The sequence below is a fragment of the Antechinus flavipes genome, chromosome 2 (assembly GCF_016432865.1).
Source record: "Antechinus flavipes isolate AdamAnt ecotype Samford, QLD, Australia chromosome 2, AdamAnt_v2, whole genome shotgun sequence".
Classification (NCBI taxonomy): Eukaryota; Metazoa; Chordata; class Mammalia; order Dasyuromorphia; family Dasyuridae; genus Antechinus; species Antechinus flavipes.
The window spans coordinates 558,473,508-558,761,865 of NC_067399.1; the positions used below are offsets into that span (position 1 = coordinate 558,473,508).

A 288,358-nucleotide genomic window follows, 5' to 3' on the forward strand; every position below is an offset into this window, starting at 1 on the left:
CCTAATAAAAACAGTTGAGGGTACAGGAATAAATGGTCAGGAGCATATATTTAAAACCATCAGTAAGCGTCATATGCAATGGAGATAAACTGGAACCTTTTCCAGTAAGATCAGTAGTGAAACAAGGTTGCCCACTATCACCATTATTATTCAATATTGTATTAGAAATGCTAGCTTTGGGAATAAGAGTTGAGAAAGAGATTAAAGGAATTGGAGTAGGTAATGAGGAAACCAAATTATCACTCTTTGCTGGTGATATGATGGTATACTTAGAGAACCACAGAGATTCTACTAAAAAGCTATTAGAAATAATTCACAACTTTTGCCAGAGTTTCAGGATACAAAATAAATCCCCATAAATCCTCAGCATTTTTATACATCACCAACAAAATCCAACAGCAAGAGATACAAAGAGAAATTCTATTCAAAATAACTGTCAATAACATAAAATATTTGGGAATCTATCTACCAAAGGAAAGTCAGGAATTATATGAGCAAAATTACAAAACACTTTCCACACAAATAAAGTCAGATTTAAATAATTGGGAAAACATTAAGTGCTCTTGGATAGGCCAAGCTAATGTAATAAAGATAACAATACTCCCTAAACTAATCTATTTATTTAGTGCTATATCAATCAGACTCCCTAGAAAATATTTTAATGAGCTAGAAAAAAATAAAAGCAAAATTCATATGAAAGAACAAAAGGTCAAGAATTTCAAGGGAATTGATGAAAAAAATCAAATTAAGGTGGCTTAGCTGTATCTGATCTAAAACTGTATTATAAAACAGCGGTCACCAAGACCATTTGGTATTGGCTAAGAAATAGATTAGTTGATCGGTGGAATAGATTATGATCACAGTACAAAATAGCCAATAACTATAGCATTCTAGTGTTTGAAAAACCCAAAGATCCCAACTTTTGGGATAAGAATTTATTATTTGACAAAAACTGCTGGGAAAACTGAAAATTAGTATGGCAGAAATTAGACATGGACCCACACAACACTGTACACCAAGATAAGATCAAAATGGGTTCATGATTTAGGCATAAAGAATGAGATTATAAATAAATTAGAAGAACACAGGATAGTTTACCTCTCAGACTTGTGGAGGAGGAAGCAATTTGTGACCAAACAAAAACTAGAGATCATTATTGATCACAAAATAGAAAATTTTGCTATATCAAATTAAAAAGCCTTTGTACAAACAAAACAAATGCAAACAAGGTTTGAAGGGAAACAACAAACTGGGAAAACATTTTTACAGTTAAAGGTGCTATAAAGGCTTCATTTCCAAAATACATAGAAAATTGACTGTAATTTATAAGAAATCAAGCCACTCTCCAGTTGATAAATGGTCAAAAGATATGAACAGATAATTTTCATATGATGAAATTGAAACTATTCCCAATCATATGAAAGAATGTTCCAAATCACTATTGATCAGAGAAATGCAAATTAAGACGATTCTGAGATACCATTATACACCTGTCAGATTGGCTAAGATGACAGGAGAAAATAATTTTTTTAATAATTTTTATTGATAGAATACATGCCAGGGTAATTTTTTACAGCATTATCCCTTGCATTCACTTCTATTCCGATTTTTCTGCTCCCTCCCTCCACCCCCTCCCAAGATGGCAAGCAGTCCTTTACATGTTGAATAGGTTACAGTATATCCTAGATACAATATATGTGTGCAGAACCAAACAGTTTTCTTGTTGCACAGGGAGAATTGAATTCAGAAGGTAGAAATAACCCGGGAAGTAAAACAAAAATGCAAGCAATTTATATTCATTTCCCAGTGTTCTTTCTTTGGGTGTAGCTGCTTCTGTCCATCTTTGATCAATTAAAGCTCTCTTTATTGAAGAGATCCACTTCCATCAGAATACATCCTCAAACAGTATCGTTATTGAGGCATATAATGATCTCCTGGTTCTGCTCATTTCACTTAGCATCAGTTCATGTAAGTCTCGCCAGTCTTCTCTGTATTCATCCTGCTGGTCATTCCTTACAGAACAATAATATTCCATAACATTCATATACCACAATTTACTCAACCATTCTCCAATTGATGGGCATCCTTTCATTTTCCAGCTTCTAGCCACTACAAACAGGACTGCCACAAACATTTTGGCACATACAGGTCCCTTTCCTTTCTTTAGTATCTCTTTGGGGTATAAGCCCAGTAGAAACACTGCTGGATCAAAGGGTATGAATATTTTGATAACTTTTTGAGCATAGTTCCAAATTGCTCTCCAGAATGCCTGGATGTGTCTAATTCCACCAACAATGTATCAGTGTCCCTGTTTTCCCACATCCCCTCCAACATTCCCCATTATCTTTCGCTGTCATTCTAGCCAATCTGACAGGTGTGTAGTGGTATCTCAGAGTTGTCTTAATTTGCATTTCTCTGATTAATAATGATTTGGAGCATATTTTCTTATGTCTATAAATAGTTCCAATTTCTTCATCTGAGAATTGTCTGTTCATATCCTTTGACCATTTATCAATTGGAGAATGGTTTGATTTCTTATAGATTAGAGTCAATTCTCTATATATTTTGGAAATGAGGCCTTTATCAGAAACTTTGATTGTAAAAATGTTTTCCCAGTTTATTGTTTCCCTTCTAATCTTGTCTGCATTTGTTTTGTTTGTACAAAAACTTTTCAATTTGATATAATCAAAATTTTCTATTTTGTGGTCAATAGTGATCTCTAGTTCTTCTTTGATCATAAATTCCTCCCTCTTCCACAGGTCTGCGAGGTAAACTATCCTATGCTCTTCCAATTTATTTATAATCTCATTCTTTATGTCTAGGTCATGAACTCATTTTGACCTTATCTTGGTGTACGGTGTTAAGTGTGGATCAATGCCTAGTTTCTGCCATACTGATTTCCAATTTTCCCAGCAATTTTTGTCAAATAATGCATTCTTATCCCAGAAACTGGTGTCTTTGGGTTTGTCAAACACTATATTATTAAAGTTATTGGCTGTTTTGTCCTTTGAACCTAACCTATTCCATTGATCAACTAATCTATTTCTTAGCCAATACCAGATGGTTTTAGTAACTGCTGCTTTATAATATAATTTTAGATCTGGTACAGCTAGGCCACCTTCATTTGATTTTTTTTCATCAAAGTAGTTTTTTGAGAGTCTGATTGGTATAGTGCTAAATAAATAGATTAATTTAGGTAGTATTGTCATCTTTATTATATTTGCTCACCCAATCCAAGAGCATTTAATATTTTTCCAGTTGGTTAATTCAGACTTAATTTGTGTGGAAAGTGTTTTGTAGTTTTGCTCATACAGTTTCTGATTTTCCCTTTGCAGATAGATTCCTAAATATTTTATACAATCAGTAGTTACTTTAAATAGAATTTCTTTTTTTAACTCTAACTGTTGGGTTTTTTTTTAATTTTTATTTAGTAATTATTTTATATTGACAGAATCCATGCCAGGGTATTTTTTTTTACAACATTATCCTTTGCACTCATTTCTGTTCCAATTTTTTTCCCCTCCCTCCCTCCACCCCCTCCCCTAGATGGCAAGCAGTCCTTTATATATTGGATATGTTGCAGTATATCCTAGATACAATATATGTTTGCAGAACCGAACAGTTCTCTTGTTGCAAAGGGAGAATTGGATTCAGAAGGTATAAATAATCCGGGAAGAAAAACAAAAATGCAGATAGTTCACATTCGTTTCCCAGTGTTCTTTCTTTGGGTGTAGCTGCTTTTGTCCATCATTTATCAATTGAAACTCAGTTAGGTCTCTTTGTCAAAGAAATCCACTTCCATCAAAATATGTCCTCATACAATATCGTTGTCAAAGTGTATAATGATCTCCTGGTTCTGCTCATTTCACTTAGCATCAGTTAATTTAAGTCTCGCCAGTCTTCTCTGTATTCATCCTGCTGGTCATTTCTTACAGAACAATAATATTCCATAACATTCATATACCACAATTTACCCAGCCATTCTCCAATTGCTGGGCATCCATTCATTTTCCAGTTTCTAGCCACTACAAATAGGGCTGCTACAAACATTTTGGCACATACAGGTCCCTTTCCCTTCTTTAGTATTTCTTTGGGATATAAGCCCAATTAACTGTTGGGTTTTGTTAGTGACATATAAGAATGCTGATGACTTATGTGGGTTTATTTTATATCCTGCAACTTTGCTGAAGGTGTGGATTGTTTCTAATAACTTTTTTGTAGAGTCTCTGGCGTTCTCTAAGTATACCATCATATTATCAGCAAAGAGTGATAATTTGGTTTCCTCATTGCCTATTCTTATTCCTTTAATCTCTTTCTCAACTCTTATTGCCAAAGCTAGCATTTCTAATACAATATTAAATAGTAACGGTGATAGTGGGCAACCTTGTTTTACTCCTGATCTTATTGGGAATGGTTGCAGTTTGTCCCCATTACATATGATGCTTAGTGCTGATTTTAAATAGATGCTACTGATTATTTTAAGGAAAAGTCCATTTATTCCTATACTCTCAAGAGTTTTTAATAGGAATGGATGTTGGATTTTATCAAATGCTTTTTCTGCATCTATTGAGATGATCATATGGTTTTTGTTAATTGACTATTAATATGGCCAATTATATTGATAGTTTTCCTAATATTGAACCAGCCCTGCAGTCCTGGTATAAATCCTACTTGATCATGGTGTATTATCCTGGGGATGATTTTCTGTAGTCTTTTTGCTAATATCTTATTTAAGATTTTAGCATCAATATTCTTTAGGGAGATTGGTCTATAATTTTCTTTCTCTGTTTTCAACCTACCTGGTTTAGGTATCAGTACCATGTCTGTGTCATAAAAGGAGTTTGGTAGGACTCCTTCATTCCCTATATTTTCAAATAGTTTATAAGGAGAAAATAATGATGAAAGTTGGAGGGGATGTGGGAAAACTGGGACAATGATGAATTGTTGGTAGAGTTGTGAACGAATCCAACAATTCTGGAAAGCAATCTGGAATTATGCCCCCAAAAGTTATAAAACTGTGCATATCCTTTGATCTAGCAGTGTTACTACTGGGCTTATATGCCAAAGAGATACTAATGAAGGGAAAGGGACTTGTATGTGTCAAAATGTTTGTGGCAGCCATGTTTGTAGTGGCTAGAAGCTGGAAAATGATTGAATGCCCATCAATTGGAGAATGGTTGGGTAAATTGTGGTATATGAATGTTATGGAATATTATTGTTCTCCTAGGGATGAACAGCAGGATGAATACAGAGAGGCTTGTAAAGACTTACATGAACTGATGCTGAATGAAATGAGCAGAACCAGATCATTATACACTTCAGTAACAATACTGTATGAGGATGTATTCTGATGGAAGTGGATATCTTCAACAAAGAGAAGATCTAATTCAGTTCCAATTGATCAATGATGGACAGAATCAACTACACCCAGAAAAGGAACACTAGGAGATGAATTTGAACTGTTTGCATACTTGTATTTCTTCCCAGGTTATTCTTACCTTCTGAATCAAATTCTTTCTGTGCAACAAGAGAACTGTTCGGTTCTACACACATATATTCTATGTAATATATGCTATAACATATTTAACATGTATAAGACTCCCTACCATCTAGGGGAGGAGGTGGAGGGAGGGAAGGGAAAAGTTGGAACAGCAGTGAGTGCAAGGGATAATGTTGTAAAAATTACCCATGCATATGTAATGTCAATAATAATAATAATAATAATAATAATAAACTGTTCATACCCTTTGATCCAGCAGTGTTTCTACTGGGCTTAAATCTCAAAGAGCTCTTAAAGGAGGGAAAGTAACCCACATGTGCAAAAATGTTTGTGGCAGCCCTTTTTGTAGTGGCAAGAAAATGGAATCTGAGTGGGTGCCCATCAATTAGAGAATGGCTGAATAAATTATGGTATACAAATACTATGAAATATTATTGTTCTATAAGAAATAACCATCATGATGATTTCAGAGGGCCTTGAAGAGACCTACATGAACTGATACTAAGTGAAATGAGCAGAACCAGTAGATCATTATAAATGGCAACAACAAGACTATCTGATGATCAATTCTGAAGGAAATGGCTCTCTTCAACAATGAGATAATTCAAACCAGTTCCACTTGTTCAGTGACAGAGGGCTGTCTGTACCCATAAAGAGGACTATAGGTACAAAGTGTGTAACGCAACATAGCATTTTCACTCTTTCTGGTATTGTTTGCTTGCATTTTCTTTTGTTTCTCAGTTTTTCTTCCTCTTCCTTCTTGATTTGATTTTTCTTGTGCAGCAAAATAACTATACAAATATGTATACATATATTGGATTTAACATATATATTAACATATTTAACATGTATTGGACTTCCTGCCTGCTAGTGTAGGGGGTGGAGGGAAAGAGGGAGGAAATTTGGACCAAAAAATATTTTGCAAGGGTTAACATTGGAAAAATTACCCATGCATATGCTTTGTAAATAAAACAAAAATCAACAAAATATTAAAAAAAGAAATGATAGGATGCTTTCAGAAAACCCTGGGAAGTTTTATATTAAGTGATGAAAAGTGTAATAAGGAGAATGAGGAGAACACTATCCACAGTAAGAACAATATTATATGATGATCAGCTGTGAATGACTTAGCTATTCTCAACCATACAATGATCCAAGACAATTTGGAAGGACATGATAAAAATGCTATCTCCAGAGAAAGAATTAATAGAATGCTGATCAAAGAACACGGTTTTTTTTTGGGGGGGGGTGAAGTTTGTCTGTTGCCTTTTGCAACAAGACTAATATGGAAATGAAGAGGGAAAGAATTTGGAAATCAAATTAAAAAAAAACTAAATGTTAAAATTGTTTTTATATGTAACTGGGAAAAAATAGATAAAATGTTTTAGGTATTAAGAAAAGAAAGATAAACAATTCATTTCCTCAAAAAAAAAAAAGCTTACATTCTATTAAGACAGGAAGGGGAAGGGTGGTAGCATCTAAAAGCAAAATTTTTATGATATAAATACAAACAATTTGGAATTTGGTGAGAGACAATTTACTGTCAAGAAGAGGCCTTTTGTACATGGTATTATAGCTGAGCCTTGAAGTGAGCCAGTGATATAAATGATAGAGTTAGTATTTAAGGAGAGCATTCTAGCCAATAGGTACAAACTTTGCAAAGAAACAGGTAGGGAATAGAATGTTGCAAACATTCTGTTTGTCTGAAATTTAGAATATATGAGGCAAAGTAACATGGAAAAACTCTAGAAGATAAGTTGGGAAAAGATTGTGAGAATTTTTAAATGTCATATGAGGAAGTTGGGTTTTAAGAATTAACAGGGGGAGGGGGGGAGGAGGGGGCGGGGAGCAGCTAGGTGGTACAGTGAAGAGCATCTTCCCTGAAGTCTGGAGGACCTAAATTCAAATCTGGCCTCAGACACTTAACAATATTCCTAGTTTTGTGGCCCTGGGCAAGCCACTTAACCTCAATTGCCTCAGGAAAAAAATAAAAGGTAACAGGAAACTTTGGAAGTCCCTAGGTGGCACACTGAATAAACACTGGACCTAGATAGACACAGGAAAACTTGAGTTCAAACACTTACACCTGGATAACTGACTTAACTCTGATTTCCTTTAAAAAAGAGAGAGAGGTAATGGGAATTATTGCAACTTTTAAAATAAGAGACTGATCTAATCAGACCTAAACTTTAGGAACAGAATAAATTGAAAATAGAAGCTACTCAAGGGAAGTAATCGTTTAGGAGATTATTCTAACATTTTCTCTACCAAATCTGCCAGAGGTTATAAGGACCTACAATGAAAAGATATTTTTGTGAGTAGGGATAAAGGGACTGATGATGCAATGGAAGTAGAATTGATAGAAATAGACGACTAACTGGATTATGAGATCTAAAAAAGGAAGTTGTCCTAGGGAACAGTGTGGATACAGAGGTAACTCATCAACTAAATTAAGTTTTAGGCATATACAGAAGATGAAAATTAGTGTAGTAAAAAAAGAAGTTATACAAAATACAGAAACATGGCAGAATTTTATAAGAACGGTGTCATGAATGCTATTGTGCAGATGACACTTTCTATTTTATGAAAAGGAAAAAAAACATTAAGAAATATGGCATGGAAGGATTATGATATTCCATATTCTTTCTCTAGTCCATTCTAGTCAATAAGCATATATTAAATGTATTCTATGTTCTGTCGTATGTACTGAGAATATGAAGAAAAGGAAAAAAACTGGCCCAGCTCCCAAGGGGCTTCTGATACATATTGCCTATGAGACTATAGATAAATCATTTAATCTCTGTGTCCCAGACAACTCTTAAAACTATAAATTACATAGGAATTGGTAGCCTGTATATGTGAAGGAAATTCATCACGTGGCAAAATCACAGGTTCTGACCTTCTCTACCTTTTAATATTTACCATGACCTACCACACAGGGTGATTGTGAGAATCAAATGAGATAATACTTGCCAAGTTTAGTAAGACTTAAAGATCTATATAAATTTAAGTTATTATTATTTCTGGGACATTTATTTTGTCCATTTATAAAACTAAACTGCTCTAATGAAATCCTTCTAGTAGTAATACGTAATATTTTAAGAAGGAAGAAATTAGATAGTTCTTGATTTACATAAATAAAAAATCAGCATTCCCTAAAAACAACTATGTCACTTTTACAATTCCCCCTCTCCTGTCTCTCCTTTCAGTGCTCTGCCATCTCTCCTGTCCTTAACCCTCTTCCATTAAAAAAAAATTCTATAAGAAAGGAAAAAAAAAAAACAGAACTCCAAGTGTAAACAGGACTGATGCACCTAGAGAGTAACACTTCTGCCTCAACCAAATTAAGGTCTTGGCTTGAAACCTCCAGCATCAAGAAAGAAGTCCTTTCTCCTGCTCTGTTTTCCTGTGTGTGTGTGTGTGTGTGTGTGTGTGTGTGTGTGTGTGTGTGTTTGAGAGAGAGAGAGAGAGAGAGAGAGAGAGAGAGAGAGAGAGACAGACAGACAGACAGACAGACAGAGATAGACTTCCAAGTGTCTCTGTTCTGTCCCTTCATACTAAGTCAATCCCTGGCTCTCAGTGTGTTCTTCATCCTGGTCAGGCTTCTCTGTCCCTGGTCTCTACATGTCTAAACTATGTACCAGGTCTCCTTTTCTCTCTCTTGCCCTACTTTCTTTTCCCATTTCCTCCCTGAACAAATTCATATTTATAAAAACAAAATAAAACAAAATATGTTATGTAGATTTATGAATCATGCTGTAATTAATAAATTAGTGTAGAATTAACCCTTCCAATAATAAACTCAAGCTTGTTCCCTCTCTTTGCTGCCATCACTGAAGGTATTATAATATCACATAAAATAAAACTAAAATGAAAGGTGCAAAATATAAAATTCACTTTAGAGAACAGAACAAACTTTTCAGTATGAATTTATCTGCCTCAGAAAAATCACACTTCCTCTCCCTCCAAAATAACAGCAGTCTATTTATAAAGTCTATTACAAATATTCTTGTAGAGTGGGGAAAAATCTCTAGATTTTCAGCCCTTGTTTATATATTTACTAGTCATTTGGACTCTTTAAGAAGTCATTAAGACTCTGTCTATATACAATAGATACCTCCAATCCCTCCCTGCTTTCATATCTTTGTAGTCTGACTTCTATCTTCGTCATTCACCCAAAATTCACTTTTCAAATTTATTAACGATATTCTAATTGTCAAAGCTAAATGCTATTTGGTTAAGTTCAGTTAAGACTTAATGCTATTTGAGATCATCAATTTCAATTTTCTTATTTTACAAAAGATGCAAAAGAAGGCCAGAGTATTTAAATAGGTTATTCAAGATCACACAGCTAGTAGATGGTGTGGTAGTTGAAGCTAAAGAGAGAATGAAAGTGCTAAGGGAGAGTGTATAAAAAATTAAGGAAAGTAGCCCAAAGATAGCTACTTTAATGAAGAGGTAAATACTTGTCCATGGAAGTCGGAAGAGCAACTATGAGGAAGGAAGCAAACCAGGAAGGTTAGCTGACTCTGCTGCTGAAGGAAGAGAAAGCATACATCATGAAAGAGTGGCTACTAGTGTTAAAAAACAAAACAAAAACAACAACAACAACAACAACAACAACAAAAAACCTGCAAAGAAGTTAAAGAATATGAGGAGGGAAGAAACGTATTGAAATTAGTGATTAAGTGGCCATTAGGAGATTTTAAAGACATCAATTTTTGTAGAGTAGTAATGGACAAAGCCAGATTATCAAAAGTTGAGAAAACATCAGAGGCATATACACCCCTTAAAGGCAGAGAGTATTTCATTTGTCTTCTCTTTTGAGTGCTTGCCATAGTTCCTGGCAACTTCACTCTTTGAAAGGTATAAAAATTTAAAAGTTACAGTATCCTTGTTTCATCTATTTTAAAGAAGATTTATATTTTTTAATAAGTAAGGTATAGAAAATATATCTTACATTTATAGACTATTGAAGAGAGGGACTCATTCAAATCTTAAACAAAAAAAGTATCTCCTTAGGAGAGGGGAATTATTTTCTTTAAAGGGATCATACTATAAGCTTGAATTCATGAAATGATAGCAAACTTCATTTATGATTCCAAATAACACCATATAGCAAGTGAAAGAAACTGAGATACAATTTTCTGACATTCTTAAGAGTTATCATAGTGGGGAGGAAACCCATAGATGTACTTACTTTACAATTCCATGACAAGGACTTCTTTCCAGGTGCCTTGGAATAGTGTTAGTTAGTACATGAATGTTTCATATCTGGGCATGAATCCAGGTGCATTGGAAAAAAAAAAAAGAAATTGAGTATTGGAGCCTTTTTGCAAGGTTATCATTGCAGTCGTATCTGGCCAGAGTCAGTAAGAGTCCTTATCTATAAATTTGCTGATGTAAACAATTGGAGGCCATTGGGGAAGGGATAGAGAGCAACACTTTTAAGTGTGAAAGCATTAATTTATAAGTTTTTTTTTTTTTTGCTTTTTTCAGGATGAAAATGGGGTTAGAGAATGTATTTCTCTCCTTTTGTGAATTTACCTAGACTTATTCTATGTTTGATATATAATGCCTTTCTTTTATGGTTGGAGGGTTAAGGAGTTTTCAGAAAGTGACTGATCTAACACTGGTAATGTAACCAATACTATATTTTTAAAACAAAATGTTATTTTTAAAATAAATTTTATTGATATCTTTTGTTCTTACACCCACTAAATTTCTCCCATTATTTCTCTCAGATACCTCCTCCCTCCCTGAGAGTTATCCTTTATGATAAAGAATATTTTTCAGGGAAAAAAAATAAAAAAGAAAGGAGAGGACCAAAAATCAACACCACCAAAGAAAAAAAGTTTGAAAATAAAAGCAGTACTATTTATTCATGGACCTCACACTTCTGCAAAGAGTGGGAGAATATAAGACAAAATACTGTATTGTAAGATTCGACAGTAACAACCATAGTTTCCTCTTTTTCTTTTGTTCCTTATAACAACTCAATGATTAAGATGGCAATTTCCATTCTACAAATGAGAAAATTGAGGCTCAAAGAGCTTAAGTGATTTTCCAGAGGTTAAAATGCTAAAAAAAAAAAATAGTAGAGCCTTTGTCTACTGACTTTCAAGTAGATTGTTCTTTTTATTAGGTTTTAGGACTCTGGGAGAGTTTTAAGACTTTTATATTTTAGAGAACATATTTTAAGTTAATTTAGGGTTATGTAGCCACTGTAGTTGGTATTTTTATGAACCATTACCAGTATTGTCATATACTATCTCTTGTAACAGATACTCAAATATATGCTTACATTTTATTTGGAATGGGCTTCTTTATTCTTTTAAAAATACTCAATTTTTAAACTGAAAATACATACTTTGAAGAAAATGACAACATATGGCTAAGGATCTCTTCTTCTCCCAGCTATGATAGTTTACAGTACATTGACAGAATAAGAAAATGAGTTTATTAAGTTTACTTAGAAACTATTCAGAGATATCTGTGTGAGCTTCTTGAGCTATGTCAACATTTTCTTGAAAGATACCTGAGATTATTTGATGTTTACTTTTTTAAGTACAGTATTTGTAAGTTAAAGTGCACAAGAACATTTTATTACATTTTAAATGTAATTCCTGATCCCCAGATGCTGTCTATATAAATCTGAACAAACCTAAGAAATCATTATCTATATTAGATCAGCAAATCCTCTCAGTCCCATGGCTGGTCACTGTGTTAAGAATAAGCGGCAAAAGTGAAATTCCTTGGTAATAAAAGTTCTGTCTCTTGACAAGTGTGAAGTAAAGCTATTTCTTCCCGCATTGCCTACATATTTCAAAGTAAGGGACTTTATATTATGTGATTTTGTCTTCCCCTAAGCCCCATTTCAAAAGTGCATTTCTTATAAAGACCTGGTAACTAATACACATTTCCATCAATCGCCTTGATGGATTGCTATTCTTTTTTTCTCCCCACAAAAGTTAATCTTCATGTGATATTCAGATTGGACAATGTTAAAAGGTCAAATAATTTTGTGCCATACTGGCACAATATGGGGAAGATGTTTTTCATGTTGGTTCTAACATGTTTTAAAATTGAAAGCTTTAAAAATTAATTCATTGAACTTTATCTATGTCATCATTATATTAAATTCAGAAAATGTATATTAAGTGCTTACTATGTGTAAAGTACTTTAGTAGACACAAGGAGATTACAAAATTTAAAACAACATAGTCCTTACCTTCAAGGAGATCACTGTTTGATAATGTACATTAAAAATGATAAGACAATTGAGAAAGTGACTAATTGTATGGGGGAGATCAGAATGACAGGTTAAATTGAAGGAGAAAAAAATTATTTTTTAGTTAAGAGGATCTATGCAGAATCAGACAAGGACAATTTTGTGGAAGAATTGGCACATAGGCATAAAACCAAAAAAAGGAAAGGATGTCAATGTGTAGAAATTTGGGGGTGAGATGAATGAAAAGCTCAAGAGACAAAGTTTCTGGGTAGTTAATAATCAATTTATTAGGCTAGCAAATAATCAATAATTTGATGATCATTGGTCTTTCTCCTAACCAAAGACAAACTATAGAGATCATCAAAAGCTTAAACACCTTTGGAAAAGTGGGTTCCTCTGACAGGAGAGATCCACTCTGATTGGTGAACAGTCAATGAGGGTGTGAACTAAGAAGTAAGTTCAAAAGTATCTGGACAAAAGAATCCATCTCCACTCAGACATAAGCTGAATAATGTGGAGTTTTTAGGGTGTGAGCCTTTTGCTTTTTAATGCTGAAATTTGCCTAGATTTGGTTCTTTATATACTTTAATCAGAAATAAGTTCTCCCAGCTGGGTGAAGTCATGCCCCAGATTGTGAAGAATATTTTGGAAAGGTTACTGAAGAACTGGTCCTTGAAATAAGACGAAATAAGGAAATAAGAGGAAAAGAATCTCAGTTCTAGTTTGATAATTGAGTATTAAAAAGAGAAAAATAATCATTTCTTTCAGGGAGAAATAATTTCAAACAATGAGGACAATATGTGTAAATGGACAAAGATAAAAAATGATAAGGCAAGTTTGGTGACTAGTTATCTAATCTGAGGAGGACTAGGGTGAAACAAATATGTACAGGCATGTTGGAGCTACATTTAAATAGCATTAAATGTCAGGATAACAAGTTTCTATATTTTATTATTGGCAATAGAAAACCTTGAGGTGTTTTGGGGTAAGACAATGGCAGAATCATTAGATTTTACTTTGGTAACTGTATGGTGATTAAAAGAGTTGAAAGAAAGAAGATCAATTAAGAGGTTACCAGTACTATATGCAAGAGGTGATGAAGGCTTGAGCTAGTGGGGTGACAATTAGACCCTGAGACATGAGAACAGAATGAAGAGAAGTACCAAGGTATAATTGTCAGGAATTGGCAAGTAATGACAGATGGGGATGGAAATAGGTGAGATGGAAGATGACTTCATTGCTTTGATCTTAGGAAATAGGGATCAGCAGAAATAAAAACAAGAGAAAATAGGAACATATTTTGGTGAAGAAGCTATTGTGTTTAGTTTGGGATAAGTTAAAATTAAAGTGTTAAAAGAACATTATTGTGTAGCTGTTCCAAAGAAAGCTAGAAATGTGGCAATGGAGCTCAGGTTAGTGCTTAGAAGTAAAGATAAAACTTTTCTGCATAAATAATTTGGAAAAAGAGCAAATGAGATTTGCCAAAGGGGAGATAGTGTAGGGAATAAAGAGACTAAGGCTTGCAGCCATATAGTAGTTGGAAGATGCTTCTCCTTTTAATCTTTGTCACTGCCATTTTCAGAGAGAAGAGGGCTCTAGTGAATTCTCAATTCAACTTCTCAGGCTTTCCTTTCACCACTATATCTTTCTAATGCTGCTGCACTTTAAGAACAAGATATTATTGATTTTTGGCTTTAAAAAAATGATGGGACAATATCTAGATTGCCAAAGGACACACCCAGACCCTGGAGCAGTCAATGACAGCTTTGATTAATGTGGCTCATGAGTAGTGCTCTTCAAGAGTATGAACTCCTAGGAGTGGATGACTAAATTGAAGAAGAATCAGGACACCCACTGAGCCCTGGTTAATTTCATAGGATTTTTTAATTTTACTGATAAAGCTTTGACCTATCATGAGTAGTATCTAGACACAAAGACAAAGTAGAAGCCAGGGGCCCCAGCAGCCTAAATCTACCTGCTTATAAGCATGAATGATTTCATTAACCTGAAGCACAGTCAATGGGTACTTGTTATTGTATCTCTTGGTGATACTCTGAAGGACTAAACACTGTATTGAGCATAGTTTCTGGCATAATCCACTGGGTTGCATCTCAGTGAAAGATGGGCCAGGAATAAGCAAAAGAAATATTTCTGATTTCCTACAAAATGCAATAAAGGCCCAAGCAACTAATGTGGACCTGTCTCATAAGTTCCACTGCTTTCCTTCCAATTTGGTAATACCAGCAATCTCTTGACAATATCCACAAACATCAAATTGTGGCATTCTGGGGTGAAATTCTGGGCACACCCATAGAGTTTTATTTCTGTGTGGAAATCACCAGCTGATTGGGCAGGGAACTGGCCTCGGCAAATCTTTAGATTTTGAAGATTCTGAAATCTATGATCAGAGATGGTAGTAGAGATGAGTGTACCTTGTCAAATAGGTCAGATCTTGATCCTCTGTCCCTAAGGCCCTGTCTAGGAGTCTGGATTTTATTCCCAATTCTGCCACTGAGGTACTGTGTGGCATTAGTTAAGTGATTTCCAGTAATACTAAAAGTTTCCTCATCAAAAAAGGCCCAGATTATCTTTTAATAAATCAGTAGCTGATGAAATTTGTCTGGTTCAATAATTGTTAATTACAAATTCTATGATATTCTAGATGATGAAACAATGGAGAAAATTCCTTATACATAAGGCTCTTTCCCTCCTAGTAAAAGTAATTCTTAATTCATTGCTTATTTTTTTAATTCAATTTAATATTTTATTTTCTCCAGTTACACATAAGGTAATTTTTTACATTGTTTTTGAAATTTTGAATTCCAGATTAACCTTTCCTTCCTCCCCAATCTTATCTCTCCCATTGAGAGGGCACATGTGAAGTTACGCAAAACATTTACGTAAAAATCAAGTTATAAAAAAACCTACAATTTTCCCCCACCCCTAGCCAAAAACAAATAAAAACTCCTCTAGAAAAATAAAATAAAATAATATGTTTCAATCTGCAGTCCAACAATTTATTACATGAAATATTATATGGTATAATGGAGAGGAACACATTATAGTAGATAAAAAGCTTTCCTTGTCAAAAAAATATGGTTCAAATCTTGTTTCTGATACATACTATCTGTGTGATCCTGGGCAACTAACTTAACCTCTCAGTTCCCCAATGGTTAAATTGTAGAGCAGCTACATTCATCTTTACTTGACCTCCAAATTTCTTTCAAGTGTCAGCTAAAATCTCACCTTTCATAAGAAATCTTTCCCAATCCACTTGAATGACAGAATTATCATTTGCAGATTATCTCCAATCTTTTGTTGGTTTGTTTGTACAGTTATTTGCATGGCTGTTTAGGTTGTGGAATTCTTGAAAACAGCTACTTTATTTTAACTTTTTTTTGTGTATTCCCTATGTTTAGCATAAATCTTGGTACATAGTAAACATTTAATACTTGTTGACCAATTAATCTTGAAAAAGCCACTTCTTTCTGAGCCTCAAACTTAAATTCTACCTCAGAGTTGTCTCAGATGATATCATGCATATAAAAAGTTTTGCAAAATGAAGCATACTATATAAAAGTCTACTAACATTAGAGGGGCAATATAGCACAGTGATAAATATAGGATCATCTTTGGAAGCAGGAATCTCTGAGTTTAAGTCTTGCCTTTGATGACTAGTAGTTGTATGGAAACTACCATGGAAAAGACATTGACCCTTAAATAGCATTTTAATGTGACAAATTTTAGATGGGTTGAATATTTGCATCATTAGAGACTGTTCTCCACACTGATATCATTCTAGGTCTTTACAAAATTATATATACATGCATTTACATATACAAATATACAGATGTCTATTTACATATGTATCTATATACACATATATATAAATAGAGATACATATAAATATATATAAAACTACATATACACATAAATATTTTTGTATGTATACACAGAGACACAGATAGATACATTGATGAATTGTAAGATTATTTTGAATATGGAAAACCTAAGGACTATATCCCAATCTGTTAATGCTAAAAATTATAAATTTTTGCTATCACATCTTGAGTTCTTATTGCTTCTTTGCAGTCCTTTATTCTTCTCTTATTGACTCTTTATCATACTCTCTCTCCTTTCTATTCATTGTTCAACATTTTCCCCCTTCTAAAGCCTCTGTCTTCTTGCTCAAATCAGATTATCCAGTTTTATGTGTTCATATGGTATGAACTATCTCAACTCTTTTCCAGCATTTTTCTAATCCTCTCGATTTTCTTACTCTTCATCTCCTTCTTTTCAGCCTTGGAGGAATATCAAGTCCTCTTATTGCTAAGACTAACCCTTTACCCTATCTATATCTTTAATCTCATCCCCTTTGGTCTCTTACATGAGATTGTTCCATCAATCATCTTGGCTACTTAATGCATCAAATGAAATAATGTATTCAAAGTATTTCATAAATCTTAATGTACTACACATACAGACACACACACATATATTAGCTATTATTTTAGCTTTTGGTATTATCTTCATTTTCTTCTGTACTTACTCCTTTCCTGCATACTCCATATGTATAGGATGCCTCTCTTCAGGAAAAAACAAACCAAACCAACCAAATGATTAAGAGACTTCCCTTCATTCTTACATACTTTTGAACTATTTGCCTCTCCCCTTTCTTTCATTGCTAAACATCTAGAAAAGAATAGTTTCCTTTTTTTCCCTTACCATCTAGTCATTCCCTCTCAACATCTCTATGTAAGTTTACTGAATTAACTCTCTAAGGTTATTAATGATTTTTTATTGCTTGCCAAAAGTCTTTTTTTTCCCTTAGCTCATGTAGATATTTTACATGTACTTGTTGAAATGAGTAAATCCAAATTTAAAAAAAAAATTGGAAAAGAATTATTAAAATATTGTGGGAAATATTGTAAAATTATAAATGAAGACTAATTAAGGAAAGAGGAAAATACTATTTTTTTTAAGTGAGAAAGAAAAAATTGAAGAGGAAGACCATTAGTTTTAATTTTATTTGAATAGGTGCATTTTCTGAAACAAAGTAAAGTAAAATTTACAGAAAATCTGTTAAATATCAATTGTGATAACTGTCATTCAGCTAGCACTTTAAGGTTTGCAGTACTCAACATGGATTGTCTTTGGGAAGAGTTTTAAAAAGAAAATTTAGGGGACAGCTAGGTGGTTCACTGAAGAGAGCACCAGCCTTGAAGACAGGAGGACCTGACTTCAAATCTGATTTCAGACACTTAATATTTCCTAGCTGGGTGACCCTAGGCAAGTCACTTAACCCCAATTGCCTTGAGAAAAAAAAAAAGAAATCCTTATGATTATTAGTAAGATATCTTTGAGAAGGCTTGTTCATTAAAAGAAAGGTTCTTATATAGATAGCTTTATGATTTTAACCTTTATTAAGTGTGATCTGCTATTTCCAATTTATTTTGATATTATTAGGTGATGTGTTACTAATTATTTGTTAGTAAGATATGCCAAATGAGTTGCTTTTCAATTAATTACTAAAATTTATTATATGAAATTTAAATAAATAAATACACACACACACACACACACACACACACATATATATATGTACATATATATATATATGGGGGGGAGGATGGGAAGGGGTGGGTGTATCATTTTCCAAATAGTAATTCTCTTGCCCATTTTTGTTCAGAGGAATAGCCACTGCAAAATGACCAGGTGATTTCTGGATGCCATTGTGGATAGAGAGGGTTCAGTACCAACAAAGACAGAACTAAGTTGTCTCTGCTGGTATTGCTCTTACCTTCAATCATACTATTCTTAACAATATGAGTACTAGCTGAGCATATTCTAATTACCCAATATTTGTTGGAATCCTTACTAACTGCTAACTAATTAGAGTTGATCTAATCTTACAAGAAGATGTTTTGGGTAGGGATTGTATCAGAGGACGAGGACCACTTGGGTCTCTTCCAACTTTAAGATTTAATAAGTCTATAGTCCATTCTATAGATCAATGATTTCTAACTTTTGAGTTACGGTACTGTTTTTTGGCAATTTTTGTGACACTTCATTTTTCCTAATATACCCAACCTCAAGAAAGCCCCATAATGAAAGTATCCTTTTTCTTTTTCTTTTTCTTTTTTTTTTGTGAGGAGTGTGAAGAAGATGAATATTACTCAAAATATTGATATTTCTCAGGAAGGGATTATGGGTTTTCTCCCATAGTGCTCTCTGGCCCAAAGAGCTTGAACACAAGCCTTGTCTTGATTAGTTCTACTTAGTACCTTGTTTCAGGTTCTGGCCAAAACAACTTCTTGTAAGATTAAATCAACTCTAATTACTTAGCAGTTAGTAAGGATTCCAACAAATATTAAAATTAAAATGCCCTCTGATAAGTATCCAAAAGTACCATTTGAAAGATATAGTTGACAACCAGTGGCTCAGTAGAAAAAGTGCTATATTTGGCATCTCAAAGCCTTTGACTCAGATCCTGTCTTGCCATTTATTATTGCCTACAGAAACTCAGGCAAGTCACTTCATGCTATATGCCTTGGTTTCCTCATCTGTTAAAACAATGGGCTGGGCCAAATAATATAGTAAGTGCCTTGCAGCTCAAAATTCATAACCTACTTTAGCTAACTAAAAGCTTCCCCTAATAACTGGCTCTGATTTAACATGTCTCCAGCTTTGCACAGATTTCTGATCCATTGCTGGTATCCTGCTTATTTTCCATATATTTTCCACCCTGTCTTAGTAAAGCAGTATTATTAATATTTCCCACCATTTTTGTTAAATTTGTGAGACAGACCCTCTTGCCTCTTTCTAGGGTTTGTGACCTTATTACTGTTTAGTCCTATTATTTTATGACTTATAGTGACTATTTTGCATCTCATTATTTTACACTATTAACTCATTTATGATCCTGGTGGTAGTGAGCTCCAATCTTAGGAACATGATTATGCCTTTTGATATAATTCATAGGAGTCAAGGTGGTACATTCTCTAGTTACATGTTCTTTTGTCTCATCCTCCATATGCTGTTATTATGGTGATTATATGTCTGCACCTTCTGATTTTGATGGAGACCAGCATTATCAATACTACAACAGAAGCAAATCACATGCCTTAAATTTTAAATCTAAGTTCAACCAATCACTTTTTTGAAAATTTTCTAATTTTTTTTAAATGAGTAGATTGTAGATGTGGTAGAATATATTCAAAAGAAGTGATCTTTGATCACATAGACAACATGAAAGTAATTGCACATGGTTTTGGTTAAAAAAAAAAAAAGAGGATGCAATTTAAGAAAAGATTCCTTTAGTAGTATTTTAGATTTGTTTGTTTATTTTCGGGGGAGGGATGAGGCAGCAGGAAGGTCCACCCTGTTATTAGACATTTTCAACTATTAATTACTTTGCTACATGTTAAAATTTCTTCCTATCCCCACCCATCTATTGAACATTATACTAGGCTAGAATAAATGAGAGCAATAAATGTGGATTGGGCCCAGGACAACTTCTTAGCAGAAAAGCAAATCAGAATTTTATTTTAATCAATAATATGTCATTGTTTTAAAATATATTTGTATGAGTAGAGACAGAAAGGTAAAATTTTCATTCTGGGTGGGAGTGGAGACAGTTCAGAAATGCAATATACTTTCATGTATTTGTTGGGGGAGCATATGCTTTTGAAAGTATAGTTTGCATTGTAAATGAAATGAAATGATGTTTTGTTGCCCCTTTCTACAACTGATATCACAGATTCATTGATGCCCTATAACATCCAGCCATACATGCTTAAAGTTTAAAAAAAAGCTGGATTAGTGTTTGAGGGTAAGGGAGGTGAGAAAGAGGGAGGGATTACCCATCCCTAAAATGAAAGGCAGAGACAAAATAACCAATCTGTAATGCAGATTTATTAATAGTCATTCACTGGTTTTCAGTAAAATACTCTTCACATAACCTTGACTTTATTAAGTAGTCCTTAAGGTGCATTTGGAAGGCAGATAATGAGTTTGGGGAATAGTCTTATCTACATCAAGCTAATCTTTAACAGCTTGGAAGAGAACTAGCAGAAAGTTTCCCACTTTGAGTGACAGAACCATGTTAAAATGAAACCTCTTAAAATGTCCTTTTAATATGAAGAGTTTGCAGTTTATGACAATGTTTTTATAGAAATGTCTTATGGAGTAATAGGAATATAAAATAAATAAAAAAGATCGAACACTGTGGAGTTTCCATACTATTATTGAGAGTCAAACAAATTGCTAGTTAAGAGAATAAAGAATTCTACTGTCCTAGGCATGTGAGTAGCACTTTGTATCTTGGTTAATAAAAGGCAAGTCAGACATTCCCTGGAAGAGGGGAAAAAAAAGTGTTTCATTCACGTTGGCTGTCTCCTTAAAAAGGGGGGACAATCTGAAGGGAAAGGTTTTGAGTGGCATGTCATTGTCGGGACTGCACATGTCACATTGTCAGGACTTCTATGGAGAGAAGTCCACAAGAACCTTTCTGACCCTTCACAAGTGCAAAGAGCTGTGTGTGTATGTGTGGGTGTGTATAAGAGGGCTGAGAGTAAGAAAGAAAAGAGAGGATAAAAAGAAAACTAATTGAGAACTATACTTCTAACGAGACAGCTCATATTTTCCCCATGTGCAGATTCCCAGGTTGCAAGTTTTTTCTCCTTCATTGAAAATGTGAGTTCCCTTCTTTTGCATAAGACTGAACATACTATGCCAGTCTTTCCCCCACTGCTTGTATGCAAGTGTTCAGTCACAGTGAGTTGAAAAGTAGGCTGCTGTTTTCTAAGCTTTAAACCCATTCGTTAGTTAAGCATCTTATTAATGTTGCCTCTGATAGCTGTATTTAATTTTCTTTGCTCACTCACTTCAAGGCTCTTCTTCCTTTGTGTATGTATATACACTTTGGGGATTCCAATCTTCTCTCCTAAGCCTTTGTAAATTTATGGTCAGGCCCAAACTATCTTTACAACAAAGGTCAGGACTCAGAGACTACAGAGTTGTCAGAACGACTGCTGTCTAAAAACTCAGAGCAGGAAGATTAAGCAAGTTTTTCTGAGAATATACTTGTTTCTGCCTATACTTGGTGACAGTGTTAAAAGTATTTAAGGGCTATTTTAACATTTAGTCAGGCTTTTTTATAAGTTTGGCATAAGAAGGCTTCTTCAGTTCAGCCAAAGTGAAATGGGTAATTTTCCAGTGCTGGCTGTCCACTGGTAAATTCCAGGGAGGATTTGTGTGTAATCAATGTAGTATAACATAACTATGCATCCCGATTGTGATTCTGAGAAGACAGAAGTTCATCTTTTTTGGCCAAAATAAATGCCCCTATGGATGGAAATCTGGGATTTAGTGTTTTGATTTGACTGCTGCTGCTTCTTCTTCTGCTTCTTCTTCTTCTTCTTCTGCTTCTTGTTTTTCTTCTTCCTTTTCGTCTTCTTTTTTTTTTTTAAGAAGCAGATAATTCATCTGCAAACACACCTTTCTTTGCTCCTTTGTCAATAGAAAAGTTGTTTTGCTAATGGTTATCTGTCTACAAGTCCTTGACCTTCTTGTAAACACATTCTGCAGGAAAACCCTGGGCCATGGCCTCAGAGCTTTGCGTCAACAACAAGAGATAAAGTGACCACAACTTAACCTGATCTGGCCTGGAGTGCCCTCTGCTGCCCCTTGACCAAGCCCTTCCCTAATCTCTGTCCTTCTGAAAGGAACAGATTACTGGTGAAACTAGACACGCAAAAGCTTCACCTGGAAATTTGTCTCTCTTTTTAAAATGATTATCTTTAATGTCAAATAGCTTGATGAAGAAGCCATTTTTAAAAACACTATCCTTTAACAGCAAAATGTATGTTGGCTTATGGTGCCCCATCAAGAGGCTTCATTTATACCAATTCTAATATACTGATTGAAAAATGAGAAGAAAAGCAATTCATACCAAAAAATAATTTTGTTTGAAATTTTTGAAATTAATTTTGAAATGATAAGAAAGTAGCTAATCCAACTAAAGCATTATATGTACAGACTAAAGCAAACAGGAGTCCTTCCTTTAATAAATCAGTTCTGGATTCTTTCTTTTGACATTTCCTCCACCCTATTTGCCCTTTACTGCAACTCTCTCATACTTCTCTCCTCTTTCCTTTATTACTCCTTCCTCTTTTTATATATTGTTCTTATTTTTAAATTTAATCACTGACTCCATTTGTGACTCTTGCTGAATTTTTTCTTTGGCCCTCTCCCCCATTCACTTTTCTTAGTTTGATCCCTAACTTCTTGCCTAGTCCCCTCATTCCAAATCTGTTCATTTTAATACTTTTGGTGAAAATCCCAGAGCTCACTATTCCTCAGGTTCACTCCCTTGTATCAGTATATTCAAAATTAAACTAACAATTATTTATTGAGAATACTTTTATATTGTATAGAGCTGGGGAGGAGGGCAGACATGATTTAGGAGGGATTCAGGGAATTGTTAATGAGGAGTTTCTACCCATGAAGATTAGCATCTGTTTTGCAACTTATTTTAATAGAAATTTGCCAGGGACACTGAGAATTTAACTGACTTGCCCACATTCATATAATTAAAATATGTCTGAGGGAGGATTTATATGAAGCCGAATTTCCTGATGCTGAGGGTTCTGTATTTATTGTGCTACTATGAATAAGTTGCTAAGAATAATACCTAGTTAGCTCAAGATAGTTTCTGCCCTTAGGAAGCTTAAAATCTGATCACATTAGTATAGGCACAACCATATTTAATAACATAACTATAGTTTTAAGGGCATGGGGGGAAAAGGTCCCATTTTTATATCTGTGTTTTTGTTGTTTTCAGATTAGCAAGATCATAGTATAAACAAACAAAAAAAAAATCTTTGGGCATGTTGTCAATGAGATAGTAAGACTAACTTCTAAACAATAATATGTCCAAAATTACCACTAATTCTTAAAATTTTTGCTAAAAAAATATGACTTTAAAGACTATTTTATTATTCCTTTGATATTTCTCCAAATTTGTTTTAGGCCTGATGGTTACAATGGGAAGGAGGAAAATGAGAGAAAAGAATGTACATGGAAGAACATTCAAAAGAATGCTGTTCCAAATCTCATGATGCTGTGAACCAAGGTGTTCTGGTTCATTAAATGCTCAATTTTTACAAATTTCCCTTGTATAGCCCTGATAAAGCTGTCTGTATTCACTATCTGAGAAAAGTGTAAAGTTGGAAAATGGCTTAGTTCCATAATGATGCCTAGTGATCTTTTTTTTTTTTTAACAGCATTAATAGTCCTAGTGGCTAAGATGAATATCTAGCCATTCTTTATTCACTCTCAAGTGAGAAAAGTTCAATTTATTTATTTGTGTCCCCCATATTTCCTGAATCACATTCCAGGTTGGGATGGTATTTGGCCAGACACATGGTAAATCTCTTACCCCTTTTTGCTTACCTATCTTTCTGATATAAACATTGAAGCCCTGCCAGGTTGTTTGGATGGCAGTGGCAGCAGCATTGCTTCTCCCCAAGGAACTGAACTGGCATGGAACTGGGAGATTGAGGCATTTTTTTTTTATTTTTTTCTTCTGTCAGCATTGACACTGTGTTGTACGTTAGTAAAAATGGATGAGTGTGTCCCAATATATTCTCAGCTGAAATTCAGTTAGGAAATATCGCTGCTGCATTTTAAATACCATAATAATAAGTAGGTGCAAGAGAGGAAGCTACCCTCTCTTCATTACAGGTACTTTATAAAGTTTAGAAATATGTGTGTGTGTATATATATATATATATATATATATTATATATATATATGTGTGTGTGTGTGTGTGTGTGTGTGTGTGTGTATGAATATAGATAGATACATATAGTTTAAGCTATTGATCCAAAAATTCTCACTGATTAATCTTTTTAGAAGTAAAACCTTCAATCTTTGAGCCACAAAGTCTTTGGACCTTGTTTTCTTTTCCAACCAGACAACCAGACTATTTCTTGAACTAATAGCTGATGTCTTTAAAAGAAGCTTTTAGAATAATATTTTTTTTTAAATCACTTCTTGGTTAATCAGAGTAAGAAAATACCTAAATGCCATGGTTATGATAAAATTAAAAACAAAACAAAACAAAACAAAACACTTGTCTGTGTTAATAGTAACAAAAATAATAGTAATTTATATTGCACTTTAAAGTTTGTAAAAGAGTTTACACATATTATCCCATTTTAACCTCATTATAATTCTGACAAATATGTACTAATATTATAATGCCCCATTTTCTACATGAAAAAAGGGAGAGTCAAATTAAGTAGTTTACCCATTTTCATACAGCTCTATAAAGTATCAGATTCAAGACCTGAATGCAGATCTTTCTAATTCCAAATCCAATGTTATATGTATTGTGTTCCCTCTCATTGTTTATTGAGAGCCTGAGTTAGAGTATCAACATACATAATCTATTACTTTGTTTTTTATCATTGATAGATGTTATGCTTGATGAGTTGTCATTATCACTGTATTGTGATATTTATATAATTGAAATTCTCAATTTATAAATGAACAATTTCTAAAGGACTTTAGAAATTTAGGTTGAAATAAATGTTGGTAGCTCCCCAGGAAAACCCATAAAAGGCATTTATCCTATTCTCAATATACATATATATGGAATACTTAGTGTGAATTCCCAAGTATCTCCACATTTATTGAATATTTCACTACTATATTTAATTGTTTCTAAATTTTACTGGATTAATTGATAAATAATTTTCTTTTTAATCAATAACAAATAGCACTAATGATTCATCACAGTATAATTTGAGATTTGGTACTGCTAGGTTCTCTTCATTCCTACTTTTCCCCTTCTTTACTTTGAAATTGTTGAGATTTTATTGCTTTAGATTAATACCATTATTTTTAAAATCTGTGTCTATTTTTAAACTCTTGATAGTTTGATTGTTATGGCACCAAATATGGATAGACCATATTTTTCTCACTAAAGCAATTTTCCAGAGATTTTTTAATACCTTCTTGATATAATTAATTTGAAAATCCAATTAGGCTAAGGATTAATGATAGAATTCTTTGGCTATTCATTTATGTCTAATTCAATTTATTTTCTTAAGATTGGGTACTTTTATATATATATATATATATATATATAGACTTCTATATTTCATATTCTTATAAATCTTCATTAATTTATTTTGAATTCTTAGTTTCACAGTTGTATAATTTTGCAAACATTTCTGACAACTTTTGTTTTCTGTTATAGATTCACTTTGCTTTTTTAGTCTTCTATTTTTCTTCATTAAGTTAGCAATGATTTTTTTAAACTTTTAATTTTCCATATTTCATTTGTAATTTTAAATATTTCTTATACATTAATTAATTTTAGGATTTAAAAATGCATGCTTATATCTTTCTGTATTTTGTTAATTTGAGTTTTCCTAAAGCTGTGCCCCTATGTTTTGATATGCAATCTTATTGATGTATGTATTTTATCTCATTTGTTCAATTAAATGTATCTCATTTTTTCTATTAAATTTATCCAATTCTGAGAAAGGAATAATATTTTTCCTATTATTGTTGTGTTTCCATCTTTTAAATTTTCACCAATTTTTGGATAATCAGGGAAATTACAGTTTGTTTAAAAGTATCATGGACTTTTTGAGATAATACCAACACTAAAATATATGAACCAAATGGCTATGGCTTTCAAATCCTTTAAAGGGAAAAAAACTGAATTAAAGGGGGACTTAGACAATAAAACTGTACTAGTGGGGAAACTGAAATTTCCCTTCTCAGAACTAGAAAAATATAATTGAAACATAAACAAGAAACAAGTTAAGAAGATGATTAGAATTTTAGAAAAGTTAGATATGATAGTGCAAAAATTGAATGAGAGAAAAATTCAATGGGGATAGAAAATAGTATGGCTTTTTCTCAGTGATACATGGAACCTACATAAGAATCAACCATATACTGGCGCATTAAAACCTCACAATCAAATACAGAAAAGCAGAAATATTAAATGCATTCTTTTTCAGACTACAATGCAATATAAATTATATTTGCTAAAGGATGGTGGAAACAGATCATTAGAAATGGCATAATCTAATCCTAAAAAATGAATGGCTCAAAGGACAAATCATAGAAACAACAAATACTTTTATTAACAAGAATGACAATAATGAGACAATATACCTAACTTTATGGAATACAGTTAAAGCAATAATTAGGGGAAAATTTTATATGTCTAAATACTTATACCAACAGAATAGAGAAAGAGCAGATCAATAAATTGGTCCTATAGCTATTAAAAAAAAAAAACTAGAAAAAAGAACAAATTAAAAATCCCAAATTAAACACCTACTTAAAAATCCTAAAAATCAAAGGAGAGAAATTGTAAGTAAGAAAACCATTTGACTAATAAAGAAAAATAGGAACTGTTTTTGTGGGAAAAAATAATAAACCACTGGTCAAGTTGATTTAAAAAAAAGAAAAAAAAAGGAAATCAAATTTTCAGTATTAAAATTCACAAGGATAAATTCATCTCCAATGAACATAAAATTAGAGCAATGATTAGGAACTTTCTCCCCCCAATTATATGCCCATAAATATAACAAGATAAATGAAATGGATGAATATTTACAAAAATAAAAATTGCCCAGATTAATAGGAAAGGAAATAGAAAGCTTAAATAACTCTATATAAGAAAAAAAATTGAACAAGTCATCAATGAGCTCTCTAAGGAAAAAAAAATTCAGGATCAGATCAATTCATAAGTGAATTCTACCAAATATTTGAAGACAACTTAATCCCAGTGCTATATTAAAAATTTGGAAAAAGAATAAACAAAGAAAAAGTAAATCCAACCAAACTCCTTTAATATCACAAATATAGTGCTGATAGCTAGGCCAGGAAGGGAAAAACAAAGATTTCCCTATGAAATTTTTAAATAAAAAACTAGCAAAGAAATATATTACAAAAATCATACACTATGGCCAGGGGAGATTTATAATAGGATTGAAAACTTCCTAAACTTCTTTGCAAACAACTAGAAACTCTGTCTCAGTGGAGTGGAAAGTGGATCAGATGCAATAGCAGTAGGAACAGCCAGAATTACAATAGAGGGCCTATAGGAAGACTCCAGAGCTGGAACAATCCACCAATGAAGCAACATCCACTTCCAAACCCCAGGTAAGTAAGCAGTATATTTAGCACTGAAAAACCCCACTCCAGCAACAATTACTTCCTCCCAATACCCCCCACCCAAGACCTTAACTCTATTGCTAATATTGAAACCCTGGGGACTGACTAACAGTAAGATCTGGAGTCTACCAATAGAAAAACTATTTGTTTAGCAACCCAGCAGCAGGGCCCCATCCTTGGACCAGACCAACAGTTAAAACCCACATTCAGGGGAGATCCACAGGGAGGCCCTATATCCCAATCCAAGCTAGAAGGGAAGGCTGTCCTCCAGAGAAAAGAAGCAACTAAGTCCTGAAGCCCAGTGAAAGCCAGGAGTAGGACTCAGAGCCCCAACACTTAAAGCTTGAACAGTGCTAAACCAGAGCCCAACTTTCACATAAAAACACGAACTCACAAAAAAGGTAGAAAAAAATAAGCAAAAGAAAAATAATCTTGACTATAGAAAGTTACTTTGGTGATAGAGAGATTAAATAATAAATTAAGAAGAAGACAACAATGTTAAAATGCTTACTTGTGAAGCCTCAAAGAGGAATGTTATTTGGTATCAGGCACAAAAAGAATTCCTGGAAGAGCTTAAAAAGCAAATTAGAGAAGTAGAAGAAAAAATGAGGAAATAAAGGAGAGTAAGGATAGAGAATAAAGAAAATAAAGCATAAGAAAAGATATACAAAAATTTGCCAAGAAAAATGACTTATTAAAAAATAGAATTAGCCAAATAAATAAAAAAGGAAGTACAAAAGTTTATTGAAGAAAATAATTCTTAAAAATTAGAATTAAACAAATAGAAATTAGTGACTTTATGAGAGATCAAAGATATGATGAAACAAAATTTAAGAAAAATAAAAAGTAGAAGAAAATATATATTTTTTATTGGAAAAACAACTGGCTTAGAAAATATATCAGGAGATTTACATGAACTGGTTTTAAGTGAAGTAAATAGAACCAGGAGAATATTTTATACAGCAATAGCAAGATTATATCATGATCAATTCTGAAATTTTTTTTTACATAGTTCTGAGAAGGGAAAGTTGAGGTCCCCATTATTATAGTTTTATTATCTATTTCCTCCTATAACTCATTCAGCCTTTTCAAAAAATTTATATATATATATATGCATATATATACATATATATGTGTATATATACATATATATATACATATATATGTATATATATATGTATGTATTTGTCAGTAACATATGGCATCTGCACAAAAATTCACTGTGTTTTAGGATATAAAAACCTCATAACCAAATGCTGAAAACCAGAAATAGTAAATGCATTCTTTTCAGATCATAATGCAACTAAAATTACATTTAACAACGGAAAATGAAAAAAAAGAGATTACAATTAATGATTAGGACAATTATACTTAATCTGTTTAATCAGTGCCATACCAATCAAAGTATAAAAATTTATTTTTTAGAACTTAAAAAATAATAATAAAATTCATCTGGAGGAACAAAGGTCAAGAATAACAAAGGAATCAATGGCGGGGGGAGATGGGCTAGCTATATTTAATCCCTTATATTATAACATTATATTATATAATAAAATGGTGATAATCAAAACAGAGTAGCACTGGGTCAGAGATGGGTCAGTGGAATAGCTTAGGTACAAATTATATTATAGTAAATGACCATAATAATCTAGTATACAGTAAACCTAAGGATCCAAGCTTTTGGAACTAAAACTTGGTATTTGAGAAAAATTGGAAAATGGTATGACAGGAATATCTCATACAATATTCTAACATAAAATCAAAATTTGTGCATAATTTAGACATAGGAAAACCATAAGCAAATTTAAAGAGTGAGGAATAATTTATGTGTCAGATTTATGGATGAAGGAAGAACTTAGGATCAAAAAAGATATAGAGAGCTTTACAAAATATAAAAGAGATAATTTTCATTACATAAAATGTAAACGTTTTTGCACAGGGGAGGATTCTGGGAAGATGGTGGAGTATGGGTAAATCCTAATTCTAATGATTTCCTCCACAAATAGAACAAATTTGTGCCTCAGGGTGAACATAGACTCCTGAAAAATCAAGAAGACTTGGTGAAGAACAGGGGTCCTCCTGTTACAACCCAAGAAAATCTGAAGAAAGACTAAAGAATATTGGAAGAAAGGCTGAGGGCCAGGATTAGCCCAGGTAAAGTGAAAACACCTCTGGGATAGCTCCATAGAAATAGCTAGTGGGGAGTCCCAGTGCAAGCTGGATGTGGCTGGAACCTCTGCAGGAACCACAGAGACTTTCATCTCCTGGGCTGTTTGATTAATCCAAGTCTGAGTCTAGGAAGACTGAGTGAATCTCTAGTGATTAGGATCACCAGGGCCAGCTGTCTGCTGAGAGAGGACCTGGGTGAGAATGAACCAGCACCTGGCGAATGCAGGGACAGAAGAGCAAGTGCACCACCACCCCTATCCCAGAATTAGAGGTGCTTACACTAATACTTCTTGTTAGAAAAAAAAAATGATCCAGCAAAGAAGAAAGAACCCCACCATAGAAACATACTATGGGAATAGGGAACACCAGGGTTCATCTTCAGAGGAGGACACTGAAGTTTAAAAAAAAAAGCTGCTACCCCAAAGAGTAACATAAAATGGCTCCTTTCACAGAATTTATCTAAGACCTCAAGTCGAATGAGAGACATTGAGGGGAAAAAATTTTTTTGATAAAAATAAGATTATTGAAAAAAAAAGTCAACCAACTAGAAAAGGAGATAGTATCTCAAAGATGAAAATAACTCTGAAATTAGAATTGGGTAAGGGTAATAAGAATGAAAAACTAGAACAGAATGTGAAACATAAGAAAAATGACAGATCTGGAGAACAGATCAAGAAAGAAAATATAAGAATAATTGGACTGTTTGAAAGTTGTGACCAAAAAAAAAAAATTTTGAAACAATAATGCAAGAAATAATTCAAGAAAATTGTTCAGGAATATGAGGAGAAATTAGAAATAGAAAAAAAATCCACCCATCATTCACCAGCTCAACAAAAGCCTTGTGGAAAAGACATAGGAGTATTATTGTCAAATTTTGAAACATCCAGATCAAAGAGAACATATTGCAAGAAACAAGAAAAAAAAATTCAAATACACTGGAAATAGAATTAGAATTGTACAGGAGTTATCAGCATAATAAAAAACCTTAGCTCCTGGAATCCTATCTACTGACAATCAACAGAACTAGGCCTATGGCCAAAAATATCATATCCAGGAAAAATTACTTGTAATATTGAATGAGAAGAAAATGGACATTAAATGAATTTACAAATTTTCAGGACTTTCTATCAACCAAACCTGAAATTAACAGAAAATTTAAGAACCAATATCAAAGATCATTTTGAAGGAACTCAACATGAAAAAATTGTTTTTTTAACATGGGAAATTTATAGCATTTGTTTAAAATTGACATCAACAATACAACAGCTCAAAAGAAAGATTGGGACAAAGTTAAGGTAAAATTAATAATTATGCCATACAAAAGAGGTACAAAGAACAGACACAAAGGAATTAGAGGATGAAGGTGGGCTCATAGTTCTGACAACCTACTCACATCGGGAATGGGTTAAATAGACAACATTGAATATATACTATGAAATGTATAGCACCCTCCAAAATCTATAAAGATATAATGGGGGGAGGGCGGGATAAGTGAATAGGAAGCAAAAGGTGAGGACAAAAGACAAGAGGAGGATACATGAGGGAAGGTTAAGTAATAGCAAGGCAAGTTAGGAGAAGAATTAAAGCAAAGCTTCAGCAAGGATAGGAAAGATATGCATGTCTATGTGTGGGAATATGTATGTATATGTGTATATCTACACATGTATATATAAATATATTTTTTCTTAACTATAATCTGCTTGGGAGTAGGGGGGATGAAAAGAGGGAAAATAAAGTAAAAAAGGTATGCAGCAAAGAACAAAAGAACAATTTACAAGGAAGTAAAAAAAAAAAAAACTGGACATTCATGAATATAACTTCTAATATATATACTGTCTTGAACTATTACTTATTGTTATATATTTTGAATTCTCTCAGATGATTTGCTGGGGACATGAAAATGTTTTGTTTTGTTTTATTTTGCTTTGTTTCATTTTGTTTTGCATTCCTTTTCTTTTTTTCTTATTCAGTTTCTTTAAATAAAATAAATATGGGAAAAAAGTTTTTGCACAAACATTACCAATGCAATCATAATTATGAGGAAATCAGAAAACCAGGTAGGAAAGTCCAGAGAGAAATTGAAAATTAAAAGTTTTTTTAATATAAAAAATAATTTTTTCATGCAACTGGAAAACTATTAAGAAAATGGAAAAAATGATAAATTCCCATCTCAGACTTCTCAAAGTATTTTTTTTTCTTAAAGATTAATTCAGTTCTATGTATTGTACTTGTCTATGTTAGTACTTTATTACCTCTGTTAGAACATAAAATTCCATGAGAATAGGCAACTAGTCTTGCATCTCAACCAGTGACTAGCATAGTTTTTTTTTTTTCCTTCTCATGCAGCAGGAATTTATTAAATGTTGACTGAATAAGTGAATGTTTGATAAATGATAAGTAAATATGGAAGGAAGGAAACAGCTGGAAGTAAAGTGAACTTGTGAAATAGATATCAAAATCACCAAAAAAAATTTAAAATACCCTAAAAATCTCATATTTCTTGATTACTGTTAATAGTTCACATTTATATGAATTCCTGTGAATTCATCAACTAGTGGCCAATCTACTTGCTATGTGCTTCTCTATATTTTGCTATATTGTTTTCTAGACAGAAACTAAGTTTGTTGTCTGAATATATCCATATCCTTTGTAGCTGACAAGTAACTCCAGAATTTATTTTCTGCATTTAAAGAATTCAGGATTACCTTTTTGTCACTATGAGTGATAGAAGAGTATATCATTTTGTGGCTTGCAAAGTGTTTTTTCTTTCATCACCAATTTGTAAAGTACAGAGTATAAGCATTGTAACCTCCAGAGAAATTAGCCAAAGTTTCTGATATCATATTTTTCCATGTTATACAGGAGCTGATAGCAGAAGAATGGATGCTGTGCCAAAAATGGTAATTTAAAATAATAGAGATTTATGAAGTTCAATATTTGGAACTATGTTAAAGGGGTTTGCGATTGACAATTGATGAGATATGCTAAGGTGATGGTTTAATTAATGAATGGCCTAGTTGAATTTGCCATTCTCAAGGTTACAGTTAAAATTTTGGAAAGGAAATGCTGGTATGATGGACTTTTTTCCATTGATATTCTGGACTGGTTTGAGTCTAATAGTAGTTTAAAGCTTTTTTGTTTGGGAAAATAGAAGCACCAGAATTTGAGATTAGAAATATTGTTCCATTTTTTAAAAATTAATAATAAATAGCAGTAAAGAATGATGCTCTTGCAATTCTAGTAAAGTAAAAACCCAAGCTAAAGAAACAAAACAAAATGCAAGAGTATGACTAATTCATCCTGAATGATGATTCTGAAGAATAAGAAAATTCCTTACTTCCTCTCTTGTTTTATTGTCTAGTTAAGTTTTCTATTGCCTGAACTTGTGCAGTTGATTTTTACTGAACCTAATTACAGAATTTCATATTCATTGCTGTTGAATTCCGGTTTTATAAGATGAGAGGTTCAGAGAACTTAAACTGAAAGGGACCTGTGAATTCTTTTGGCTCAAGACCTTCAATTTACATTTGCCAAGGTCATAATTCACTCACTTAATTGCATTTTATGTACTTTTAAGATTCCAGGTTTGATGTTTAATACATTCTTAATCCTCCTGAAAGGATTTACATGTTTATAGGTTTGATAAATATTCAATCTATTTCTTTATCTAAAGAGATTGATTATGAATTGGGCCTGGAATTTAAAAAGTTAGAAAAAGATCAAATTAAAAACCTCCAATCAATTACTAAATTTGAAATTCTAAAATTAAAAGGAGAAATTAATAATATAGAAAGTTAAAAAAAAAAACTATTGAACTAATAAATAAAACTAAGAGTTGGTTTTATGAAAAAACCAATAAAATTGATAAACCTTTGGTAAATCTGATTAGAAAAAGGAGAGAGGGAAATCAAATTGGCAGTCTTAAAAATGAAAAAGGAGAACTTTCCACTGATGAAGAGGAAATTAAAGAAATAATAAGGGATTACTTTGCCAACTTTATGCCAATAAATTTGATAACCTAAGTGAAATGGATGACTACCTCCAAATATATAGGCTTCCCAGATTATCAGAGGAGGAAGTAAATTACTTAAATAGTCCCATTTCAGAAAAAGAAATACAACAAGCTATTAATCAACTCCCTAAAAAAAAATCCCCGGGACCAGATGGATTTACATGTGAATTCTACCAAACATTCAAAGAACAATTAGCCCCAATGCTTTATAAACTATTTGAAGAAATAGGGAATGAAGGAGTCCTACCAAACTTCTCTTATGACAGAGATATGATACTAATACCTAAACCAGGTAGGTTGAAAACAGAGAAAGAAAATTATAGACCAATCTCCCTAATGGATATTGATGCTAAAATCTTAAATAAGATATTAGCAAAAAGACTACAGAAAATCATCCCCAGGATAATATACCATGATCAAGTAGGATTTATACCAGGAATGCAGTGCTGGTTCAATATTAGGAAAAGTATCAATATAATTGGCCATATTAATAATCAAATTAACAAAAACCATATGATCATCTCAATAGATGCAGAAAAAGCATTTGATAAAATCCAACATCCATTCCTATTAAAAACTCTTGAGAGTATAGGAATAAATGGACTTTTCCTTAAACTAATCAGTAGCATCTATTTAAAACCAACAGTAAGCATTATAGGTAACGGGGACAAACTGCAACCATTTCCAATAAGATCAGGAGTAAAACAAGGTTGCTCACTATCAACATTACTATTTAATATTGTATTATAAATGTTAGCTTTGGAAATAAGAGTTGAGAAAGAGATTAAAGGAATAAGAATAGGCAATGAAGAAACCAAATTATCACTCTTTGCTGATGATATGATGGTATACTTAGAGAACCCCAGAGACTCTACTAAAAAGTTATTAGAAACAATCCACACCTTCAGCAAAGTTGCAGGATATAAAATAAACCCACATAAGTCATCAGCATCTTATATATCACTAACAAAACCCAACAGTTAGAGTTACAAAAAGAAATTCCATTTAAAGCAACTACTGATTGTATAAAATATTTAGGAATCTATCTGCCAAGGAAAAATCAGAAACTTTATGAGCAAAACTACAAAACACTTTCCACACAAATTAAGTCTGATCTAACCAACTGGAAAAATATTAAATGCTCTTGGATTGGGTGAGCAAATATCATAAAGATGACAATACTACCTAAATTAATCTATTTATTTAGCACTATACCAATCAGACTCTCAAAAAACTACTTTGATGAACTAGAAAAAATAACAACAAAGTTCATATGGAAAAACAAAAGGTCAAGAATTTCAAGGGAATTAATGAAAAAAAAAATCAAATGAAGGTGGCCTAGCTGTACCAGATCTAAAATTATATTATAAAGCAGCAGTTACTAAAACCATCTGGTATTGGCTAAGAAATAGACTAGTTGATCAATGGAATAGATTAGGTTCAAAGGACAAAACAGCCAATAACTTTAATAATATGGTGTTTGACAGACCCAAAGACACCAGTTTCTGGGATAAGAATGCACTATTTGACAAAAATAGCTGGCAAAATTGGAAATCAGTAAGGCAGAAACTAGGCATTGACCCACACTTAACACCATACACCAAGATAAAGTCAAAATGGGTTCATGAAGAATGGGATTAGGCATAAAGAATGGGATTAAAAATAAATTGGAAGAGCATAGGATAGTTTACCTCACAGACCTGTGGAAGAGGGAGGAATTTATGACCAAAGAAGAAGTAGAGATCACTATTGACCACAAAATAGAAAATTTTGATTATATCAAATTGAAAAGTTTTTGTACAAACAAAACAAATGTAGACAAGATTAGAAGGGAAACAATAAACTGGGAAAACATTTTTACAATCAAAGGTTCTGATAAAGGCCTCATTAACAAAATATATAGAGAACTGACTTCCAGCCAAGATGGCGGAGTGGAGGCACATAGCTGTGTAGCTCCGTGTTTTCTCTCACTATCCATTTCATTACAAGCCTCTGAATTAATGCTTGACTGAAAAAAAAAAAAAACCCACAAATAGTTACCAAGAGAAGCCATCCTTGAGATTCGCCAAGAAAGGTTTGTTTTTACTGGAGGGCTGGGACGGTTTTAGATCGGCGCAGGCGGTGGGCAGCAGCAGGGAGAGCACAGGAGCAGAGTGGAGAGGGGGTGGGGAGTGATCGCAGCCGTCTCTGCTGGGAGAGCTTTGCTACAGGACTGGATACTTTGCACTGGCAACAAGTCAGCAGCCCAGCAGAGAAGCTAAAAATGCTGGGGGTGAAGAATACAACCCCAAACAACTGTAGTCTCTCGGGACCTGGCCACCCTCCCCGTATCCCCCCCTTCCCCCCCCCCCCCAGTGACTAAGCATGCTCTGGGATCTCAGAGCGTAGGCGCAGCACAGTAGGGCTAGTGCCTCACTGCTGCCCCCCTCCCCCAGTCTGTAGAGGAAGCTCGGTAACACCACCCAGCCCCTCCCCCAAAGAAAGACTCCAGTTTTTTCTTTTTTTCTTTGATAGTTTGTCTTTGATTATTAGACAGAATGAGAAAGAAACTGAAGAGGACTTTAACCCTTGACAGCTTCTATACAGATAGAGAGCAGACTCTAAATCCTGAGGAGTTAAAAACAGACAGTCTCCAGGTGAATCCCCAAAGGAGGAGATCATTTGTTCCTCAGCACAGATGAATCTCATGGAGGAAATTAAAAAGGCTCTCACAAGAGAGCTAGAAGAAAAATGGGAAAAGGAGAGGGAGGCTTGGCAAAAGGAGAGGGAGGCTTGGCAAAAGAGCCTGGAGAAGTCATCCCACTCAGTTAAAGAGAGACTGGATAAAGAAATAAAATACTTGAAAAATAGGATTGGTGAACTGGAAACAAAAAATAGCTCTCTAAAAAACAAAATTGGTGAAATGGAAAAAAATTCCATAGAACAAAATAACTCAATTGGACAATTAGAAAAAGATTTTTAAAGAGTGAGTGAAGAAAATACTTCACTGAAAATCAGAATTGAACAATTGGAATTGAATGACTCGAGGAGACAAGACGAATCAGTCAAGCAAATCGAAAAAAATCAAACAATGGAAAAAAAATGTGAAATACCTTCTGGGGAAGACAACAGACCTGGAAAACAGATCCAGGAGAGACAATCTGAGAATCATTGGACTCCAAGAAAAACATGATGAAAAAAAGAGCCTGGACACTATTTTCCAAGAAATTATCAAAGAGAACTGCCCAGAAGTCATAGGAACAGAGGAAAAAATAAACATTGAAAGAATTCATTGATCACCCACTGAAAGGGATCCTAAAATCAAAACACCAAGGAATATAGTGGCCAAATGCCAGAACCCTCAGATGAAGGAAAAAATATTGCAAGTGGCTAGAAAAACCCAATTCAAGTCTCAAGGAGGCACAATAAGGATCACCCAGGATGTGGCAGCATCCACATTAAAAGATCGAAGGGCCTGGAATATGATATTCCGAAAGGCTAAAGAACTTGGTATGCAACCAAAAATAACTTATCCAGCTAGAATGAGGATCTTTTTCCAAGGAAGAAGATGGACATTCAATGAAGTAAGTGAATTTCACCTATTTTTGATGAAAAAGCCAGAACTTAACAAAAAGTTTGATCTACAAATATAGAACTCAAAAGAAATCTAAAAAGGTAAAGATTAATCTTGGGAACTATATTTTGGCTATATAGATGTATAAAGAATACATGTATACCTTGTTCTAGAAACTGATGTGGAAAGGACATTGTACCAGAAAAAGGGTAAAGTAGGGGTAGTACATCTCCTGAAGAGGCATAGGAAACATTATATTGGAGAGAAAGAATGGAGAGGGATGAATATCGAGGGTATCTTACTGCCTTCAGAATTGGCTTTAAGTGAAAAATCTTAGACATATTCAATCTATGGTGAAACTTCTCCCACCTCATTGAAAAGTGAGAAGGGAAAAGTGAAAAGGGAAGGAATAAGCTAAGTTAGGGAATATGGAAACTGGGAGGGAAAGGGGTAAGATAGGGGGAGGAACTCTAAGGCGGGGGGAGGGATACTAAAAAGGGAGGGCTGTGAGAAGCAAGTGGTGCTCACAAGCTTAATACTGGGAAGGGGGGTAAAGGGGAAAGAAGGGAGAAAAGCATAAACCGGGGTTAATAAGATGGCAAGTAATACAGAATTGGTCATTCTAACCATAAATGTGAACGGGGTAAACTCCCCCATAAAGAGGAAGCGATTAGCAGAATGGATTAAAAGCCAGAATCATACAATATGTTGTTTACAGGAAACACACCTGAAGTGGGGAGATGCATGTAGGTTAAAGGTAAAAGGTTGGAGCAAAATCTACTATGCTTCAGGTGAAGTCAAAAAAGCAGGGGTAGCCATCCTGATCTCAGATCAAGCTAAAGCAAAAATTGATCTAATTAAAAGAGATAAGGAAGGGCACTATATCTTGCTAAAGGGTAGCATGGATAATGAAGCACTATCTATATTAAACATATATGCACCAAGTGGTGTAGCATCTAAATTATTAAAAGAGAAATTAAGAGAGCTGCAAGAAGAAATAGACAGCAAAACTATAATAGTGGGAGATCTCAACCTTGCACTCTCAGAATTAGATAAATCAAACCACAAAATAAGAAAGAAGTCAAAGAGGTAAATAGAATACTAGAAAAGTTAGATATGATAGATCTCTGGAAAAAATGTAATGGAGACAGAAAGGAATACACTTTCTTTTCAGCAGTTCATGGAACCTGTACAAAAACTGACCATATATTAGGACATAAAAACCTCAAACTCAAATGCAGTAAGGCAGAAATAGTAACTGCATCCTTTTCAGACCATGATGCAATGAAAATTACATTCAACAAAAAGCCAGGGGGAAGTAGACCAAAAAATAATTGGAAACTAAATATTCTCATGCTAAAGAATGATTGGGTGAAACAGCAAATCATAGACATAATTAATAACTTCACCCAAGAAAACGATAATAATGAGACATCATACCAAAATATATGGGATGCAGCCAAAGCAGCAATAAGGAGAAATTTCATATCTCTAGAGGCCTATTTGTATAAAACAGAGAAATAGAAGGTCAATGAATTGGGCTTGCAACTAAAAATGCTAGAAAAGGAACAAATTAAAAACCCCCAGTCAAACACTAAACTTGAAATTGTAAAAATAAAAGGAGAGATCAATAAAATTGAAAGTAAAAAAACTATTGAATTAATTAATAAAACTAAGAGTTGGTTCTATGAAAAAACCAACAAAATAGACAAACCCTTAGTAAATCTGATTAAAAAAAGGAAAGAGGAAAATCAAATTGTTAGTCTTAAAAATGAAAAGGGAGAACTCACCAGTAACATAGAGGAAATTAGAGCAATAATTAGGAGTTACTTTGCCCAACTTTATGCCAATAAATTTGACAACTTAAATGAAATAGAAAAATACCTCCAAAAATATAGCTTGCCCAAACTAACAGAGGAAGAAGTAAACATCCTAAACAGTCCCATCTCAGAAAAAGAAATAGAACAAACTATCAATCAACTCCCTAAGAAAAAATCCCCAGGACCAGATGGATTTACATGTGAATTCTACCAAACATTTAAAGAACAATTAACTGCAATGCTAAATAAACTATTTGAAAAAATAGGGATTGAAGAAGTCCTACCAAACTCCTTTTATGACACAGACATGGTACTGATACCTAAACCAGGTAGGCTGAAAACAAAGAAAGAAAATTATAGACCAATCTCCCTAATGAATATTGATGCTAAAATCTTTTTTTTTGTTTTTTTTTTTTAATTTTTTATTTAATAATTACATTATATTGACACTCGTTTCTGTTCCGATTTTTCCCCCCTCCCTCCCTCCACCCCCTCCCCTAGATGGCAAGCAGTCCTTTATATGTTGGATATGTTGCAGTATATCCTAGATACAATATATGTTTGCAGAACCGAACAGTTCTCTTGTTGCGTAGGGAGAATTGGATTCAGAAGGTATAAATAATCCGGGAAGAAAAACAAAAATGCAGATAGTTTACATTCGTTTCCCAGTGTTCTTTCTTTGGGTGTAGCTGCTTTTGTCCGTCATTTATCAATTGAAACTCAGGTCTCTTTGTCAAAGAAATCCACTTCCATCAAAATATGTCCTCATACAATATCGTTGTCGAAGTGTATAATGATCTCCTGGTTCTGCTCATTTCACTTAGCATCAGTTCATGTAAGTCTCGCCAGTCCTCTCTGTATTCATCCTGTTGGTCATTTCTTACAGAACAATAATATTCCATAACATTCATATACCACAATTTACCCAGCCATTCTCCAATTGATGGGCATCCATTCATTTTCCAGTTTCTAGCCACTACAAACAGGGCTGCTACAAACATTTTGGCACATACAGGTCCCTTTCCCTTCTTTAGTATTTCTTTGGGATATAAGCCCAATAGAAACACTGCTGGATCAAAGGGTATGCACAATTTGATAATTTTTTGGGCATAATTCCAGATTGCTCTCCAGAATGGTTGGATTCGTTCACAACTCCACCAACAATGCATTAGTGTCCCAGTTTTCCCGCATCCCCTCCAACATTCATCATTATTTTTTCCTGTCATCTTAGCCAATCTGACAGGTGTGTAGTGGTATCTCAGAGTTGTCTTAATTTGCATTTCTCTGATCAATAATGATTTGGAACACTCTTTCATATGAGTGGTAATAGTTTCAATCTCGTCCTCTGAAAATTGTCTGTTCATATCCTTTGACCATTTATCAATTGGAGAATGGCTTGATTTCTTATAAATTTGAGTCAGTTCTCTATATATTTTGGAAATGAGGCCTTTATCAGAACCTTTAACTGTGAAAATGTTTTCCCAGTTTGTTGCTTCCCTTCTAATCTTGTTTGCATTAGTTTTATTTGTACAAAAGCTTTTTAATTTGATGTAATCGAAATTTTCTATTCTGTGATCAGTAATGGTCTCTAGTTCATCTTTGGTCACAAATTTCTTTCTCCTCCACAAGTCTGAGAGATAAACTATTCTATGTTCCTCTAATTTATTTATAGTCTCGTTCTTTATGCCTAGGTCATAGACCCATTTTGATCTTATCTTGGTATATGGTGTTAAGTGTGGGTCCATGCCTAATTTCTGCCATACTAATTTCCAATTATCCCAGCAGTTTTTATCAAATGATGAATTCTTTTCCCAGAAGTTAGGGGCTTTGGGTTTGTCAAACACTAGATTGCTATAATTGACTATTCTGTCTTGTGAGCCTAGCCTTTTCCACTGATCCACTAATCTATTTCTTAGATGCTAAAATCTTAAAAAAATATTAGCCAAAAGATTACAGAAAATCATCCCCAGGATAATACACTATGACCAAGTAGGATTTATATCAGGAATGCAGGGCTGGTTCAATATTAAGAAAACTATTAGCATAATTGACTATATCAATAACCAACAAAAAAAAAAAACCATATGATGATCTCAATAGATGCAGAAAAAGCATTTGATAAAATCCAACATCCATTCCTAATAAAAACACTTGAGAGCATAGGAATAAGTGGACTTTTCCTTAAAATAGTCAGGAGCATATATTTAAAACCGTCAGTAAGCATCATATGCAATGGGGAAAAGTTGGAACCTTTCCCAGTAAGATCTGGAGTGAAGCAAGGTTGCCTACTATCACCATCATTATTTAATATCGTATTAGAAACACTAGCCTCAGCAATAAGAGTCGAGAAAGATATTAAAGGAATTAGAGTAGGCAATGAGGAAACCAAACTATCATTCTTTGCAGATGATATGACAGTATACCTAAGAACCCCAGAGATTCTACTAAAAAGCTATTAGAAATAATTCATAATTTTAGCAAAGTAGCTGGCTACAAAATAAATCCCCATAAATCCTCAGCATTTTTATACGGCACCAACAAAACCCAACAGCAAGAGATACAAAGAGAAATCCCATTCAGAATAACTGTTGATACCATAAAATATTTGGGAATCTATCTACCAAAGGAAAGTCAGGAATTATATGAGCAAAATTATAAAAAAGTCTCCACACAAATAAAGTCAGACTTAAATAATTGGAAAAATATTAAGTGCTCTTGGATCGGCCAAGCAAACATAATAAAGATGACAATGCTCCCTAAACTAATCTATTTATTTAGTGCTATACCAATCAAACTTCCATGAAAATATTTTAATGATCTAGAAAAAATAACAACAAAATTCATATGGAACAATAAAAGTCGAGAATCTCAAGGGAATTAATGAAAAAAAATCAAATGAAGGTGGCCTAGCTGTACGTGATCTAAAATTATATTATAAAGCAGCAGTTACCAAAACCATTTGGTATTGGCTAAGAAATAGAATAGTGGATCAGTGGAAAAGGTTAGGTTCACAAGACAGAATAGTCAACTATAGCCATCTAGTGTTTGACAAACCCAAAGACCCTAACTTCTGGGATAAGAATTCATTATTTGATAAAAACTGCTGGGATAATTGGAAATTAGTATGGCAGAAATTAGGCATGGACCCACACTTAACACCATATACCAAGATAAGATCAAAATGGGTCCATGACCTAGGCATAAAGAACGAGATTATAAATAAATTAGAGGAACATAGGATAGTTTATCTCTCAGACTTGTGGAGGACAAAGAAATTTGTGACCAAAGATGAACTAGAGACCATTACTGATCACAAAATAGAAAATTTTGATTATATCAAATTAAAAAGCCTTTGTACAAATAAAACTAAAAATAATAAAACTAATCTTCTACAAGATTAGAAGGGAAGCAACAAGCTGGGAAAACATCTTCATAGTTAAAGGTTCTGATAAAGGCCTCATTTCCAAAATATATAGAGAACTGACTCAAATTTATAAGAAATCAAGCCATTCTCCATTTGATAAGTGGTCAAAGGATATGAACAGACAATTTTCAGAGGATGGAATTAAAACTATTACCACTCATATGAAAGAGTATTCCAAATCATTATTGATCAGAGAAATGCAAATTAAGACAACTCTGAGATACCACTACATACCTGTCAGATTGGCTAAGATGACAGGAAAAAATAATGATGAATGTTGGAGGGGATGCGGGAAAACTGGGACACTAATGCATTGTTGGTGGAGTTGTGAACGAATCCAACCATTCTGGAGAGCAATCTGGAATTATGCCCCAAAAGTTATCAAACTGTGCATACCCTTTGATCCAGCAGTGTTTCTATTGGGCTTATATCCCAAAGAAATACTAAAGAAGGGAAAGGGACCTGTATGTGCCAAAATGTTTGTAGCAGCCCTGTTTGTAGTGGCTAGAAGCAGGAAAATGAAAGGATGCCCATCAATTGAAGAATGGTTGAGTAAATTGTGGTATATGAATGTTATGGAATATTATTGTTCTGTAAGGAATGACCAGCAGGATGAATACAGAGAGGACTAGCGAGACTTACATGAACTGATGCTAAGTGAAATGAGCAGAACCAGGAGATCATTATATATCTCTGTGAACTCATTGAACTCCAATGAGTAAAGGTGTGAACACAAGCCTTGTATTAATTAGTTCTACTTAGTACCTTGTTTCAGGTTCTGCCCAAAACATCTTCTTGATTAGATCAACTCTAATTAGTTAGCAGTTAGTAAGGATTCCAACATATCTCAATAATGATACTGTTTGAGGATGTATTCTGATGGAAGTGGATCTCTTCGATAACGAGAGCTTTAATTGATCAAAGATGGACAGAAGTAGCTACACCCAAAGAAAGAACACTGGGAAATGAATATAAACTGCTTGCATTTTTGTTTTTCTTCCCAGGTTATTTCTACCTTCTGAATTCAATTCTCCCTGTGCAACAAGAAAACTGTTTGGTTCTGCACACATATATTGTATCTAGGATATACTGTAACCTATTCAACATGTAAAGGACTGCTTGCCATCTGGGGGAGGGGGTGGTGGGAGGAAGGGGAAAAACTGGAACAGAAGTGAATGCAAGGGATAATGCTGTAAAAAATTACCCTGGCATGGGTTCTATCAATAAAAAGTTATTTAAAAAAAAGAGAGAGATTGATTAAAGATGTTTAGCTGCACAGGGTCAGTGATGGAGCCTTGTGGCGGTTTTTTTTTTTTTTCTTTCAGAGCCCTCCCCCTAGGCTGACATAGTTTCTTTAATAACTACCTTTTGGTTCACTCAGAATTTGGTTCTAAATTCATTTTATCATACCATTATTTATCTCATAAACTTTCACCTTGTCAATGAAAGTGACTGGAGAAACCATATAGAGAATTCTGATGGTGAAATAGCTAATCTTTGCCTGGATTTTTTTATCCACTCCACTAATTCTTCAATAGCCTACCCTTCTCTGCTTGTTTGGGATTTGCCTTAACTTGCTTCTTTTTATCTACTGTTCTTCATTCCCTACTTTTTTTCCCTTCATTTTTAACAGGCAAATAGTGCCTTTTTAATTTCTACCAGACAATTAATTTTCTTCCTTAATAGGAGATATCCAGTTAAAGTACATTTTACTTAATATGAGTCAAGACAATAGGATGGTGCTTCTTCCTACCTAACTACAATATGAGAAGACTTAATTTAAAAGAAAGAAACGCTGCCCCTAGAATTTGATTGGACTTATCTTACGTAGTTTTCTGGTCATCTAAGACATAAGAAGTCACAGCCATAAGAACTTGATGGGTACCTAAAACTACCTATGTATACTCACTATAGATTATTGCTCTATTAGAGTTACATAAACCTTTGTCAAATATTCAATGTCTTATGAGTGCCTCATTTTGTCCTGTCAGAGAACCTGAACTTAAGAAGGTGCTGACATTACAGTCAACATTCTGAATATATCAAGTAAGGAAAATAATTAATGGATTGAAAACAACTGCAGTCTCTGATACAAAACTTTATATGTGATCCCTGGGCAAATCATTAATTAACCTCCAGTACCTCTCAGAAACACTATGAATATAAGTTACAAATGAGTTGTAAATCTCTATTAGTAGATGGAGTTTCTACACTGGGAATTTCTTACATAGGTGAAGTTGTAACTCTGCAGGGACAAATCACAGCACATATTTGTATATCTCTTTAGATTTACAAAAATATTTTATATTTGTTACTCATTTAGGAACACAAACCATATATCAGGTGGCTACTATAGTTTTTTTCTTGTCTCACTTAATTTTTACTTTTTAAATTCCCCCCCCCCAATGGTCCAGAATCACAGAATACAAGGGGCTAGGAGTCAAATTTAGAATGCGGCCAAAGTGTAAAATTGCAAAGCTGAGATGGTGCACATATTATAGCTTAGAGTGAGTTCTTTTGAGGACGGAAACACAAGTTGATATCTTCTTGAGGCTAATAAGAAAAAAGTGGAGTTAATATCCACATAGCAAGGAAGGAAGAAAGAAGTAAAACAGCTGATGAGGCAAGGAAGGCAGAAATAGAAAAAAAGCAAACTTGGCATGATGGTTAGCGCAAATTCTGAGACTTGACAAAATTATTTTTGTTAACTTCTTACCAACATTCCAAATTACTATTAATTGTAACCAAATAAATTAGCATTCAAAATTTGGAATGTAGCACCAAACTTCTAAACCACTAGTTTTATAACCTTAAAGCCACTTTTGACTCTTGTCTCACCGTCATCCTTAAATATTTAACCAATTGCTTAATCTTCTTGACTCTTCCCCTACAATATATCTTTTTATCTGTTTCTTTCAATCACCAACTAAGTTAAAGACTTTACCACCAGTTATATAGACTATTTTCATAACATCTTATCAGTTTCTTTCCAATCCATTAATCCCATAGTTGTCAAAATAATTTTCCTGAAGTACATATCTGACCATATTCTTTCCCCCCAATATCCCACCTTCTGACAATGCTCAAAAGCCTTTAATTATAGTTTTGCTTATAAGATTAAATGCAAACTCCTTAGATTAAGATACAAAACTTTTCAGAAACTGGCTTACATCTATATTTCCAGTCAATTTCTATTAATCCTCTTTCTTTGTTTTGTATTTCAGTGACAGAGTACTATTTGCTACTGCCAAATTTTCACAATATATTTTCTATATCTTTGAATTCTTACAAAATCCAATTCATGCCTTCTACCTTATTCAAACATCTTACAATTCTTAATTTCCTTTAAGACTCAGCTCAGATACCAACTTTTCTATATAATTTTATTGACCTTTACATTATAAAGATCGTCTTCCTCCTAAAATTATCCTGTTTTAGTTCCTCCATAAAATGCATATTTCCTGAAGTCAGAGTTATTTTGCATATTCACATAACCAGTTACTAATAAAACGCTTTCTTTAAAATACGTGTGGGTTTGAAATAAATTTTAATATATTAAGTTGGAGTTCTTATAATTTTCAGACAGAATCTTTTTTTATTTTTATCCTTCTAATTTGTTACTGATTTGATCTTTGCTCTATGGTCTGATTGTATACAAATATGTGATTCAAAAAAGACTCCTACATAACAGCCACTGATTTCTATTATATTAAAATATGGTCAGTTCCATTTTCTGTGATGTTCCTTATTGCTTATCATGTCTGGTGATTTTCAACTCTCTTTCTAAATAAAGTATTCATGATAAACAGGTATGAGGCTCCTTAGTGATTTCTAAATTTGAGGACTTTTTTCTTAATTCTGACCCACATTTCTCAACTTATTTTCTATTGTATTATTCTTAAATGTTGCTTGGGTAAATTGTACTTGCCATGTTTGTTGCTTTTGCTCATCACGATTATTATAAAGAGAGATGATCATATGTTCCATGAGATTTTTTTTTGTATTTGTGATGGTTAACTTTGTAAATTATTTAATTTACTTTTCTATATGGGACCTGTGAGTCATTCTTAAAATTTATTATAATTTTTATTTCTTTTCTAGTTTTATTTAAAACAAAAAAAGTTTATCTGTATATATGTGTTTTTATTTCTACACTTATTATCTTATTAAGTGTTTCTTAGTAGACAGGACTTTCACATTTTGTATATGGCTTAATATTTCCATGATTCTTTATATCCTTTTCTCTATTCTACCATTGTTATATAGAAAAAGGGGGTCACTTAGGATTGAAGCTTATTTTGTATCTTTCTTGGTTTCATCTCTTACCATCAGTAAAAAGCTAACTACCTAGTGGACAACTAGCTGGTAACTAGTCCTTCCCTATCTATCCTGGTCCTAAAACAATGTATATACTTTAGCACTACAACCCTCCTTAAAGCTTTTATAGATTGGTTGAAACTAATTTAGCTTGTGCTCAACTGGCATAGCTTAAAAAAAAATCACATAACAAGCCATATGAGGAAATAGGGTAGGATATTTGCAAAATTTTCTATTTTTATAGTTGGGGGAGGGAACACATGAATACAAACTTTATGTAAAAAGTATGATAGTGGCATAAGTAGCAAAATAATAAAGCTTTAAGATTATTATTTTTATCTAACCACTGTGGAGAGCAATCTGGAACTATGCTCAAAGGGCTGTAAAACTGTGCATACCTTTTGACCCAGCAGTGCCATTATTAGGTCTGTATTCCAAGGAAATCTTAAAGAAGGAAAAGGAACTGCATATGCAAAAATGTTTGTAGCAACTCTTTTTGTAGTAACAAAGAATTGGAAAATGAGTAGTTGTCCATCAATTGGAGAATGGCTGAACAAGTTATAGTATATAAAAGTAATGGAATATTATTGCTCTATAAGAAAATGATGAACAAACTGATTTTAGAAAGGCCTGGAAAGAATTCTATGAACTGATGCTGAGTGAAACAAGCAGACCCAAGAATTCATTGTATACAATAACAACATGTGAAATGATCAACTATGAAAGATTTGGTTCTTTTCAATGATTCAGTGATCCAGAGCAATCCCAATAGACTTTGAACAGAAAATGTCATCTACATCCAGGAAAAAAAAACAAAACAAAACACTAAGGAGACTGAATATAAATCAATACATGTTATAGTCACTTTTTCCTTTTTTTTCCCTCTCCCACGCTTTTTCTCTTTGCTTCGATTATTTTTTCCCAAAATGATTCATAAAGCAATTAAAAATAAATAAATCTTAAAATTATTATTTTTATTGTTTCCAAGAATTAAATCATAATTCCTTAGAAGTATTCTTATTTCAATAATTTTGTAGCTTCTCCATTGCCAGCTAGACAATAAACATTCATACATGTTTATTGAGTATTAATTAATCATATAAATCCATACAACATTTATTGAAAGATTACAGTTTTAGGGATTATGTTGAAGCTGCCAATTTGGAAATTGCCTGAACATATTCCATGTTCAGATTTGGTTCTTACAAGGAATATCTGATTTTACAGTGAAATAGAGATTAAAAGGGGTCAAATGTGGGCTCTATGGCTCTATGACCTTGACAACTCCATTAAAGTTCCCTGAAATTGTGTGGCTTTGCAATTTCACTGGGAAACATACAACAATTGGTAACTGAGAATTTTAGTCTATTATATGCCCTGAATACATATTTCGGCACTACTATAGAATTATAGTCAAGTATGACCCTTTCACCCTTTCTTTAACCCTTTCTATGAGATGCTTTGTGTTAAAATGAGGAAGAAAAGACATATTAGCAGTGCTTTATATCCTTAGGTAGTGTAGGCTCAGTGCAAAAGATCAAAGGATATCTGCAATCTCCCTTACTGTGCTAATTAATGGAAGAAGCCTTTTGAGTTTCATTAGAACTTTTAAAGGAAAGGATTCAAGTGTTCTATTTAATAGACATTCTTGAAAAAAAAAAAAGGCTTGTGAAAGCAGCAGATGCCCATACATTAGTCCATTACAGTAATGATTGAGATATTATACTTCAAATATCATAGCATTTTAGTTCTTTTCTTAAAAATCTAGTTCTTCAGAAAGAAAGAAAAATGAAAGGAAAAGAAAAGGAAGAAAGAAACTTTTAGGAAAATTTGTTTTTGTCAATATCATCTTGTTATTATAGTTTCACCTTCCCTTTAAGCCTTCAGAATTTACTTTGATTCTCAACATGACACTGAGAACCAAGTTTTCTCTTATGATATATTTCTTATTTAAAAAATCCCTAGATGTTACCTAAGCATGATAAGAGTAATACCTTGATCAGTGATGAATGGCCATTTTGGTTGGGAGTAAGGTCATTTGAATAGACAGGTCTGTGTTATTTCAATATTACTGGTTCTCTAATTGGCATAGACCGAAAATATTAGACTTCAATAGATCTCCAAATTCATTATATTCTGAAAAATTGAAACATCACAAGACATATGAATGGAAATCATTATCTGTTTGAAGACTTAGAGCCTCTAATGCTATAGCTTATAGAAAGGCATACATTTACCCAATAAATACAGAAGTTGTAGATTTGTAGTATTTGTACATCTGTCTGTCTGTTTATCTTTAGTTATTTAAACTATTATTGCTTAAAATTTCCTTAGTTAAAATTTCATCATGTGTGAAAGAAAAACAGAGACAGAGAGAAGACAGAAATAGAGACAAAGAGACATAGAAAAACTTAAATAGAAAAATGTGGAGGGAAGGAAAATAAGTGAGAGCTCCTCTAGGACTTAGTTTCCTCATCTATAAACAAAGATTGAAGCTAGATAAATTTTAAGATATTTTGCAGCTCCCATATTCTATTATTGTTTTTGTGTACATAGGTCACACACATGCATACAAACATATGTGCAAGTATTTATTTGATGTAGATATACCTATTATTTTTATTGTTGTAGTCAGTTAATAAGGTGGACTCCTTCCTTCAGTGCAGGTCAGAAATTCAAGCACAATTTTAGTTGGGTATAATTGCCTAGAGAATTGGTTCCTGATCATAAAACTAGTGTATATGAGAGGTAAGACTAGAAATCAGCTTTTTCTAACTACAAAGCTGGCCTTCTATCTATGGACATGTTGCCTTTCCATGTGTATATTCAGAATAATAACAACTCACATTTATGTAGTGCTTTAAAATTTTCAAACAATTTCTTTAGATAAATTCTTGTGAAATGATATTTGCTTTTTTTAAAATTTTGCAATTATGGAAACACATTTTGAAGAATAAGAAACTTTTTTTTTTTCATTTTCACATGGTTGAGATAGGCAGTAAATCCAGAATTGCCATATATCTACTACACAAGAGGAATCAACTCACTTACCACCCTTTAAAACTCCATGGTGAGACCTAAATGAGATACAGATGTAATTGAGAAATGTTAAATAAATAAAAATATGCTGCAACATAGATAATGTTCATTTGTGATTTTCTAAGTCTAAAATGTGACTTTCAAAGATCCATTTCTACTTGACTTTGACACCATTGCAAACAACACTCACTCAAGAATATATATGAATATATATATATATACATATATATAAACATTTAAATGTATATATCATGATCATATATTTAAATATATTCATATTCCATTTGCTATTTGAAACAAATTAAGCGTTACTTATAAAACATGAGCTTGTATTATATTTGAATGATTTCATGGTGGGACATGATAACATATATGAATATTCAATATTCAAGGAAAGACATGTAAAAATCATTTGTCTAAAATTGATCTGAGGGCAAAGGGTTGATATCATACATAAAAGCTTCTAGATAAGCTTTTGGACCGGCTTCTAATGAGGGAAACAGAAAAAAAAAACATGAACTTTGGAAATGTGATGAATCCATGTTCATTTTTTTTCTTAAAAGAAATAATCACTTTGACCTTGAACTCCAAAAGGCAAAGAAATCAACGAATTTTACTCTTAAGCATCTTAACAAGCATGGGGATTAGAGGCGAACTGTGTAGAATGGTTCATATTAGATATAAATGATAATGGACAATAGAAATTCGCCTTTGCATGCAGATCAGGCATCTCTGTACAAATTCCATTTTCCTCACTTTTTTCTGATAGAGTAATATCACTCTGCTGTGTTATACATAGAATGGATTTGACATGACTTCTTCACTAGGAAGAGTGAAGGGAGAACTAAACTAATGCAGAGTTCTACTTAAAAGCAATTTTTTATAAAATACTAGAATAATGACTCAATAAATGACTTGTGTTTCAAAAAGGTCAGGCATAATTAACTTTTAACTTGGTATTTGTGAAGAAACTTGCTATTTAGACATTTATTTCAGTGTGATATGCAATCAATTTTTCATTCAGCTAAAGAATAAAATTTTGAATAAAATTTACAAGGCACAGATTATAAATTACAGTGCTTACAATATTTCCAAATAAACAAGAAAAGGTATGATGTTACAGAACAATATCTTTAAAAAAAATAGATCCATCCAGTAATTTCAAACACAGATCTATACATATATGTGTATGTATTTATGCATATCTGTGTACATATATGAGAATATGTAATATTTACAACAAAATGTGCTAACACATATGATAGTAGTAAGAAGTATGTCTATCTATCTGTCTGTGTGTCTATCTATCATTTTTCACTAGATTTTGGTCCATAACCTTTCTTAAAGAGAGGGCTTAACTTAATTCAGTTCACCTTGAAAGAAGGGAAATTCTACTCATATCTTGAAAATGCAGAATAAATTACATTATTTTTCCTAAAGAAAAGAATAAAGAGTAATGAAGCATGGAAAAGGATGGGGGAAAGGATGGGAAAGGAAGTGAAATACAATAAGCTTGGGAAAAGAAAGATAGTTTTGTGATTAATATTGAAGTCCTATGACCACAGGCTTCACATTCTATTCTCTCCTACCTAGATTTTAGGAAGACATGTTATATTTGATTTTTATCTAGATTTTTATTATAATAGACAATTAAGAAATAGAGGTTGAAAAGCTTCTGAAAAAATTCTCCCAATGTACTAGAACTGTTTTGTCACTTGTTTTATGTTTTATGTTTAAATTTTCTCAAACTTCAGAGTGCTACAGTGCTATTTTTCTCTCCTCTCTTCACAAGACTATAATATAGTCATATTATATGAATATGTCTTTATTTCAGCAAGCCATAGAATGGTACAAATCTGTTAGTGTACTAACAATAATTTGAAAGAGATCTGTTTAACCAACTAAACTGATAAACAAGAAAGAAGAAAACATATTATTAAATTATAATGGCATGCAGTTGAGTGTGTGTGTGTGTATGTGTGTGTGTGCATATGTGTATGTGTGCAAGTTAAACAAGTGCTGAAGATAGACAATGAGCCAAGTTATAATTTAATAGAAAGAGACCAGATATAGAGGTGGTGAGGACTTCACAGATGATCTGATCCAACTTTTCCCTTTTGCTAATGAGAAAAAGATGGTCAGAGTAGTTCAATAATTTGTTTAAAGCTACACAGGGAACATTCGAAATGGAAGTTGAACCCAGTTTCTTGTACCACAGAACTAGTACTTTTTCTCTTATACCACACTTTCTCCAAGTTTTTCTTGTTGTCCATTTTAGTCATATCTTACTCTCCATGACTCCATTTGTGTGTGTGTGTGTGTGTGTGTGTGTGTGTGTGTGTGTGTGTGAGTGTGTGTGTCTGTGTGTGTGTGTGTGTTTTTTTGGGGGGGAAGAAATAGTAGATTGGTTTGTCATTTCCTTCTCATTTTATAGATGAGGAATCTGTGGCAAATAGGGTTAAATGATTTGTCCAAGATCACAAAGATACTAAAAAACCTAAGGTTGGATTTGAAGTCAGGTTTTCCTGCACTAGGCCTGGAATTTTATGCATTGCATCACATAGCTGCCTCTCTTTTTGATTAGAATGCATTGTATTTGGAAAATTGAACAGTGCTTTCATTGATTAATAAAAAGCACTTATTAAATAAAATTTCCTCAACTACAAAATGGCTATGTATTATAATATAGACTAGGGAATAATAGGTAGAGGAGAGTGAAAATAAATAATGTCAATAAAAAAGAAAAAAAAATTAAAAAGAGAGATCAAGTATTTTTTTTATAAAACATTTCATTATTATACCCTCATTTGCATTAAATTATCTTCCATTTAAAAATATATTTATCCTATCTGTATTACATAATTGCATGCTGTTTCATGATAGAAAGAACACTCTTTGACAATAGAAATTTTTTGGGGGGGGGGCTTTTTTGATATTTCATCTCTCTGTGCCTAACACATAGCAGATATTTAATATGTTTGCTGATTGATTAAATTATAAATCAGAAAATTCCTTAATTGCAGACAAAATAGTATCATTTTCAGATTCAAATTCTTGCTTCAATTTATTAGCAAAGAAGTGTTTAATTGCTCTTGTTTATTTTCATTAACACTAAAGAAAATGGAAATTTCTTCTTTTAGTTAAAATATACTTCAAAGCACTTTAGTAAAAGAAAATTAAGATATTTTAAAATATAGAAATGTCCTCAGCTGTATTCAAGTCAAGACTCAAACAAACCTTCTTTTTCACAGGCTTTTTTTTTATAAAGTTAATATTATTCATGTATCAATTTGCAAAAAAAAATTATGTAGATCCTCATTCACATTTTCTAATTTAAATGACTGTCTGTGAAAGATGGAATGAGACTAAATTATATAAGGAACTGCATTCATAATAGTTGTTTGTAAACCTGAGTTTTGTCATTATGTCAATTGACCAAAAAAAAAAATCCATCAGTTATTTTGGAAATTTTTTTCTTGGTGTATCACAGCCATTAGTAGGTTTTAAAAATAAGGAATCTTTGCTAACATCACTTTCATCAACCAGTTCTAAATATATAAACAAATAACTTTCTTTCACTATTGCTTTATCCTCATACAATACAAAACAAAAATAGATTTTTGGCTTCTTAGGTAATTTATCACAAAAATTTATCAAACATGGAATTCTTTTTTCTCCCTACTATATCTTCTGCAAGTGGGAATTTTTTTAACATTACTCTGAAAACAATTTGTCAAGTATTATTTCAAATGCATCAGTTATTGCAGGAAGCACCAACATTTCTTCTATTTAATGAGACTTTTTGATTTAATGAGTATTTAGCAATTCTATAAGCAACCTTATATGTTCCAAGCAATTCTTCTGATGTCATAGACATGGCTTTGAAGAAGGCTTTTTTTTAAATTAAATTTCTCTAGAAATTTCTTATCTAATTTTACCTGGAAAAATATCTGATCTTGCTAAACTTTACACAAATATTACCAAGATGTTTAAATTGACAAAGTTCCTTCCTATTAGTGGTTAAAACATTCATGTAAATCAAACAATGTCCTTGTATGTCAGTGAATACTTTTTAACCTTAGTGATAAATATAATGGATTAGTATTTCAGAAGTGGACTCTTTATTTTGTATTTCTATATTTCTACTGCTTAAAGTTACTATTGTCTTGGTATGTATTAGTTTCAGTTCCTCTAGTAGAATTTTTCTTCAAACTGTATACATCATATACTGTATTTTTAAAAAGCAGAAACAATAAAAATTAAGACAATTACACTGATATTTAGTTACTGAATGTTTCAAACTATTATCTTTAATTGTTCTGGAGTTATTTCTATTTTTATAATTAGTAGGGATTTTATCCATTTTGGAAACTATCTTATATTTTACTTATAAAAATGAATGGCATTGAGAAATATAACTGCTTATATTATATAACACATAGACAGGAGCTTATATATATAAGCTATATATATATAGTTAATTTCTACACAGATTGTTCAGCTTTAAACAGTTTATATTCAAATGTATCAAGCAATGTGAAATGTAACTCATCTGTGTCATGAATCTATATTAAGGAAAGATCATATCCACAATGAGGTTTAATGCATAATGACTCATATTTGATCTTATTTGTGCATACTATATTAATTTCCACTTGCAGAAGATATAGTAGGGAGAAAAACGAATTCCATGTTTGATAAATTTTTGTGATAAATTACCTAAGAAGCTAAAAATCTATTTTTTGTTTTGTATTGCATGAGGATAAATATTGCTGAATATACTTTTAGTCAGAAGAAGTTCACTATGTGAATCTTATGCTTGTTGACTTTTTTTTTAACTTAGTTTTCATTGGAAATGGGGATTATTTATGCTGGAATCATAGTTAAAACATACAAAATTTTTATCTATTACCTTGCAATTTTTTTCAAGTCTGAGATAATTTTGTGCTAATTCTTCCCCCACTTTCCTGCACCAAGGGTGTGTTCCCCACTGTTCAGAAAACTCACAAACTCAATATCATTTTTCCTTATTATAATTCCAAATGGCTCAGAAATCTTCAAATGAGAGATGGTGCATCTTTCCTACTGATCTTTCAGGATATAATCCTGATATTCCATGCCTTTGGGAAAATAGTCTTTTATTGAAGAGAAAGAGAGAGTTATGCCTATAAATGCAAACTCATAATTGTCTGATGATAGCCTCGTGTTAAGATATTGCATGTGCTGCCAAGCTATTTTAAATTCTATCTGTATTTTTTTTAGAACAGCACATAAAAGAGAGCTATCGAGTTGCTAGATCAATGTAAGTTTATTATTGCTTACCCAAGTGTTTAATAAACCCATCCCTACCCAGGACATAACTTTAAATACTTCATTGACTGTAACAAAGCAGCTCTTTTTTCCCTGACCAAAGTGGCCATAATAAACTATAATTAAGTACTAATTATGGGCTCTACTGGTCAGATAACTGAAAGGAAGATCCATTATGTGAGTGGCAGAACCAGCTATTGAAAGGTATTATTATTCTTAGAAAACATCATAAAATAAACAAATGCCAAGTTTAAAAATGTGATGGGGGAGCAACTGATCAAATATAGTTGATATTTAATACTGTGAGGGTTCAAATCTTATGGAAGATGATACAAGAAGGAAAAATAATAAAGAACAAAGCATAATTGATCCATAAGCAGAGACATTGATGAAATGGAATAAAAATCAGAGATGATGAAAGATTAAGTTTTCTCTGATTTCCTTATTTATTTAAAAAAATTAGATAGATTAATACAATGGCTAAAGAGCAAAGAATAAGTTTGTTCAAGCTTATTTTGAAAATGAAAAATTTGTTTGATTGGTATCTTAAAAAAAAAGATTAATTATTTTAACCATAATCCTTTTCCTGGGAGTTTTATTCTTTTCAGGAAAAAGAAAATATAATGATGATAATAATAATAATAGTTCTTTAAGGCTTGCAAAATATTTTAGAACAGTGATCTCATTTGATTCTCAGCAACCTTGTGAGAAGGTGATATTTTCCCCTGTTTTCCAATAAGGAAACTGAGGTTGAGAGGTTATATGTCTTAGAGTCACATACCTAAGAAGTGACTGAGAGATTAGAACTCAGATATTATTGATTCTGAGTCCAGCTCTATCCTCTATATCACCTAACTGAATATATATCATACACATGCATACATGTATACACACAAAACTCCATAGACTCAGAAAATTTCACTGTAGTTTTATTCTGTTACTTGTCAGAGAAGAACATTATTGACTATGGTCAAGCATGTATTTTACAGTAGCACTGTATAAAAGAGGCCTATTTATATAGTTTATAACTGTCTCAATGACAGCAAATTCTAATTTAAAACTCCAATGTAAAACTTGTTAGAAAGTTTTAATATCAAAAGGGCAGCCAGGGTCTTTTATGAAAAACTTCTAGAGAGTGAAAGAATCCTATTTAGTGATGTTTGGTTTCTAATATTCAATAGCTGAGCTCTGGTTTCATGTTTTATAGCTATGGCTTATTAATGAATTTTTCTCCTTTAGTGAATAACTAGTTGGATAGGGGTAGAGAGTGAGTATGAGTTTGTAAGTTGCAGTTGGTGTTTCAATGCAATTCAAGCAGAAGCCTAAGATTCAGAGTAAAACTATTACAAAATGTGAGGTCTTTTTTTAATGGGAGTAGTTCCCCTTCATCTTTTCCCCCCTTCCTTAAAGTATCTATACTATATAAAGATTTTGCTGAAGTGAAGTTGTCATGTTGGCTTTAGAATTGACTTAGCAATTTTCATCTTTGGAAAAATGATTATCCTATTTCTAAAGCTTCTAGTATCTAAGTGCCAGCTGGATTTTGTAGGGACTAGTAGTCTCCTGATCCTACTAACTAATGATCATATAATTACCTATAAGTTGTTAATTCTTTTAACACTCATTCTGATAACACAGAGATAAGTGAAAAAAAAAACTTATAAAGCAATGTCTGATTCTCAAAAAACAACTAGTTACATTATACCTATTAAAAATATACAGTAACAGGGAATAGAGGAGAGCAGCACTGAAATACTTGTCCAAGAATTGAATCTAGCCTGGAAAATCTCTTTTGTTTGAGTAACAGTTTATGATGGGCAGCTAGGAAGCAGTGTAGTTTTCTACTTCATAGCTGCGGGACTGCAGAAATATTTGTACTGCTTATATACACTTTTATAAAGGTGATTTAACTTAACATATATGTGTGTGTGTGTGTGTGTGTGTGTGTGTGTGTGTGTGTATGGAAAGAAACAGAGACTGAGAGACAGAGGCAGAGAGAGTCTCTTTTGTTTTTTTCTGTTTTCTATCTTTCCCTTCTCTCTCCTTCTGTTTCCCTTGCACAACCTCTCCTTCCTTTACTCTCTCTCTCTCTCTCTTTCTCCTGCTTCCTTCCCTCCCTCTCTGTCTCCTTCAATCTCTTTCCATGTATATGTATATATTCAATTATATACATATACTACATATATGCATATGTTTATATCTTTTATTATATATATGTATATGTATATATATATATATATATATATATATATGTACCCATCTTAAAGATGAGGGTCATCTGAGAACAAATCAATGATTCTATTTATATAAGATTTATATATGTAGTGTTTATATGTATAAATGTATTATCTATCTATCTGTCTGTCTGTCTTTCTATCTATCTATAAATATACATCTCAAAATGACTATGTCATTTGTTTGAAAATAAATCCATGGCTCCTAGAAAAATCTTTCTATTGTGATAAGGATTGTAGGTCAACATTAGCATCAATTAAAAATAAAATCCTGGGATATTTTCTTATATATGCTCATTTAAATACAATACCATCCACTGCTCCTCTTCCCCCAAATGTTGTTCATGCTGGAAAACCAATTTTTTTTCCCAGTCCTTTTCTAAATTGTTTCATGTCCTTGTAACTAATTTCTTTAACTAATGTTGATTAGAAAATGGATTGATTGCCTACATGGAAATACTTGAATTGTTTATGACTTGATATCTATAAAGTACTTTGATACTATAAAGAGAAAAGAACATTATAATATATAAGAATCATCATTAGTCATCAATCACCTCTTGTAGCTCAGTTTAATTTTTTATTTCTGTGAATATTTCACATTTATGGAATACAATTTCTAAAAAGATACAATTAATTGCAAATTTAGAATTCTCTGCATTGCTCTCTTTTTTTTCAAGTGAGTGAACATGGCACTCATCTTCCTATAACACTTAAAAATGTTATCTCATTGATGTAAATTTTCTATCATTCTCGGGAATATCTGTATTTTTTTAAATAATTTTTTATTGATAGAACGCATGCCAGGGTAATTTTTTACAGCATTATCCCTTGCATTCATTTCTGTTCTGATTTTTTCCCTCCCTCCCTCCACCCCTTTCCCCCAGATGGCAAGAGTCCTTTACATGTTGAATGGGTTGCAATATATCCTAGATACAATATATGTGTGCAGAACCAAACAGTTTTCTTGTTGCACAGGGAGAATTGAATTCAGAAGGTATAAATAACCTGGGAGGAAAAACATAAATGCAAGCAGTTTATATTCATTTCCAGTGTTCTTTCTCTGGGTATAGCTGCTTCTGTCCATCTTTGATCAATTAAAGCTCTCTTTATCAAAGAGGTCCACTTCCATCAGAATACATCCTCAAACAGTATCATTGTTGAGGTATATAATAATCTCCTGGTTCTGCTCATTTCACTCAGCATCAGTTCATGTAAGTCTCGCCATTCCTCTCTGTATTCATCCTGCTGGTCGTTCCTTACAGAACAATAATATTCCATAACGTTCATATACCACAATTTACTCAACCATTCTCCAATTGATGGACAGCCTTTCATTTTCCAGCTTCTAGCCACTACAAACAGGGCTGCCACAAACATTTTGGCACATACAGGTCCCTTTTCTTTCTTTAGTATCTCTTTGGGGTATAAGCCCAGTAGAAACACTGCTGGATCAAAGGGTATGCACAGCTTGATAACTTTTTGAGCATAGTTCCAAATTGCTCTCCAGAATGGCTGCATGTGTTCACAATTCAACCAACAATGTATCAGTGTCCCTGTTTTCCCACATCCCCTCCAACATTCCCCATTATCTTTCCCTGTCATTTTAGCCAATCTGACAGGTGTGTAGTGGTATCTCAGAGTTGTCTTAATTTGCATATCTCTGATTAATAATGATTTGGAGCCTATTTTCATATGTCTATAAATAGTTTCAATTTCTTCGTCTGAGAATTGTCTGTTCATATCCTTTGACCATTTATCAATTGGAGAATGGTTTGATTTCTTATAGATTAGGGTCAGTTCTCTATATATTTTGGAAATGAGGCCTTTATCAGAACCTTTGATTATAAAAATGTTTTCCCAGTTTATTGTTTCCTTCTAATCTTGTTTGCATTTGTTTTGTTTGTACAAAAACTTTTCAATTTGATATAATCAAAATTTTCTATGTTGTGGTCAATAGTGATCTCTAGTTCTTCTTTGGTCATAAATTCCTCCCTCTTCCACAGGTCTGACAGGTAAACTATCCTATGCTCTTCCAATTTATTTATAATCTCATTCTTTATGCCTAGGTCATGAACCCATTTTGACCTTATCTTGGTGTACGGTGTTAAGTGTGGGTCAATGCCTAGTTTCTTCCATACTGATTTCCAATTTTCCCAGCAATTTTTGTCAAATAGTGCATTCTTATCCCAGAAACTGGTGTCTTTGGGTTTGTCAAACACTATATTATTAAAGTTATTGGCTGTTTTGTCCTTTGAACCTAACTTATTCCATTGATCAACTAGTCTATTTCTCAGCCAATACCAGATGGTTTTAGTAACTGCTGCTTTATAATATAATTTTAGATCTGGTACAGCTAGGCCACCTTCATTTGATTTTTTTTTCATTAATTCCCTTGAAATTCTTGACCTTTTGTTTTTCCATATGAACTTTGTTGTTATTTTTTCTAATTCATCAAAGTAGTTTTTTGGGAGTCTGATTGGTATAGCGCTAAATAAGTAGATTAATTTAGGTAGTATTGTCAACTTTATTATATTTGCTCGCCCAATCCAAGAGCATTTAATATTTTTCCAGTTGGTTAGATCAGACTTAATTTGTGTGGAAAGTGTTTTGTAGTTTTGCTCATAAAGTTTCTGATTTTCCCTTGGCAGATAGATTCCTAAATATTTTATACAATCAGTAGTTACTTTAAATGGAATTTCTTTTTGTATCTCTAACTGTTGGGTTTTGTTAGTGATATATAAGAATGCTGATGACTTATGTGGGTTTATTTTATATCCTGCAACTTTGCTGAAGGTGTAGATTGTTTCTAATAACTTTTTGGTAGAATCTCTGGGGTTTTCTAAGTATACCATCATATCATCAGCAAAGAGTGATAATTTGGTTTCCTCATTGCCTATTCTTATTCCTTTAATCTCTTTCTCAACTCTTATTGCCAAAGCTAGCATTTCTAATACAATATTAAATAGTAACGGTGATAGTGGGCAACCTTGTTTTACTCCTGATCTTATTGGGAATGGTTGCAGTTTGTCCCCGTTACCTATAATGCTTACTGCTGATTTTAAATAGATGCTACTGATTATTTTAAGGAAAAGTCCATTTATTCCTATACTCTCAAGAGTTTTTAATAGGAATGGATGTTGGATTTTATCAAATGCTTTTTCTGCATCTATTGAGATGATCATATGGTTTTTGTTAATTTGATTATTAATATGGCCAATTATATTGACAGTTTTCCTAATACTGAACCAGCCCTGCATTCCTGGTATAAATCCTACTTGATCATGATGTATTATCCTGGGGATGATTTTCTGTAGTCTTTTTGCTAATATCTTATTTAAGATTTTAGCATCAATATTCATTAGGAAGATTGGTCTATAATTTTCTTTCTCTGTTTTCAACCTACCTGGTTTAGGTATCAGTACCATGTCTGTGTCATAAAAGGAGTTTGGTAGGACTCTTTCATTCCCTATTTTTTCAAATAGTTTATAAAGCATTGGGGCTAATTGTTCTTTGAATGTTTGGTAGAATTCACATGTAAATCCATCTGGTCCCAGGGATTTTTTTTTAGGGAGTTGATTAATAGCTTGTTCTATTTCTTTTTCTGAAATGGGACTATTTAAGCAATTTACTTCCTCCTCTGATAATCTGGGAGGCCTATATTTTTGGAAGTAGTCATCCATTTCACTTAGGTTATCAAATTTATTGGCATAAAGTTGGGCAAAGTAATCCCTTATTATTTCTTTAATTTCCTCTTCATCAGTGGTAAGTTCTCCTTTTTCATTTTTAAGACTGCCAATTTGATTTCCCTCTCTCCTTTTTCTAATCAGATTTACCAAAGGTTTATCGATTTTATTGGTTTTTTCATAAAACCAACTCTTAGTTTTATTTATTAGTTCAATAGTTTTTTTACTTTCTATATTATTAATTTCTCCTTTTAATTTTAGAATTTCAAGTTTAGTAATTGATTGGGGGTTTTTAATTTGGTCTTTTTCTAACTTTTTAAGTTCCAGGCCCAATTCATTGATCTTCTCTTTTTCTATTTTATTCAAGTAAGCCTCTAATGATATAAAATTTCCCCTTATTACTGCTTTGGCTGCATCCCATAAATTTTGATATGATGTCTCATCGTTGTCATTATCTTGAGTGAAATTATTAATTGTGTCTATAATTTGCTGTTTCACCCAATCATTCTTTAAGATGAGATTATTTAGTTTCCAATTACTTTTTGGTCTATTTACACCTAACTTTTTGTTAAATGTAGTTTTTATTGCGTTGTGATCTGAAAAAAAAGCATTTACTATTTCTGCCTTCCTGCATTTAATTTTGAGGTCTTTATGTCCTAATATATGGTCAATTTTTGTGTAGGTTCCATGAACTGCTGAGAAGAAAGTATACTCCTTTCTGTCACCATTCAGTTTTCTCCAGAGATCTATCATACCTAATTTTTCTAATATTCTATTTACCTCTTTAATTTCTTTCTTATTTGTTTTGTGATTTGATTTATCTAAATCTGAGAGTGCAAGATTGAGATCTCCCACTATTATAGTTTTGCTGTCTATTTCTTCTCGCAACTCTCTTAGCTTCTCTTTAAGGAAGTTAGATGCAATACCACTTGGTGCATATATGTTTAATACTGATATTGCTTCATTCTCTATAGTACCCTTAAGCAAGATATAGTTTCCTTCCTTATCTCTCTTAATTAGATCAATCTTTGCTTTTGCTTGATCTGAGATAAGGATGGCTACCCCTGCTTTTTTGACTTCACCTGAAGCATAATAGATTCTGCTCCAGCCTTTTACCTTTAGTCTATATGTATCTCCCTGTTTTAAATGTGTTTCCTGTAAACAACAGATTGTAGGGTTCTGACTTTTGATCCAGTCTGCTATCTGCCTCCTCTTTATGGGAGAGTTCATGAACTCTTTCACATTTGCGGTTAAAATAACCAATTCTGCATTTCCTGCCATCCTAATATCCCCAGATTATACTTTTCTTTTTCTTGCCCTCCTTCCCTTCTTCCCTATTGATCCCACTAACGTCGCACAGCTCTCCCTCTTTAGTATCCCTCCCTCCTCCCTTGGAATCCCTTCCCCTTTCTTGTACCCTTCCCTTATTACTCTTTTTCCTTCTCCCTTTTCCTCTCCCACTTTTTAATGAAGTGAGAGAAGAATCTGTGTAAAACAAATATGTCAATTGTTTCCTCTTTGAGCCAACTCTGATGAGAGTAGGATTCACACAATGTTCCTCCCCCTCTCTAAGTTCCCTCATATATGATAGGTTTCCTCTGCCTCATTGTCGCATGTAGTTTCCCTCTTTTTATCTCCCTTCTTCCCTTTTTCTGGCACTATGCCCTTTCCATTTCTACTTCCCTTTTTTTTGTTATATCGGTAAAATCAAATTATACATATGATTTTTATGTATATTCACAACAGAAATACAGTTCTCAAGAGTTCCTTTTACCTTTTTCTACTTCTCTTGTTTCCTGTTGTTGAAGATCAAATTTTTTGTTTAAGTCTGGTTTTTTCCTTAGAAACAGATGGAATTCCTCTATTTCATTAAATATCCATCTTCTTCCGTGGAAAAAAATACTCAGCTTAGCTGGATAGTTTATTCTTGGCTGCATTCCAAGTTCTTTTGCCTTTCAGAATATCTGATTCCAGGCCCTTCGATCCTTTAATGTTGAGGCAGCCAGATCTTGCGTGACCCTTATTGTGGCATCTTGGTATTTGAACTGTTTTTTCCTGGCTGCTTGTAAAATTTTTTCTTTAGTCTGGAAATTCTGAAGTTTGGCCACAATATTCCTTGGTGTCTTTATTTTAGGGTCTTTTTCAGAAGGTGTTCGATGAATTCTTTCAACACCTATTTTCCCTTCTGGTTCTATTACTTCTAGGCAGTTCTCTTTGATGATTTCCTGTAAAATAGTATCTAGGCTCTTTTTTTCATCATAATTTTCGGGTAGTCCGATGATCCTCAGGTTATCTCTCCTAGATCTATTTTCCAGATCTGTTGTTTTTCCCAGTAAATATTTGACATTTTTTTCCAATCTTTCATTTTTTTGGTTTTGCTTGACTGATTCTTGATGTCTCAATGAATCAGTCATTTCTATTTCTTCAGTTCTAATTTTTAGTGAGTTATTTTCTTCATTAGCTTTTTTTACTTCTTTTTGTATATGTCCAATTGAGTTATTTTGCTCTATGGAATTTTTTTCCATTTCACTAATTTTTTTTTTTTTTTTTTTTTTTTAGTGAGTCATTTTCTTTTTCCAGTTTGCAAACTCTGTTTTTTACCTTTTCCAATTCACATTTCAGGAAGTTGTTTTCTTTTTCCACTTTATCAAATTTTTCTTTTTATGAGTTATGTGCCTTTTCTGTACTCTTTTGCATAGCTTCTCTTTCCTTTCCCCATTTTTCTTCTAGCTCTCTTTTAAGGTTTTGAATAGTCTCTTCTAGGAGAGCCTTTTGTATTGGAGACCAACAATCGTCTGGAGACTGTCTGCTATTAGTCTCTTCAGGGTTGAAAAGCTGTTTTCTTTTTGGGTAGAAACTATCAATCGTTCTTTTGATTTTTTTACTCATTTTGTTAAAGCCTGTAAGGTCTGCCTTCAGAGCCAGGAGGTTACCAGCTTCCTCTGCAGAGCAGTGAAAGGTATATGGACGGGGTAGCTGTCCTGTTGACCGGCTACAAAAAGCAGCGAGGTACTGGAGTGCTCTGGGAAAGAGTTCCCCACCAGAAAGTAACTCAGGCCTGCAGGGCCGGGCTGGGAAAGTGCCTTTCAAAGAACCTCAGCTGTGTGAGATAATGACTGCCCTGGGGCTAGACACTTAGCAGTGAGAGTTTCACTTCCCAAGCCAAACCCTGCCCTGGGGGTGTGGGTATTAGCAGCTGAGCAGTGAATGGATTTGCAGGGACAGGAAGTGGATGCCCGGGGAAGCACAGTCTGCTGGGGAAGTTCTATTGCCCCAGGCGGAGCCCCCCACTCTGCCGATTAGAGACTGCCCAGGCTGTGCCCCACTGTAGTGCAGATTAGTAACTGCCCCCGCAAAAGCCTCAAACTGCCCGATGTGGCCACAGGGCTGCGTGAAAGTCTGCCTGAGTCACTTCCGGGTTTGAGGGGTTACCACCAGATCTCGTTATGTTCTGGTGTTTTTTTTAGAGGACCCTCTGTTTTAGGCTTTAACTTCTCTGCCAGTTTACTGCTTTGTAATCAAGGTAGAGCAGTTAGCCTATAGCAGAGTGGTCCCTATAACTTCTCTAGCCACAGAGATCACCCCCAGCCCTGGTCTGCTCAGGACGCTAGCCTCTCACTGCCTGTGCTAGTCTGTTCCTGGCCCCTCAGGACAAACCTTTCCTGGCGAGCTTCCGGATTGGCTGGTAAATTGTACTGCTTCTTATCTTCATGAATTTAAGCAGTGAAGAGTTATTTTTGAGGCTGGATTAAATATTTGGTTATGAGGGTAATGAGAGGAGCTTAGAGAGTTGTGTGTGCCTGCTCCGCCATCTTGGCTCCACCCCGGAAGCGGGAATATCTGTATTAATAAAATTACAGTTATTGGAGTATGATTGCCACTCCGATAGCTCAACTGATAAATATGGTAACATTTTTATGTACAAGAGAGAACACTTAATTCAGAGTTATTTTGTCCCTATTTGAATTCTAGTTCTGCTATTTAATAAAATAATCATCTTGAACAAGTCACATCTGTTTTTAGGCCTAATGTTCTTATTTTTAAAATCAGAGAATTGGACTATATTATTTTTAAGGTTGCTTTCCCTTTAAATTGTTAATATTAAGAACTGCTTAAGTTATCACTTTTACTTCTTTTTGTTCTCCAGTACAAAGAAATTAATAGAATGATAAGGCTATGCTAGTAGCTATCACTTATTGATAGATAATTTAGAATATCTTTAATATATCTTTATAGGAATAAGGCAGAGAATTTAAGTTAAATATTATAAGATTCTTTTTAAAGGATTTTCCAGTTTTAGTGGATGTTTCCCCTTTTGCCAGAACTAAAAGTTAATTTTCTCCTTACCAATAAAAGCCTTGTTAGTTAATCTACAAGTCCCTTTAAAAGTAAAGCTTTTAATTGCAAATGCTATAGCTGCATGGTAAAGATTTCTAAGGCAATCTCACCTTGACAGATAGGTCCACTGACACAAACCTAGATTCAAAAGAATATCAGATTTAATAGTTACCACACCCTATGAAACTCCCTATTACACCCCCTTGACACACTTATCCTCCAAATATTGGCCATAACACCAATTTTCATTTGATGTGTTTTAGTATGTACTAGCCTAACCACAAGTCAGATGACCTGCCTTTTCCAATTGAATTATATTCAGAACAAATTTCCTAAGATTGCTATATTTTTTAATTTATTTTTTCTGTTATTAAAATAAGCTCTGTAAATCACTCCTTTGCTTTCTGGCCTCTAAGGAGTCAGATGACCTTATTTGATTGGCAGTAGTTGACCTTGTTAATGAAATCATTATGCTCAGAAGTTTTGTGCCCAGAATTTTCCTTTTTTTGAATTTAGAATCAACAAATACAACCAAAACAAAATGTTATTTTTTATTGTGTCTAAGAGCTCTATTGATTGTTGTGCTAAAGCATTCCATTTCTTTCTGATTTATTTGTTAAATAATCAAAAATAAAAGTAAAAAGAAAATTTATTAGTACATATGCATATCTAGTGCCATATAACTATTAGAGTTTCCTTATGTTAAGAGAAATCCCATTGATATTTTTAACCAGCTATTGGTCTGACTAGTGTCTGAAAAATAAAATTAGCTATTCTACTGCCTATTTTTAAAAAAAGTCAACCTCTATACCAGTGAGTCCATCATAGTAATGTTCTCATCTGACAATAGAAGTAAGGCAAGATGGTTCCCAGTAATATAAGCAGTAGTCAAAGTTTGTCTTCAGTAGTCTCCCAATCAACTAATTATATACTCTCTTTTCAATGTTCAGCCATCCATTTTCCTATTCTCTAGTTGCATCTCACTCTCATTCTCTCATCTATTTATTTAAGTGCTGAATTTTCCATTCATATCTCTTTCCTGTCCAAGTTCACAGGCATCAAATGATCTCATAATATTTCTACTCTCCCTTTTTTATGAAGGAAAGAAAACTGATGAATTTATAATAAGGTATTGGTAACCAAACACCTATACCTATTCTTGACACTCCCCCTCTAATCTAGGAATCAAATGCTTTTGGATCATTGACCTAATTCTACACTACTGTCAGAATGTTTGCTTTTAAAAGATACTCGAAAGAATAAATATCTAATGATGGCATTAAATTTAATGATTTAGCTAGAAGAAATATATATGGGCAGAGCTATCTGGTTCTTGGGCCATATACCTTCAAAAGTAATAGAAAGATTATAGCAGGCTCATTTTTAAAGGGAATCTTTGTATAAATAATTATCAACCTCAAAAAAATAAAACTCTGCCAATTCCTGTTCTACCTGTATCTGTGTACTTGATTAATCACTCCAACTTTAGCTTCAACTCAGCTAGCAATGGATTCTGGGTCTTTTCCAATTCCTAGCTAATCTTTCCATACCCTCACTCTACTTCTTCATTGCAGTTAGACTTCTGAGGGACTGCTCCATTAATCCTCTCTTGATCCTGATGATTTTGTCTTTTCGTCAAATTTAAAGCACTATAAAAATGTGACACCATCATCATCTTTTTATCATATTTTGATAGAGTTCAGATAGAAATATTATAAGGACACATCACTATTCTGCTCTTCTTTCATTATTAGTTGTCTATTTCTATTTATTTGTATATTGATTGAAGTTTGTTATGATCTGTTCACAGTAGTTCTTACAGTAATATTTCTGAGGTGCATGTTGTAGACTGGTCATTGAAAAGAATTATCACTCACTTTTGAAGGGCCATACTTCTGTGTCACACATAAGGAGACTGAAATCTGTTGAAAAATTTCCCTGGTAGAAAGTAAAATGAAGAGTCAGAGTTGAATTTAAAGTCCAGAGTTCTTGGTCAAGCATCAGAAGGTCCTCTACAATAGAGACCTAAACTATCACTCCAATGTTTACTTTTGTATTTCCCTATGCAAATTTTCCACCCTGTACCATCCTCTGATAAGAATATTCTAATAAGGATAAGTTCACAATTAGGTTTCACAATTTTTTATGTTTATTAACTCTTTGGATATTACTTATTTACATTATTTCATACCCATTTAGGAGAAAGATGTTTTTATTATTCTTATTTTACAAATGATGAAATAAGCCAAATAAGGTTATGCAATAGCTTATAACTTTCAAAGGCAAGATTGGAACTCAGGTTTTTCTGACTCCAAATCTACTATACTACTCAACTACCTAAACAGCATATACCTGGTTTTGTTTCTCTTGCTCTTACTACTTCTCTGAATTTTGCTTTTTCTTTAATAAGAAAATGGAATAAACATTTATTAAACTCTTATTATGTGTCAGACATTTAGCTAAGTGTTTTACAAATATTTTCTCATTGGAACCAGGTTAATTCCTGCTGCTTTCCCTAAAGCCCAGCTAAAACGAGTTTATCCTCCTTTTAATGTATATAGATAGCACTTATAATATTCATTTGCTCCTTGTCATGTACTGGCTTCTATTGTTAGTTATATTTTCATTTGTGTGTTTTTCTTAGTACCCCCACAATTAGATGATAAACTCCTTGAGCACAGGGATACAGGGATGATGCTCTAGAATGTTTGATTTTTCTTCCAAGCTCTACACAAGACCTGGAACAGAGGAGGTGCTCAATAAATTTTTATTGATTGATTAATAGAATTAATGAGGGTCACAATGGGGAAGTTAGCTTTAAGCAATCTTCTGTGCTTCAGTCTGGCCTATAGTTTTGATTAAAGGGATGTACATATCAGTCACACCCATGTTTAAATATCAGTATACTGAAGTCAATGATACATGTATAGCTATCCACACACATAATTATCCACTGTTTAGCCTTCCGGTCAGGCAGGTAATTGAAAGTTGATTGTAGCCTATGTGCTGAGTCTGATTCTCCCTCTTAACACACATAAGAACAAGAGCTTTATTCCCTCTTGAGTTCAAGAGGGTTGGGAAGGGTAATTACCCCCTGACCCCACTCTATGATTCTTCCTTCAAGCCAGGTACATGCTGCTCTCTTAGTGGACAATACAAGTGGCCACTTGCAGGAGAAATCTGATCCAAACATTACACTTCTATTTCCCCGGTTACTTAACCTACCTCCAATTTCCATGAAACATTGCATATGTTTTCCAATGCCCACATGTGCGCATGCACACACACACACACACACACACACACACACACACACACAAAGTAACCTCAAATTTATGGAAAGCAGCCAGGAATTTAAGGTTGAGCTTCCATATGCCAGCCACTCTCTCTCTAAGCCAGGAATATAACACCTTCCTTTGGCTTCAGCAAAGTTTAAAGACAAACCTCAAACCAAATACATTTCTTCTAATCCTATTGTTACTACCTTGTGGGGTGCCAAAGTAAAGAAGGGGCATGCTCTTTTTAAAAAGGAGACTTTAAGAAGATGCAATTAGGATACACAAAACATACACTTATAACAATCCCAGATGGGACTAATGCATGATCTTCAACTGTCATTTCATTCTCTACTTCCCCACCTTCCTGTGTAATAATAGGAACCTAGTATAAATAGTGATCGTCCTATAAGAAAGAAATGCATTGCAAAAGATGAGAAAATAATTCCTTAGACAAAAAAGAGTAAACAAAGGAAAAAAAAAGAAACATTTATAGTTGGGATAAATTAATACAGTTTTGATAAGTCCTGTAGATTAGTCTAATTAGTCTAAAGTTGGGGATGAGAGTTGGGGGAGAGAACCAATCACCTAACCATCAATGATTCTTTATTTCAGAACTTTTTAAAAATCTATTTTGATTGATTTATATTTTAATATAGTTTCCTTTGTGATTTAATGCAATTTTATACATTAAAAATATTATTCTGAGGAATCTAGAAGTTTAATTAGACTACCCAAGGGAACTATGCATGACAATTAAAAAGGTTAAGAAACCTTAGTTTAGATGAATGTGATTGGGTGCACTTGAGTTTAACATGATGCATGTTGAAGTGACATGTGTTTGTTGGAAAGCAGATGTTGTTCTCTGTATTTTACCTGCTGCCCAGCCTACTCATGCAGGTCGGCAATAGTTCACACCATCAAGCAATAAACTGCCTGCCAGGAAGTAGCTCATGTGCAGTGCCATGCTCTCAGAAGCTGGGAGAAGGGATTTCCTGGTGAGCAAAGCTAACTGCAAATGAATTAGTGCTTTTTACCAGCAGGAGTTCTGGACCCCTTTGTCTCTAGGGGTGAAACTACCAAATACCAACTCAATCACAGCAATGTTGTGACAGCACTTTGTCTGCAAGTATCCAAGGGAAGAACTGGACAGGACGGGTAGAAAATACATGATTTATGAAGTATAAAAGTGGGGGGAGGGGTGGAATTAACTCTTTGGTTTAGTTTTAAAGTCACTTGAGGGAGCATGACTATTCAAAGGTGAGAACTGGGCTAATAACACCTTCAAAGTTAATGAAAGTGACAGTACCTCCCACACAACTACATTCATTCCAATTGCACTATTTACCCTTCTAATTAGAGCTGTGGAATGCCAAAAGTAGCAATAATGTCAAACTACTAGCAGAATTTGTAACACTTACTATCTTTAAATTGACTCACAAATCTAAGTTCATCTTCTAATAAACTTTGAGACATTTCCCAAAGAATGTCCTAAAGAATCATATGATAATATTAGCTAACATATATATATATATATATATATATATATATATATATATAATATTTTAAGGATTGCAAAGCATTTTGTAGATATTGTCTTAAGTTAGACTTAAAACAGTGTTGGAGGGTAAATGAGTGCTATAATTGTTCTCGTATTAAAGCTAAAGCTAAGGAAATTGATTAGAAATTGTGTGACTTGCCCAGGATCATACAAACAGTAAGTTTCTAAACCAATTTTGAACTTCTTGATTCTTGGTCCATCACCCTATTCACTGCATCACTTTGCTGCCTTGTTCCAGATAATTTAAAAGCAACCAGTAATGAGCTAGATGTTCTCTTCTGTTTTTGTAGAGGCTCATAGGCTATTTTCAGTAGTACTGGAAGTTATTTTAAGAGGTCATTCCATCCATATTCCCTTTCTAATACCATTTCAGAAAGATGAAAAACAAAAAGACAGGGATGTGTATGTCATTTTCTATAAACTCCTGGAAATCTTTTGGACAAAGTCTATACTCTTCTTAATGTCTGATATAAAATTTTAAAATTGCCACCCTTAGGTCAGCTATTAAAATGTACAACTCCTACCATCATTGTAATGCTTGGTTGATAAACACTTATTATCCTTAAAACCAGTCATTGGAATTGAAATATAAATATTATTCCATATCTTATTGAATAAAATATATTATATCACAGGTGATGGAGACAGATTGACTCAATAAATTCTAATAGTGTATGCTGAGAAATAGTGGCAATAAAAATGCTGATGACTTGACACAAGAAGAATATTGAATGTCATTAACATGTTATTTCCTCTGATATCACTGTCATGTTCTTCTTACTGTTTTAATCTTTAGCACTTGATTTTTCTTTGGTTTATCATGTAAGAAAAATAGCATTCTTTAGTGCTTTAAATTATCCACTACTTGAATGATTATTGAAATGATTCAGTCACCTAAAATACAGAGAATTAATATATGGTTTTATATTTAGGTATGTCATTAGGTATCCTCATTGTTGAGAAACAGGCTTCAAAAATCGAGGATTTCACCCAATTTTGCATTGCTGACTCTGAGGGACTAAAGTCGCATTTATTTTATATTACAGATTAATGATTTTGAATTCTAATGTTGGATATGTTTTTAATAGGAGCAGAATAACTATTTAAAATATATTACAAGGAGTAAGACCTAGGAAAAAGGAAAATTCCAAAGTTAAAGTTATGGCATTTATACCTAGCAGTTTCTAAAGCTAAGGCTGCTGAATGACCACTTGTTGGATGTAGAGTCACATATAGATTCTTCTTCGCCTATGGTTTGGGATAATTGGTTACTGAGATTGTTCCCAACTCTGAAATCATATGACTCAAATTTGCCTCTGAGTAACTTTCACATCAGTAATACCCATAGGTATCATAAGAAAAAAAAACATGTTTATATAGTACATTAGGGCTTACAGAGCTTATACCTTATAACAACTCTATAACAAATTGGTAGTATTATTCACATTTCCTAATGAGAAGTGAAATCAGAGAAAGATTAAATGACCTTCTGAGGGACATATAACTAACTAGTAAGTATATGAGTTGGGAGGAGAACTATAATACAATACAATATGATAAGCATTTATTAAACAATTTTTATGTGCCAGGCACAGTGCTAAGTGCTAGGGATATAGAAAGAAGTAAAAGGCACTTCCTATACTCAAGGAGCTTGTAATATAATGGAGGAGACAACATGCAAATAAATATATGCAAAACAAGTTACATACAAGTTAAATAGGGAAATAATCAACAAAGGGAAAGCATTTTAAGAAGATTTAGTTGTAAAAAGATTTCCTGTAGAAGTTAGGATTTTAGTTGGATCTTAAGGGAAGTCAGGAGCAGAGAAGAAAGAGAGTTCCAGACATGGAGGATAGACAGAAACAAATGTCTACTGCTGAGAAATTGTCTTGTTTGCGGAGAAGCTGGAAGGTCAGCGTCACTAGATTGAAGAGTACATTCTGAGAAGCAAGGTATTAAAAAAAAAACTAGAAAGATAAAAGGGGGCTTTCATTGTATTTTATCATAGAGGCATTAGGAAGACACAGGAGTTTATTGAGTAGGATGTTGACATAAGTCTTGTCCTTTAGGAAAGTCACTTTAGTGGGTGAATGAAAGGTGGGATTGAAATGGGGGGATACATAAGGCAAGTAGACCCACTATCAGACTATTATGGTAATCCAGGAACGAGGTGATGAGGGTCTGTGATGGAAGGTGACAATATCAAAAGATAGAAATGCAAGTATTAAAAATATGTTGTAAAGGTGAGATTTGCAGGCTTTGGCAATATTTTAGATACAGAGGGTCAATAGTGAGAAATTGAAGATGACTCCTAAGTAGTGAGGCAGAGGGACTGGAAGGATGGTGTTGCCATCTATAAAACAAATAGAGAAGTGGTGGGAAATGTGATAGGATTTAGGGGGAAAGATAGTAACTTCCACTTTGGACATACTGAACATACTGGACATGCAAGATTGAAAGTCAAAAGAGAGCTTGGGGCAGGGAAGCTAGATTTAAGAATCATTAGCAAAAAGATAGTAGTTAAATCTATGGGATCTGATGGTCACCAAGTGGAGTATTATAGAGGAAATAAAGTAGAGGGCATGATCTAGAACTGGATCTAGCAAGGGAGTCAGAGAAGAAATAATCAGATACATAGAAGGAAAACCAGGAAAGACTAATACAATGAAAACCTAAAGTAAAGAGGAGAGAGTGATCAACACTGTCAAAGGCTACAGAAAGGACAAAGAGAATGAGAACTGATAAAGGCTACTAAATTTAGCAATTAAGAGATCATTGGTAACTTTGCAGGACAATTTAGGTGGAAGAAGCCAGATTGTACATAGTTAAGAAGGCAGTGAGAAAGAGAATGACCTTTGTAAGGAATTCAGCTACAAAAATCAGAGGAGAAATAAGTTAGCAAAGATGAAAGGATCAATTGAAGTTTTTTGTTTTGTTTTGTTTTGTTTGTTTGTTTGTTGGTTTTTTCCCCAGAATAGTGGAGCTATAGGTGTGTTTATAAGCAATAGGAAATGTGACAGTGGAGAGGAAATAAGTTAGAGTAAAGATGACAAAAGGGATTATCTATTGGAGGAGAGAGGATAAAATGGGATCAGTTGAACATATACAGAGGTTATCTTTGTGTATTCAGATATTCTGACTCCAAAATATAGTGTTTTTTCCATATGCATAATTTGTACACTTTTATGCAAGCACATGCATGCATTTATATAACACTTTAAAATAGAGGTAGGGACTGGACATGGTATTCTATTGGTATATTGAATTTCTAGTAAAGGAAACTTTTTATGCCCATGTGTCAGTATCCTCTTTGCAATTTATAATCTTGAATACAGGGATTCTTTACCTGAGTCTCTGAAATTGTAATTAAAAAAATTTTATAACTATACTTCAACATTAGTGTCTTCCTTTAAAATACCATGTATTTAATTTTATCTAATTAAAATTATTTTTGAAGTGTCCATAGGCATGAGTAGATTGCACACACACACACACACACACACACACACACACACACACACAAAAGCTCTTATCCTAGAGAATTGTCTAGAGTACTGAGAAGTTAAATGATTTGTTCAAGATGACACAATAACATTTGTCAGAAGTAAGACTAGAACATGAGTTATCCTGGCTTTGAGGGTGATTATAGAGTAAGCTCCTTTGCCTATATACAATATTTTAAAGTTTACAAAATTAGTTTATTCATATTAGATAAGATGAACCTATAGAAGGTCCACACAGAGTCAGTGATTAAGAATCAGCTTTGGGGCTCACATCTCCCTCTTTCTTTCTCATCCCTGTCATCATGTTAGATTGTAAGAAAGAGAGAAGTCAAAAATGATTCCCAGGTGCCACTAGTCAGAAGAAGAGAAGTTAGGCAGAAGGGATGATAAGAAATTTAAGAGAGATTCCTAAATCTTTCATGAATTACCAGCTGTTATGGTTCTCCCTTCCTATTTCATATATAACTAGTATTTCTTTCACCTGTCCATGCATTTGCAAAAATATAATTACACATGTATATTACACACACACACACACACACACACACAATATATATATATACATAAAATATATCCATATATACATACTTATATTGTGTGTGGGGAGAAGGGGAATGAGTAGGATTGCTGTGGATTTTACTAAGTCTTAAGGAAAGATTTCAGCATCAAGCTGGTGACTTCTCATAAGTCACATTGGAGATTTAGGATGATGAACCATGGATTGCCCAGTATGGGAGGAAGATTAGATGCTTGAGACACAATTCTCTTGAAAACCACCATCCCAGGGGAAAATGTGAGAAAGAAAGAAAATAGAAAAAGATTGAAATGACTGAAAATCTCAGAAAAAAAGCTAATTGAAAGATCTTAACCATAAGCAGATAAAGCAACTAGGGAATGTTAACAGAAGGAAATATGGGCCTACAAATTTAGTAAATGAATTCAGGAATCTTTTGGAGGGGAGTAGAGTTGGGAGGAAAGACAACAGGGTTAAATTACTTGCCTAGGGTCACACAGTTAATAATTGTCTGAGGCTGGATTTGAAATTGGGTCCTTTTGCTTTGACAACTGGTGCTCTAGCTGCTTAACTACTATGCTATATAGCTTCCCCTCAGGTATCTATCATTAATATAATATGAAAAAAGGTCAATTACCTAACATTTGATCAGAGAAAAGACACTGTGGAATATGAATAAGGAACTACAGCATCCTGTCTCTAAATGGTTCAGAAGAGAAGTTAAAATCATGAAAGCAGAATTTATGGCCTGCCTAGAAAAATAAAGGGCAGAATAGAGAAACTGGAATTTGCAATAGTAAATCTTGACAAAGAAATAAAAAAAGAACAACAGATTGTTCATGTAAATATACAGTAGTGAAAGAAAATCTAAAATAAGGAAACCCCAAAACAGTAACTTTAAAATAAAATATGCCCGCTCTTCAAGGAAAATATGCTGATCTCAAAGACAAGTTGCATGGAGACAGAGTCACAAATCTCTCACAAGAAGATGGGGGAGGGGGGAAGAAAGCTTTAAAAACATAATGGAAAAATAATAGAAGAGCACTTCTGATGATAGAAAATGAAATATTAATTGAAATAATTCACAGATCACTTCTAGGAAAAACAACAAAAAGAAAGGCTGTGAACTCTAAGACATGTGGTGCTTAATTTTAATAGTTTGGTATTCAGAAAACAAGAAGTCCTGCAAGTCATCAGGAGAAAACTTTTCAAATATAAAGAAAAGGAAATATGAATAATGCAAGATTATTCTGCACCTACCAGTAAATGCAGAAGTGAATGGAATATATTCCTTGGGGTGATGGAACTCAAGCTACAACCCACAGTGACCACTTTAAAAATCTGAGCATAACCAAAGATGAAAAAAGATATCCAATCATAAAGAAACATTCAAAACATTTTAGAAAGAAAACTAGAAATGAACAAATTATTTGAACACTCCAGCAAGAGGTGTAACAACAGAGTGTAGAGAGACTTTTTTCTAAAGATACACAGGAAAACAAGGTGAGGGCAACAATCTGGTTCAAATAATAACAAAGAAGCAGGCCTAGGGCATTAAGGACATAACATGCAACACCTTGCCCACAGGTAAATCAGTGGCTTTTATTGTTCTTCTTTTTTGCAAGACTATATTAAAATATACTTCACACGTGAAGGGAGGGCTCAACAGGGAAACAGAAAGGAATGTGAGATATGCTGGACTCAAATCAAAAACCAGGAAGAATGGGACGGTGATTCTGTACTCTTAGGAAAACACAGAATAATAGGAATGAAGTAGAGGATAGAAGACTAGAAAATGGGGTATGGGAGGAAAGAGGTCCTGTTTTGGTGGTAGGAGAGGCTTCCATTCAGAATGCTTTTATTCATGAAGAGAGATGGTTTATGAAAAGAGATGGGGACCTTGTCCATGTTGTGGCCTGGGGATTTAGTGTTTGAAATGTCTATTTGTCTTAACTCAGGATGGGGATGACTAGAATTCCTAGGGCAATTGGCACCTGACAGATGGGAGATCATGGACCCAGGAGAAAATTTTGAGACAAATGTGAACAAAAAGGTAATCAAGGGAGCCACTAGATCAGTAGTCACTTACAATAATTGGCATTGTTCGGAGTGAAAGGCACAATAGAAAAGGGGTTTCTATAAAAAAAAATTCTACAAGGTAATGACAGAAGTCACCTAGACAGTAGAGTCTAAAATGAATATGTTGGAATGAAGAGAGAGAGAGAGAGAGAGAGAGAGAGAGAGAGAGAGAGAGAGAGAGAGCAGATGATTATGGTGGTCTTGAATCAGAGAATGAAGGTCTAGAACAGATGAAAAAAGAAGATGGATAAAAAGGGAGTGACAGAAATCTCTTTTGGAATGGGTACAAAAATTAAATAATAACAAAGAGAACTTGAAAGGAGGAAAAGAAGGAGGAATCTGCTTGCCTGAGATAGCAGGAAAAATGGGGGAGAATTACATTACCAGATATATTGTATCTAATTATAGAATATGCAATCTAATTGTTATAACCAGATAAAAGCAGGATAAAAAAAGGAACTAAAAACCAAACCCAGAGGGTTACAAATGAAAGGAAAGGATCATGGGAAGAGTGGAATATAGGCAGTGAAAATAGGGCCAATTTGAAAAATATTAAGGTAAAATAAATGAAGGAACATAGTAGTGGGTTTATAGTAGAAGATGAGGGAAATTAATAAACCTTTGAAATAAAATCCTGATATTAGAGACAGATGTGGGAAAATATAAATCTAATTCCCATAACTTTATATGTAAGTGATTAAATAATCCAATAAAATTAACAAAGGCTGACAAATTGGATCAGAAAACAAAACTCAAGAAGCTATCAGCTACAAGAAAGACATTTAAAAAACAAAAACATGCACAAAATAAAACTGATGGATTTTTTCATTCCATCTGGATTTTCTTTGATACATATATATACTCTGCATCAAAGAAAATCCAGAATTTCAATCATGCTATCTGATAAAGTAAAAACAAATCAACATCAAAAATAAACTTAACCAGTACAAATGCTTGAGCATCTACATTCATAAAGAAAACAATGTGAGCTCCAAGGAGCCATGAACAGAAATCAACAGTGATAGGAGACTTCAATATCCCTCTTTTAGTTTTGAATAAATCTAAAACTCTAAAAGCAAAATGTTCAGCTAAAAAAATGCTGAAGAAATGAGTTAAAAGACAGAGTATCTTTTAAATGGGTGAGCAAAAAGAAAAAGTATATGTTTCTCAGGACTTCATGGAACTTTTAACAACAAAAAGTGACTATTTACTAAGACACAGAGATAATGAAAGTAAATTTTTAAATGCATAAATGGTTAATATATTCTATAGATTATATCACAATATAAAGAGTAATTGGTTCAAGAATCACAAACAATGTGGCATTCCTTTATGTAGTCTCAAGAAACTGGAAATTGAATGGATGCCCATCAGTTAGAGAATGGCTGAATAAATTACATTATATGAATGTTTTGCAATATTATTGTTCTGTAAGAAATGACCAAAGGATGATTTCAGAGAGGCCTGGAGAGACTTGCATGAACTGATGCCAAGTGAAATGAGCAAAACCAGAAGATCATTATACAGGGTAGCAAAAAGATTATATGGTGATCTATTCTAATAGATGTGCCTCATAACCAATTCCAATTGTCAAGTGATGAGGAGAGCCATCTACACCCAGAGAGAGGACTGTGGGAATTGAGTATAGACCACAACATAACATTTTCACTCTTTCTGTTCTTATTTGCTTGCATTTTTCTTTCTTTCTCAGGTTTTTTTTTTTTTCCCTTAATGAATCCGATTTTTCTTGTGCATCAAGATAGCTGTATAACTATATATGTGTGTGTATGTGTGTGTGTGAAATATGTTAAATATATGTTAATCCTACATATATAGATATATTTAATATTTAACATATATTTTAACATATTTAACATGTGTTGGATTACCTGCCATCTAGGGGAGGAGATGGAGTGAAAGAGGGGAAAATTTGGAACAGAAGGTTTTGCAAAGGTCATTGTTGAAAAATTACCCATACATATATTTTGTAAATAAAAAGCTCTAATAAAATAACAAAAAGAAAAAAAAAACACAAACAAAAGATACAGATACAAATATTGGCTTAAAAGAGAAATCCTAAGTAACATTAATGGATCAATAAAAAAATCATAGAAACAATGAATATTTAATCATATAAAAGAAAGTTATATTGATGCAATAGCATGCTAAAATTTCTGGGTTGTAACTAAAACAGCCCCCCCCCAAAAAAAATCATATCCTTACAAATATATATTCAGAATAGGAAGTTGGAGAGGACAGTATAGGCTAATGAACTGAATATGCACTTTAAAAAATTTAAGTCAGCAAATAAACATAGTAAAAATTAAGGGTAAACAGAAAATTGTAAACAGCATTTTTATAGAAATGCAAGTAAAACTAAAAGCTGGCTCATTGAAAAGATTAATAAAACTCAAAAACCTATAGCTAATAGAAATTAACAGTGAAAATTAAATAGAAAAGAACACAGTGAAATAAAGATAGCAAATGATCAAGGTTGAATCACAGCAAAACAAGAAATTAAAAGAAAAATTAGATCACATTTTCCATAGTTATGTACCAACAAAACTGAAAACACAAAAGAAATAGAAGACCTGAAAAAAAATGAAATATCCAAATTCTCAGAAAAAACATAAAAATCTTAAATACGCTAATCATAGAAAAATAAATAGATATGCCTGTAAAAAGAATACCTAAAAGTGGCAAAGGGAGAGGAATGGGTTAAGAAACAAAATTCCTGATACTAATACATTCATGGGAGAATGCTATCAAACTTGTGGGTTTTTTTGGGGGGAGATAATGTCCCTTGTCTAGGATCCCCCAGCTAGGAAGTGTTAAATGTTTGAGATTAAATTTAAATTTCTGATTACATGGTTGGTGCTCTATCTACTGCAACATTTAGCTGCCCTTGGATTTTAACTAACTTTTAAAGAATATTTAATATTCCAACTTCACAAATAATTCTGAAAAACTGAGAAAGCATCTTAGCAAAATGCTGTTAGGAGGCAAACGTAATCCTAATAACTGAAACAATGAAAATATTAAACATAGAATACACACACATATACACAAGAACACAATGCCAATATCAATGATAAACATTGACTCAAAAATTTTAAACAAAGTCCTATCAATCATATTACATAGGATTATTTTAAAAATCATTTATTATGACCAAATGGGTTTTATACTAATATTGCAAGGAGAGTTCAGCATTGGAAAACCAATTAACATAATTAATCACATTAAAAACCAAACTATCCCAAATCACATGATCAGCTCAATAGGTACAAAAAAAAAATCATCTATCTAAAAGCAAAAGAAAACACATGCAATGAAGATATACTACAACCTTTTCTAATAAATATAAGAATGAGAAAAGGATGCTCTCTCTCCACTATTATTTGATATGCTTGTAAAAGTGATGACAATAACAAAAAGATAAGAGAAAGAAATAAAAAGCATAAAGTCAGACAAAGTGGAGAGAAAGCTATATTCGTTTGCTAATATGATAATTGACTTGGAAAACTCTAGGGAGTCAGCAAAGGTATTAATTGAAACATCTAATCAATAACTTCATAAAAGTTGCAGACTACAAAATAAATACTCAAAAATAAAAGTATTTTTATAAAATAATAATAAAATGCAAGAAACAATAATACAAAAGGAAATCCCATTCCAAATAATTTTAAAATGCACAAAATATTTGATAATGACCTACAAAAGTAATGACCTATGCGAAAGATTTGTATAGCTCAGTTATAAATGCTCTTTGAAGGAAAAAAAAAAGACTAATAAATAGCTGGAGGAATATTCAGTTCTTATAATTAGACTGTGACAATATGATTTTAAGGACAATCTGCTAAAATTTATACATACTTTTAATGTTATTGCAATCAAATTTCCAAGGGGATACTTTATAGAATTTGATAAAACAATAACAAAATTTATCCTGATATATAAAACATTTAGAATATCAAGGAAAATGATGAATGGAAGTAAGAATGAAAAGGGAATAACTTTCAGCACAGCAATCATCAAAACCATCTAACATAGGTTAATAAATAATAAAAATCACTTAATGGAGCAGGCTAAAAAAAAAAAAAAAGAAGAAGAAAGAAAACTAGAAACAAAACAACTCAATAACTAAGTATTCAATAAAATGATAAACATAAATTAACTAGAAAAAAATCCTTATTTAATAACATTTACCAAGAAAATGGGGAAACAATCTGGCAGAAATCAGGCTTAGATGAATACCCCATATCTTATTCCACAATACATGCTAAATGGATATGTAACCCTAATATTAATGATCTTATTACCAAAAAAAGAAAAACAAAAAGAAAGAAGGAAAGAAGGGGAAAAAGGAGGAAAGAAAGAAAAGAGATAAGACCCCTCTCAAAACCATAAGTAGGAAATGTATTAACCAAACAAGAGAGAGACAATTACAAGTGTAAAATGGATAACTTTGCTTGAAATTGAAAAGCTTCTGTACCAATAAAATGATTGCAGCTAGAACAAGATAGAAGGTGGTTGATCTTCCTATCAAATTTCTATGTAAAGAGTTTGGTATCTCATATATATAATACATATATACACATGTAAAAGCCATTGACAGATAATTTGTCAAAGGATATAAATAACTTCTCAAAATAATCACAATGCATTCACAATCACATGAAAGAATATTCCAAATCATTAATAATATAAGAAATGAAAATTTAAAAAAACCCTAAGTTTCACCTCACACACTGAAAATTAGCAAAAATGATGAAAAACAGCAATAGACAATATTGGAAGGACTGTGAAAAGATAGGCACAGTAATATATTGTTGGTAAATCTGTGTAATAATAAAATAATTTGGAAAGCAATTTGAAATCATGCAAATAAAATACCTAAAATGTCCATATGTTATAAATCAAGGAATCCATTACTGGACATATACCCCCAAGAAGTTAAAAAAAAATAACCCACATACTCCAAAATATTTATAGCTACAATTTTGACTGTCTATCTGTCTGTCTATTTCTCTTGATCTGTGGGGAGTGGGGGAGGAGGAGAGGAAGATCAGGTCATAGCTAAAAACAAGAAACAAAATAAATCCCTATTAATGGGGAAATGGATAAAAAAATTGGGTTATATGTATGTGATGGAATATTAGTAGTCTTTTAAAAATTACATGAGAAATATAGAGAAACACATGAACTGATATAAAATGAAGCAAGCAGAGCTAAGAAAATAATATACATTAAGTAATAGTAACTGCAACAATATGTATAGAAAGAACAACTATACATCAACAATATAAAATAAATGTAACAAAATTATAAAGAGCAAGCAGGGCTTAAATAAAAAGATATGAGAGGATATCCTAGGCTACCTTTTTCTGGAGATGGGAGGTAAATGGGCATTATACACTGAATAAAAGAAGTTTTTGGACTTTTTCAATAGAATAATTGACTTTTCAATGTTTTTAAATCTTTAAAAATATTATTTATTTTATAGAATGCCCCTCTGGGAGGGGGGAAGGGTACTTGGAATAATTATGATTTTGTAAGAAAGAGATGGTAACAATAAAAACTTATTTTTTTTAAAAAAATAAGATGTATTACAAAAATCATCACTGATACCATTGGCATGCCACTTAATTTCTGAAAGAATGTGAAAACTGCCACATGTATGTCGAACCTTTCTTATATTACCAAGTTAATTATTCCATATTAATTACATCTAACATATTAATTACATATATATTTTATTGTCCAGTCATTTTTCAATTCATGTCAGATTCTTTGTGACACCATTTGGGATTTTCTTGGCAGAAATACGGCGTGGTTTACTATTTCCTTCTCCTGCTCATTTTACATATGAAGAAACTGAGGCACACAGGGTTAAGTGATATCCCCAGGATTACACAGCTAGTAAGTGTCTGAGGCTCCATGTAAACTCATGAAAATGAATCACCCTGATTGCAAGTCTGGCACTCTTTCTACTGCAGGATCTAGCTGCCCATATTATATATTAATACAAATTTAAATGGGGATATGATTTTTTTCTCCACAATTGCAGATTTACAATAATAAATGTGTTATTTTTAAAACTTAGATTGGTAAAACTCATGTTTTACAAGGTAAAATAATAAAACAAAACCAAAAGAAAAACAAAAGAACAAATAAACTGCTGTTCCAAGGTTATCCAGGATTTAATGAGAATTTGTTGTATGAAGAGCATTGTACTGAATGCTCTAAGGAGAAGATACTAAGAACTAGTAGTTTTAGTCGTTTGCACTGGAGTTCACCATTTAAATAATATAACTCATTGTAGCAAAACCAGTATTAGAACTTTGGCCTCTATTTCTCCAGACTATCTCTGTGAACCAATAGCAGCTTTAGAGAGAATGGACAGAAAACAAAACAGTTACCACTCTAAATTTTAATGGGTGTCAAAATCTTGTAGGATCAATATCAACATTTTAGTTTTCTTTCTTTCTCTTTTGCCTCATCTTCTTCTTTAGCTGGATTTCCTAGAGTGCCTTCTCTTGTCAAGTTTTGATATTGTTCATTACTCTTGGGGTAGTTAGAAGGTAGATAGAATCAGAAGGACTTGAATTTAAATCTGACCTTAGATATTTAATAATTATGTGCCCTGGACAAATGACTGAACCTGTTTGTCTCAATTCCTCATTTGTAAAATGAGGTGAAGAAAAGAAAATGACAAACCACTATAGTATTCCCCCAAAACATACCCAACTAAAATGGGACCAAGAAAGGTTAGATGGGACTGAAAACTGTTGAACTACATGAGTACTAAATTAGAAAATGAGAGTAGGAGCTGGAAGGTAATTTGCCAATGAGGAAAGTCTCTTTATCTGTGCAGAATAATGTTTTCTCTATAACTTCTATCATTAGAAAATTGCCCAGAACACTGAGAAGCTAAATGACTTAATCAGAATCACATATTATGATGTAGCATAATGAGGACTTCAGATGGAATTTTTATGATTTTGAGGTTAGATCTCTAACCATGACACCATGTTGTCTTTTTATTCCCAACTTCCTGGCTGAGACTTATGAGAGTCTCCGTTATCAGGGTTTTTCCTTGTTATTAGTATCATACATCTATTCTATTAATTATGCCCTTTATTTCCAATCTCCTCCATATTTTTAAAATTCATATTTGCTTGAATTTTTAACCACCTGCCTTACTTTGGATTGGCAGGATTTTATTTTCTCCCAACATTTATTTGGTTTGCCTAGTTTCTACCATTGGTAACTGGACCCTTATTCCTTATACTCACTGAATGTGTGTCTTCCTTATCTGATTATGTTTCAAATTTTTACTTTGATCCCTAAGTCTTACCTAAACCTATAAACCATACTTCCTCTTTTTATATGTATAGTATTTTTTGTCCACGACCAAGTATAACATCTGAAGGCTTATTTTAAATTCTTTTGCTTTTATTGATACTATTATCTAGCATGTAATAACTTTCATAATTTAAAGTATTCTTCTCTTGGGAAAAGGAAATAGTTGATTTGTTTCTGAAATTCTCTTATCTCAATGCAGCCTCTTAATTTTCTAAACTCTCTAATCTAAGCCAATTGTTTCCAAATCCTTTGATTTTACCCACTTTTACCAGTACTTTTTTTTTCTGACTTCTGTCAACAGAATGGGAATGTGGAATGTTTCCAAAAGCAACCATTTAGTTGCTATTGTTGATGTTCAGGTTGTATTGAGTTCCCAGACAGATAGATAACTGGCTTAGAAGGGAAGTTTTAGAACTTGAACAGTGGCAGGTGAGAATGCAGTGAAGTAGTGTTAGGCTATAATGAGTGAAAAGTAAATGTGGTTATGTTGGAGAAAAGCCTTATAATTGGCTATAGTTTCCACACTCCGCCCCCCCCCCACCCCACCAAGGCAATCGAGGTTAAGAGGTTAAGTGACTTGACCAGGGTCACACAGCTAAGAAGTGTTAAGTGTCTGAGACCACATTTGAACTCAGGTCTCGCTGACTTCAGGACTGGTGCTCTATTAATTGCACCACCTAGCTACCCTAATTGGCTATAGTCTTAAGGATAGATTGTAACTCATCAACTCAAGATCTCCTTGGCTGATCATAGATGTAGCTTAGAAGCATGTTATAGTCTCCACCTTAGGGACTATTAGTAGACTATATCCTACCCTGATCTCTATGATCTTTTATTCATAGAGATGTTTTGAGGGATTTTTGTTGTTGTTGTTGTTTGTTTGTTTTCCTTCAAGTCCTTTGATGTTTGTCATCCTTTTAAGACAGAAAGTTTATGGAAAGTTTATAGGAAAACTAACTGGGAACTGAAAATCAGTAACTCTTTCCTCTAGAGAGGAAAAATTGATCTTATGACACCTAATTGTCTAGATGATGGGTGAATGGTGGCGGGGGAGGGGGGGAGAGGAGAAGATGGGTTGGGGAGAGTGAGAATCAAATTGAGACATGATAAAGAAAAATAGCATGTCCTACTGGCACATGCTTACCTTCCCCCCCTTCTTTTCACAATCTTAAACTTGTTGTGATATCTGTCAAAAAGTTGAATTTTCCAGTGCAGTCAAATCAAATAATAGTTGCATGTTTTTTAGACATATTTGAGTAAAAAAAAAAAAATCACTCAAAAAATCCTCTTCTAAGCTCAGCTGGCACTGTATATTTTAACTAAGAAATGTTTTATTTGTGATGCAAACAAAAAGAAAAAAATGTCCAAGGTGCCCAACTTTATTGGCTGGAGACATCTGTTGGCATGCTTCTTCATATTGCTGTACATAACTGTGTCAAGCAGCTGGGTAACGGCTTCACAACAGTTGTTCTCTATCAAGTGCACTCCCTCTGGATGGCCTGTTATTCCTGTGAGTACAGAAGAGGGTACTCTTCTGTTCAACTTTCTTAGCTGATCTTTCTCTAAAATCTATTCTATCAGAATTTTATTTTAGCTTTGCATTTTTTTTTTAGGGGTAGGGAGTGGGAGGGTTCACATTATACAGGACCTCTATAGTAATATTACAGCAGGTTGCCAGGAAAGCTACTGATGAGTTGTATTTTGTTATATCTAATTTACAAAAAATAGAACTTTAAAATTTCGATTAGAAACTATTTATTTATAAATGAAGACATCTAGTTTGTAATGGTTCCCAAATACTATTCCTTTCAGGAATACTTTTAAGAGTTATCCAGCTGAGCCTTCAAATCATGTTTCTGTCTTCTATTAAGAAAGCATTCTACTTTTCTTTCTTTTTTTTATTTTATACATATATTTCCATTGAAATAACTTCTTTCTGAATTTGGTTTTGATTTTTCTTGTCTCCAACTAGTCTTTCATTACAACCATTTGCTAAGGTTTTCTCACACTACTCATTTTGGTTAATGTGGCAACAAGATGGGTTGTCCTGGGAAGTTCCACTTCCTGATTGATTTAGTGGTGAAGGAAAAAGAGACCTTGGGCAGAAGATTGGTTCACAAGTTCTAAATAAAGACTCACTCCCTTCCTTAAAACCAAACCAAAAACAAACAAACAAATAAAGAGTACAATTTCCTAAACTTTGCCAGTAGGTCTCCTCACTTCCACAATGACATTCTTCACTGGGGGTAGAGGTGGGGGTAGGAGCCTGGAGACATTCTTTATTTTCCCCTTTCTCCACAGTGCATGGTCCCAGCTGTGTGACTCCCTTCATGAATATGCATGAAATGAGATATGACATTGCCCTGCTCCCATTAATAATCTTGTCATCTGACTTGTGCGGCAGAAAGCTTCAGTCCATGGCTCCTCTTAGCAAATGTAGCCTGAAGAAAAGGGGGGTAGGAGTGAGTGTGTATATGTTGGGAGGGGTGGATTTATTTTTTAATCAGGATTAAGTATTTAAACATTTTGGCAAGGAGTCTCCAGGAGAGAGTGAAGGAGGGAGTAGAGGCAGAGGGAAAGCTCGGGTTAGAGAAGAGCAGAAGTCCTTTCTATGAATACTGTGACTTGTTAGAAGCCTAAAGCAGTGGGTGTAATGGTATGCGAACTGACCTTGAATATAGCCACTGTGGGTAGCCCCAGCTTTTTTGTAAAAGAAGCATTTGCTGCGGAGGTTTGGATTTCAGGCTTTCCAGTCATCAATCATCTCAGCCTATTCTCCTCTTTGACAGCTCAGTACAAGGCCTGACATTTGACACCCAAGACCCCAGGACTTACGCACAGACACAAGCTGAGGCCCAAAGGAAGGGGCGGGGGAGGGCAGAAAAAAAAAGGGAGGGGGGGGAAGTGACAGATTTTTTTTTTTAAAGCAGTAGCAGCATCAAACTCAAGAAGATACCAAACAAATTGTCACTGTAATAGAAATTGATTCCACAGGAAGGTAGCAGCTCATGAGCTCTGCTGCTTTGTGATTTTCATACTGATCAGGTTGCTTTAATAGCTTTGAGAGCATGTTTTGGGGCAAATATCTGAGCCCAACTAGCCACATTCAATTGAACAGATTGAGCCTAACCTCAGGATTCAAGGGTAGATTGGTGGACATGGGGTTATCACTTTTTGGACAAAGGCTTGTGACATTGTGACCTGGGTGTCATTACATCATACTGTCACCTTAGAAAAGGGCCACCCTCAGGGAACTTTTGCTTGCAGAAAAGAAAAAAAAAGGAAAAAGAAAATTCAGATTTGAAAATGAGCTCACTGAAGTCTGGGGGTCAATTAATGCAAGTGCCTCTCAGTTCAAACAATCATAATTGCTATTAAGAAGAATGAGGTAATTTAATGCTTCCATCACTGAAAGAGTTTAAAAGGTTCATAACATACAAGGTCACAGAAATCACTGCCGAAGGTTCAGATGGCACTAATTCAACTCACTCTCTACTTAAGTGAGGCTAGTTGAACTGTATGCCTTGCATTGTACATGTAAGTCCTATCAATAACAATGGGTGGGCCAGTGGCAACTTGGAGAATAGGGCTAATTTCTTTGTTTCTTAGCTGAATCTGTGGCCTGTTGGTCAATCAATTAGAAATTTATGGAATATCTACTCTCTGCTTAGTGCTGCACTAAGAGAGGTAGAGAATGCAAAAGAATGTTAAAATGTCTTTCCAGGTCACAAATAGCCTAGAATATACATAGTGAAATAAGACATAGAGAAATAGAACAAAACTGAATACAGACCATTATAAGATTGGGGGCTACTTTTGCTGTATAGGCAACTGATATTCTGTGTTGGCAACTTATTTAACTAGGAGAAGATCTGGTACATTAATTCACTTAAAGTCCACTTTCATTTTCTATAGGATATGGCAGTATTCTATTGTAATGGGCTGAGGCTTCAGTTGATGCACTGAGGTCCCAAGCACATGAGAAGTTAGGGGAGGGGGAGAAGATGGCTCAGTGGGTAGAGCACCAGCCCTGAAGTCAGGAGGACCTGAGTTCAAATCCAGCCTCAGACACTTAACAATTCCTGGTTGTGTGACCATGGGCAAGTCACTTAACCCCAATTGCCTCAGCAAAAAGAAGAAGAGAAAACAAACAGAAAGGTCACTCCCCTGCCTCCACCCACCAGAATCGTCATTTCTTATACAACACATCAGGACTTGCACAAAGAGTGGGCGGGGGGTCATTCTTTCTCCAAGCTTATATATTAATAGAGTATGGTCCAATTACTATTTAATCTCATGTGCTTGGGACCTCAGTGCATCAACTGAAGCCTCAGCCCATTACATTCTATACCTGGAACTATCATATATGATCTTTCAAAATCATTTGAGATATCAGAAAATAAAGTAGTTTTATGAAAATCTTTATCAACTAAGTGAAGGAAAGTTAAGTGTTACTCTACTGAATCAAAGAATATTGATACATTGACACTGAATCTTTGATCTTCCTAGATTTTATATAATTTCCACTGGTAGAGCTCTTAATTCCTCCATGACTTCTTGTTTTATGCAATTTTGGCCAACATTTTTCCATAAATCTTTCTGAAAGATGACCCTAAGGTACTGAAAGATTCCTCTCCTACTTCTTCTACTGGTACATCAGATAAACAAGTTTTCCAATTTCCTGACCATTTTCAAATCCTACATCCTGCTCTTCAACTATCCCATTTGTCCTCCTCATCTCTTTCCCTCTGTAATCTTGATATTGGGTTGCAATCGGTGAACTTTCACCTAATTTTGTCCAGAACTAGCTTCTATAACATTTCATAGCCAATTCCAAATGAACCAAACTCACTTTCTATCCCTTATTTGTGGGTTGTCTTCCCTCAGTGAAAACGCCTTGAGGACAAAGACTCTGGGCTATGCAAGTGTCTGGCATATAGTAAATACTTAATAAATATTTTGTCATTCATTTACTGGTTCATCACTCTTGAAACTATTTATTTGTCCTGGTTATAAGATAGTCCACCTGTCTTGTTATTACTGTCTTAGATAATTATTGTATTTTATTTTATTTTGTCATTTATTTTTTTTTAATTTTCAAAACATATGCATGGATAATTTTTCAACATTAACTCTTGCAAGACCTTGTGTCCATTTTTCCCCCTTTTCCCCTCACTCCCTCCCTTAGATGACAAGTAATCCAATATATGTTCAACATGGTAAAAATATATGTTAAATCCAATGTATAGATAAATATTCATGCAATTATCTTACTGAACAAGAACAATTAAATCAAAAAGGAAAAAAAAATGAGAAATAAAATAAAATGTAAGCAAACAACAACAAAAAGAGTAAAAATGCTATGTTGTGACACACACTAGTCCTCTCTCTGGGTGTAGATGGCTCTCTTTATCACAAGATCCTTGGAACTGGCCTGAATCATTTCATTGTTGAAAAGAGCCATGTCCATCAGAATTGATCACTATATAATTTTGTTGTTACCATGTACAATAATCTCCTGGTTCTGCTCATTTCACTTCAGTTCATGTAAGTATCTCCAGGTCTCTCTGAAATCATCCTGTGACTAATATTCAATAGAAATTGTTGATAACATTGTAATTATAATTGCTTTAGAATTAATGGAACTTTGTTCTGAGAAGTCTCACTATTGTCATTCATAATATCAACATAAAATTATTGATTTTAAAGAGATCACCTATTGAAATAGCAGTTTGAGGATAATGATAATCTTCTAAATAGGATATAATCTGAAATCTTCCATCTGCTTAATACTAAATCAAGTTCATTGTCCATCTGAAGCTCCTGCCTAGGCTATCTATCTATAAATTCAGCCAATGAGTTAAGTATAAACTATTTGCTATGTGTCTTGGTAATACTTAATTTTTATACACTTTTTTTCTATTGTAAATATGCTTCTTTTGTTGCAAATTTTATGAAAGACTTTGTATTATTCTTAAATTCACCATAGTCAGTAAAATGTCACCTGAAAAACTGTTGCCTTACAATTTATTATCATTAAATTTATTTTTTTTTTTGCTTGAACTTTGTACAAAATATCTTTGTTATATTGATAAATACTGTAAGGTTGCAAATTTGTCCATGGAGACTAGCTATAAGAGAATAGAGCTATAGTTAGAGATAGAAAGATCTGGAATCAAATCCTGATTCAAAAACTTGCTGGTTTTGTGGCCCTTAAAAAAATCTTTTGACTTATCTGTGCTTCTTCACTTCTAAAATGAAAGCTGGACTCAATGACCTCTAAGTTCCATTCTGAGCTCTAAATATATGATCATATGAAACTCACTTGATGGCAGTATGTAATAGATCACTGGATAAAGTCACCTTCATAGTAGCATTTATGACATAGTCTTATAAGATTGAAACGCTAGATTCATTTGAGTAGTACTGTTTGGGGCCCTGACTAAAAAGAGCGTTAATTTCTCACTTAGCATGATAACCTGTAGTTTTTTTCCAGAAAAATACTAAATATACTCATGGTACAAAAATGAAAATTCATTATATACAACAGAATTTTGTTTTTAATACATATTAATAAGAAATAAATTCTACTCTAGAAAATCATTTTATGGTTTTCTTGTACTCTTTCATAGAATCATCGATTTGGAGCTAGAAGGAAATTAAGATACTGTTTAATAAGTAGGCAAGCTAAGATTTGAATCTAATAATCAGATTCCAAATCTATCACTTTTTTCACTATACTGCTTTGTCTTTTCTATTTTAATCAGGGATACATGCTGTTTTTTTTTTATCATATTCATAAAGATTTTTAGAGAAAAGAAACCAGTTATATAGGCCAGGAACTGTAAACATCTTTTTGGACACTTTGTGTTTGGTCTGTGTATACAAAGTAGGGTTATCATCCCCTTAGAGATATTAAGCCTTTAAAATTTTTTAAATTATGTCACCCATCAGAGAGATTATTTGTTTTGTATTTAGATTCAGTCACTATTTCCCAATTTCAACTTTTTAAGTGCTTTTGGTACTTTCACATATAAAAATCAACACCAAGACACCTAAATATGGTGTTTTATTATCATTGAGGATGAAAATAGATTATCTGTTCTATTTTATATATTTTTCTTATTTTTCTGGTTTCATATTGTTAAAAGAAGACTCCAGATCCAAATGAAAGAATCTAATCATAAATTACAAAGCATTTGTTGTCTGAGAAGAGCTTGTTTAAAAAAAAAAAACTTGCAAGGGAGCACAGAGAAAGAGTTCTTGGGGTTTACAGGGGAGTGGGAAAAGGGTGAGATTATATCATTTCTAGAAGCTTTTGAGTGGGGAGTAGAGGGTTAAGAAAGAAGACATCTGTAGCAATAATGCCAGGCAGCAGATTGTTTAGCTGAATTGGGCAACGTCTTGAATCTATAACTGCTGTTCAAAGTTGCCCCTTGAGCTGAGTAAGGCTGGTTCTGTGGTTTCTGGCTGCTACATGCATCTCCAAATTTGGCTCAAGTTCACTTACAAAGGATACAAGTATGTCAAGTACTTTGGGGTTTCAGAATCCTTTCAAAATGGCTAATTGTGTAACTCTGACAGATTAATATAGTCATTACAGAGTCTATGTTAACAATATGCATATGCTTTTGAGGTCATTTTCCTTGGGGGTGGTGTATCTTACTAAACTTTTTGCAAACTCATTTTCTTCTCAGCTGCTTTTAGGTTTTCCATGAGTTGGATTATGCATAGTCATCTATAGCCTTCCACTATTGTTCTTCAAATGCACTTCTAGTTTAAACTGGTATTATCTTTGGTTGCCTTGTTTTTTCACTTGGCAGACATGTCCAGTTTAAGGTTTTTTGGCTAAGGTTTTTTTGGGGGCCTTTTCAATTCCATAGGAATTATTGTGGATTAACTAATTTTTTATAAAATATGGAAGAAAAAATAGTCTTTATTTATTTATACTCATTTTTCTTGGTTAACAGATAGTAAAATGCACTTTTCAAAAAAAAATTAACAACTTTATCGTTTATTTCAATGTGGCCCCAAATCTCATTTTTCATATTATATTATAAAATTCTATGAACCACAGTCTCAGAAATCACTGAAGGTATTTTGTGGACAAAAACTCATAGCATATTATTAACAGCAAAATGTACACAAAATTGTACACACCAAAAAACCCTACAAAGTTATAAAACCTGAGAGTTATAATCAGAAATGAAAGTGGGCCACTCAGGAAAGTGAGAGAAAAGTTTAACAAATAGCATACTGTAGTACTAACCTCTTTATGTCAATAGATCTAAAAGAAATCTTTCAGTGTGTTAAATAAATCCTCTAGGGAGAATTGAACAAGTATTATATTGCAGGGAAAAGTTTAGATGTATTGTTTGATTTGCACTGGGACAGAAATATCCACATGAATGAAATCATGAATGCATTAAAATATTGACATATCCAAGTCACAGTTGTATGTGAATGATTAGAGAAATCTCTTGATCTACTGGACTAGTGGACTTCCCATGAAACAGAGCCAAAGCATGACTATCAAACCAACAACTAAAAGAATGTCATATCCACCCTTGTAACATATACTTACATGTGTATACTTGTGCACATTAATACTTACGTACATATTATTCAGAGCTTTCAGAAATGGTGATTTTATTATGTGATAATCCTTTCATGATATAACAAATAATCTTTGAAATTTGCTGGGGTCAATCCTTTACCATCTGACCATTCTGGTGATAGACTTCTCTGGTCTATTCCTCAGATAGCAATTTTAAAGTTTATCACTTTATAAAGCCTTTGTTCAAAGCTGATCTAGTCTAGTAAGAACTGCCAGACTCTGCACTAAAAGGACACAAAGGACACTACAAGGTATTAAGTTGGAATTTGTCACAGGAAACATAGATTGTAAATAAATAAAAATATTACCAGGAATTTCAACAATTAAGCTTCACATGATATTCTATTTTATGTTTCTTCTTAGAAAGCATACAAATTGTTAGATAGTGGGTAAAAGGATTCTTGCCTCTAACATGTCACTATTAATCTCTGCACCAATAATGGCCATGGATCAAAGGCTTAAACAGTATAGATAATTTTATATTCTATTATGAATATATTTATTGTGAATTCTTTGAAAAAAGTGGTAACTGACTTTATAGCATATATATATATAATTAGGCTCAAACTTCTATGTAAACTTTGGCCCTGATTTTTCCTCAAAGCCACAGTAATAATTAACTTCATTTTTCTGTACATATATGTGTGTGTGTATATATAATATGTGTGCATTTATGTCAGAAATTGGTAATCTTAACAATTTTTTCTGATAAATCTGATCCTTTATTAATCATATCCTGTCTTCAGATTCCTCAGCTCTCAAGTTTTATATATATCTTTAATATGGTTCTCTTTAACACTGATTATCTGCAGTTGAAAATTGTATTTGTCTTTTGTATAGGACCAGACTGTAAGTCCTTTGAGGGGACTATTTTCTATTATCTTCATATTCTTAAGATGTGATATTATGTACCTAATACTCATTTGAACATCTTTTTAAATTATTTTATTTAACTTTATATATTTATTCTCCTATTCCATCTGTGTTTTGAGGAATTGGTGTTTTAAAAAAATATGGTAGTCTTTTTAGTTGACATTTTTTCCCCTAGCCCCCCCACTAAGGCCTTTAACTATCTCATGCCCAAATCCCTGCATCTTTTCCCCACTGTGAGAGAAACAAGAAATTTTCAATATTTGAAAATGAAAAGACTTAATCTTATAGGAAATTCTTTGATCCATAAAATAAAAGTTAAGCTTTTTGATATGTTATTCTTAGTATAGTGAAAAAGACCTGAACACGGAAGTTTGAAAATGTCAGACTCCTGGAGTTGATTAGTTAACATAAAATAAGTTTGGTCCTATCACTAGAGTTGACCTCAGAATTAGGATTTTGTTAGCAAACTCAGAGGTTACCTATATTGGTATTGTCAGAATAAATAGAACTTTAACTTTGTGGTGTAGGCTATACTAAACATTCCTCATTGACAATAGGTCACTCTAAATAGACTTATAAGAAGGATTGTAGAGTCCCCTTTAAAAATCTGCACCAACTTCTTTTTCCAAGATCCACCACAAGAATGTTATAGACTGAGAAATAATGAGGACAAATTGTGTTCCAGGTTCTCTGGTGATTCCATCTGAAATTTTGGGGAATTTGTGGTTAACATAGAACTTTAAGAAATCATGGGTTATAAGGCTGTGTACATCAAATTTCAATATCTCCATGATGCCATCAATGTGCGTTCCTTCTGTAGATCATGTTTGTTTGTTTGTTTTTTATTATGTGTAGCTCTTGTCCTCTGTCTTCTTAGAAATTCTTCATAGAAGGTCCAGTAATCAGGCTGAATGCTTTTCTCTGTGTTTCTAAAAAAAAATCAGTTCTTTGTATTGTTTTATACTTAAAATACAGAATTTCCCATGGCAAGATATTCAATTCCTCCTCCTCTTTCAAATATCTAGGTAATATTTCCTCCTGTTACAGCCAAGTCACTTCCAATATATTAATCCCAAGCAGGCAGGTCTTAAGTCATAAGGTCATAGGACCATTGATTTACAAAGGAAAGGAACTTGAGAGGCCAACTACTTCAACTCACTCAATTTAAAAATGAGAAAATGAAGGCTTAGAGAAATTAAGTGACATATCCACAGTTATATGCATAGTAAATCACCAGGATTTGAACCCATAGTCTCTGATTCTAAATACAATGACTTTTACATTGTTTCCTTTCTACCTAGTTAAATGACTAAAATGAAATAGACAAATCACTTATCTTTTATGACATGAGTGAGAAAAGCAATTCCCTTACCTTTGTGAAGCCTCAGTTTCTTCATTTATAAAATGGATATAATAATGTTTCTTGACTTCAGGCCCAGGTTAGGAATAAAAAGAAATATATAATGCTTAAGAACTGGTTAATAAATACAAACATAAATAAGCAGGAGTTTAATTTAGACAGTATTTTATTCATTGGAAGGTGTCCTCATTTTCTAAGTAATGCATGGATATGCATTTTGTGGATGCTAGATAGCCTGTTTTGACTACTTGTGCTTATAATTCAGGTCTTTCTGGATTGAACAAAACAGGAGCCTGCTCATTTGACTTTCACAGCTGCAAAACTCCCAGCAAAAATGTGTCTTAGTCACTTCTGTGTGGGCTTAATGTGAAGGAACATTGCAAAGTTGGAGGAGAAGGGGGATGGGGGTGGGGAACTCCTAAGCATTAAGTGGAGAATACCATCCTCCCTTAGCCTATGAGATTAAAGCAATGGATTTTCAAGTAGTTCTTCAGACTGACTAATTTATATGGATATTGAAGATTCAGCTAGAGAATTAAAAAAAAAAAGTAGCTGGAGAAAAATATGATGCTCTCAAAGTCCCAGTAGTATTGCCACATTCATTTTACTAGAGCGTTTATTCTTTAGTACTTTCATGGATTGACATGAGGGAGGAATTCACATGTCATGGCAGATAACATCTCACTGTTGCCAAAGGAGTCTATTCAGACATGCATGTTAGTGGGTTGATAACTTATTCCGTATTGCAGAGGACTCAAAGATAGACATTTCTCCTTTTATCTCCATCTCTGCGCTCCCTGCATACTAAAGATATGGCGAAACAGCAAGATACATCTTAACTAGCCTACTCAGAAAGTAGGGACTATTGCTAGTCCTGTCCAAAGGCTCCAAACTTAAAGGACCGAGGTGTCATGTAGTCTAATAACAAATACTGTGGATGTTTATGCGCATAATTTGAGCTGTGTATAGATAAGTGTGTTTTTAAAAACCTGAGCCTGGTGATTGTTAAGTGAGGACAAATGAAAAATAACTTGAGCTCATCTATTTTAGCTACCATGTGCAAATGGTGAGGTAAGCAAATAATATAGAATAAAAGACTGCACATATTAATTTTATATATGTTACTAATTTGCACATATTTTTAGAGGTGGGAGAAATTCAAATGAGATTTAACCTAAATCTTGACCCCTAGCCATCTTGAAATGTTTCTGGTTCACAAAACATCGGGTTAATTGGTATTGAAAAGGTGTTTAATTTTTTCTTTGTAACCTTATTTCTTGACACCATATCATTGAAGGGACCTAAGAGATTCCTTTATCCTACCTCTTTTCTTTTTAGAAAAAAATATTCAAAGTAAATAATTTAATCAATGTCTAAAAAGAAGTAAATTTCAGTACCAATTTGGTAACAGTATTCCAATTACCCAATCTAGTGCTAGTGTCTTCTTTTTAAAGATATATTTTGTCTACTTTCAGTAAGTTGGTATTTGTTCTCTTCACTTCATTCTGGGGATGCTTTATTCTTCATTAAAATGTAAACTCCTTGAGAAAAGGGATTGTCTCATTCTTTGTATTTGCACCCTCAGGATATAGCACTGTGCTTGTTACATAATTGGTATTTAATAAATCCTTGTTTGATTAGTTGATTTTGCCAACATTGATTCTTTGAGTAATTCAAATATTACATGGCCCAAACCTAAGAAAACAAAACAAAAAAGCCTCTTTTGAGTTCTTTACTGAAAAAATATACATTTTATGATGTCTATCAATCATGATTTTCTCTTAAAATTACACATTAGGACATTATCATAGGAACATTTTTTTAAAAAATGTGTTGAGAACAAAAAGTATTTTTAGACTTGACCTAAACATACAAAATGGAGAACAAGACAATTACCCTTATTACTCAGATCAACAAAACCACACACACTTTTACCTCAAAGCAAAAATGACATAGTTTTCATTTTGACTTATCTACAATAATTCTCCACTTTTCTGCTTATATAAAGATCTAGTTGTGTGGTGTGTTTATAGTTGTGTGCTATGCTATTGTTATAAAAACAATACTTTAAGAAGAAATTAACCATTACTAAAAAGCTGTTATAGAGCTTTCAAAGAGATTACAAAGCATATTCTATACTCAAAACCTTCAGGCTGTACAGGGCCAGATTCAATTCCTCCATTACTATTCATACTTTCACCTTCTCACTATAGAAAACATTTGGGAACAAAATATATAACAACATTTATAAATATTTGCCTTATGTTGATATAGTTTAATGAAGTGTGAATAGACAAACAAAAGATATTGCAGATTCATTCTGAGACCTCACTAAAGAATATCCTGAACCATACTGTGATCAACTGAATCTTATCAATATAGAGCAAATATGGATAATATATGTCCCATATTGAATTGAGTTATTGTTTAGCTGAGTTGTCAGCACTGAAATAAAAAAAAAATCACCTCCTTATTTTGTTTTGTAGACATAGCATCAGTTTAATGCAATGGTTCCTTTCCCACAACTGGGCTACTTTCCATTATTTCCAGATGTTGACATCATTCCTTTGCTTTCATCTTTTAGTCATGTAGTATAATTCAAGGATTCTGATTGGTTAGGAGCTTTATTGGAGGCCTTGAATGAACAGGGCACTTCACTAACTTCAAAATCATTTAAGATAAAATCTAAACCTAAATGCATTTTTATGGTGAGACTTTGGGCTTTGAACATATAAATCAACAATATTTATATGTGGGTTGTGGTTGAACAGAAGTTATAACCTTATATGAGAATGTCTAGGGTTCTCTGCTTCTGCTGACCACCTGGAGTAATTTTAACTTGCAGCTTTTCCTCGGGCAGTACCCAGGTTAGCTTTCAATAAACTTATGGCTGCATCAATCTGCACAGATATGTGCTATACTACTGTAGGGGAAGTAGTTAGTCTTCTCTATGATGGTACTTTCACCTTTCTGAAAGTAAAAAGAACTCAGGACAACAGCAAAATCAAATTGGCTTATAGACACTTAAAAATACTTTCTGCTTTCCTCAGAATTGAGGTTTTAATTATGAACCTGACAAACATGAATTTACAGAAATAGTACAGAGACTTCTTGAGTCCCACTTACTTTTAGAAGTACCTATAAATTAATAGCATGCTAGGAACTAGGTCACTGTATAATATGACTGTATTATATGTATTCTATATGTATTCAGAGATATGCACTTACAAAATTAGATTCATTAGTTAGCCAGTTATTTTTAAAACAGCTAGTTCTTGATAAATTACTAGGTTTTTTCCCCACTAAATTTAGTTGTTTATTTGGTTTTTTTTCTGGAAATAGAAACCCAAAATTATTTGTTGTTGAGTAGAGCTGTCCTTTGTCCTCTCCCCCCAAGTGGTTTTTTACTTTGTTTTCTTTTGTTTATGGATAGAATTGGTATTGACAAATTGAATATTTTTATTTTTCTCCTGGATTGAATATAAAATTAATTTGGAAAATCCTTAAACATAGATGACTAAGACTAGAAATACAATCCTATAAACTGGGGATGAAGCAGTGTTCCCTAGATGATATTATCTTCTGCTCATTTTTATCTACATCACTCCATTCATGAAGACAGATTGGGAGAGATTAATTAGATTGCATAGAGACAATTGTTTCATAGTTAATTCTGTTCCTGGATAAATTTTCCTGCCCAAAGTGTTTAGGGATATCTATTAGATGTGGATTTCTGTAGTGCCTCCTTATAATACCCAAGTGAATTTTCACTTCTGTGCATGTCTATTTGAAGCTAAAAATAACTATGTGTCATGGTCAACTTCATGGCCAATGAATTGTGTCCTTAAATTTGCACTTTTCTAATACCTCTGGCTATAGAATTGAGTCTGATAAATGGGAAATCCTTTGGAGACTCATATTTTTTAAATGTGGCATACTGTAGTGAGATATAATTAATTCTTATCAAATACTATTTTACTTAATTGAGGATTTTTTTTCCCCAGAACTAGTTCCTTTGAACTAGAAAGAGGATGCTAAAACAATGTTTACTTAAAATAAGATATTTTGTGTAAAGTATTTTGCAAACTTTAAAGCACCATGCAAGTGTTAGATAGGAAGAGGAGAAGAAAGAGGAATGGTAGCAGTGGTAATAGGAGGAAGCAGAGGAAAAGGAAGAAGAGAACTAGGAGAAAGTGGAGAAGGAGTAGCAGCAATATAATACTACCAATATTGAATTGAATAAATTCAGTAGGAAGGTAATATATTAATGCTGGTAATATACTTGAAGATAATGTTTCCCTTGACCAAGACAATCAGTTTGATTACTCAAGATACAAATAATGAGTGTTCAGAAAGTGAACACAAAAATGAGACAGTCGTTCTGGCCAAGATGGCGGAGAGGAGGCACACTGCTGTGTAACCTCCGCGCTTTTCTCTCACTGTCCATTTCATTTCATGCCTCTGAATTAATGCTCGACTGAAAAAAACATACAATTACTTACCAAGAGAAACCATCCTTGAGACTCGTCAAGAAAGGTCTGTTTTTGCGCAAGGGTGGGGACGGTTATTAGATCGGAAGCAGACTGCGGGCAGCAGCTGCAGCGAGAGCACGGAAAGCGGCTCAGAGCCGAGCAGAGTGGAGAGGGAGTGGGGCATGATCGCAGCCGTCTCTGCAGGGAGAGCTTTGCTACAGGATTAGATACTTTGCTCCGGCAGCAAGTCAGCAGCCCAGCAGAGAAGCTAAAAACACCGGGGGTGAAGAATACAACCCCAAACAGCTGGAGTCTCTCGGGACCTGGCCACCCCTCCCCCACAGTGTCTCAGCACACTCTCGGATCTCAGAGCGCAGGCACAACACAGCCATCGCTGTCCTGTTAGGGCCTCACTACTGCCCATAGTCTGTAGAAAAAGCTCGGTAACAACACCCAGCCCCTCCCCCAAAGAAAGCAGCCTCCATTCAAGGGTTTTTTTTTTTTCTTCTGTTTTTTGATAGTTTGTCTCTGATTATTAGACAGAATGAGCAAGAAGCTGAAGAGGACTTTAACCCTTGACAGCTTCTATACAGATAAAGAGCAGACTCCAAATCCTGAGGAGACTAAAAACAAACAGTCCCCAGGTGAATCCCCAAAGGAGGAGATCATCTGTTCCTCAGCACAGATGAATCTCATGGAGGAAATTAAAAAGGCTCTCACAAGAGAGCTAGAAGAAAAATGGGAAAAGGAGAAGGAGGCTTTGCAAAAGGAGAGGGAGACTTGGCAAAAGCAGAGTAAGGATTTGCAAAAGGAGAGGGAGACTTGGCAAAAGGAGAGGGAGGCTTGGCAAAAGAGTCTGGAGAAGTCATCCCACTCAGTTAAAGAGAGAGTGGATAAAGAAATCAAATCCTTGAAAAATAGGATTGGTGAACTGGAAACAGAAAATAGCTCTCTAAAAAACAAAATTGGCGAAATGGAAAAAAATTCCACAGAACAAAAGAACTCAATTGGACAATTAGAAAAAGATCTTAAAAAAGTGAGTGAAGAAAATACTTCACTGAAAATCAGGGTCGAACAAATGGAATTGAATGACTCAAGGAGACAAGAAGAATCAGTCAAGCAAATCCAAAAAAATCAAACAATGGAAAAGAATGTGAAATACCTTCTGGGGAAGACAACAGACCTGGAAAACAGATCCAGGAGAGACAACCTGAGAATCATCAGACTCCCAGAAAAGTATGATGAAAAAAAGAGCCTGGACACTATTTTCCAGGAAATTATCAAAGAGAACTGCCCAGAAGTCATAGAAACAGAGGGTAAAATAGACATTGAAAGAATTCATCGATCCCCTACTGAAAGGGATCCTAAAATCAAAACACCAAGAAATATACTGGCCAAATGCCAGAACTATCAGATGAAGGAAAAAATACTGCAAGCTGCTAGAAAAACCCAATTCAAGTATCAAGGAGCCACAATAAGGATCACCCAGGATCTGGCAGCATCCACATTAAAGGATCGAAGGGCCTGGAATATGATATTCTGAAAGGCTAAGGAACTTGGTATGCAACCAAAAATAACTTACCCAGCGAGAATGAGCATCTTTTTCCAGGGAAGAAGATGGACATTCAACGAAGTAAGCAAATTTCACCTATTTTTGATGAAAAAGCCAGAACTTAACAAAAAATTTGATCTACAAGTACAGAACTCAAGAGAAATCTAAAAAGGTAAAGATTAATCTTGGGAACTATATTTCGGCTATAAAGATGTATAAAGAATACATGTATACCTTGTTCTAGAACTAGATATGGAAAGGACATTGTACCAGAAAAAGGGGAAAGTGGGGGTACTACATTTCATGAAGAGGCAAAGAAAACCTATTATATCTGAGAGAAAGAATGGAGAGGGATGAATATAGTGAGTATTTTACTGCTTTCAGAATTGACATTAAGAGATAAATTTTAGACATATTCAATCTATGGTGAAATTTCTCCCACCTCATTGAAAAGTGAGAAGGGAAAAGTGAAAAGGGAAGGAATAAGCTAAGTGGAAGGGAATACGGTAACTGGGAGGGAAAGGGGTAAGTTAGGGGGAGGAACTCTAAGGGGGGGGAGGGATACTAAAAAAGGGAGGGCTGTGAGAAGCAAGTGGTGCTCACAAGCTTAATACTGGGAAGGGGGGTAAGGGAGTAAGAAGGGAGAAAAGCATAAACCAGGGTTAACAAGATGGCAAGTAATACAGAATTGGTCATTTTAACCATAAATGTGAACGGGGTAAACTCCTCTATAAAGAGGAAGTGGTTAGCAGAATGGATTAAAAGCCAGAATCCTACAATATGTTGTTTACAGGAAACACACCTGAAGCGGGGTGATACATGCAGGTTAAAGGTAAAAGGTTGGAGCAAAATCTACTATGCTTCAGGTGAAGTCAAAAAAGCAGGGGTAGCCATTCTGATCTCAGATCAAGCTAAAGCAAAAATTGATCTAATCAAAAGAGATGAGGAAGGGCACTATATCTTGCTAAAGGGTAGAATGAATAATGAAGCAGTATCTATATTAAACATATATGCACCAAGTAGTGTAGCATCTAAATTCTTAAAAGAGAAATTAAGAGAGCTGCAAGAAGAAATAGACAGTAAAACTATAATAGTGGGAGATCTCAACCTTGCACTCTCAGAATTAGATAAATCAAACCACAAAATAAATAAGAAAGAAGTCAAAGAGATAAATAGAATACTAGAAAAATTAGATATGATAGATCTCTGGAGAAAATGTAATGGGGACAGAAAGGAGTACACCTTCTATTCAGCAGTTCATGGAACTTATACAAAAATTGACCATATATTAGGACATAAAAACCTCAAACTCAAATGCAGTAAGGCAGAAATAGTGAATGCATCCTTTTCAGACCACAATGCATTGAAAATTACATTCAATAAAAAGCCATGGGAAAGTAGACCAAAAAATAATTGGAAACTAAATAATCTCATACTAAAGAATGATTGGGTGAAACAGCAAATTATAGACATAATTAATAACTTCATCCAAGAAAACGATAATAATGAGACATCATACCAAAATGTATGGGATGCAGCCAAAGTGGTAATAAGGGGAAATCTCATATATCTAGAGGCCTATTTGTATAAAATAGAGAAAGAGAAGGTCAATGAATTGGGCTTGCAACTAAAAATGCTAGAAAAGGAACAAATTAAAAACCCCCAGTCAAACACTAAACTTGAAATTCAAAAAATAAAAGGAGAGATCAATAAAATTGAAAGTAAAAAAACTATTGAATTAATTAATAAAACTAAGAGTTGGTTCTATGAAAAAACCAACAAAATAGACAAACCCTTAGTAAATCTGATTAAAAAAAGGAAAGAGGAAAATCAAATTGTTAGTCTTAAAAATGAAAAGGGAGCACTCACCACTAATGAAGAGGAAATTAGAGCAATAATTAGGAGTTACTTTGCCCAACTTTACGCCAATAAATTCGACAACTTAAATGAGATAGAAGAATACCTCCAAAATATAGCTTACCTAAACTAACAGAGGAAGAAGTAAATATCCTAAACACTCCTATCTCAGAAAAAGAAATAGAACAAACTATCAATCAACTCCCTAAGAAAAAATCCCCAGGACCAGATGGATTTACATCTGAATTCTATCAAACATTTAAAGATCAATTAACTCCAATGCTAAATAAACTATTTGAAAAAGTAGGGATTGAAGGAGTCCTACCAAACTCCTTTTATGACACAGATATGGTACTGATACCTAAACCAGGTAGGCTGAAAACAGAGAAAGAAAATTATAGACCAATCTCCCTATTGAATATTGATAATCTTAAATAAAATATTAGCCAAAAGATTACAGAAAATCATCCCCAGGATAATACACTATGACCAAGTAGGATTTATACCAGGAATGCAGGGCTGGTTCAATATTAGGAAAACTATTAACATAATTGACTATATCAACAACCAACCAAACAAAAACCATATGATCATCTCAATAGATGCAGAAAAAGCATTTGATAAAATCCAACAGCCATTCCTAATAAAAACACTTGAGAGCATAGGAATAAAAGGACTTTTCCTTAAAATAGTTAGGAGCATATATTTAAAACCTTCAGTAAGCATCATATGCAATGGGGAAAAACTGGAACCTTTTCCAGTAAGATCTGGAGTGAAGCAAGGTTGCCCACTATCACCATTATTATTCAATATTGTATTAGAAACACTAGCCTCTGCAATAAGAGTCGAGAAAGAGATTAAAGGAATTAGAGTAGGCAATGAGGAAACCAAACTATCACTCTTTGCAGATGATATGATGGTATACCTAGAAAACCCCAGAGATTCTACTAAAAAGCTATTAGAAATAATTCATAATTTTAGCAAAATAGCAGGATACAAAATAAATCCCCATAAATCCTCAGCATTCTTATACACCACCAACAAAATCCAAGAGCAAGAGATACAAAGATAAATTCCATTCAGAATAACTGTTGATAGCATAAAATATTTGGGAATCTACCTACCAAAGGAAAGTCAGGAATTATTTGAGCAAAATTACAAAAAAGTTTCCACACAAATAAAGTCAGACTTAAATAATTGGAAAAATATTAAGTGCTCTTGGATAGGCTGAGCGAATATAATAAAGATGACAATACTCCCTAAACTAATCTATTTATTTAGTGCTATACCAATCAGACTTCCAAGAAAATATTTTAATGATTTAGAAAAAATAACAACAAAATTCATTTGGAACAATAAAAAGTGAAGAATCTCAAGGGAATTAATGAAAAAAAAAAATCAAATGAAGGTGGTCTAGCTGTACCTGATCTAAAATTATATTATAAAGCAGCAGTCACCAAAACCATTTCGTATTGGCTAAGAAATAGATTAGTTGATCAGTGGAAAAGGTTAGGTTCACAAGACAGAATAGTCAACTATAGCAATCTAGTGTTTGACACACCCAAAGATTCTAACTTTTGGGATAAGATTTCATTATTTGATAAAAACTGCTGGGATAACTGGAAATTAGTATGGCAGAAATTAGGCAAGGACCCACACTTAACACCATATACCAAGATAAGATCAAAATGGGTCCATGACCTAGGCATAAAGAACAAGAATATGAATAAACTGGAGGAACATAGGATAGTTTATCTCTCAGACTTGTGGAGGAGAAAGAAATTTGTGACCAAAGATGAACTAGAGACCATTACTGCTCACAAAATAGAAAATTTTGATTATATCAAATTAAAAAGCCTTTGTACAAACAGAACGAATGCAAACAAGATTAGTAGGGAAGCAACAAACTGGGAAAACATCTTTACAATTAAAGGTTCTGATAAAGGCCTCATTTCCAAAATATATAGAGAACTGACTCAAATTTATAAAAAATCAAGCCATTCTCCAATTGATAAATGGTCAAAGGATATGAACAGATAATTTTCAGATGAAGAAATTGAAACTATTACCACTCACATGAAAGAGTGTTCCAAATCACTATTGATCAGAGAAATGCAAATTAAGACAACTCTGAGATATCACTACACACCTGTCAGATTGGCTAAGATGACAGGAAGAAATAATGATGAATGTCGGAGGGGATGCGGGAAAACGGGGACACTGATGCATTGTTGGTGGAGTTGTGAACGAATCCAGCCATTCTGGAGAGCAATCTGGAATTATGCCCAAAAAGTTATCAAACTGTGCATACCCTTTGATCCAGCAGTGTTTCTATTGGGCTTATACCCCAAAGAGATACTAAAAAAGGGAAAGGGACCTGTATGTGCCAAAATGTTTGTAGCAGCCCTGTTTGTAGTGGCTAGAAACTGGAAAATGAATGGATGCCCATCAATTGGAGAATGGCTGGGTAAATTGTGGTATATGAATGTTATGGAATATTATTGCTCTGTAAGGAATGACCAGCAGGATGAATACAGAGAGGCTTGGAGAGACCTACATGGACTGATGCTAAGTGAGATGAGCAGAACCAGGAGATCATTATACACTTCGATGATATTGTATGAGGATGTATTCTGATGGAAGTGGATTTCTATGACAAAGAGACCTAACTGAGTTTCAATGGATAAATGATGGACAGAAACAGCTACATCCAAAGAAGGAACACTGGGAAATGAATGTGAACTATTTGCATTTTTGATTTTCTTTCCGAGTTATTTTTACCTTCTGAATCCAATTCTCCCTGTGCAGCGGGAGAACTGTTCGGTTCTGCAAATATGTATTGTATCTAGGATATACTGCAACATATTTAACATACATAGGACTGCTTGCCATCTTGGGGTGGGGGGGTGGAGGGAGGAAGGGGAAAAAACGAAACATAAGCGAGTGCAAGGGATAATGTTGTAAAAAAATTATCCTGGCATGGATTCTGTCAATACAAAGTTATTATCAAATAAAATAAAATTTAAAATTAAAAAAAAAAGAATAAGGAAAAAAAAAGAGAAAAAAAAAGAAGAAAAAAAAAAAAGAAAAAAAAATGAGACAGTCTTTGCCTGTGGGGATTTTATATTCTAATAAATAGAGACAACATAGTTGGCCAGTTAAGGTGTTTTGGTCTGGAAAACTTAAGGGATATAAAAATCATTGAAATATTCTTCCCAGAAGTAAAGTATTGACCTGAACGAAAATTAGAGACCAGACGTAGGGGAAACCAGAAACTAGTTGAATGGAATGTCAAACATTGACTGGGGGCCAAGAAGATATTATAGAATTGGTTGTTTGACTCTGTGCTAGCTCATCTTCTGATCAGTTAAGCTTTGCCAAAGATTTATACCACAAAAGTCTTTAAGAACAAGGTTTTAGAGATTGTTGCAGTGGGATCTTGGGGGGGGGGAGAGCATGAAAATTGCTAGATTTGGCAATAAGAGTTGAGAAAGAGATTAAAGGAATTAGAGTAGGTAATGAGGAAACCAAACTATCACTCTTTGCTGATAATTTGATGGTATACTTAGAGAACCTCAGAGATTCTACTAAAAAGCTATTAGAAATAATCCACACTTTTAGCAAGGTGGCAGGATATAAAATAAACACACATAAGTCATTAGCATTCTTCTATATCACTAACAAAACCCAACAGTTAGAGTTACAAAGAGAAATTCCATTTAAAGTAACTACTTACAGTATAAAATATTTAGGAATCTATCTGCCAAGGGAAAATCAGAGACTTTATGAGCAAAACTACAAAACTCTTTCCACACAAATAAAGTCAGACCTAACTAATTTGAAAATTTTTAAATGCTCTTGGATTGGGTAAGCAAATATAATAAAGATGACAATACTACCTAAACTAATCTATTTATTTAGCACTATACCAATCAGACTCCCAAAAAACTACTTTAATGATCTAGAAAAAAATAACAACAAAGTTCATATGGAAAAACAAAAGGTCAAGAATTTCAAGGGAATTAATGAAAAAAAAATCAAATGAAGGTGGCCTAGCTGTACCAGATCTACAATTATATTATAAAGCACAGTTACTAAAACCATTTGGTTTTGGGTAAGAAATAAACTAGTTGATCAATGCAATAGGTTAGGTTCAAAGGACAAAACAGCCAATAATTTTAATAATCTAGTGTTTGACAAACCCAAAGACCCCAGTTTTGGGGATAAGAACTCACTGCTTGACAAAAATTCCTGGGAAAATTAGAAATTAGCATGGCATTGTTCCACACTTAACACTGTACACCAACATAAGGTCAAAATGGGTTCATAAGCTAGGCATAAAGAATTAAATTATAAATTGGAAGAGCATAGGATAGTTTATCTCTCAGACCTGTGGAAGAGAAAGGAATTTATGACCAAAGAAGTACTAGAGATCATTATTGATCACAAAATAGATAAATTTGATTATATCAAATTGAAAAGTTTTTGTACAAACAAAACTAATGCAGATAAGATTAGAAGGGAAGTAATAAACTGGGAAAACATTTTTATAGTCAAAGGTTCTGAAAAAGGCCTCATTTCCAAAATATAGAGAATTGACTCTAATTTATAAAAAATCAAGCCATTCCCCAGTTGATAAATGGTCAAAGGATATGAACAGACAATTCTCAGATGAAGAAATTGAAACTATTTCTAGCCATATGAAAACATGCTCCAAGTCATTATTAATCAGAGAAATGCAAATTAAGACAACTCTGAGATACCATTACACACCTATCAGATTGGCTAGAATGAGAGGGAAAGATAATGTGGAATGTTGGAGGGGATGTGGGAAAACTGGAACACTGATACATTGTTGGTGGAATTGTGAATATATCCAGCCATTCTGGAGAGCAATTTGGAACTATACTCAAAAAACTATCACACTGTGTATACCCTTTGACCCAGCAGTGTTACTACTGGGCTTATATCCCAAAGAGATTTTTAAAAAGGGAAAGGGACCTGTATGTGCAAGAATGTTCATGGCAGCCCTCTTTGTAGTGGCCAGAAACTGGAAACAAAGTGGATGCCCAGCAATTGGAGAATGGCTGAATAAATTGTGGTTATGAATATTATGGAATATTATTGTTCTGTAAGAAATGACCAGCAGGATGACTTCAGAAAGGCCTGGAGGGACTTACATGAACTGATGCTGAGTGAAATGAGCAGGACCAGAAGATCATTATTTACTTCAATAACAATACTATATGATGAGCAATGCTGGTGAACGTGGCCCACTTCAACAATGAGATGAACCAAATCAGTTCCAATAGAGCAGTAATGAACTGAACCAGCTACCTGCAGGGAAAGAACTCTGGGAAATGACTATGAACCACTACATACAATTCCCAATCCCTTTATTTTTGTCTGCCTACATTTTTTATTTCCTTTACAGGCTAATTGTACACTATTTCAAAGTCTGACTCTTTTTATACAGCAAAATAACTTTTTGGACATGTATACATATATTTTATTTAACTTATACTTTAACATATTTAAGATTTATTGGTCAACCTGCCATCTGGAGGAAGGGGAAGAAAGAAGGAGGGAAAAAGTTGGAACAAGAGGATTTGCAACTGTCAATGCTGAAAAATTATCTATGCATAGATTTATAAATAAAAAAGCTATTAAAAAAAAGAAAGAAAAGAAAATTGCTAGAGTGTATGGTTAATTGGGATGTAATGCATGGTTTGTGACCATCCATAGAAACAGAAATGGTTTTAGAATCACAAGATCTGACTGGATTAATGATCTATTATATCTCTAAGGCCTCAATTTTCTCACTTTACAGAGAGTTTACCTTATTATATTTAAGTCTTCTAACTTTAAATTTATCACCTTATTTTACCTCCACAATTTTAGGGAAAGGCATATCAAAAGAAGAATAAATATGCCTATTTTTTGTGAGCTTAGCACCAAACAAAATGAGATTTCAGGAACATTTCAACCACCTTTATTTTGAAAGATGCACATATTCCCAAATACAGAATGCCTCATCTTAATGATGTTCCTTTTCATAAAGACAAAAATATTCAAGATCTTATTTATTTTAAGGAATAAACAATGCAGCTAGGTGGTGCAATGAATGGAATGTCCAGTGGATGGAGTATCCAGTAGACTCACCTTCCTGAATTCAAATCTGGTCTCAGATACTTATTAGCTGTGTTACCCTGAGCAAGTTATTTTAGTATTTTTGTCAAAAAGACCCCAAATAAAGTCATAAAGAGTTGGACATGACTGAAAATGACTGAACAATGACAAAAATATTTGCCTGATCCTGAGCATTCTGTAACTTTTATAAATTGGCAAAATTGGAATATTCTGAACATAACTGTATCCTCTGCCTAAGCCACTGCTCACAAATGTTTTGTTCTAACAGCCATGTGGGTTCAATTGTGGCCCTTTACAAATAAGAGCATATGTAACATTTGCAATCATTTAATGCTAATGATTTTCTCAAGGTTAAAAAACAAAAGTGGGAAAATAAGAACATAGTCTGGGCGGTGTTTTGTGGGGAGAACTCAAAGGGGTGTCTGCACCTGGGACTTCATCAGAGTAGGGAACTCTGGTTGTCAAAAAATTATTTGTGTCTTACAATCTTGGAGAGGTGATTGGAGAACTGAAAATTTAAATGATTTGCTTCAAGTAAGGCAGCTAGCATGAATTAAAGAGAGGATTTGAATTGATATCTTGTCTCTAATGCAAGTCTTCTGTCCATTAGAGTATGTTATTTCTCAACTCTTGTTATCTATCACCACTTAAAATTTCCATCAAGACCAAATAAATAAATAAATAAATAAATTGTATTTACATTGATAAAAAATAGGCTACCAGGTGTCCAAGGATAGGGATTGTCTTACTGTTGTGTTTTTTTCTCATTTAGAACTTAATGCCTAGTTCTAGTTCTAATGCCTAGAACTTAATAGGGACCTACAATAATAAATATTACTTGGTTAAGGCACTTCTAATTAAAAAAAAGTTGTATCATTTGCAGATTTCATCTTCACAAATGACTTTGATAATCTCTTTTTCTTTTGTACCTGAGCAGATTACAGGTTTAATTATTGTCCCTTCATTGGGAGTTATTCCATAAAAAAATAATGGCCCGTGACTTGGTCACTGGAAGTACCAAGGAAGATAGACTCAAGAAATTATATGTGCTATCTAGAAACCTGACAAGCAACCAAACATAGTAACTTTTAAGCCAGTAATGGGGTGTAAAGCAGAAATGATGTCTATGTCATCATTAAATTGATGAGACCAATCTTAAGAAGCATAGCTTAAAGAAAACTTGTAGAAGTCAAGCTTTGACTAAAGTGAGTAAAATTCATTTTGAAATATAATTATAAAAAAACAAATTATGGCCTTAAAAATGGGGGAAAAGAAAAATTATTTCTGTCACTTATTTGAGATTACTTTGTCTTTCTTACTTCTATCCCCAGACTTAACAGATACTTATATTTTAACATTTTTTTCCTTACTTGGAGGTTGAATGGTTCTGTTTTTGTTTTAGTTTTGTTTTTAATTTCCAAGAAACAATATTATCATTAGTAAGTTTTTTCTCCTTATGTCTATTTCCTGAAACATTGATCCAAACAGGAATTCATCTCAATACCATCACTTTACCAAACTTTTATCTTCTTTGCTGCCATTTTAAAATTTCAGATTCTTAACCAGGTTACTTAAAGATATATCCATATTCCTGTTGCTGTTTCTTTAATCTTTTCAAGGATCCATGCATTTTGTTACCAACTGGAAGCATATGTGTCCTTAATATAGCACTCTTGCTTAGAAAATAAACTGGCTGATTATTTGAGCAGTAAATTGATTGATACAGCTACTCATTTCAAAAATTCCAACTTTATCTGTAAACCACAGAGGCAGACAAGTGTGGAATCCTGATAACATGGATACAAGATTGACATAAATGTTATCAGCAGTCCTTAGCATGAGGAACAAGTGCAGTGACACCACCCAGGTAAGAACAAAAGTTGTCTCCTCCACAGACAGTCCCAACCAAACTCAGGTTTACATCTTGAGACCTGGTTATCTTTCATAGAAATACTTGAAGCCTGTGAGATCTTATCAACTAATCTTATTAAAAAGCATTGCTCACTGTTTTAGATTGAATTCTGTGAAACTGCTTATGTAACTAGAGAAGGGTCTCAGACCACTCTCAGAATGATTTATCTGTATGATAAATGTTATCATCTTTATCTATACTTTAAATATTGTGAATCAATGAAAGCAGAAATTTATATTTACTATTGTAATCAGAAATTCTTTGCTTAATTAATCAGATCATGGATTCCTTAATTCCACTACTCTCCTAGATGACCAAAAACCTAGAGTTTTATTAATAAAAGCAGATTAATGTGTCTTTCTGATTTTTACAACATCATTTTCAACTGTTTTATTATTTTCTACAAGCATCTTTGCTCTTAATTATCATATTTAGATATCCAATATATTATGAGCAAATTATAGGGCATATACAACACAGTGATTCTATTTGCAATTAGGAAAGAGATGAATTTAAAACTTTTCTCTGAAAGTAGCTGTGTGACTATGGGCAAATCCCTTCTGAATCTGTTTCTTCATGAATAAATTGGAGAGAATGGTACTTGTGGTATCTACCTCTCAGATTTAGTTCTAACCAGGAAGAAGCAATTGAGACTTTGCTTCTGAATGTCAAATTTATAGGGCACTAAAAGCATTTACAATATTGCAGCAATATAGGTACAATAGACTATTGTGCTTAGTCAGAAAGAAAAAAAATATGTTTAATAGAGGAAGCTTCCTCCTAACTCTGCTATGGCTGACACCTCAGGAAAGTTCTCTCCAGGCTCAGCCACCTATCCATCTGAATATTCCCTAACCATTACATGGTTTCTCTCCTTATAAGTTTGATATGAGGATTCATTTTTGTGCCCCTTGTCTCAGGTGTGGATTTTTGCTGCCAATTAGTTTTAATTATGGCTCTGTTCATAAGTCTTTAATTATTTTTGTGAGATATAACTATAAGAACGTATATAAATTTGCCTTGCAGGCTTTAAAATAGGACATATACTCCAAATATTGTTATTATTATTTAAGTAGCACATGTTTATTGAGGGCCTATTATGTATGGAGTACTAGGAATACTAGTATGGTATGTACATGGTCTCTGCCTACAAGGAGTTTAGGATTTAGTTGAGAAGACTTGACATAGAGGTCAAACGACAAATAATAAGATGAGATGTCATTTACTAAGTAGCAAATTTGCAAACAAAAAAGGATTCTATAGGAAAGTAATTCATATGCAAATATTTGTTAAATCTTTTAATTTCTATTGTTGCAACCTTTTATTGTTGTCACTCCTACTGTTTCCTTCTAATTCAGTTCTTTATTTCTTCAAGTGTAGACTATTCTAACACCCTCCATTCACTCTATCCTTTGTCGAAGTTATAATTCATATTGTGGCTTTAGTGGTTCCAAAATGATCCATTTACTTTATTACTCAAAATGTTGAGTGTTTTTTTCATTGCCTACTAAGTAAAATTTTCTTTCACTAGGCATTCAAAGCTCTCCAATTTTGGCTTTTCTGGTTACCTTCAAGTGTTAGCTGACATTTCACCTTCTGCAAAACAGTCTTTCCCAGTCCTCTTTAATTCTCATGTCTTTCCTCTGAGATTATCCCCAATTCATATTGTCCCTAGCTTGTTTGTGTATAGTCTTTTCATGTTTTTCCCCAGTAGAGCTCACTGAGTGGAGGGATTGTTTTTTGTTTGTTTAGTTTGTTGATTTTCCTTTTTGTTTATTTGCTATTTTTTTTTCTTTGTGTCCTCAGCAATTAGTACATTACCTGGCACACAGTAGGTATTTAATAAATAATTGCTGAGCTTCTCTGGCTACTACCCAATCTGCAGATAATCAATGTTTCAGGAAAACTTTCTGATGCCATTTCATAAAAGTATCTCTCAACTCTTTGATTTTTGCTCACACCATTCAGCAAGCCTCTAACAGAGGATCCACTCCCTGCTCTTCTCCACCCTCCATGCCTTTTTGCTGGAGAATAGAATTAAGTTTTCCCTGAAACCTTTAGGTGAAAGTGATATTTCAGGACTGTACTTAAGAAAACTCTAATTCCTGAGAGCCCTTGTTAACATTTGATTGTGAGTTCAATTTACTGTGAATTAATTTTAGACCTTGTAAATCAAAAAAAAAGTTACAAATCAGGGCTTCATTTATTGTTTTGTGATAATCTGGATTTAAGATAAAGAAGAGAGTCATAATGGAGATTAGACTAAAAAAATGTACAATTCTGCATTTTTTTTTTCCTGAAGAGCAGACTGTGAAAATTTATCAGCATACCCCTTATATATGCCCCTCCTCAACTTTCTCATAGGACTTTCTCTGTTTTTACTTTTCATTATGATTATTTTTGTAAGTAGACTTTATCCTATTAGAAAAGCAGTTCCTTGAGAGGAGTACTTGTGTCATATCATATTAGTATAGTGCCAGACATATACACAAAAATATGATGAAAATTCCTAAGTAAGTATTAAATGTTTCATAGTGAGTAAATCACAGAAAGCAGCATTTGAAACCAGGTCTTTCTCTGTTATCAGTTAATAAGTTAATTAATTTTATAAATTATATATATATATAATTTTATAAATAATGACTGTGTATTATACACTATTCTAGGGACTGGGGATGTAGGTACAATGAAGTAAAAATCCCTGATGGTAAGGAGATTGCATTCAAATGCAGAAGAGGAAAAAAAATTGTGTATACATATGTAGGACATAATAAAATAAATAAATACACATACATACAAAACAGTTTTGTGGAGATCAGAAAAGTATTCATCCAGAAGATGGTGGTTGACCTGAATCTTGAAGGAAGAGGGTCCTATGAACTAAAGGTATGAGGGAAGGGCCATTCTGGATATAGGATGACCAGATTGAGTACAAAGGCACACAGAAGGAAGATGAATATTTTGTGAAAGGAACAGCTAAAAGGTCAATTTAGTTGGATTTTTAGAACATGGCAGAGGAATAAGAAGTAGCCATTGAGCCTGGGAAAAAATGTGTTGAAACCAGGTTGTGAAGGACATTAAAAGTTAAAAAGAGGTATTTCTATTTTATCCTACAGTCACTAAAAAGTACCTAGAATTGATTAAGTAGAAAGTCAATGGGTTAGGTCTTTCCTGAAGAACAATTACTTTGGTAATGATGCTACCATGTTCTTGTTGCCCTCTGTCCACTTTGTCAAGCAGAGATTTTCAGAGATAGAGGAAAAGGGTGGGAAGGGGAAGAAATGTATATTCATGCTTTGATTCAAGCATCCATCCATCCATTCATTCATTCAACAAGCAGCTACTAAATACCTGTTCTGAGGAATGGCTAAAGAGCCATGATTGGAATCAAAGAAATTGATATTCAAGCTCTGCCCCAGAAACTTAGTAACTAGATGGTATTCCTGAGTATCATTATCATTAGTGCTCTGAGAAATTAACTTAGATGTGAACATCACACAATAGGCCCTCAGTAAGCAACTGCTATGTAGTACTGTTAGAGAAACTATGGGTATCAATAACAAAAAGAAATCATTCCTGCTTTTAAGGATTTTAAAGGCAAGTTGTATTAATACAGGTCATTTCTTCACTAGGAATCCTCTACCATGATTAAAGCATACATAGATCATAGGACATACATTCAAATGCACAAATTTATTTTGCTGAATATATATAGACAAATATATGTACATACATACATATAATAATGCATGTGCACATGATATGAACATATATTGCACATACGTACAGTGCACATATCTATTTATGTTAAGGATACTTTATATTTCATAGGAACATAAATTTATATTCATATGCATATATATGCAAATATATAATATCTACAGAGAGATAAGTTACATAGAAATATAGATAAATAAGAAAGTTATAGCTATAGATTTTGCTATAAGTGTAGATATTGTTTAGTTTTTTTTTGGTTCTGTTAGATTCTTTATGACCCATTGAGGGTTTTCTTGGTAAAGACCATAGAGTGGTTTTCCATTTCCTTTTCAAGTTATTTTACAGATAAGGAAACTGAGGCAAGCCCTTTTCGAAGTGGCAAGAAACTGGAAACTGAATGGATATCCATTAATTGGAGAATGGTTGAATAAGTTATGGTATGTGAATGTTATGGAATATTATTGTTCTTTAAGAAACGATTAGCAGTATGATTTCAGAGAGACCTGGAGAGACTGACATGAACTAATGCTAAGTGAAATGAGCAGAATCAGAAGATCATTATACATGGTAATAAAAAGGTTATATAATGATTAATTCTGACTCTTTCCAACAATTTGATGATAGAGGCCAGTTTCAATTGTTCAATGATGAAGAGAGCTATCTACACATAGAGAGAGGACTGTGGGCACTGAGTGTAGATCGCAACATAACCTTTTAACTCTTTCAGTTTTTTTGCAAGCAAACAAAAACTGTTTGCATTTTGTTTTATTACTCATTTTTTCCCTTTTTGGTCTGATTTTTCTTGTCCTGCAAAATTATTATAAATATGTATACATATATTGTATTTAACATATATTTTAACATGGTTAACATATATTGGATTACTTGCCATCTAAGAGAGGGGGTGGAAGGAAGGAGAGGAAAATTTGCAACACAAGGTTTTGTAAGAATCAGTATTGAAGAATTATCCATGCATATGTTTTGAAAATAAAAAGCTTCAATAAAAAAAAAAATCCCTCTACTAATGCAGATCAGCAACTTTGATACAAATAACATCTGATTGTTGCTGAAGGCACAGAAAGCTAAGTGACTTGCTTAGTGTCATCCAGGTAGGATGTGCCAGGGAGGGAACTTGAAATGAAGCCTTCTTGACCCTAAACTGGCTGCATATATACTATGCTGTGATATGACTATATCCTATATACTCAGTAAAGTTTTCTCCAACTCTCAAGGCCGGATCAATTCATTTAACACACAGTGACTATGTGTGTGCATGTATACATATATGTACATACATATTTATGATATATATTTACATGTATGTACATGGGACAGGTGCAAGATCCCCTTTCCCAAACTAACTAATCAAAGACATTTTCAGGTACAAAGAGAAAGCATTTATTTAGTCCCTGCAGGGAGAGACCCAGACACACATCTAGGAGCCATCCCAGCTCCCATCATGTTCTCCTGGTGTCTGACCAGCTCTGGGCTTGTCAGGGCTTTAAATAGCAAAAGACCGAAGCCTTTTCATTGGATAGACTAAAAGGACATAACCATCCTTGACCAATGGTCACCAATGTTTTCTGCTTTCCAAAGGTAACATTAATTCCTGTAATTTCCTGAGAGTTTGACCTTTAGATACCATGTGACTCTCTGCAACCCAAGCTCTGGGAATAGGAATCATGTGACTTAGTCTCAAACTGAGAAAACTCCATCTAATCAGTCCCATTCATATGTATGTATGTATTTATGTACAAATATATACATACATAGTAGCAGTAACCATGTTAAATGAATTGAATTGAATCTGAAAGCTGGAGACAATTTGATGGAGGTTGTAGGAGTTGATCATTGCCTAAAAAAAAAGAAGGAATTAGAAGTAAAAGAATAATATGAGGGACATTTCAAACACAAGTATAAGCTGAGGAAAAGGTAAAAGGAAGAATGAAGAAAGATTTTTTGAGGGATAATGAATAGACTAGCTGGACTGGATTGTGAAATGTGAGGCAGTTCTCTAAGTGTTGGCAGTGTGACTTTGGACAAGCCACTTTACATTTTTGAATGACAGTTTCTTTAGATAGAAAATAAAATCATTAATGTTATATAAAAATATCAATTCTTACAATTACCTACCTCAGTGTTGCTATGAATAAAATATTTGTTTCTCCTTTAGGTACTACACAAATGCAAATTTCTTCATAATTTTACAAAATGTAATAAATAAAATTAAACAACAAAACTTCCAACTAGTTATGGAGCAATTGTTTACATTATAATAAAATTCTTTTTAAAAAAGTTTTTAATTAGGTAATCATCATTAGGATGATCTTAAATTAGGAAATTCTTAATACATTTAAAATAGGATACAGTTAACAAAATTGTAATATATGCTCAACTTTATAGTTGCATATCTATCAATGGAGTTCAAGGAATAATTATATTGGTTTACCTGCATTTTAATTTGTAGACTTCTTCAAATCACCTATAATCTCATATAGTCAATTTTGTGAATTTAACTGCCCTACTTAGAACTAAAAAGATGGATTTTGATATGCTCTGGGGAAATGAAGTCCCTCAACTACGACTTCTGAGGAGTTATAGAGGGTCATAACTTTGGACAGTGCTAATTGGATATCACTGTCACATTCCACTTAGACCTTTCACCTTCAAACTCTGTATTTCCTGAAAGGGCAAGTATTCTTTATCTCCACATTTAAGTTTAAAGGGCCAAATTCTCTTTCAACTGTCTATTTTTTTTCAAATATGCCCATAATAATTGATAGCACATTTTATGGGAATTTACTTGCTCATTCAGTAGTGGAACTGCAATACATATTCTCTTCCTCCTTTTCAAGTCCCCACCCCTTTTAAGGAAAAGTCTGTTGACTTGAACTTGAAAGGCATTAAGCATAATTAATATACCTTTCATCTTAGAATATCACACACTGCATGAAATTTGGTGTCCACTAGTGATGGAAACTGATGTTGAAAGTAAAATAGAATGCAATTTCCTATACAAATCATGAAGAGTTGCCTGCCTATTCTTTAGGTCTTACCTTTGTAACAAGCCTTCTTTTTCTTGGTAATGAAACAAATTGTATAAAATGAACAGGGTTGCTGCTATCAAGACACTTAGGAATTGCCTAATACATTTTATTTTAGGTAGCTTAAGGATCAATATCCCCTTTTGAATTAATTTTTGGTATTGTACTAAAGATTTTCCATCATATATTTCATAAGTTAATATTTATTTTTGCTAATGTAGTACAGAGGTTGCTTTAAAAATCCAATTTGGGAGCTCTTATCTATCATACTAAAGTGTTACAGGAGTACAAATTTTTGCTACTGAAATTAAAATGTCTTATTATAAGGTATTTATGCTATGGATGTTCTTATTAAAATAGGATTTTTATATTATAACATTAACATGAATACTAAAATGATACAATGGCAAAAATATAGATTTTCCTATTGCTTTGGCATAGAGAAATTATAATGTAAAATCACAAATGGAATATAGCAGAGATAAGTAGAAAGGTCTGAATTGAAAGTCATGATTTAAAAGGAGTCCCATGTGATTTTTTAAAAAAGATGTACTTTAAAATGTCCATAATTTTACTGTTCATGACAGTTTATAGAAATAAGAATACAGTTTCTTTTTGTCATTATTAATCTTAAAAAGCAATATAGTAAACAGTGAAAAAATTCTAACCTTGGAATACAAAGGCTTGAGTACAAATCTAGGCTTAAACAAACATATGTTAGCAGTCATTTAATCACTCTAAGCCTCAGTTTCTTCAACTGTAAAATTTTGATAAAATTAGTTCTGCTTAGCTTACAAGGTTGTTGTGAACAAAAGAAAATATAGATTCTGACACAGAATCTTAAAAGCCACCTTGTCCTATTAGCATCATCTAATTTTTGTTAGGTGGCACATTAATAATCAGAAAGATTTGATTTTAAATATAGCCTCAGAAATGTGTGCATATGAGTTATATGACCTAGGCAAATCACTTAATCTCTCTCTACCTCAGTTTCCTCAACTGCAAATGGAGAATAATAATAGCATGTAACAGATGCTTAATAAATGCTTGCTATATTCCATTACAAATATTGAAAATGAGTCCCTAGCAATGCCATATACTTTGTAAATGGTCAAACAGGAGAAAGAGGATCTGAACCCAAGTCTCCTGATTCCAAATCCAGACTTTTATTGTGTCATACTGATAAATTTTAATATGCAAAGGAAATGTAAATAATTCTTCTCTTTTAATTTTTTTAATCCACAGTGTACCCACAAAAGAAATATAGTGGTAAGAAATTATGTCTATTTAAAACTAACACTTCTAACCTATCCAACCTGCCAGGAAACTATAAGAATTTGCAAATGTAATTTTTGAACCATTTTATATGATCTTTGAGAAATCAAAACTAGATTTGTAATAACTAGAGAACTAGAAAAATGTTGTGAAATTAAAAGAGAGCAAATGTCCTAATTTTTTATCAGGAGAAAAAATAGATTTTACAAAACATAAATGTGTGAATTTACCATGGATTCCAAGTAAAATGCTACTGTAATTAAAATGATTTTTTATGAACACATAGAAAAAAAAAATGGTCGATCTCTTTAAGCAGAAATTTGTTAAAAACAAGGCCCACTGATCTAAGCATATTTTCTTTTTTGACAAATTTAACAGTTCAAGGGAATAGCAGAGATATGGCATGTCATCAATGGAACCAGATATTTGAAAAGATCTAGATTTTCTGTGAACTAGCTGATAACATTATTAGGCAGATTCAGAAGTGGGTGACAAACCAGGCCTATGGTTCTTAATTAAGAGATCACTGTTCATCTAGAGAAACATCTCCAATATAAATGGTAGCATAGGACCCTTTCTCCCCTTTTCCTTGTTCTATTTAAATTATTGTTGTTGTTTTTTTCATTTAATTCTATAAAGACGTAAGTGTATGTTTATCCAATTAATAGATAGAATAAAGTTGAAAGGAGATACAAAATTAACTGATCAATGGCATCATGAATCCATACTTAGATTTCCTGAAACTAACAAAATAAAATAGAATAGAAAAAAATTTTTAAAGTCCTATACTTTCTTTATAAAATAAGAAAAAGATAAGAGCAATTTGGCCAGATCTCACTTTTGTGGAAGAAAAAAAAAAGATGTAAGAATTTTATGAGATAACAATCTCAATCTGAGTTAATATTATGATGTGTAGACCAGAAAAGTAACAACAACAAAAAAGTAAATAATACTATATTAAGTTGCAATAATTTATTAATGAATCTAATAGATGTATACTATTCAGAGAAAATGAAATGAGAGACTCCCATTCTCAGTTGGGCTCAAAATATCCCTGAATGAAGAATCAAATTCTGGGAATTTTATTTTAGAAAGGATATTAACAAATTGGAGGGCTTTGGTGGATGACTAAATGTTGGAATCCTTACTAACTGCTAAGTAGTTAGAGTTGATCTAATCTTACAAGAAGATGTTTTGGGCAGAACCTGAAACAAGGTACTAAGTAGAACTACCCATAATCCCTCTCTCTGGAAGGAGCATAAATAGGCCAATGGGCCAGTCGAAGAGGTTCGAGAGAGGAAGACGCTACAAGTCGAGATTTCACCGGAATGACATGAAGACTGGAGCTGGGGAGGCTGAAGAAAGCAGAGGCAGAGGCTGAAGGACCAGACCTTTGGATTTAAAGACATTTGGAGAGGGCTCTTGGAACCAAGCAGAGAGATAGGCCGCTAAGCTAACCAGGCTAGAAGAAAAAGCTCACCACATCTTGGCGCCCGAACAGGGGCTGATTCAGATCCATCTGAACTAGATCACCACATTTTGGTGCCCGAACAGGGACCGATTCAGATCCATCTGAACTAGATCACAACATTTTGGCGCCCTGAACGTGGGACAAACAGACCCCCTCAGTGGATTTCAGTGGAAAAGCTCCGATCCTGATTCAAGTGGAAAAGCTCCGATCCTGATTCAAGTGGAAAAGCTCTGATCCTGATTCAAGTGGAAAAGCCTCTGATCCTGATCCAGTGGAAAAGTCTTCTTGACCCAAAAATTAGAGTGAGTACAACAAAGAAATTTTGTTAAAAGAGTTAAAGTAGAATTTCATCTAAGATGGGACAGATATTTAGAAAACAGCCTGTTTCTGTTCAAGGAAAATGTTTGGAGAGCATTGTCAAAGTTATGGAAAGCCAAGGTTTAATTATAAGTTTACAGCAAATCACTGAACTTTTACAAACTGTAAAGGACATATGTCCTTGTTTCTCTCTTGATAAGGAATTAGATCTAAATGAATGGAAATTGGTTGGAGAGGATCTTTGTCAATTCTATGACAAAAATGGGCCTAACTCAATAATTAATACATATAATGTAATACAATTGGCTATAAGAAGTTATTTAAGTGATAGAATGATGAAAAGGAAAGTACAGGAGGAAGAAATGCCAACTTTACTAGGTGAAAAGGAGGACGAATCAGATGAGAATGGAGTTAATTACAATTCTGAGTATGATACTTCACAGCAGGAGGAATTAGGTGATTCCACATCTCATGACCCTCCCTCCGCAATTAACCTTTCATGGGTGGAACAAGGGGGAGGGAGAGAGATAGAAACACAGTCAGCTTCTCCTGTAAAGCAGAATTTAACAAGATTAGAAAAAGCATTAATTAAAGCAAAAAATGAAGGAGAAGATCTATCTGATTTTATAAATGCATATCCTGTGATTGAAGAGCTCAACTCCTCAGGTCAAAAAGAGAGAAAATACACTCCTTTTAATTTGGGAAAAATTAAAGATTTGAAAAAGGGTTGCACTCTTTATGGGGCTACATCATCTTATGTGAAGATGTTACTGGATAATTTGTCTAATGAAATCCTAACCCCGAATGACTGGAAATCCATAAAGAAAACTTGTCTAGAACCGGGACAAAATTTATTGTGGCTTTCGGAGTTTCATGAATTATGTAGGATTCAAGCCCAACGCAATAGGCCAAAAGGAGCTGTTGTACAAATCACTTTGACCAACTAGCTGGTGAAGGTCAGTATGCAGAGAGTTCAGAACAGATTTATTATCCCATAACAGTCTATGAACAAATTTCTAAGGCTGCCATAAAAGCTTGGAATTCTCTCCCTGGACAGAAAGATGGAAATAATGCTTTCACAAAAATAGAGCAAGGTCCCAATGAACCTTTTGCAGATTTTGTGGGATGTTTACAAACAGCTGTAATAAGAACCATTGGAGACAATGCAACAACAGAAATAATGACTAAACATTTGGCTAAGAAAAATGCCAATGAGGTTTGCAAAAGAATTATATGGGGGCTAGACAAAGATGCTCCTTTAGAGGAAATCATTAGATGCTGTGCCACAGTGGGCACAAATGCTTATTATGCCCAGACTATGATGAACATGGAAAGACAAGGTCCTTCTTGGCAGAGGAATTCTAGAGAAACTCGTCGATGTTTTCACTGCGGAAAAGTTGGACATTTGAGAGCTCATTGTAGATATGGAGATAGAGTGAGAAGACAGGGTGAGAGAAAACCCAAAACCCCATGTCCAAAATGTAACCGAGGCTTTCATTGGGCCTCTAAATGTATATTGACCCAGAGGAATGAGAGGCAAGGCCCAGCTCCAAAGTATCAATCAAAGGACAGGTGGGGCATGATAGCAGCTGAGGTTACACCCAGAGAGACTTTAGAAATTCAGGATTCTGATGTCATCAACCAACAGAAAAGCAATCAGGATTACAGTTGGGAAGAATACAGGCCTTTTAAGACAACAAGACAATATCCAATGCAAACAGCTCCAATGTAATTACCAGATGATGAGGAGAAATCCCAAAAGTGGTAAACAGAAGAGAATTAGATAGGTTAACTGCTTGGGGAAGAGGATCTGCTTATATTTCCACAGGTGGAAAAGGAATCAGATGGCTAACAATGAGACTGTCAAAAGAACTTTAAAATCTTCAGCTTTCAGTTCCTGAAAAACCAGCAAGAATCACTGGATTCCCTGAGATGAAAAATTGTTGATGAGACTTTTGCAGTACTTCAGAGCTTACAGGAATTATTAGATTCCTGGCGCATGAACTAATGAACAATGGATTCCTTATGGACTATTTCTAGGACTTATGGACATTTGTAAATTTTCAGGTCGATTTATGTTGTTACATTACTACTAGCTTGTGTTATATTACTATGTGCTTATGTATTTTAAGCAATTGCAAGAATCATTGGATTTCTTGAGATGAAAGATTGTTGATGAGACTTTTGCAGTAGTTAAATTTTCATGTTGATTCATGTTATTTGTTACATTACCACTAGCCTGTGTTATATTGCTATGTGCTTTTGTAAATTATGTATAATGCCTCCCATATTGATGGATTTATGTATACCATGTATATCTGTTACAAAGTTCTGGCCCATATTGATGTTTTGGGCAGAACCTGAAACAAGGTACTAAGTAGAACTACCCATAATCCCTCTCTCTGGAAGGAGCATAAATAGGCCAATGGGCCAGTCGAAGAGGTTCGAGAGAGGAAGACGCTACAAGTCGAGATTTCACCGGAATGACATGAAGACTGGAGCTGGGGAGGCTGAAGAAAGCAGAGGCAGAGGCTGAAGGACCAGACCTTTGGATTTAAAGACATTTGGAGAGGGCTCTTGGAACCAAGCAGAGAGATAGGCCGCTAAGCTAACCAGGCTAGAAGAAAAAGCTCACCACATCTTGGCGCCCGAACAGGGGCTGATTCAGATCCATCTGAACTAGATCACCACAACTAAAATGCTAGGGACACTCAAAATCACATACAATGAGAGTCTATAGAAGAGGTTAGGGGTATTTGTTATAAAGAAGAGAAGGGAAGGGAAATCCCATTTGAATTAAATATTTATTAAATACTTATTATTTCCAAATAACCATAGTATGCATTGGGGATTCAAAAACAAAAGGTGCTAGGAATATAAAATGTAAATGGATAAATAAATACAAAAATGAACTAAGAAGGAGAGATTATTAAGAACTTTGGAGATCAAGAAAGATGACTTTTACTTTGGCTGTTTTCTCATATGATTTCTGATGACAGTTCTTCCTTCTCCCCTTCTTGTTTTCCCTTATTGCTCATTCTCTGACTCCCTTCTCTTTATTATGATTTCTCTAGGGGCTGGATTTGAAAGTCTTCACAGCTTCTTCTCAGTTGGGAAATTCACATTTCACTATCTTTAATTTCTACCCCAAGTGAAATCTAGGGGAGCAGAATTGATTCCATTTGGATTCTGGGCTTTTTTGCTCAGGATTAGTCTTTAAATCAGGATCACTCTTTAAATATGAGTAACTAATAATTTTTAAATTAAATCTAGTAATTATATAGTACTTCCACACTTATATGTCTTGCTCCACTTCTGGTAGAGGGCCATAGATAGTGCGGAAACTCTAGGTAAGGCATAAGACCTTTCAGCCCAGAGGCAACCTGCTGACAATGTCTGGTTTGGCTCGCCATCTTCCCTAATAATAGTTTTTCAAATGAAGAAACAAGACCCAGAAGGGTGAAATGAATTTCCTAAATTCTAATGACTGTTAATAATAATAGCTAACATGTGTATTGTTTTAAGATTCTAGAAACAAAATAAAAAAGATAGATACATGAAGGATGCAGATCTCTGTGTGTATTGCATTTAATCTTTATAATAATGCTCTGTAGTAGGTACTATCATTATCCCTGTTTTACAGATAAGAAAACAAAGTCTGAGAGAGATTGAGTTACTAGCTAGGGCTTTTTAACTAGTATCTTTTTGTAGCAGATTTCAAACTCTGTTTAACCTACCTCTAAACCCTGAAATTTGGCAACTACACTATAACTCAGTATCTACTAGAGCTAAAATTGAGATATGTCTCCTTGACCTTGTAAATACAATGCTTTTTCCATCATACACTATTTGTTGCTTTTTCCCACAATTTTTTTAATATTTTTTTTAGAATTTTAAAAGGAATTAATGCCAGGAGAAGAGAATATACATTTATATAGTACCTACTATGCATTATGCATTGTGCTAAGTGCTCTACAAATATCATCTGATCTTCCTGACAATCCTGAGAGAGAAGTGATATTATACCCATTTTATAGGTGAAGAAACTGAGGCAAACAGAAGTTAAGTTACTTGTTTAGGATCACACAACTAGTAAGTATCAGAAAACACATTTGAATTCAGGTCTTCCTGGCTCCAGTTCCAGCATTCACTATTCAGTTTTTTACCACCTAGCTGCCTCCTCGTAGACTTGTAGTATGAAAACGTCATTCTTCCTTTTTCAAAAATTAGCATCTTTTCCTATTTTTGGCACCACCATACTTCTCTTGTTTGTTATGAACTTTCTAAATCACTGAAAGTAACTTAGTGATCACATTCTAACAGTTTTGTAAATGCCCTCTGATATACTTTGTCTCAATCTTGTGGTTAGAATTTACTGAGTTAGGACAACTAGGTGGCACAGTGGATAGAATGCCAGGTCTGGAGTCAAGAAGACACATCTTCCTGAATTCAAATCTAGCGTCAGACACTTTCTATCTCTGTGATGCTGGGTAAATCACTTCATTCTGTTCGCCTCCATTCCTCATCTGTAAAATGAGATGGAGAAGAAAAGGGCAAACCAGTTCAGTATCTTTGCCAATAAAAGACCAAATGAAATTTCTGAGAGTCGAACATGATGGAAACAATAGAATAATAACAGCAGCTCTTACCTCATTATGATATCATTGATTCCTCTTTTACCTGGGTTTTAATTCTTTGAAACCCTTTTTATTCCATCTTTTTCAATTCAAGCATACATTATGCTTGGCAGAATACACTAAAAAATTAAGAGTTGGATGGTATGCTTTTCCTTATTATATTCTATCATTAACCAATTCATTCCAAGCAGTTATTGCCTCTTTGATATTCTTAGTTCTACCATATTTTAAAATAAACAAATAAAAAACCAACTAAACAAACAAACAAACAAACAAAAACCTTTCCTTTGTTCACAGCAATAGTCTCCAACCATAGCTTGCTATGAACTTTAGCACATTTAGAGAAATGGGTTAATCTTTTGTATTTATCCTTTATTATTTGTATTTATCCTTTATTTATTATTTATCCTTGCTTTTGCTTTCAATACTTGATTTTAAAAATTATAAATTGGTCAGTTGTTACTAGTCAACATAGATTCTCCCATTTTTCTTCCTCACTGGAATTGTGTGTGTGTGTGTGTGTGTGTGTGAATTCCAGCTACAAAGTTGAGACATTAGAGGGCATTCACAAAACTGTTATGATGTGATTACTAAGGTACTGTCAGTGATTTTTGAAAGTTCAAAACAAACAAGAGAAGTATGGTGGTGCCATAGCTATTTCCAACATTCCTGGACACCCCCAATAGAATTTGAACTTTTGAAATCTACTCTTTCCAAAATCTGGGATAAATGTTAGACTCTACTTAGTGTTCTGCTCATGTATCACAAATTCTAATGTAGATTGGTTATTTTCTTCCAAGAATCCCATAATTTCAATTTCAGCAGTAAGGTCCTCTTTGTTGGTCAAAGGCAGAAGCAAGTCATTTCCCTAGTTGTTTCCTGCATCTTCAAAAGAAATTAATTAATTAGCATTTGTTAAGGGACAGGTCAATTTTCCGAGAGCTTCACAGCTGTGGATCATAATATCTGAAGGAGTTCCAAAGCAATCTTTGTTGACACAGGTGTTGTGGACTGAGAATGAGATAAATTGGAGGCAGAGGGAAGAAGAGAGAGATCAGATAATGCCATAGCCTCTCAGTCAGAGAGGTCAGAGAATAGCAACTGCCTCTCAGTCCCCTTGTATCATCCTCTCACAAAAGGAGATCCATTCTGCAGGTCTGGGTTGGATCTCCAGCAGCCACTGTCAGGTGGCTCCCATGTATGCCAACATATGGTGCCCGAATATGGGTATAGAAGTACAAGAATTACAAGAAGCAGCAGCATTCCAGAGCTGTTCCTGAGAAGGATCCTTCCAGAGTTCCTTTGGTAATCTGCTGGGAAGGAAAGGAAGAAGATCCCCACTAAGACTTTTTTAGTTGAGGTAATCAAATGGGCCAATGCATCAAAGGACTGAGCCAGGAGACTGATGAGAGACTTAAATATTTGTAGTCCTCTTTGATATTTTTGAAAGTTTGCCTTCATGATATCTCACAAGATCAAAACCTGCTACAACCATCCAGAAGTGATAGTGCTACTTGCATTCCTCAGCGTGTGGACCATGCTGTGGCGGGAAAATAACAGCAAAAAACAAACAAACAAACAAAAAAAAAAAAATAGGGAATTGTTAAGGGTCAGGTCAATTCTCTGAGAGCCTCCATACCAGTGAATCATAACATCTGAAGGAGCTGCAAGGCAGCCTTTGCTGACACAGGTGTTGCAGACTGGTAATGAAATAAATTGGAGGCAGAGGGAAGAAGAGAGAGATCAGACAATGTAACAGCTCCTCAGTCAGAAAGGTCAGAGAACAGCAACTGCCTCTCAGTCTCCTTGTATCATCTTCTCACAAGAGGAGATCCATTCTGGGTTGGATCTCCAGCAGCCACTGTCAGGGGGCTCCTGTGTATTCCAACACATGGTGCCTGAACATGGGGTATGAAAAGTACAAGAATTATAAGAAGCAGCAGCAACATATATTTGACACATAGTGGGGCTATTTTTCATTCCCTGTGGCAAAACTGTCCATTCATATCTTTTATAAGGCTCAGCTAAGTTAATGCTGGGCACTGAAAAGACAAATCTTTTTACATCCTCCATACCTAGAGGGATAGACTAGAAACAATCCTTAATGTCTATTACCCAAAGAGGCCAATCTATAGGGAATTGAGTAGGAGATGGAAGTCCAGGCTAAAGAGTTCCCATAGTATCCATCTGTTCATTTACTTTTCTCAAATCAGTTAAGATCCTCTATTTGCCAGATTTTTTTTTTTTACAACAAATACAGGGGAATATTGAAACAGTTAAGAATATTTCCAGGCATTTTTCTTTTGGCTAAAAGCTTCATTAATATGTGGATATTGAAGTCTCCTATTATGACCCTATCATAATTCCATATTAGGTTTGCAATATGTTTCTTTAATGCTTCTCTGTCATCTGAGACATTATATGTAGTGTCTAAGATCAGAAATCAGAAAAATTTTAGTTCAAATTTAATCTCAGACACTTATTACCTAGGTCACCCTGGGAAAATCATTTAATTTTATTTTGCCATAGTTTCTTTATTGGTAAAATGGGGATAATCATAACACCTATCTCCCAGTATTTTTTCTCAAAATCAAATGAAATAACAACCAAAAAAGCTGCTAAACACAATACCTGGCACCTAGTAAGTGATATATAAATATTAGTTGCTTTATTATTATTATTAACATCTCGTCTAAGTAATTAGCTTCTGTCTCCATATGAAATTCTATCTAATTTGCTTCTTTAAACCTTGTTTTTTTTTAACCTATATAAGACTTTGCATTTATTCCTATTAATTTTTTTTCATTTAATCCAATAGTTTGGTTTATGCATATTTGTATCAATCCTTACTCTGCCGTTCAGTATGTTAGCTAGGCTTCCAGGCTTGTTTCATCTTCAAATTTTATTGACAGGCCATCCAAGTCATTGAAAATGATTTTATCTTAGTCATCCATAAGAATGTGAAATAGAACAGTATCAATACTGCAGTGGGGAATCTGATAAAAGAAGCTACAAAATATGCTATTTATGGCTCAATTAAAGGAAGGATGCCTTAGTTGAATGTTATAGCACTCTTCAAGTATTTGAAGGATTGTCATGTGGAGAAGAAATTAACTTGTTCTCTTTGTGCATACACAGAAGAACCAGGAGAAATGGATGGAAGTTGTAGAGACAGATTTTAGATTAAAGTAAACAAGCAGTTCTGAGTATATGGAGATGTCCTGAATATAGATGAAATTTCTGAAGCCATTTAGCCCACCTCTCTGATTTGATAGATGTGAAAAGTGTGGCAAGAGAAGTTAAGTGACTATCACATTCTCTAAGGTAATGAACAGAGGAGTTGGTTCCAGATCCATCACATACAATAAGTTTTTCCTCAGTAAATAATCTCCAAAAAAAAGATTTAAAACAGAAGGTTGGGAAATAGAAGATACTGAAGTTTTAACATGGCAGAAATGTCTATATAATGAAAAGAATAACTGAGAGAGGATAACTGTTCAACCTGGATCTCTAACGAAAATGGAGGCCTCTTAAAGGAATTCATCCATGAGATAAGAGGTGGGCTTGGTAAAAAGATAGTGAAAGGAATAAAAAATGAAATAATCCTGTTCTATGGTTTTCTGACAAAAAAAAAGCAAGGAATAAAACATGGAGTATTTACTTCTTTCCTGGAGCAGATCTAGGGTTAAATCCAGGTTACAAAGGGATTCCTTATGTGAATGGGGAGATCCTGCAGATGTTCTTATTTGCAATTTTTTTGCTGATTGCATCAAACTCCAAGAAATTGCAGAGGCCCCTGGAATAGGCCTGTAATCACTCAAAAATGTCTAGCTTGTTTCATCACATAGGAAAGACTTTGAGTTGATTAAGTTCTGTTGGCTACTATCTTTATCAAGTCCTTGGATATGAACAATTTCTTCCCAGTTTTCTGCTTCCTTTCTAATCATGCCTGCATTGGTTTTGTTTGTACAAAAATGTTTTTACTTAATATAATCCAAATTATCTATTTTGTATTTCATAATCTACTCTAGTTTTTCTTTGGCCACAAATTCTTTCCTTCCCCACACTGAAAAGTAGATTATCCTTTGCTCTTCTAATTTGCTTATAGTATCACTCTTTATGTCTAAATCATAAACTAATTTCAATCTCATCTTGGTTTAGGGTATTAGATATTGATCAATGCCTACTTTTTGCCATATTATTTTTCAACTTTCCCAAAATTTTTTGCTAAATCATGAGTTCTTATACCAGAAGTAGGGGTTTTTGGATTTACCAAACACTAGATTACTATGGTTATTGACTACTGTGTCTTGTGAACTTTACCGGTTCTACTAATCAACTACTTTATATCTTAGCCAGCCTGGTTTTGATGACTGCTGCTTTGGATCTGTTATAGGTAAGTTACCTTCATTTTTGCACTTTTTTCATTAATTCATTTGAAATTCTTGACCTTTGTTTTTCAAATGGACTTTTTTATTATTTTTTTCTAGCTCTGAAAATAATTTCTTGGCAGTTTGATTGGTATAGCACTAAATAAGTAGATTAATTTAGGTTCCATGAACTGGAATTCTAAGTGGAACAGAGACCAGAAAGTGTGGAGAACAAATACATTGGGATGAATGGGGATTGATATGAGAAAAATAGGGGAGGAACAAATTAGTTGAAGGTTTAGAATGCCATGTTAAAGATGATGGATTGTATTACATCTTTTCCATAACTGCCTAAATTGTTCTCACTCTACAAATCATCTCTTAGAACCCCAAGGTTCCTTCAAGACCCAGGTCAAGTGCCAAATTCCACAGAAACAATATCTCCTCATTTTAAACTCCCCCTTTTTTTCTCTACATATTTCTCTTTTCAAATCTATTATCTCTCTAAAAAAGCTGTTGTGAGGATCAAATCAGATAATACTTATCAATTTGCAAATCTTAAAGTGCCATATAAATGATATTGTTACTATTATCATTAACTTCTATATGCATCTCTACCTTTTTTCTCCTTTCCTTTCTTTTTCTATTATTTCTTCTTTTTTTCCCTCCTTCCTTGTCTTTCTAACAAGCAGTGTTTTGGGATTTTTGTTTATTTGCTAAATACACACACACATACACATACACACATATATGAAAGTTTTTTGTTCCTTGATTTGATTTTTCTAAGTTTCCTTAAAAAAAAAATACTAGATAAAATGATCAGCTTAATTAAGGGCAATTTGTTTACAAGTTATCTTTCTAGCAGTCAGTGATCCTCCCTCTAATCTTTGTCTTTGCTTCAGCATTATACTATAGATGTCTAAATTGTCTACAACACTCTATTACCAATCTTCAATGCAAGCTTCCTAAAGGTAAGAATTTTTTTTTCCTTTTTATATATTTAACACAGTGTCTGTCACAGTATTTGATTCAATAGATTTTTTTTTGATTCTCTGATTAAAAACATTACCTGATGTTTGTTAAATTAGAACTAAATGCTTTGTTTAAATTGGGTTTTCTTAAGTTTTTTTACTTCATCAATATTTTTATGAAACTCCAATTCTGCTGTTATTTTGGAGCTCATGCACTCTTTTAAAATATTTTCTGGAACTAGTGATTTAGTAAAACATTTTTCCTATGTTTATTATTTTCTTCAGGTTCTCTAAAATGCAGTTTTTTTATTTCATTGGACATTTTAGCTAATCCTTAATGATGCAGTTTTAGTTGATATTGCATGCGCTAAATTCCTGGCAATGGCAACCTTCATGCAATCGTTCTTCCTTTTCACTTTTTCCTTTTCTCAAGAAGGATAGAAATGAATCTCAATTTATTCAAGTGGCCTGTAAAATATTCCTCTGCTGAGTTTGTAATTAATTTAAATTCAACCTTTGCTTTAGTAATATCCCAGACTTCATTTCAGAATCCATATGGGAAAGCCCATTCCAATGTCAGAAGCTTCTGGTTTTCAGTGGGGCTTCATGCCACACACACTGTCTTGGAAAACTCCTTGGGGAAGGAAGAGAAGGTGTTTATGTCTTGATTTACCATATATTGCCCTTCTTGTCAGATCTGTAAGTATGTCTGGCTCAGTCACCTTACTAGCACTGGATGCTGAGTCAAGCATATGGTGTTTACTGCCATGAGCGACATCTCACTGGTTTTCTTCACTCCTCTAGAGGATCTTCCCTTGCCAAGACAATTTGCAATGTCTTGGATTTTTCAATAGTCCTTTGGTATAACTCCAGAATATTCCTCAAATATCAAATGGAGATGACTTGTTTCTAAAAACTTGAAGGTTTCTCAAATGTAACCTAAAATCTAAAAAAAAAATCTTTTTTGGGTCCTTAACCTTAATCTTATGATCAATAAAGCACTCTGTGAAACCATGGTTAGGCTATATGTTCATATTCCTTAAAGTGTATCCCTGTGCTTCACTGGGAATGAAAGCCAATGCCACCAGCCAAAGACTTGGAAGATGACAGACAGATCCTGGCAATGTTTGAGCATCCAATTAAAATTTCTAAGAAATAGGCAGGTGAGAGGAGAGAGAGAGAGAGAAGTGATGCCAGTTATAGAAACATGATTTACCATGGGATGAGCAATTCAAATTGCAAAGCAGATTTTGTTGGGGACAAGAAGAAAAATTTTAAAAGGAATTCTTGAAAATCTACCTTGAAAATTTGTAGAAAATGCAAATAAATTGGAAACATTTTATTAAACAAAAGAAAGAAGACAATTTGTTTTCTTTTTCATGCTTATGGTCTACTGAGGTAATAGAGTAAAAACAAAATTACTGATCTCTTTCCCTATGGATATTTCTTGGAATGATTCTGACCTGTTGTTAAGGATATAAAAAAGTTTCAGTTTGGTGAAAAGGTAGTTTCTAAAATGTATTCTATTCATCAAGATTCTAATTTGTAAAATGTTAAACATATGTGTGTAAAACAATTTGCTTAGCAATGGGGACTTAAAATAACATTGTATTAATAACTCAGTTCTAAAGTTTTGAGCCTCCTCCCTCTAGGGAAGAAAAGGAAAGAATACTTTTCTGATTCTTGCTCTACCTTGGAAGTATTATAACCTCAGTGTGCACATCTGTAAAATGAAATATTTGGAGAGCTTGGATGACCTTTGAGTTGTTTTCAGCTCTAATTCCTAGAAACCTCTGCTTGAATGTCTTAGAAAAACAGGACTCTCACTATATTCAGGATCAATTCATTCCTTTTTGAATCTGACTTCAATTTCTTTGGTAACTTTCCCTATCCCCTTATCATGAACCAAAATCTGCTTCCCTATAATTTCCAGAATTCATTCAGTTACCTAATAATTCAATAAATAATTATTAAGTACCTACTATGTGCCTATACTGTGCTATGGTACTACTTTCATACTCTGAAGCTAATTAAATAAATCCCGGTTGTTTTCTATATGACAACATTTCAGAGTCAATATAAGACAAGCATATCTTTCTTAATTCAGGAAATTGGAAACTTGGAAGGTGGAACTAGATTATTAAGCAAATTGCTGAATTCAGTGTGTTTTTATAATGATAACTTTGAGGGATGATCGGAATTTTAAGAAGAAATGTTGTTCGCTCTATCTGAGAAAGGTGAAAATTAGATAATCTCAGATTAATCCATGCTAATTTTTCAGTGAGAAAAAGGTATTAAAGTGTCATCTCTCTAGTGGCCATCTGAAGATAGTGTCCTTTTTGTAATCAAAATTAAAAAAAGTCTCTGGAGATAAGAATTTTAGGTCAAATTATAGAGATGAGTGGCACGATGGAAGATTGGATGGGGGAGAAATATTGGGGCAGGTATGACCTTATAATGACCTTGAAATCACATTGTAAAAGTAGCAGACTATATTCCCATGAATAGGAACACTTTGTTCATATTCCTTTTCATTTTGTAGTCTTTTTGTTTTCATTTCTCATTAATTTTTCTTGTCATTGAAATGCCTTTTGATATCTCCCTTTTTTCACAATCTCTACAGTCATTATTGTGCATTTACATAGTACTTTATAGGTACTTCTGATTAGATCTGTATTGCTATTTCATCTATTTTGTTAATCTTTGCTTTCATTTTTATTCCCTCCAAAACATACTTATCCCCTTCTTTTAGAGCAAAGCTTCTTAAAATGTGGGTCACAACCCCATATGGGTTTGCATAATTGAATGTAGTGTTTGCAAAAAAATTTGGCAACATTAAAAGGTTTCTGAATGCAATGATCAAAAATTAATTCAAAACTAAATACCTAATGAATCTGAGATGTTTCTGGCAGTGTTTACCCATGATGCATCATGTGACTTCACTACAGCCTTGATTCTGAACATACAACATGCATACTTTGAACTGAGCATGCATGAATGCTGTCAGAAATACTTTGCTCAGATTCATCAGGTTCATGTAAAAAATTCTTGAGCGAAAAGGGATCCCAAGTAGAATTTAGAGTAGAGACTCATAACTTGGAGTCTATAAACTTTATATATATATATATATATGTATATGCACATATATATATCTCACATTTATTTATATATGTAATTATATTATGGATTATATTTATTTTTATATACTTATATGTATATACATGTGTATGTATATGGGACCTATCTATCTTTCTATCTATCTAATGATATATAGGTTTTACTACCCTTTGTTGTCTCATGGGCACAATCTGCAGAAGTCTAGGGACCTATTCTCGTAATAATGATTTTAAATCTATAAAATAGGATTATAAAGAAAACCAATTCTAATTATTTATGAGATAACATATCTTATATATATCTTAATAACATGATGAAATAAATTGATTATTTATACATGTGTAAACACACAACACATATAATTAGAACTGGTTTCCTTTATGCATTTAAAGCCAAAAGGGTCCAAAAGATACATACAAGGTTAATGAGTGCTATCTCAATCCAATTTGACTAATTTGAGATTTTTCTGTAATTTTTTCCTGTTCAGAACTAACTCATTTGTAGGGTATTGTTGTTTTAATCTTTGTCATCATTATTATATTCCATCTGCTTGTCCAGATTCTGATTCTTAACATTATCCCCAAGGAAAAAAAAATAATAACTGAGTCTTGAATTACCCACTTCCAGCCTCCAGCTTCTCTTCCATTTTGCTTTTAAGCTTCTCAACCATGCCACAAGCCTGTGAAAATTTTCTGCTTTAGTTTTGCTTATTCAGGGCTCTTGCATTTTTTGTGTTTGGTACTCTTTCAAGGGCTATGAACACTCATAACACCCTATAAATAATTGAAAAAGTAATAATTTGCATATACAGTGGATTGTAATTGGTTGTGAAGTACTCACAAGTAATTTTGCATAAGGGATGCTCCAGTAAAATAAATTGTGTTGTCTGTGTTTACTTTGGACAGGTAAAGTACTCTATGCCATACTGAATTTTTATATCAAGTTTTAATTAGGTCATACTGCTTGAGTTACCAAAATAATATAAATCTCACAATAATGAGAATAGATTTATTTTAAAAGGGTAATCATTGGTTCATTTCTATATTGCAGCATATAAAAGAACTCTTCATTATAATATATTCAAGGTAAATATTTTGCACCCTAGTCTAGTCTGACTGATTGATTCTCGGACCAAAAAAAAAAAAAAAGCCTGCTGCAAGATTAAGGTTTAGAAATATTGAGGTCAATTCTTTCCTCAAAGTCCAGGTATACTCTTAACAGACAGACAGAAGAATAGCTCCTCTTCATTTTTCATTCATTCTACCTTCATTCATTCTACATTCATATTTCTACCCTGTGCCTTACTACCAGCCAGGATTATAACACAGAGAAAAAATTAATAAACCAGATTTTCTTCTACCATTGGAATCCTATGGGTATTAGAGCATTTATATATTAATTTATTCAACAAGCATGAACAAAGCACCTTTTGTATGTGTGTGTTTGTGTATACATGCATACATACATGCATATTCACATCTATATTGTATATGTATATATGTGTATAAGCATTCCACTGTTCATTTATATACATATAAATGTATGTATTTATGCATATATGCAAGCACTTTTTACTCCAAAAGATTTTAATCATTTCAAAGTTAGAGTGAGCCCAGGCTTTTTCTTTTCTCATAGAACAGCCAATACCTAATACCCATCTTTTTTAAGAACCCAGGCAAAAATCAAAGACATGGAAGAGAGGCAGACAAAATTATTAGGAGTTCTAATGCCCACTTTCTTTTATTAATCCCAATAAAAGTCCCAATGTTTGTAATGAACAAACCAAACTTTTCCAGAGGAATGTTAACCATATGATTGTGTGGTTGCTTTGTGGATGTTTAGCCAAATGATCTGTAAGGTCCCTCCTAGCTCTAGATTCTTTATCGTTTCATCCTCTTGGTAGCTTAGGATAACCATCTCCCTTCAAAGATCTGATCAAAAACTACCTTCTAAAGCACTTCCTGATAGCTTCTGATATCAATCCACTCCATTCCCTCTACCAAAATTACTTACTATCCATGTGTCATGATAAATTATTTGTATTATTAGTCATTAAATCATCTGCTAATAACTCCCCTAAACTGTTTTAATCTCAGTTGAATAAAAACTCCTTGAAAATCAGGTATTTCCTTTTTGTTTTTATGTTCTCGTTGATATATATAGTGCTTGTTACATAGTAGTCACTTAATCAAATGTTCGATGAATCAATTTGAAAGCTCTGCAGGATTTTCCACATTTTAACAAAAAATTTCACTTTCCTTAGTGTGGCTGGTTTTATTCAGATGATATGAAGGATAAAACATTCAACTAAATAACACTAAGAGCCTGTTAATTCTTCAGCATTTACATTTTAAAATGCAATATAAATTGTTAACACATGTTGTGTTAATAATAATTGGTAGAATTTAAAATAGAGATAAAATGAAATGAAAAATTTCAGGCAAAATGAAAGCAGATATTTTGGAGAAAGGATGGCTCCTTCATAAGCCGGCTAACATCTACTCCCATATGTTGTTCTTTCTTTTTTTTGGGCCAATACGGGCCAATAACTTCAAAAATAGCTTCATCCCATCCCATCCCATGCCTCCCCCCAAAAAAAAAGAAAAGAAAAAAAAACAAGAAAACCTTTGTGTTCTTTCCTTGTGTGTTTGTTTTCTCAGCATCACTACTTCACATAGGACATTCATAGGACATATCCAATTTTTTAAGTCTCAGATTGTTTGAATTTGGGGAGGCTGGGATCCTTGATAGGATCTTATGCCATAAAGAAAATGAACTCAGAGGATAAGGAGCAGAGCAAAGACTAGTTATTTCGTGTGTGTGTGTATGTGTGTGTGTGTATGATGGAGCCAAGAAATAGTCATTCATAAGTCTAGTAAAGTCAAGTCAGGAATTCCCCATGTAAGAGCTAAATATTAGCATAAATCAATGATACATTAGACATTGCTGGACCACAGAAAATAACTTGCACATTGATCAATCAACATTTATTAAATGCCTACTATGTGCTGGGCATTGGGCTACAATCTGAGAATATAAAGAAAGACAAAAGGCCATTCTTGACCTCAAAGAACTCAATCTATTGAGAAATATAGACTTTAATGCTATGAATTCATAAGAAAAGGAAATCAATGTAAGTTGAAGTGACCACAGAAAGTTCCTTCATAGAACCTTTTAAAAGACACTAAGGACAGATCCTTTTTTGAAAGACATAGCAACTGCCCTCACCTTAAAGAATATTGAAAAGTTAGAAAGACAAAGAGAAAGGGAAAGATAATTCTAAGTGATGGTAATTCTAAGTGGCATGAACAAAGATTCTGGAGTAGGAATGTAGATGTTATATTAGAGGGCCAATGAGTTGTGGTAAGGAAAATTTTATGTGTCAGGGACACTACTGGGAGATAATTTTAAAAGGCAGATAGGAATCAGATTGTGGGGTACTTTAAATGCCAAAGTATGGAATTTTGATATTTATCTTGTAAGTACTGAGGACCCATCAATGTTCTTGAGCAAGATAATGATGATGAATAGTCTTTTAAAACAAACCTGGTCCCAGAGAAGAGTTATGAAAAGTTATTCTGCCCAACTTTATACCCATTCCTTTGTAGAGATAGGGGTGGGGTTGTATAGCACATAGTGGTAGATTTGTTTTAAATGTGTTACTTGTTTATTCTTTTAATTGATTTTTCCCATTTTCTTTTTTTTTTCATTGTCATTGGTGTAGATAGGGGCTGGAAAATGGATTTTCTGTCCCACATATGATTCATTCAATACTTAGTGACTTTTAAATGGCTGTTTCCTCCTATCATCCCCACAGAAATAAAAATAAAAAAAAAATCAAAGGAGTACACTAATTAGACGTCAAATTTGTGTTGGAATAAGTTACAGTAGTTGAAAAAGAAATTATGATTTGACATTATACATACCTGTAGTACTTTGTACTTTTCAAAGAGATTTCATATATTTTATTTATCTTCTTGACAATGCATTGAGCAGATATGAACATGTTCACATCTTCATTTTCCAGGTAAACTTGTATTGAAAGAATTTGTGATTTTCTTTAAATCCTACAAAACTATTAAACTCCAGTGAGATATGAACCTATTCCTTCTCATTCCAAATCTAGCATTCTCATAAATGGTTAATAATACTAATTAATATTTTGGGAAATATTTATAGCTTACAAAATGTTATTTTTGCTCTTGTGCAAAATAGATAAGAAAATATAAGAATTTTTTTATTTGGTTCTCTCAATAGCATTATAGTTACAAATTACTGTTATACCCATTTTACAGATAAGGAAACAAATCTCAGAAAGGTCAAATGACTTGCCTACAGCCATGCAAGCAGTTTCTGAAGCATATCTGAACCTAGGTGTTCCTGATTCAAAGTCCAGCTCTCTTTCACTATGATATCTAGCTGCCTACAATAATAAATCAACAGGAACCAGTTAACAGATGCTTCATTTGTATATTTGCTTACTTTATTGAGAAATCAATTAGTAGTAAAGGCAAAAAAAAGTGCAATTTTTATTAAAATTTTCAACATGACATTTCTTCTTGTAATTTTGTAGGCATGCCAATTAGCCTTTTAATACATTTAACCAGACATGATGAGTATATTAGCAACTTTTTCTATTTAAGTTAAAACAAATGTTCATTAATAGTATTAAGCACATTTAAGAAAACATTAGGCAAAACTCAATTTAAAAAATTAGCAACACTTTTAGATTTGATGTGCTATATTTACATTCCATAGCTTAGAAAACTTTCAAATCCAATATATGGGATTGAGTCTGACTTGGGGAGAAAAGAACAAATACATTTAAATAGGGTTGATACACAGGGCAACATAGTCATAGTGACGGGTACATTCAAATAAAATCCTTATTTATGTCTGAATCATCAATATTATAAAAGAAACAAATAAAACCCATCTTGTTTCCTAGCAAATTTGGTTAATTTCGTTGGATAACCAGTTATTTCATTCTATGTGGTCTAAACTTTAGTCTGACAAATATATAAAATTCATTCCTCTATTGGTAGGCCTGAAGGAAGGGGGTGAAGCTTACTCACTTAGTTTAATCTAAGACAATGAAGAACAGAGGAGGGTAGAACTCACATACTTTTGTTCATTTAAAAAAAAATTAACAATCAAGGCCTGTTGTGACTTCAACTACCTACTTCACTGGAAGAGAAAAAACAAACTAGTGTTGGCTTTCCTTTAAATCCTTGAACCAATGACCTGGACTTGAGCCTGGACTTGGAACAAATGTGATTTTATTACCTTAGATGGAGGAGAAAAGAAGCTAAAATAAAAAAAGAAAAGAAAGCCAAAAATTCCTGGCATGAAAGAGGGAGATGCTTTTTCCTATCCCCGTTAGAAATGCTGCAGGCCTAATTGTCACAAGAAACACCTTTCTGAATAAAGATTTTGTGACACAGAACAGGCAAGTCTAGCAGAAAGGAACATACACATTTTCTAGTTGTTTTAAGAAAAATTCTGTTAATTATCTGGAAACTGATAGGATAGCAATGAACCTAAATCTTCAGGTGGACACTAGGGACTAGGGACACAACAACATTGACATACTGCACAAAGGTCATTGTTGACTACTTTATATTACTGCCAGTGGGGTCTAAATCATTCGTGGAAGCCAGCAGACAAAGCCTGTCCCTTTTTGTAGTTCTTCTGCATCTCCTGCCTAGCCTAAGCTGCCCTGCCCCCAAATAACTCTAATTGGCTGCCCTAAAAGTTCATCTCCATCAGTGGCAGATTGCCCCTCAGAGAAGGGACAGATTTGATTTGACACAGCTGTTGAGATTCCACCCACTTATCCTGTCTACTATGCTGGGTCATTCCTAAAGGGTTTGAGGGCCCTAGGGCAAATCACAGTACATGAGACCCTGCTGCCACTGTCTAATATTTTATACAGGTGATGACTGTTTAAAATGAACATGGAAGGCAGCCTTGATCAACAGAGCCTAGAGCATAAACATTAGATATAGCAGTCAATGGGGAAAGAAAATATTTCTGTGTATTGGGGGAGTGGGTAGGAAGCACAAAAAAAGACAAGCAAAAATTCAAGGGAGTTAAAAGGGTAGAGCAGGGCAATTTTGCATTCTCATGTTAATTATATATTATATAGGGATAGAGACTAGATCTGTGATTTCTTGGGTTAGGGAACTCCATAGGGTATGTTGATGCTTGCCTGAAATCACAGCTACCAAGAAAGCTAAGGTTAGTGGATCTCTTGTACTCAAGAGTTCTGAGTTACAGTGGGCTAAGCCTATGAAGTGTCTGAACTAAGTTTATAATTACAATAAGCCTATTCCTTCACCCCTAAACTCTGCATCCTGGGAGCAGTGGGTCACCAGGTTGTCTAAGGAAGGGCCAAATGGCCCAGATTAGAAATGGATCAGATCAAAGCTTCTGAATTGATTCCCCATGGGATGGGATGTGTGAGTAACCCCTTCATTTCCAATCTGTGCCTTTTAAAAAAATGCAAGAAGGATATGGAACTCCTTTGTAAGGAGGAATATTTCTCTACCAATAAAGTTTGGTATCTTTTTTTGCAATTTACAAAATTAAAGTTTACCTAAAACAAAGAGAGTTTAAGTGATTTGCCTGGAGACACATAGCCAGTTAAATGGTACTTGAATTCTTGAAAATAATCATTCTGACTCTGAGACTTGCTCTTTACCCACTATACCATGCTGCCCTTCAATTAGTTACCATATACACTGCTAATTTTATTTTAGAAGTCTGGAAGTAAGCTGCCCTTTTCTTCTTGAAAAAGAAGGCCCCTGAGTGATAAGTGGGATGGTAATTGATCTGTCTGAGAGCTTGTAGAAGGGAACAGAGTGGATTTGGGACTAGACAATCTCTTCTATTCCGTGGAACTCAAATTCTGAGGTTCTGGGTGATTGCCAATTTGTCCTGATCTAGGGATAGTTTTGTAGCCATGTCAGGCACAAAAAGGTCACTGTGGGTGAATATGCTTTTCCCCAAATCTCCCATATTGGTTCCTTAACAGTCTATTGCTTCAGCTCTAATCTTTTCTCAAAGTAAATCTAGTTTAATCTTGTATAAGATGTATATGGGAAGCTTGTGTTTTTGGATTCCTGTTCTTCCCTGGGTGTATTTTCACTCATTTCTGAAGTTGTTGTAAATGCCCTGGCTTTGTCACTGTCAGCAGATTCAGTGTCATAGACAAGCAGAGTGATGCACAAATATCAGAAATCTTTATTTTTAATCCTATAAATACAAATCATATAGTCACTGTCGACTTCAAATAAGGAATGTATATTAAATTATTAATTTTATTAAATAAATTAGATAAATTAATTTATTCTAAATAAATAGTTATAATATTAAAATTTGGTTTAAAATTTTTAAAATTTGGTATGAAAAATAATTTCCAAAAATGTAGCATCTAAAACAATGCCTAAGTATATTAGACGTGGAAAAAACATTAGATGTCATCCAGTTCAACCCCCTCCCTTTATATGTGAGAAAATTGAGACTCAATGAGGTTCACTGAGATTGTACAGTTGCTAAATTGATTAGCTTAGAACTTGAACTCATCTCCCGACTTCTATGTCAGTGCTTTCATATTTAAAGTACACTGCCAAACTTTTAATTCCACTTCTAATAAGAGATAGTCTTATGCAAATGCATTACACTTTATTATTAAATTCAGAATAGGAGGCAGTATTTAGAGGCTCCCATCCTTTCTCACCATACCTGGCCAAAGGATGGATGGGCTTGATTTTTTAAAAATCTAAATTGGGTTTGAATTTCTTTGAAAAGTGAAGAATAGGTTTATATTTTTGATGATATATATTATCAGGGATTTTATATATGGAGCTTTGGCCTATTTCTCCACAGAGGTGGCTTAATCTATCTTTCTTGCTTTGTTAGGGTTATTAGACAAACAAATACTTCTATTGTGCCTCTGGTAACTAATTCCTTTTCATTTCCTTTTTTCCCCCTTCCTCTTTGCATCCCCCCTCAGAAAGAAATAAAAAAAAGGAAAGAAAGAAAGAAAAGGAAGGGAAAGGAAAGAAAAGAAAAAAAAGGAAAGAAGGAAGAAAAGGTAAGAAGGAAGGAAGGAGGGAGGGAGGGAGAAAGTGGGAGGGAAGAAGGAAGAGAGAGACAGAGAAGAGGGAGAGGAAAGAGAAAGAGAGATAGAAAAGAGAGGGGGGAAGAGAGGAAGGAGAAAAGAGAGAGAGAAAGAGAGAAAAACAGAAAAACAGAAAGAGAAAGAGAGAAAAGGAGAGAGAGAAAGAGAGGAGGAGAGAGAATAAGAGAGAAAGGAAGAGAAAGAAAGAGAGAATAAAAAAAAGGAAGAGAGAGAAAGAGACCGAGAGAGAGAGAAAGAGAGAGACCGAGAGAGAGAGAAGAGAGAGACCGAGAGATAGAGAGAGAAAGAGAGAGAGAGAGAGAGAAAGAGAGAGAGAGAGAGAGAGAAAGAGAGAGAGAGAGAGAGAGAGAGGAGAGAGAGAGAGAGAGAGAGAGAGAGAGAGAGAGAGAGAAAGAGAGAGAGAGAGAGAGAGAGAGAGAGAGAGAGAGAGAAAGAGAGAGAGAGAGAGAAAGAGAGAGAGAGAGAGAGAAAAAGAGAGAGAAAGAGAGAGAGAGAGAGAGAAAAAGAGAGAGAGAGAGAGAGAGAGAGAAAGAAAGGCTGATTCAGTGTAGCCGCTTAATGTGAGCTGGTCTAACACATTAACTTCTCTATCCAGCTGGGCACAGATCTCTATCCTGCTGCCACTGGCAGCCTGGGATCCAAGTGTGCTGGCTGGATGTAGTGTAGTTCCCATACCCAGCTGAGATATTGGCTTAAGGGAGATGTTTTCCCTCTCCAGGAAAGCAATGGCAGCTGCCACAGGCCATAAGACATTGGCCCCAGCTCTGTCACAAAGCATACTGTGCTTCATGGTGGTTCAATGCCTACAGTGGGTCCCATCCTGCTCTCACTCCAGGAATCTCTTTCTTGCTTGCTGGAAAACACTTGCAAGGCTAGGGTTGAAGTCAATACATATTTTATAGAACAGGTTTATTACAGCCTTTAAAATTTGATACCAATCAATATCCTCCCCTTCCAAAAGCACTTATTTCCTTCCTTTGAAACTTCTTGCCACTTTGTTTCGATAAAACTAAAATAATTACTCTGAAAACATCGAGCCAGCTATACATGCTTCAGTCATAATCCATGGGAAAAAGACAGTTTGCTCCTTCATTAACTACTTTTAGAAAAATAAAACCATGATGACCACCACCAAAAATAAAGCAAGATACTTGCTTACATTCAGATTGTTCTATGCTATGTTTCTTTGAGCTTAGTAAGAGTGATGACAATATGAATAGTAAAACATGGGTGAAAACTTTTAAGAACATTTTTCCCTCTAAAAAATAAGGTGGATCATTATTTGCGGAAGGTAAGGTATCCTGCCCTCCCCTTTTTCCTTTTGGGTATTTTTGTATACACATTCCAGCACCAGACAAAAGGCACACGGCAGCTTTAGAGTTCTAAGGACTGGGGGCTGAGGAGGAGAGGAAAGAGAGGAGCATGATTGATGGAGTTCTGGTTGGCTTATAAAGGGCAGCCGGGAGTGCAGGGAAATAATCAGGGAAAAGGGCGTCCCGTGCTGGCTCTCTCAGAGGGGAGAAATGAATCCTGCACCTCTGCATTATTAAGTTGTCAGGCGGGCTGATGATGAAAATCTGAAGGTCAGGCATAACAAGAAGCACCTTATGGGGGGGTCATGACCTTTCTGGAAGTGCTACACTCATGTTTATCTGCACCTAACCCTTATCCACAATTCTTCATTTGATAAGAACATTGGGAAGAGGAAGGAGGGGGGAAGAGGGTGCCTCATCATATGTATAAGCAGTGAGTGAAATTAGGCTTCCTGGGAAACTGATTGTGGAGGCTCAATTCACAGTGAAAGATAATAAACCAAAAGGACACACGAGGGATGCAGGCAGAAATTGTTCGCTACAGTGGAACTCAATAAAGGGAACAAGAGCTTTCCTAAATGACAAATTTGGTACAGTGGTGCTAAAATCAGGATTCTCTCTGGGATTCCTGCAGCAATTCACTCTCAGCTCTACCACTTTTTATTTACTTTGGAAGTCCTAATAATGCAGGGGTTGGGGTTGCTTTTTTGGGAATGTTTATTTCTTTAACTGCTTGTTTTAAACCAAAGAAGGGAGGTGAAGGACAATCAGACAGAAAAGTCCATTTGATTTGTGTTCCTGGTTTCAAGATTGGAAATAGGTGCCCTTCTACTAATCAAACCAACTGAGATTGTGTATATCATCAATATAGGCTTAGGGACAAGTGTTTGTATTTGCCATTTGGAGAAGTATTTTCCAGGTGTTCTCCATTTTTTTTTTATGTACCAAGGAAATACTCTGGATGTATAGCAGGGATCCCTGAGACCAAATGTCTAATTACATCTATAAAAATATCAGTGGTAATAATATCATTAGAATAATTCTTGATGATTAATTTTCTAATGTCATTGCTTCGAGTTGAACTTAATTTTTCAATGAGGATATATAGAATATGACATATAAAAACATTTGGTCATAAGAAATACTTTTGAAATTGTCCATATCAAAAGAAAAAGTTTAGTACACTGATCAAAGAAAGCTATTAAATGTGCTGCTTTTTTACTGCCAAAATCAAATTCATTTATTTTCTAGAAGGCATTTTCAATTGACTCTTCCAACATCATAAACAAATAAAGCCAGAAAAGGGGGGGGGGGAAGTGGGCCAATTGAAAGCATGTTTGTGAATTCTGGGCCTAACCATTAAAATATTTGATATATAAGTCATTCTGCCCATGAACACTGCACTTTAGCTGCTGTAATACAAGGAATGTCTGACACATGTGTGGAAGGGAACTTCCACATTTCAATTATCCTAATTCCTTTATCTCTTTCTTTTTGGGGGAATGACATGAATTTTAAAAATAAGACCATTATTTGTAACTCTTTAGACTGTGCCAATTTGTGATAATGTATTACATTCATTTTGAATCAAAACATCATAAATGTAGAGCCAGAAGGGACTTTAGATATAGAATAGCCAAAATTCCTTCATTTTTCAAATAAGTAAACTTAGCCTAAAGTCCTGATGAGTCCCAAGTCTTGTAGTAAGTGTTCAAAACCAGGACCTTTCACTCCAAATCCACCTCACTACCTATTGTACTACATTGCCTCAAATAGCCTTTTGTTTGAAAATGTTATTTTCCTATCTTTGCATGTATTTTGAAAAATAAAAAAGCTATTATTAAAAAAAGAAAAAAAATTTCATGTCATGCTCAAGTTTCTGAAGTTTATTACTTACCATTCTTTTTACTTCCCTGCTACTAAACTCTTACAATGTTGAAAAAAATCAAAAACCCTTCTGTCTTTCCCCCTTTCCTCCTCCCTCCAAAGCCTCATAACACAACTCTACCCTTCATATACACTGATTCTAGACAGGAGTCAAAATGTATGTTAGAAATAGAAACATACCTTGTCTGCTTTCATATACACACTCACATATTTATGTATGTGGAAACAGTCTACAAATTATATAGAGGATGAACTTTGGCTTTTCAAATAGCATTGAGTCCAAGAAATTAGGAATCTAATAAACACCTTTTAACTCACAAAGTATTAACCCAATGCTGAATTAAAGTTAGAACAACATTACTTCAGCCTAAAACATGAAAATTTTATTTTTTAAAACTTCACTCTAGCTAAAAAACTAGTTTAAATAGCTCAGAGAAGGAGTCAGTGGCAAAGGTCTATTAGAATCAATCTTTTTTCTATCATTCACTGTCAGAAGATGAATTAGAGTTTTAATTGGTGCTGGACTCTCAGTTTTGCTCTGACCTAGAAGTCTGAAAGAAACAGCTAAAGAGTGGTATTGTTGGTTTGAACCATTGGTTAAAAAGTCATCCAAAACCTGAAAGTGACTATCTAAGTGGGGAAGACCTGTCTTTGATAGATTAAGCAGCACATGACAGTCACTGAGCAAGAATCGCCTTAAGGCTAGTGACTAGTAGCCCAGGGTAATGATGATAAAAGACCTTGATTCTTCACTAGGCTAAAATTAGAATTTTTTTTTTGTTAAACAGACATTGAGCCTAGACATCAGAAAATCTCTAAGTTGGTTTCTTGGACTCAGTGCTATTTGAAAAGCTAATGATCATCTACTATATAATTTGTGGACTATTTTCACATATATTGTAGTGGATTATGAGTTTCCCAGTAAAATGAAGTTACATAATAATACTTAGAGTAAAATTAATACGAAACACCAGTCAATAGTTATATATCTACTATCATGTGCCAGGCAACATGCTAAGTATTTTACACACATTATAATAACTCTGTGGGAAGATGCTATTATTATTCCCATTTTATAGTTGAAATAATTAAGGAAAACAGAGGTTAAGAGGCTTGCCCAAGATCACACAGCTAGTGAGCATCTCTTGAACCCACTTCTTCCTTACTTCAGACTTAGAGCTCTAGTCAGGGTCAGTTTTTCATTTTCTTTTTGACTCCTGCACAACCCCACCCCTCTCTACCTCCCATCCCTACCCCTTATTAATAATAGGAACTTTATAAAGGCTTATAAAATTAAATAATTGACATAGAAACTATCACTTTTCTTTTGGTATACCTTGGTGTTTTTTCATCATATTGATAAATCCTCTTCTTTTGTATCACCCTGTCAAACTTCTGGAACATTTCAGAGAGCCAGCTATCCTATAGTGGCTTAGTAAGAAAGAAAGGTATCGAAGACATAAATGGCAGTAATATTTTAAGCTGGTACATAGATAAGATAAAAGTATTTCTTGATGCTCTGAACAAAAAGTGCATTTTCTAGGGGTAATTCATTGTGGCTCCTTATTTCTCCTATATCACATTGAAAGGTCTGAGCTCCCCAGAAGCAACTGGTTGGTGTATTAGATTGAGAACTGGTCCTGAAATCAAGAAGATATGAGATGAAATCCAGCTTCAGATACTTCACAGTTGTGTGACTCTGGGCAAATCACTTAACCTCTGTCCACCTCAGTTTATTCAACTATAAAATGGAGATTATACTATCACCTACCTGTCAGAGTTTGTGCCATTCAGATGAAATAATATTAGTAAAGCATTTAGTATAGTCTCACTTATGCAGTAGGTGCTTAATAAATGTTTGTTTCCTAATCCATCCTCCCCCAACACCTAAAACACATAATACCCACATCCACACTCACCCTTGAGTCAATTGTGTCTAAAAGGTTACTTTGATTCCAGGATTCTCTTGGATTTCAATTTTCTTTTGTTAGAACCAAGATTCAGTTTTTTCTGGACCCTAAATACTATAAACTCCTACCTTTAAGGTAAGAGGAGGAGATAAACAGTCATCAAAGGTCTTCAAAGAATATCTGGGGTTATTTCTGGCTAGTCTTAAATTTGCCTAGATGCATACTTATGCATCAGGTTCCCTATGTTTATGTTTTGATAACATGATTCTCAGATCTCCTACCTTTTTGTGCTGAATCTGGCCAGGAATTTTCATGGAATTTCCATCTATTGGTATTAGCACACAAGGATAATCTAACAAAATTAATAAGGATGGTTCCTCTATTGCCTAACAATAACAACAATGGACAATGATATGAGATGGGTGGTTGTATGTACAGCACACTTCTGATGGAATTGTAATCATGGATTCCCTCCTCATTGTATTTCTTAATCAAAAAGTGAATATTCAGCAACAAACTGTTCGATAACAAATGTTGTATTTGGCAAGTTAGAGTGAAAGTTCATTCACAAACAGAAAAGCACATCTAGTACATTCCAGTTTAATTTCTCAATAAAATAGCTCAACTCTTCTCCTACATTGCATTTTAGGGCCTGAGCTTCAGTTTGGGCCAGTAATTTCATTAATAAAGAGATGCATGAGGAAAATTTTTCTGCCAATGTGATTTATATAATATTAGATAGAACACTCCAAGTGAATGACTCAGGGTCACACCTGCAACATATGATACAAGGAGGACTTGAACTCAGGTCTTTCTTCCTAACTCATAGGCCAGCTTTCTATTCACTATGCAAAGCCATTTCTAGCATTGAAACTACCACAATTTACTTTCATGCTTTTTATAATTGGAAGAAATATCTTTATTTTCAAAGATTCTCTCTCTCACACACAGAGTCACTTACAATAATAAACATTTTAGTTTTAACCATGCAGTAGGATCTGATATATCTTTTACTATAGTGGCTTTTATATAAAATCTTAATTTCATAGGACAATCAATTCAATTCCATTTTCAATCTCAGTGGGCTGGAACTTGGCATCTGGTTTGGTTGGACAGGTGCAGGTTCCTCTTCAAAATATGATAGAAGTCATGGCTGAAATATAGAGCGGCAAAAATATCAGAGAGTTTTGCCAAGCTTCAGCCAAACAAGGTTTATTGTTATTAGCAAGGGGCAAGGCAGGGGGAAGGGTACAGAAAAACATTTACATGAGGTTCTTGATGGCCTTTTAAAGTACCACTTTTGTCCTATGTTATTAGTTTCATTTTGCTTTTCCTTTTTAGGCAGAGAAGCAGCTGAGCTTCTATAGAAGAAGTTTGAACTCTCGAAGATATGAGGCAGGAGAGGTAAGAATAAGGAGACCTCAAAGGATTTTAATCAGCTTTAGCTAACAATTCAAGGGCTATGAGCATCTATCCACATCAAACCTATGAATCCTAGGAGTTTCACCCGTCACTAGTATGCCGTAATACTGTGTTACATACAGTTTATGTACCATTGAACAGATGCTGGGGAATAAGGATAAAACAGTTGCTGGTTCATCTTAGATAATCACAGCAGATTAAGCAGTAGTTTCATTACAGTGCTTTTCCTATGCATTATTTTTACTATGCAACGTCCTTTGAAATAATGGGAATTGATTTCAAAGATCTTTTGCATATTACTGATACTCAGTAATGTTGCCGAGTAAAACCTTTTTCCATCCTGCTGCTGTGAAAAGACTCTAATTGGGAAAGGAGAAGGTTTCCCCCCATGGAAGGCTCTCTTCAGCAGATTTTAGGCTTGAAAGCAATTGAGCCATGGAAACTATATGTGGGCCTTTGTGGCTTAGCAGCTGTGGCTTTGTGTCCTGATTTAGCTGACCTAAAATTAAAAAGCTCCCAGATCACAAACCATCAGCCACACTGCCCTTGGTTTCCTCTCCTTTGCCCTAACCCCCACACACATTCCTCTTGCTGGATGGAACAATTGGAATTTTACTGATGATAAATGGGAGTGTTCAGAGAATAAACTCAAGAGATAGATTGTCAGTGTCTTTAATAATAAGACTTGGGTCTTAAAGAGCTTTGGATTTTTACCTAAATTTTTTAAAATTCATTTGTTGACAATCCCTAATCATATAACTCAATTTCTCAGCTTTTATATGACTCTTCTTTTTGATAAACAGGCTCATAAGGCTCAGAGTTGGAAAGGACCTTAGAGACCATCAAGTCTAATCCCTTCATTTCAAAGATGAGGAAACTGAGGCAGAATAAAGTCACAGAACTACACCATAGTTAAGGTGGGATTTGAAAATGGGTTTCCTTCCTTTCTGGAATTCTATATAATACACATTAATTAGGACTTTTTCATCTTCTCACCAATTTCTGCACACCTCTTTTTCCTGCTTAGGTAGTCACGATGGTCACAGTATTTTAACAATTATTTGGATTAGGATAGTTGAATCATTTTCTATTTCCTTTTCCATTTCTAGGGCTTAAAAGCATTAGAACTCATAAGTGTCCATGACAAAAAAATGAAGGAGCTTTTACTATTTAGGAAGCTTTCTCTAGGCAGATACCCATGTATTTGAAGGGAATGAGAAGGCTAATTTGGCTAGGGCAGAGGATGCCTATGAATAGGTGGGAGATAAAGTAATTCACTTCAATTTTTATAAAATTTATTTCCAAGAATGTGGCTTTATTTATTTATTTATATGCTATGGGAGTTGAAAGGGGAAACATAGGAGAGAATCCATGAGAAAGGAATCTTTAGGAATATGAACCATTTGTGATGAGTGACATGAATTTCAGGAAAATAATATACTTGAAATTGTCTTGCATTCAACAAATTTAAGTACATTGAAGTTGTCTTTAAAAGAAGGAATTTTTAACAAATACCTAAACTTTTTTTCTCTCTTCATATATCCCTTATGCTAATTGGCGATGGTAGTAACATTCACTTTCATGTGTACTCCTATAACTAATGCATTAAGATCTGCTACTAACTTAAATATCTATATCCTAAGATTCAATGTAAATCACTCACCCAAGTCTTCAAGGAATCATGGCTGGAGGTGATGATTAAAATAAGGCAAAACAACTGACCAATCTTAAATTATATGACCTTACAATATAATATGGTGAGTATTATTCAACTAGCTTTATAGCTGTAAAAACTGAAACAAATTTTAAATTAATTCATTTCACCTCCTGAAAAAAGGAGATGGATTCAAGAAGTAGAATTAGATACACATTTTTTAGCATAGCCATTGCAGAAATTTATTTTATTTAACTAAGTATATTAATTAAAATGTTTTTTTTTTCTTTTTTCCCCAATAAGAAGAGGGTGAAAGGAGAGAAAATTAAAGTTTGATAACAAAAAATAATAAAAATTTAAAAACATCAATTTAACATGGTCTTATTAGATAAGCTTAGATCAATTCAGTGAAGCCAGAACAATTCCTGAACTATTCTAACAACAATACTGAATGATTTGAATCAATCACAGAATAGGCAAGTGAAGCCCATTGAACAATGAGCCAAGAATATTTTTTACAAGAACTATGTAACTTTAGAGACAGACCATTAACTGAGTGGTTAAACTAGTAATCAGTTGTAATCAGGCTATAGGCGTTATCAATTAGATTTAAGTAAAAAAGAAAAAGCATTTCTAAATATTTCTTTTTGAAAAAAATTGATTTGCATTTGGTTTAAGTAAATAAAAATAATGCATATTTTATATTTAGGATGATAGATCTAGAAATGAAAGGGACATTAGAGGCCACCTAGTCGTCTCCTCATTTTATGGATTAGGAAATTCAATCCTAGACAGGTTTAATGACTTAATTTGTAAAAAGGACACTGAGAATTCAAACTGAGGTCTTCTGTTGTCAAATATAGTGGTCTTTCTATTGCATATTAATTTCTGTAATTATTTAAACACTTGAGGGATCTGGTTATATTTAGCATAAGGTAATAAGACAGTGCCTTAGAGAGTTTCCTGCATATTTCTCATATCAATAGTTTTTGTTATTGTTTTTACTAGGTGAGACATTTTAGAAACACTGAAGGGTGATACATTTTAGAAACACAGGGTAGAAACACTGTATCAGGTTGCTACAAAATCACTAATTCTAAGTTGCACTATCTAATAGGGAAAGGAGCTATTATGGTAGACATGGTAATGGAAAACTGTCCATTCTAGTTGATTCTCTCTGGTCAATATTTAGAGCAGAAAAGCCTAAGTCCTTTCCAATTGGTATTAGAACCCGATTTTCTTTGTCCTCACTCTTTAAGCAAAGCTAATCTTTGGTTAGTGACAACTCTTCTTTCAGAGCCATGTGTTACTAATAATTATACTAATATTGAACTCATTTTATCACTCAAGCATAGCTTTTTTTCCATTTTTAAGCTTCCTTTGCCCCTGTATCATTTATTAAGGGGTAACAGGAAGCTATTTATTATTTTAGCTAGAATCAAATTTTTACCTCAGACCCATTTGCTAGAATTCATAATTTTAAATAATAATAAAAAACTAAACTAAAAACCTAAATTTGCTGGAAAGCCCAGGAAAGATTTCTAGCATCAGTTCCTACATACTAAAGCAATTGTGTAATTAGTAATACATTTGTCAGTCTTTTATTGAAGGGGAGGAAAAAAAGTAATACATGTATCTCTTTAGTGTAAATCCTGACAGTAGAGATTTTTTTCCCAGGGAATTATACCATTATACCATAAAAATGTCAAGGCATAAGTTTACTGTTCCTACTAATATTCTAAAATATTCTCTTAGGCTGACATCTCTGTCAATTAAAATTAAACAAAATTGCATTCTGCCATATACACTTCAAATAGGAAGCTTTCAAGTTTATAGCTGCTCTTTGAATTGATTTTTAAGATGGCATCTGTAAAACTTGGCTCATACAAGATGAGGTGGGATGTATTTAAGGATCAGTCAATTTTAAAAATGTTTTTAAAGATCATAAATTGACAACCGGAATAGACTGCACATGTCTTTGGAATTCTCAGCTATTAAAATAAATCTAGAGATTCTTTTGAATCCAATGCTTGCACTGTCATAACTCAGCCCCCAACATATTTCTCCCTTGTTTTGGGTTTCCAATATTTTCACAAAGAATAATATAAACAAGGAAGTTGCTAGTGTTGGTTCCAGTTGCTTATTCTCGCAGAATTTGGAATCTTCAGTTTCATGGTGTTTCCCACAGAAAAAAAAAGAGTGAGAACGTGCTTTCTCACGGGACTGTCTTTCTCATGGAAAAGAGTGAAGGGCGCTGCCTTCAGCAAATGCTTTTGGCAGGGTGAGGCTGCCAATAAAGTCTTCTGGGAGATTACCCTCTATGATAGGAAGATGAGCAAAGTAAATCTCCATTCCAATTCTACTAAAAGGAATTTAAGAAGACATCTTTCAGTTCCATTCCTCTGACTGCCAAACCTTAATGTATAGTGTTTTATTGGTTCGTTTAAGACACGTATTATTTAATGATCCAGATTTTCATAGTGCCCAAACTGTTCCTGCTGCCCAAGAAAATCACCTTTGGAAATGTCATTAGCTCTTTCAAGTTGCTTATCTACTACTTATATGACCTGGATAAAATTCTAATGACCTAACAGGGTTACTGCAATTTCAGATCTCTTCATGAGTGCTGTCCTTCCATATTATGGTCTGCTCTGACATGACTCCTTTGGGGAGGGTATAAGGAAAGGGTGCCTTTCTGGGAGCAGTTAATGGTAATCATTTGTCCAGCTAAATGGAAGGGATGATATTCTCCTTTATCACAAAATGCTAGAAGTTGTTTTTTTTTTTTTTTCCTTCAGCTTTTGTTGAATTACCCCTAGCTTTACCTCTCCCATCAATTTGAAAAGGACAGTGAGGGCCATTTTTTTTTTGGACAATTTAAAGTTTAAATAATATAATTATTCTAATATTCTTTTATTTAACAAATATTTTGAGAACCTATTACACAGAGAGAATTATATTATATATTGGAGAAACTATGCAGTTTAGACAGAGTTTATAAGCAAGGAGACTGGAGCAAGGAGATATGATAATTCACAGAAATATATGATGCATATTAGTGTTGAAAAATGCTATTTGAAAAGTGAAAAGCAACAATTATTACTTTCTTGGGGGAAACCAAAAAGACTTTATAGATAGGTGACAATTTGAGTTAAACTTTAGTGGATGGATAGGAATTATTTATCCTTGATGGGAAAAGTGGTTTTTATATTTATAAAGGAATTATTGGAACCATTGCCATTACATTTATTATAAAACATATATGAAAGAAAGCAAAAGGATTATTAGGCAATTATTTTAAATCTTTTTTATCAGGATTTTCTTTATTTTCTGACTCCAAGTAGTGAGGATTTTAATAATTATCTGCTTCATTAAAAAAGATAGTTAGATAATCATATACATATACACACAATCTTTTCTGGGGTGAACTATTTGAATTGTTTGTTAACTTTGATTAAATGAACTAAGAAAATCTAGAATTTGCCTCTCGTCATGTGTTAGGTAGGCTAAGCTAAAATGTAAAATAAACTATGGTGAATTTAATTGGGTCACCAATTTTTGGAGCCTTAAATGCAAAGCAATTGAACTAAATGATATTAGATGGGCACCCTGGCCCACCAATAGAATAAGAAGGGGAAAAGAAACTATGAAAAAGAAGAGAATGGAAAAAAAAAAACACAAGGGAAGAATAAGAAAAGTAAGAGAAAAAATATAGAAGTACATGTAAATAAGAGTGGTAGAAAGTTGGTTTTATTTCTCTACCTTTCCTCATATGACACTTAACTACATGCTGTAATACAGGAGAGGATACAGTAGTTTTGGACCTAGAAACTCCCAAGTCATTTGTGAAGTTAACAGCTGTATGGCCTTCACTCTTCTGCAACTTAATTAATTCATCTGTAAAATGGGGATGATGATATTAGAACTATCTTTTTCCCCTCTACAGGATCATTGTAATGATAGCATGAGATAGATGTTTCAAAAAATCAAGTGCAATAATGACATCAGGAATTTTTATTCGTTGTTTATTTTAATACACATCGCTTTGTGAATCGTGTTGAGAGGGGGAAAAAAGGGGAAAAAGAAGATGGAAAAGGAAAAAAAAAAACAGAAAAAAAGATGTGAACATAGCATGTGTTGATTTATATTCAATCTCCATGATTGTTTTTCTGAATGCAGATAGCATTTTCTGTCCAAAGAAATTTTGGACATTTTTTGGAATTACTTTGGATCACTGAACTACTGAGAAGAACCAAGTGTTTCATTGTTGATCATTGCATATTCTTGTTGCTATTGTGTACAACATACTTTTCATCACTCAGCATCAGGTCATGTGAATCTTCCAGACCTTTCTAAAATCAGCTTTTTCATCATTTTATTATAGAACAAAATATCCCATTACCTTCATATACCACAACTTGTTCAATCATTTCCCAGTTGATGGACATCTACTTATTTTTCAGTTCTTTGTCATCACAGGAAATGTTGCTACAAATATTTTTGCACTTGTGAGTCACTTTTTCTTCTTTCATGATTTCTCTAAGATAAAGACTATGTAGTGACACTGCTGGGTCAAAAGGAACACACAGATATATAGCTCTTTGGGCATAGTTCCAGATTGCATTCCAGAATGGTTGGATCATTTTATAACTCCACCAATAATGCATTAATGTCTGAGTTTTCCCACATCTCCAACATTTATCATTATCTTTTCATGTCATTTCATCCACTCTGAGAGATATGAGGTGGTACCTCAGAGTTGTTTTAATTTGCATTTCTCTAATCACTACTGATTTAGAACATTTTTCCATGAGACTATAGATGGCATTAATAGCATCATCTGAAATTGTTCATATCCTTTGACCATTTTTCAATTGGGAAATGACCTGTATTCTTTTTTATAAATTTGACAAAGTTCTTCATTTATTTTAGAAATGAGACATTTATCAGAAACACTGGCTGTAAAGAATTTTTCCCAGTTTTGTACTTCCCTTTTAATCTTGTCTCTGTTGGTTTCATTTATGCAAAAGCTTTTTAATTTAATGTAATCAAAGTTGTCCATTTTGCCTTTTATAATATTCTCTAGTTCTTTGATCATAAATTCCTCCCTTTTCCAAAGATTTGATAAATAGATTATCCCCTGTTCTCCTAATTTGTTTATGATATCATCATTTACGTCTAAATCATATATACATTTTGACCTTACTTTAGTATGGGGTGTGAGCCAGCAATTTTTGTCAAATAATAAATTCTTATTCCAGAAGCAGGAATTTGGGGGTTTATTGAATACTAGATTACTATGGCCTTTGATTATTGTGTTGAGTGTCTTTAATCTATTCCACTGATCCACCACTCTATTTTTAGCTAGTACCAAATGGTTTTGATGACTGTTGCTTTATAATAGAGTTTTAGGTTTGTTATTGCTAAGCCACCATCCTTTGTATTTTTTTTTCATTAATTCCCTTGATATTCTTGATCTTTTGTTCTTCCAAATGAATTTTGCTATTTATTTTTGTAGTTGTATAAAATAATCCTTTGGCAGTTTGATTGATATGGAACTGAACAAGTAGATAACTTAGGCAGAATTATCATTTTTGTTATATTACCTCAGCTTACCTAGGAGCAATTGATATTTTTTCTAGTTGTTTAGATCTGAATTTATTTGTGTGAGAAGTGTTTTGTAATTGTGTTCATATAGTTCTTGGGTTTGTCTTGATAAGTAAAATACCCAAAATATTTTATTTTGTCTACAGTTATTTTAAATGGAATTTCTCTTTCTGTCTCTTGCTGATGGGCTTTGTCAGTAATATATAGAAATGTTGCTGATTTGTGTGGGTTTATTTTATATCCTGCAATTTTGCTAAAGGCATTAACTGTTTTGAGTGGGTTTTTGAATGATTTTCTAGGATTCTTTAAATATTTCATCATATCATCTGTAAACAATGATAGTTTTCTCTTCATTGCTTATTCTAATTCCTTTCATTTCTTTTTCTTTTCTCATTGCTAAAACAAATATTTCTAATACAATGGTGAATAATAGTGGTAATAAAGAACACCTTGTTTCACCCCTGGTCTTATTGGGAATGCATCCAGCTTCTCGCCATTACAAATAATACTTGTTGTTTTAATAGATAACTCTTATTATTTTAAGGAAAGCTGCCTTTATCCCTATGCTCTTCAGTGTTTTTATAGGCATGGGTACTGTATTTTGTCAAAAGTTTTTTCTGCATCTATTGAGATTATCATATGATTTCTGTTGGTTTTGTTATTGATGTGATTGATTATGATAATAGTTGTTCTGATATTGAACCAACCCTGCATTCCTGATATAAATCCTACTTGGTCATCTCTTTTTCTAATATTTTATTTAAAAATTTTGCATCAGTATTCATTAGGAAGATGAGTCTATATTTTTTCTCTGTTTTAGCTCTTCCCAGTTTAGGTATTAGTACTACATTTGTGCCATAGAAGATATTTGGCAGTATTCTTTCTTTACTTATTTTTCCAAATAGTTCAGATAGGATTAGAATTAATTGTTGTTTAAATATTTGTTAGAATTCACTTGTGAATCCATCTGGTCCTGGAGATTTTTTCTTAGGGAGTTCACTAATGGCTTCTCAAAACTCTTTCTAAAATAGGACTATATAAGTAATTTATTTCCTCTTTATTAATCTGGGATATTTATATTTTTGTAAATATTCATCCATTTTGGGTAGAATACCCAATTTGCTGCCACGCATTTGGGCAAAATAATATCTAATTATTGTTTTAATTTCTTTTCATTGGTGATAACTTCTCTCTTAATTTTTGATGCTGGTAATCAAATTAACCAAAGATTTATCTATTTTGTTGACTTTTTCATAAAACCAACTCTTAGTTTTATTCATTAATTCAATAGTTTTCTTAGTGTTGCTTTTATTAATCTCTCCTTTGAGTTTCAGAATTTCTAATTTGGTACTTAATTGGGGGTTTTAAATTTGTTGTTTTTCTAGGTTTTTTTAGTTGCATGCTCAATTCATTGATCTCCTCTTTATTTATTCATGTATCTGTTTAGAAATATAAACTTTCCCCTAAGAACTGCTTTGGCTTTCTCCCATAGGTTTTGGTATGTTGTGTCATTATTGTCATTCTCTTGGATGAAATGGTAGGTATTTTTTTGGGGGGGGATTTGTTGTTTGACCCACTCATTTTTTAGAATTATATTATTTATTTTCCAATTGGTTTTTAGTGTATCTTTCACCACCTCCCCCCCCTTTTTTTGTTTGTTAATTTATTTTAAAACACAGTGACTTATGAATCAGGTTGAGAGAAAAATCAAAACAAAACAGAAAAACCATGGGAGAGATTAAAAAAAAAAAAAAACAGAAAAAGTAAATTAATGTAACATGTGTTGATTTACATTCAATCCCTTAAAATATTCCTGCTTCTGCTTATTTTTTCTCAGCATCAGTTCACATAAATCTTTCCAGACCTTTCTAAAGTCAGCTTGTTCATTATTTTTTGTAGAACAATAATATCCCATTACCTTCATATACCAAAACTTGATCAGCCATTCCTCAATTGATGGACAACCAATCCTTTTCCATTTTTTTGCTACCACAAAACGAGATGTTACAAACATTTTGTATATGTGGGTTCTTTTCCCTCCTTTATGATTTCCTTGGGGTACAGACCCACCCAGTATGGCGCCACTGGGTCAAAAGAGTATGCAATTGTTTATAGCCCTTTTGGCATAGTTACAGATTACTCTCCAGAATGGTTGGATCATTTTACAACTCCACCAACAATGCATTAGTGTCCTAGTTTTCCCACATTCTCTCCAACATTTGTAATTATCTTTTCCTGTCATCTTAGCCAATATGAGAGGTGTATAGTGGCACTTCAGAGTTGTTTTAGTTTGCATTTCTCTAATCAATAGATTTAGACCTTTTTTTTTTTTTACATAACTATGGATGACTTTAATTTCATCATCTGAAAATTGTTCATATGCTTTTATTATTTATCAATTGGGGAATGACTTCTATTCTCACAAATCTGACATGGTTCTTCATATGGGATCTTTATTAGATTTTTTTCCCAGCTTTGTATTTCCCTTTTAATCTTGTTTCAATTGGGTTTGTTTGTCCAAAAACTTTTTAGTTTAATGTAATCAAAGTTGTCCATTTTGCATTTCATAATGTTCTCTATTTCTTCTTTGGTCATAAATTCCTTCCTTCTCCAAAGATGTGATAGGTAAACTATCTCTCAGTCTTCTGATTTATTTGTGATATCATCCTTTATGCCCAAATTATTTGTCCATTTTGACCTTATTTTGACATGGAGTGTGTGATGTAGGTCTATGCTGAGTTTCTGACACATTACTTTCTAGTTTTCACAGCAATTTTTTTTCAAATAGTGAGTTCTTATTCCAGAAGCTGGAGTTTGTGAGTTTATCAAATATTAGATTCCTATAGGCATTGACTATTGTGCCATGTGTATCTAATTCTCCTTGACCCTTTATTGAATGTGATTTTTATTATGTTATGGTCTGAAAAGGAAGCAGCTACTATTTCTGCCTTTCTGCATTTGATTGTGAGGTATTTATGCCCAAATATATGGTAAATTTTTGTGTAGGTGACATTTACTGCCAAGAAAAAGGTGATTTCCTTTCTGTCCCTATTCAATTTTCTTCAAACGTCTATCATTTCTATGTTTTCTGAGATCCTATTAACCTCCCTAGCTTCTTTACTGTTTATTTTGTGGTTAGATTTGTTTGATTCTGAGAAGGGAAAGTTGAGGTTCCACATTAATATAACTTTGCTGTCAATTTCTTCTTTCAAATCTCTAAAAATTAACCTGCTTTACCACTTGGTGCATACACATTTAGTATCATTACTACTTTAGTATTAATAATATCCTCTATTAAGATATACTTTCCTTCCTTTTCTCTTTTAATAAGATCTATTTTTATTTTCATTTTATCTGAGATAAGAATTGAGAACTCTGCTTGTTTCACTTCAGCTGAAGCCTAATAAATTCTGTTCCAGGCTTTTACCATTAGTCTTTATATTTTTCTCTGTGTCAAATGTGTTTCTTGTAAATAACATATTGTAGGATTCTGCTTTTTAACCCACTCTGCTATTTGGTTTTCTTTTATGAGAGAGTTCATGCCATTTACATTCAGTTATGATTGCCAGCTCTGTATTTCCCTCCATCCTACTTTCTCCCATGCATATACTTTTAATCTATTTCTACTCTGTCCTTAGTAGAGTTTTATATTTTTTTGACCACCCCATCATCTACCTTATCTCCTATCACCTTTCCCCTTTTTCTTAATAGTATTTTTAAACCCTCCTCACCTACTACCTTATCTTCTATCACCCTTACCCATTTTCTTAACATTTTTTCTAGTGTTTCTACTCTCTCTGCTATCCAACCCTTCCCTTTTTTTTCCTCTTTCTCCTCCTACTTCTTTGTAGGGTTAGATAAATTTCTATATCCAATTAAATGATTAAATTTTTCTCTCTCAGAGCCAAAACTGATGAGATCAAGCTTTAGACAATGTTTTTACCCCTCCCTTCTTTCCCTTTATTGTAATAGATCTTTTTTTCTGCTTCGTGTGATCCAATTTGTTCAATTATACCTCTCCTTTTCTCTTCTTCCAGTACAGTCCTTTTTCTACCCTTTAATGTCTTTTTCTTTGCTTTCACCACATCAGAGTCTATTCACAACCACACAGTCTGTCCACTTGATGCTCTCCTCTGTCTGCCTCAGTAAGAGATACAGTTTGCAAAAGTTACAAATATCATTTTGCCATCTAGGGATATAAACAATTTAATCTTTAAATGATACATACATACATGCACACACACACACGCACACACACACACATTCCTCCTGTTTACCTTTCTATGCTTCTCTATAGTCCTATGTTTATTGATGAAATTACTTGTTTAGTTTTGTTTTTTCCAAGAGGGAAAATTAGTTTTGATTTTTCCAATAGATATGATTAAAAGTCTCTTACTTCATTAAAGATCCATCTGCTCCTCTGAAATATGATGCTCCAACTTACTGGCTACTTAATTATTGGTTGTAATCCAGGTATTTTGCCTTCTGCAAAATGGTATTCCAGGTCCTCAGATCCTTTATTGTAGAATCTGCCAGATTCTAGGAATCCTTACTGTTTCTCCTTGATAGTTGAATTGTTTTGTCTGGTAGTTTGCAGTATTTTTTTCCCTTGAAATTGTAGTGTTGGAGTTTTGCAACAATTTTCCTTGGGGTTTACCTGGTAGGATCTCTTTCTGAAGGTTATTGATGGATTCTTTCAACGAGTATTTCCTCTTCTGTTTCTAGAATATTGGAGCAGTTTTCCCCAATAATATCTTGAAAAATGTTATGCAGGTACTTTTTTTATGGTCATGGCCTTCAAGCAAACCAATAATTTTCTCTTCTGGATTTATTTTCTATGTCAGTTTTTCCAATCATGTATTTTATATTTCCTTCTATTTTTCCATTAATTTTAGTTTATTTAACTGATTCTTGATGTATCACAGAGTTATTAGCTTCCATTTGCACTATTCTAGTTTTTAAAGTGTGATTTTCTTCTCTTAGCTTTTGTATCTCTTTTTTCATTTAGAGAATTCTATGTTTGAAGAGGTTGTTTTCTTCACTGGATTTTTTTTTGGGGGGGGGGGCATTTGATCAATTGTATTTTTTAAAGCAATTGTCTTTCTTTTACAAGCTGTTGACTCTCTTGCATACCTCTCATCTTTTTTTCTCATTTCTTCTTCTTCTCTTATTTGCCTTTTACATTTTTTAAAGCACTTCCAAGAAGCCTTTTTTGGACTTGAGTCTAATTCATATCATTCTTTCAGATTTCTTCTGTGGACTTGGTGTCCTCCTGTGACTTGGTGTTTTGGTCTTTCCTGTTACAATTGTAGGTTTTCTAAAGTCAATTTCTATGGTCAAAATCCTATTCTTTTTTTTTTTTTGCTCATTTTCTTTCCTTTTCTTTTAATATTTCCTCTTCTTGTTCTTCTTCTTGTTCTTCTTGTTCTTGTTCTTGTTCTTTTTCTTCTTTTTTTTCTTCTTGTTCTTGTTCTTCTTTTCTTCTTCTTGTTCTCCTTCTTTTCTTCTTCTTGTTCTTCTTTTTTTTCTCCTTCTTGTTCTTCTTCTTCTTTTCTTCTTCTTGTTCTTTTCTTTTTCTTCTTCTTGTTATTATTGTTGTTGTTGTTGTTCTTCTTCTTCTTTTTTTTTTTTTTACTTTTATAATTGAGTTTGCTCCTGGGATAAAGAGAATGTGATCCCAAGATTCCTGCACACTCTGAGTCTTGGCTTTGAGCACAGGGGCTCCTTGTTTGTGTGTGTGTGTGTGTGGGGGGGGGGGTTATCTTTGCCTGCTCTTTTCAGGAAACAGCCTGATTTCTCAGTTTGCCTTCTGAGCTTGGACTGGAGGCTGCCCCACTGATTTGTTGCTTTACTGAGGGTCTCAGTTTCTGATCTTGTGATTAAGACACTGTCATGGGCTTTTTCCAGAATTTGTCTGTGGGCTGAATACTTTTTTCACCACAATGAGACTGGCCTTTCTTGAAGTTTTTCCAGTCTATCTTGAGTTGGACAATGATTTCATTCTGTCAGACTTTTCAGAGGCATGGTTTCATGTGGTTTTCAAGGGAAACTGGGAGAGCTTGAGCAGCTTTCTAGATTTACCCTTGTACTCACATCATACATTTTTAAAAAAAAATTTTTTTTCAACTAGGTTATCCATACTTTGTCACCTTCCTATCAAAATTGCTCATTGGAAGCTTACTACATCCTTGTTCACTGAATGAGTAAGTGAATATAGGAATTTATATACTTTTGCTTCTTATTACTTAAGTACTTTTACTCTCATTGGAATCAAGACTTTTTAAATACAAATGAACAGGAAAGCATTAAAAATTAAGCTTTTCAAATGTTTTGTCATACATTTAGGTGAATTTAGAGGAGAACTTCACTAATCCCTTTCACACCAATAGATTTCAATATGATTAATGCATATTTGGGACTAAGGAAATCTAAATCCATTGGGATCTGAAAGATTCTGGATATTAGCATCATTTTTGATCTTCATTAAAATTTGCATATTTCAAAAGACTTCAGTTATCTACTTTGAAGCAAACTGTCTTCTGGAGAAGAGTAAGCCACATTTTTAATAGTTTCTATTGAGGGCAGAGAAATCAGATAATTTTCAATTTCTTAAGGAAATATCTTTTGAACAAACAGGCCATGATAGAAATGTATAATAAAAAAATGCAGGTGCTAGTGGCTTAGGGGCAACATTTTGAAAAATAATTATTTTCCAAAATTCCCCAGAGAGGAAAAGAGAGGACATGGAGTACTTGACCTATTGAGGAAATCTGGGGGGGGGGGGAGGGAATTGTTGACAGAAATGATTTTAAATGACATGTTTTCTTTATACTTTCAACTTAAGATCAATTGGCAGCCAAAACTACAGTTCCATCTATCTCCCACCCAAGTCTGACATGAACTATGAAAGTTAGTCCAATAAACTTTTATTAACAAAAAAAAAAAAAAAAAGAAAACAATAAAGCAACTTCTGAAATATTGTTAAATACAATTTGAACATTTATTCAACCTAAATAGATGTGAATAACTGAAATGAGCCATTTTTTATAAGAGAAAAAAATAACAAAGAATTAAGAGAGATTTTCCTAATAAATAATTGGCATTTTATTCAAGTATAATAAATCTCTTCATTTCCAATTTGCGTTTTTGATTTGAAGAAATTTTGGAAAACTTAGAAAATTTTCTCATAACATTTCTAAACCTAAATACAAATGAACATTTTCTAATGAAAATTATTTATAATTTTAACAAATATAGGATTTTAAAAGCGCTGAATACTATAGCACAGGACATAGAGATAAATTCTTTGATTAAATAAATTATCCATCTAAATATATATTTAAAGGTATTTCATAATTTTATCCATGATAATTGCCTAACCTTGCTTCTTGACATTTCTGAACGGACACCCTCTACTTTAGTTAGTCAAACGAGAGAGAATTGTAAATGAAATCAAATGATAGCTTCAAATCAGAACTCTGTCGTTTCCTGTTTGCTTAAGCTTTCTCAGACTCAGTTTCCTTCTGGGAAATCAGTTAATCAACAAACATTTTGGCACTATGTCAATTATCAGAGAGATGAAGATAAAAAAATACTGTCCCTGAACTCAAGAACCATCAATTCTAATGGGAGAGACAACACATAAACAACTACGTAAATACAGGATATATAAAGAATAGATAAGAAGTTAACATTAGTCAGGAAAGGCTTTGCAGGGAGTTGGAATAGGCCTCCGAAAGAAAGTCACATTTGATATAATTCTTGAAGGAAGTCAAGAATTCTAAAAAATGGAAGTGAAGAGGCAGAACATTACAGGCATGAGAGACAGCTAGTATAAAGGCATGGAGTAAGAAATTGGAATGTCCTATTTAGGAAATGACAGATTCAGTTGCAACAGACTTATGATGAAGAGAGTCCTCTGCATAAAGAGAGAGAGCTATGGGGACTGAATATGGATCACAATGTTGTATTTTTGCTATTTTTGTTCTTTTGTTTGCTTGCTTTTTTTTTTCTTTCTCATTTTCCTCCTTTTAAATGTGATTTTTATCCTTTAATGTGATAAATGTGGAGATATGTTTATTTTTTATTTTTTTCTTGTCCAGTGTTTTTTTTTTCTTTTTTTTTAATTAAAGCTTTTTTATTTACAAAATATATGCATGTGTAATTTTTCAACATTCACTCTTGCAAAACTTTCTGTTCCCAACTTTTCCCTCCTTCCCTCCACCTCTTCCCCTAGATACAGGTAGTTCAATGCATATTAAATATATTAAAATATATGTTAAATCCAATATATGTATACAGAGTTATACAGTTATCTTGCTGCATAAGAAAAAGCAGATAAAAAAGGAAAAAAAAACTGAGAAAGAAAACAAAATGCAAGCAAACAACAGAAAGAGTGAAAATGCTATGTTGTGATCCATACTTAATTCTCACAGTCCTCTCTCTGGATGTAGATGGCTCTCTTCAGCCTGAACAATTGGAACAGGTTTGAATCATCTCATTGTTGAAGAAAACCATGTCCATCAGAATTGATCATCATCTAGTCTTGTTCTTGCTGTATATACTTATCTCTTGGTTTCCTGATTTCATTTAGCATCAGTTCATGTAAGTCTCTCCAGGCCTCTGAAATCATCCTGCTGGTCATTTCTTATAAAAAATAATATTCCATAACATTCATATACCATAATTTATTCAGCCATTCTCCAATTGATGGGCATCCATTCAATATACAGTTTCTTGCCACTACAAAAAGAAGTGCAACAAACATTTTTGTGCATGTTGTCCCTTTCCCTCCTTTAAAAACTGCTTAGTAAAAGGGTATGCACAGTTTGAGCATAGTTCCAAATTGCTCTTCAGAATGGTTGGATCCATTGACAGTTCTACCAACAATGTATCAGTGTCCCAGTTTTCCTACATCCCCTCCAACATCCATCATTATCTTTTCCTGTCATCTTTGAGAAGTGTGTAGTGGTATCTCAGAGTTGTTTTAATTTGCATTTCTCTGATCAATAGAGATTTGGAGCACCTTTTCATATAACTAGAAATAGTTTCAGTTTCTTTATCTGAAAATTGTCTGTTCATATCATTTGACATGATATTGTCTATTCATATCAATTGGAGAAAGGCTTGAATTCTTTTAAATTTAAGTCAATTCTCTACATATTTTAGAAATGAGATCTTTATCATAACCTTTGAATGTAAAAATGTTTTCTCAGTTTATTACTTCCCTTTTAATTTTGTCTGTATTAGTTTTGTTTGTACAAAAACTTTTTAACTTAATATATTCAAAAGTATCTATTTTGTGATCAATAATAATCACTAGTTCTTCTTTGGTCACAAATTTCTTCCTCCTCCACAGATCTGAGAGATAAGCTATCCTACATTTTTCTAATCTGTTTATAATACCATTTTTAATGTTTAGATCATGAACCATTTTTACCTTACAATGTTATTTGTGGGTCAATGCCTAATTTCTGCCATACTAGTTTCCAATTTTCCCAGCAGTTTTTGTCAAATAGTGAATTCTTATCCGAAAAGCTGGGGTCTTTAGGTGTGTCAAGCACTAGATTATAGTAGTTATTGATTATTTTGTCCTGTAAACCTAACTTATTCCACTGATTAAATACTCTATTTCTTAGCTAGTACCAAATGATTATGATGACCATTACTTTATAATATAGTTTTAGATCTAATATAGGTAGGCCATCTTCATTTGCTTTTTTTCACTAATTCCCTTGAAATTCTTGACCTTTTATTCTTCTAGATGAATTTTGTGGTAATTTTTCCTAGATCAATAAAATAGTTTCTTGGGAGTTTAATTGTATAACACTAAATAAATAAATTTATTTTGGTAGTATTGTCATATTTATTATATTCATTCAACCTATCCAAGAGCACTTGATACTTTTTCAATTGTTTAGATCTGACTTCATGTATGTATAAAGTGTTTTATAGTTTGTACATATATTTAGAAGAATTACCTATGTTTAATTTATATAGGATTACATGTTCTCTCCAAAAGGGGAGAGGAGAAGAGGGCAGGAGAAAAGTTTGGACAAAAGGTTTTACAATGCTGAATGTTGAAAATTACCTTTGCATGTATTTTGAAAAATAAAAAGCTATTTAAAAAAGAAAGAAATGGCAGATCCTCCAAAGTAGATGAATTGTGGTAAAATTAGTAAAATATAAGAGGTCACCTGGTTATGGGGAGCTTTAAATGTTAAATAAAAGATCTATATTTAACTCTGAAGGTGATATGAAGCTATAGTCAATGGTCAGATTCATACCCCAAGGAAATCACATAGACACTGGTTTGGAGAGTAGTTTGGGGAAATGCAAGGGGGATGGAGAGAATTAAGGAAGTAAAAATAATTTGAAGACTACTACAACAGACCAGTTAAAAATGATATGGGCCTGAACTAAATATCATGCTTCACTTCTAATATCATGATCCTCTTCAAGAATGAAGGACAAACAATGATTACAACCTGGAGAAAGGAATATACAAAAGAGATGTTTTAGGTAGAAATGACAAGATTTGGCAAATGATTGGATATGCAGGGCAAACAATAGCAGGGAATAAAGAATGAAACAAAGGTTGCATCCAACAACAAAGGCATCAGGTGACAATCATCAGAGATTTTTGAAGGCGGGAGGATTTCTAGAAAAGATAACATAGTCTTTTTTGAACATATTGAGTTTGAGATATCTGCAAAGTGTCTATAAGATCAAATTTACTTTTCTTATAGGATTGTTTTAAGGAAGTCACTTCAAGAGGTAGCATGCCATAGAAAGAGCTATTAAAGAACCAGGAGTCAAATCCCAACTTGTATGGCTTTGGATAATTCATTTCAACTCTATAACTTATGGTTCCTTCATCTCTAACAACAACAACAACAAAAAGAGGTAATATTGCCTCTACTTCTTATTTCAGTGTTATTGTAAGATTCAAAAAAATGATGTATAAATATGATGTGTTATCAGCACTGGTTCTTCCTCTTTGAACTTGTAGTCATTTGTTAGTAAAGTCATGAAAGACAGAGGGGAAGAGACCATATTAATTAGGCCTATTTGCAATTCATTTCTTTTCTCAAGAATACCCCACCTGATGTGCAACATGGCTAATGGAGACAATAGATAGTTTTAGTAATTAGTAAGATTCAAAATAAATTCACAAACATTTTCTACAAATTTGGGATTCTGTTATTTTTTTATTTCCAAATTAGACCACTAGAAATAATACACAGGATAAAGTAGCATAGAGAAAGATTGCCAGATTTATATGTTTTACTCTTAAAAAAGGGAAATTGTAGGGGAAATATATGAATATAGCCATTTATTTACTGGGTGAATCACTACAGGAGAGGTGAGAGTAGACTAAAAACAAGAACAGTCAGAGACAAGTAGATAGTTTCTTTCCTAAATTAAAGTTAAAGATTTTCCTCCCTCATTCTCAACTACTGATATTTTTTTTAATATGGAAAAGATTATCCCTCAAACATCTCTACCAAAGTTTGTACTAGAAAGAAACTTTAGTGTGAAGCTGATTATGTTACAATGAAAAACAATAATAGAAAACAAAAGCCATTCATGGTGGAGATGAAGACTCAGATTTATATCCATCTACTGGTACTTACTGTCTGTATGACCTTAAGAAAGTCAGTAAATTCCTTTGGGCCTGTTTCTTCAACTGTCAGATGACATCAAGGGGAACATGTAGAAGTATTAATAGAAATGCAATCTATGTTTTCTAATTGGCATCTGTTAGAGTGACAATAAGGGAAAGAATAACTTTCAATTAGGGAATTCAAGGAGAAAGAAATGTGATGAGGGAAACCCAGATATAGGCCATTTTGAGAAAGAGTCATTTTGACTTATGGAGAAGAAGTCAAGATGTGGCTATGGTGGAGAAGCCAAGATGGTAGAGAAAGCTCTCAACCCAATGTTCCCCTCCAAACAATTTTAAAATAATAATACCTCAAATTGAATTCTGGAGTGGCAAAGTCAACAAAATACCAGTACAATATTCTTCCAGTAAAAGACAACTTAGGAGGTCAGAAAGAGGTCTGTGACATGGAGGTAAGACTTAAGCATCCATAGTTGAAACACAAATGGTATGACCAGATGGTGGCAATAGAAGCAGCAGCAGCTTCAGGAACTCTCAAACCAGAGACACTGGGAGAACTGGGAAATGGTCAGAAAAAGATTAAAAAGGACCCCTGTATTAGCAGTGGAAGTAGAATCAGTAACTGTTTGCACTGCCTATAATAACTTCAGAAGTATGGGTTCAAAGTCAAAGAGGAGCACTTTAAAGTCAAGACAGAGCAGGAGCCCTGAGGGTCAACTGTTTGATAACTGCTACTTCTAGGTCATAATTTAAGAGTGGAGAGGAGCATTTCCAGTGAAAAGAAAATAGGAGTCTTGAGGAACAGTATTATTTTTGGCACAAGTGATCAGGGACCATCCAGTATCTATTATAATCCCAAGGGATGGAGGGCTCTTTCTGGGTAAGGACCAGATCACAATCAACTTGGAAGCACCCAAAAACTAAAAAAAAAAAAAAAAAAAAAAAATCTCAGTAGTAGTTCTGAAAATAGCAATTCAAACAAATGTAAAGCTTGAGAAAGTGGCCCTCCAATCTTCCTGTCAGAAACAAATCCCAGCTCTAGCATAAAGTTTAATGATCAAGAACTCTAATAGGGGACTTCCAGGCAAGATGGCGGAGAGGAGTCACATAGCTGTATAAGCTCTGCATTTTCTCTCAGAATCCATTTTATTACAAGCCTCTGAATTACTGCTTGACTGAAAAAAAAAAAAAAACCCACAAATAGTTACCAAGAGAAGACATCCTTGAAATTCACCAGGAAAGGTCTGTTTTTGCTCAAGGGTGGGGACGGTTTTAGATTGGGCCTAGACTGAGGGCAGGCAGCGGCAGCGAGAGCATGGGAGGCAGCTCACAGCCAAGCAGACCAGAGTGGGGTGGAGTGTGACCTCAGCTGTCTCTGTGGGGGGAGCTTTGCTACAGGATTGGATACTTTGCCCTGGCAGCAAGTCAGTAACCCAGCAGAGAAGTTAAAAACACCGGGGGTGAAGAATACAACCCCAAACACCTGGAGTCACTAGGGACCGGGCCACCCCTCCCCCACAGTGTCTCAACACGCTCTCAGGGTCTCAGAGCACAGGTGCAGGATAGTACTGCTAGTGCCTCGCTGCTGCCCCGGCAGTTTGTAGAGGAAGCTCAGAAACACCACCCAGCCCCTCTCCCCAAAAAACCAGACTCCGTTTAGAGGGTTTTTCTTTTTTTCTTTTTTCTAGTTTGTCTTTGATTCTTCTCTGACAAAGTGAGCAAAAAATTGAAAAGGACCTTAACCCTTGACAGCTTCTATATTGATAGAGAGCAGACTCTAAACCCTGAGGAGACTAAAAACAGACTGTCTCCAGGTGAATCCCCAAATGAGGAGATTGTCTGTACCTCAGCACAGATGAATCTCATAAAAGAAATTAAAAAGGCTCTCACAAGAGAGCTAGAAGAAAAATGAGAAAAGGAGAGGGAGGCTTGGCAAGAGACTCTGGAGAAGTCATCCCACTTATTTAAAAACAGAGTGGATAAAGAAATCAAATCTTTGAAAAATAGGATTAGTGAACTGGAAACAGAAAATAGCTCTCTAAAAAACAAAATTGGCGAAATGGAAAAAAATTCCATAGAAAAAAGAACTCAATTGGACAATTAGAAAAAGATTTTTAAAAAATGAGTGAAGAAAATACTTCACTGAAAATCAGAATTGAACAAATGGAATTGAATGACTCGAGGAGACAAGAATAATCAGTCAAGCAAATCCAAAAAAATCAAACAATGGAAAAGAATGTGAAATACCTTCTGGGGAAAACAACAGACTTGGAAAACAGATCCAGGAGAGACAATCTGAGAATTATTGGACTCCAAGAAAAGTATGATGAAAAAAAAGAACCTGGACACTATTTTCCAGGAAATTATCAAAGAGAACTGCCCAGAAGTTATAGAAACAGAGGGTAAACTAGACATTGAAAGAATTCATCTATCACCTACTGAAAGGGATCCTAAAATCAAAACACCAAGTAATATAGTGGCCAAATGCCAGGACCCTCAGACAAAGGAAAAAATACTGCAAGTGGCTAGAAAAACCCAATTCAGGTATCAAGGAGCCACAATAAGGATGACCCAGGATCTAGCAGAATCCACATTAAAGGATCGAAGGGCCTGAAATATGATATTCTGAAAGGTTAAGGAATGTGGTATGCAACCAAAAATAACTTACCCAGCTAGAATGAGCATCTTTTTCCAAGGAAGAAGATGGACATTCAATGAAGTAAGCGAATTTCACCTATTTTTGATGAAAAAGCCAGAACTTAACAAAAAGTTTGAACTACAAATATAGAACTCAAGAGAAATCTAAAAAGGTAAAGATTAATCTTGGGAACTATATTTCTGCTATAAAGATGTATAAAGAACACATATATACCTTGTTCTAGAAACTAGATGTGGAAAGGACATTGTACCAGAAAAAGGGTAAAGTAGGGGTACTACATCTCATAAAGAGGCAAAGGAAACCTATTATATCTGAGAGAAAGAATGGAGAGGGATGAATATAGTGGGTATCTTACTGCCTGCAGAATTGGCTTTAAAAGAAAAATTTTAGACATATTCAATTTATGATGAAACTTCTCCCACCTCATTGAAAAGTGAGAACGAAAAAGTGAAAAGGGAAGGAATAAGCTAAGCGGAAGGGAATACAGAAACTGGGAGGGAAAGGAGTAAGATAGGGGGAGGAACTCTAAGGTGGGGAAGAGATACTAAAAAGGGAGGGCTGTGAGAAGCAAGTGGTGCTCACAAGCTTAATACTGGGAAGGGGTGTAAAGGGAAAAGAAGGGAGAAAAGCATAAACAGAGGCTAACAAGATGGCAAGTAATACAGAATTGGTCATTTTAACCATAAATGTGAACGGGGTAAATTCCCCCATAAAGAGGAAGCAGTTAGCAGAATGGATTAAAAGCCAGAATCCTACAATATGTTGTTTACAGGAAAGACACCTGAAGCAGGGAGATACATGCAGGTTAAAGATAAAAGGTTGGAGCAAAATCTACTATGCTTCAGGTGAAGTCAAAAAAGCAGGGGTAGCCATCCTGATCTCAGATCAAGCTAAAGCAAAAATTGATCTAATCAAAAGAGATAAGGAAGGGCACTATATCTTGCTAAAGGGTAGCATGGATAATGAAGCAATATCAATATTAAATATATATGCACTAAGTGGTGTAGCATCTAAATTCTTAAAAGAGCAATTAAGAGAATTGCAAGAAGAAACAGACAGCAAAACTATAATAGTGGGAGATCTCAACCTTGCACTCTCAGAATTAGATAAATCAAACCACAAAATAAATAAGAAAGAAGTCAAAGAGGTAAATAAAATACTAGAAAAATTAGATATGACAGATCTCTGGAGAAAATGTAATGGAGACAGAAAGGAGTACACATTCTTTTCAGCAGTTCATGGAATCTATACAAAAATTGACCATATATTAGCACATAAAAACCTCAAACTCAAATGCAGTAAGGCAGCAATAGTAAATGCATCCTTTTCAGACCACAATGTAATGAAAATTACATTCAACAAAAAGCCAGGGGAAAATAGACCAAAAAATAATGGGAAACTAAATAATCTCATACTAAAGAATGATTGGGTGAAACAGCAATTCATAGACATAATAAATAACTTCACCCAAGAAAATGATAATAATGAGACATCATACCAAAATGTATGGGATGCAGCCAAAGTGGTAATAAGGGGAAATGTCATATCTCTAGAGGCCTATCTGTATAAAATAGAGAAAGAGAAGGTCAATGAATTGGGTTTGCAACTAAAAATGCTAGAAAAGGAACAAATTAAAAACCCCCAGTCAAACACTAAACTTGAAATTCTAAAAATAAAAGGAGAGATCAATAAAACTGAAAGTAAAATAACTATTGAGTTAATAAAACTAAGAGTTGGTTCTATGAAAAAACCAACAAAATAGACAAACCATTAGTAAATCTGATTAAAAAAGGAAAGAGGAAAATCAAATTGTTAGTCTTAAAAATGAAAAGGGAGAACTCGCCACTAACGAAGAGGAAATTAGAGCAATAATTAGGAGTTACTTTGTCCAACTTTATGCCAATAAATTCCACAACTTAAATGAAATAGAAGAATACCTCCAAAAATATAGCTTGCCCAAACTAACAGAGGAAGAAGTAAATATCCTAAACAATCCCATCTCAGAAAAAGAAATAGAACAAACTATCAATAAACTCCCTAATAAAAAATCCCCAGGACCAGATGGAATTACATGTCAATTCTACCAAACATTTAAAGAACAATTAACTCCAATGCTAAATAAACTATTTGAAAAAAATAGGGATTGAAAGAGTCCTACCAAACTCCTTTTATGACACAGACATGGTACTGATACCTAAACCAGGTAGGTTGAAAACAGAGAACAAAAATTATAGACCAATCTCTCTTATGAATATTGATGCTAAAATCTTAAATAAAATAATAGCAAAAAGATTACAGAAAATCATCCCCAGGATAATACACTATGACCAAGTAGGATTTATACCAGGAATGCAGGGCTGGTTCAATATTAGGAAAACTATTAGCATAATTGACTATATCAATAACCAAACAAACAAAAACCATATGATCATCTCAATAGATGCAGAAAAAGCATTTGATAAAATCCAACATCCATTCCTAATAAAAATACTTGAGAGCATAGGAATAAATGGACTTTTCCTTAAAATAGTCAGGAGCATATATTTAAAACCATCAGTAAGCATCAAATGCAATGGGGAAAAACTGGAACCTTTCCCAGTAAGATCTGGAGTGAAGCAAGGTTGCCCACTATCACCATTATTATTCAATATTGTGTTAGAAACACTAGCCTCGGCAATAAGAGTGGAGAAAGATATTAAAGAATTAAAGTAGGCAATGAGGAAACCAAACTATCACTCTTTGCAGATGATATGATGGTATACCTAGAGACCCCCAGAGATTCTACTAAAAAGCTATTAGAAATAATTCATAACTTTAGCAAAGCTGCAGGATACAAAATAAATCCCCATAAATCCTCAGCATTTTTATACATCACCAACAAAACCCAACAGCAAGAGATACAAAGAGAAATTCCATTCAGAATAACTGTTGATAGCATAAAATATTTGGGAATCTATCTACCAAAAAAAAAGTCAGGAATTATATGAGCAAAATTACAAAAAAACTTTCCACACAAATAAAGTCAGACTTAAATAATTGGAAAAAATCTTAAGTGCTCTTGGATAGTCTGAGCGAATATAATAAAGATGACAATAATCCCTAAACTAATCTATTTATTTAGTGTTATACCAATCAGACTTCCAAGAAAATATTTTAATGATCTAGAAAAAATAACAACAAAATTCATATGGAATAATAAAAAGTCGAGAATCTCAAGGGAATTAATAAAAAAAAAATCAAATGAAGGTGGCCTAGCTGTACCTGATCTAAGATTATATTATAAAGCAGCAGTCACCAAAACCATTTGGTATTGGCTAAGAAATAGCTTAATTGATCAGTGGAAAAGGTTAGGTTCACAAGACAGAATAGTCAACTATAGCAATCTAGTGTTTAACAAAGCTAAAGATCCTAACTTTTGGGATAAGAATTCATTATTTGATAAAAAAAACTGCTGGCATAACTGGAAATTAGTAGAAATTAGGCATGGACCCACACTTAACACCATATACCAAGATAAGATCAAAATGGGTCCATGACCTAGGCATAAAGAACAAGAATATGAATAAACTGGAGGAACATAGGATAGTTTATCTCTCAGACTTGTGGAGGAGAAAGAAATTTGTGACCAAAGATGAACTAGAGACCATTACTGCTCACAAAATAGAAAATTTTGATTATATCAAATTAAAAAGCCTTTGTACAAACAAAACTAATGCAAACAAGATTAGAAGGGAAGCAACAAACTGGGAAAACATCTTCACAGTTAAAGGTTCTGATAAAGACCTCATTTCCAAAATATATATAGAGAACTGACTCAAATTTATAAGAAATCAAGCCATTCTCCAATTGATAAATGGTCAAAGGATATGAACAGACAATTTTCAGAGGATGAAATTGAAACTATTACCACTCATATGAAAGAGTGTTCCAAATCATTATTGATCAGAGAAATGCAAATTAAGACAACTCTGAGATACCACTATACACTTGTCAGATTGGCTAAGATGACAGGAAAAAATAATGATGAATGTTGGAGGGGATGCGGGAAAACTGGTTCACTAATGCATTGTTGGTGGAGTTGTGAATGAATCCAACCATTCTGGAGAGCAATCTGGAATTATGCCCAAAAAGTTATCAAAATGTGCATACCCTTTGATCCAGCAGTGCTACTACCGGGCTTATATCCCAAAGAAATACTAAAGAAGGGAAAGGGATCTGTATGTCCCAAAATGTTTGTGGCAGCCCCGTTTGTAGTGGCTAGAAACTGGAAATTGAATGGATGCCCATCAATTGGAGAATGGCTGGGTAAACTGTGGTATATGAATGTTATGGAATATTATTGTTCTGTAAGAAATGAACAGCAGGATGAATACTGAGAGGCTTGGGGAGACTTACATGAACTGATTCTAAGTGAAATGAGCAGAACCAGCAGATCATTATACACTTCAACAACGATTTTGTATGAGGATGTATTCTGATAGAAGTGGATTTCTTTGACAAAGAGACCTAACTCAGTTTCAATTGATAAATAATGGACAGAAACAGCTACATCCAAAGAAAGAACACTGGGAAATCAATGTGAACTATTTGCATTTTTGTTTTTCTTCCCAGGTTATTTTTACCTTCTGAATCCAATTCTCCCTGTGCAACAAGAGAACTGTTCGGTTCTGTAAATGTGTATTGTATCTAGTATATACTGCAACATATCTAACATATATAGGATTGCTTGCTATCTAGGGGACGGGGTGGAGGGAGGGAGGGGAAAAATCAGAACAGAAGCGAGTGCAAGGGATAATGTTGTAAAAAAATTACCCTGGCATGGATTCTGTCAATATAAAGTAATTATTAAATAAAATAAAAAAAAAGAATGCCTGAAAGTGCTGTTTTACATTAAATAAACATCCCCTTCCCTACTGAAGGATTATATTTTATTTTGCAGGATAGGTGATTCTTGGTTGTAATCTCAGCTATATTGTCTTCCAGAATATCATATTCCAAGCTCTCCTTTCATTTTGAGTAAAAGATGTTAAATATCATGTGATCCTGGTTGTGACTTCATAATATCAGAGCCATTTCTTTATAACTGCTTGAAATAGTTGCTGCTTTATATGCAAAACCTTTGCAATTTTGCTATAATGTTCCTGGAAGTTTACTTTTTGCGGTGTCTTTTAGGAGGTAACCAGTGGATTCTTTGAATTTCTATTTTCCCTTTTAATTATAAGATATTGAAAGAGTTTTCTTTTATAATTTCCTGCAATATGCTATCTAGGATTTTTCTTTGGTTATGTCTTTCATGAAATTGAATAATTAGTAAATGGATTCTCTTAAATCTATTTTCCAAGTAAGTTGTTTCCAATGATATATTTGACATTATCCTCAATTTTTTTTTCATTCTTTTAATGGAGTTTTTTTTTGTTTGTTTGTTTGTTTTTGTATCATGAAATCAGCTTCCAGTTGCCCAATTTTAATTTTTAAGGAATTATTTTCTTCAAAGAATTTTTGTATTCATTTTTACCATTTGGTCAATTCTGCTTTTTAAGAACTTGTTTTTATCAGTAAATTTTTATACTTTTTTATTTTTTGGGGGGGCAATTCTGTTTTTAAGGTATTAATTTTTTTTAGTATATTTTTGTGCTATTTCACTAGTCTTAATTTTCTAGCTGGTGCTATGTATAGAAATAAAACAGAAACTTTTAATGATGAAATTAGCAATATAATTTGAGACTTTCAGGGGAAAATATTAAAGAATGAAAATTTAGAATCACAAATACAAAATATTATTAAATAGTACTTTGTCCTAAAAAAAAAAATGAGCTAGTTTAACTCAACAAGTCCATGAAATTAAAAAGGCTATTTGAATAAAGATGAAAGGGGGGGAGGAGAAGGATCTAGTATAAAATACAACTGACCTAGAAAAGAGGTAAAACACACACACAAAAAAATTAGAATCATTAGAATCTTTTCAAGATATATGAGGAACCGATCCAAATTTATGAGTATAAGAACCATTTTATAGTCAAAAAGTTTGAAGAGGAGGTTGTTTTTTGTTTTCTTTGGGTTTTTTTTTTTAGGATTTTTTATTTAAGCTTTTTATTTTCAAAACATATGCATAGATAATTTTCCACATTCACCCTTGTAAAACCTTGTGTTCTAAATTGTTTTTTCCTCCTTTCCTCCTAACCTCTTCTCTTAGAAGGCCAATAATCCATTACATGTTAAGGAATTTATGACCAAAGAAGAACTAGAGATCATCACTGATCACACAATAGAAAATTTTGATTATATAAAACTGAAAAGTTTTTGTACAAACAAAACTAATGCAGACAAGATTAAAAGGGAGGCAATAAACTGGGAAAGTATTTTTTACAGTCAAAGATACTGATAAAGGACTCATTTCCAAAATATATAGAGAATTGATTCTAATTTATAAGAAATCAAGCCATTCTTCAATTGATAAATGGTCAAAGAATATGAACAGACAATTCCCAGATGAAGAAATTGAAACTATTTCTAGCCATATGAAAAGATGCTCCAGATTAATCAGAGAAATAGAAATTAAGACAACTCTGAGATACCACTACACACCTGTCAGACTGGCTAGAATGACAGAGAAAGATAATGCGGAATGTTGGAGGGAATGTGGGAAAACAGGGACACTAATACATTGTTGGTGGAATTGTGAATACATCCAACCATTCTGGAGAACAATTTGGAACTATGCTCAAAAAGTTATCAAACTATGCATACCCTTTGATCCAGTAGTGTTACTACTGGGCTTATATCCCAAAGAGATCATAAAGAAGAGAAAGGGATCTGTATGTGCACAAATGTTTGTGGCAGCCCTCTTTGTAGTGGCCAGAAACTGGAAATGAGTAGATGCTCATCAATTGGAGAATAGCTGAATAAATTGTATATGAATATTATGGAATATTATTGTTCAGTAAGAAATGACCAACAGGTCATTTTCTGAAATGATTTCAGAAAGACCTGGAGAGACTTACACGAACTGATGCTAAGTGAAACAAACAGGGCCAGGAGATCACCATATACTTCAACAACAATACTATGTGATGATCAATTCTGATGGACCTGGCCATCTTCAGCAATGAGATGAACCAAATCAGTACCAATGGAGCAGTAATGAACTGAAACAGCTATGCCCAGCAAAAGAACTCTGGGAGATGACTAAGAACCATTACATTGAATTCCCGATCCCTATATTTTTGCCTGCCAGCATTTTGGATTTCCTTCACAGGCTAATTGTACAATATTTCAGAGTCCAATTTTTTTTGTACAGCGAAATAATGGTTTGGTCATGTATACTTATTTTGTATTTAATTTATACTTTAATATATTTAACATCTACTGGTCATCCTGCCATCTAGAGGAGGGGGTAGGGGGAAGGAGGGGAAAAATTGGAACAAAACATTTGGCAACTGTCAATGCTGTAAAATTACCCATACATATAACTTGTAAATAAAAAGGTATTTAAAAATGTAAAAAAAAAGAAAATAAAAGTTGTCCCATTCCCTCTTCAAAAAAAAAAAAGAAAGAAAGAAAGAAAAGAAAAAGAAAAAGAAAAAGAAATGATGAGCAGGATGAATACAGAGAGGCTTGGAGAGACTTACATGAACTGATGCTAAGTGAAATGAGCAGATCCAAGAGATCATTATATACTTCAACAACGATACTGTTTGAGGATGTATTCTGATGGAAGTGGATTTCTTTGACAAAGAAAGATCTAACTCAGTTTGAATTGATCAATGATGGGCAGAAGCAGCTACACCCAAAGAAAGAACAATGGAAAATGAATGCAAACTGTTTGCATTTTTGTTTTTCTTCCTGGGTTATTTTTACCTTCTGAATCCAATTCTTCCTGTGTAACAAGAGAACTCTTCAGTTCTACACACATATATTGTATCTAGGATATACTGTGGTATATCTAACATGTATAGGACTGCTTGGGGAGTCTGGGGGAGGAGGGTAGAGGGAGAGAGGGAAAAAGTCAGAACAGAAGTGAGTGCAAGGGATAATGTTGTAAAAAAATTACCCTGGCATGGTTTCTGTCAATAAAAAGTTATAATTATAAAAAAAGGGTTGAAAATCAAGATTTCAGACAAGATAGCATTAAAAATAGATATGTTTAAAACAGATAATAAGAAAACTGCATCGTGTTTCTACAGGGCTTATACCCCAAAAAGATACTAAAGAAAGGAAAGGGACCTGTATGTGCCAAAATGTTTGTGGCAGCCCTGTTTGTAGTAGCTAGAAGCTGGAAAATGAAAGGATGCCCATCAGTTGGAGAATGGTTGAGTAAATTGTGGTATGTGAATGTTATGGAATATTATCGTTCTGTAAGAAATGACCAGCAGGATGAATACAGAGAGGACTGGCGAGACTTACATGAACTGATGCTACGTAAAATGAGTAGAACCAGGAGATCATTATATACTCAACAATGATACTGTATGAGGATGTATTTTGATGGAAGTGGATCTCTTTGATAAAGAGATCTAATTCAGTTTCAATAGATCAAGGATGGACAGAAGCAGCTACACCCAAAGAAAGAACACTGGGAAATGAATCTAAACTGCTTGCATTTTTGTTTTTCCTCCCGGGTTATTTCTACCTTCTGAATTCAATTCTCCCTGTGCAACAAGAAAGCTGTTCAGTTCTGCACACATATATTGTATCTAGGATATACTGTAACATATTCAACATGTAAAGGACTGCTTGCCATCTAGGGCAGCGAGTGGAGGGAGGGAGGGGAAAAATCGGAACAGAAGTGAATGCAAGGGATAATGCTGTAAAAAAAAATTATCCTGGCATGGGTTCTATCAATAAAAAGTTATTAAAAAAAAAAGAAAACTGCATCATGCTTAATAGTGCCATAAATAATAAAACAATTTATATTTATGTATACCAAATGGCATAGATTCTAAGTACTTATTGAAGAAACTAATTTAATGATAGGGAGGAATAGACATCAAAACCATGATAGTTGAAGACTTCAATGAAATCCTTTTTAGACTAGTCAAATATTACAAAAGGATCAAGTTAAGAAGTTAAATCTCTAATTAGGATTTTTGGAAGGTGAGATACAGTATGTCTCTATAGATTACTGAATTTTTTTTAAAAAGAGAAATCAAAATTTTCCATGTGCCAAAATGTTTAAAATATAGCCAAAGCAGTCCTTAAGAGAACATTCCCATCCTTAAAAAAAAAAAAAAAATTATTTCATGTCTGATAGTACCTTTTGAAGCTTCTAGGTGGCATAATGGATAGAATATGGAATCTAGAATTAGGAAAACTTGAATTTAAACATCTTGCTTCAGATGTTTCCTAATTGTATGACTGGTTAAATTATTTGGCTTCTTTTACCTTCAGTCTCTTTATTGATAAAAGAATGGCATTCAACTCAAGAAACTCTAAGGTGTACCAGTTGGTCTTAAGGGAAACCAGGAAATAGAATAGGTAGTTGGGTGGGGTTAGAGCATTTCAAGAGGACAATATGAAAATACAGAGTCATGAGATAGAGGAGTATTAATTAGTGACGCTAGATCCTAGAGTTCTAGGATTTAGGCAGAAAACACATTGTGACAAAACTATAAAGAAAGAGTAGATATTCTTTTAGAGCAGGAAATATTTTGCCTTTTTAAAATCCTCTGTTAATAAAAGTTTGCTGAATGACCATGTCAGTCCCCTATTTTGTAAATTTTGGTGACTCCCTATTCCCTCCAGGATTAAATGTAAAAAATCTCTGCTTGGTCTTTAGATCTCTTCACATAATATAGTTACCATATTTTTTTTTCCATGTTGATTATGTTACTCTTTTTCTTATGAGCAAAATCCTACTTCTCTCTGTTTCTTGCAGATGATTTAGCATTTTTCTCTGTGTTTTTGTAGGGCTAACTACTTGCCAAATAGATGTACCTCAAATTCTTCACAGAAAAAGTTGGTTTTTGTGTTTTTGTTTTTTAACTTCAAGATGAAGCTAAGGTATCATCTTCCACATAAAGACTTTGTTGATTCTCGCTGCTAACATCATTTTTTATTAGCTACAATGTTTCTAACCATGGAAGTATTGTGATTCTAAAAAAAAAAATGAGGTTTTATGTATGATATGCCATTTTGTGTGGCTAAAGTGGGGTAGAAAAGATCACTGGACTTGAGGAAATGGAAGTTGATTGAGTGATAATCAACACTAATTTTGTAGTCCTCTAAAGTGATAGAAGTAGATGGGATGGAGAGTAAGACTATTAAAGTCTGGAATAATTTGACTATCTAGAAGACTTCTATTTTTTTAAGAATAAAGAACAGTATATTTCATAATACTCTGGGGTTCATTTGTCTAGCTACCTGTGCTAGTAGAAGATTTTTTTTTTCTGGGTAGCTCCAAAGTATGTCAGAAAATTCCTGTTAATGCACAGTTGGGCATTTGGCATTTGAAGGCAGTGAATAAGATTTACCTTTATCAAAATGTGAATTCTACTAAGGGGAATATAAACGATGAGGTGTGAAAATTTGTCCTTGACCTAGTATAATGAATTGAACTAAATGTAATTCTTTTATCATAAGAAAAGAAACACTTAATATTTTAAAACTTTTAAAAAATGGAATTCTTCTAAATAAAGTATTTCTATGCTTATGCAGACCTCACAAGCAGTGCAAACAGAAATGGGAATTGAAATGACAAGAATTTACCTCTTGTCCACAAAGGAAGGTGGTGGTGGTGGGGGGGAAGGGAGGCTTTCATGTCCAGATAAGGAAATAAATGAATTTGTGATGACCCGGTTTAAGTCAGTGTGTTCAATACATTTCCATTCACACTAATTCAGACTGGCTTTTTTAATACATATATATAAATTATAGATATATATTCAGAAGAATAGGAAATAATTATAAAAAAGGACAAGAAAATATGAAATAGTTGGATAGAGTACATCTGGTTTTTGAATTCCACCACTGTCATATACTTGTGTCAGTATGGGAAAGCCCCATGACTTCTCACCAGCCTTACCATGAGCCTCCTCATCAGCAAAATAAGGATCCTACCTCACACAGTTATTATAAGACTCAAATGATATAACTTATGTAAAATGCTTTGTAAATTATGCCATGTAAATATCAGGTATCATTGACAAGAAAATTTGGTTTTAGTTTGTTTATTTTTATTTTTAATTAGCCTTTTGATGAGATCATATAGGAAGACTGCAATTTGAAAAGTCTAAGGAATAAATCTATTCAAGTTATACCATATATTGTCAATGTATTCACATTTCGGAAGGGGTTGTGATGAAGGAGAAGAGATGATTATAGCAGGCAGGGAGTAAAGGAGTGGATAATAGCCAGGAAGTGACTTTTTACTTTATCCCTAATTAAAGGGAAAGTATTAAACATTTTTAGAAGTCTAAATTAAGAGATATTGACCATTTGTTTGGCAGTTAATCATGCTATTTTCACATTGTTTTTTTTTTTTCTTTTTAAAATTTTTGACCTTGATCTCTCTAAGGCTGTAACATCAAGTCACACCGAATTATCCTAAACAATCCACAGTGAACTAGGAAGAGAGTGTTGCTCACCAAGCCACAGAAAGCAAGAACTCGGAGTTAGAAGGGTCAGCAAAACCTTATGAGCCATGTTTCTCAGCCAATTAAATTCATTCAGGGCCAGGATTCTGGGGGGAAAAAAAAACCTGAACTATCATTTCCTGTTTTTATCTCCCTCTCTCCTTTCTTCACTCTCTCTCTCCCTTTCTCCATCCCCCCCCTCCATTCCTCCCCCTCTTCCTTCTTTCTGCCTTCCTTCCTACCTCCCTTCCTACCTCCCTTCCTACCTTCCTTCCTTCCTTCCTTTCTTCCTTCTCTGGCACATAGTAAGTACTATATAAATGTAAATTATTGTTTTTATTAGTGCTGCTTTTTCTTTCTTTCCTTTCTTTTTTTCCCACTCTTGTTTGCCTTTCCTGCTTCCTTCCTTTTTTTTTCTCTGTCTCTCTCTATGTCTGTCTTATAATTGTAGAAACATTTCTATTCTCACAAAGAGGAGAAAGATTGAAGACATTTGTTTAAATGTGATTGAATTTGTTGGTTAATTCTGAGATATCCGAGAATCATTCTAAACACCAGTTAAAAGATAAAACAGGGATCAATTATACTTCAGAATGCCTTTATATCCCTTCCTAAAATGAATAGGAATGGTTATAATACCATGACTAGTGCTAGGCATATATAATATTGGAGCAGGAAATGAGATAATTACTAACATAATTCCATTAAAATTCATTTTTGACTCATTATCTGCATATTGCTCTGACAAAAAAATATCTTGGGGCATCCAAGTTATTTCTGTAATTGTCTTGATTTTTAAATTTTCTTATGTGTGTAAATATTGTCAAAATCTTGATTATGAAAGAAATACTGTATCATTTGAATCAAAACTATTGTTAAAGTTCATATAGAATCCCCCAGAAAGAATGATAGAGACAAAGCAAAGTGATCAAAAGAGGCTTGAAGTGATGTGATGTCTGCAAAGAAGCAAGAGCAAGGCTACCGGGGCAAGGGCTGCTGGAGCTGGAGATGACCTACTACTCATGCCACAACTAAGCTCCTATTTCTGTGACATCATTGATAGCTATGTCTCTGTACTCCAAAACTCACTACAGGCAGCACCAGGAGCACGACTTCCCTTTTCTGTGTCAGATGTGCCTGGAAGAAAATTCCTTCATCCAAATGACCAAAGAAAAGTATGGAAAGGAATGCAAAATTTGTGCCAGGCCATTCTTAGAATCCAGCTGGTGTTCTCATACATTTTAAGAAGATTGAATTGTGCCAGACTTATAGCAAGCTCAAAAATGTTTACCAGATTTACCTTTTGGACCTAGAATATGATTACCTATTCAAGTCCAAGATGCAGAACTGTCCTTTGAGGATGACATGTGTAAATCTGATATGAATAAAGACTACTACATTCAGAATGTTAAGTAAGAAATGTCTAACTGGGATGAAACTCAGCTAGTTGGTGTTCCTGGAAAGGCTACAGATATCAGCAATATGCTGCTAAAATTAGCTGAGATTGTCCTTTACTACTAGAATCACCATTACATTTGTTCCTTCTGGAGAATGTAGAAGAGAAGAGTATCTGTACAGACATCAGAAGCCGGCAGACCCTGATGTTCCTTTTTTTTTTTTTTTTTTTTATCAGAACATCAAATCACTATTGTGATATTAAACAAGCTTCAATAATGGACCCATCAGATGATAAGACCATTACTATACTCTATGTTGGTAGCTTGGGAGATACAATCAGTTAGATTGATCACCTTTACCAGTATGGTGTGATCCAAATCAAATCAGTTGTACAAATAGCAATGTGCTTTCAACACATTTTTCTAAATGTTTTCTAAACTTTTTCTAAAAGTTTTCTAAACTTTTCTAAAAGACAAGCTTCAGAAATGGCTGCTGAGAAGTCCTTCAACAAACTGATTTTAATTGGATGCATACTCAGTGTGAAATGGGGAAGATCCCAGCCAGCCAAAGGATAAGAAAAGGGGAAAAAAGTAACTATGGATTCTGGAATTAAACTGGAGCCTGTCCCAAGACTTCCTGGAGATCCTCTTCCTCCTTCAGCAGCTGAAGAAGTCTCTGCCAATTATTTTAATCTCCTCCCAGTTGTGCCCCAGCAGTGGTTAATATTGCTCTGTTCCCTCCTCCTGAGATTACTTCCACCCCAGCAGATTTTGGACTACACATATTCTACCCAAAGGGGCTACTACAGCCTTTCATGTGAACTCCAGGACATCCACTGTATTCAGAATCCCCAGAAAATGGGGGTTCATGCAGGAAAGCACAGTAGTCCCAAACATTTTGCTATAGTGGATGAGCTTTGAAAAGAAAAACAATTTAGAAATGTAATGACTAAATCTTAGAATTAAAAAACAAAAAGGGGGTTATGACTTGTAGTAAGGAGAAGAGACCTGGAGTCTAATAATGATTCTCGAAGGAAATTTTAAACCTACATACACACACACACATATACATACATGCACACATATACATCACATATTACATGTTAGCCAATCATACTAATGCCAACCATTATACTTCTATGATGATTGTGTATTTTTAAAAAACCTACTAATTATTTCACTGATTTTGGCTCTTATCACACTACATACAAATGTTTTGGGTTTTTTTTTTTATTTTTTGCTTTTTGGAGAAAGAAGAAATATTTATAGTTTTTAAAAGTAAATCCAAGTAAAAGCTTGAATCAGACAAACAAGTAAAAAATTTATGGTTCAAAATGGGTTACTTAATTCAATATATCTATTCTTTCCCACCATCACTTAATTTTTGACATCATATATTTTGGCAAACATGGTAAAGAAAAGAAGGAGAAATTTTGTAAATGTTCTCCACTATTATTTCATGCCAGGCAACTTTAGCAGTATTTTAAAAATTTACCCTCTCTTAGAAATTGTTTCAATTTTTTTTTGTTTGTAGAAAAAACACAAACTCTTCCCCACCCCTTGAAGATACTATGAAATAAGGTTAGTCTTGGAGAGTTTGAGGACACAATTCTATTCTGTGGTATTCCAAATCCAGCAAAAACTATCCTGCCTGCCATTTATTCACATTTTTATGCACCCTATAACTATCTCTACATTAGCATGAAATTCTTGAAACTAACTTTAATATAGAATTCACAAGTGATTTAAAAAAAAACCTGACTATAATTTTACTTTACACTGTTCTAATATTTTTTGCCCTAATTTTGTGAGTTAATTCCTATTCATAAAGCATTCAACATATAATGATATACATTCCTAATGGATAAATAGTCATTTTATTCTTATTTTCTATGACTCACAGGATATACCCCTGACCCACTCTTGTCTTTTCCCTTAAAATTACACAAGCCTGCAGAAAACTTAAGATATTTTGCCTAATTATATCTACAGAGAATAGATTGTATTCTTTTTTGAGTCAATCATCATGGAAAATGCATTTTTGCTACAGCTTCATTTTAAAATTATTTTATAATAAAGTATCTCTAGATGTTGGTATGATAGTCTATATAAATATTTTTATCATATCTGTGATGTGTATATTTTACTATAATAACATGATCAGATCAAAAGTATCAGCTATTATCCTTATTAATTCATATCTAGACATTCATAAATTGTTCCTTAATTTTCAGCCAAAAAAAAGTCATATGAAACATTGTACTTCAAATCTGTGGTAACTGCACCTGGCTGGCTTGAGGAGGAAGAAACCCACCTTCCTATTTTCTTGCTTCCTACTAAGCAGAAAGCCTAATAGCATGTTTAGGCTTTTATAGTCCATACTCGACCAAGGAAACTGGCAAAGGCCAAGCAAGTTGGTATACCGTGCCTCTATAAGGATATACAAAACCTAATCCCCAGACACAGTTTCAGACAAACACTCATTTTATTTACTCATATTCATCTCTCCAGAAAAAAAGGAGAAGAAAATAGCTTGCTTAATCCCAATACTAACACAATATTGATTCACATTCATGTTCAGTATTTATTGACGTGCATTGCATTCAATGGAGGCTATCATTCCAGGCGGCTGTGTTGGAGGGAAAGAGCAATCACATTAGAAAAAGAGATGAAGCACCCAGTTTATACAGCCCTAATTTTATGTAATGTAAACCTTTCAAACACTGAACATGCTAGTGGAAATGCGTATCCTGATGAAAAACCAAATGCGTACAAAATGGATTTATCTTAAAGTTAATTACGGCTGTTGAATATCTGTCCTCCAAGTCGGTCATTATTTCTGAAACTTGTATAATGTATAATGAAATTAACTTCTCTTGCTTTGTGGCAGATTTCTATGTATCTCATTAACCAACCATAGCTGCGTTGGGGTGGTTCAGCACAAGGTTTTTATTTTGTGATGCCTCACACTGAGTGCTTGGAAATTATACAGGTGGTATGTAATTTTGCTCATGGCTTTTCGTATGCTAAGGCATGCACAAACATAGACCCTCCCCTTAGTGCTCCCCCCTCAAACCCTTTTGCCAATCACAGAAATCACCAGACATTTTATATATATATATATATATATATATATATATATATATATATATATATATATATATATATATATATATATATATATTACTAGCATATGGCTGAGGCCAGTGAGTAGTGGGGTATGAAAAACACCCTGCTTTTTTAGATGCCCCTTTGAGATTGTTATTTAATGGTGGCAGCTGGATTTGCACTGTATTTAATAAAATGTTAGCAGGCACTTGAGGTTTAAAGGTGTAACACAATTCTTTTTTTAATATGATAATTCCATATATTCAAATATGAAACTAGCTTTAGATGCTTTGAATGACTATAATTAAAGTATTGTATATGAAGTCTCCTCCCCCCCAACTTATATGTGCAATATATATGACTTGTCTACAAAATAGCTTTTGGTTTTTTGGAAGACATTCAACTTCATTCAATAAATATTACTATGTTCCTGGTTCTTTATTAATCACTGAGGCATAATATGAAAGATAATTGTTCACAGGTCTAAGAATATGGTTTAAGTTGAAGAAAGGAGGAGGAAGGCTAGACACTTAAACATTAACTCTAAAACATTGCAATAACCCTGAAAAGCAAACAAACTTAAAAGGATTCAAAGATCCCCATCCTCTGGGTTTAGAAATGAAGAGGATGCATTAAGCAGGTTGTCAGATCTTTAAGGAAGAAATAGTTTTAACATATGAATGTGTGGGAGGGTTTTATTTTAATTTAAGAGATAGCATATTCAATTCTGGATTATATAAAATAGAGCTCCTCTTCTCTCAGTAATCTCTGAGCAGTTTTCTAAGCTATCTACCTCCTAAGTCATAGAATTTTTCTTTTTAAGCATGGGATTTCCAAAGGAAAGAATGGTAGTGTCTAGAGTGGTGGATAACTAGAATGGCAAACCTATCCTTCTTCATTACATATCATCTCCCCAATTCATGGATAATCAATAGAAGATGAGGAGGTGCCTTAGTACTAACAATAAAGTAATAAGAGCAAATGATCACATTTTCTTCATTATTCATAAGAGCTAAAATTAATATGAAAATGAAGAGAAACAAAATGAAGAACTATTGAAGGCTAGATCTTAAACACAAGTAAGAGTGAATTGTACTTAATTAGAACATGAAGGGGCAGGGGCAAAAAACAAAATTAGGAATAAATTCAGGTTCTTGAATTAATTGGAAAATTCTCCTAAAGTGACTGATTATTTCAGAATTTATGTCCCATGATAAGTATTTTAAATTATAATTTCAATAATGCCAATTAACTCATTAAGGTTTTAAATTTCATTTGTTACTTCCTTGAAAAAAATCCCTTTGTGTTTGTGTCATATATAATATAATATGCATATATGTTATAGATATGTATAGCTTTGCAAACATATATATAAAACATTCATCTGTATATGTGTGTGTGTGTGTGTATTTATAGTTTCACTTCTATATGTGAAGCTAAAAGAAAGAATGGTATTTTTAGTGGCAAAGAAATGAGTTGTTAGAATGTGTTTTATGTTTGCCCAGAAACTACAAGAAATTTTACCTAATGACACATTTGGTTATCACATATTCCAATCCTAATAATAATATTTTTAAAAAACTATCATGAAAAGAATTGCTCTTTATAAATGAAGATTTGTAGCTAAAAACAAAATGGTAAATAAATTCTAGAAGAATTTGATAAAACACTCCAGGCAAAATCTGCATCTGATACTTAGTGACAATGCAAAGATGGTGGAAATAGGGGAAGTGAATAGTTGTAGAAATACATGAGAATGTATTATTTAGGAAAAATAAATCAGAGAAGAAAATACTAAAAAAGCAACAAACATTACTATGAATTACTGTGAATAACATAACTTTTCTCAGCAATACCATGATTCAAGAAAAATTCCAAAGGATTGATGATGAACTGTATTATCTGCTTCCAAAGAAAGCATTGATGATGATATGGACTGAAGCATGCTATTTTTGCTATCTTTTTTTCATTATTTTTTTTTTTCTTTTAAGCAAGTCTTTTTGTAAAAAAATAACTAACAGGGAAATATTTTACATAATTGCAAAAAATTGACATTTTACTAGTATTATGTGGCAACAGGAAGTGAAATGCTACTATTTTTGGAAAATTGAAGATAAGAATCACAAAGAGTGCCAAAATAAGAAACATGGTAGGTCTGAGAAAGCCTACTTATGTAACCAATAAAAAACTCCTAAGAAAAACAGCAGTAAAGGACATTACCAAGTTGTTGTATAAAAGGAGAAAGAAAAGACAGATTAGCCAGTAATAAGAGGAAGAGGTAATAGGTGTTCTATTAATAATCTAATTTTCAGAAGACACCAAAAAATACTTTCAACAAATTAGGTGGACCCTTTTATATTGAACTTTATGAAAAACATAGATAAGAGTATCATACAATAATTAGGCATGGATTGTTGTAATATGTACTATTGGAAGGAATTTCTGAATCAATAAATCATTGATCCATTCAATTATTTGAGTAAATACCATAATATAAGAAAGTATGAACTATGAGTAAAGACCTTCAAAATCTTTGTAGCTATGTATTCCAAAGGATCTTTATATAGATTAAGAGTATATGTTGTATAGTAGTTGGGTAAAGAGGGTTGCTGTGAGGTTAGTATGAGATAATATTTGTAAAACACCTTAAAAATGCTAAACAAAAACTTGCTTTTATATTACATTCATTTCCACATATATCCTTCCCACTCCCTGATTCAATGATTTATCACTTATAATACAGATTGACAAAATAAAGAGAAAAGAAAGCATTCAACAAAATTAATGATCAAAACTGTCAGATGGTATATCTAGTGTTTTACATCTATGATCTTCCACATCTGTATAGGTAGGAAGGAGATACATTTCTCATCTTTTCTCCACAGATATATTGGTCCTTACATAACATACAGTTTCACTTTATTTGTGGTTATAATCAATATTGTAATTCTTTCCCATTGTTGTCATTTTGTATGTTGTTTTTTCTAGTTTCAGGCATATCATTCTAATTCAACATCTAAGTCTTCCCATTCCATTTTAAACTCTACATATTCATCTTCTCTTATACCATAACAATATTTCATTTCATACATTTGCCACTATTTGTTAAGCCATCAACCCATCCACGTCACCCCCAGGCAAACAAAAGACATCTACTTTGTCTCTAGGTTTTTCTTAAAGCAAAAAAGGCATGTTATGAATATTTGTGGAGAATTTATGTTATCTTTTTCTGACTTTAAATTCTTTGGAACTTTTGCTTAGCACTGTGAACTCTGATTGAAACAAACAATATGAATGTTTTAGTTTTTTCTTAGAATACTTAAATGTATTTTCCAGAATGGTTAGACCAATTCATAGGTCCTCTGACAGTGTTTTAATTTTCTTGTCTTTTTAGAATTCTTTCATCCTTTATGAGTATCATATTTAAGCATCTTTACCACTTTTGCCCACTGCCTTGGAATTATTGTTGTTTACATTGTTTTATAATTAGTAATTTGAAAGTATTTTTCATATCATAGTTAATAGTTTGGAATTATTTTGAGAGCTGTACTTTTTCAATTTATATATATATATATATATATATATTTTTTTTCTTTTTCATTCTTTTTAGTTTATTTGAATGATTCTTTTCTATTGTAGTAAGTTTGTTTATTTTAACACATCTTTATGCATCAGGTAGAGAGAGAAAAATCAGAGCAAAAAGGGAAAAAAAAACAGAGACAAAAAAACAGAAAAAAGAAATGAACATAACATGTTGGTTTATATTCAGTCTCTTAGTTATTTCTCTGGATGCAGATGGCATTTTCTGTGCAAATACAATTGGGATTGCATTGGATCATTGAACTATTGAGAAGAATCAAGTCTTTCATATTGATCATTGCACATTCTTGCAGTTATTGTGTACAATGTATTATTGATTCTGCTTATTTTGCTCAGCATCAGTTGATGTAAATCTTTCCAAGGCTTTTCTATAATCAGCTTGTTCATCTTTTTTTATAGAATTATATTACATTATCTTCATATACTACAACTTGTTCAGCCATTTTCCAATTGATGCATAACTAGTTCTGTTCCAATTCTTTGCTACCACAAAAAAGGAGCTGCTATAAACATTTTTGCATATGTGTGGGTCTTTTCCCTTTATTATTTCCTTGGGATACAGATTGTAATGGGATTGTTGGGTCAAAGGATATGCAGAGTTTTACAGTCCCTTGGGCATAGTTCCAGATTGCTCTCTAAAATAGTTGGATAGTTTCACAACTCCACCAACAATTTATTAATTCCAATATTCCTACATCCCCTCCAACATTTATCATTATTGTTTCCTAGCATCTTAGCCAATGTGAGAGATGTGAGATGATACGTCAGAGTTGTTTTAATTTTCATTTCTCTAATCAGTAGTGATTTAAAGCATTTTTTTCATATTATATTTTTCATATTATAAATAACTTTATTTTCATCATCTAAAAATTATCTGTTCATATTCTTTCACCATTTATCAATTGGATAATGACTTGTATTCTTGTAAATTTAGCAGAATTCTTTATATATTTTAGAAATAAGACCTTTATCAGAAATACTGGCTATAAAGGTTTTTCCCCAGCTTTGTACTTCCCTTTTAATCTTGTTTCTGTTGATTTTATTTGTGCAAAACCTTTATAATTTAATATAATCAAAGTTGTCCATTTTGAAAAATCTTTCATAATGTTCTCTAGTTCTCTGGTCAGAGATTCCTCCCTTTTCCAAAGATCTGATAGGTACATTATTCCTTGTTTTTCTAATTTGTTTATGGTATCATCCTGTTTTTTTTTTTAATTTTTAATAGCTTTTTATTTACTAGTTATATGCATGGGTAATTTTACAGCATTGACAATTGCCAAACCTTTTGTTCTAATTTTCCCCTCCTTCCCCCCAACCCCTTCCCTAGATGGCAGGATGACCAGTAGATGTTAAATATATTAAAGTATTTTGCTGTACAAAAAGAATCGGATTCTGAAATGCTGTACAATTAGTCTGTGAAGGAAATCCAAAAGGCAGGCAGACGAAAATATAGGGATTGGGAATTCAATGTAATGGTTAGTCATCTCCCAGAGTTCTTTCGCTGGGCATAGCTGGTTCAGTTCATTACTGTTCCATTGGAACTGATTTGATACATCTCATTGCTGAAGATGGCCAAGTCCATCAGAATTGATCATCATATGTTGGAATCTTTACAAACTGCTAACTCATTACAGTTGATAGATTATTGATCTGCTCTTACAAGAAGATGTTTTGGGCCAGAACCTGAAACAAGGCACTAAGTAGAACTAATTGATACAATGCTTGTGTTTACACCTTTACTCATTGGAATTCACAAGTATGGGAAATTCACAAAGTTAACTGTAACTTTGTGAATTCACCCTTCCCTTGAAGCTCTTAGGGCCAGAGAGCACTATGGGAGAAAACCTATAATCCCTCTCTCTCATATCCCACAATTCCTCTCTCTCATATAAAACAGACAGAGGCTCTTGGGGAGAGTGGAGCTGAAGATTGAGAAGGCTCTCTAAGAGGCACAACCAGATTCATCTTCATTTCACACCACTGTGATGGCTGGGCTCCTGCGCTTCCCCCACTGAGACCAAGCTGGTCTGAAAGACTCTCCTGAAAGCTAGCTGAGCCCCAAGTGAAGGAGACGAGATTCATTCCATCTTTGTGCTGGCTGGAGGCTGAAGAAAGCAGAGGCAGGAGCTGAAGGACAAAACCTTTGGATTTGGAGACATTCGGAGAGAGCTCTTGAACCAAGCAGAGAGATAGGCCTCTAAGCTAACTGGGCTTTATTGGAGACAATAAAAGATCTGAACTTTTATCACCTGGCTGTTTTGGGGATAATTATTACTTTTAACTGAAACTAAGGCTGCCTCCAGAAAGCTTCCCCAAGAAACCTGCTCCTAGAGAGAACCATTATTATTTTAAAGACGAAAAACACCACAGTTTAGATTGTCAGACTTGCTGCCATAGAGCTGGGCAAAATAGCTCCTAATTGTTGCTTTAATTTATTTTTTATTGGTGGTAAGTTTATTCCTGGTGAAATGTTTTTTTTTTCTTTTCATTTTCTGATCAAATTAAGCAAAGGTATACCTATATTGTAAGTTTGTTTTTTTGTTTTTTTAATAGCCTTTTATTTACAAGTTATATGTATGGGTAACTTTGACAATTGCCAAATGTTTTGTTCCAATTTTTCCCCTCCTTCCCCCCACCCCTCCCCTAGATGGCAGGATGACCAGTATAAATTAGATACACAATAAATACGTGATCAAACTGTTATTTTGCTGTACAAAAAGAATCAGACTCTGAAATATTGTACAATTAGCCTGTGAAGGAAATCCAAAATGCTGGCAGGCAAAAATATAGGGATTGGGAATTCAATGTAATGGTTCTTAGTCATCTCCCAGAGTTCTTTTGCTGGGCATAGCTGGTTCAGTTCATTATTGCTCCATTGGAACTGGTTTGGTTCATCTCATTGCTGAGGATGGCCAGGTCCATCAGAATTGGTCATCATATAGTATTGTTGTTGAAGTATATAATGATCTCTTGACCCTGCTTGTTTCACTCAGAATCAGTTCATGTAAGTCTCTCCAGGCCTTTCTGAAATCATCCTGTTGGTCATTTCTTACCGAACAATAATATTCCATAATATTCATATACCACAATTTATTCATCCATTCTCCAACTGATTGGCATCTACTCAGTTTCCAGTTTCTGGTCACTACAAAGAAGGCTGCCACAAACATTCATGCACATACAGATCCCTTTCCCTTCGTTATGATCTCTTTGGAATATAAGCCCAGTAGTAACACTGCTGGATCAAAGGGTATGCACAATTTGATAACTTTTTGAGTATAGTTCCAAATTGCTCTCCAGAATGGTTGTATGTATTCACAATTCCAATAACAATGTATTAGTGTCCCTGTTTTCCCACATCCCCTCCAACATTCCACATTATCTTTCCCTGTCATTCTAGCTAATCTGACAGGTGTGTAGTGGTATCACAGAGTTGTCTTAATTTGCATTTCTCTGATTAATAATGATTTGGAGCATCTTTTCATGTGGCTAGAAATAGTTCCAATTTATTCATCTGAGAATTGTCTGTTCATATCCTTTGACCATTTATCAATTGTAAAATGGCTTGGTTTCTTATAAATTAGAGTCAATTCTCCATATATTTTGGAAATGAGTCCTTTATTAGAACCTTTGGCTGTAAAAAATATGTTCCCAATTCATTGCTTCCCTTCTAATTTTGCCTGCATTAGTTTTGTTTGTATAAAAACTTTTCAGTTTGATATAATCAAAATTTTCTATTTTTGTGATCAGTGATGATCTCTAGTTCTTCTCTGATCATAAATTCTTTCCTTTTCCACAGGTCTGAGAGGTAGACTATTCTGTGTTCCTCTAATTTATTTATTATCTCATTCTTCATGCCTAGGTCATTAACCCATTTTGACCATATCTTGGTATATGGTGTTAAGTGTGGGTCAATGCCTAGTTTCTGCCATACTAGTTTCCAATTTTCCCAGCAATTATTGTAAAACAGTAAGTTCTTATTCCAAAAGCAGGGGTCTTTGGGTTTGTCAAATACTAAGTTGCAAGAGTTATTGACTGTTTTGTCCTTTGAACCTAACCTGTTCCACTGATCAACTAATCTATTCCTTAGCCAATACCTAATGGTTTTGGTAACTGCTGCTCTATAATATAATTTTAGATCTGGTACAGCTAAACCACCTTCATTTGATTTTTTTTTCATTAATTCCCTTGAAATTCTTTACCTTTTGTTTTTCCATATGAACTTTGTTGTTATTATTTCTAGGTCATTAAAATAGTTTTTTTGGGAATCTGATTGGTATAACACTAAAAAAATAGATTAGTTTAGATAGTATTGTCATCTTTATTATATTTGCTCACCCAATCCAAGAGCATTTAATATTTTTCCAATTCGTTAGATCAGACTTAATTTGTATGGAAAGTGTTTTATAGTTTTGCTCATAAAGTTTCTGATTTTCCCTTGACAGAGAGATTCCTAAATATTTTATACTATCAGTAGTTACTTTAAATGGAATTTCTCCTTGTAACTCTGTTGGATTTTGTTAGTGACATACAATAATGCTGATGATTTATTTGGGTTTATTTTGTATCCTGCAATTTTGCTAAAGTTGTGGATTATTTCTAATAACTTTTTAGTAGAATCTCTGGGGCTCTCTAAGTATACCATCATATTATCAGCAAAGAGTGATAATTTGGTTTCCTCTTTGCCTACTCTAATTCTTCTAATCTCTTTCTCAACTCTTATTGCCAAAGCTAGCATTTCTAATACAATATTGAATAGTAATGGTGATAGTGGCAACCTTGTTTCACTCCTGATCTTATTGGGAATGGTTGCAGTTTTTCCCCATTACATATGATGCTTACTGATGGTTTTAAATAGATGCTGCTGATTATTTTAAGGAAAAGTCCATTTATTCCTATATTCTTAAGTGTTTTTAATAGGAATGGATGTTGGATTTTATCAAATGCCTTTTCTGCATCTATTGAGATGATCATATGGTTTTTTTGGTTAATTTGGTTATTAATATGGCCAATTATATTGATAGTTTTCCTAATATTGAACTAGCCCTGCATTTCTGGTATACATCCTACTTGATCATAGTGTATTATCCTGGGGATGATTTTCTGTAGTCTTTTTGCTAATATCTTATTTAAGATTTTAGCATCAATATTCATTAGGGAGATTGGTCTATAATTTTCCTTCTCTGTTTTCACCCTACTTGGTTTAGGTATCAGTACCATGTCTGTGTCATAAAAGGAATTTTGTAGGACTCCTTCATTCCCTATTTTATCAAATAATTTATATAGCATTGGGGCCAATTGTTCTTTAGATGCTTGGTAGAATTCACATGTAAATCCATCTGGTCCTGGGGATTTTTTCTTAGGGAGTTGATTAATATCTTGTTCTATTTCTTTTTCTGAAATGGGACTATTCAAGCAATTTACTTCCTCCTCTGTTAATCTGGGAAGTCTGTATTTTTGGAGGTAGTCATCCATTTTGCTTAGGTTATCAAATTTATTGGCATAAAGTTGGGCAAAGTAACTCCTTATTATTTCTCTAATTTCCTCTTCATTGGTGGAAAGTTCTCCCTTTTCATTTTTCAGACTATTAATTTGATTTTTCTCCCTCGTTTTTCTAATCAGATTTACCAAAGGCTTATCTATTTTATTAGTTTTTTCATAGAACCAACTCTTAATTTTACTAATTTGTTCAATAGTTGTTGTTTTTTTTTTTTTTTTGCTTTCAATATTATTAATTTCTCCTTTTAATTTTAGAATTTCAAATTTAGTATTTCATTGGGGATTTTTAATTTGGTCTTTTTCTAGTTTTTTTAGTTGCAAGCCCAATTCATTGATCTTCTCTTTCTCTATTTTATTCAAGTAAACCTCTAAGGATATAAAATTTCCTCTTATTACCACTTTGGCTACATCCCACAAATTTTGGTATGATATCTCATCATTGTCATTATCTTGAGTGAAATTATTAATTGTGTCTATAATTTGCTGTTTCACCCAATCATTCTTTAAGATGAGATTGTTTAGTTTCCAATTACTTTTTGGTCTATTTACCCTAACTTTTTGTTAAATGTAGTTTTTACTGCATTGTGATCTGAAAAGAAAGCATTTACTATTTCTGCCTTCTTGCATTTAATTTTGAGGTCTTTATGTCCTAATATATGGTCAATTTTTGAATAGATTCCATGAACTGCTGAGAAGAAAATATATTCCTTTCTGTCTCCATTCAGTTTTCTCCAAAGATCTATCATACCTAATTTTTCAAACATTCTATTTACCTCTTTAATTTCTTTCTTATTTTTTTTTTTTTTTGGTTTGATTTGTCTAATTCTGAGAATGCAAGGTTGAAAACTCCCACTATTACAGTTTTGCTGTCTATTTCTTCTTGCAACTCTATTAACTTCTCCTTTAGGAAGTTAGATGCTATACCATTTGGTGCATATATATTTAGTATTGATATTGCTTTGTTGTCTATGCTACCCTTTAGCAAGATATAGTTTCCTTCCTTATCTCTTTTGATTAGATCAATTTTTGCATTTGCTTGATCTGAGATAAGGATGGCTACCCCTGCTTTTTTGACTTCACCTGAAGCATAATAGATTCTGCTCCAGCCTTTTACCTTTACTCTGTATGTATCTCCATGCTTTAAATGTATTTCCTGTAAACAATATATTGTAGGGTTCTGACTTTTGATCCAGTCTGCTATCTGACTCCTCTTTCTGGGAGAGTTCATCCCATTCACATTTATGGTTAAAATTATTAATTCTGTATTTCCTGCCATCCTAATATCCCCAAATTATGCTTTTCTTTTTCTTGCCACCACTGACCCTCTTTCCCAGTTTTAAACTTATGCACCCCACTTGTATCACAACGCTCATCCTTGTTAGGATCTCTCCCCGCCCTTTGAATCTCTTCCCCTTCCTTGTACCCTTCCCTTATGACTCTTTTTCTTTTCTCTTTTCCTCTCCCCCTTTTTAATGAGTTGAGAGAGGATTTTCTGTAAAACAAGTATATTAATTATTTTCTATTTGCGCCAACTCTGATGAGAGTAAGATTCACACAATGTTCCTCTCCTCTCTGAGTTCCCTCAGATATAAGTTTCCTTTGCCTCTTTGTGGGATGTGGTTTCCCTCTTTTTATCCCTCCTTTCCCCCTTTTCTGACATTATCCTTTTTCTATTTCTACTTCCCTTTTTTTATGTTATATCACTAAAATCAAATAATACATGTATTATTTTTGTAGATCCACAACAGAAATACAATTCTCAAGAGTTCCTTTTACCTTTTATGCATCTCTTGAGTTTTATGGTTGAAGATCAAATTTTTTGTTTAGTTCTGGTTTTTTCCTTAGAAACAAATGAAATTCATTTTTTTCATTAAATGTCCATCTTCTTCTCTAGAAGAAAATGCTCAGCTTAGCTGGGTAGTTTATTCTTGGCTGCATTCTAAGTTCTTTTGCCTTTCAGAATATCAGATTCCAGGCCCTTAGATCCTTCAATGTGGAGGCAGCCAGATCTTGGGTGATCCTTATTGTGGCCCCTCAGTATTTAAATTGTTTTTTTCTGGCTGCTTGTAAATTTTTTTCTTTAATCTGATAGTTCTGAAATTTGGCCATGCTATTTCTTGGAGTTTTTATTTTAGGGCCTTTTTGAGAAGGTGTTCGATGAATTCTTTCAATGCCTATTTTACCTTCTGATTCTAATATCTCTGGATAGTTCTCTTTGATGATTTCTTGTAAAATAGTATCTAGGCTCTTTTTTCATCATAATTTTCTGAAAGTCCAATAATCCTCAGATTATCTCTCCTAGATCTATTTTCCAGGTCTGTCACTTTTCCAAGTAGATATTTCATGTTTTTTTTCCAATTTATCAATTTTTTTTTTTTTTTGGTTTTGCTTGACTGATTCTTGCTTTCTCAATGAATAATTAGTTTCAATTTGTTCAGTTCTGATTTTTAATGAATTATTTTCTTCATTAGCTTTTTTTACTTCTTTCTGTATATGTCCAATTGAAATTTTAAATGCATTGTTTTGCTCTATGGAATTTTTTTCCATTTCACTAATTTTTTTTTTAGTGAACTATTTTCTTTTTCCAATTTATAGATCCTGGTTTCTTGAGAATTCTTTGTTTTTTCCAATTCACAAATCTTACTTTCCAGAGATTTTTTTTTTTTTTTTTACTTTTTCCAATTCATAAATTTTGTTTCCCTGCACTTCCTGGGAATTGTTTATCTTTTCCAATTCATATTTCTGCAAGTTGTTACTTTCTTGCATAGCTTCTCTTTCCTTTCCTCATTTTTCTTTTACCTCTCTTTTGAGACTTTTAATGGTCTCTTCTATGAAAGCATTATATAAAGCAGGACAGGTAACATTCTCCTTTGGGGTATTGTCTGGTGGCTGTTTGCTATTAGTCTCTTTGGGGTTGCAGACCTGCTCTTTTTCTGTATAGAAGCTGTTGATTGTCCTTTTCTTTTTTTTTTTTTCATTTTTTTCAAGCCTTTAAGGTCTGCCTTCAGGGCAAGGGGGTTACCAGTTTCCTCTGCAGAGCAGGGAGAGATGTAAACCTGCTTCCAGCTCCAGGTATGGGAGTGCTCTGAGTGAAAGTTTCCCCTTCCCCCAACTGGAGGTGATTTAGCACAGGCCCAGCTACAGAAGTGCCCAGTGGAGAATCCTACTATGTGGTTTAGCAACTGCTCTAAGGCTAGAAACTAAGTGGTGAAAGTGTCACTGCCCCAGGCCAGAGCCCTTAGTGGGGCTGTGGGTATTAACAGCTGACCAGAGAATTGTAGTTTGGACTGGAAGTCTCTGCCTGGAAGCAAATCACCCAGCAAAGGTTCTATTGCCCCAAGCCAAGCCCCCCACTGTGTAGATTAGAGACTGCCCTGTGCTGTGCCCCTGCCGTGCAGGTTCACAACTGTCCCAAGGAAAAGACCTGTATTGCGGGTTGGGGCTGCGAGCTTCTGCAGCGATCTGTGCTCTCACTTCTGGTTTGGGGCTTCACTCTGCCTCCAGTTCTCCCCCTGCCCACACTGATCTTTTTCCACCCCAGGACAAACCTTTTCTGGCGAGATTCCAGATAATCTTTGGCTGGTGAATTGATGTACTTCTAATTTTTGTGAGTTATAGCAGTCAAGCCTATTTTTGAGGCTGGATATAATATTGATAGTGAGGGTGAGAGAAGAGCTTAGAAAGTCATGTGTGCCTTCTCCACCATCTAGACTCTGCCCCGTAAGTTTTTTCATAAAACTTTTCTTAGTTTTATTTATTAGTTCAATAGTTTTCCTTGTCTGTGTTTTATCAATCTCTCCTTTGAGTTTCAAAATTTATCATTTGGTATTTAATTGAGGGTTTTTAAATTGTTCTTTTTCTAGATTTTTTAGTTATATGTCTAATTCATTAATCTCTTCTTTTGCTGTTTTATTTTTGTAGCTATTTATATATATAAATTTCCCCTAAGACCTGCTTTGGCTTCATCCCATAGCTTTTGATATGTTCTATCATTATGTCATTTTCTTGGATGAAATTAGGCATTGTTTCTGGAATTTGTTATTTGACCCACTCATTCTTTAGAATTAGATTATTTAATTTCCAATTTGTTTTTAATCTATCTTTCCCTTGCCCTTTATTGAACATAGTCTTTAATTGCATTGTGGTCTGAAAAAGAAGCTTTTATTTTCTCTGCCTTTTTGCATTTGATTGTGAGGTGTTTAGGCCCTAATACAAGGTCAGTTTTTGTGTAGGTATCATGTACTGTTGAGAAAAAGGTGGATTCCTTTCTGTCCCTAGTCAGTTTTCTCCAGAGGTCTATCATATCTAGGTTTTCTAGCATCCTGTTAACTTCCCTAGTTACTTTCTTGTTTATTTTGTGGTTAGATTTGTTTGATTCTGAGAGGGGAAAGTCGAGGTCCCCTACTAGAATAGTTTTGCTGTCAATTTCTTCCTGTAATTGGCTTAAAATCTCCAGAAATTTGCCTGCTCTACCATTTAGTATAGTATCCTTTATTAAGATATACTTTCCCTTCTTATCTCTTTTAATAAGATCTATTTCTATTTTTGTTATATCTGAGATAAGATTTGCTAACCTTGATTTTTTTTTATTTCATTGAACCATAATAAATTCTGTTGCAGCTTTTTACTTTTACTCTGTAGATGTCTCTCTGTGTCACATGTGTTTTTTGTTAAAAAAAAAACAAAACAACATATTTTAGAATTGTGTTTTTAATATACTCTGCTCTTTGCTTCCCTTTTAGGGGAGACTTTATACCATTCATATTAATGACTATATTGACTATTATATAATTACTATATAATAGACATATAATGACTATAAATATATATATATATATATATATATATATATAATATATATATATATATATAAAGACATATATAATGACTAAATCTGTATTTCCCTCGATCCTACTTTGTTACCTGTATATACTATTGTTCTCTCTTTTCACCCTGTCCTTAGTGTTATTTTTTTTTTAAATTTTACCAGCCCCACCTCCTACCTTATCTCCTTTCATCCCTCCCCCTTCTCTTACTAGTGTTTTTTTTTTTTTTACCCATTCCAACTACCATCTTATCTTCTATCAACCTTTAGCCCTTTCTCCTATCTTTTTTCCCTAATGTTTCCCTTCTGTTCTGTCCCTCCCTTTTCTTTTCCTCTTTCTCCCTTTACTTCTTTATAGAATTAGATAGATTTCTATATCTACCTGAAAGTTTGTTATTCCCTCTTAGAGCCCAAATTGATGAGATCAAGCTTAAGACCATGCCCATCACTTTCCCTTTTTCCCCTCCATTGCAACAGCTCTTTTGAACTTCTTGGTGTGAACTAATTGTCCCTTTATATCTCCCCTTTTTTTTTTCCACTATAAATATTTCCCTACACGTTAATGTCTTTTCCTTTGATATAATTGTGTCAAGAACCTATATGTGATGCCTCCTTTATGTGCCTCAGTTACAAATACAATTCTCAAGAGTTACAGATATTGTTTTCAGATCTGAGGATGTAAAAAGGTTAAGTTTAAATATATTTTTCTCCTTTACTTTTTCATGGTGCTCTTACATCATGTGTTTGTAGATTAAATTTTCTGTTTAGTTATTTTTTTTCAATAAAAATGACTGGAATCTTACTTCATTGAAGCTCCATCTCCTCCTTTGAAAAATGATGCTGAATCTCACTGGGCAGTTACTTCTTGATTGTAAGCCTACGTTATTTGCCTTCCACAATATGCTATTCCAGGGCCTCTGATCCTTTGTGGTAGAGGTTGTCAGATCCTGGGAAATCCTGATGGTTACTCCTCAATATTCGAATTATTTTTGTCTGCAGTGTTTTTTTCTTGAGATTATAGTTTTGGAGTTTCACAACAGTGTTTCTTGGGGTTTTCCTTGTGAGATCTCTTTCTAAAGGTGATTGAGGGATTTTTTCAATGAGTATTCCCCCCTTCTTTTTCTAGAATATTGAAGCAGTTTTTTTTTTTTTTGTTTGTTTTTTGTTTGTTTTTTTTTTAATGAATTGTTATATAATGCTATCCAGGCTCCTTTTTTGATGATGGCCTTTAGGTAGGCCCATACTTTTTAAATTGCCTCTTCTGGATCTATTTTCCAGGTTAGCTACTTTGCCAATGAGGTATTTCAAATTTTCTTCCATTTTTTTTTCATTCTTTTAATTTCTTTGACTGATTCTCACTGCCTCACAAAGTCATTAGTTTTCATTTGCCTTGTTTTAGTTTTTAATGTGTGATTTTCTTCAGTTATCATTTGTTTCAGTTTTTCCATTTGGCTTATTGTACTGTTTAAGTTGTTTTCTTCAAACAATTTTTTCCTCCATTTCTAAGTTATTGACTCTCATGCATACCTCTTATTTCTTTTCTCATTTTTTCTTTTATGCCTCTTATTTGCCTTTTGAAGTCTTTTATGAGCACTTTCAGGAAGCCTCTTTAGGCTTGAGACCAATTTATATATATATCTCTTTGAAATTTCTTCTGTGGAGATTCTGTCCTCATCATAGTTTGTGTTTTGATCTGCTCTGTCACCATAGCAGCTTTCTATGGTCAAGGTTCTTTTTTGTTTCATGCTCATTTTCTTTTTTTCTTTCTTTTTATTTTTGCAGCAACTCTTTTTTTTTTTTTTAACTTTTATAGTTGAGCTCTGTTCCTGGAGTAAACAGGGCCCTGTTTCACACTTCCTGTGCAGCTCTGAGCCTTGGTTTTGGGCACAGGGACTCCTTGTATTTTCAGAGTCTTTATTTTTACCTGCTCTGCTTAGGAAACAGCCTGGCTTCCCAGAGTTTGCATTTGAGTTGGGATTGGAAGTTGCGCCACTGATTTGCCCCTCTACTGAGTCAGGACTGATGGCCTTATTTGCTGATTTGATGTGATTAAGTCCCTCTCACCAGCTTTCCCAGAGTCTATGTGACCTGTGCTGAATACCATTTTCACCTCAGTGAAACTGACCTTTCTTGAAGTTTTTTTAATCTATCTTGAGCTATCTTTCATTCTGTCAGATTCTGTTCAGAGGTTTGGATTCATGTGGTTTTCCAGATAAATTGAAAGAGCTTGAGCAGCTTCCTGACTTTAAAAAATTCAGGCTCCACCCCTAGAATATATGTATTTTTAATTAGGAAATTTTTGGTTTCACTCCTTTTCATTCTCTCCTTTCCTTACTGAAAAAATGAAACTTTTGCAATCAATATTTATAATCAAGCAAAATAAATTGCTACATTGGCCATGTCAAAAATGCATATGCTAATAATTATTTTTTTCACATATTTTTTGATCATTTATCCTTTGGGGAGTGCATCTCAATTTTAAATATTTTCATTTATATCCATATAGATATTCTAGCTATCAAAAATTATTAGAGAAATTTAATATAATTTCCCCAACTGAATGCTTTGCATTGAATTTTGTCAGTTCAAAAATTTTACAACTTTATGTAATTTAAATGACTTTTTTCTTAATTTTTTAATTATCGATAATCCTTGTTTGATTAAAAGCTTCCTCCTGAATCATAGAGATGAAAGTGTCCAGTTTGTTTATATTCTAATTTTTTCATGATATCATTTTTAATGTGCATGTCCCTCTATAACATCTAGCTTCATCCAGAAGACTTTTGATGGTACCCTCACCACTTCCATATGCAAATAATTCTATACTACATTTAGATAATCTCTCATAGTTTTTTTTGTTTTTTTTTTTCCCCTTTATATTGTGCTTAAATCTACTTCTGTACAGGAACTACACATTACTAATAGTTTTGGTTTTTTGAGTTAAAATTACAATTCACATCTTATTCACATGTCAGACCTTCAGAAATCTGAAGATAATATTCTTGCTTTTGGTTCTCTATGGTAAAGCTCCTAAATTTTTCTTGTGCCTGCAGAGCAGCAATTTGAAATTCATTTTTCTGGAAGCAAAAATAACTGATGATAAGGTGGGAGCACTGACACAAAGGAGCCTATTGTTTTACAGATAACTGTCCTTGACAGAGAAAGGACAATAGTATAAGAGATAGTTTCATTAAATGAGAGTTTATTCCAAAAGAAGGACATAATTAGACTTGCCACTCTAAAGGTTAGGTAAGGAGGAAGGCAAATCTTGGAGAAAGATGTCAGTTATTCAACACCAGAAATAGTGGCCCAAGGACATATTAAGGAGTGGAATTGTACCATCTGGAAAAGATTGGAGGATCATGTATATTTTATGGATAGTGGCAGGTATTGAAATGTTCCTTTAGATATGGTTACACTGCAGCAAAGTCCTGGTTTTTCTTTCTTGGTTATTGTTCTGAGTCAGAGTACTGCTGAAGGGCTACTATATCACTGTTTTACTACTGAAGTGATATTTACTTAGAAGTGATAAAACCATAAAAATAAATGAAATTGTCCAGGGAGAAAATGTACAAAGAAAAGAGGGTAGAAGATAAGAGATCACAACATCATATAATTTAAAGTTGGAAGAGATCTGGGAGATCATGATGAAAACATTTAGGCCCAGAGAATATAAATTGACCCCAAGAGTCTAGTGGCCTCCTATTGTAAAGGGCACTAGTTTAGTTTTAGTCATTTATTAGTATTCATGGAAGCCAAATAAATTTCTACAATGCCATAGAACAAGATAAATTTTGACCCATTTTTTTCAATTCCTCTCTTCGTTTTTCATATATACCTCCTTCCAAGAACATAAGACACATTTGGAAATAATGTGGAAAAAAAATAACATCATAGCTAATATGTAAGAAAGAAAATAGTAAGAGAAAATGTCAGAAAGTTGTATAGAAACAGAATAACATAGAATTTAGATATCTTGACATTTGTTTCTCCAATTTACGAAATGGCAAGTATTTCAGATTCTTCTAGATTTAGAAATTTATACTTTTCTCTTTGGCTATTTTTTCACAAGTTGCCTTCCACTCCCCAAATCTCAAATGAGATCATGTCCTGGAAAATTTAACACTTTTAAACTTCAGAACCCTGACACTGTAACTGATGGATTGGGGAATGCTTTATATGGCCTACTCTATCAAGTCTAATTTTACCTTACTTCCTGAGATTATTCTTGCACATTCATTGCCATTATATCTTATCAGATATCTTTTAATTCTGGAATTCCAATCAAATTAATATTGCCTTTATTACTTGAAAGGCTTTGTGGATCCAGTAACATTGCAAATCAAAATATCCTCCTTGACTAATAAATCCCCTCACCTCTACTATATCTTGTTTTCCTCCTATTAAGTGTTAAGTGATTGAGGGTAGAGGTCATCTTTGCTTTTGTATTTATATCCCCAATGTCTAGCATAGTGCTTGAGATAAGGAAAATGATTTATGAGTGTTTTTTTTTTTTTCATTCATTTCATCTCATTAATTCATCTCAATCATTCATTTAACAAAGCAAAAGTTAGGTAAGAGACTATTCAAGACATTAATAGATATTTATACAGAATCAAAGTATTCCAGAATTTCAAAGTTGTAAGGGAAATCAACATCCATCTAGTCCAGTGCAAACCAAATGTAACATTTTGAAATTTCATCTTACAAAATTCACTCTAATGTTTTAGCTAAGCAGGCAAATATTCCCAAGACACCCTATTAAATAACTGCATTGTTGGTCCTGAACTATTGATTCTATTAATACTAGAAAAATTAATCCAGCCAATTACAGTGTAGTTCCATCTTCCCCAAAATTATAAGAAATACTTTATCAAAAGCAATGTTAAAGGAGGTGGAGCTAAGATGGCAACATAAAGGCAGGAATTCACTCAAACACCCCCCCCCCAAACTGCTTCATTTTTTTTTTAAATAATGACCCTAAACAAATTTTAGAGAGTCAGAACATGCAAAATAAATTGAGTAGAACATTTTTAATCTTGAGGCAACTTAGAAAGTCTGTACACCAAAATTAGAGTCTAGCATGAAGTCCTAGTGCCACCTATGTGATCCCAGCCCCAGCCTCTGAACCAGCAGCAGCACCAGTGGCTTCCATCTCTCAGCCCAGAAACACCAAAGAGAATTTGAAAGGTCAGCAGGAAAGGTCTATGCAACTAGGGTGGGAACCCAGTGCACTATCCCAGAGCAGGCTGCACCAGCCCAAGTCAAAGCCCCAGCATCAGCAAGGTGGGGCCTCTGAATCAGCATCAGTGGTGGAGATTTCTGGACCTCTCAGCCCGAGGACACCAGGGAGGACTTGGAAGGTCTGCAGAGAGGATCTGTGGCACCAGGGTGGGAGTTCAGAGTGTAGTTCCAACACAGCCCTGGCCCCAGCTTTGGCCAGGAGTCAGCAAAGCTAGATTCTGTTGCTTTAACGCATTGGATCTCATGCTACAGTAAGATGGGGTCCCTCCTAGAAGGTCCAGGACAGAAAAGAGTGCTTGTGGTCTGATTCGTAGAAGGATTTCTGAAAACAGCTGCACAAAAGCCCTTGGGACAGTGCACCTTCCACCCTGGAAACAGATCCTTACTTTAATAGTTAAAAGCCAAGTATAGTCTAGGAAAATGAGCAGACAACAGAAAAATGTTTCTGATCACTAAAAGTTATTATTATGGCAAGGAAGATCAAAACACACTAAGAAGATGATAAAGTCAAAACTCCTACATTTAAAGATTCAAAGAAAAATCAGAATTGAGCTCAGGACATGGAAGAGTTCAAAAGGATTTTGAACATAAAATAAAAGAGATAGAGGAAAAATTAGGAAAAGAATTGAGAGGTGCAAAAGGAAATAAAAATGCTAATGAGAAAAATGTCTTAAAAAGCAAAATTGGCTACTTTGGGAAAGGAGGCACAAAAGTTCACCGAGGAAAAGAATTCCTTAAAAATTAGAATTGAGCAAATGAAAGCTAATGACTTTATGAGGAATCAATCTACAATAACACAAAACCAAAAAATGAAAAAAAAAAAGTAGAAAAAAGATGTGAACTAGCTCATTGAAAAAACATCTAATCTAGAATAGATTCAAGAGAGACAATATAAAAATTTTTGGTCTACCTGAAACTCATGATCAAAAAAAGGGTGTGCACATCATCTTTCAAGAAATTATCAAGGAAAATTGTCCTAATAATCTAGAATACACCAAATCCTGATAGAAATGCCCAAAGGAAAACTCTCAGAAATATTATAGCTAAATTCTAGAATTCTCAGGAGAAAATATTGCAAGCATCCAGAAAGAAACAATTCAAGTATAGTGGAGTCATGGTCAGGATGAAATAAGGTTTAACAGCTTTTACATTAAAGGACAAGAAGACTTAGAATAAGGTATTCTGAAGAGCAATGGAGCTACAACCAAGAATTACCTCCTACCAAAATTGAGTATAATCTTTCAGAGAAAAGGGTGATCATTAAATGAAATAGAGAATTTTTAAGCATTCATGAAAACACCAGGACTGAATAGAAATTTTGATTTTCAAATACAGGACTCTGGAGAAGCATAAGTAGATAATTAGGAAAATGATATCACAAGGGACTTAATAAGGTTCATTTGTTTATATTCCTACATGGGAGGATGAAACTTGCAATTCATTATAACTTTCTCATTATTATGGAAGTTAGAATAAGTATATATAGACAGAGGGCACAAGTATGAGTTGAATATAATAGGATAATATTTTTTTTAATGATGAAATTAAGGGACGAGAGAGGAATGTATTGGGGGAAAAGGAAAAAAGAAAGAAGTGGAATGGTGCAAATTATCTGCCATAAAAAAAGAGGCAAGAAAAAGCTTTTATAGTGGAGGGGAAGAGGGGGAAAGGAGGGAATGAGTGAATGTTACTTTCATCAGAATTGTCCCAAAGAGGAAATAACATATATACTAATGGGTATAGAAATCTATCTTACCATGCAGGAAAATAAGAGAGGAATGAGATATGGGAAGTGGGGTGGGGATGGAGAGAGAGTGATTAACAGATAATATATTGCGGGAGGGAGTGATCAGTATCAAAGCACTTTTGAGGAAAGGAGAGAACCAATGCAGAGAAATAGTTAGCAATAGTAATTGTAAAGAGGATTTTGAAGCAAGTTTTTCTAATAAGGCTTCATTTCTCAAACAAAGAGGGAACTGAGTCAAATTTATAAAAAATCAAAGCCATGCCCCAATTGATAAATGATTAAAACATATGATCTGTGCCCAGAGGGCTATAAAGTCATGTGTGATCATACAATACTTTGACCTTACAATATTACTACTAGGCATGAATACCTAAAGAGATTAAAAAAAAAAAAAAAAGGAAAAATTACCTATAAATACAAAAAATATTCATAGTAACTCCCTTCTCAGAGCAAAAAATGGAAATTGAGGGGACAGTCATTAATTGGGGAATGGCTCAATAAACTGTAGTATGTGTTTGTGATGGAATATTTGGAAAATGAGCTCTCAGAAAAGAAAAAAAAAATCTGGAAAGGGTTCCATGAACTCAAGGAAAGTGAAGTGTACTGTATACAAGGTGATTGCAATGTTTGGGGATAACCAGCTGTAAATAACTTGGCTATTCTTAGTAGTACCATCATTCATAACTACTCTGAAGGACTTAAGATGAAAAATCTTGTCCATAACCAGAAAAATAAAAAAAAAAAACTGTTTCTGAATACAGATTGAAACATTATCTCTTTCTCTCTCAATCTTTTTTTAAACTTAATTTTTGAGGGTTTTTTCCCCCATTATGGTGGGATATCAGTGTTTTCTTTTACAAGCTGACTTTTATGTAAACATTTTGATAATTTCACATGGGGTTTCTTAATTGTGGGTGGGGATAAGGAAGAGAATCTAGAACTCACAAAATCTAAAAAGGAATGTAAAAAAAGTTTTAACTGTTAACTAGAGGAAAAAATTTAAATAAATAAAGTATGCTAAAATCTAGGCTAAATATATCTATATTATTCCCATAAGTTTAAAAATATATGTTTTAGCAACTATAAGTTTAGTAACCCTATCAAAAAAGGAAATAAAGTTAGTCTAATATGACCTATTTTTGAAGAAGCAATGATAGATCTTTGTAATCATTGCTTTGCTTTATAAATGTTTACCAGTCATTTTTTAATATCTATTTTCTCAGAAACTAAAGTCAAACTTACTGTGCTATGGCTTTTAGATTCTATTTCTCTCTTAGTCTTTCTCTATCTCTGTTAATCATCCTGTGGCTTTCTGTCTCTGGCTGGCTGTATCTCTTTAAAAATTGGGACAATATTTTCCTTTCTCTAGTATTGTAGGCCCTCTTCCATGTTTTCCCAAATATTAATGTGAGGATCAGCAATCATGTCTCATAGCCCCTTCAGTGTCTGAGGATATAGTCTAGTTGATTTAGTTTGATAAAATATAAGTAGGTGCTCTTATGATAGCTTCTTCTTTTACTTGAATATCAATTTCCTATTAGGTAATTTTATTATGTCATTATATAATTGTTCTTGGCAGAAAATTCAGGAAAAAACAGTCATTTATGTTCACACTACTAGAACAATTATTGGGTTTGGATTGTGGCTCTACTAATAAAAAACATGGGCTAGGCTTTCTTGGCTTTATTTTCTTCATCTATAACATGGGAAAGTGTAATGGGCTGAGGGCTTGAGTTGATGCACTGAGGTCCCAAGCACATGAGGCTAAATAGTAATTGGACCATACTCTATTAATATATAAGCTTGGAGAAAGAATGGCCCCCGCCCACTCTTTGTGCAAGTCCTGATGTGTTGTATAGGAAATGACGATTTTGGTGGGTGGAGGCAAGGGAGTGGAAAAGAAAGGGGAAGGAGAGACTGCTTGCTTTTGCCATTGCAACGACCTTTCAGCTCAGATCTCCCTCTGTTAGCTGGCTTCTTGTTGCAGCTGCCCATATTGCTATCGCAATCCTTATTCACCTCTTCACTTCAATAAAGATTGAAGATTTTCCCCTTAACCTGAATTCCTGACTCCGGCTGATTTTAAATATGCAGTCATTACATTTGGCGCCCAAACGTGGGAACCAAAGACCCTACTTTCACTGAAGAAGTCTCCAGTGACCAGGAACTTAGGTGAGTATAAGACAAACAGGGTAACTTATTTTCTTAAAGACTAAACTAAGTAACTTTTTGGCTGAAATGGGACAGATCCTAGGTAAAGATTCTCCATCCCCCACCCCAACCCTCCCACCCCCAGCCCCACCCAGGAGTGGTGCTATAGAAAGCCTGCTTAAGCTAATAGAAGATCAAGGGCTACTTATAACTTGGGAACAGGCAGCTAGACTTCTGGGTACATTAAAATGTACCTCCCCTTGGTTCTTAGAGGAAGAGCAAATCTCTCTAGATAACTGGGCATTGGTTCGTCAACAGCTCTCTGCATATTACAATGAAAACGGCCCTCATTCAATTTCCATGGAGGCATTCTATTTATACAATATGATACAGTTGGCCTTAAGTTCTAGGAGAAAAGGAAAAAAAAAACTCTAGGAATAGCCAAATGGGGAAGCCTGAGATAAAGGAGGAAGATAAAGAACAGATTAATGGCCATATCCCCACAGGGCATGGAGACTTAATGAGGCTCAAGAGTGTGGTGAATCTGAGGCAGCTTCAGCCCCACCTAAGGAGCAGGTAATTGACTCTCCTTCATCAACTCCACCCTCCAGGATGGAAGGAGGAGGGGTAGTGGGGGAGTGGGGGGGCAGTGACAACACCAGCACCTCCCCCCCAGCATCCAGCACCTCCCCCCCTGCATCCCGCTGCTCCTTTGAGTAGATTACAAAAGGGACTAATTAAGGCTAAAGAGGAAGGGAGAAATGTATTGGAATTTCAACACCACATTTTTCCCATTATTCAACAGTTTAATTCTTCAGGTCAAGAAAGTAGAAGATACTCTCCTTTTGATATAGATATGCTCAAAGACCTGAAAAAAGCTTGCACTCTTTAAGGGGTTACATCAGTTTATGTTAAGATGTTATTACAGAATTTGGCTTTTGAAATCTTGACCCCTAATGACTGGAAATCTATAGCAAAGATATGCCTAGAACCTGGACAAAACTACTTGTGGCTTTCTGAATATAGTGAACTCTGTAGGATACAAGCCCAACAAAATAGTCAAAGTGGAGTTCATGCTGCAATCACCTGTGACCTACTAACAGGTGTAGGTCCTTATGCAGATGTCGCAGTACAGATTAATTATTCTATAGCAGCATATGAGCAAATTGCTGCTAATGCTATCAAAGCATGGGTTTCTCGCCACAATAAAGATGACAAGGATGGGGCCTTCACAAAAATAACACAAGGGCCAAATGAACCCTTTGCTGACTTTGTGGGACGTTTGCAAACAGCTATCACAAGAACAAATGGAGAAAATCCAATAACAGACATTTTGATAAGGCAACTTGCTAAGGAAAATGCTAATGAGGTTTGCAGAAGAATTATACTAGGACTGAGCAAGGATGCTCCTTTAGAGGAGCTCATAAGACGCTGTGCCACAGTGGGCACAGATGCTTTTTATAGCCAGGCTATGATGTAGACTTCCCAAAATCCAAACATGGGAAGACAGAGTCCCTCTTGGCAAGGGACTTCCAGAGAGACTCGTAGATGCTTTCGGTGTGGAAAAGCAGGGCATCTGAAAGCTCAATGTTGGTATAGAGATAGAATGGGAAAACAAGGTGGGAGAACAAGACCCAATATCCCATGTCCAAAATGCAACAGAGGCTTCCACTGGGCCTCAGAATGTAGATAGATTCAGAGAAACGGGATGAGGAGCCCAGCCCCAGGGCCCAAGGCAAAAAACACTTGGGGCATGATGGCAGCCAATGGTGCACCCAGAGAGTGCCTAGAAGTCCAGTACCCAGACATGACCAATCAACCAGAAAGCCATATGATGGGAGAAGGGGATTACACAGTCAACCAGCCAGGAAGCAACCTGATGGCAGAAGGGAATTACAATTGGGGAGAATAGAGCTGTATGCAGCTGGGACAACTGAGATACCCCCTGGAGAGGTAAAATCTGTTCCTCTCCAGTCTATGGATCCCTTACCTCCAGGCACAGTAGGCTTGACCATTTCACATCCTTTTTGTATGTACAAAACAGTGTCCATCCACACACTGATGTGGGAAACTGGGGAATGTGTAGATAATATCCCAGTCACTAATACAGGTAGACAATGTGTAACTTATCACCCAGGAGAAGTAGTAGCATCAGGTTTACTCATACAGAATCCTAATAAGCAACCTGGTGATAGTCACCCAGATTCTGACTCCAGACCACAAAATCCAGAAATATACTGGACAGCAGCTGTAACAGCTGACCGACCTATGCTCACGATCTATATAAATGGCCTACCATTGGAAGGATTGGTAGACACAGGTGCAGATCGTACAGTTATTAGAGGTGCCAATTGGCCCAGTCACTGGCCAAAGATTAAAGCAGATACCTATATGTCTGGAGTAGGAGGATCAATAGCAGCTGAAGTTAGTGCTGCCCCTATGAGATGGACTTTTGAAGGCAAAACAGGAGTTTTTACTCCTTTTATAGTTGAAAAAATCCCCATCAATCTGTGGGGAAGAGACGTTTTACAACAATTAGGGTTAAAAATGAGTACTTCGGTTTTTTAAGCAGGTCTGCTGTTGAAGCCCTGCCAACACTTTCACCTGTTCCTATCCAATGGAAAACTGATACACCAGTGTGAATAGAACAGTGGCCCTTAGGTAGCAATGAAATTCAGGCCTTATTAGATATAGTACAGGAGCAGCTTGAACAAGGGCATTTACAACCTTCTCTAAGTCCTTGGAATTCCCCAGTGTTCGTTGTAAAAAAGAAATCGGGAAAATGAAGGATGCTCACTGATTTAAGAAAAGTGAATGAACAGATGGAAACTATGGGAACTCTTCAGCCTGGACTTCCATCTCCTACTCAATTGCCTAGAGAGTGGTCTCTTTGGGTCATCAATATTAAGAATTGTTTCTATTGTATCCCTCTGGATAAGGAGGATATGAAAATATTTGCCTTTTCAGTGCCCAGCATTAATTTAGCTGAGCCTTATAAAAGATATGAATGGACAATTTTGCCACAGGGAATGAAAAACAGCTCCACATTGGGCGCCAAATGTAATGACTGCGTATTTAAAATCAGCCGGACTCAGGAATTCAGGTTAAGGGAAAAATCTTCAATCTTTATTGAAGTGAAGAGGTAAATAAGGATTGCGATAGCAATATGGGCAGCTGCAACAGGAAGCCAGCTAACAGAGGGAGATCTGAGCTGAAAGGTTGAATAGGGAATCTCCATTTTATTAGTAAGTTCATTTCAAATCATTGTAAGAACGTGACTTTCCCCATGTGAACCTAATCTCCATCTGAACCATGTGAACCCAATCTCCATGTGAACCTAATTCCCATGTAAACCATGTGAACCTAACCGAGGTAGGAATGACTCCCCCAGTGAGAACTTGACCATTCCCTAACCCATAACAACAGGTGTTTTAGCTCTTACTCCCATGAGAACTTGACCATTTTTTAACCTATAAGCTAGGCACGTACCACCTGTGTTTTAGCTCCAAATACATGATTCCAGGAACTCACCACTCCTTGGAACCATTGCTGTTGATAAGGACTGGCCCCCTTGTCAATACAACATTTGACTATAACCACCTGGAGCCCTCATTGGTACATCCCTGTCTTACATGAGGTCTTCATTTGGCTCAAAGCCTTCTTTGTCCTGATTCCTATAAAAAGCAAGCAAAGCCTTCTCCATTTTGAAGCCTCACCTATGGAGATGACGATCTGCCTAGGATTTTCCCGATCGAGACTCACAGGCTGAAATACCAGGGCTTCCCAGCCATAAATTAGAGTTGAAGTTTCCTCGACTGGTGATGTGATGTAATGTATTCTTTTTCTGCTATTCTAGTCATAATTCTTATTATGCTTTGTCTTTTGTCTGTTATGTGTTATTTGCTGTGTTAGTTGTTATTGCAAGTAATCTATTCTGTGTATTGTATAATTAAATTTTACTTTCACGTTAATTGAGTCCGAGAGCATCATTTTGTAGGAGCGAATCTGAACCTTTCCCTAAAATCACAAAACAAAGGTTGTCGCAATGGCAAAAGCAAGAGTCTCTCCTTTTCCCTCCTTTTACACCCCCCTGCCTCCACCCACCAAAATCGTCATTTCTTATACAACACATCAGGACTTGCAAAAAGAGTGGGTGGGGGCCATTCTTTCTCCAAGCTTATATATTAATAGAGTATGGTCCAATTACTATTTAGTCTCATGTGCTTGGGACCTCAGTACATCAACTCAAGCCTCAGCGCATAAGCCCCTTGCAACTTTAACATTCTATGGATCTAGTTTATAATTCAAGAATGAAAATTGTTGGAAATAACAGATATCAGAACTTACTCTACAATGGAAGAATAGAAGTAAGAATAAATTGTTAAATTGACTTTAATTCTACAAAGAATCAGTAAGAATCTAGACAAATATGATGAGCCCAAATGTTGAATGTCATCATAATTAGGGATGAACAGTAGAAGGAAATATTTATTATTTATGGCCATTCAATGGATGGCTTGGTTTCTTAAATGAGTTTTTTAAAATGGGACAAAATTTTCCAGTAAGGTCTTATTTAGTTGTTCTTGACCTCTGAGTTTAGCATGATTGTCAATTTCTTATTTTTTATTTTTTAACTTTAATCTTCATTTTTATATTTTCTCCATAATTTTAAGCCTAAGAGGTAAACAATAATTTCAACCCTTATTTGGTACATTTGATGATTTCCAAGGTGATTTCTTGATTTTTTTTTTTTTTTTACTTTTTAAAAATTTTAGGTCCTACTTCCGGGGGCAGAGCCAAGATGGCAGAGAAGGCACACACGACTTTCTAAGCTCCTCTCATTCCCCTCATAATCAACTATTTAATTCAGCCTCAAAAATAGCTCTTCACTGCTTAAATTCATGATGATTAGAAGCACTACAACTTACCAGCCAAAGTCAATCTGGAAGATCACCAGGAAAGGTTTGTCCTGAGAGGCCAGGAACAGACTAGTACAGGCAGCAAGCGACTAGCGTCCTGAGCAGACCAGGGGCGGGGGTGATCTCTGTGGCTAGAGAAATTATAGAGACAACTCTACTATAGGCTAACTGCTCTGCCTTGACTACAAAGCAGTAAACTGGCAGAGAAATTAAAGCCTAAAACAGAGGGTATTCTAAAAAATGCCAGAACCTAACAAGATCTGGCTGTAACCACCCAAACTTGGAAGTGACTCAGGCAGACTGTAACACAGCTCTGCAGCCACATCCTGCAGTTTGGGGTTTTTGTCGGGGCAATTACAAATCTGCACAGCAGTGGGGCACAGCCTGGGCAGCCTCTAATCAGCACAGTTCGGGGCAATAGAACTTCCCCAGCAGACTGTGCTTCCTGGGCAGACATTTCCAGTCCCTGCAAATCCATTCACTGCTCAACTGCTAATACCGACAACCCCAGGGCAGGCTTTGGCTTGGGGTAGTGAAACTCTCACTGCTCATTGTCTAGCCCCAGGGCAGTCGTTATCTCCCACAGTGGAGGTTCTTTGCAGGGTACTTTCCCAGCTCAGCCCTGCAGGCCTGAGTTACTCCGGGGTAGGGAACTCTTTCCTAGAGCATTCCAGTACCTTGCTGCTTTTTGTAGCCAGCTAGCAGGACAATTACCCATCCATACACCTTTCACCGCTCTGCAGAGGAAGCTGGTAACCTCCTGGCTCTGAAGGCATATCCTACAGGCTTAAACAAAATGACTGAAAAAAATCAAAAGAATGATTGATAGTTTCTATACAGAAAGAGAACAGCTTTTCAATCCTGAAGAAACTAATAGCAGATAGTCTCCAGACAATTGTTGATCCCCAATAAAAAAAGCTCTCCTAGAAGAGACTATTAAAAACCTTAAAAGGAAACTAGAAGAAAAATGGGGAAAGGGAAAAGAAGCTATGCAAGAGAGTACAGAAAAGGCATATAACTCATTAAAAGAAAAATTTGATAAAGTGGAAAAAGAAAACAACTTCCTGAAATGTGAATTGGAAAAGGTAAAAAAAAAAAAAAAAAAAACTCCCAAGAAGTGCAGGGAAACAGAATTTGTGAATTGGGAAAAAAAAAAAATAACTCACTAAAAAAAAAAAAAAAAAGAGCAAAATGGAAAAAAAAAAATTCCATAGAGTAAAACAACTCAATTGGACATATACAAAAAGAAGTTTAAAAAGCTAATGAAGAAAATAACTCATGAAAAATCAGAACTGAACAAATAGAAATGACTGATTCATTGAGACATCAAGAATCAGTCAAGCAAAACCAAAAAAATGAAAGATTGGGAAAAAATGTCAAATATTTACTTGGAAAAACAACAGACCTGGAAAATAGATCTAGGAGAGATAACCTGAGGATCATTGGACTACCCGAAAATTATGATGAAAACAAGAGCTTACATACTATTTTACAGGAAATCATCAAAGAGAACTGCCCAAAAGTAATAGAACCAGAAGGTAAAATAGGCGTTGAAAGAATTCATCAAGCACCTTCTCAAAAAAGACCCTAAAATAAAGACTTCGCGGAATATCATGGCCAAACTTCAGAATTTTCAATCTAAAGAAAAAAATTTACAAGCAGCCAGGAAAAAAACAGTTCAAATATTGGGGTGCCACAATAAAAGTCATGCAAGATCTTGCTGCCTCAACATTAAAGGTTCAAAGGGTGCAGTGTTCTTTTTCTTCTTTAAAATATATAATTTGATGGTTCTCTCTGGAAGAAAGCAGGTTTCTCAGGGAAGGTTTTCTTGGAGGTAGCCTTAGTTGCAGTAGAAAGTAATAATCACCTCAAAACGCAGCCAGGTGATAAAAGTTCATCTTTTATTGTCTCCAATATGGCCTGGTTAGCTTAGAGGACTATCTCTCTGTTTGGTTCCAAGAGCTCTTGCAGCTTTTTCCTTTGCTTCTGCCTCTGCTTTCTTCAGCCTCCAATTCAGCTCCAAGTTGAATCTGTCTTGCCTCCAAGAGAGGGCTTCTGGCTCTCAATCTCCCAGAGTGCTCTGTGTCTGCACCAGAGTGTTTCTCTCCAATCTAATTCAGCTGAACTCTCTTCACTGGGCCTCTGCTTTCTTTTTATATATCAGAGAGCTGGATTATGGGTTTTCTCCCACAGTGCTCTCTGGCCCTAAGAGCTCCAAGGGAGATATGTATTCAGATATCTCATACTAAACCCTGAAATCTCCCAAATGTGTGAACTCTAATGAGTAAAGGTGTGAACACAAGCATTGTATCAATTAGTTCTACTTAGTACCTTGTTTCAGGTTCTGGCCCAAAACATTTCCTTGTAAGATTAGATCAAGGATACTGAACCATGCTAAATTAGATAATTATTGTCTCTATCAACTCTAGTGCTTTAACAATTTGTAAAGATTCCAACAGAAAGGCCTGGAATCAGATATTCCAAAAGGCAAAAGCTTGGAATGTAGCCAAGAATAAACTTCCCAGCTAAGCTGAGTATTTTTTTTTCCCATGGAAAAAGTTGGACATTTAATGAAATAGAGGAATTCCATTTGTTTCTAAGGAAAAAAGCCAGACTTAAAAAATTTGATCTCCAACAACAGGACTCAAGAGAAGTAGAAAAAGGTAAAAGAAACTCTTGAGAACTGTATTTCTGTTATAGATATACATAAAAACCATATGTATAATTTGATTTTACTGATATAACATAAAAAAGGGAAGTAGAAATGGAAAGGGGATAGTGTCAGAAAAAGGGAAAAGGGGAGATAAAAAGAGGGAAACTACCTGTGACAATGAGGCAAAGGAAACCTATCATATCTGAGGGAACTTAGAGAGGGGGAGGAACATTGTGTGAATCCTACTCTCATCAGAGTTGGCTCAAAGAGGATTTGTTTTACAGAGAATCTTCTCTTACCTCATTAAAAAGTGGGAGAGGAAAAGGGAAAAGGAAAAAGAGTAATAAGGGAAGGGTACAAGAAAGGGGGAAGGGATTCAAGGGGAGGAGGGAGGGATCCTAAAAAGGGAGAGCTGTGTTATGCAAGTGGGACCAATAAGTTTAATACTAGGGAAGAAGGGAAGGAGGGCAAGAAAAAGAAAAGTATAATCTGGGGATATTAGAATGGCAGGAAATACAGAATTAGTAATTTTAACCATAAATGTGAATGGGATGAACTCTCCCATAAAGAGGAGGTGGATAGCAGACTGGATCAAAAGTAGAACCCTACAATATGTTATTTACAGGAAACACATTTAAAGCAGGGAGATAGATACAGAGTAAAGATAAAAGGCTGGAGCAGAATCTATTATGCTTCAGGTGAAGTCAAAAAAGTAGGGGTAGCCATCCTTATCTCAGATCAAGCAAAAGCAAAAATTGATCTAATTGAAAGAGATAAGGAAGGAAACTATATCTTGCTAAAGGGTACTATAGACAATGAAGCAATATCAGTATTAAACATATATGCACCAAGTGGTATAGCATCTAACTTCCTAAAGGAGAAGTTAAGAGAGTTGCGAGAAGAAATAGACAGAAAAACTATAATAATGGGAGATCTCAATCTTGCACTCTCAGATTTAGATAAATCAAATCACAAAACAAATAAGAAAGAAATTAAAGAGGTAAATAGAATATTAGAAAAATTAGGTGTGATAGATCTCTGGAGAAAACTGAATGGGGACAGAAAGGAGTATACTTTACTCTTAGCAGTTCATGGAACCTACACAAAAATTGACCATTAGGACATAAAGACGTCAAAATTAAATGCAGGAAGGCAGATATAGTAAATGCTTTCTTTTCAGATCACAATGCAATAAAAACTACATTCCACAAAAAATGAGGTGTAAATAGACCAAAAAGTAATTGGAAACTAAATAATCTCATCTTAAAGAATGATTGACTAAAACAGCAAATTATAGACACAATTAATAATTTCACTCAAGATAATGACAACGATGAGACATCATAGCAAAATATGTGGGATGCAACCAAAGCAATAATAAGGGGAAATTTTATATCCTTAGAGGCTTACTTGAATAAAATAGAGAAAGAGGTTAGTGAATTGGGCCTGCAACTTAAAAAGCTAGAAAAAGACCAAATTAAAACTTCCCAATCAATTATTAAACTTGAAATTCTAAAATTAAAAGGAGAAATTAATAATGTAGAAAGTAAAAAAAAAAAAAAAACTATTGAACTAATAAATAAAACTAAGAGTTGGTTTTATGAAAAAACCAATAAAATTGATAAACCTTTGGTAAATCTGATTAGAAAAAGGAGAGAGGAAAATCAAATTAGTAGTCTTAAAAATTAAAAGGGAGAACTTTCCACCAATGAAAAGGAAATTAAAGAAATAATAAGGGGTTACTTTGCCCAACTTTATGCCAATAAATTTGATAACCTAAGCGAAATGGATGACTACCTCCAAAAATATAGGCTTCCCAGATTATCAGAGGAGGAAATAAATTGCTTAAATAGTCCCATTTCAGAAAAATAAATAGAACAAGCTATTAATCAACTCCCTAAAAAAAAATCCACAAGACCAGATGCATTTACATGTGAATTCTACCAAACATTCAAAGAACAATTAGTTCCAATGCTATATAAATTAATTGAAAAAATAGGGAATGAAGGAGTCCTACCAAATTCATTTTATGACACAAGACATGATACTGATACGTAAATCAGGTAGGTTGAAAACAGAGAAAGAAAATTATAGACCAATCTCCCTAATGAATATTGATGCTAAAATCTTAAATAAGATATTAGCAAAAAGACTACAGAAAATCATCCCCAAGATAATACACCATGAGCAAGTAGGATTTATATCAGGAATGCAGGGCTGGTTCAGCATTAGGAAAACTATCAATATAATTGGCCACATTAATAATCAAATTAACAAAACCCATATGATCATCTCAATAGATGCAGCAAAGGTATTTGATAAAATCCAACATCCATTCCTATTAAAAACTCTTGAGAGTATAGGAATAAATGGACTTTTTCTTAAAATAATCAGTAGCATCTATTTAAATCCAGCAGTAAGCATCATATGTAATGGGGACAAACTAAAACCATTCCCAGTAAGATCAGCAGTGAAATAAGGTTGCCCACTATCACTGTTACTATGTAATATTGTATTAGAAATGCTAGCTTTGGTAATAAGAGTTGAGAAAGAGATTAAAGGAATAAGAATAGGCAATGAGGAAACCAAATTATCACTTTTTGCTGATGATATGATGGTACACTTAGAGAACCCCAGAGATTCTACTAAAAAGTTATTAGAAACAATCCACACCTTTAGCAAAGTTGAAGGATACAAAATAAACCCACATAAGTCATCAGCATTCTTATATATCATTAACAAAATCCAACAGATGGAGTTACAAAGAGAAATTCCATTTAAATTAACTATTGATTGTATAAAATATTTAGGAATCTATCTGCCAAGGGAAAATCAGAGATTTTATGAGCAAAACTACAAAACACTTTCCACACAAATTAAGTCTGATCTAACCAACTGGAAAAATATTAAATGCTCTTGGATTGGGTGAGCAAATATAATAAAGATGACAATACTACCTAAACTAATCTATTTATTTAGTGCTATACCAATCAGAGTCCCAAAAAATTATTTTGATGACCTAGAAAAAATAACAACAAAGTTCATATGGAAAAACAAAAGGTCAAGAATTTCAAGGGAATTAATGAAAAACAAAAACAAAAACAAATGAAGGTGGCCTAGCTGTACCAGATCTAAAATTGTATTATAAAGCAGCAGTTACTAAAACCATCTGGTATTGGCTAAGAAATAGACTAGTTGATCAATGGAATAGGTTAGGTTCAAAGGACAAAACAGCCAATACCTTTAATAATCTAGTGTTTGACAAACCCAACGACCCCAGTTTTGGGGATAAGAATGCATTATTTGACAAAAATTGCTGGGGAAATTGGAAATTAGTATGGCAGAAACTAGGCATTGACCCACCCTTAACACCATACACCAAGATAAGGTCAAAATGGGTTCATGACTTAGGCATAAAGAATGAGATTATAAATAAATTGGAAGAGCATAGGATAATTTATCTCTCAAACCTGTGAAAGAGGAAGGAATTTATGATCAAAGAAGAACTAGAGATCACTATTGACCACAACATAGAAAATTTTGATTATATCAAATTGAAAAGTTTTTGTACAAACGAAACTAATGCAGATAGAATTAGAAGGGAAGCAATAAACTGGGAAAACATTTTTACAGTCAAAGGTTCTGATAAAGGCTTCATTTCCAAAATATATAGAGAATTGACTCTAATTGATAAGAAATCAAACCATTCTCCAATTGGTAAATGGTCAAAGGATAGGAACAGACAATTCTCAGATGAAGAAATTAAAACTATTTATAGCCAATGAAAATATGCTCCAAATCATTATTAATCAGAGAAATACAAATTAAGACAACTCTGAGATACCACTACACACCTGTCAGACTGGCTAGAATGACAGGGAAAGATAATGCGGAATGTTGGAGGGGATGTGGGAAAACAAGGACACTGATACATTGTTGGTGGAATTGTGAACACATCCAGCCATTCTGGAGAGCAATTTGGAACTATACTCAAAAAGTTATCAGAATATGCATACCCTTTGATCCAGCAGTGTTTCTACTGGGCTTATATCCCAAAGAGATACTAAAGAAGGGAAAGAGTCCTGTATGTGCCAAAATGTTTGTGGCAGCCCTGTTTGTAGTGGCTAGAAGCTGGAAAATGAATGGATGCCCATCAATTGGAGAATGCTTGAGTAAATTGTGGTATATGAACGTTATGGAATATTATTGTTCTGTAGGAAATGACCAGCATGATGAATGCAGAGAGGACTGGTGAGACTTACATGAACTGATGCTAAGTGAAATGAGTAGAACCAGGAGATCATTATATACTCAACAATGATACTGTATGAGGATGTATTTTGATGGAAGTGGATCTCTTTGATAAAGAGATCTAATTCAGTTTCAATTGATCAAGGATGGACAGAAGCAGCTACACTCAAAGAAAGAACACTGGGAAATGAATCTAAACTGCTTGCATTTTGTTTTTCTTCCCAGGTCATTTATACCTTCTGAGTCCAATTCTCCCTGTGCAACAAGAGAACTGTTTGTTTCTGCACACATATATTGTATCTAGGATATAATGTAACCTATTTAACACGTATAGGACTGCTTGCCATCTGGGGGGGGGGGGATGAAGGGAGGGAGGGAAAAATCGGAACAGAAGTGAGTGCAAGGGATAATTTTGTAAAAAATTATTCTGGCATGGGTTCTGTCAGTAAAAATTCATTTAAAAATAAAAATAAAAAAATAAAAATAAATTAATGGTAGCTTTTTATTTTCAAAATACATGTAAAGATATTTTTCAACATTTCATCCTTGCAAAATCTTGTGTTCTATTTTTTCCCCTCTCTCCTTTCCCAAGACAACAAGTGATTACAGGTTAAACATGTGCAATTTTTCTATACGTGATTCCATAGTTATTCTGTTACATAAGAAAACTCAAATCAAAAGTGGGGGAAATTGAGAAAACAAGCAAACAGCAACAAAAAAGTGAAAATACTATGTTGTGATCCACATTCAGTTTCCATAGTCCTTTTTCTGTATGCAAATTGATCTCTCCTTCACAATTCTACTAGAATTGGCTTGAATCACCTCACTGTTGAAAAGAGCCAAGTCCATTAGAATTGTTCATCATGTAGTCTTCTTGTTGCTGTGTATGGTGTTCTCTTGGTTCTATTCACTTCATTTAGCATATGTTCTTGTAAGTTTCTCTAGGCTTTTCTGAAATCATCCTACCAATCACTTCTTATAAAACAATAATATTCCCTAGCTTGTTCAGCCATTTCCCATCTGATAGTTATTCACTCTGTTTTCAGTTCCTTGTCACTCCAAAAAGGTCTGTAACAAAAAATTTTGCACATGTGGGTCTTTTTCCCTTTTTAAATGCTTTCTTCGGGGTACCAATCTAGTAGAGACACTGCTTGATCAATGTGTATGCACAGTTTGTTAGCCCTTTGAACATAGTTCCAAATTGCTCTAACAAATGTTTGAATCAGTTCAGTTGTCAATTTAAAAAATAAGAATAGTATTTCATAAATATAATAAGTATTCTGTCATTCTAAGATCACACAAAAGGAAATATGGAATCTTCATAATGATTATTATGGCATATCATAATATAATGCCCCCTCTGATCCTACTGCCCCCACCTCATTTTTCCATATCATTGATAGCATGGAAGTGATTCTGGTTTCTCTAAGCCTGTGCTAGTAAAAGTCAAAGTCTTGCAAGTCTAACTAAACTGAACAGTGTTGTACTGACCCACAATTTTCAAGAACCAAACACCTTCAATTTAGGCAACTTATCACCAAATGATTGGATGCTAAGTTGATTTTTATTTCTTTCTTTTCCACAATACAGAAACATGAAGATCATTTTCTAAGACAGTGAGGATATGAATTCTCCATTAATAGCAGGAATATCTTTAGGGCTGAAAGCAAAGATTCTTGAAGTATTACAGTTTTGTCAAGCCTATGATTTATTTGAAAAGAGATTCAGGTTTGAATCCTCTCTATTGATTCAGATCCGCATCTTGTCTTTAGTTTATAGTCATGGAGAACTGCCTCGGGACATTTCAAGCTTAAGTGATATTCAATATGTCAGAAGCAATACTTGAACCCAGGTCTTTTGACTTTCTCAGTCCCTCTATATACTTCATAATTCATTTATTATGTACTATTACACAGAAATAGGAGGGAGATTCAAAAATTTTCACAGTAATCTTCAGACTTTCCTCCTTCTTCTAAGTGAATATTCACAAAACCATTTGTACTTCTAGTTATTAGCAGAGATAAGACCGTCCATTTGGAGTATATAATTGATTACATTGATGAAGTCCAGTTCTTGTCAGTATAACAAACCACACAAGGTTCATTTTATTCATATTGTTTATTGACTCCATCTGAAGGCTGTAAGTGAACTCCAGCTGGTTCTCTTCCTGTGCATATAAGTGATAAAACCAAAAGCTCAGTGAACAGGACTTGAGAAGTTCAGAATTTTCAATCAAGATGAACTTTAAAATATAGAATTTGAACCAAACTTGAATCTCTGATCCCAAGAAAGAAGAATCACATGGCCCAATCAGGGTAAAAGGCATTTTGTCTCAAACTTCTTCAAACATGGGTCAGGAAGAGATACTACTGTTGCTAAGGAAACTGCAGAGCTCTTATTATGTGTGTGTATGGGTATGTTGTATTTTGCCACTGTAATTCCAAAGGAAGATAAAGGTTGCTAAAAATCCAATGTTTTCTTCTAGCAGCAGAAGGAAAATCCTTATCAAATCTTACTTTGGGGTCAGTGATTTTTCATCTGTATTAGTACATGATGGAATTATTTAATTACTTTTGCTAGCAAGTTTACAGGCAAGCATCTTCCTATCATACTGCATATCCTAGAATAAGATTATTTACAATCCAATCTAAGGAGTGCTGACTGGTGTCATTGGAAGCTAGAGCTGTATCAGCATTTAAATTCCCACTTTTCTGGGCAAAAACCCAACTGACTGATTCAATTAAACTCTTTATGTTATATATTATCCAGAAGTTCACAATATGAAGTGATTCTCAGAGTCTGAACCCATGCCTTTATGATTGCAATTTGGTAGTGAGACAATTTCCAAGGAGTATTTTACTTGAACTGCAATGAAAATGTCAGGACATAACACCCTTTCTAATGTGGGTTTTATGAAAGGCACTCCAAAATCAACCATTATTACAAGCACATGCAATAAATAACCTTCATTATTGATTTGAGTGTAAATATGCATCTATATTTGCAAATATGTTGGTTTCTTAAGCAAAGAATCCTGTAATCAAAATTCCCTTCCATCATTTAGGGCAGTAACAAATGGATATATACAAACCATTGCCTAGACTATCATTTTTAGCTGGTAATGGAGTTAATCTATACAGTTGCTAAAAAAAAAAAGTCACAAACTTTAAATAAAACACTTCACTGTGCTATGGAGATATAGTTTTGGAATGATTTAAAATGAATTTTATGCATGACTTCTTATGAATTTATCCTTGGTTTAAAGAACTTTACAAGCATTATTTTTGTTAATGAATCTAATAAGCAGACTTTCAGCATATTTAATTCAATACAGTATAATACAACAAGCAATTATTAAGAATATACTAAGTACAAGGCAATATGTTAGGCATTTGTGATAAAAGGAAAAAAATATTTCTCCTCTCAAAGAGTATGTATTCTAATGGAGGAAATTATAAAATCAAGACTTACTCATGAAAGACTACAATACTAGTGAACTGCTGGTTTCAAATTTTCTTCTGTCAGCCTCATTGTGTTCAACAGTTAAGTTTGTTGTAATTTTTTTCAGAGAAAGAAGTAAAAAATATTTACATTATATTAAAAATAAATGATTGAGTTTTTAAATTTTTTAACATTTTTAAAACTTTGAATTTTAAACTCTTTCTTTACTGCTTCTCATTCATTTACCCATTGAGAAAGAAAATAGTTTGATATGTCCTTTAGCCATAGTGTTAAATAAGAAACCTTTTTTTAATGAAAAAATTTATTTTAATAAAGTTCACTGATTCTCTCTCTAAAGATAGATAGCATTTCTCATCATAAAGCTTTTGGAATTATCTTGATCAGAATAGCTAATGCTTTCACAGTTTGCTGTTACTATGTTCAATGTTTTCCTGGTTTTGTTCACTTTAATTTGCATCAGTTCATATAAGGTTTATCAGTTTTTCTGAAACTATCCCCTTTGTCATTTATGTCACAATAATATACCACAACTTACTGAGACATTCCCCAATTGATGGGTAACTCCTTAATTTTAATTCTTTGATATTATAAATATAGAATATATGTATAATAGAATATGTGTAAAACATTATTTATACATAAATGTCTTTTCCCTTCCTCTTTGATATCTTTAGGATATAGTAGTAATACTGCTCATTCAAAAGGTATGCACAGTTTTCTAGCCCTTTCAGCATAGGCCCAAATTGTTCCCCAGAATTGTTGGACCAGTTTACACACAACTCCACCAACAATACATTAATGCCCTTATGTTGATGAAATCATTGGTCCATAGCCTATTCCTGTCTTCAATAAATTTAATGTATTGTGTGTTTTTAATAGCTTTCCTTTTTAGCTGTCTTCTAATCATTCTTCTCTTCTCCCCCATGCATTAAACATACTACAGTGACTCTTTTTAGAAACTTTTCTTCTTTAACAGATTTTTTTTGGTAACTTTTTAGTTAGGACTCGTTGCTTTGTCCCTACCCTCCCAAACTGAAAGGGAAAAAAAAGCCTTGTATCAATATGCAGCATCAAGGGCAGGGGGAGATCTGAAAATTTATATAATAAACCTGTCAAGAGTGATTAAAATGGTTTATTAGTGATCCTTTGAAATTATAGGTAGCAATATGTTGGTCAGAATTCCTAACTCTTTCTTGTTTTATTACATTACTATTATTAAACTCATCTCCCAGATCTGCTCATGTTGCTTTATATCAATTAATGTACATTTCAAGGTTTGTTAAAAACAATTCCTTTTGTAATTTCTTATAGTGCAATAATATTTCATTGCATTTATATGCTATCATTTGCCTAGCAATTTTTGGTTGATGAGCATCGCCTTTGTTTCTATATCTTTGCTACAACAAAAATAAGTTTGTTAAGATTTAGACATATGGAGCCTTTTCTTCTTCCTTTTTATTTCTGTGGGGCATAATTCAAGAATTGCTTGGCCAAAGGGTATGCACAATTGGGTCACTTCCAAAGAATCGTTTCAAGCTGCTTTTCATATGAGCTAAAATGTTTCAGATGTATACCATTATAATATTGTGCCCGTTTTTCATAATCTTTTCCAAAAAAGCACCATTTTCTTTTTTGTCAACTTTGCCAAAGAGATCAGTGTGAGAATCTCAGAGTACTTTTAACTTGAATTTCTACAATTATTATAGTTCTTTGAACTTGTATTTCTCTAATTAGTAGTCATTATGAACTTTTGTTTTTATACTTCTTTTGCTATGTTGGATTGTTTCTTTTGATATCTATATCCTTTGTCAATTGAGGAATAGATTTTGTTTTTTTTATCAGTTTCTTTTACAAGCAGTCATCGAATTTTGTTCAGAGAAACTTTCTGCAAATACTTTCCCAATTAACTATTGTTCTAATTTTAACTACAATGTTAAAAATTATTACATTTTATATAAATTGTTCATTTTATATTCTGAGATGATTTCTTCCTTGTTTAGTTAATAACCCTTCTACTATTCATAGTTTTGATAGGTGTTCTTTCCTTGATCCTCTAATTTGTTTATGACATGACCTTTTGTAGCTAAGTTGTGTTATCTATTTGATTTCATCTTCAGTTGTGATGTGAGAGGTTAGTCTAAACAAAAATTCCTACAGATTGATTTACAGTTTTTCCAATATCTTTTTAATAAAAAAGTAAGTCATTTCCCTAGTAGTTTTAGTCTTTGAGCTTATTGAACATGGTTACTATATTCTCTTCTATTTTTTACTTTTAATTATTTATTTTTAATTGGATCTTTTTTTTATTATACCTTTTTATTGACAAAAATATATACATGGGTAATTTTTCAACATTGACCCTTGCAAAAACTTCTGTTCCAACTTTTCCCCTCCTTCCCTCCATCCCCTCCCCTAGATGGCAGGTAGTCCCATACATGTTAAATATGTTAATGTATATGTTAAATACAACATATGTATACATATTTATACAGTTATCTTGTTATACAAGAAAAATCAGATTTAGAAAGAAGGTAAAAATAACCTGTGAAGAAAAACAAAAATGTAATCAAACAATAACAAAAAGAGTGTAAATGCTTTATTGTGGTCCACACTCATTTCCCAGTGTTCTTTTGCTGGCTGTAGCTGGTTCTTTCATTATTGATCAATTGGAACTGAATTGGATCCTCTCACTATTGAAGATAGCTACTTCCATAAGAATTGATCCTTATATAATATTGTTATTGAAGTGTATAATAATCTCCTGGTTCTGCTCATTTCACTTAAAATCAGTTCATGTAAGTCTCTCCAGGCCTCTCTAAAATCATCCTGCTGATCATTTCCTATAGAATAATAATATCCCAAAATATACCACAATTTACTTAGCCATTCTCCAATTGATGGGCATCCATTCAATTTCCAGTTTCTAGCCATTACAAAAGGGGCTGCCACAAACATTTTTGCACATACAGTTCCCTTTCCCTTCTTTAAAATCTCTTTGGGATATAAGCTCAGTAGTAACACTGTTGGATCAAAGGGAATGAACAGTTCAATAACTTTTTGAGTATAGTTCCAAAGTGCTCTCCAGAATTGTTGGATCCGTTCACAACTCTACCAACAATGCATCAATGTCCCAGTTTTCCCTCATCCCCTCCAACATTCGACATCTTTTCTTGTCATTGTAGCCAATCTTAGAGGTGTGTAATGGTATCTCAGAGTTGTCTTAATTTGCATTTCTCTGATCAATAATGATTTGGAACACCTTTTCATATGAGTAGAAATAGTTTCAATTTCTTCATCTGAATGGCTTGATTGAATTATCTCTTGACCTAATTTCCAGGTCAGTTTTTCTAATGAGATATTTCTCACTTTTGTCTATATTTTTCATTTAGAATTTTTTTTAATATTTCTTGATGATTCATGGAGTCATCTTCCACCTGACCAATTATAATTTTTAAGAAATGGTGTTCTTCATTCAGTTTTTGTAACTCCTTTTCCATTTGGCAAATTTTGCTTTATTTATTTTTTTTTAATATTTTACCATTTTTTTTTTTTTAGAAATTATTTTCTTCATTGATTTTTTTAACATCATTTTACTTTTATGGGTGAATGGGTATATGATTCATTCTTTTTCATGATTCTCTTGCATCAATCTCATTTCTTTTCCCAGTTTTCCTCTATATCTTTTATTTAATTTTTAACATTTTTGAGCTCTTTCAGTAAATCTTTTCCTACCTGAGACAATTTCAGTTTATTCTTTGAGGATTTGATTGTAGCCATTTTTACATTGTTGTTCTCTTTGTATTTTGATCTTCTCTGTCACTATAGTAACTTTCTATGGTCAGGTTCTTTTTGTTGCTTATTTCTTACTTATTCAGTTTTTCACTGTCTGAAGCTTCAGATTTTTTTATTTAGTAGTTCATAGCTAGTTCTGTAACTAATTCTGGGAGTTTATAAGTTTTTAGTTTTTCACAAGTGTTATAATCTAAGAAGAGGTATAGTAACTGCTCTCCTGGCCTGTACTCTGATTGGGGAGTGTCCACAAATTCTCCTCCTTGTCCTGGGGCTGCAAACAGATCCCCATATGAGTAATGCAACAGGATCCCGTATCTAGTGCCAATTAAGTGTCCCTTATAATCTCATTCTCATCAATTGTCCAACCCCTTTAACATAAGTGAGCTGAGAGCTCCAGAGGTTCAGTTGCTCTCCACAGATTCAGTTGCTCTCCAACACTTACTCCTGGTTTCCACCACGGATGTCCTCATGCTGGCTGCCTTACTCAGGGACTCAGGATCTCACTATTGGATCAGAGCTTGGGTTCTTACTGCTGGTTTGCTGGAGATGGCATGTTTTGGACTATGCTCCTCTCACCCCAGCAAGACAGACCTTTTCAGCCAAGCTTCTAAATTGTCTTGGGCTAGAATATTGCTTCACATGATCCTGTTGGTTTTACTGCTGTAGAATTCATTTTTGATGCATTATTTTAAAGTCATTTAAAGAGGTATTAGAGAAAGGTGGGTGAGTCCCTATGTTTATTCTTCCATTTTCCATTTTCCCATTTCTTATTCCTTTTAAAAGGCAAAATATTGCACAGTGATAAGAAATTATTTTCTTTAATACTTGATTTAAATATTTTCCTGTTCGCAAAATCTATTTTTTTTCTATTCCTTTCAATACTAAACTGCTGAAAATATGAAAAAGATCATGAAGTGACAATATATTCCATATTTTCAACATATTGCACATTTTCACATAACATCATTATGTATGCAGAAGAACAAGACAATAGAACTTAGAATTTTTCAGGGGCATGGACATTTAACTGTCCATGTGACAAATGACAAAAATATCCTACTTCATGTTATTTCATTTATTAAAGTATATGAAATTCCTATCACTGTTAGTATGACATGCAGTAAAATGTAAATAATATTAAGGAAGCACAACATATTTTAGTCAATTGTTTTTAAGTTAAAATTATATTCTTATAATAGCCTATAAATACACAAAAGGATAGATCATCAGTTGAATCAATTTTGTTTGGGGATAGGATAAATAGAGAAAAAAGATCTCTAGAGAATTTGAGTGTAAATGTGCTGTTATGTTTAGATAAAAAAGCAAAATGAAATAGAGTTAGAAACTTGAATGGGGAATTGATATTAACAAAAGAAAAAAAATGCTAAAAGGGGTAAAAACAGAGAAAGAAAAGTAATTTTGAAACTCCTAGATAAAAGAAAAAAATTACAAGAAACAAACAAACAAAAATCAATTTAAATATGCTGGAGCTATAATTAGAATTGTACAAGATTTATCTGCAACTACAATAAAAGATCCCAACTCCTGGAATAAGATATATCAACAATCAAACGAACTAGGCCTGCAGCCTGAAATATATCTAGCAAAACTAACCAATAGACTTGAAAAATTTCAGCATTTTGTCTCAAGCAAATCTGAACTTACTAGGAAATTTAACATATAAGAGTCAACATCAAAGACTAATTTCAAGGGATTCAGCAAGGACAATTTAAACCATATGTTTAAGATTGACACCAGTAATTGGGTAGGTCAAAATAATGGGGGCAGAGCTGAGTATGATTTGACTCTAAAAAGCAAAACTGGCTAGGAAAAGGTAAAAGTAGTAATTGTGCTATATGAATGAGGTACAGAGAAAAAAGTGACATGGAGTCAGTAGAGGGAGAGAAGGACTGGTAGTTTTGAAAACCTACTCACATCTGGAATGGGTTAAATAGGGAACTAGAGACACTTTGGGATATTGAAGGATGTGTAGATTTATGTCAGTGGAAAAGGGTGTTTAAAATAATGAAAATGGGATAAAGAGAGAGGGAATGGGTAGAGTGAGAAAATAAGAGAGGTATCCATGTTTGGGGGGGTTGATCTCAGATAAAGTCAAACTTAAAGAGCCAATTAAGAGAGAAATCTCCAATATATGTCAGCCATATTAATATTGTTTTAAATGCATGTCTACATATATCAAAATGCATGTGTATATATGTATGTATATATATATATATATATTTATGAATGTAGATATATGTAAGTGGGTATATATATGTGTATGTCAATATATGTCTCTGTATAAATATATATGTATATATACATACATGCATATATATGTATGTATACACACACACACACACACACACACACACACACGTTTTACTGTAGCCTGCTTGGGAGAACTGGATGGGGAATAAAACGGGGGAGAAAAAAAATAAAGAAAAAAGTGCACAGCAGAGAAAAAAAGAATAATCTACAAGAAAGCAAAAAAAAAAAAAAAAAAAAGATGGACAATCATGAATATAAGCTTTTCTATTATTATATATGCTTTCTTGAAATGGAAATTTATTGTTACATATTTTGAATCTTCCCTGATGTTCTAATAAGTACATGATTTTTTTTTTTGGTTTTGTTTATTTTTTATTTTGTCTTTTCTTATTTTGTATTTAGTTTTAAATAAATATTTTTTTAAAGAAAAGAAACAAGGAAAGTCACTGAAAGTAAGTTAAATTTAGAAATGAGCGAAAATGTTCAGGGAATTTTGATGTAAAAAGAGGAAAATACATGTTGGGGAGTAACGGGAGATAAACTTTGGGAGTTGAATAAGTAAAAATTATGGATCTTATAATTCAGACTGTAGGCTTTAATTGGTTAAAAAAAAGGTGGGGGGAGGGGAACTATTAGCATTTTTCTGAGTAAAGAAATCATGTAAAAAGCAGTATATTTTTCATTGTCTGTCTTTATGCCTGGAATATTCTGTACCTTAATTCTAACTTCAGGTTTTCCCAGCTTTCTTCATGGCTTAGATAAAATCCTATCTGGTACAGGAGGCCTTTCTCAAACTCCATAATTATTAATGCCTTCTCTTTTTAAGTTACCTTTCTAATCTCTCTATATATCTTGCATATACCTAGCTTTTATGCAGTGTTCATCCATTCAAATATATACTCCTGGAGAGTATCTATCTATTGATTACTTTACTCTCTTTTCTAGGTCTATCAGCATTTCCTGGCTACTAGTAAAACATTCAGACTTTCTATATTTTACCTCTTTTTTTCACTACATTATTGACTAGCCTCCTTTTTCAATCATACATTTTCTTAATGTCTTTTGTGTCACATTTTGTGTGAAAATCATCATTAGCAATATGTTTTACAGCCTGTTTCTAGCCATTGTGAGCTTTTCTATTGCCTTTTAGACCACCCAGAATTAATATCTTGATTTTATACATCCTGAAAGTGTACAGAAATATGTGATATTGGCCAAGAAAGTGTTCCTGTAAAAGCTATTTCAATTATGATTTTGAAGGAGGTAGATATGTGTGTGTATGAGGGTATGCATGTGTACATGTATGCATGTGTGTGTGCATGTACATGTGTGTATATTTGTGTGTGTTTTTGATGGGAGGAGAGATATAAATTGGTAAAGAAGAGATAAAGCAAAACGATAAGAAATGGATAAGGATGGTGCACAAATATATGCATTTACTAGAGGCCTATCTATATAGTTATGTGATTCCTTCCTCTGTCTCTTGCTTGTATTACTAATCAATATTATCTCTTCTGGTCCCACCTTTGGCCTTATTCCCAATATGATAACATGTCATTATGGATTCCTCTTCTCTATTATCTCAAAATAATTAAAATATTTCTTCTCTCTATGTAACTAAATCATACTGATTCTTTGAGATGTATTTCTAAATTTATTCATCCTGTGAAGATATCCAGTCAAAAATAAAGTCTTTTAGTTTCCTGATTATCCATAGCAGTTACTCTCTATATTAAATACTTTGGTATACAATTAATGTCTATTTAGTATTTTATTATATTTTGCCAAATAATGTTCTACAATGCTTTTATTTGGTTGTATTTCATCTTCCTAACAAGACTACTAACTTCTTGAAGACAAAAACCATAATTTTTTGGACTCTCATGATTTTAGGCAGGTATAGTACACAGCATATTTTCAATACCTACTTACTAAGTTATGTTGAATTGAGATAATGATTTTATGAAAGTGTAAAAAAAGTCTTCAAACTCTATGGTGAGTGTGTGTGAAATCATGAAATAAATCCCATGAGATTAAAAGACATTTCTTCTTAAGAAATTTTCACCTGTTTTTTTCAAAAGACTAAAGTCTGGGAATCTTACCTTTGAGAAGGGGGATGAAACCTTTCTGATTTGCAAAGAATTGATTCACCCCAAAAGTTGTCTGGAAAATTAAGCACTCAAAGAGATCTTGGCAGCCTACTACTATTTCCTAGATTGCAAGGAACAATTTTGATCTGTGATCTCTTAAGTCCATAACAATTTGCTATTTCTAATTTATTGCTTCATTTGTGACTGCTGCTACAGCAAGGTAAATTTATTCTGATTTGCACAACCTAAGTCCTTCCTCTGACAGTGACTAATTATTACCTGAGTTAAAATAATGAAAGTGTCGGAAAGTGTCCGAATGCAATTTGTTAGGAAAACATGTGGCATGCTGGGTTACCCCATTCCAGAAAAACTAAGTGATCAGAAACTATGGAGAAATAAAAGCCCTGCCCCCAACCAACTTAAGTAATCAATATAGGAAAATTCAGGGGTGTATCATTACAAAGGCCTTTTTTGGGTCTTTTTGTGTCATCGTATATATATATATATATATATATATATATATATATATATATATATATATGTGTGTGTGTGTGTGTGTGTGTGTGTGTTCCTAGACATCTCACTTTTTTAAATAAAAATAACTATCAAAGGAAATTTCCAAATATTTAAATGTTCATCTTATTCAAATGGATTGGACTGATGATTTGAGGTTCATGATGAGTCTCTTAGAATCCAATGCTTTAATGAGGTCCTTATAAAGGAACTACAAATATGGAGCCATATATGGATGTACAAAGATCTATTAAAAGGATCATCAAAACATGTGTTTTTTGAGCTGAGAGTGAACTTAAAGATCATCTAATGTGATCCTCCTCATTTTATAGATGAATAACACCAACAGTAACAAAAACTGATTTGCAGAGAGAACACACAACTGGCCTAAGTCTCAACTAAGCTAGCAATTGAACAGATCTTCTGGCTTCAAATCCCACTCTTATGCTACTATGCTATACTGCCTATTTAAATCTGAATCAGAAATTGTTCAGGAAAAAATGAATTCATAAATTAAATAGCCAAATAGTATCTTGTATCATATTTATTTTGTCTCAACCAGGTGTAGATCCTTTCTGTCTCTTGGAAAATTTTTAATTTGGATACTCAGCTCCAAAAAGGATAAAATGATATTTTTTAAAATTCAGGACAGTTCTCCCTTTTAAAAAAAATCAATTCAAATAGGCTAGACAAGTTTGAATAACTTCAGCTAAAATATGTATAATCATGAAGGTAATTTTGGACATGCTTAAATTAAATTTCATATAAGGGCTTTATTTAAATTTAGTAGCATAATTTTATGTGTGTAGCAAGTATTAATTTAATAACAAAACAGAATAACTGACATTTAACACCCAGTTTTTTTTTTTTACAATATATGTGACAATTGCACATTTATATTTGGATCCTATAATTTTACATGTTGAAAAGTGCTAGTAGGGTATTAAGACAGGCACTTAAGGATGTCACAAGTCAAGATCCTGTCTCCAAATGGTTTAAGCCAGAACTCCTTTGTTGGTAGGGCTCAATAAATATGTTAGTTTAATCTGCTACTTAACATGCATTAGCTAAATGACTATATTTTGGATTAAATGCATGGCTAATCAAATGTAAAAAAAATTATCATGCACTGAGTTTCTATGAAGTAAGTCTTACTAAACTGTATTTTATTATTAGGCATAAAAGGTTTCACCTTGTCTGTAGTGCTTATCTAGGCAGACTTAACTCATTCATTCACAGTCTAGCTCAAGAGTTTTATTCTTTAAAATTCTTTTAAACATACCAGTTGGAGAAATGATTTAATACAATGAAATTATGGAACTTGAAAGTTGGAAGATGCCTCAGAAATCATCTACTAAAACACTTAGTTTAAAAAAAAAAAAGATCCCTCCATAATACTCTAAAATTGATTTACCCAACATTCACCTGAAGTTCTTCAGTGAAGAATAACCTTCTATTTCCTGAGGCAGCCTATTCCACTTTGTATAGCTCTAATTATCAGGAAGTCGGTGATTTTTTCCCTCTTTCATCAAAACTAAATACATCTCTTTTTAGTTTCTACACACTGATCCAAGTTCTGCCCTCTGGGTCCAAACAGAACAAGTATAATCCCTCTTCCACAAGACATTTCTTCAAGTATTTGAAGACAGCTGTCATGTCCCAGATGTCTTCTCTTCTTTAGATTAAACATCCCCGATATCTTCAATTAATTCTCAGATGATATAAACACAGGACACTTAAATGAAACTTTTTTTTTTTGGAACAAATTTAATTATTAAATTAAAGGATGAATACTCATGTATGGTTTATATATTGGCAAACTATACAGCGTATTTCTAAAAATATTCTTGTATGGGTATAGTTAAAGGCTTATAGAATCATAGATTTATAACTGGAAGGAAACTTAGAGAGCATCTGTTCCAAACCCCTCATTTTACAGATGAGGAAATTGGAGTCCAAAGATTGTTACTTGCCCAAAGTCACACTAGAAGCAAGGAGTCAAGCAGTTGTAGTCTTAATTATCCAATCAATTAGCTAATATTGATTGAATATGTACTATGTGCCCAGTTATATGTTAATTGTCTTAGGAATGAAAGCTTTTCAACATTATTCCTGCATTTATGGCAAAATTGACGTGCATGAAATAATAAGAATGAAGGAATGCAGGAATGAAAAAAATATGTATTAAACATTTTTTGTAAGGTGTGGGGGCTAGGAGAGAGCTGGTGGGTAAGTTTATTGGGTGGGTGTTTCAATGAATTTCAAGCTCAGTACAAAAAGCAGATAATATAGAAAAGTAAAGAAAGCCCATGGACAATATCCAGAAGGGGGAGGACTGAAGCTCCCCAATTACCTTGCAACACCCAGCTTCTCCAAAGAAGATCGTCAGTGAAAAATTAACTATTTCCTAACTGTCCCAAGAAGTTGGCCCTTCAAAACTCTGGGGCCTGGAGCTTTTCATGATAAGAAGGGGGACTGTCTGTTTGTCTAATCTAAATGGGAGTCTAGATAGGAGGGACTTGGGTCCCAAGGTCACCAAGGAAGTATTCAAGACAGAGTTTTTTTCTCTACAGCATGCAAACTGCACATGGCCTGATCATATGCAAGAGAATTCTTGTGAAACAGAGGTGGGGACAGGCCTCTGCTCCAATTAGTGCAGCCCATGAAGCAAGTATGCTCACTTGGCAGACACATACCAGAGACTCCCTTGCTCTAGTAGACATTGTTCTAAATTTTAAGAATTCAAATATAAAAGCAAACCTGCTCTACCCCTTAAAGAGTTCGCATTTTAAGTGAGAAGAAAACAGATATAGAGAAGTGATGGTCATGGAAAAGTGAAGTCACAGGAATGGTGAGTAGAGCCATGGATCAATGAAATGATGTGCTTATTAGAGAAACAATGATAGTATTGTTTTAACTATTGCATCCAAAGCAATATGGTAAGAGGATCACATGATGGGTAGATGGGACTGGCTGGATGTGATGAATTCTCTTCAGTTCTGTCCTGGAACAAGAGGCAGAAATCCAAATGAGGAAGGTAGATGGCAAGAGATAATGCAGAATAACTGGAAGATAGAATGATAGGGAGGTTGAAGGTAGTGTTGTAAGACAGATCTGATGCAGGCTGATAATTCAGGTTTCATACTGAAATAATATTAAATATTTATAGACTATATGCCTTTACACTTGGTTCTGTGATTTCAAGAGAGTTCCATGTTATCTCTAAACAATGAAAGTGATAAGATCAAATACACACTTAAGAAGGGCACTCAAAATATGAGACCAAGGACTTAACAATCTTTCCACTGGACAACAGTGACCTTTTGATTTCATATAAAAGGAAAAACTAACATGGATGAAACATTTTTTAAATGATTATGTAATGAATTATAAGGAACATTAAGTACCATATAAATTAAGGGGAAAAGTCAGAATTGCTAATGAATTTAGGAGGAACATCATAAGGAGGTTGAATATAGAATGAGCTTTGAAAAGGATTAGAAATTTTGAAGTTAAGTTGAAAGAGATGGGAGGGACAAAGAAAAGTCCCTCTTATTGCTGGGAATGAACAATATTCAGGTGACAATGAGATTAAGTGGATTGAGGTGGAGGAGGTAGAATTAAGGATTAATGACAAATATGTTTGTGTTAGTAAAGTGATGTCAGATTGTGAAGGGATTGAAGAGTCTGAGAAGCATGGAGTTGATAAGAAATAATTGTTCAAAAATTTAGGTGATAGATTATAGAAAGATTTAAGGGCCAGATTAAGCATTCTGTGATTTAGCATAGAGACAAAGGGGAATTACTTCAGATGTTTAAAAATAGGATTTGGTGATTTATTGATAATAGAAAAAATTGTTGTTGTTGTTGTTATTGTTTTCCTTTGTTAGAAAAGGACCACGACATCAGGGAGATGATGCCATAAAGTGCAAGTGAATTGGATTTAAGAGAGGGAGAGTTGTGCCATAGTCACTTGTCTTACTTTTTCCTTTAAAGTCATCTGGATCCAGTGGCAAGGTATAGATCAGGATGTTTAAAGGTGGCCCTGGATGTAGTAGCTTGGCCTTTTCAAGCTAAAGTTTTTTTTCAGTACTCAGTTTGAATGAGGTAATGCTCAATTAGTAAGTAAGGCTAGGTAAGATGAGTCTGAGAAAAAAAAGAGTTATTAAAAAAAAAAAAAGAAAGAAAAAAAAGAATGAGCATGAGAATAGCCTCTTTTACTCTGGATGGAAAAAAAGAAAGTTGAGGATGACTAGTTTTCAAGGATCAGAAAACAATATATACAAGTCAGCAAGCTGACGCATTCCTTTTGGATATATTGGCTATGAAGTGACAGCAGTATTTCCAAGTAGAGATGTGCTGAACAATTGGAATATGGGAGAGTGAGAATCTAAGAGTTGGAGATATAGGTGAGTGATTCATTCATTGCTTTTGGCAAGAGCATTGCAGTAACACATTCCAAGTCTCCTGTTAATAGTTTTAGACCTATTTAAGACATTTTCAGAATAGGTACCTAGATCTGGCAAGACATGGAGTTATATATAACTAAAAGTGTTTTATATAGACATATAAATATGGATAATTTTTGTGCATATATACTAAATAGTACAAATTTCATTCCTTTTTAGGACAGGAGAAAGAGACAGAAATCTCTAGGGTTTTTCCTTGGGTTTTGGCAAGCAGAATTTCCACCCACGGATTAGATTATAAGCTTTACATAGAGTAGTAATAATGATACACTGGTAATATCAATTAGCAAGGTAGTAATTACTTAGTCTTTTGAGGTAAGAAAGGATATATTTAAAGGAAAACCTTACCTGAGGGTAAGATGGGCATGTATATTGCTCTACTGTAATCCTTTCTTCAGAGAAGTCCCTGGTATAAAACGATATACAGAATCACCTATAGTATCAGCTCCCAGTAATGAGTTTTACTGTGCTGAGGCAGAAAATCTTATTTAATTTGAGATATAATATCCCTCCCAGGCTGATCAGTAGAAAATAAATATCCTTTCATTGGAGCAATGGATGAAATATTCAAATCATAAAGAAGTGGTTTACCTAAACTTGATACAATGCTGATCTATTCTAGCTTGGCCTTGGAGATTTAACCAAATTATTCTATATATACAATTTAAGTTTTTTTAAAAATATATTTAATTAGTGTTTGAATTACACATGGGAAAATTGCACAATGGATAGAACATAAGGACTGGAATTGGAAAAACCTAAATTAAAATCTGTCCTCACATACTTACTAGAGACCCTCACTGTGTGATTGAGCAATTCATTTATATTCTGTTTACATCAGTTTTCTCAACAATAAAATGGGAATAATGATAGCATCTATTTCCCAGGGTTGTAGTGAATATCAAATGAAATAATAATAATAAAACAACTAGCACTCTGTATAACTTAAAATATTATAAAATTCTATTTTTATTATTATTATAAGAACTATTAGCAATAGACAAGATAATGCTAAAGTATAAAGAAAATGAAAAAAAAAAAAGAAAATATGGGACAGAGAATTTTCTAATTAAAGGGTTTATATAAGAACAAATGTCCCCTGGTGAGTTTTTGGACTTTTTCTTGGATGTATAAATAGAGAAGCATTCTAAGTTAGAATGTTCAGATATTTCCAGCTGTTCTGCCAGCTGAAGCTTACAGACCTTGACTTGAAATTGAAAATGGGAGAATGCTTGACCAAAGTTCCTCGTGTATTGTTGATGCTGCATGCTTGCTATCCCTAAAAGACTGTTTTCCTTTAGATGCTCTGACCTTTAATTTTTGTTTTACAAAGGAAAGGCAAGCTGTGTGAGGCTTTAATTTATTTATATTATACATTTTAAAGTATTTCTTTGTAGAGTTGTTTGGCTGGTTAAGAACAAACAAAAAAACAACAACTTCAGAGCTTATTTTTAAAAAGCATTTGAAATAAGAAAATCACTAAAAAATGCAACTTAAAGTATGAAAGAATAGAGTTCATTGTAAAATTTGGAACTATTTCTAATCATTTCAGGGCAGACTCAAATAAGGAAACAAAAAACCCTCGTATAGTCTCCAGACTACTTGGTTTCTTGAGAAAGAAAGAAAAGAATGGAGGGAGGAGAGAAAGAAAGAAGGAAACAAAAGAAGAAAAAGAAATCTTTTAATCACCTACTATATGCCAAACACTATGCTAAATGCTATTATCTCATTGGATCTTTACAACAACCCTGAGAGGTGGATGCTATTATTGGTCCCATTTTACAGTTGAGTAAATGGAGACAGAGCTATTTTAAGGAATTTTCCTAGAGTCACACATCTAGTAAGCTTTTGAGGTTGGTTTAGAATTAGGACTTCTTGACTCTAGTCCCAGCACCATCTCTGCTGGGCCACCAAGCTGCCAAAAAGCCCATGATTCTGTAAGGTAGTAGATAAAGTATATTAGACTTGGAGTCAGAAGGTATAGCTTCTAATCATTTTTTTGTCACCCATGAATTCTATAACCCAATCCAAATGACCTAATCTATCAGTCTCAGTTTCTTCATCCATAAAATGGTGAGAATCATTGCATTGACAATCTCATGCAAATAGCATCCTAAAATTTAGAATGGAAAAGACCTTGGAAATAATCTATTCCTCCTATTCCTTCATTTCACATATAGAGAGAAAGAGGACCAAAAAGATTTAGATGTAGAGTGGAATTAGTAGAGCTCATATATTTAAGTCTTCTCTAATAATTATTAGCTGTGTAACTTTGAGCAAATGACCTCTCTAATCTCAGTCTCTTCATCTGTAAAAAGAGGATAAGAATAGAACCCTATTTTATTGGGATATTGTGAGAATCAAATGAAATAATTTATGTAAAGCATTTTGCAAAATGTAAAGTGCTCTATAAATGTCCATCATTACTATTATTGAATTGAATACAGAATTTGAAAAAAAAATTTAAATGGTGACATCTTAAAAGTATGAAAGCCATATTCATGTACCAAGGTAAATAGAAACTAGCTGGACAGTTGTGTTCCACTTAATACGTTACAGAACATTGTGTAAAACATTTTTAACACTATAATATCTATTGAGCATTGCCTCTGGGAATAGTCCTTATTATTAGATTACATTATACAAGATTAGACTAGTCAATAAGGGATTTTTTTCACCCAGCATGCCAACTGAAATACTTGTTTTTAAATTACTTCAAGACTTTCTTTGTCAGGGTGTAAGTAAAATATACCCATGTATCATAAAATTGACAAGCCCTGGGGCTGAGTGGGCTTGGTATAAGAGATGCAAGGAAAAACCGATAAAGGTGCACTACAGGTATGCAGTGACAAGGAGGATTAAAGATAAACAAAAGAAGTGATTGGATGAAAAGTGCCAAACAGAAATATACCTTAGAATGCAAATTAAAATGATGTAAAAGTAAAACTCTGAAATCTGAGTGATCAGATTTTGTTTCAAATGTTAGAAAATTATATTAAAGAATTAACATCTTATTTGTTTAAATTGGGCCCGATTTTGATTTAATTGGGCCAGAAAAAATGCCATTTCTTCTTATTATGTCTTTTTTTTTGTCTTCTTCCGATAAAAACCATTCATCCACAAAGGAGTTTTTGTTTTGTTTTTCGATCCCATATCACCACAAGTGTCAGTTACATCTGTGTTAATGCTATCTTAGGCCAAATAATAATAGCTTGGATTACATTAATTATTTCTTCATGTTATAGTGGATGTTTCCTCTTGATTCAAAATTGAACTTCCTAGTTGGAAATCATATAACTTCCCATTGATGGCCTAGCACTCATTCTGCCTACAAGAATTTTTCATATCTCACATAACCAAGTTCTTCCATAAGATTGACATTTCAGAAGAGGGGGAAAGGCAGACAGGTGAACTCAGATCAAAATGGATTTCAACAGCCTTCCATTTTAAAGGTCAAGATTGTTGCAGACTACTGTGTTGCTTTTAGTCTATAGTTACTGATTTCATTCCCAATATTCAGGAAAAATCATGAACAAAAAGGAAAACAACTATTCCTTGGCTTTTTTCAGTGTCTTTAAATAAAGCTGCCTGAATTACTTTGAATCAGGCTATAAAAATGACTTCCTCTCATGTGTGCTATTCTTTTTGAAGTTGGAAAAAGCTGTATAATTAATTAATTAATTAATAGATCCCAGACACTAGAAATGTCACCCCAGAGACAACATTTCCCTTTGCTTTACTCTTTGCCAGGCTCTGATGACTAATTGTGGTCAATATTTATAGGCAAGTATCTTCTATAAGAAACATCCCTCCATGTTGTTTTGTTTCCATAATCTCCATATTTCTGCCTTCTCCTTCCCTGATACATTTCAAGTTTTTGAGTTTCCTAACTTCCCATAGTGTGTTTTAGGCTCTGGTTGTTTTAAAGATCACTCTTCAAGTCTGTATATCCTAATGTGAATTGAGAACAGTCCTTTTGCTTGTATTTATTTATTTTTTATTTCTTGTTATATACACAGATTGACCATGTGTTCAGTGTTATAATAAAAATGTTGCACATAGTCACTGACCATAAAGCATGTATAATCCAAACAAGCAATAGGAGTTTTTGGTAATGGAGAAGACTGGCCTTCTTGTAGAAAGAAAAAGAAAATGTCACTATCCTTCCAATAGTGATTCCTGTGAGTGATCTCTGATATGTGAACTTTGGGGGAAAATGTTTGGAATATATGCTTAATATGTCTCTTTTGAACCAAAAGATATCTTAATTTGTTTGTGGATTTTACAACTAGAGCATCATTTTACTTTATCATAATTTAAAATGCCTAGTTAAAAAGAGATTTACTCTGAGAGTTATTTCTTTACTCCAAATTTTTGTCATCATACACACACCTATGTGTATAAGTACATACAAATGTATGTATAATTGTATCTTCATGTTCATGAAGCAAAATAACATATTGGGGAGGACTAGGCTTCAAATTAAGTTTTATATCTCAGTTCTGCCATTTTATCTTGCTTAAACTCAATTTCTGCATCTTTGGAATGGCAATAACAATATTTGCACCATTTAGCTGACTTTGGTATTATAGAAATCAAACAAGGTCATAAGATTATAGGGCTAGAGTTGAAAAACATCCAAAAATTTATCTAATCAAATTGCCTCATTTCATAGATGAGAAAACTAAAACTGAGGGAAATTAATTGACTATCAGGATTCATAAATCTAGAGAGTCAGAGAAGATTTGAACCCATATTCTGGGACTCTGAGAGCCTGTAACCTTTCCAATCTCCTCAATTCACAATCAACTCAGGGACCCAGGGAGTCCAATTTCTTGGTCATTCTGCCAGCCATTTTAAGCTTCTTCAAGGCAGGGATTCTGTACCTTTGTTTCTAATCCCTAGCATGGTCCTTTTGCACACAGTGCAAAATTAATAAATTTTCCTTTAGTTGATTTGGCTAGCTAGTTAGTAGTTGAAGAGGGTCCCTAAATCTGCTATTTTCTACTAATATCACACTGGCTTTCTTATTCTGAGTGCTGCAGATAATGCCTAAATTTCTTCACACCATCAGATTGCATCAATAAGCAAATGTAACCAGAAATGTTAAGGTTCCAAATAGTTGACATTTAACACCTCAAACTGATGAATATCTCTGACCCATCAGTTCTGCATCTGAACCTGAAAGAAAAATGTTTATGTTCACTATTAACATATGCCTGTCTTCTCTCCCTCCCCTCCCCCTCTGTATGCCTCTATTGTCAGTTCACTTTCCTATATTTAACCCTTGCTGTATCTTCTATGCTGATTGCTCTTAATGGAGCTTGACAGTTGTAGGGTTAATCTATCCGTTGGTCCCAAGGTTTCATCTCAGGAAACAATCTGTCCCTGTGAGCTTTCTGGCCTGTTGCAAGGTTATATCCCCCTAGGGTGCCATCAAACCCAACAAGTGCTCTGTTCCCATTGTCTGCCAAATGGGCACCAATTAAGTCAACTGTTCTCCAATTAGAATTTTGAGGAATTTATCTTGTTCTGTTGTAGTCAGACTCCTAAGCAGGGTCTGCTTTTGGAATTAGTTACAGAAGGAGGGGGAGGTGGGGGGGGGAGAATAAATAAATAAGTAGCAGCCCTTTCCTGTAATCCGATACTCCTGGGTTTTTCCAGCTATCCATTCACACAACATGATCCTGGGATATTTGACAACTGCTGGGTAATTCTGAGAGCTATTATCTGCATAATCCCTCAACCAATGTGGGGTTTTTTTCCCCCGATGGGCAGTTGGCAGAAAACAAGGCTGGCCTGTTGGTAGAGAAATATACCTACATGCATTAGGACCTAGAGGAAGAAGGAGAGTTTCTTATTTGTATGGAAAATGTGAATTTGCTTTAGAGCAAAAAAATTGTTTGTGCAGAAAAAGGAAGCTGTGTTTCGATTTGGGGCGGAAAAGTCCCTTTAGTTGGAAGACCAATTTTAACACAGATGTGTGACTATGATGAAGGGTTTTGCTGAGTACTGTGCTTTGAGGAAACACTTAAAATGTCAATCTATGTTTTTAAAATCCTTCATGCTATCATAGCTAGATAATCCTAAAACTGATTTAGGGGATGGTTAAAGAAAGGAAAAGTGATTGCTATAACACATTCATTATTTCATAAAGTGAATCAAAATTCTGTTCTAACCAAACCAATTCTATTTGTTCTTATTGTTAGTGCAGTAGCTGGCACATAGTAGGAGCTTAAATGTTTATTGAATTGAATTACATTGCCATTCATTTAGTGTGAATCATTGCTACTCTCACCTGTAAAGAATGAAGAGTGATAAGGGTGAGAGATTTGTTTCCAAAGTGTGATTCTATCCTATTTAATAGACACAATAGCCAAATAAAGATTTGATAATATATGGACATATGTCCAGTGCAATTCCCTATCACTATGGCTAAAAGTAGTGATGATGGCTTGAATTTTCTGTATGTAATGTCATACTTGACTGGCAATATAGCATAGTTGATGATAGAATTGCTTTGGAATTGGGGAAGACCTGAATTCAAATTTTACCTGTGGTAGGTGCTAAGTTGAGACAAGGCACATAATTTCTCATGCCTCAGGCAGCTCACTAAACTTAAATTACAGCAGAATTTATGGAAGTATGAAGTTTTCACATTCTTGATTCTCTACATTGATGAAATAAAAAAAAAAAGACCTGACCAAAAATCAGTTCACTTAATGCAACTAGTATATATTTACTACACAAAAAGCAACATAAAAGTACACTTGGAAGGTATATATTCTACTATTTGGTCAGGCAGCAGACCTGGTTTCAAATCCCATAGCTGCCATTAACTTCCTGAATGATGTTAGATGAGTTAACTATGTCATTTTAGTTGACACTTGACTTTCTTTATTAACAAATTGACTTAGACACTCTCAAAGGTTTGATCCACTTCCAAAATGTTATATCAATTATTGAAATAGTAACATAATAGATACTGATATAGAGTCAATGGAAACATATAATATGACTCTTTTGGGGGGCAAATTTAAAACCTAGATGGATAAACAACATACATGTGAAACAATGTAAGACAGGATGTGCTATTATCCAGATAAGGTTTACACAAAGAGGATAGTCTTTGGCACAGAGTAAATATTAATTAATGTTTATTGATTGATTAACTGATTGATCAGTATGAACTAAACTGATTGGAAAAGTGTGCCTGGGGCTGTCACTTAAAGGACAGATAAGATTTGACTAGGTAGAGAAGGGCTGCGAAGACATAATAGGGATGAAAGCAGCCTGGGCAAAAACTTAAATTCAACTCAACATTTACCTAGCACCTGCAATATACAAGATGCTTGTCGTTATTGGGTAATTGCAGCATTTTTTTTAACCAGACATTTGATTTCTTTGGTATACTTAACACCTGTAGCAAAACTCCATCTACCAAGGCAATCTAATAACTATTCTGAAATATATAGTTAGAGAGTGTCTTAGGACACTAAAAGGTTAAGGTTCACACAGCCAAAATGTATCAGAGGCAAAATCTGAATCTGTTTTCCTTCTTTTGAGTCTTCTTTCTGTTTGATATATAAAATTGTTTCTCAGTTGCAGGAAATGCATAGGCAAAATGGAAATGGTTCCTTTCCTCGAAAAACTTATATTCTACCACAAATTTATTGAGAGATATGGTTGGGGAGAAATGGTTGGTTAGACAAAATCATGAATTCATTGTTTAATCTCTGGCTTCTCTGTTCCATTTGTCTATATAGAAACAGTATAGATATATAACGTGTATTATTTAAATATGTATATATCTATACATCTATATTTTGTTTCAGGAATAAAAACTAGATTACCTAAACAAAAGGAAGATTATACAGGGGAAATTGCTTTTAAAAACAAAGTAACAATAATATATCAGTGATGCAGGTGAATGTTAAGTAACATAAAGCACATATCCTGAAGGCTGCTAAAGAAATTACATACCATGTTGTGAATTAACAGTAATCTCACAATACTTCACTCAATAGTCAGTGGCATCTGCATAGTCATAACCAAATGGGATAGCCAATCCCCATCACAATGAGAGAAAGACAAAGACGAGAGAGAGAGAGAGAGAGAGAGAGAGAGAGAGAGAGAGAGAGAGAGAGAGAGAGAGAGAGAGAGAAAGAGAAAGAGAAAGAGAGAGAGAGAGAGAGAGAAAGAAAGAGATAGACAGACAGAAAGACAAAGAGCACTTGTTACAAAGGAAAGGATAATTCAATACTCTTAGTTTAAAATGAATTGTACCTAAGTATAACATTGCAAAATTTAAATAGCAATTGTTTATAAAAGTCAATATCAGAAAGCAAATAATTTAATATATTGACACAATTATACCTTAGTTTCCCTTTCTCTAGGTTACATAGAATTTCTTTTTCTTTTCTTTTCTTCTTTGCTTCTTCTGCCACCGATTCTAATATGTAGGCATTCTTCCAGCATTGATGTCCCTTGCTAGACTTCTATCTGGTTGTTTCTCTAAGGAAATACCAGCATTACATTTTTTTTAAATGGAATTGTTTTCCATAAGGAAATACAGAAGAATGTTTTATATTTAATTTAGGCATTAATGATGTTACCTGATGGACAGATACCTGAAAAGACTTTCAACTACTCCTAGGAGAATGTGTGTGTTTGGGGGATAGGCAATGCATATCAAAATTTGGCCAAAATATGAATTGAACTATTGAGGGGAATGTAGAGGAGTTCCCATTATTTTTCACCACTGTGTTTTTTCTTACTGTCTTCATCGTCAGCAGCAGCAGAAGTGCAGAAAGAGGGTCAGAGGCCTAGAGGAGAGATATTTCTAGCCTGACCAAAAGCAGACAGTCCTGGAAAGTTTACAAGAAAGCTTGTTCTTAGGAAATTTCCAGTCCAATTATTCTCTCCCAAGAGATATGAATAGTTCAGATAACATTCAGATAAGCATCCACATTTTTGGGAACTTTATGAAAAACAGAATACTAAACTTTCTGAGGTTTGGCCTTTTGTGGCTAAAATAGTTTTTCCTATATTTCAGGGTGAGATAGAGAAGCCTAATAATCTTAATGGTGGACATTGGAACCAAAAGCTTCTAAGTTTCAATTCTAGCTTTCTTCTCAGGCTCATTGGGTGGTCTAAAAAACAACAACAAAACCTGCTAACTACATTCCTCATTTTTAAATTGAGGAAAAAATATTTATCTGTCTCAATTCTTATGTGAATTAATTATTAATTTTGAAATAATGAGTGTTCTTATGAATCCTAATTCAGGTTCCCCTTTGTACCTGATCAGAATGTATATGGGAAAGGAAAGAATTTTATTATCCTTATAGGACTTAGACCTGAGTGATGAACTGATCCATACTTATCTATTTTACAAATAAGGAGACTGAGATGCAGACAGGGGAAAGTGATTTGCTCAGTCAGAGGCAAACCTTGCACCAAAGACTTCTAAGGTCAGTGCTCTTTCCATTGCACTGTGTTACTTAGACAATATACAGACACTCAGTGGTCTGTGAATGATGCCAAAATTCTGCATACCCTAACTATCTTCCTCCTTAGTCTTCCAGATGCCCTGAAATTCTGAGTATTTGCATCAGCTTCAAAGGGCTTTTAAAGGGGGTTAATGAAGGCAAGATGCTATCTGGGAAGAGTAATTCAACAGGTAACTAAAATATTTCCATGGCCTAGTTAATCTAAGAAACACATTATAACCCACTGTAGAAAGTGACTCTGAAAGGAAGGATCAAGTAAGAAAATATTGTTTGGGAGGAGATAGTCAGGGTAGAGTCTTTGACTGGTTACTTTGGGTTACTGGTACAGGAAAGACAGACAGCCTCCTTAATAGCATGAACCATACTGGGGAGGGGCAAAGAATATAAACAGAGGGGAGAGAAATTTTGGGGGAAAAGGCATGAAGGAGTTCTAAGATACTTTTTTTTTTTTTTTTTTTTTTTTTTTTACCAATTTTGTCACAGATATAGAGTTAAAAGGGATTTTTAGAATTCAATGCAAATCTTTCATTTTAAAATAAGGAAACTAAGGCCTGGGAGGCATTTTGATTTGCTTGAGGTCACAAGAATAAAAAAATAGAGGGTCAGAATTTGACACCCAAGATCTCTGGATCTGTATCTAATCTATATTCCTTCTTAATTATCTTTTGAAATTGCTTGGATCCTGATGAAAAATAAATTATTCTATTCTAAGTTGTGATCTCTATAATTGTTAGAAAACTGTTGTACTGCAAAAATAATAAATTAGTAAATATTTGTCAAGGATATGACATATTCAAAATTCTGACTATCTTTTATAATTATTATTAATTATTGAATCAAGAAAATTGCCAACTTTCTGCCTTTTTAAGGGAGATGTTTTTGTTTTAATCCTGCTCAAGTGAGAAATTTTAGGTACTACTCAAAGGCCCAGTCCTACTACTCATTGATCAGCACTACTTCTGACATGGACTAAATCTCATCTCCTTGGGCAACCTAGCAGTTTCTCAACTCTGGAGAGCACACCATTCTGATGCCAAATTTAGCAGAGACATACAATTCTGTAGCAGAATTACCAGTCTCTTGAATCTCAAGTAACCTTGTAGATGAGATTATAGGAGCATAACACCTCATTTGACATTTTAAAAAAGTTTTATGAATCATTTTATTTTTGTATGTTATTTCTAGATAATTTGGCAAATTGATGTCTTCCTTGTAACAAAAAACAAACAAACAAACAATGAAGCACTCCTCATCCTCTACCACCACATTTGTATAGGCTAAGTCTATAAGGAAACTTGTAGTGTCTCACCTATCTTGGAGTGCATTAAAGAAGGAAATGTTTTGGAGGATGCAATGATTGTCTTGTCCTAGGTGCATTCTCTTACTCTGGTGTGATCAGAACATTAGGTTCCATTTTGGGCCACATCTTAGAAAAGGTGCTGATAAGCTGGAGAGCAGCAAGAAGAAGGCAACCAGAATGAAAAAAAAAAAGTCTGAAAACCAATATAGATTGACAGAAACTGAGGATGTATAACTTGGATAAGAAAAGCCTAAGGAAGGGAATGATAGTTATCTTAACGTACTTAAAAACCTGAAGAAAGGACAGACGTTAGGCCAAGAATCCTGGGTAGAATTTATTAAGAGGAAATTTTAGATTTGGTATCAGGCAAAAACTCAGTAATTAGGTATCTCCAACAGCAGAATGGGCTACTTTAGGAGCTAGTGAGTTCTCCCTCACAGACCTCTTGTCAGGTGTTATACACACATATATACATCATATGTGTGTGTATGAAAATATACACATACATGTATATAAAGACATATGTATAATCACACATACCAACATTTATATCTCTGTATGTACACATACATGTATGTATACATACATATTTGGAGAAGGGGGTTGTGATAGCTATCGAGAATTCTTCCTGCTCTAAAATTTTGTGATTCTATGATTATCTGTTCTCTGGGATCAGGTTTGATCACTGCAGTTACTCAGAATCTGGCTTCACTTTACGATTCTTTTTGTTTACATTATTGTAGTCATTGTAGATATTGTTTGAGGAGCTGTCTTATAAATGAAACATAAGAAAATGTTCCTGACCTCAAGGAGTTTACAATATGACTTGGATAAGAAAAATATAAAAGAATAATATAAGATATGTTGCAAAGTAGTATGTTAGTAGAGATAATAATGTTCAAAAGTTCAAAAGAGAGTGAGATCATTGTAGATTGATTTGATCTCTGGTTGGGGTTAATAAGAGGTGGAATTTAAATTGTGGATATTATTTAGGAAGGATGAAACAATTGAAGGGATTGAAAAGTTTGAGTGGTGTAAAATAGACATAATAGAGAATGTATTTTTGGAGGACAGAACAATTTAGTTGTCTCCAATGACTTTTCAGTTGTTTAATAAAGGGTGTGGACGAATATAGGTTGTAGAAAAAAATCTTATTATGAAAATCATAAGATCAGAATTTAGTGCTGGAAAGGACCTCAAAGATCATCAAATCCATTATTTCTCATGCTCAGATAAGGAAACTGAGGACTATAGCAGTTAAGTGGCCAGGAGTTGCAAAACCAAGGTCTTTTTTAATATCAAATCCAGTGTCTGTCTATTACATCATATTAACTGAAAGATAGACTGAGGAAATTAGATGTAATCATGGAAACATTATGAAAGGATTAGACATTTTAAAGTCATTGTTATACAAGTTAAATAATAAGAGAAAGAGAGGATAGGGATAGGGATTTTATGTGTGATATCATTGGCATAGGGAACTCTCAGGGAGGAAAAGTTTTGTATAAAAGTAGGTGGGCATACATTTTGCAACCTAGAATCTTAGAGTTGCTTAAAGCATTGAGAGATTAAATTATTTGTCCAGGATCATGCAGTTAGTATGTATTGCAAGCAGAAATTGAAATCAGAACTTCCTAATTTCAAGAACAGCTTTCTATCTTTCTCTATCCACTAGGTTGCCTCTATGTATAGTATATTTTCTGTCTCTGTCTCTGTCTCTCTCTTTTTCTCTGTCTCTGGGTGTTTCTTTTATTCTCTTCACAGAAATAATATATACACAAAGGTATATGTTGTAGTAAAGATTGGTGAAGTTCTTAACATTTTCATGGCAAAAATTAGTATTTCTACCCTTCTATAAGAATTGTTTTTAAAGTCTTAATACTCCAGTTTCTGAAGTTGAAGTACAAAAGCCAAAAGTTAACACATAAAGGTTTGTTTATACATCATCATTCTGATTTCTTTCAATTTTACTTTCAGTTCTTCAAGGAAGCAAAGGTTGAACACCTCCTTTAACCCAAACTATAACTAGTATTTTGCCTGGATAGCAAATAGGATATTTCAAACACTTCAATATTTCCAAATCCTGTAGAATATGCTGTGCATATCACAGACATTCAAAGAATTGATTTTGATGCTGTGGCTGTTTTTGTACTTTAATGATGTTTTTAAATAAACATTATTTTCCAACAGTATTAAAGAAAAGACCTAATTGAAATCCATTTGGGTTCAGGGAGGCCCTTCAGACCCCTTATGCTCAGCTAATCAGCAGATCATTGGCACAATGGATTGTAAACTGCTCCTTTGCAGTGTATCCTTTGGAACAGCGCTGGCTTATTGAGTCAATGCCTACTTGGCAGTGCTTTAATCCTCACTATGGCAGGATGTTCTCAGCAGCAGGAAGAGCAACTTAAACACAGATGTTTCAGAGTGAAGAGATGCAAAGTACTGGTAGTGACACAGTGCTGCTACTATGCATAATCTAGCGGGTCCAAGGAGAGCTTTCTCAGACCCGCAAAAAAAAAAAAAAGAAAAAGAAAAAGAAAAACACCATTTACTTCAACAAACAGAAAATAGTTCCCTAGCCAACAGCTTAAGAGCGATTTACAAGAAGAGATTTACTACTTCTTAGCCACTAACTGTTCCAAGGCTTTATTTTTTTTTTTTTTAAAGTCTTGGCCTCAAGTGCTGTGGGAAGCAGCCTACTCTGGGCTGTCAAAGGCTCTCTGGGATGGAGGCTCTCTGAAAGTAGCTGCAGATTTCTTAGTCAAAGAAGCAGTTTAGCTAGAAGCATTAACTTAAGTCCTATCTTGAAACTTCTATTGCAGCGATGATGTATGGGACCCTGTGCAATCCTGCAATGGGGTGTTAATGCAAGATTTAAGAAGGCTTGATTTGATCTCTGTTCAGGGTTAATAAAAGGTGGAATTTAAATTGTGGATATTATTTAGGAAGGATAAAACAAGATGATTTTGGGGAACAAGAAGTTTAATTTTTCTTTCCTATATAAAGACTAATCTTAATTCAAAAGTAATTTTATGAGATCTCAGGACTAAGACTCCTAGAAAGTTTCTAGAGAGAAAGCTAGACAGTGTCTCCTTAAATGGTACGAAAGAGGAGGGGATTTTATATTTTGGAAGGTAAAGACTGAATTTTATGAAAATGGTTACAGTTCTTGAAGAAGAGGTCATCTTTGATAACTATATATGAAGATGAGGTTGGGAATCTATAAAGCAATTCCTACAATTTCTTTCTGCCTATTTCTATCATTTCATCCAATATACTATCTTAAATTCTTTGTAAATAGCCTTTTCTCTGACTTTAAATTAGATCTAATATATTTCTCTGCCACAAACATTAATTCAGCCCACATTTATGTAATACGAACTTTGTGTCAGGCATTGGTCTAGGACTTGTGGATTCATAAAAAAAAAAAAATGAAACAATCTTTGTCCTCAAAAAGCTTTTAGTCAACTTAGTGGATAAAACATATATGCAGAGAGATAAATATAAGGTATATGCAAAGGAATTTAGAGGAAGGCATGAGAGAATTCTACCACTTCTAAGAGATTAGAAAAACTCACATATAATTAGTTGCTGAACTGAACCTTGAAGCAAGCTCAGAGTTTCAAAGTAGAAGAATTATAATTTATAGTAAAATTTTACTTTCTTGATAACATTATCTAATGATATCAGGCAAGGCACATAAAAAGAAAAAGAAAGCTAACTTTCCCTCTTCTAATGACCTATAATAAGGTCATAGAAGGCATCAGGTTGTAGCTGGAAATCAATATCCATGGAGAAGCAATATAGCATATATCCTTTACTACCACAAGAACTGACTCTGTTTTCAGTTAACAGAGAAATTCTATTATATCCATCTATAGATCCAATCTGGATTCAATGTCAAATGTTAGGACAGAATCATAAACAGTGGGGTTACAGAGTAGGAGCACTCTTTAATAAATAGAGTAATGAACATAGAAAGTATATTCCATGAAGCACATATTATCAGAATAATTTAATGATAATGGCTAGCATTTAGCTAGCACTTTTAGGTTTTCAGTGAATTCTCAACAGATTAACTCATTTTATCCTAACAACAACCCCGGAAGGTAGAGCTATTACTACCCCCATTTTATAGATAAGAAGACTAAGGCCCAGAGAGTGTAACTTACCCAATATCATATATCTCATGAGAGAAGCTATATTGGAACTCAGTGTCACCAGATTCCAAGTCAATTATTCTATTGTTTTGCCCATTGTACATACCAATGTGCTGATTTAAATATGTATATTTAGTTCTGAATCCTCTCTTTTCCTCTAGTCCCTCGTCTACCCATTAGAAGGCTAAATATAAGCTACCCATTATTCATATATAGATAGATAGATAGATACATTTATGTTTCTGTTATTTATATCTATATATGTTTATGTATATGTATGCAATATATGCATGTATATATACACATATACACATACAATTAGACCAGATGACTTTCAGTTAGTCAATAAATATTTACAAAATTCTTAATATCTGCTATGCACTGTGCTAAACTTTGGGGATACAAAAAAGACAAAAGACATACATGCCCTCAATGAGCTCACAGTTTAATGGAGAAGACAAGAAAACAATAACAAAAAAAATTTTAAATTATATATGTATAGGCAAATATACATATACACAAGCTATATGTGATATAAATAGGAAATAATTAAAAGTAGGAAGCATTGGGGTGGAGAGGGAAAAGACTTTCAATAGAAGACAGAATTTTGGTTGAGACCTAAGGGAAGCCAGAAAAGTTAGTAGGCAGGAATCAGGATGTAGCAAATTCCAGACATGGATGACAATTAGAAAAAATTTTGTATAGTCAAAAAAGATGGAGTGTCTTGTTCATGGAACATCGGAAAGGCCAGTTGTTACTCACTCTAAGAGTATATGACAGATGTAAGATGTAGATGACTAGAGATAGGATGGGATTTGGTTAAGAAGGGCTTTAAACATCAAACAGAGGATTTTGTATTTGATCTTAGAGGGAATAAGGAGTTGTGAGAGTTTATTGAGTATGGGGATGATGTGATCAGATCTATGCTTTAGGAATACCACTTTTGATAATAAGAAATCAAGCCATTCTCCAATTGATAAATGGTCAAAGGATATGAACAGACAATTCTCAGACGAAGAACTTAAAACTATTTATAGACATATGAAAATATGCTCCAAATCATTATTAATCAGAGAAATGCAAATTAAGACAACTCTGAGATACCACTACACACCTGTCAGATTGGCTAGAATGACAGGGAAAGATAATGAGGAATGGTGGAGGAAATGTGGGAAAACAGGGGCACTGATACATTGTTGGTGGAACTGTGAACACATCCAGCCATTCTGGAGAGCAATTTGGAACTATGTTCAAAAAGTTATCAAACTGTGAATACCCTTTGATCCAGCAGTGTTTCTACTGGGCTTATACCCCAAAGAGATACTAAAGAAGGGAAAGGGACCTGTATGTGCCAAAATGTTTGTGGCAACCCTGTTTGTAGTGGCTAGAAGCTGGAAAATGAATGGATGCCCATCAATTGGAGAATGGTTGAGTAAATTGTGATATGTGAATGTTATGGATTATTATTGTTCTGTAAGAAATGACCAGCAGGATGAATACAGAGAGGACTGGTGAGACTTGCATGAACTGATGCTAAGTGAAATGAGCAGAACCAGGAGATCATTATATACCTCAACAATGATACTGTTTGAGGATGTATTCTGATGGAAGTGGATCTCTTTGATAAAGAGAGCTAATTCAGTTTAAATTGATCAAGGATGGACAGAAGCAACTACACCCAAAGAAAGAACACTGGGAAATGAATATAAACTGTTTGCATTTTTGTTCTTCTTCCTGGGTTATTTATACCTTCTGAATCCAATTCTCCCTGTGCAACAAGAGAACTGTTTGGTTCTGCACACATATATTGTATCTAGGATATACTGTAACCTATTTAACATGTAAAGGACTGCTTGCCATCTGAGAGAGGGGGTGGAGGGAGGGAAGGGAAAAATCAGAACAGAAGTGAGTGCAAGGGATAATGCTGTAAAACATTACCCTGGCATGGGTTAAAAAAAAAAAAAGGAATACCACTTTTGGTGGATGGAGGGAGGATAGGTAAACAAGAAGAGAGATTTGAGTCAGGCATACACATCAATATGTAAAACCTTTAAGATCTCTTATAGCTCCAAATCTAGTATATTGTTTTATTCTCCCAGGAGCTTGTGGGGGGGGGGGGAAGGGAGGGTTTTTTTTTGGGGGGAAAAGAGTAATTGATAAGTGATAGTAATATTTAAGAAGAAGAATATCTGTAAGACATTTTGAAAGAAAAAAAAAAGATAGCAAAACAGGAAGAATCAAAGTCAAGAAATTAACAAAATTTCTCCCCGATTTGCTATTTGGTTGTGAATAAGATAGGAAAGGAATTTGTTTCAAGGACTGATTTAAAAAAAATAGGATATCTTTTGATGTCTCCAATGAAGTAGACGATGACATGACCAAATGGGAAGAAAGGATATTTTACTGGTAGTAATCCATTTGAAATATTGAGACATAAATCATAGGAATAACACTTTGTTGTTGTTGTTGTTATTTAGGTAGTAGACAAAATCCATTGCTATGTTGGCATAGCATATTATTAGGCATGGAATATAGCTGTTTACCTCAAAATGTCAAGTAATCTATAGAATTCACAAATCAAAGGCACAGAATATGCCAAGGCTCTCCAGGTAGAGCCAATAGGCAGTATACTGGCAGTGCTCCCATGCAAGCAGAATGGAAGAAGACATTGGTTATAGTAGGGCTTGTTTATCCATACACATCCATAGGGAGTAGCACCATCTGGAGTGCCATATTAATTTTCAAAAGACTTACTAGCATAACTTCACAGTCATCAGTCTATGCCCTATTTTATCAAAGGGCCACATAAAAAAAATGAATCTGAACTTCAGTTTAACCTCCACAAAATAATCCAAAAGCTAAATTATGTTTCCTTTCCAGTCAAGCTTTTTATGATCTCCATCCTGATATGAAATTTGCTTGTGAAATAAAGACAAACATAGAACTGACCAAAATGGCATAAATAATCAGGTCATCTTTATATTTGTATAGAATCCAGATACATTTCAGGGATGATTGTTTCTTACCTTATTTCTTTACTCTGTCAGAAAATTCTGATAGAAATACTTGGATAGCTCAACATCATTTTGATGTGGCCCATATTTGTCTTGAAAAATCAAAATCAATACTGGTTAATGTAAAACAATGACAAGGAAGAAGAGGTAGATATGAGAAGAGAAAGACTGGCTACTTACAAAGAGTTTCCTTAATAGAAAATACTAGTTTGTTTTTCTCAATATGCATTTGACCAGTTTTCTAAACAAATTAGTGAACATGTGTATATTACATTATACTTTCATAACAGAATTTCTCTTACATGGAGTGAAAAGCAATTTATGGGACAAGTTTGTTAGTGAGGTTTCCAGCCTCAGTAAGTAACCCTCTGAGACCAAAATAACTTGGGATATATTCAAATGTGCACAGCAAAGCCTGAGAAATGCCCATTTTTTAAGAGAATGGTGAGAATGGTGTGTGTGTGTGTGTGTGTGTGTGTGTGTGTGTGTGTGCGTGCTTTGTATATTTGTTGAATACACATCTTCACAGCAATATGGTATTCTACTTATTAATTCTGTTTGCTACAGATGGTTTCATTATGTGTATTTAATTTTAGTGCTTAAGTAAACATACAGTAATGGTGTGTCAAAAAATCCTGGAGGTATCTTTAAGACCGAGTCAGTGTGATAGTTCAGAGCTCTTGCTGGAGCTAAATTCCTTGGGACTAAAATAAAGTCTTTGACTAAAAAAGTACTCTATTCAAAAAGCACAATCCCATGAATCCTTCTATTTGTGCTATGTGGTAGAGAGGGATAGGACTAACATGGAGAAAGGTACTAATCGATAGAGACTTAAATTACTACAGCAGTCACAGGCTCCTATTTCTTCACACAATAATCGCCACATGTTGAGTGTACAGATGTCCGAACACATGGGAGCACTTCCCGTTTCCTAAGACAAATGAAGATTTTCACTTTGTTTGGTAAATGTGTCAAGATTTATCACTTAGTCATGTGTCATACATTAGGGTGTTTATACAATACTGCTTTCCACACCCTAGTTATAAAGTTCTATGATTTCAACAACATGGTAGTATCTCTTGCTTCACCTAAGTCTCTGACTGGGCTAAATGTTGGGCCTCCCAAAAATAAAACATAGAACTAGACCTGTCTTCTCCCATGCAAGTTAAAAGCCTCATTTTTCCAGTTTCTTTTTCCTGTTTATGGAAAAAAAAATTGGCTCTGGAAGCTAATACTGAAAGTACCTTAGGTAAATGTATCTTTCTGTCAGTGCACAATATGACATATGCTCGCTGCTTCCCAAGTCTGTCAGAACAAGGGAAGTTTGGAACAAGATACTTTAGGTTACAGTAGGATATATACTGTGATGTAACAACATATTCTGGGAAGAAGACAAAAAAAAATAGAGAATACAAAACCAATTAGAAGTAGTTTTGGTCTTCATTTTTGGAACACCTAATAAAAATAGATTTCCACTGAAGGGAGTATGTTCCTTTTAGGAACGAACCTTAGAGGGAATAGTATTCCTTTTGGGTTTGTTTTGGCCTATGCAGGCTTGGTTATCAGTTACTTTTGTAGAGCACATTCACTTAGTTTAATATTGTTAAAATTCCCCTAAAATGGAAATGCCACTTTATAGTCATTCTTCATAACTTTTGGGAAATTTTAACTTGATTCTACTCATACCAACCAGAACTTCCTTAAAATGTAGGAACTTCTTTGTCACAGAAGCATAAGTGGAATTAGAAATATTTGTTTCAATGCCTACTGTTTGCTAAGTGCTGGAGATAGAAATACAAAAGCAAGATTATCCCTTTACATTTCTAGTATGAGGAGACAGTGTGTACAAGGGAGTAGTGGCCAAGAAGGCTGTTTTATTTTGAGAAATCATAGAGATGATGAATGAAACAATATGACAATCAATTGTTAAATCTTTGAAGAAGCAATGATAGCATTTAATTTAATTATTGTTGCTAGAGCAAGAGATGGAAGGGGGAAATGGTACTATATGTGTGAAAGCAGGGTAGATGGGACAAGAAGATAGCTGGGAAAGGAAAGCAAGGACACATATAAAAAGCTACAGAACCACTTGCAGTACTGACTGAATTACCAGTCAGTATAGTGTGATCTCAAGGCAATGCTACCAAAGCTAAATGGATTAAATTATAGTGGGGATAGTCTCTGGAGTGGTCCTAGAAGAAAGTCATATCTGGGGAGGATTACAAATAGATGCAATGTTGTAAATGTGAGACCATTGTGAAAATTAAAAATCAGAATCAAACTAAAAAGAAACAATTCCAAGATACACTTCATGACCCTCACCTGCCTAGCTCTACTTTCCACATGAAATTTGTGATGCAATATGACTAATTAGTAGCCATATTGTGGACAATCTAGCAATTATGTGGAATGTGTTGATGAAAATAAAAGTTTTTTCTGTGGAGAAGTACAGAATTAGTTGTTGCTAGTTTTTAGGGCTTGCACATTTAAAGTATTTGTGGTAACTCAAGAAGTGAACAAGTGTACTAGTTATAAAGACTGCAGAATTTGTTCCTGACAACCAATGTTTTCTTAACTCTGGTAAAACAAATCTTTCTACTTCTCACCCTCATCCCCAACTGTCTTCACTAGCTATCTTCACCCCAAGTAACACAAGTATCAAAACCTTTTCAAAACACAATTTCCAGATAAAATACTACAAGAATTTTGGTTGCCAGAAAAATTGAACATCACCCAAATTACCTTAGAAATTAGCATTTCTTCTCATATCGAGTCTGTATTGTTTTGGATCAGTTTTCATCATCTAAAAATTAATTTGCAAAAGAAAACTGAAAAAAGAGCTATGAAACATATTTACATGATGGATCATTTATTCAGCATAATCATCTGAAATATCTTAAAGAAAGCAATGCATTCTTTTCTCATATTTGAAAACGAGTTGCTTTTTTTTAATAAAACTGTACTAATTTTCTTATTCACAGACTGAAGTCCAGAGTGTCATTTACTAATCACATAGAAATTTGTCAGGTGAAGAATTTTGGCTTTCCGACAGCAAAAAGAACTGATGGAGATTTTCTCCCCGCAAACCTGGAAGGAAAAAAAAAATTAAGTAATTAAAAAAATTTTTTTTTCATTTGTATTGATATATTTTATTTGCACTTTGCCTTATTTTAGTGAGTCTTTTTTCCTTTTATTCTGCAATTATTTTTTATATCACAAAAGAAAAAAGTTCATCAAAATTAACTAAAATAGCAACTAAGTTTAATAGTATATATAAAGTTCCACACATATTGTCTTCCATTTCTTCCAAGAAAGAAGACAAATACTTTCCTTTTCTCATTTCTTTTTTGGAGCTAGGTATATTCATTATATTTATGTGACATACTATTTCATTTTGTTCTTTTCACTTTTTCTGTTTACATTGCTAGAGGCATTGTTTCCCCTACCTCCCCAACTCCACTGTGCATTAGTTCATATAAGTTGCTCCATGTTTTTTTTTTTTTTTGCATTCTTCTTACTTACTTTTTTATTGTTATACTATAATATTCTTTATATTTATGTTCTACAATTTGTTTAATCATTCCCCACATCAAATCAGAATCTTCTTTGTTTTCATGAAAATGCTTCTGCAAATATTTTCTTTCTGTCTTTAGCTTACTTGGGATATAGGATTAAAAGTGGGATCTTTGGATCATAAAGTGTGAATATTTTGATCACTTTGTTTACATAATTCTAAAGTACTTTCCAGAATGCTTGGAACAATTCATAGCTCTACTTGTTATGTATTATTTCATAACCTCTCCAACACTGAATATTCTCATTTTTTGTCATCTTTGAAAATTCCTGTGTCTGAAGTGAACATTTAGAGTTATTTTTATTTGCATTTTATTATTATTATTAATGATCAAGAATAGTAATACTTTTATCAATTGTTATTGATCCTTTTGGGTTTTTTCATAATTTTAATTTTTTTTCATATTGACTATAGGAAAATGACTCAATCTTATTTATTTTTGAGAGTTTCCTTTCCCTATGGACATCAACCCTTACCAGAAATATTTAATATAATTTCCCCCAGTTAATACTTTATTTTTTATTCTTTTCACATCTATTTTATGAGGTCCTGTATATTCTTTTTTATTAGTTATAATGCCTCCAAAGTTGACTCATTAAAACATTTCTTTCCTGCCTTTTATTTTAACTTCTCTGTTTACAAATGAAATAGCAATGAGTCAGTAGCATTTTCCTCTTTTCCCAAGTCTATTTGACATACACACATTCTTTCCACTAGCAAAAGGTACAAATACTCAACAGATGTGCAAGTGGTTGCCTTAAGAGAACTCAAAGTCAACACCTGCCCCCCTTTTTTGCTGAGTTGTTTTACAATTTATGGCTGTATCAAATAATAGAACATCTTGGATGGATGATATAAATCCCCATGTTCTACAATGTATGCTATTATTCTTTCTAAGTCTTCCTCATATCATTAAATGCTGCTGAGAATGAAGAAGAAAGAGTTCCCTGATGGCTTTGAAAAAAAAAAATTATCAAGCTTTTTGGATTTTCATAAAAAAGATACATTCTCTAAGTAGTTCAGATATTCTTTTGAATATATTTTAAAGAGCTCATTGAACAGATTTATGGAATAGTTTCCTCTTGTGATTAAGTGAAAATGACTTAATGCTCACTAAATTAAAATTATAGTAAGTACCAAGCTTATACTTATAAATAATAGATTTGCTTATTACTTGATTATTGTTAACAGTATTAACTTTTTATGTGATTTTTGTTATATCATTCTAAAATATATTCAATTTATAAGCATTGCATCTGAGTTTATATGTGTGTGCATATATACAAATATACATATATGTACATTTATATATAATATATATGTGTGTATGTGTGTATTTCTTTTCATATGAGGATTTCATTACAAGAATGTCAGAACATTGGGATTTTAATTTCTGGACAATTTTTTTTTTTGAATCTCAAAATCAGAAAGCCACATAAAATACAAAGGCAGTAGCAATCTCTTTATTTTGCTTATTTCCCTTTTGGATGTGCTCTTTAGAAGACACAGAATAAAAAGCCATTACTATCTGTTAGCAGACAAAGAATGTAAAGAAATTCAAGCAATAACACAGTACAAAAGCCTGAACCTTTTGACCTTTCGAGGCCTGAGGCCTATGCAAGAGTTCAAGCCTGGCTCTTTCCTGAGAACTGCTGTAGGGCAAGGTCTAAGAAAGGACAGATATTGTTTCCTTTAAAAGCTAAAACTAAAATCTTTGGATCTAACAGGTTTTAGTCATACAAAGAAAAGAGTTCGGCACTTACTTTCAAGGTAACTTAATAAAGAAAAAAACTACTAGAGATCTTAATTCTTTAAAATTTAAAAGCTAATTTTGTGTCTTTTAGTCAATTTCCTGCTCAGGAAGGAAAAATTTATTAACTGGCTTCTGATGTTAAATGGAGTACTAATGGGTAAGTACAACAATTCAACAGGTGCCTAGGAGAAATATAGAGACATTATATCAATATTAATCTTAGTGCTTTTACAAATGCATTTATGGGATGGATTTTTTTTTTTTTTTAGTTTGCTTTGGAAAGACTCATATCTTAGCAAAGATGAAAGTGACTTGAATATGAAGATATTTTGATGATAACATTATATATTTTATTCTTTAAAATAAAATTTTCCAGTTATTATTTAAGAATCCCGAATTTGAGATGTTATTTTAGAAGGTCAGTTTTATAGGGCACATCTCAGGAGTTGAGGGACTAGTTCAATTTTGTTTAACCTATAATGTTGAAAAATTAGGGCATTTCTTGCAAATTAAATACTTCTGGAAAAATCACAGGCCTGAACCTAACTTAAAGACTTACTTCATCCAACTGGTCAGGAAATCTAGCCATATGTGGATGTATGGGCATGCATACACATATGTATGTTGTGTGAATGCATGTGTTTATATATACGTTTGTATACCTGCATATGTGTGTTTTATATGTGTACTATATTAATATATACATATGTATGATTTTAATAGAAGGGTATTTTCCATGTATTGAAAAATATAAATACTCACTCTCTTGATATAATGACAAAATTCTTTATTTGCCCTTCATTTTCCCTCTGACTTTTAATCCTAATAAAGGAAAAAGGCATTTGAAACATAGAAATTCTTTTAAGTTCATGGAAAAATGGATGCTGTGAATTCAAAGAATTCCTTTTACATGAAATTATTCTTTTTTGGCCTGCATCCATTCTTTCTTCAAAGAAACAGAAGATTACTCTTATCCAGGTAAAACTGAATGTCATCCATTTAAGTTTTCTAATTTAGACCTCACATTGTTTTTTAGAGGATATTCTGTTTTTTGATTTACTCTAATTTTTTAGCATCATGCACTTATCTTCATTTTTTCTTCTTAATAGTGAGAAGGGCCTGCAACACAACAAAGCATTTCCCTAAACCATATGAAAATTAATAATTTATTTCAAATTCAGAGGCAACTAGATGGTATAGCAGAGAATAGTAGGCCTAGAAACATGAAACCAGGATTCAGTTGTGATTTTAGACACTTATCAGCTGAGTTTCCCTAGGGAAGTCATTTAACTTCTATTTGCCTCAGTTTCCTCAACTATAAAATGTGAATAATAATGTAGCAGGGGATGTAGAATTATTATAAAGATTCACTGAGATTATATTTGTAAAGAATTTAGCATAGTGCCTGGAGAATTATAGATGCTGAATAAATGCCTGTTTCCTTCCGTATATGATTGAACTGAAATGAGTTGAAATTCACTTGATTGGTTACTTCTGCTGAGATTTTCTTTGAGTTTTCAGTTGGATTTTGTGTTTTTCAAATTCTTGAGATGACAATAAGTTTTTTTAATTGAAAAGAAAAATAAGAAAGACATAATAATATGAGGTGGTTTGGTGTGGTAGAAAGATCACTGGACTTGGAGATGAGAATAACTTTGATTAAATCCTTACACTACTGCCTAATGTTATATGACTATGGATGAGTCACTTAATCTGTGTCTCACTTTTTTTCATTTGTAAAATGGGGATGATGATACCTGCAGTATCTGACTCAGAGGATTGTTGTTGAGAGTAAAATAAAACGATGTGTATGGAAAAGTGCTTTGTAGAGCTTAAAATGTTATTCCACTCCCAATATTCTACAATCTAGCAAAACTGGCCTTTTTCTGTTTCTTACATAATCACACCATCTCCTATCTCCATGTCTTTGAATTAATTCTTCTTACATGCCTGGAATATACTGACTCCTCACTTCTATCTTCTCATCTCCCCCTTTTTATCGCTAAATACCAAAATACCTCTCTTCCTTCAGAATGAAAGCGACAGGTATCAAACTCTATGGGAAGCCTGCACTGATCTCTACAAATTCTAGTTACCTCTTTCTTAAATAATCTTTTTACTTTCTTTGCATTTATTTAGATATGCATGGTGTCTCAAAACTTCATACAACTTTAAGATATTGAACAATTATAGCTATAAATATGCATATCTGTATATACTATATATATATATGCATGCAAGTGATACACTATACACATGTATGTGACACTCATGCATATGTGCATGCACATACATATATGTTATATATATGCACATGTGTGTGTATACACACACACACAAAATACATACAAACGCTTGCTATTTCTCCCATTAGAATATAAGCCCATTCTTATATTCCAAAGAAATACTAAAGAAGGGAAAGGGACCTGTATGTGCTAAAATGTTTGTGGCAGTCCTGTTTGTAGTGGCTAGAAACTGGAAATTGAATGGATGCCCATCAATTGGAGAATGGCTGGGTAAATTGTGGTATATGAATGTTATGGAATATTATTGTTTTGTAAGAAATGACCAGCAGGATGAATACAGAGAGGCTTGGAGAGACTTACATGAACTGTTGCTAAGTGAAATGAGCAGAACCAGGAGATCACTTTACACTTCGACAACGATATTGTATGAGGATGTATTCTGATGGAAGTGGATTTCTTTGACAAAGACTCAATTTAAATTGATAAATGATGGACAGAAGCAGCTACACCCAAAGAAAGAACACTGGGAAACGAATGTGAACTATTTGCATTTTTGTTTTTCTTTCCGAGTTGTTTTTTACCTTCTGAATTCAATTCTCCCTATGCAACAAAAGAACTGCTCAGTTCTGCACAAATATATTGTATCTAGGATATACTGCAACATATTTAACATATATAGGACTGCTTGCCATCTAGGGGAGGGGGTGGAGGGAGGGAGGGGAAAAATCGGAACAGAAGCGAGTGCAAGGGATAATGTTGTCAAAAAAAATTACCCTGGCATGGAGTCTGTCAATATAACGTTATTATAAAATAAAATAAAATATTAAAAAAAAAGAATATAAGCCCATTAGAGTTGGCATTGTGTCATGCTTTTATTTGTATCTTCAGCTGCTAGCACAATGCTTGGCACATCATTGGTAATGAGTGGACCTGAGATTTATGGGTATAGGAACCTTCTGCATAAGGAAACTCTTTCTATTAATATGGCTGTGTATATCTACAAGTCGTATTCTAATAGAGTTGTTCAGATCTTTGAGAGATTAAGTGACCTATCCAGGTTCAAACAAACAGTGTGTGTGTGTGTGTATATATATATCCATTTATCCATTTATCCATTTATCTATCTATTTATCCTTCTATCTCTCTATCTATCTCAGAAGTAGAACCTCGGAAGATGGCTATCTATGTACTACACTATGTTGTCTCATGAAATATGTTTTTCTAGCCATTCTTTTCCTTTCAAAATAAAATCTAATTGTTGTCCCAAACATTTGAAAGGCTTCAATAGCAAACAGTAAGTACTTAAGAAATACTTATTGATTCCAATGCTTTAGTATTTACAAAGCAGCTTTAGAAATAGAGTTGGTAATGGAGTTGGGTTAGAAAACTTAGATAATCAGTTTTGAGCTGGAAGTAATTCCATGGGTTGTTTAGTTAAATTCCTTCATTTTAGAGATGAAGAAACTGAGGTTAAGAAAATAACTGAAGGTCATGTACATCTTCAGTAGCAGAGACACTATTTGTGTACAGTTTTGCTATGTGAGAATTCAGTCCTTTTTCCCCTGCAGCATGCTGCCTTTTCAAGAAATGGAGGCAAAAAAAATACAATCCACAGAAATGTATGCTATATGCATTTAATCCATACTATAAAATTCTGTACAGATGCCAATGATTAGAAACATTGAAAATTGAGATGATTCTGAGAGGAGGAGAAGGGGGAAAAGAGGGATACATTAGATCATACTGGGCATCCCCAAAGGCTAATGTAAGAGCATTCCCTGAGATAGACTTATATTGCATAATCACATAAATTAGAGATGGGAAACACCTAAAAGATTTTTAACAGCTGCACACCAGCATCACACACCACTCCATACAGCAAATAAAACAAAGCATCATGTCTATATGAGATGCCAGGAGGCAGTTGGATCATCAGGATGCAATGATCCAAATGAATACTAGCTGGAGCAACTACTTGTACTCCTCTGAAGAGTATCAAGGGATCTTTAATGGTCTTATGTGGTCAGAAGCACAGCTTAATGTGGGGCTGAAATATTACCTTATGATAGGAAATTTTCCCATGCTCTGGTACAATGAAGTCAGACTTCAGATTCCTGGAATTAATATAAAACACAAACTCTCTAATTTGCACTAATGATTCTGAAACCTATTATATATTACAGGATCTCAACAGACTTATGTGAGAACTAATATGAGGGGAAGAGTTAGGAGGGGGAAGAAAAAAAAAACTTACATTGTTATGTCAGAAAAAAATGATGCTTGAGGATGCATTTAAAAATATGCCTGAACATTAGATAGAATTTAACCTAACATCTTAATAAGTGCTTTATAGATGTTCATTTAATGTTTAAGGACAGCTAAGATGATGGCGTATTAGAAGGCAATTGTTCTTTCTTTGGTGATTTTTGTTGTTATTCATAATTTCAAATATGCAATTAACTGAAGTTTAAAGTAGCAAATTTACAATGGAAACAAATTCAACCAAGTAGAGGAAGTTTAGCCAAATAACTTGAGAATATAAATTACTCACATACAAACAGATATAATCTTGCTTCAAACTCACTTATAAAGTCTAAATTACAATCCATAGCAACAAAATAACACCAAGAGGAAATCAACCTTGGTTAAAATAATACTGTGACCTCAAAAGAAAAACAAAAAAGAAGCAGTAGTTGCTAATTTAATGACTGCACTAGATTTTAATAAATACAAGTCACCTCCTCCAGTAAAAATACAATTAAGCTTTCTGTGAACCAAAGCTAGGAAATGAGAGGTGAAGCTGTCCACTTTGCCCTTTACCTGCTTAGGTAATGCAATTCACTAATGAAATGATGTTTTTTAGAGCTTGGATATACAGACACAAAAACCACAATAACTAGGAATCAGTGATAATAAGACAACTTAAATATGCTATTTAGGAATACTTTTACTTCCTTTAAATTTCTAAAGCATTATACAACATCTCTCAAACATTTTGTCTTAATTTCAATAATGCTTTTACAAATAAAATGGTAAACACATTGTTAGAATGTTATATTTCAGAGACCTAAGACAATGACAAATAATTTATTTTGTTAATTCTGCACAATGGTAGAATTTATTTGTATTTCTCTTTTTGCAGTTTTTCTTTTCTAGAATGCAGTTATTAATGCATATGCTTTTTGTGCCCTATTATCTTCTTATTTCCATGAATATAAGGGCAAATTTAATTTTTATATTCATTACCTCAAAGCATACAACAGAATACACATGGTAGGTGCTAAATACATTTTTGAACAAATAAATAAGGAAAGAACTGAATAGATGAGTGATGTTAAAAGAAACTTTGCCAAGATACTCATGACACAGAGGAGAATCCAATAAACTGCTAATCTGGAAACCCATATTTTAATCCCTCCTTTCCATTTCTAACTCAATATATTACATTACTATATTATGTCTCTGGGCCTCAGTTTCTGCAAATGTATAGTGACACAGTTTGACTAAAATTACTTTCTAAGACCCCTTCCAGTTCTAATTCTGTTTGATAGCATATCATATACATTAATTTGCTATGATCATGCAAATTAGTATTCATTTCTCTCTGGGGGTGTTTCTATATAACTACTTTAAGACTTAATTCAGCAGATCTGTGATTTTCTTAATGTTAGTTCAGCAGATCTGTGATATCCTTAATGTGAGAAACACATTGAATCAGATTGTAAATTGCAAAACAATTGTGCCTTTTTTGATAAGATGTCAAAAGCCTTTCTGTGTAATTTCTGTCCATACAATTCCATAAATGGCTCTAAGAAGATTTACTCAACATTTTGAAGACTTTCTCCTGACTCTTAATTTTTGTGGATTCTAATGCAATATATGGACTTTTCACCTGTCACTTATCTTTTTTACTCTGGATACATGATTGATCCATCTCATTTTCTCATTATCATGACTTTGATAATTGATTTTCTTCTACTTCTTTGGGCACAAATCATAGTTGGCAATATGTTGCAGTTTATATAAACTAGTAAAGTGGTAAACCTTACAATGGGTAAGGTACCAGGCCTGGAGTTAAGGAAGATTTGAGTTCAAATCTAGCCTTACATACTTCCTAGTTGTTTGACCCTGGACATGTCACTTAGTCTGCTTTTGCCTCAATATTCCCATCTATAAAAAGGGGATAATAGTAGCACTTACCTCCCAGGGTTAAAGTGAGGATCAACTGAGATAATATTTATTAAGCATAGAATCTGACATATCGGTAGGTCCTGTTTAAATGTTACTTGTTTTGTTGCTAAAGCACGTGTGCATCTTTTCATAGCTCTTTGTGTCATCTGAAAAGTTGAAACATCACAGAAAAACATAGAGGACAGTTAAGAGCTATATTAGCTCCTAAAGAGGGTTGGATGGGGGAAAACAATTGAAAGGAAAATGAGCCTATGGTGCACTTATTTTTTTAAGTTGATATAAACTATTTTAATTAAATTGCTTTTCAATTAACAAGCATCTGCTCTCTCTTCCTCCCACTTTCCCTACCAACACTCAGAAAAATAAAAACAAAAACTCTAAAACAAATATACATCATTAAGCAAAACATATCTCTACATTGGCCATGTGCAAAAATCTGTCTCACTCTGCAGATATGATATTTAATAGTTCACATTTCACCTTCTGATTACATGGATTAAAACCCCCTCTCAATTCTTCTATTTTCTTCAAGAGTATATCCTTTCCTTTTCCCTTCTTTCTTTCTTTTCTCTTTTACATGACCAAAATATGACAAAAATCATTCCAAACATCCTGTCTTATGGAGAATTCACACAGGGCAAGTATTCACAAGGTGGTCAGAAAAGGTGATTCATGAATACTCTCAAGGTCTCTCTTAAGAATTTTAGAATTGATTGCATGACATGATAAGATACTGGCATAGCACTGTCCAGCACGTCATGTCTTCATCATAGAAGGTGCTGTGCTCTATGAACAAAATAGAATTGAATTAATTCAGATGAAATACAAGATGTACAGCACTAGAGAATTCATCCCAAATATTCATAGGGATTATTTATGTCTGACTTATGGCAGAGCATTCTAAACCTATATTGGTCTAATCCACCACACACACATTAACTTGTCTCAAACATAGTGATATCATTTTGGTCCTCTTCAAGAACAAAGGACAATGAACAAACAAACAACTCCCTTGTATAATCCCTGATGATGATATGGTTTTTGCTTAGTTGCTTGCTTAGTTATGTTTGTAGCTTTAATTGCCTCTTTACTTTCATGTTTAAACTTCAAAGTTTCTTCCAAGCTGAATCTTTTTATTAGGTATATTTGGAAGTTCTCTTCTTCATTAAAGATTTATCTTGTTTTGCTGAGTATTTGGGGTTGTAATTCTATACATTTTGTCTTTTGTAATACTCTATGCTCTCCCCTCCTGTATAGGGGTAGCTAGAAAATCTTGAGTGTTCCTGCCTATAGTTGTTCAGTGTTTAAGCTTTTTTATTTTTATTTTTTTCAACTTGGAGTATTTCTTTTTATTTGACTGTGAAGCTCTAGACTTTGGCTATGACATTCCTAGAAGTTTTCATTTTGGGGTTTCTTTCAGGATATAATTGTATTTCTATTCTTTTCATTTTTCATTTAAAAAAATTTATGCAGTTTTCATTTATAATTTCCTGAAATATGGTATCAGATTATTTTTTTTTAAATCATAGCTTCCTAGTAGTGATTATTCTTAAATCATGTCATTAATCTATATTTAATATCAGGTATTTTACATGAAATTTCACATTCTATTTGATTTTTTCAATCTCTTGGCTGATTAACATTATTTCCTCATGGAGTCATTAAATTTGGCTTGATTCATTCTAATTTTCTTGGAGTATTTTTAGTTCAGTAAGGTTTCATCTCTATGTTTACTCTCCATAACTCTCATTTTCCCCCATTTTTTTCCTTTCTCACTGGAATTTCATTTATAATATTAACTTGATTCATTCTTTTGAGTTTTTGCAGATTTTTTTCTAGAATCTAATGGGTCTTATGGGAAAGCTAAGTTTTGGGTCTTATGGGAAAGCTAAGTTTTTTCTTTGAGCCTTTGCTAATATAAGTATTATGCTCCTGTTCTCAGTTTGTTTCTTGGGCATCCTAGGCCTCATAATAGCTGGAATCTCTTTGAGTTTGTGATTCTAACCTTTGTAAGGATTTCCTTTTCCTGTTGGGAAAGAAAACTGAGTCCCAGATCTTCTTTGGGGATTGATTGTTGAATTCGTGCTTCATTTCTGAACTCCTAGTCTGATTCAGAGGCTTGTAATCTCTGCATACTATATTCAGCTTAGTGTTCTAAGCACTGAATCCATTTTTGATACTTAAATTGATGACCCAGATGAGGACTGTATTGTCATCCCCCTGCTTACCTTGGAGCTCTGGATGCACTTCTTGGTAATTCCTTACTTATTTCCTTTAACCCATGGAAGAATCCCTGATCATTCCTTGTTATCCTCATTCCACTGCTATAGTTCAGAACTCTGGGTTCTTAGTAAATGCTTATGGATTGTTATTACTCCCTGTAATATGAGTGACAGTGAAAAGTTGAAGACACCTGAAATTGGAAACGGTTATGATTAGAATTATAGTGGTGCACTTGACAATAATAAGATAGTTCAAAAGATAAGTAGGTTTGTTTGTTTGTTTTTGTGAGGGAAGGGTATAATCACATAATAAATTTTTGTTTATGCAGACTGAATTTTGGAAGCCTCTTTAGGATATTCACTTTATAAATCTAATAATCAGTACAAGGTATGTTTATGTTTCTTTTAGTGCATGAGGAAAACTGAAAAATGTGAGTATGGACCAGTGGAATATTTTAAAGTAAGGCTTAAAAATCTTCTGTCTATTTAATGTCATTATTAAGTCAGTAATGCAAATCCAATTTTATTCATTTCATTAAAAAAACAGTGCATTTATGATACATACAAAGGTATTTCTTAAAACCATGATAGGAATAATACTAACTTGAGACAATTTTCAGAGGATGAAATTGAAACTATTACCACCCATATGAAAGAGTGTTCCAAATCATTATTGATCAGAGAAATGCAAATTAAGACAACTCTGAGATACCACTACATACCTGTCAGATTGGCTAAGATGACAGGAAAAAATAATGATGAATGTTGGAGGGGATGCGGGAAAACTGGGACACTGATGCATTGTTGGTGGAGTTGTGAACGAATCCAACCATTCTGGAGAGCAATCTGGAATTATGCCCAAAAAATTATCAAATTGTGCATACCCTTTGATCCAGCAGTGTTTCTACTGGGCTTATATCCCAAAGAAATACTAAAGAAGGGAAAGGGACCTGTATGTGCCAAAATGTTTGTAGCAGCCCTATTTGTAGTGGCTAGAAACTGGAAAATGAATGGATGCCCATCAATTGGAGAATGGCTGGGTAAATTGTGGTATATGAATGTTATGGAATATTATTGTTCTGTAAGAAATGACCAGCAGGATGAATACAGAGAGGACTGGTGAGACTTACATGAACTGATGCTAAGTGAAATGAGCAGAACCAAGAGATCATTATACACTTCAACAACGATATTGTATGAGGACATATTTTGATGGAAGTGGATTTCTTTGACAAAGAGACCTGAGTTTCAATTGATAAATGATGGACAAAAGCAGCTACACCCAAAGAAAGAACAATGGGAAACGAATGTGAACTATCTGCATGTTTGTTTTTCTTCCCGGGTTATTTATACCTTCTGAATCCAATTCTCCCTATGCAACAAGAGAACTGTTCGGTTCTGCAAACATATCAATATATGTCTAGGATATACTGCAACATATCCAACATATAAAGGACTGCTTGCCATCTAGGGGAGGGGGTGGAGGGAGGGAGGGAAAAAAATCGGAACAGAAACGAGTGTCTATATAAAGTAATTATTAAATAAAAATTAAAAAAAAAACATGATAGGAATAATACTAACTTGAGCTCAATTTAGAAACTATATTTTACCTATGTATGTGAAAATACTAAAAGACTTTATCTCAGATGAATAATTAACTTCCTGTCAAGAAAATTTTAAATTAAGTTCCTTTATTGATTTACAACTTGGCAAAACAGCATAGGAGACTTCCCCCCACTTTTTTATTTCTTTGCAGTTCCATAAATCAAAAGAAGTTTAGCATAGTAAATTTTTTTTTAATGTGAAAATATTTAGTTCTAAACAGGCAGGGTCTCCCAGTTATGTCAAAATTCGATCAAAGTCAATGCAACAGCCTAGATATTAAATCATGAATACTCAAGGACTTAAAATGTAGATTTTTTAAAAAAAGAATATAACTATAATTTGGTAAAGTTTTTCATATTGAAACATAGTCGTGTAAAATAATTCTAAAATATGTACAGTTACTTTTTTCAAAGTAAAGATTTTAAGTGTGGACAGATTTTTATATGTTTTTTTTTGTATATAGTCATCAGCTCACTTTCACAATATATTAAATAAAATGGAATTGTAGGTGATATTTTGAAGTCTTTTTTTTTTCATTATGTCTTATTTGAGCAATAAACCTGTGTCAAGAACAAAAAACAATTCAATCAAACTCTGTATGTTTATATATGTGTGTGTGTGTGCTCATGTGTATGAGCCCAGTACAATTTTATTCTTGAGAAAATAGGATTTTAAAAGGCAAAATTGCTTAATTACAATAAGTAAGTATGTAATATCAAAAAATTGAATTTTTTGTCTAGACTTTTTCAAGATTGGTTATATGACTAGAAGTAGCCACTTAACATCTTTTGGTCATAATTTCCTCATTTCTGAAATTAGTCTTATGGACTAGATTTATAAACTCGCATCTAATTCAGAATCTATGATTCTAAAATAAATTTACAAAAATGTCCTTTTCTGCTTCATCTTCTCCCATATGGAGGACAGCACATTATTGTTTAGAAGCTGAAAATGAGTGATGTTTGAGCACTCTGACTAAGACTAAATCATGAAATCATAGATAATTGGAATGAAAATATATCTCAGAGATCATCTCAAGGTAGATTTTTTCTTTGTAACTTGCACTTTTTTAGTTTCATGCATATTAGCCACTTGGTAGCCTCAATTGGTAGCATAGAACAAGAGCAAACTAATTATGTTTGAAGGCATAATAGAAAATAAATGATCATGAAGAAGATGATGTAGGATGTAGGGGAAAGTCTAGTTAAATCCTTTCATTTTATGCTAGGGACATAAAGCTCTGTACTCCTGTTAAAGCCATTCTTAGACAAATGAAAACTGTTCAAATGCTCATACTTTTGGAGAAGTTTAAAAAAAAAACTAAACTAAACTTAGTGACTTTTAAAGTGTTTGAGGTTAAAAATGGATTTTTCTCTCCTAAAATACTAGTAAAGAAAAACAAAGCATTCATATCATGATTTATTTTTATTTAACTAACAATTGATACACTGCGTTACTGGGTTTTTTTTTTTTTTCTTCTTCTTTGCCATTTTCCATTAAGCAAGTTCTTTTAAAACACATTTGAACTTTTCCCATCCGAATGATTCCCATGGACAGTTGGCAAAGAAACTAGGACAACTTGCAAAACTGGGATTTTTTCCAGGCATGAGTAACTTGTTAAAAAGCCACTATTTCTCTAATACTAACAGTAAACAGAGTTCACATCCACATAAATCCTCTGTGACCCATTGGGAAAAGTTTTATATATGTATATGAAATATTTTTTTATTCATAAAACACTTTGCTCTCAGCATGTCTGTTTATGTTTCACTTTAAAAAAATAAATACACACATCTATGCCAGTTGAGTTTAAAAGGTATCATTTTTCCAGTTGCCTGCTGTGTGCCAGTGATCCTTTGATGGATATGATTTAGAGTACCTGGCTAGCATTTGGGCAGTATGCTTCTATATCCTCTCTCTCCCTTTATAGGAAAATATATGGCAATTAAATAACATTTATACTTTTATGCATTTTAATTTTATTGTGACAACTCTATGAAATATATTTCTATCTTTAATTTTTCATTTGAAACTTTTGGTCTATGATTCAATTTTAAAAACAAAGTGATAAGAAGTTGTTTGATTCAGTACAAACAGAGATAATAGGTTAATATTGACACAGTTAGGTCTTGCTACCCTGAGTATAAATCTTCTCTTATTTGCCAGTGGGTAATAATAATAGTACTTTGTAGATTATATTGGATCTTAAAAGGGTACATGTTTTAAAGCTACTATTATTAAGTTCTGTTTTGTAGATCTATTTAATGAGGCATGTATAGGTTAAGTAAGACTTTACACAAGATCATACAAGTATTCAGAAGTCGTTTTGGGATTAGAATCTGTGGTTATCACTTTCTGTTCACTGTCATTTAATAGTGATATGTGAATGTCAGAAGTCTCTGATATTATACATAATGATTCTTTTTAAATATTTGGTTATTTTACAAGCACCTCTGACATTCTGAAACACATTTTTTCCCCTGATAACAGTCCCACATTCATGAGATTTATTGTGTTTCCTGCTTCCGGTCACATGGTCCACAATAATAACTTTTCTGTGTAATACTTTTGCATTTTTTGATCATGATCCCAGCTGGAATTGGGAAGTAAGCTCTAAGGCAAAATGGAAATAGAAAATTATGGGAAATTGAAGCCATGTTTTTCTGACTCTCAAAAATGCTTAATTTTGTTTTGACTTCAAATTTAGATCTGTCATTATTTGCTTCTATTTTACCACTTAAGATCTCTTGCAAAATATACATTCCCATTAAAAATAATAAGGAGATAGAGGTATGGGAACATGTCAGAATTTTTCCCATGGTCATGAAATCTATCTCAGCAAAATATGGGATTGGAATTCTAAACACCCCACTTCCTAATGCTGAACTGAAACTTTTAGGTAATCCTCCTTGTTCTTTTTGCTTATAGAGGTCAGCAATATTTTATCTCCTCCAAAAAAAATTAAATGTAGTTAAATAGGGGTAGAAGCTGAGGAGAGATGAGAACATTAAAAAATTAATTCTAAACAGTGCCTTTCTAGTTTTGTCTTAAAGAATGTTTTGCTGCTAATATATAATCCTGAGGAATAATATGGTTTGTTAAATAGGAAATCTGGTTTTGGAGTTAGAAAGACTTGGTTTCAGGTCCTCCTCCTGTTATATAGGATATTCCAAAAATATTAATGAAATAAATACAGCTTAAAACTCTAAGCTTAAAACTAAGCTTAAAACAACTAAGACTTTTGGGTGATCCTGATAATTGCTTCCAGACCATAAGCAAATTTCTTAACTTCTTTCCAGTGCCCCAGAAATAACTCTTTAAGACTAAAATTAGTTGCTCATTTGTATGATGGGAATGAATTTCCACAAGGTTATTTTCACATTCATGAAATCACAGGTCTGGACAAATTGTAATTATAGTCACAGTCATAATAGTTAGACTGATATTTAATATGACAAGTGTAGTTTTGGTTAAATATCCCATGTAAGCATGAATGATCCCTCTTTTTTGCATATTCGGTGAGAACTGAATGAATCACATGGTAAAATTCAAATGCTTTAGAGAAGACATAGACAATGATCAATTCTTGGTTTCTACCTTTCACTATTTTAAATATTAATGTAAGATTTGACATAGAAAAACTGTAACATAATAGAAGAGTTTAACTAGTACAGACACATAGACCTAACTGTGTTTGGGGATGTGGACAGAATACTGGCCAGTTGTTTTTCACTGGGTCTTCTCCAATCACACAGTGTGTTTGTTCTTGACACTTTCCCTTTGGTCTTCTGGAAGCTTCATTGTCAAGATGTTTATTGTAGACTTCTGATTCTTGGTTAGTAAAAAGAGAAGAAATCCAGTATTGTATTAGAGAAGATCAGCTTCCTTCTGTTTCCATTAAAGCACATTGTTTTCACCTTCCTTGGGGCAATAGGTAGGCTCCCATGATTCAAACTTGATTCAGAAGAAATTCTGAATACTGATTTTCCAATGTTAAACTAATGAAAGTTAAAACAAACCCTAAGGAAATGCATATTTCTAAAAATTCAGTTAAACTGTCATTTCTTTTTTTTAAAATACATATTTCTTTATGAATTATGTGGAGAGAGAAAAATCAGAACAAAATGAAAAAACCATGAGAGGAAAAAAAAAAAAAACAGAAGAAAAAGGTGAGAAGGGAGAAGTGAACATAATATATATTGATTTACATTTAGTCTCCATAGTTCTCTTTCTGAATGCAGATAGTGTTTTCTATCCATAGTTTATTGGGATTGCCTTGGATCACTGCACCACTCAGAAGAACCTTGTCTTTCATAGTCCATTATTGCACAATCTTACTATTACTGTGTGCAATGTATTCCTGGTTCTACTTGTTTTGCTCAAGATCAATTCATGTAAATCTTTCCAAGCCATTCTGAAATCAGCTTGTTTATCATTTTTTTATAGAACAATAATATTCCATTACTCTCATATACCATAATTTATCATCCCCAAATTGATAGGCATCTTAACTTTTCTCAATTTTTTGCCACCACAAAAACAGTTGCTACAAACATTTTTGCACACATGGGTCCTTTTTCCTCCTTTATAATTTCCTTAGAATACAGACCCAGTAGTAGCACTGCTAGATGAAAGGATATGTATAGTTTAAAGTCCTTTGGGCATATAGACTGCAACTTCTTTTAGGATGTGGTGATCTTCTGGACATAGAGTCATATAAGTTCCAAACCTTTGTCTAGAGGAACATTTCTGGTACCTTATTAAGTCTCAGTGAAACCAGAAGAATCTGATAATCAATCTATGAATGCTAATTTATTATTATTTAATATGTGCTAGAGACTGAAGATATAAAAATAAAAATACAATATTCAACATAAATCTTGTTCAACTAACCAATCAACAAATGAATTAATCATTGAACAGATTTTTATTGAGTATCTATTATTCAGTACTGTAATAATTTTTGGTTACAGAAGTATGTATTGTACTCTCTACAAGTTTATTTTCTCATTCTAGAGAGGAGCCTAACATATGAAACAGTAAACAGCAATATAATACAAAAATAAGTGCTTGCTTATGAAATATTGATAGCAAATTAAAACAAGAGAAAGACAACTGGATAGAGTAGAAGAGTGACAAGATAAAAAATTAAAAAAAAACAAAAAACTAGGTTAGAATCTTGGCTCTTTCATTGACTAGATAATATGACCTTGCTCATCACTTAACCTCCCTTAGTCCCATTTTCTCATCTATAAAATGAGATGGTTGGACTAAATGGTTTGTAAGTATACTCACTCAAAAAATTTCTGTATTTTTTTAAAAATTTGTATTCTCAACACCTAACCTAGTACATAGATCATAGTAAGTGCTTAATAAATGCTTGTTGAATGATTGATTCAATGAGTAGGTGAGAAATCTGAAACAGATTGTTGCTTTTCTTTTTATATCCAGTAAAGAAAATTTTCTAGATTTCTAAGTTAGAATTTGCATGACTAAAAACAGGGAACATTTGAATAGTAATCTGAGTTCTTTGTTGCATGGATGTCTTTAAGACAAATATTACACTTAAGATAAATGCATTAAAAATAATACGTCTAATAGGTTTGTAAAACTAAAATTTGCATTTAATTCATGAAAATGCAAACTTCCTCAAATAGCACTGCATTTTTATTTTATTTTTAGCCAATATTTTGTTACTCAACTCAGGTATTCTTGAGCTAAGATAGTCAAGAATATAGCTTTATCCTCAACAGATGCACTTCTTAGGCATAAGAAACTAATTCAACTTAATTTAGTCATTGGCATCCTCGTGCTACTTCTGTCAATGTGAATCAAACTGAGCGTTAATTTTTGAAGCAAAACCTCTATGATCATTTCACTTGTGATTTAATCCAGATCTAACCTCAGGCCTTTTTAGGTCAGAGGTCAATGAACCAATTTACTCTGTTATTCAACTCCGTATCAGTAACCATTGTTATTCCCATACATGGCTCTTATTACAGTAGATTATTCATTCATTTTTCAGGCTGTCTCAAATTGTGCACATTTCTCATTTCTCAGAAACTTTGTGAAAAGGTTCAAGGACATAGAGACTTTATAGTCTTTTTTTACTTTGTTTAAAAAAAATGACAGGACAAAATCTACATCCCAGGTGGATAGTTTAACAACAGTATATTGCTATAGAGTGAGTGACTCACTCTAGCATGACATGAAGACTAAGGTGAAAGAGAAAAGGAACAATTCAGATGAATGGATTCAGTTTTAAGGAACTAAAAAAACCCTTCAGTTTAAAATGTTTCTTTCTTTCCATTCACCTTCACCTTTAGCATCTAATGTGTTATAGGGACCTCCTTCTTATATTTTAAATATTCATTTCCAATCCCTCATGTCCCACAGCTATTGTCTGGAGAGAGAAATATGACATCCCAGTGAAGCTCTAGTTAAGTAAAGGAGAAACCCCAAGGATCAGCAGTCCCCATTTGGGGAATCCCTGCTCTAGGGCATTAACCCTCAAAGGAAGAATTAAAGTGGGTTTCTGTGTCAAAGAAACTGAATGAAAGTGGGGTGGAATCATTAAGAAAGAAAATGACCTAGTTAGAGATATCCATATTTTCCATTACCAGCCTTTTAAAAAATACATCTATAAGTTCCACACTTTTCCTTCAGAAACTATCTGTGAGTCTACACCCATTAGTGATGTTTCAGTCTATGCAAATATTTTTGATGAATGCTATAGAGGTGAAGGAAATTATCTTTAAAATATTTAAATTTCTTTTTTTTTTTTGATGGAGAACATTAAAATGGCCAGAAAATCCACATCATGCAGAGAAACAAAGATTTTTTAAATAGAAAAGAGAAAAATGGTGGTAAAAGAGCTTTTATTCTTGAACTGTTTACTTTGGATCTGTTGCTAATCAGAAACAGAGTATCATTGTCTGATAATTACATATGTGGTGTTGTGCTGCAATTTATTTTCCAAATTCCAGAGCTATGCTCACTTTTTGATTTTTTTTTTTTTTTACAATTGTGGAAGTCATTAGGAAACCAATTTATTCCTTCCATTATCCTCCGTTCCCATCCCAGAATCACTGTCTCAGTGGAGAGAAATCAAATGATAACCCAAAGCGGATGCCATGGAAAGTTAACCAGTATTAGCTATGTGTAATGTCATGTTATTTCTCAAGTTCTTGGGGAAATGTTTCTATTTTGAGATGTGAATGCATTTATTCAGGATATAGATGCAGGCAGCTAGGATAGCATGAAGAGAGTATGGGACTGGGAGTTTGCAAGACTGAGTTCAAATCTGGCTTTACATATTTACTAGCTGTGTGATCCTGGAAAGGTCATGAAATGGGTATGTGTCTCAGTTTCTTTATCTGTAAAATAGAAATAATCATAGCACATCTCAGAGTCATTGCAAGGGAAAATGATATTTTTAAAGTATTTTTTTCAGAGTTAAAAAGCAATGTAGATGCCAGCTTTCCTATCACTATCACCATTATTATCATTTTAGGAAGATCATTTTGAAATGTACTGAAATTGTGACTTTCCATTTAGGATCATAGATTTAAATCTGGGACAAACATTAAAGTTAATCTAGGTTAGCCTCCCACCTCTGTTTTACAGATAAGGATACTGAGTCCCAGAGAAAGAAAGTAACTGCCCAAGGTCATGATTAATAAAAGGCAAGTCAGCATCCTAACTCAGATCCTGTGTCCGGTTTATGACCCTTTCTGCTGTACCATACAGTCAGAAAGTAGTTGAGTACTCTTATGTGAGAATTTTTTATTTCAGTATTTTAGATGCTACCTTATTGGGGTGCATAAAGAAGGCAAAACAAAATCATCAGGACATATGTGACTATTATATGCAGATCAAAGATATCTTTGATATTCAACCCTGCCATTTAGACCTTAAAGACTTTCGAAGTCTTTCTAAAGAAGAAGATTAATATAAGTTTTGTATTTGTAGGTGGACAAACAGTGATCTGACATAAAACTTATATTGTTTCATTTATTCTTTTTGGGGACTATTATATTTCTTTTCTAATTTTATTTTAAATTGTGATCTAAATGAAAAGGTTGTGTTGTATATTTCAGCCACCAAGCATTGAATGAATTGCATTAACAGTAAAATAATATTCTTCCAGACAAATGGACAAATATTCAGTAATAACTATCTTATTCTCTAAGGCCCCAAGGAGTACTTTATCATGTTAGCATAGCCTGTCTTTTGACAGAAGGCTTCCCTGAAATCCATCCACCCCTCTGTCATTCACAACTTTCTGATTCAAACCAGCTTGACTCAGTCTGGCCAAATGACTGAGTTTCTGAAAACTCACATTGTATATTAGCAAGAGGGTTATTCAGCTGACCTTCTATCCTGAGTTGGACAGGTTGGGTCTGACCAGTGGTGCTGCTTTCAATCACAAAAGATTGTTCCAAGAGAGAAAGTCAAAAGAACAGGAACCAAATGTGATCCCCTTCTCCCACTGAAGTCTGACTTAAAGAACAATGTAAAAATAATTTCTAAAGAATATTCCAATAGTGTTGTTATAAAAAAGGAATATAGGTAAATTAATTTAAACATTAGGTTTATATAAATACTGAAATTTAAAAAAAATACAGTTATTGGATAGTAAGAAAAGAAACAAAGCAGTATTAGATGCTATTACTTTGTTGAGATTTCTTACCATCTTATTTTCCTCTAGTACTGATTCAGATCTCTTTTGTAAAGTCTCTCCTGGCACCAACAAAAATATGTGAAAGTGACCTCTTCCTCTAAACTTTTCATAAATTTATACCTCTGTATTCTACCTTGTATTGTAGATACTCATGTACTTTTCTTCTCCAACTTCCATTAGCCTGAAAGCATTTTGAGAATAAAATCAGTGTTATTCCATCTTAAAAAAAAAGTCACTTTCATCTGGAGGGTATTTCAAAATGCAATTTATTATTTGTGCAATTGAATGCATTTTAAAAATTCATGATTGTAGAAACCTCAGAAGTATAGTAGGATAGTAACATTTATATTTTTTTTCTTTTTTGTATACAGACTATTTTATTTTTTCGCAATTACATGTAAAGATAGTCTTAACATTAATTTTTATACAGTTTTGAGTTCAATTTTTTTTTCTTTTTTCCCCACCACCTTTTCAAACATAGTAACCGATCTGATATGTTATACACATTCAATTTTGTTAAGCTTATTTCCACATCAGTCATATTCATTTATTTTTCTACTGATAATAAAGATAATGTGCTAAGTATTAGTTAGCTCTGTATTCTCATCCAAAAAATGAGGTTAGGTTATATTCTTTATTTTTTTGACCTATTATGGCAATATGTCAACTTTGTATAATGACTCAATGGCTTAAGTTCTCTTAGCCTTAGTTAAGAACCACCATCATTTAACATTAAGGTGTCAAATGAACTGTCCACAATATTTCAGTTTTGGGCCTGATCAAAAGTAAAGATAAATGTAATATCTAATAAATGTAAATATTTTTAAAAATGAATAAAAATGTAATAGAACTCAGATAGTGTTAATAAGTGATTTTCTAAATTACTATGCATATATTTAAAATGATTGTACATGTATAACCTATATCAGATTATTTAATCTCTTGGGGAGGGAAGATATAAGGTAAGGAGGAAATAAAAATTGGAAATCTAAGAATGTTTCAACTCTTTACATGTAATGGAAAAATAAAATACTATTCCAAGTTACTATGCGACCACAAGGATCCTTGTGTACAATCTAGTGACTCCAGAATCTGTTCGACTTTGATACCACTGGTTTAAGTGGACAGATCATTCAACTTGGACTAAGGAAGGCCTGGTTTCAGATTCCCCTTCACATATATACTAACTATCAACTTAAACAAGTCTCTTCATCTCTTTTTAATTTAGTTCCTTTATCTGGAAAATTAGGAGGTTGATTTTGATGGATTTTAAAGTGCCTTCTAGCTCTAAATCTCTGATCCTATTTCCCAGAGTTTTGTGAGAATCACATTTAATAATGTATGCAAAGTGTTTTGTAAACCAAAAAATATCTCATACATCTTAAGCATTACTATCACTGTTCATATTTTTTTTTTAAATGCAGGAGCAGAAAACAGTGTGTCTTATTTCCTTACACACACACACACACACACACACAATCCCATGAAAACATGCAAGTTCACAATGGTGTTACTTGATTGAATATACATTTATAGACTTTATTGGTAGAACACAATAAAGTGTAGCCTCCTATTTTATCTACAAGGCTTGAAGAGCTACTATGTATTTATTGGGGGTGTTACATTTTTTTTCTCTCTCCTGTCCCATCTATGACTGGGAGGGTCAAACATGGGCAAGTTCATTTCTGGGCCAACTCTGCCAAATTATATGATGTGAATTAATGTCCACTACAGCTTAGAACAGCAAACTCTGATTTAAGCTCATAGGTTGAACTTGTCTACAATTGTTGAGGTGAAAGGCCAGTTCATACCCATTAATTAACCTAATCCATCTCAATATACTTTATTTTATACCTTTTGGGGAATGTAGCTCTGTGAAATATATTTAGACAAAGTAATGATTTTTAAAATCTAGAAATACAGTTGTTCCTCTGAAGATGATTACAGCTTACTTGAATGCTAAAAGTAACTGACCACTGGGTTTTGTTTTTTTTTTTTTTTTTTGATGTTAGAAACTAATTTATTTAACACGAACTGCACAGTATTTGTATGTATGTGTGTATCTATGTGTGTATTTTTTCCTTAGATCTGCACATGAAGCAGTTTGTTGAATCAAATAAGCTCATCCATTAAAGCTCACCTTAGGGTGGGGGATGTTTGAGAGGCTTTTTTTCCCCTGATTTTGAACACATTCCTTTTGGATTTGATGGGTATATGTGTTCTACTTGTATAGATGATGTTGTATCTTACAAAATATGAATAATAAAGATGATGAAGTAATAGCTTGTTGATTGTAATATAGGTTCAGAATTAATTTTTTTTAAATTCTATGTATAATTAATTTCTTACTGCTTGAAATGCTAAACTCAAACTATCTAAAACTATTTATATTGTATCCAAATTTTTCCTTAGAATATGGAAATTTCTTAGGACAATCAAATCTCAAAATGCAAGATATAATGTAGGGGTTCATGGACTTCATTGGCAATCTAGTGAAATCTGTAGACCCCTTCTCAAGATAAAGTTACTCATATTCATATTTGAACTGAATGCTAAATTTCAGATAGAGGTTAATAAAAATAAAGGCATAATTTCCCACCCCTCCACCCCAAATTCACAGAACTCCTGGAATCTAAGTTTAATTGAGGCAGTCAAAAGTTATAAATCTGGAATCCATTGATTTAGTGGATTAATAGGTGTTTTAATTAAACTTTATTTTTCAAAAATGATTTATTTTTAGAACTGGGACAGACCTTAGACCACCATTCCAGCCTCCTCATTGTCTTAGGGAAGAAGCTGAGACCCTGAAATCTAAAATCATTTGTCCAAGTTTACATAGATTGTAAGTGGCAGAGCCAGAATCTAAGTCACTTTAAATTTTGAATTCATGATTAAAATTGACGATATCTACAAATTGTATAACTATGCAAAACTACAACATTATTTAGTAACAGATGCAATATCTTGTATGGCTTTAAAACTGCATTTAATATTGTCATGATGCTTACTGTTTTGTTCAAAGTATTTTTCCAATTTTTGAATCACTGAAAACATCTGTGTCTTGTAACTAAATTGTTATTCTAACTTTCCCTACCAGCTTGTTAAAAACAACAACAACAACAACCAAAAAAAAAAAAAAAAAAAAAACCTATCCACAGAAATAAATTGCCTTATTTGGAAAAGTGTGGAAAATAAAATGGGACTATCTTTTTTAGTGATACTCAAAATCTTTATGGTTTGAGAACTAATATCAATAGAAATTGGGCTAAAAGAGGCAGCATAGGATACTTCATGTGTCACAAAGATCTGAGTTGAACTCTCCTTCTGACCCATAGTATCTATGTGACTTTAAACTAGTCATTTAACCTTTTAGTGCTGCAGGCAACATTCTAAGTAAGATTATATATTGCAGATAAGTTATCCATGTGCGTCTCTTAGAATAAATTTCCACACCATAGGTTCAAGGAGGGAATCACAGATCCAGACTAAATAACAGCACTAAAAACTGAAGTTTAAAATAACAGTTTGTCACTTAAGTAAGAATAAACAAGAGGAACATGTATATAATTGGAAAGTAATTTTATTAGTATGCTTTTTTCCTTTTCTCTTATCAAAAAAAGATAAAAATAAGCATATTTGTTATGCATTAGTAAAGGTAATACTATTTAATATGATAATGTATATCAATATTTTTTTTGAAAATATTTCCCCAAAGCAAGGTAGTCAAAAGGTTCCTATCACATTGATTATTATTACTAAAACTGAAAGAAAATATAGCACTGGGGAAAGCCTAAGTGAATTATACACTTTTGTAGTCAGATTAAGGTTTATAAATAATTTGTTTAACCTTTTTGAAAACTACAATAGACAAACATCTCTACATATACTCCTCCATGTGTATATGTCTGTCTCTGCTCTCTCTCTCTGTCTCTGTCACTCTATCTCTTTCTGTCTCTCTGTCTCTGTTTCTTTCTCTGTTTCTTTCTGTATCTGTGTCTGTCTGTCTGTCTCTTTCTCTGCCTCTCTGTCTCTTTCTGTCTCTGTATGTATATCTATCTGTATATCTGCTTTATCTCTGCTTCTGTCCATCCCTCTCTCTTCCTTCTTTCCTCCCTTCTTTCCCTCTTGCTCCCTGCCTCTCTCTCTTTCTCTCTCTTTCTGTTTCTATCTATCTCTCATGCTCATTCTCTCCCCCTTCCTCTCTCTCTATTCCTTTTCTTTTTTTTCTTTTCTATAAAACAGAGATGGATGTAATAACTTCTAAGTTTCCAGATTTAAATCTATAATATTAAGTGAAATGATTATGCTAGTAGTATGTGTTTAATTTTTGAGAGGACCTGTAATTTCATTAGTATAGGGAATTCCTGATAAAGAACTTCACTCACCAAATGCACTGCTTTGCATTCTCTTTAATTTAAAAATCTTAGTATGATCATAAGTCACACAGTCAGTATAAGTGAAAAGGTAAGACTCAAAACTCAGTCTTACTGACTATGAGGCTAACTACTCATCCTTGGCCATGCTGTTTCTCTGGGTATTGTGTCACACAATAATCTAATAGATAAATGACCAATTGATATAACTCTGGCTTTGTAATTAGTTTATAGAAAACTGATCTGACCTTTTACCTCAAATTTCCCTAACAGTTTGGCTCCAAGGAAAATTTAGAATAAGATTCAGAGGGTACTTTGTTTTTATATTTAGAATCTTAATAATTAGTTTCATAAAAGAAAATATAATTCAGGTAAACATTGTCTGACAGATGTTTCTATTTACTTTTCAATTCTCATCTTCTGCCAGCCCCAGGAATAGAACATAGGTTTTTGGTATTATAAAATAGGAAGAGATTAGAGAGATGATGAGAAGAGAATGAATGAGTAGTAGACAGAATATTTTATACCTCAGAAATGCATTTTTTTGACTTACACATGTACAGGTAAAGGGATAGATTAAGATAATGCTATGCAAGAAATCTGATTTGCTGGTTTTTCAAATCTAAGATAAAGTTTTAAAATATAAAAGACTGAAACTAACAGCAAAAGCCAGAACAATACAAATTCTCAAAAAGAAAGTCTGCTTATTTGAACATTCATTAGCTTTGCTGTCTCATTCTATATTATAAATCATAGTTTAGAATCTGTGCTGTTATGCAGTATCCACTGGGTATTATACAATATCCATTGGCTACCAATACTCAAAGGACAAGTACATATGACAAATTAACTAGGATGGGATGTCAAGGACTAGATAAGCATTGCAAATAGACAATAGAAGGCCAGACTATGCAATTCAAATCCTAAAGATGTTCTAGGAGTAATGGTGGTTGTTATTGGTAGAGGGAAGCAGAATCAAAAAGGAAAAGGAAAAGGGAAGTGATGAAATATCTTGTTCAGCTCATGTCCTACACTAATGAACTATGTAGTGACTTATTTTAATAATGTGGCAAGTAAGCTACATATAGAGCTCACCTGAAAGTCAACTGACCATTTCACCTTATGCCTTATAGAATGAATGAACTGCACAAGAAAAACAATTTAATTCAATGAAAATTTATTAAGCAGTTATTGTTTGTAATGTGTAGGGCTAGATACTGGAGATATAGAGATGAAACTGATCCCCATCCTCAAGGATCACAAAATCTAATTTGAGCTTCTAGTCAGTCTTCTCATAGTTTCTTCCTTAATTAGAATAAACAATATAAATTCCTTGAAGGCAGGGGTTGTTTTCATTTTTGTCTTTGTAACCTTTACATCATCAAATGATGACTGATACATAATAATGACTTAATAAATGTTTGTAGAATTGAATTGAATTAATTTGGGCTAGAAGGGGAATAAAACACTATCATAGAAGTGACAAGTTATACAGATAACAAGAGTAGATAAAAAAGATAATGCTGGCATGATTCCAAGAAATAGAGAAATCTAAAAGAGAAGTAGATTTCACAAGGAAAGGTAGAAAGTTCAGTTTTGGATATGTTAAGTTGACAGTATGATCAGAAATATGTAGCAGGCAATAATTATGTGAAATACTAAATTTCACGTAGAGGTTAGTGAAAATAAAGATTTAATTTTTCCCATGTAAAGTTATGGACCTCCTGAATGCTATCTACATTGACCTTACAATAATAAAACCTCAGGGATGAGTTGTCCTCTTAATGCAGCAGCATTCATGGTGAGAATGTCCTCTGAGCCACTGCCACTTTCCCATTAAAAAAAAAAAGTCCCAGGCACAATTTCAGCTAGCTAGAGATTTGCCAAGAAAACAAAGCAAAGCAAAACAAAACAAACAAAAAATCCCTTTCTGATCAACAAGACAAACACCAGGAAAGCACACTATCATTGGAGCCAATGAAGGGAGGGAAGATTATAGGAAAGGACAGTTATACTAAATGGTGTTAAACAAAAGAAGGAAAGAAGCCAATTCTTGACTATTAAATTTGTGACTTATACAAGTTTCCCAGTTTTAGTTGTTTTCACTACATATATATCTATATCTAAATAGATATAGATATATATTTTAGTTGTTTTCACTACATATATATCTATCTCTCTCTATATATATATGTATATATAGAGAGAGATAGATATAAACATATAGTATAACAGAATAATTCCCTTTGATCAAGTCTAAGGAAAAAGAAAAAGTTAAAATTCATTTGTGTCCATTAATAGTAACCCTTTAAAGATATCTGTATGAACAGGGAAGTTTGCTAACATGAGGTGAGAAACTATGTTCAGAATTTTTCTCCTCCTTTTCCTTGAACCAGATGTTTGAAAGTTGGTGCATGTTTTGTGATCTAGAATTCTTTTGTTGATAAAAGCAGGAAGAAAGACTCATAATGACTCAGTAATAACTATTGGGTTTTATGATATGTATGATACAGTAACAGTTTGGAGAGGAAGCCTAACTGCTTCATGTCCAAACTATATGTTGTCTGCAGATGAGGAGTTGATTTTACAGAAAGGGAAATAAATATAAAACAAAAACAGAAACATACATAAACACACAATACAGAAAAGTAAATCTTTTTCCTTAAAAAATGTTCACTTTTTCTTTGGAGAAATTAATTGTCAAATCAATAAGTTGTACCAGATTTCCAAAAAAAAATGAGTTGAGTGGGTGGAGAAGGGCTAGAGAATATTGACTACTTTCTGTTTTAATGTCAAGGCCTCAGCTAAAAAGATCTTGGACCAAACCCGCTCTCTGACAGAATGTATTTTGCCAAAGAAATGTCACTGTTGCTAAATAGGCCTAATGAATGCTTAGATTTAGAATCTCATTTACGTTGAAATATGTTTACTAAGCCAACTTGGAGACTGAACACTGGGACAAATTGTTTTCTCAATAGTTTAATAACTCCAAAGACCTTGTCGGCTTCATAAAGCTAAAGAGTTGTACCATTCACTTACAATTCAATGTCATGTTCTTCAGAATTGTATAAAGTGGTCATAATGAAGCAGCTACACACACAATAGCATATCATTGAGTAAGAGGCTTTTAGCTCTTCCTGAAGCCTAAGTGAGAGTGAAGAAACATCCCCCAACTAAACCAGGCTGAAGGAAAGTGACTCATCTCAGGACCTGCATTCCTTCTAATGGGTCAAAATGGTTCACAAGCTATTAGTACAGGCTAGACAGGCATAAGATTCTGGGGACCTAGGTTAGATTGGAAATGTAAAGAATAATGCCCCCCCTAGAGAAATAAAAGATTAGAGTTACTAGGTATATTAAGATCAGTTCCTTTAATTCTTACATTTTAGAAATGATAAAAATGAGAAACCAGAGAAGGGCTTACCCAAAGCCCCAGAGCTAATGATCAATGGACCCAGTATTAGAGAACAAGTATCCAGTCTTCAGGGCTAGTAATCATTCCAACACACTAATAGCCATTCTTGAAGAAGACCTAGTAGGACTTAATGACTAAATGAATTTAACACAGAGAAAAGGTAGGAGTTAAAGATAATCTCATGGTTCAGAATGTGAGTGAGTGGAAAAGAATAACAATAGAAATATAATAATGATCAAGTTTTGTTTTTTTTTTTTTTAAGATTGACATACATACAGTTTCTTTAATGTATTTTACATACATTATTTTACATAAATCATTTTCTTTAATCTTCACAGTAAACTTATTAGTATACCTATTTTACAAATGAGAAAACTGAGTCTTAAAAGAAGTAAAGTGAATGTCAGATGTGTCAAGCCTAATAATGTAACTAGGATTCAAAACAAGGCCTCATTGCCCTGATAAAAACGGAAGGATGATGTGAAATGGGTTTCAGGGAAAAATAAAGTGAGTTTAATTGAAGAAATGTTGAGTTTAAGATAGTCAGAATATTCTTTTGAGAGGTGAGCATAAATTCAAGGGAAAAAGAATAATTTTTAGGAGTTAGTAAAAAAGAAACTTTTTACTAATGAAGGTTCACTCCTTTTGAATAATTTATTTATTTTTAGA

At 33.7% G+C, this 288,358-nt stretch overlaps 1 pseudogene; it reads left to right on the plus strand.

Moving 5' to 3' along the window:
- The first annotated feature begins 167,915 nt into the window (after positions 1-167,915).
- LOC127546898 (pre-mRNA-splicing factor RBM22-like) lies at positions 167,916-183,865 on the plus strand (annotated as a pseudogene).
- The last annotated feature ends 104,493 nt before the right edge of the window (positions 183,866-288,358 follow it).